The sequence below is a fragment of the Oncorhynchus gorbuscha genome, linkage group LG20 (assembly GCF_021184085.1).
Source record: "Oncorhynchus gorbuscha isolate QuinsamMale2020 ecotype Even-year linkage group LG20, OgorEven_v1.0, whole genome shotgun sequence".
In the NCBI taxonomy this organism is placed as follows: Eukaryota; Metazoa; Chordata; class Actinopteri; order Salmoniformes; family Salmonidae; genus Oncorhynchus; species Oncorhynchus gorbuscha.
Genome location: NC_060192.1, coordinates 26,397,219 through 26,685,576, shown reverse-complemented (window position 1 = coordinate 26,685,576; position 288,358 = coordinate 26,397,219). Strand labels below are relative to the sequence as shown.

General features: G+C 45.8%; 6 protein-coding genes across 13 annotated transcripts in view; 1 reads left to right on the top strand and 5 right to left on the bottom strand.

Annotated features, from left to right (window-relative positions):
* LOC124007201 (neuronal migration protein doublecortin-like) overlaps nt 1–55,850 on the bottom strand; it is a 109,465-nt gene extending 53,615 nt beyond the window's left edge. Inside the window, exons 1-3 of one of the 2 annotated variants that reach the window (XM_046317593.1) lie at nt 55,647–55,850; nt 47,694–48,117; nt 29,221–29,561 (exon numbers count right to left, since the gene is read on the bottom strand). In XM_046317593.1, coding sequence (XP_046173549.1) covers nt 29,221–29,561; nt 47,694–48,054 — 702 coding nt within the window. In that variant the 5' untranslated portion in view covers nt 48,055–48,117; nt 55,647–55,850. The remainder of the gene's footprint in view (nt 1–29,220; nt 29,562–47,693; nt 48,118–55,646) is intronic. The other variant, XM_046317592.1, reaches the window with a different exon arrangement.
* Nucleotides 55,851–86,049: 30,199 nt separating this feature from the next.
* LOC124007089 (transmembrane protein 47-like) lies at nt 86,050–113,835 on the top strand. Its single transcript, XM_046317379.1, has 3 exons — nt 86,050–86,394; nt 88,920–89,060; nt 113,501–113,835. Exons 1-3 carry the CDS (start codon nt 86,199–86,201, stop codon nt 113,680–113,682), a joined length of 519 nt encoding a protein of 172 aa, XP_046173335.1. The 5' UTR covers nt 86,050–86,198; the 3' UTR covers nt 113,683–113,835.
* A 27,369-nt stretch (nt 113,836–141,204) lies between these two features.
* si:dkey-111e8.4 (uncharacterized protein LOC793802 homolog) lies at nt 141,205–142,336 on the bottom strand. Its single transcript, XM_046316901.1, has 2 exons — nt 141,913–142,336; nt 141,205–141,794 (listed from the first exon to the last, which is right to left on the bottom strand). Exons 1-2 carry the CDS (start codon nt 142,191–142,193, stop codon nt 141,308–141,310), a joined length of 768 nt encoding a protein of 255 aa, XP_046172857.1. The 5' UTR covers nt 142,194–142,336; the 3' UTR covers nt 141,205–141,307.
* A 2,278-nt stretch (nt 142,337–144,614) lies between these two features.
* Nucleotides 144,615–150,276, bottom strand: LOC124006710 (monocarboxylate transporter 8-like). 5 transcript variants are annotated; one of them, XR_006833823.1, is made up of 7 exons: nt 149,804–150,276; nt 149,411–149,555; nt 148,783–149,248; nt 148,387–148,533; nt 147,319–147,547; nt 145,674–146,811; nt 144,615–144,808 (listed from the first exon to the last, which is right to left on the bottom strand). XR_006833823.1 is itself a non-coding variant. In XM_046316817.1 (6 exons), exons 1-6 carry the CDS (start codon nt 150,153–150,155, stop codon nt 146,549–146,551), a joined length of 1,602 nt encoding a protein of 533 aa, XP_046172773.1. In that variant the 5' UTR covers nt 150,156–150,276; the 3' UTR covers nt 145,597–146,548. The 5 variants fall into 5 exon arrangements, 3 of the variants coding, with proteins under 3 accessions (XP_046172773.1, XP_046172775.1, XP_046172774.1); XR_006833824.1 differs by having other exon boundaries at nt 145,725–146,811; XM_046316817.1 differs by lacking the exon at nt 144,615–144,808 and having other exon boundaries at nt 145,597–146,811.
* Nucleotides 150,277–161,438: 11,162 nt separating this feature from the next.
* Nucleotides 161,439–176,413, bottom strand: LOC124007175 (interleukin-13 receptor subunit alpha-2-like). Of its 3 annotated transcripts, none has more exons than XM_046317552.1 (10): nt 176,115–176,413; nt 175,289–175,394; nt 167,048–167,199; nt 164,725–164,878; nt 164,382–164,502; nt 164,039–164,223; nt 162,857–163,008; nt 162,488–162,632; nt 162,161–162,245; nt 161,439–162,069 (listed from the first exon to the last, which is right to left on the bottom strand). In XM_046317552.1, exons 2-10 carry the CDS (start codon nt 175,377–175,379, stop codon nt 161,955–161,957), a joined length of 1,200 nt encoding a protein of 399 aa, XP_046173508.1. In that variant the 5' UTR covers nt 175,380–175,394; nt 176,115–176,413; the 3' UTR covers nt 161,439–161,954. The 3 variants fall into 3 exon arrangements, with proteins under 3 accessions (XP_046173508.1, XP_046173507.1, XP_046173506.1); XM_046317551.1 differs by having other exon boundaries at nt 162,161–162,269; nt 162,488–162,629; nt 176,115–176,412; XM_046317550.1 differs by having other exon boundaries at nt 162,161–162,269; nt 176,115–176,411.
* Nucleotides 176,414–182,373: 5,960 nt separating this feature from the next.
* On the bottom strand, nt 182,374–278,671 carry LOC124006869 (leucine-rich repeat and calponin homology domain-containing protein 2-like). Its single transcript, XM_046317059.1, has 22 exons — nt 278,437–278,671; nt 228,500–228,644; nt 226,761–226,887; nt 226,561–226,666; nt 224,636–224,772; nt 223,986–224,116; nt 223,381–223,468; nt 223,090–223,186; nt 222,867–222,961; nt 222,168–222,235; nt 221,716–221,820; nt 215,921–215,989; nt 212,612–212,674; nt 212,092–212,140; nt 208,967–209,005; nt 208,429–208,566; nt 207,420–207,470; nt 207,225–207,288; nt 201,603–201,709; nt 186,975–187,112; nt 186,742–186,819; nt 182,374–184,707 (listed from the first exon to the last, which is right to left on the bottom strand). Exons 1-22 carry the CDS (start codon nt 278,669–278,671, stop codon nt 184,588–184,590), a joined length of 2,250 nt encoding a protein of 749 aa, XP_046173015.1. The 3' UTR covers nt 182,374–184,587.
* Nucleotides 278,672–288,358: the final 9,687 nt, after the last annotated feature.

The following is a 288,358-nucleotide window of genomic DNA, read 5'->3' as shown; positions in this document are numbered from 1 at the left end:
TCATATCTTCCAGAGTCACATGCAGGTAAAACATTTGGATTTCTATATAGTATCAGAAAGAGCATATTCTGCAGTTTCTATGACACATTTGTCAAATAGCTCTCAGAATTCAAGAGGTGCAGCTCTATTTCCAAATGTCAGAATAATGTCAGAATATGTCAGAATATCCATGCTGTCCATGCATTCGCCACATGACCACTCGTGCGGCAGCATTGCTCTGGCTACTACTCAAAAACTAGTAACATATTAAAATATGCTATTCTGTTGTCAATGTTAGAATTTGATAATGGTGCATCTTCCACTGGGAGAGCCAAATCAGACACTGAATTCAACATACAATGTGTGTAGTTCACAAAGGCAAGCCCAACCAAAAGACTGGATGCACTGAGTTGGAGTCAGATGGAGGATTGGATATTGAGCCTGCTGATGAAGAGTCTTCATCTGATTCTGATGTTGATTTCGAGCCTCCGCCTCTGATGCCTGAGCCTCACTGCAGAAAAACCAGAAGAGAGCCAACAGTGATCCCAACTGCCACAGTGAGACAGGACTCTGGGAGGGATGGCATGGTGCAACAGGAGTCTGGGATGGATGGCACGGTGCGACCGGAGTCTGGGATGGATGGCACGGTGCGACCGGAGTCTGGGATGGATGGCACGGTGCAACAGGAGTCTGGGATGGATGGCATGGTGCAACAGGAGTCTGGGATGGATGCCACGGTGCAACAGGAGTCTGGGATGGATGGCACGGTGCGACCGGAGTCTGGGATGGATGGCACGGTGCGACAGGAGTCTGGGATGGATGCCACGGTGCAACAGGAGTCTGGTATGGATGCCACGGTGCGACAGGAGTCTGGGATGGATGCCACGGTGCGACAGGAGTCTGGGATGGATGCCACGGTGCGACAGGAGTCTGGGATGGATGGCACGGTGCGACCGGAGTCCGGGATGGATGGCACGGTGTAACAGGAGTCTGGGAGGGATGGCACGGTGCGACCGGAGTCTGGGAGGGATGGCACGGTGCGACCGGAGTCCGGGATGGATGCCACGGTGCGACCGGAGTCCGGGATGGATGCCACGGTGCGACCGGAGTCCGGGATGGATGCCACGGTGCAACAGGAGTCTGGGATGGATGCCACGGTGCGACCGGAGTCTGGGAGGGATGGCACGGTGCGACCGGAGTCCGGGATGGATGCCACGGTGCGACCGGAGTCCGGGATGGATGCCACGGTGCAACAGGAGTCTGGGATGGATGCCACGGTGCAACAGGAGTCTGGGATGGATGCCACGGTGCGACCGGAGTCCGGGAGGGATGGCACGGTGCGACCGGAGTCCGGGATGGATGCCACGGTGTGACCGGAGTCCGGGATGGATGGCACGGTTTGGGTAGAAAAGAGAGATGAGTTTGTGACATGCAGATGTTGCAGCACATCAGAGATTGTACTGTTGACTTTGTAAACAGAAAAATAAACATTACATGGGACATGTCTAAGGATGAAGTCAAAACATTTATTTCACTCTTTTATGTCCGTGGGGCACACGGCAGAAAGAGCATGGATGTGGAGTCATTTTGGTCTCATAGGTATGAGATGGACTTTTTCCGTGAGGCCATGCCACACAACCGCTTCAGAGAGATTATACGACACCTGCAACAGCTGCACACGAAGCTGTGTGCTGACTGTGGACCCAAAGCTTAAAGAGATTGATTCATGCGTAAAGGCACGTGTATAAGGGCACGATACAAATCAAATTTGATTAGTTACATGCGCCGAATACAGCAGGTGTCACACCTTACAGTGAAAGCTTACTTACGAGCCAACAGGGCTGTTTAAAAAACATAAAATTAGAGATAAAAGTAACAAGTAATTAAAGAGCAGCAGTGAAATAACAATAGCGAGACTATATACAGGGGGGGTACCGATACAGAGTCAATGTGTGGGGGCACCGGTTGTTTGAGGTAGTATGTACATGTTGGTAGAGTTATTAAAGTGACTACGCATAGATGACAACAGAGAGTAGCAGTGGTGTAAAGAGGGGGTAGGGGGTGGCACTGCAAATAGTCTGGGTAGCCATTTGACTAGATGTTCAGGAGTATTATGGCTCGTGGGTAGAAGCTGTTTAGAAGCCTCTGGACCTAGACTTGGTGCTCCGGTACCGTTTGTCATGCGGTAGCAGAGAGAACAGTCTATGACTACGGTGGCTGGAGTCTTTGGCAATTTTTAGGGCCTTCCTCTGACACCGCCTGGTATAGAGGTCCTGGATGGCAGGAAGCTTGGCCCCAGTGATGTACTGGACCGTTCGCACTACCCTGTTTAGTGCCTTGAGGTCGGAGGCCGAGCAATTGCCATACCAGGCAGTGATGCAACCCGTCAGGATGCTCTCGATGGTGCAGCTGTAGAACCTTTTGAGGATCTGAGGACCCATGCCAAATCTTTTCAGTCTCCTGAGGGGGAATAGGTTTTGTCGTGCCCTCTTCACGACTGTCTTGGTGTGCTTGGACCATGTTAGCTTGTTGGTGATGTTGACACCAAGGAACTTGAAGCGCTCAACCTGCTCCACTGTAGCCCCATCAATGAGAATGGGGGGCGGGCTCAGTCCTCTTTTTCCTGTAATCCACAATAATCTCCTTTGTCTTGATCATGTTGAGGGAGAGGTTGTCCTGGCACCACACGGCCAGGTCTCTGACCTCCATATAGGCTGTCTCATCGTTCTCGGTGATCAGGTCTACCACTGTTGTGTCATCGGCAAATTGAATGGTATTGGAGTCGTGTTTGGCCATGCAGTCATGAGTGAACAGGGAGTATAGGAGGGGACTGAGCATGCACCCCTGAGGGGCCCCCGTGTTGAGGATCAGCGTGTTGTTACCTACCCTTACCACCTGGGGTTGGCCCGTCAGGAAGTCCAGGATCCAGTTGCAGAGTGAGGTGTTTAGTCCCAGGATTCCTAGCTTATTGATGAGCATTAGAGGGCTCTATGGTGTTAAACACCGAGCTGAAGTCAATGAATAGCATTCTCACATAGGTGTTCCTTTTGTCCAGGTGGAAAAGGCAGTATGGACTGCAATGGAGATTGCAACATCTGTGGATCTGTTGGGGCGGTACGCAAATTGGAGTGGGTGTAGGGTTTCTGGGATGATGGTGTTGATGTGAGCCATGACCAGCCTTTCAAATCATGTCATGGCTACATACGTGAGTGCTATGGGTTGGTAGTCATTTAGGCAGGTTTCCTTCGTGTTCTTGGGCACACAGACTATGGTGGTCTGCTTAAAACATGTTGGTATTACATACTCGGACAGGGAGAGGTTGAAAATGTCAGTGAAGACCCTTGCCAGCTGGTCAGTGCGTGCTCACAGTACACGTCCTGGTAATCCGTGTCTAATACAATCAACAAATTATGTTTTTTTATATCTTGTCATGAATATATTTCCATAAATATTTATTGTGGCAATTTATCCTTTACAATTGTTCATGCACTGATGTGTTTGTTTAGGAATATGGAAAAAATTTAACCTGTGACCTGGCTGGTTATATTATCATCATCTTGTTTGTTTCTACATTGTCAGGTTGATATGCATATGCGAAAGGTGATGCCCGGCAATGTTCCCTAGCGAGTACTGATGGGCTGAAAGGCCAGGCAGTTCCAGTGTTAATGGTTCATCCTTTAGCCTTGATACTATTGAACACAGCAGCTCAGCCTAGCTCTGTGTGTGTGTGTGTGTGTGTGTGTGTGTGTGTGTGTGTGTGTGTGTGTGTGTGTGTGTGTGTGTGTGTGTGTGTGTGTGTGTGTGTGTGTGTGTGTGTGTGTGTGTGTGTGTGTGTGTGTGTGTGTGTGTGTGTGTGTGTGTGTGTGTGTGTGTTCTGAGTGATTGGAGGGAGACAACTCCCATCTACAGGCTTTACATTACCATAATTACATGTACACTTCATCTAGAAAGCCATTGGAGCTGTAAGACCACTAGCGCTCATAAAACAAAAGCAGAATGAGTGAAATCAATGAGCAGGGTAACCACGGAAACACAGACTCCACACTGTGCAGGGAGCCTGAGAACAGTCTGCCTCTCCCAGTTCATCTCCGTCATCTATGTCCACTACAGCAGTCAAGGTTACACAACATGCGACAGTTACTACTGGAGAGCTTCCCAGAATTCAGCAGCTCATCTCCTGGACATCTCCTGGACTCCTTCACATTGCTGCAGTGCATCTCCTTCAGTCTGAGAGACAACTGGCCCACTGAAATAACACTTAGAAGGATTCACTGGGTCAAATGTTATTATTATTATTATACAGTGCCTTGCGAAAGTATTCAGCCCCCTTGAACTTTGCGACCTTTTGCCACATTTCAGGCTTCAAACATAAAGATATAAAACTGTATTTTTTTGTGAAGAATCAACAACAAGTGGGACACAATCATGTAGTGGAACGCCGTTTATTGGATATTTCAAACTTTTTTAACAAATCAAAAACTGAAAAATTGGGCGTGCAGAATTATTCAGCCCCCTTAAGTTAATACTTTGTAGCGCCACCTTTTGCTGCGATTACAGCTGTAAGTCGCTTGGGGTATGTCTCTATCAGTTTTGCACATCGAGAGACTGACATTTTTTCCCATTCCTTCTTGCAAAACAGCTCGAGCTCAGTGAGGTTGGATGGAGAGCATTTGTGAAAAGCAGTTTTCAGTTCTTTCCACAGATTCTCGATTGGATTCAGGTCTGGACTTTGACTTGGCCATTCTAACACCTGGATATATTTATTTTTGAACCATTCCATTGTAGATTTTGCTTTATATTTTGGATCATTGTCTTGTTGGAAGACAAATCTCCGTCCCAGTCTCAGGTCTTTTGCAGACTCCATCAGGTTTTCTTCCAGAATGGTCCAGTATTTGGCTCCATCCATCTTCCCATCAATTTTAACCATCTTCCCTGTCCCTGCTGAAGAAAAGCAGGCCCAAACCATGATACTGCCACCACCATGTGTGACAGTGGGGATGGTGTGTTCAGGGTGATGCGCTGTGTTGCTTTTACGCCAAACATAACGTTTTGCATTGTTGCCAAAAAGTTCAATTTTGGTTTCATCTGACTAGAGCACCTTCTTCCACATGTTTGGTGTGTCTCCCAGGTGGCTTGTGGTAAACTTTAAACAACACTTTTTATGGTTATCTTTAAGAAATGGCTTTCTTCTTGCCACTCTTCCATAAAGGCCAGATTTGTGCAATATACGACTGATTGTTGTCCTATGGACAGAGTCTCCCACCTCAGCTGTAGATCTCTGCAGTTCATCCAGAGTGATCATGGGCCTCTTGGCTGCATCTCTGATCAGTCTTCTCCTTGTATAAGCTGAAAGTTTAAAGGGACGGCCAGGTCTTGGTAGATTTGCAGTGGTCTGATACTCCTTCCATTTCAATATTATCGCTTGCACAGTGCTCCTTGGGATGTTTAAAGTTTGGAAAATCTTTTTGTATCTAAATCCGGCTTTAAACTTCTTCACAACAGTATCTCGGACCTGCCTGGTGTGTTCCTTGTTCTTCATGATGCTCTCTGCGCTTTTAACGGAATCTGAGACTATCACAGTGCAGGTGCATTTATACGGAGACTTGATTACACACAGGTGGATTGTATTTATCATCATTAGTCATTTAGGTCAACATTGGATCATTCAGAGATCCTCACTGAACTTCTGGAGAGAGTTTGCTGCACGGAAAGTAAAGGGGCTGAATAATTTTGCACGCCCAATTTTTCAGTTTTTCATTTGTTAAAAATGTTTGAAATATCCAATAAATGTCGTTCCACTTCATGATTGTGTCCCACTTGTTGTTGATTCTTCACAAAAAATACAGTTTTATATCTTTATGTTTGAAGCCTGAAATGTGGCAAAAGGTCGCAAAGTTCAAGGGGGCCGAATACTTTCGCAAGGCACTGTATATATATATACTTTTTTTTTACATATACTCAACTCTCTGCCCCCCAAAAAAAACAGATCGACAGAATGCAGCGTCAGCCAGCAGCAGCCAGAAGAGGATATGATGTCATCCCAATATACCTGCTCCCTTCCAGGCCTGGCTAAAATGGCCGTACTAGTGTAATCCCATTACAGCTAATCCCAGCACGGTGCCTCTCTCCTGGGTACAGCTCCCTGCTCTGAACCCCTCCACCCCCTCTCCTTCCCTTCTCCCTGGCCCTGCCTCTGTGAGGGGTAGGGTGGGGTGAAGGCACCGGGGCGGGGGGGGGGGGGCTAGGGTGCGCCACTAATTAAGATGTGCATTTACATCCGAACATGCAGATTGGCTGTGAGAATGACTTGTGGGCCCAGAAAATGTGTGTAATCCAAACATAGGCTCTCATTATCATGCTGGGGATAAAATTGTTTTTTTGGTTAATCCTATCCAAGTGCATCCTGGGACAGTGCCCATAGTGGCTGACACACACCAGCTCTATTAGGTCTATTGTTACACTGTATGGAACCTGTCTTTGGAAACATGGAGATACTGCAAGGGGTGTTAGAAATGAGTAGAACTAATCTAGTATCACATATCAGGTGATAGTGTGTTAGGCTCTGGAACACTGTTGTGTGTGGTATGCTTCTCTATATGGAACCCGGTAGCAGCTTCTACACACAGGTGAAAGGTGAAAGCACAACTGCAAATGGGCTCAAATTAAGATCCTACATCTGTAACAGTGATAATGGCACTAGAACTAGAGTTATTCCATCCTGGCCCCTGGCTGTTTCCCCTGCGAGTCTGATAGGTCAACATGGAGCTAATCCTCCACAGCTACTGCCACACTGACCTGTCAATCAGAACACAGATCTGTCAAACAGAGATAACCACCTGATTAAGCAATCATACATAAATATGGCACTGCTCTGTGGATCAATACCCCCTGCAATCACAATGACTGGAAGGATCTTGCAAGCTAATCATGTAACCAAGCAAGCAAAATGTTTTATCTTATTTAATATTAATGAAACAATTAGACTCTAGGCGAGGCACACTGCATTCTCCTCTCTGTTGTCTTCGGTTACTGAATCTACAGTATGAAGCCAGCCAAAGAGGAAAAGAACAATGCAATGGGATAAGACTAGGTGTCTCATTCTACATGATCTACATCCCTGTAGTTCCTAAACAGAAACCAATGACCTTTCAACAAAAAGCCCAATCCAGCCAAACGGAGACAGCAAGTCTTCCACTAGGCACCAACGCTTGTCTGAGCCAAAACTAAAGCCCTCTTCAAAAGGAAAAGACAATGTGTCTGTTGACTGTAGCCTTTATGCAGTATGACTGACTGGGCCCTTGAGAGGAGCATGAGGCTAGTTAAAGAGGCTGGGGCAGAGGCCGAGACCAAGGCAGAGGGATGGTGAGGGAGGGAGGGAGGGAGGGAGCCCAGGCAGACAGAGCCAGAGCAGTTCCCTTCTCTAATCCCCTCCCTGTTAAACGTTGACAGCAGGAGAATGATTAGTCCTGTACTCGGGCTCTCAGGGGTGCCAAGGAGAAGCTGACATATTCAAAAGGAAGCCTTATCAGCAACCGCTCACAGGGTGTTTGCGCTGCGATTTCCATAAATCAGGAGTAAGTTGAGGAAGTGAGAGAGCTCACACTCTCCACCCTCCTGCTCTCATCTGCACCGCACTCCCAACACTGGAAGGGGGTGGGGATGCTAGTTTGCTTTCCTCTTCAGTCTTCCTCACAGCCATGTGGTCCCAGGTGGCCTGCTGCATCTACAGGTTCTATATGGACTTGATCAAACAAATGGAAACTCAATGTGTCCTTGAGGATATTTGTCGTGAGTGTTTTTGAAAATACAAGGGGAGTCTGAGAATCTGGAAAACACACACTAGAGGCAACATTTCAAATCTGACAGAATCTGTCAGGGTATAACACAAAATCATGAATGCACTGTCATCTTTACACCTCTAGGGAAAGATGCTACAAGAGGCAGATGTCTGTACTTCCCTACAAAGACAAAGTGTTGTAACTCCGCAAAAAAAAAATTAACTGCAAAATCTGACTTCAAAGTCTTTTTCTGTCTAGACAGACAGCAATTACTGGTACTCATAATATATTCTGATCGACTGGCGTGTTCTTGTGTCAGTAAACTAAATACCACGAGTCAGATCAAATACGTGTCCATCACAAGAGATCCAGTTGTCTTTTGTAAACCTACCTTCTTTTCTGAGAACTGTCTTATATTTCCAGACATGCTGAAGCAGACATCTGTGTAGGCAGCGTACCGGAGGCTGAAATGTGAAATGTCACAGTCCCTCACAGCCATGACTGTCAAGATTGGGCAATATTAAATAAGATGAGCATCATGTCTCTGTGTGAAAAGGTCAAGCCACGTAGTCATCTAAGCCTCATTTATACCTGGCGCTAACATGCATCCTTTGCCCTGATTTGATCCATATTCTGAATGTGCCCACATTTTCAGATGTGCGTCTACACATGGTATTAAAATGTGTCTCATATCTGTACACTGTGTCCACATTGTGACCAGATTTCCTGGTCCCCCCCTGTATGCTAATTATTTGACAGTTATTCTCTCAAAATAATATTTATTTGTTATTTTAAGACACATATTGATGCCATAAGTCAATGGCGGTACCTGTCAATGATTTTAGAAGGAGGATAATCATGATTTAAATAGTTTCACTGTCCCGATCAGTGTACACTTGTAAGATATCCAGACACAATAAGTGCCTGACAACCTCTGGAGGTGGTCGGAAGATCAGATCACGATCGGTCTGAAAATGTGGGCATAATCGGAATGAGGACAAGATCAGGACAAAGGATGCATGTTAGAACCAGGTATATATGGGGCTCTAGTGTCGCCTAGCAACAGGATCCAGTGGTGGGATGACACAGGACACTTTCAAGATGTTTTATTATTCATCCCTGTTTTGTCTACATATACAGTACAAGTGAAAAATGTGGACACCTACTCAAGGGTTTTTCTTAATTTTCTACTATTTTCTACATTGTAGAATAATAGTGAAGACATCAAAACTACAAAATAACACATACGGAATTATGTAGTAACCAAAAAAGTGTTAAACAAATCAAAATATATTTTAGATTTGAGATTCTTCAAAGTAGCCACCCTTTGCCTTGATGACAGCTTTGCACACGGGTGGCATTCTCTCAACTAGCTTCACCTGGAATGCTTTTCCAACAGTCTTGAAGGCGTTCCCACATATGCTGAGCACTTGTTGACTGCTTTTCCTTCCCTCTGCAGTCCAACTCATCCCAAACTATCTCAATTGGGTTGAGGTCTCGTGATTATGGAGGCCAGGTCATCTGTTGCAGCACTCCATATAATATAAAATATATATTATTTGGTTACCACATGATTCCATATGTGTTATTTCATAGTTTTGATGTCTTGTAGAAAATAGTAAAAATAAAGAAAAACCCTGGAATGAGTAGGTGTGTAAACATTTGACTGGTACTGTATGTTCATTTAAATGTGTCTACACAGTCTACATGTATGATCCTGACCACAGTACAGTATGTACAGTATTTACAGAGCATAGTCTATGCCAATATGAAGTGTGTGTGTCTGGGTCTATAGCCACCTTCCCTGTTCTGCAGCAGCAATAGTGGGTGTTCTGTTGAGAGTCTGGCCCCTCCTTGACCTGCAGCAGCAGTAGTGGGTGTTCTGTTGAGAGTCTGGCCACTTCCTGATCTGCAGCAGCAGTAGTGGGTGTTCTGTTGAGAGTCTGGCCCCTCCCTGATCTGCAGCAGCAGTAGTGGGTGTTCTGTTGAGAGTCTGGCCCCTCCCTGATCTGCAGCAGCAGTAGTGGGTGTCCTGTTGAGAGTCTGGCCCCTCCCTGACTCCAGGTGTCCCCCACCCCTAATCCCGGTCTTACCAGCTGTCAGGGCCACATGCCCCCCCCCCCACCCCCCCAACTACCACCAGTACCAGCAGCCAAGCAGGGACCCCACAACTACACCAACTGAATTATTCAAAGCTCTTTTCTTGACACAATTCCAAACAATTGTTCATTCTCCCAGATGCTTTACAATCTGATAGCAGTGGATTAGTGAGTAATAAAGTCAAATCTATTCCTATAAACCACCATCTCAGCAAAACTATTGAGAGTGCCCTCAAGCCTAACGACAATTCTATAATTTCTCGAAAGGCAGTGAAAACATTTGTTTTCCTTCCAATATCCAGTCTAAAGACATAGTGGAGTAACACAACCCAATTACCTAGTCCTAGGCCCAGACACTTTGCCTTTGAAAGGAATTCATTTTCACAACCTTGGAGAAAGAGTTGCTAGAGGCACGGCTAAGAGAAGGCACTACAGATCACGTCCAGGAGGAGAGCTGAAAAAGCAGGAATGAAACATTCAAGCTAGTGTATCCTCGTTCTGAGGTTGAATGATGTGGATTACTGTAGCTATGATATGATTCATGTTATACAAGCCAATAAGAATAACAGAAAATATATGCCTCCCTCATTTTTCAGATAGCAGATTGGGTAATATTTCACAGATTGACAGCAGAAAATTGGCGCTGTATTTGAAGCAAACATGTACTGCAAACAAAAGGTCCATCATTGACTATTAATTAGAAGTCAGCACCAATGCCAGCTGGTTTTAAATTTGAAAAATGCACCTAGGCTTTTGATTTACAGTGTTGAAAGATAGAGTCGAATTCCAACAAAAATATATCTATATATAGCGAACAACCTTTCTTACGACTGGCTTACCATTTTGTCTGAGAAACAAAGACTTCAGTTGTGTCTGAACAGAGCAACACGATTTAATGCCAGATAATTATGGCTGAACACCAGTTCCTTGACTCTGACCTTGATTATTGTGCCAAATCTGACAAGCAGCAGGAAGCATTTCCCCCAATCCCCAACTCTGGAATCATCTCTCCTTGTAGAACAGCCACGGGAGGTATGGCTTGAAGGCATTTATTCCAATATCACTTTTGGATGGAAATAAATTAATGAACAAATGACTAGCCCTGAGATACCTCTTCTCTCTCTGCATCTCTGCCTGGACTGTCGCCATCCCTACTGTTGCCCCGGGAAACCATGTTAATTCATCTTCATGCACAACAAAAGCAGAGCAATTAGTGCATTTTGGGTGAGATGGTTGGCTAATTAATCAGGAAGGAGCACAGGTCTGGGACCTGGGAGGGATCTAATTTAGCTTACCAACACTTGAGACTAGAGGTCGACCGATTAATCGGAATGGCCGATTAATTAGGGCCGATTTCAGGTTTTCATAACAATCAGAAATCGGTCATTTTGGACGCCGATTTTGCAGATTTTTTTGTTTGTTACACCTTTATTTAATCTTTATTTAACAAGGCAAGTCAGTTAAGAACACATTCTTAGTTTCAATGACGGCCTTGGAACGGTGAGCTAACTGCCTTGTTCAGGGGCAGAACGACAGATTTTTACCTTGTCAGCTCAGGGATTCAATCTTGCAACCTTACAGTTAACTAGTCCAATGCTCTAACCACCTGCCTCACGAGGAGCCTGCCTGTTACGTGAATGCAGTAAGAAGCAAAGGTAAGTTGCTAGCTAGCATTAAACTTATCTTATAAAAAACAATCAATCACTCAATCATAATCACTAGTTTTAACTACACATGGTTGATGATATTAGTTTATCTAGTGTTTCCTGCATTTCATATAATCGATGCAGTGCGCATTCGCGAAAAAGGATTGTCGTTGCTCAACGTGTACCTAACCATAAACATCAATCCCTTTCTTAAAATCAATACACAGAAGTATATATTTTTAAACCTGCATATTTAGCTAAAAGTAATCTAGGTTAGCAGGCAATATTAACTAGGTGAAATTGTGTCACTTCTCTTGCATTCATTGCACGCAGAGTCAGGGTATATGCAACAGTTTGGGCCGCCTGGCTCATTGCGAACTAATTTGCCAGAATTTTACGTAATTTACGTAATCAATGACATAAAATTGAAGGTAGTGCAATGTAACAGGAATATTTAGACTGATGGATGCCACTCGTTAGATAAAATACGGAACGGTTCCGTATTTCACTGAAAGAATAAATGTTTTGTTTTCGAGATGATAGTTTCTGGATTCGACCATATTAATGACCTAAGGCTCATATTTCTATGTGTTATTATGTTATAATTAAGTCTATGATTTGATAGAGCACTCTGACTGAGCGATGGTAGGCACCAGCAGGCTCGTAAGCATTCATTCAAACAGCACTTTCGTGCGTTTTGCCAGCAGCTCTGGTGTTTATGAATTCAAGCCTATCAACTCCCGAGATTAGGCTGGTGTAACCAATGTGAAATGGCTAGCTAGTTAGCGGGATGCACGCTAATAGCGTTTCAAACGTCACTCGCTCTGAGACTTGGAGTAGTTGTTCCCCTTGCTCTGCATGGGTAACGCTGCTTCGAGGGTGGCTGTTGTCAATGTGTTCCTGGTTCAAGCCCAGGTAGGGGCGAGGAGAGGGACGGAAGCTATACTGTTACACTGGCAATACTAAAGTGCCTATAAGAACAACCAATAGTCAAAGGTATATGAAATACAAATGGTATAGACAGAAATAGTCCTATAATTCCTATAATAACTACAACCTAAAACTTCTTCCCTGGGAATATTGAAGACTCATGTTAAAAGGAACCACCAGCTTTCATATGTTCTCATGTTCTGAGCAAGGAACTTAAACGTTAACTTTCTTACATGGCACATATTGCACTTTTACTTTCTTCTCCAACACTTTGTTTTTGCATTATTTAAACCAAATTGAACATATTTCATTATTTATTTGAGGCTAAATGGATTTGATTGATATATTATATTAAGTTAAAATAAGTGTTCATTCAGTATTGTTGTAATTGTCACTATTACAAATACATTTTAAAAAATCAGCCGATTAAATCCGTATCTGCTTTTTTTGTCCTCCAATAATCGGTATCGGCGTTGAAAAATCATAATCGGTCGACCTCTACTTGAGACTCACAACTAATGTTAACGAAGAGTCAAAAGAGAATGGAGTAGAGTCAATGAGTAATCCATCAGAGCTCCTATTTCATCTGAGAAACAGATATCAGTTGGTGACAGTCAGATGCATGTCTGCTTTCTATTACAGGATGCAGCTGTTTCATATGCATCCAGTGGTCCCTGTTTACTCTTTGAGTACAGCGAGCACCATCCCCCGCTCTCTGCTTCTACAACCAGACTGCTGTGGGCAGAGTGAGGTCGTCAATTCCTAAGGAAGACCCTGCCTCATGGACACACAGTTATAGAGAGTCGTTTTCATGGAGACAAAGGAAATCCTTCCACCTCACAGAACGTGAGGTACGAACAAATTTCATGTTCCAGAGAAAGTGTAAAAGATCGGTTAAGAATCCAGCTACGAACTGGTCCGTTTGCAACAACTTGGGAAGCTCATGGGAGACGGTGTGGCCACATTACCATACCGCTGTTTATATAATATGAGGTTTACATCTAATTGTTATATAAGATGAATGAGGATGATACTGTTTGAATAATGGTGTAATATGATTGTGGACTGTTTAATGAAGAAAAATACAATTCCCCTTTGATTTGAACTAAATCAGAGGACTGCCCCCTGAGCCCAGTTAGGGCCAGACATCCTGAGACAGCCCTCTTCTGCCATTCTGAATAAAAACCCACTTTGAGAAATTATCAGTAGACCATGTTTTTCTCCATTAGGAGGGGGACTAAAAGTTGCAGACCATTGCTGAATATTTTAACCATACCACGTGGTTAAACTCTTAGACCATCGATACCGACAGAATAAGAACAAGTCTTTGATATTGATTACTAGTCTGCAGCTAGGAATTCGGCATCATTGAACGCGAAGAAAGACAACCACCGAAACATCCATTCTATAACGAATGTCACTCTGAACCATCCCCTCTAACCACAACCGAGAGAGACGGACAATCCTACAAAATAAATCAACTTTTCACCAGCGATCAAGACGACACACTGAGCGTAAATATATTACATTTACATTTAAGTCATTTAGCAGACGCTCTTATCCAGAGCGACTTACAAATTGGTGCATTCACCTTATGACATCCAGTGGAACAGCAACTTTACAATAGTGCATCTAAATCTTTTAAGGGGGGGGGGGGGTGAGAAGGATTACTTTATCCTATCCTAGGTATTCCTTAAAGAGGTGGGGTTTCATGTGTCTCCGGAAGGTGGTGATTGACTCCGCTGTCCTGGCGTCGTGAGGGAGTTTGTTCCACCATTGGGGGGCCAGAGCAGCGAACAGTTTTGACTGGGTTGAGCGGGAACTGTACTTCCTCAGTGGTAGGGAGGCGAGCAGGCCAGAGGTGGATGAACGCAGTGCCCTTGTTTGGGTGTAGGGCCTGATCAGAGCCTGGAGGTACTGAGGTGCCGTTCCCCTCACAGCTCCGTAGGCAAGCACCATGGTCTTGTAGCGGATGCGAGCTTTCAGCTGTATATTGATTGCGAATGAGGGAGCATTCATGTGTAAGGGATTAGCATTTTAATTGTTATAATTAACTCTGTAGGGACTTCTTAGTCAACCCCCCCATTGACCCTTTGTCTAACAAGCTGCCATGCCGGTTCAGCCCACTAGGGGCACATTCTATCATTTCATGTGACCATATTTACTGTTTGTTTATACATTTCTGTGAATTACTTAGTTCGTAATAAATACATGATTTAAGACAATTGATGTATGGAGGACTAATAGTGAAGACTGGATTCGTGCAGATAACCAACAATTTACGACATTTGGAATGAGACTAACTTCCCAAGTTGTGTAAAATAAATAAATCATTAATCAGAAGACTATTGATCAGATATGAAAATATCTGAAAGGTTATATTGGGAAATTATAACTTTGTAATCTGAATACTTAACTTTGTTCCCCGATTTCCTAGTTAATTACAGTTACATGATTATTCAGTTTAATCACGTAATACTAATTAATGGAATCTTTGATTTAAAAAACGAAGTCTTCAATTTAATGATAGTAAAGACATGACAACATTGATCTTACTATTAAACAATCATGCAAAGACGTATGTAACTCTACAGTATTGCTTAGCATAAGTCAAAAGGAACAACTGTAAACTTTGAAAATCAAAAATCAAAATCAAATCAAATTATATTTGTCACATACACATGGTTAGCAGATGTTAATAAAGAGTGTAGCGAAATGCTTGTGCTTCTAGTTCCGACAATGCAGTAATAACCAACAAGTAATCTAACTAACAATTCCTAAACTACTGTCTTATACACAGTGTAAGGGGATAAAGAATATGTACATAAGGATATATGAATGAGTGATGGTACAGAGCAGCATAGGCAAGATACAGTAGATGGTATCAAGTACAGTATATACATATAAGATGAGTATGTAAACAAAGTGGCATAGTGAAAGTGGCTAGTGATACATGTATTTCATAAGGATGCAGTCGATGATATAGAGTACAGTATATACGTATGCATATGAGATGAATAATGTAGGGTAAGTAACATTATATAAGGTAGCATTGTTTAAAGTGGCTAGTGATATATTTACATCATTCCCATCAATTCCCATTATTAAAGTGGCTGGAGTTGAGTCAGTGTCAGTGTGTTGGCAGCGGCCACTCAATGTTAGTGGTGGCTGTTTAACAGTCTGATGGCCTTGAGATAGAAGCTGTTTTTCAGTCTCTCGGTCCCAGCTTTGATGCACCTGTACTGACCTCGCCTTCTGGATGATAGCGGGGTGAACAGGCAGTGGCTCGGGTGGTTGATGTCCTTGATGATCTTTATGGCCTTCCTGTAACATCGGGTGGTGTACGTGTCCTGGAGGGCAGGTAGTTTGCCCCCGGTGATGCGTTGTGCAGACCTCACTACCCTCTGGAGAGCCTTACGGTTGAGGGCGGAGCAATTGCCGTACCAGGCGGTGATACAGCCCGCCAGGATGCTCTCGATTGTGCATCTGTAGAAGTTTGTGAGTGCTTTTGGTGACAAGCCAAATTTTTTCAGCCTCCTGAGGTTGAAGAGACGCTGCTGCGCCTTCTTCACGATGCTGTCTGTGTGAGTGGACCATTTCAGTTTGTCTGTGATGTGTATGCCGAGGAACTTAAAACTTGCTACCCTCTCCACTACTGTTCCATCGATGTGGATAGGGGGGTGTTCCCTCTGCTGTTTCCTGAAGTCCACAATCATCTCCTTAGTTTTGTTGACGTTGAGTGTGAGGTTATTTTCCTGACACCACACTCCTCCCTGTAGGGCCCTCACCTCCTCCCTGTAGGCCGTCTCGTCGTTGTTGGTAATCAAGCCTACCACTGTTGTGTCGTTGTGAGAGAACTGTGTTGGGGTTGTCTTGGGTATTTCAGTCAGCATGGACGGTCAGGTGAGGCCAATCGATAGCCTGTGATACGGGGGCTGTCTGTGGGACTGTGGGGCTGTGCTAGCTGTTGTTGTAGAGCCAGCACAGTAACAGCCAGCAGGCCTTACCACTGCTGTACTTTCTAGAAGACAGAGGCGAGGGGCGAGGCGAGACAAACGAGGGACCTTCTTTCTACAGAGTCAAGCAGCCATGCTAAATCATTTCGGCAGCTCTTCCCAGAGCAATTTAGCAACATCTCAGATTCACTATATCATCTCCTTCCATAGACACAGGCTATGATATCGAGAAACAAGACAAGCACCATGTGAAATATTAAAGACCTAGGAACATGGGAAATGAGGTGTAGCAGAGGAGTGCACGCTGCAGTAGTTTCTGCTGCACTAGGCTTTCTCAGAGACATGGAGAGAGCGGGGGGTAAGATGAGCAGAGTATTGTCCCCCATGAGATGAGAAGGGGGTAGTGGGCAGGACAAGCATGCAGGTGGAGAAGACATGGCTAGGTTTTCTTTAAGAGTATTGTCCCCCATGAGATGAGAAGGGGGTAGTGGGCAGGACAAGCATGCAGGTGGAGAAGACAAGGTTTTCATTGTCCCCCATGAGATGAGAAGGGGGTAGTGGGCAGGACAAGCATGCAGGTGGAGAAGACATGGCTAGGTTTTCTTTAAGAGTATTGTCCCCCATGAGATGAGAAGGGGGTAGTGGGCAGGACAAGCATGCAGGTGGAGAAGACATGGCTAGGTTTTCTTTAAGAGTATTGTCCCCCATGAGATGAGAAGGGGGTAGTGGGCAGGACAAGCATGCAGGTGGAGAAGACATGGCTAGGTTTTCTTTAGAAATCCATACATGTACATTCCCAATGTCTGAGTTAATGGCTGAATGGCATTAGAAATGTGAAACATATAAGATCCTTTGTGAATGTCATAAGGAACATGCAACAGAACAATAGGTATTTATATTTAAGCAGTCTCCACCACCATTACCCACACTATGCACCAGCACAGTGACAGAATAAAGTCCCGAGCCTGAATCCAGAAGGAACCGGTACCTGACCTGAGGGCAACTCCCCACTCCTCTGCAGACTCCTCCCCATGATTGATAGTGTGGGCTCTGAAGCCTGCCTAAAACAGGACCCTTGTATCATCACAGAACACTGCATTTCCCTCACCACTGCCTGAGTGCAGTTGATAAAGCACTGGGCTACTTTTTCCTATTGATTGTGTCAAAGGTAATAGTGTATGTGCTTTCATCCTTAATCACATCTGGTCTGTAATGCTGAGCAGAATGGATTACAACAAGCCTAAATCACACTAGGCTGATCATCAACATTTGTTTCAGTTATTTCAATTGAAAGGAAGGAATTTGATAGCAAATGTCTTTGCCAGGAATGATTCTGGTAATATATGAGCTGCAGAAATAAAGGAAAATAAGACATTATGTAAAATCCCTCAAAGAACCACATCAGTTATATGAAGATGGTGAAATAACATGTGAGTAGAGTCATAAGGGCAACGATCTCCCTCCCTACAAATGTTTCTGCTACACATATCAATAAAACTATACAGCCAATAAACCTGCATTGCACAGATTTGAGTAGTTGGACACTGACTCCAGGTCCCATTTCTATCCATACAGAACACAGATCAAGGAACAACTGCAGGGTGGCCAATAACACCGTATACTGTGGCTCCTCTGACGCAATGTGGCTTTGAGACATGTGTTTGAATGTCAGAGCCTAATCCGGACCGGGAATTAGAAAATAGATTATTTTATATTAGTGTACATCAGCATTCTTTGGGGGGGGGGGGCGGGGGGACATCTGAAATACCTCAAAGTCCACAGTCAGCTCTCTGATACCTGAACAAGCCTGTTGGTCCCGGAGAGATTGGGAAGGGATCGAGCGTGTCAGCAGAGCAGCATCTTGGATACACTTGACCAAAGAGTCTTTGAAAGCCAAACATCAATGTTCCCCAATAATGTCACTTTTTAACAATACCATTTGTTCCAATATATCTTCGTATTACAGTACAGGTAGTGCCACAATATTAAGAGATATTTGGGGAAATTCTATGAGAGGATGTTGTTTCTTTTCAAATTGGCATATATGTTTACCTCAACGGGGATTAGAATCCTAATCTTTGACTCCCGAGCCACGGTTCAGAACCTCCGCTCCATTACTCTCCAAACAGCCAACTGAAATGACCTATTTACAACAAAAAAACGAAATACCTTATCTAGCCCAGCAGTCATGTGTGTTTTCCTGAGGGAGGTAGGGAGTAGGACTGTGATATTTTGGTGCGACCGGCACTTTGAAGCCAGAGAAGAGGAAGCGAAGAGGCTGGTTTAAGGATAAGACAGGCCCATGGAAAGGAGGATTAGCAGGATTTAGAGTCAGTGTCGTGGGTGTGTAGCTCACAACACAAAATATGCTGTTTCTATCTTAGTCACTGTTCTGAAACTTTTGAGAACCCTTCAAAGCGGAGACCATGACTTTGTGAAAAGCTTCGAGGTGGGAGGTAGAGAACTCAAAAACACAATGAGTTATAGGTCACTGAGGTCAATACACCTACTGTATTCTCTGGCTGCAATGGTTGTCTCATACACTATGGGATCTTCTGAAGCTTTTGTCAAATGGATGACACACCTATGACGAAACGTGAAGTAGGTCTCCATATGAGACAATGGAAACAAACATGAAGACAACTCTGGTAAATCCAAGTGTTCAGCAGCTCTGCTGACGGGGCATTGTGACAACGTGTACTGTAAGGGAGGGGGCTCTGCAGCAAATAAGAAGACGATTTCTGAAATTCACATTAGCGGTGAGCTAAATTCAGTGAGGTTGAAACGATGGGAGAATCTGGAGAAAATAACGATGCTCCGACATGGGCGCAGTGTTTTGACTTAGGGATGAAAGGCGACCAGAATAAAGGGATGCGAGAAACAAGCCTGGGTACATTCAGAAAACATGGGCTGCATGCAGATCCTCAGCATATTCAGGCTTCACCTATTGTTTGGGGGATGGTGGGGATGGAAACTGGAGGTGGGCTCAGGCTCTGCGGTGGGTTTAGTGGCGTATTAACCAAGCTTTTCAGACGGCTCTCCGGGTGGTTTCTCCCCTGCTCTCAGTGTGCAGAGTTGGACTAACGACCCTAAGTAGAGCACGCTACTTAATAGGACTTAAAGTGAGTGCTTGTAACTCTCAACAGACATATGAGCCCTTCTTCAGTGTAACACACTAGATTATTAATTACTGCAACAACAGCTGACACAAATAGAGGGGCACGCACACACACACACACACACACACACACACACACACACACACACACACACACACACACACACACACACACACACACACACACACACACACACACACACACACACACACACACACACACACACACACACACACACACACACACTAATCAGTGTTCTGGGAGCCTAGAGGTGGATATTGGACTGCTCTCTCTGTTACTGCACTCCTCTGTTTGTAATCTGATAAGGGCTGACTGAAGAGCCTCTTGCTGGTGAGGTCAAATGAACTCCTATTCTTTTCTATATATAGAGGTACAGAGTGGCAGTAGGGTAGAATGTGTTAGGGAGGTTGGGAACAGGGTCAGTACTATGGACTGCACATCACCCCCCCCCCACATCCCATCCCTCTCCCCTTGTGCACTCTGGTAATTGAGTCAGTCCTGTGTATCAGGAAGCATCAGGCAGAGAGGACTGAGGCTGCCAGGGCTTATTTAGGTTAAGATTGTTATGACACTGAAACATTCCCAGCAAAGTGCTCAAAATAAATACACACTCAAGTCAAGGAAATCCCTGACGGAAAAATGTTTTTGTTCAAATAATGAAAGTTGTTTGCGGGGGACAAAACAAAGGGATACTGAGTCAAGAGTCTGGTTTTCTCATCTCTCCTACCTTGCAGAATCCCTCGCTTCTCATCCTTTATTTCTAACCTTCTTATCTATCCAATTAAAAAGTCTAGAGGAAATGTTCTGATTTATATGCAGCTTGTTTTCTTCCATATAAGGACAAATACTGAAGGTCGTAAGGAGTGGTCACAATCACAGACTCTGGGACAGGAGAGTAGTGCAGACCACCCAGAGGAACCAGGGGTGAAGGAAGGAGACTACGATGTGTAATCACAACATCCTATGGTCTAGTATTTCATAACCATGGCAGTCAAACCATGCTAAAATCACTACGTTAACATCTGCCCACTGGTCAGTACTATTAGAATTAAACACGGTCTTAGCAGTCAATCACCATTAACCTTTCTTCCTTAAGCACCAGCTAAGCCCAGCCACGAGCTGTTTACACCCTTACCGTCGATCAGAAAGTACCGAGGCATGAGGTCCAATATCAACAGGCTCAGGGACAGTTTCTATCTACAAGCCATCAGACTGCTAAACAGTTGACCTGGACTGACCACCTGGACTGATTCTCAGCACCTTAGTACACATGCACTCACTCAGGCACGCACTCAGGAACTCACTCAGGCACGCACTCACACACCCACACATTCATGCTACACACACACACAACTGCTGCTACCAGACTTATGTTTTCTAAATACTGCACAATTTAAAACACTTGCCCCCCTATTCCCTCTTCTCAAACACACGTAAATATTGAACAATAAATTGTACCTTCCTGTATTATACTGATGCTAAAATGCTTATATTATTTACTTTGTTCATATTCTTAACTTTTCATATTTATTATTGTTGTTGCATTGTCGAGACAAAACCTGCAAGTAAAGATTTGATTGGATGGTGTATACCACACCTGTATCCCGTAGATATGACTAATAGAACATAAAACTGTTAAATGAAGAGGTCCTTGCCTGTAAAAGACCGTGATCGGCCTATTACAGAGCTCTGATTGGCCCATGCTTGGTTCTTTAAACGGTGTTGAGGGCAGCAGTAGTGAAACAGAATTTAGCCAGCCAGGGCAGCCAGCCGGGGCAGCCAGCCGCGCAGCCAGCCGAGCAGCCAGCGGGGCAGCCAGCAGGGCAGCCAGCCGGGGCAGCCAACCGAGCAGACAGCCGAGCAGACAGCCGGGGCAGCCAGCCGGGGCAGCCAGCCGAGCAGCCAGCCGGGCAGCCAGCCGAGCAGCCAGCCGGGGCCAGCCAGCCGGGGCAGCCAGCCGGGCAGCCAGCAGGGCAGCCAGCCGGGCAGCCAGCGGGGCAGGCAGCCGAGCAGCCAGCCGGGGCAGCCAGCCGTGGCAGCCAGCTCCGTAGAGTTATGGGGGCCAGCTGGTGCCTGATGTTCCGGAGGCCCCCAGGGTCACACATCACAGCTGTGATGTCACTAATGGGCTCCAAATGCTGCTGAGGTTCCGCCATGCACACACTGCTGCCTCCATGCTATCTCCATTGAGATGGCCAGGCTGGCCATGTGGCTCTGACTGATGTGGCTCTGGTGTTATTAGATTTATTCTGCTCATCCCCACAGGTTGTGGTCACTTGTTGATGTGGGCTAGATATGGGGGTTGGGTTGAGGGTAGCACCGGATGCCTGCAGCTATGTCTGCTTTATGATGTGGCCATGCCCCTTGCTCAGCTCATCCATCTCTCTCTCAAATCCTGTACGAGCGAGGCAGGGTAGGAAGAAGGAAGGATTGTGAATACGAATGTGAGAGGTTAAGAGTTCTGTGGCTAGCTCCGTTACAGAATGTAAAGAACAGACTCAGCGTATTTTGCTGCATAGCCATTGTCAAAGACACCGAGTCAATCACTGTGGAGTAAATTGCCATGGCAACCGCCTCCACTGCATGCCTTGCAAACCCTCCCCTGATCAGAGGAGCAGACAGAAAGAACCCTGCAATCTCCAGAGGAAAGTCAGATTTTCAGGCATTCAACCTGGGAACATTTAAACATGAAGCATACGTACCTAAACCATATTCACTGGCCAAACTGGGGGGGGGGGGGGGGCTAAGACAATTGCAATTGCAGCATGACCTTGTGCAGGGAAAATGAGATTGAATTGAGTGCTAATTAGCATCTACAGTGCCTCTGTAGGAAATGACTTTACAAGCCATATGGCCAAGCTCAGCTCAGGACCTTGATGCAATAGTGAACATTCGAAAACGAGAGGCCACAACACAGTGTCTTCCTTCAATGACCAGATGATTTAAAGAAAGATTGGAGAGCTACTCCCAATACAGCAAATATTACAAAACGATTGTGGTGTCAGTCACAAAGAATCTGATCGACAATTTGCCTGAACTTGCTGTTATAAGCCAAGGACAAGCTAAAAAAAACACCTGTTCTGGGAGAGCCCTCAAGTTAAAAGGACAGTGCCATTTAGTGAGTCACTCTACCATGAACACAGCTATTAGGAAAAAATAGGGACAAAATGGCTGCCAGGAAAATAAGTCTCTCCTCCCTGATGTACCCTGGAAAGACAGGAGAGGGCGAATGAAGGAATTCACTCCAGCTTTTTAGATACAAGGAATAATTATCCCCTGCAGTGAATAGAAAACAGATCCCAAGTTTCTGTTTTTTAAACTGGAGAATGCCTCCTGTACCCCATCACCCTGCCCCTGTTCGCCTTGGGTCTGAATGCGCAGGCTGTTGAGGAGAAAATTGTGGCGTTTTACTCACTGACAGCGAAGGAGGGTGGCGGCGGCGGCTGGTGGGGGGGCTATATCTTCACATAGCAATTAACAGTGGTGACGTCCGCATTCAAGGACAAATTGCAGGATAAGGTGCAATAAGCTGGCCCCACGAATCTGCCTCTCTCGCTCCCTTTAACACACACACTATCAAATTCTTATGCAAAGCACACACACACACACACACAGTGTACATACCTTACATACATGCAGTACTTGACTGGGGCAGGAGTACCGGCATCTTAAATGTTCTAGCTACTGCTTGAGCTCCTGTTCCTCTTATGGAGTATTATCTCAACAGTATCTAGAAACAGTACCTGCACCCAAAATGAGTACAGACACCTATTTCAGTCCAAGTCAAGCACTGCATACATGGCAGCTGATATTGAAACACACACACACACACACACACACACACACACACACACACACACACACACACACACACACACACACACACACACACACACACACACACACACACACACACAACACACACACACACACACACACACACACACACACACACACACACACACACACATACTGGATGTGGTGACTGATAGACCAGTCACACCAGCTGGGCTCTCTTTGTGCTTCGGATGTGGTCACCTAGCAACCAGTCACACCAGCTGTCGGTGAGGAATGAGAAGAGGAGGAACGGTGCAGGATCAGGGAGGGGCTGGCACTGCATCAAGACTCCCCCTACCATATCACCAGCAGCACATCGCCCCTGCCTCGCCTACAGTCTGCAGCTAGCCTAGCCACCCCGCCTCGCCAGCTTCGGCACACAAAGAGAGCCCTAATACTACTCACATCGCAGTTTCATCACTCCAGAAGCTACGTGTCTGTGCATTACAATGAACCTCAGGACTGGAGACACATTCTGAGAAACAGACACAGGGTATTACAATACACTTTGATTAGGCTGGTGAACACATGGTTAGAGGGGGTTTGTTACTGCTACACACGAAGGCATCTGAGAGCCATGTGGGTTTAAGAGTGCACTGCGTCATACACGGACCAAAGGCAAACGTGTGGGTTTCACACAGAAAATGACAGATGATATGTACAATCATATCACATCAAAGTGTACATATGGCACACGCAGTCATACAACCAGCAATAAAATCAGTGTGTGAAGTGCATCTTATTAAACATTCATAGCATGCAACAGCCAACAGTTCCTAGAGTTAGAGAGAGACAACAGATCTGAGATTCAATCCAAAAGAAGGTCTAGTGCCTTTAAGCAGACAATTCACTTTTGACAGCGTCTCTCGTTTAGGAAAAACATCCCCATTTTGTATAAACGCTAGAGGTTTGGCATGTTATTAGTGTATTTCTCATGCAGGTATGGCTGTGATGGTACAGTATAACCATGTGACTGACGGTTCGGGGTGAAGACAGCCATGAAAATAAAACAACCGTCAAAACCGTTTTAACAGGCTTACATTCATTATTATTATTCTTTTTATGTAGATAAAGCAATTATTTAGCTAACTTAGTCCGTCTAGTCTTTTAAACGGTCTACATCTCCTCTTTCCAGCAGCTAATCCCACGTTGGAGTAGAATCTATGCCACTTTAGTTTACAAAAAAAGAGGACTTTCTTTTATATAATGCACATTCTCATTGCTTGCTAGTAAATACATAAATTGGTCTTCTCTTAAAAAAAGGTTGGATGTGTCTGACCATTCATGAATTATTCAACAGCAGTTGACAAGGTTGTTCTGGCTCCGAGTCTATCGCCTCCAGTATGTCCATTCTGATAGTTTCCCAAAGTAGCCTGTCAAACGCTCCCGTCATGTCATATTTTCAGTAAAGGCCCTTTCTATAAAAAGAAAAAAAGTCTTGTTATTTTTGTCAGAATAATTAGGAAGAAAAGAATAAATACGAGCACATTTGTTTATGACACCGTTCACGCCAACTGCGAAAATATCGTCCTGCCACAATCCCTCAATTATTTATTCGGAACAAGTTTGTTGTGTGAATTGAATTAATACATTTCTCTCTGCCTGTTTTTTACGTTCAAAATGCATCAGTGCAGCAAAGTATGAATTTAGCCAATGTGATCACACCACACCAGAGCAAGGCTACATGTCTCGATCACCATTCAAACTTTCCCATCAGTTCATTGTAGACTATTTTATAGCTATTCAGCAAGCAAGAGGTTTGATCGATGCCTATTAGTTATTTTTTCAATGCTCTAACTATATTGCTATTCATTGTGTACCCGGAAAGAATTCGGACCCCTTCATTTTATCCACATTTTGTTACGTTACAGCCTTATTCTAAAATTAACTAAACTGTTATTTTCCCCTCATCAATCTACACACAATGGGCTGACAAAGCAAAAACAGGTTGATATTTTAGCAAATGTATTAAAAAATTGAAAAATGAAATATTACATTTACGTAAGTATTCAGACCCTTTACTCAGTACTTTGTTGAAGCACCTTTGGCAGCGATTACAGCCTGGAGTCTTCTTGGGTATGATGCTGCAAGCTTAGCACACCTGTATTTGGGGAGTTTATCCCATTCTTCTCTGCAGATCCTCTCAAGCTCTGTCAGGTTGGATGGGGAGCGTCGCTGCACAGCTCTTTTCAGGTCTCTCCAGACATGTTAGATCGGGATGGTGCCGGGTTTCCTCCAGACATGACGCTTGGCATTCAGGCCTAAGATTTCAATCTTGGTTTCATCAGACCAGAGAATCTTGTTTCTTATGGTCTAAGAGTCCTTTAGGTGCCTTTTACTGAGGTGCCTGTCATGTGCCTTTTACTGAGGAGTGGCTTCTGTCTGGTCACTCTACCATAAAGGCCTGATTGGTGGAATGCTGCAAAGATGGTTGTGCTTCTGGAACATTCTCTCATCTCCACAGAGGAACTCTGGAGCTCTGTCAGAGTTACCATCAGGTTCTTGGTCACCTCCCTGACCAAGGCCCTCCTTCCTTGATTACTCAGTTTGGCCGGGCAGCCAGCTCTAGGAAGAGTCTTGGTGGTTCCAAACTTCTTCCATTTAAGAATGATGGAGGCCATTGTGAACTTGGGGACCTTCAATGCTGCAGACATTTTTTGTTACCCTTCCCTAGATCTGTACCTTGACACAATCCTGTCTCGGAGCACTACAGACAATTCCTTTGACCTCATGGCTTGGTTTTTGCTCTGACATGCACTGTCAACCGTGGGACCTTATATAGACAGGTGTTTTCCTTTTCAAATCATGTCCAACCAATTGAATTTACCACAGGTGGACTGCAATCAAGTTGTCGAAACGTATCAATGATGATCAATGGAAACAGGATCTACCCAAACTCAATTTAGAGTCTCATAGCAAAGGGTCTGAATACTTACGGTATTTCTGTTTTCTTATTGTTAATACATTTGCAGTGCCCGGTCTGAGGTTTCTTCTGCTCTCTCTTCCTACTTGCAGATCTGAACCGGGATGTGTCTGTTTGGGTCTGTTTTTCCACTGGCCTTTTCGGAACAGGTCCGACTGTCCTCGGGTACAGTCAGAATTTTTGGGACCCGTGAAGAACTCTACTTTGAACAACATATTGCCACAGAGAATGACGTTATGTGAATTGTTCGGAACAGTGGAGGGCAAAACGCATCGGACTTGGTGTGAATGGTTTAGTGCTTCAAAATCAGAAATCTATATTCTTTCAGTAATTCCTCTCCAATCTGATGTTTCTTCATTTGTAAACCTGACTAATACTTAGAGGTAATAATAACTTGAATAATAATGAAATGATTCTGATAATAACCAAGTGTAATGGTAATAGTGAAGTTGCAGAGAAAAGCAACGTGTTTGTTTTGAGTCTGATCTTTGCCAATCCCCTCCCAACGGTTATGACGGTGACCATGTACATTGTCCTGGCCAATAACCGTAACCTGAAATTCCAAGACCGTCACAGCCCTACATCCAGGTTTTGTCAGTTTCAGTTTCCTGGTGTGAGATCGCTCCAGACTGGGTCAGTGAAATATGCTGATCAGACTTCATGTGAGACTGAATGTGAATAGAAATCCTGGACATTATTGTGTACACACACAAACATACATGTGCGCACGCAGCATGTTTCCATCCATACTGCCTTATATCTAAAACAAATTAGACAACACTGCCTAGGCTCAAAGTGACAGAAATCGTAAGGGGCCTACTAAGAGACAGTGACTTGGGGCAGCCATGCAGTGAGCCCCTAGGGTGGGATATTAAAGTCGAACCTGCCTGCTATCTTCACACTGCAGCTCTGTCCTCCTCTAAAGCCTGCTGGACTTACATCTTGCCGTTATTAACAGGAATAATAATGAAGAAATAACAGAGGGAGCACAATCCCATTCTCCTCAATCAGCAGAACAAAAAGCAGAGGAGATCTGAGAGGGGGGGGGGGGTTCCTTAGTTAGTCTGCCGACCGTGGCCTCAGATGCCTGTTTGATGACTGATGCAATCAGAGTGGTCCAGACACAAGAGATTAGCATTCAGTTTAACCATATCTGTAAACACTCAGCCGGGCTAGGATTGGGTCTATAGTACTGGAGCCTAATTGAGCCTGGCCTCTTGCAGCACTGAGTGGTGTTGGACAGCCAGGAGAAGAGAACAGGGCATTCTAACGAACAGGGTCAGATGCATTATGACGGGGCAGAATTGTCTTTTGCTCCCAGCAAGGACATGAAATCAACGACGCCATCGTTTTTTTTTTAAACAAAAAATTGCAGATGTCGCTCTACCACTGCCGACACCCTTTAGAACGTGGATGTAATGTCCTCTCTCTATGTCAGGTCATCAGGGCTGTTTGTGCCTCCTGATGTGTCTCTCTGGGGCTGACCAGGCCAGGGCTGTGGCTGCCTGCTGAGGTAGAGGCACTTTGACCTCTCAGAGGAGCCCTCACGCACTGTCATTACCTCCATTTCTACTACTCTATTGTACCGAAAACCTTTAAACTGCCTTAAGAGCCTACGGACAGCTGGCCCTTTGTCTTTACAGCTGCTAATTGCTGCACTTTGAGTGGCCTCCTGGCAGTGTAAATAGATTCATATGGATATTAGTCATTTAAATGTTCATATGCCTTATGGTGCATTACAACCCCTCATAACAAGGCAATGTTCTTTTCATGGTTGGGCTGTAGAGGTCTATTCTACCTCATCTGAGTGATGAAGATCCTGATGAAACAGCCAATTCACGTATTGATTATCAGTAACTAGCCTATATGGGTGTCTCAACAGACAAATGAGTTGTACCTCGTCAGTGAGTCGCCCCTGACCCATGGACTCAACGTCCTGGTGCTGCTGTGGACCGGTTGGTTTCTCTACACAGCACCTACCAACCCAAAATGGGATGATGGACCTGCAGGAACACATAAAGCTTGGCCCAGGCATACACCAGGTAACACCTTATTGTGGTAAAAGGAAACGTCTTTGGGATGAAATAACATGATTCTTTATTCTCTTCTTTATTTATGCATTATTTTACCAGGTAAGTTGACTGAGAACACGTTCTCATTTGCAGCAACGACCTGGGGAATAGTTACAGGGGAGAGGAGGGGGATGAATGAGCCAATTGTAAACTGGGGATTATTAGGTGACAGTGATGGTTCGAGGGCCAGATTGGGAATTTAGCCAGGACACCGGGGTTAACACCCCTACTCTTACGATAAGTGCCATGGGATCTTTAATGACCTCAGAGAGTCAGGACACCCATTTAACATCCCATCCAAAAGACAGCACCCTACACAGGGCAGTGTCCCAAATCCCTGCCCTGGGGCATTGGGATATTTTAGACCAGAGGAAAGAGTGCCTCTTACTGGCCCTCCAACACCACTTCCAGCAGCATCTGGTCTCCCATCTAGGGACAGACCAGGACCAACCCTGCTTAGCTTCAGACGCAAACCAGCAGTGGTATGCAGGGTGGTATGCTGCTGGCAAATTTCAAATCATTAGAAATGACATCAGTATTTAAACATACTCTTTACTTATTCCAGCTCTTATTCCGGGTTGCATGTTCCCTAGAGCCTGAATAAAAACGTCCTTATAGGGACAGCAAAACAAACTATATGGCATTGTCGGGCTGCCTCTCAATATCAACAGAGACAGAACTAAACACAAGAGACTTCTTAGGTATATTTTTGATTCATGTTTGTTTCAGATGTTTGTATAATGACTCAGGGTTAGTAGTGCTGAATGTGACCTTAGTCTGACATCGATCTGAGTCCAACTAACATTCTGGAGGTGAACTGGGTGTTGACGTGTGCCAGCGTGAGTGAATGTGTGACCTACCTGCTTTCCGTCCAGTGTGTAGATCTTCTTGACCACGCCGCTCTCCAGTTTGATGGCCTCTGTGATGTCGGTGAGCACCTGTTCGAAGGAGTGCGCCGTCTTCTTGTTGAGCAGCACGCGGACGGCCTTCCTCGGCTTCACGCCACTCCGCATCACCGTCACCAGCTTGGGGCGAACAAACTCCTTACCCTCCCGGGCCTCGTTGGCCTGCTTGCTGGCCAGGCTCTGCAGGTTCTTCTGGCTGGCCGAGGCCTTCACGTTCACAGACCAGTTGGGGTTGACGTTCTTCGTGTAGTCGACCTTCTTGTAGACGTTCTCAGACGCACAGACGTAGCTCTCTCCTGGGGGGGGTGAGAGGAGAGACAAAGCGAGAACGCCGTAAGGAATATGAAATCATCTACTTTGTTTGACATGAACTGAGGAAACATTTGCTTCAAAAGGAACCCAACGTCAGTACTATCGTAAGTAGAGGTGTGGAGTTAAAGCTTGGAGGATAAACAGCTCAGATGTCACATAGACCTTCGTGAGGGAGACAATACCAACACATCTTCATGTAAACTATGCATCCCCACTACATCTGGTCTAAATGCATGGATTCAGGATAAACTGAGGACAGAAAAACAGCCTCCAACTCAAACGGGACAATCTAGCTCTACCGTATCTCATAGTGTGTTGACAAACTAGCAGTTATTCTCCCAGAAGTTTAAAAAACGAGCCAGTGACGTGTGCTTCCACCCTGTCAGTAATTGCTATAGCATCTCCATGAACCTAATCCAAAGCATGGTGACCTGTGCACTGAACTCTCCCCCAATCATCAAACAGCAGGAGACTGCTCTGACAGATACGCCATCCCCCATTCTCTCAAACACATACAGAACATACAATATTGTAATATCATACCAGTCCATGAGTCCTCCTCCACCATGCTTTATTACAACAACACACGGTGACAATGACATGGTCCTCTTAGTGGGTGTATCAAGTTGTTAACATCAGCTTTATTACAACAACACACGGTGACAATGACATGGTCCTCTTAGTGGGTGTATCAAGTTGTTAACATCAGCTTTATTACAACAACACACGGTGACAATGACATGGTCCTCTTAGTGGGTGTATCAAGTTGTTAACATCAGCAACACACGGTGACAATGACATGGTCCTCTTAGTGGGTGTATCAAGTTGTTAACATCAGCAACACACGGTGACAATGACATGGTCCTCTTAGTGGGTGTATCAAGTTGTTAACATCAGCAACACACGGTGACAATGACATGGTCCTCTTAGTGGGTGTATCAAGTTGTTAACATCAGCAACACACGGTGACAATGACATGGTCCTCTTAGTGGGTGTATCAAGTTGTTAACATCAGCAACACACGGTGACAATGACATGGTCCTCTTAGTGGGTGTATCAAGTTGTTAACATCAGCAACACACGGTGACAATGACATGGTCCTCTTAGTGGGTGTATCAAGTTGTTAACATCAGCAACACACGGTGACAATGACATGGTCCTCTTAGTGGGTGTATCAAGTTGTTAACATCAGCAACACACGGTGACAATGACATGGTCCTCTTAGTGGGTGTATCAAGTTGTTAACATCAGCAACACACGGTGACAATGACATGGTCCTCTTAGTGGGTGTATCAAGTTGTTAACATCAGCAACACACGGTGACAATGACATGGTCCTCTTAGTGGGTGTATCAAGTTGTTAACATCAGCAACACACGGTGACAATGACATGGTCCTCTTAGTGGGTGTATCAAGTTGTTAACATCAGCAACACACGGTGACAATGACATGGTCCTCTTAGTGGGTGTATCAAGTTGTTAACATCAGCAACACACGGTGACAATGACATGGTCCTCTTAGTGGGTGTATCAAGTTGTTAACATCAGCTGATGGAATGACCTTAGATCCTCGGTGTGGTAATGCTCTCCAATTTGTCCTACTTTCAAAAATACTGATCATGAAGACCTGTGGTTCTACTGTGACCTGCAGGAGGAGGGTGGTTCTACTGTGACCTGCAGGAGGAGGGTGGTTCTACTGTGACCTGTAGGAGGAGGGTGGTTCTACTGTGACCTGTAGGAGGAGGGTGGTTCTACTGTGACCTGTAGGAGGAGGGTGGTTCTACTGTGACCTTGTAGATAGTGTACTGTAGGAAGAGCAATAACGGGACAGGTCTCTGTGGATCAGGGGTTTCATCACACCAGGGCCAGCTATAGGTGTTCTCTATAGACCAGTGACAGGATGACATCTATACTGGCCTCCAGTTAAGAGAGTCAGGATAAACATTTGATATACAGAGAGACTAGCTACATGAAAGTGGCTAGAAATTAGGTATAACTATTCAACCCACATGACCCGAAAGTGGAGAGGAGAAGCGAGCGTAATGTTTTGAGGCTGAAGAGAGAGAAGAGGAGAAGAGACAGGACAGTCAGTGGATAGACTGATGATCCCTGTCACAGAGAGGAAGCAAATCAGAGAAAGATAGATGGAATCTGCAGGAGCGAGAGCTGGGAGACAAAACTCATCAGGCTGGTGATGAGAGCTAGCTAGGTGCCAGAGGAGCAATGACACACCAGAGGACAGGACGACCAGAGGAGCAATGACACACCAGAGGACAGGATGACCAGAGGAGCAATGACACACCAGAGGACAGGACGACCAGAGGAGCGATGACACACAAAAGGACATCAACCACCCGAACCACTGCCTGTTCACCCCGCTATCATCCAGAAGGCGAGGTCAGTACAGGTGCATCAAAGCTGGGACCGAGAGACTGAAAAACAGCTTCTATCTCAAGGCCATCAGACTGTTAAATAGCCACCACTAACATTGAGTGGCTGCTGCCAACACACTGTCATTGACACTGACCCAACTCCAGCCATTTTAATAATGGGAATTGATGGGAAATGATGTAAATATATCACTAGCCACTTTAAACAATGCTACCTTATATAATGTTACTTACCCTACATTATTCATCTCATATGCATATGTATATACTGTACTCTACAACATCGACTGCATCCTTATGTAACACATGTATCACTAGCCACTTTAACTATGCCACTTTGTTTACTTTGTCTACACACTCATCTCATATGTATATACTGTACTCGATACCATCTACTGTATGCTGCTCTGTACCATCACTCATTCATATATCCTTATGTACATGTTCCTTATCCCCTTACACTGTGTATAAGACAGTAGTTTTGGAATTGTTAGTTAGATTACTTGTTGGTTATCACTGCATTGTCGGAACTAGAAGCACAAGCATTTCGCTACACTCGCATTAACATCTGCTAACCATGTGTATGTGACAAATACAATTTGATTTGATTTGATTTGATTTGACAGGACGACCAGAGGAACAATGACACACCAGAGGACAGGACGACCAGAGGAGCAATGACACACCAGAGGACAGGATGACCAGAGGAGCAATGACACACCAGAGGACAGGAAGACCAGAGGAACAATGACACACCAGAGGACAGGAAGACCAGAGGAACAATGACACACCAGAGGACAGGAAGACCAGAACAGCAATGACACACCAGAGGACAGGAAGAACAGAACAGCAATGACACACCAGAGGACAGGAAGACCAGAACAGCAATGACACACCAGAGGACAGGAAGACCAGAACAGCAATGACACACCAGAGGACAGGAAGACCAGAGGAGCAATGACACACCAGAGGACAGGAAGACCAGAACAGCAATGACACACCAGAGGACAGGAAGACCAGAACAGCAATGACACATCAGAGGACAGGAAGAGGAGGAGCAATGACACACCAGAGGACAGGAAGACCAGAGGAGCAATGACACACCAGAGGACAGGAAGACCAGAGGAGCAATGACACACCAGAGGACAGGAAGACCAGAGGAGCAATGACACACCAGAGGACAGGAAGACCAGAACAGCGACACACCAGAGGACAGGAAGACCAGAGGATCAATGACACACCAGAGGACAGGACGACCAGAGGAGCAATGACACACCAGAGGACAGGAAGACCAGAGGAGCAATGACACACCAGAGGACAGGACGACCAGAGGAGCAATGACACACCAGAGGACAGGAAGACCAGAGGAGCAATGAAACACCAGAGGACAGGACGACCAGAGGAGCAATGACACACCAGAGGACAGGAAGACCAGAGGAACAATGACACACCAGAGGACAGGACGACCAGAGGAGCAATGACACACCAGAGGACAGGAAGACCAGAGGAGCAATGACACACCAGAGGACAGGAAGACCAGAGGAGCAATGACACACCAGAGGACAGGAAGACCAGAGGAGCAATGACACACCAGAGGACAGGAAGACCAGAACAGCGACACACCAGAGGACAGGAAGACCAGAGGAGCAATGACACACCAGAGGACAGGACGACCAGAGGAGCAATGACACACCAGAGGACAGGAAGACCAGAGGAGCAATGACACACCAGAGGACAGGACGACCAGAGGAGCAATGACACACCAGAGGACAGGAAGACCAGAGGAGCAATGAAACACCAGAGGACAGGACGACCAGAGGAGCAATGACACACCAGAGGACAGGAAGACCAGAGGAACAATGACACACCAGAGGACAGGACGACCAGAGGAGCAATGACACACCAGAGGACAGGAAGACCAGAGGAGCAATGACACACCAGAGGACAGGACGACCAGAGGAGCGATGACACACAAGAGGACAGGATGACCAGAGGAACAATGACACACCAGAGGACAGGAAGACCAGAGGAGCAATGACACACCAGAGGACAGGAAGACCAGAGGAACAATGACACACCAGAGGACAGGAAGACCAGAACAGCAATGACACACCAGAGGACAGGAAGACCAGAACAGCAATGACACACCAGAGGACAGGAAGACCAGAACAGCAATGACACACCAGAGGACAGGAAGACCAGAACAGCGACACACCAGAGGACAGGAAGACCAGAGGAGCAATGACACACCAGAGGACAGGAAGACCAGAGGAGCAATGACACACCAGAGGACAGGAAGACCAGAGGAGCAATGACACACCAGAGGACAGGAAGACCAGAGGAGCAATGACACACCAGAGGACAGGAAGACCAGAGGAGCAATGACACACCAGAGGACAGGAAGACCAGAGGAGCAATGACACACCAGAGGACAGGAAGACCAGAGGAGCAATGAAACGGACAAACCTTTACTTTTCTTTACTTTGAAAAGCAGTGGGCTTCTGCTTCCACATAGTCAGCCCTGAACTCTCCCAGATCTGCCTGTCAGTGGGTGTATGTGACAGGTCACATGGTTGATGGACAGAGCTCACTCTACATTTACATTTTACTAGATGCTCTTATCCAGAGCAACTTACAGGAGCCAATAGGGTTAAGTGTGTCGCACAAGGGCACCGACAGATCTGTCACGTAGTCGGCTAGGGGATTCAAACCAACAACCTTTCGGTTGCTGGTCCAATGCTCATAACCGCTAGGCTACTTGGCACCTCCTTCCTACTCATTATATTCTCTGCATTTGTTCCAGACGGCACACAGAGAAGGCACTGTCATTGAGACGTGATCAAAGCTACATAGCCTACGGTAGCATGTTCATCCCTGGAGAACGCACACAATTTATTTACATGCCTTTGCCTAAGCAAATGAATAAGTTAAGTCTAAAATGAGCTCTTTGTGCATCAAAACACTGTTATAATATAATATTCCATGTCTAGGTGAAATACTAATGTGAATTTCTACTAAAGTCTTCCTACCTGTGGTGCTCGTCATGATGTGGTGTGTCATGAGATCCAACACAGTATCATAGGTATATTTCTACAGATGTTTTAACAATGGAAAGTGAATAAATGACGCTAGCATATAACGCTACATCTGAAACTGTGGCTGTCCTGTGTAAAAGAGCAGAGATCGCAGAAACAGCTTTTCAAACAGTGTCATGACAGCATCTACCTAGAGTGCACTGCTTACTCACAGCACCTGGAAAGAATATATTTATCTCTCTCTTTCATCAGATCTAGCAGATTCTGTAGTAGGACGGTGGAGAACTGCCTGCTACCTCTCACGATTATAATTGAGCGAGTCTATACAGTAGGGCATTCTGCCCAGCAACAGTGTAAATGGCAGCCCTCAACACTTCCATCAAGGTAAGCAGGTCCTGATTTCTCCTAAGGTCAGATCGTAAGAGTCAGCCAGTCCCACTAAGCCTTATGCCTGGGTGGACTGTCAGCTTGGGCTGAGATCCAGTACTCTGATCCGTACAGTACCGTAAGGTCCAGAGGCCTGTAAAGGTGGTGCAGCAGTTAACTCGGGCTAATACTGTATCGTGTAAGCCTTCCTCTAAATGGTCTTCCGTAAAGGGTATTTCGGCTGTTCGTGCACACGAAAGTCTACGCCCCTTCGTCTGTGATCGGTCAATGGTAGGGATTCTTCAATTAAGTGTTCGTTGTCATTCAACAATAGACGACTCATTTTCATGAGAAATACTGCACCAAACATCTTAGATAGATTGTGCGACTAAGATTTCGTCAGCAAAAAAAGTCAAAACGAATGACAGATTTCTTGAGTTCTTAGATTAATTCTGACCATTTTGAGGAAGTGTTTACTGGCTACAGAGTCTCAAGATGGACAAACAGTACTATTGCCACTTTCCTCTCGTTTTTTCAAGCAAAGGTATTTTAAGGGAGTATGCAAGCATACTCGTTCGGTTCTCCTTACCGGTTCGGCTGGCATCCGGATGCCTCCTTCAGCAGTCTGGGTTAATTTCCCAACATGCATTGCACTGTTAGTGATATAAATGAGAAAGAGGAGCAGCCACCCCCCCACTATCTGTTTTTCATAATACCCTCCATCTCTCCTCCATTTCTCTACCCATCTCTCCTCCATTTCCATGTGTCCCTCCCTGATCTCTCCATCATGTAGAGAGCCAGAGAGATCCAGAGGACATCACTCCCTGTGCCACTGCAGCACCAGACAAAGGACCGGATAATACAGCGCAGAGTTCATTATCCTCTGTAAGAGGAGGACCTGTCCTCTTCCCACCAACACACACACAAACTCTCGCTCTTGCACAAAACACACACCTTCTTATGATGGGATAAAAGTTAGCCATGTTGGTCAGGGAGCTGGTAGACCATAGTTTACTAGTGCTGTGATAAGATCGTGTAAAATAACACATTTGAAGAATGTATCTGCACTGTATGTTTGTTAGCTCGCTATCTTTCCATTCAAACTATGCATTCAATTCCCACCCATACACACATACACACATACACTGGCTAAAATCAGTTGATAGGACTTGGACATGTTACAAATACTGATCTTGTATCATATAAAAGGAGTCTCAGCTTTCCAAGAAAACAAACGTTGAGATATTTATGGTCTGTTTGCATATTTTTTAGGCTATTCATATACTACTATTTTAGGTTGACAAGTATTCTATTATAGAATTTCTGATATATCACATCTTTGTTTAATTTTCCTGCATAAGTAAAAATCAGGAGTATGCCTCTACTGCCATTAATTCCTAGACTGGTTTGGATTTGTCCCTGACCAATATGGCTGCCATTTTCACCCCATTCTGGAAAGTTGAGGATTTATGACATAGCCCCTAATCATTTTATAGGATCTCTATGGTCGCCCGCCAAAGAAACAGCCCATGGCCATGTGTCATAAACCCTCAACGTTCCAAAATGGGGTGAAAATGGCAGCCATATTGGTAGAATTGCAAGTAATATGCTTAAAAAATCCAAAATTCTCTTAGCCCGATTGCAAAATGTGTAGGATAGCATGAGATTATCTATGAAACTGCACATTTTTCTGATCTTGCGCAGGGGGGCTCAGTTGGTAGAGCATGGCACATGCAGTGCCAGGGTTGTGGGTTCGATTCCCATGGGGGACCAGTATGAAAACATTTATGCATTTATTACTGTAAGATGCTCTGCATAAGAGCATCTGCTAAACGACAAAACAGTAAATGTAAAATGAAACTGCAGTATTCCACTAGTGCCACACATGGTCTCTTCTGGCCCGCCTCAGCAGCCCCACACATACAACATACAGTCACTCCCCCAAGGACCCTCTCTTTCCTAAACACAAAACAAGAGATGATCACCTCATTTTGATCAAATGAAGCCAGGGTTTATCTCTTTGTATCATTTGTATAATCCCAGCCCCTTTCCCCCACCCCCTTCCCTAGAAACACCCCCTGAAGGTCTTCCAAGCTTTTAGGAAAATGCATCTGCCGCACACTGGAATGAATTGGCATGTGGTTTAGAGTTCCTGTTCATTGGCGTCAGTAGAAACTTAAGACAATGGTTGATGTGTCAGTAGGAAAGAGGGACTGTATCCAGGGAAGTGAGCAACACAATTAGCCAGGGGTGTTGAGTGTAATTGAAAAACTCTGCCTCCAGGGCAGATGGCGTTGAGGGAGAGTCTTAATCAACACTGGCAGAGGACACTGAATTCCCGGGTCATACGAGTCGAGAGGAAGAGGTAAGTAATTGCATCAGAGTGAAGTGTATAAGGTTACAGGGTTTTCTTACTCTGAGGGGTGTGGTCAAGGTAATGAACCCAAAGGTAGAGTACATTACTGGCAAGCTGTACTTCAAATAGCATAGTGTAATGAACTAACTGCTGTATAGTGCAACTAGAAGAAATATTTTGCCTTCTACATCCCTTCTCTTTCACTACATGGCCCTTCATACCCTTTTTCATTTGTCCTTGCTTTTTTCCTCTTTGGTTGTAGTCCAAACATGCAGGCTCTCTGTTTCCTTAAGTCATCCCTTTTAACAACCATAGATCATTTCCCAGCTGGCAATGTAACATAATCTAAAACGTTTTATAACGCTAAGTAGCAGTAGGATCTATTTATATTCTATTAATAGGCCCCAATATGATCTATTTCTCTTGGCAGGCAGCAACAGTTCTTCTCCCCTATACAGCGATCCAGCTGGTGTCTGGAGAGAGAGAGAGAGGAAGCTCAGCTCCGCCGACCTGTCAGCCTCCTCAGACTGTGAAACCCTTCATTCCCAGGAGAGCCTGTTTAATATAGTTACAGACCCACTTCCACCTTATTTTGGGCTTTCTAAGAAGAAGGAATAGAGTTGCAAAGCTACTGGTAACTTACCAAATTGACCTGAGTATTCTGTAACTTAAGTAATTAACAGGTAATCTATGGCAACTTCGGTCATTTATACTTGAATAACTTTTTTTTTTTTTTTAATGTTTTTCTATATCTGTGTCCCTATTGTCAATGAGTTTCTAATGGATAGATCATATGATTCAAGAGAAAATAGTCTAATTAATGAAAAAAAGACAGAATCAACAAATGCATTATTTTTAATGAACTCTGCAACTCTTTCAACTATTGACTTTTTTTCACAACTGCCACCAGTTTGGCACCAACACATTTACAAAGACATACTGACAGTCAAATAAATGTGTGTAAAAAAATATATACTGTATATATATGCTGAAACCGTCACCCTTGAGCGAGGCATTGCTCCTGTGAATCACTCTGGATAAGAGCATCTGCTAAATTACTCAAATAAAAATAATATTAAACACCAATGAAAATCACAGAGTTTATGGTTTATATTTAGGATAATGTTTTACAGCTTTGTCATTCAAATGTTTATTTTCAAATCCTCTTATTTGATATATTTTGCATATGCAGTAAGGCAACACAGAGGGTCAGATATCATTACAGACACGTGTGACAATCTGTGCCCAAAAATGCCACTCGATGTCATTTGATAAAATTCCAAACAAACCCTGGAAGTTACCAACATTCTGTTAGTTTACTGGTAGACTTTGATAGTTTCCACTAATTTAACCTCCCTCTGCAACCTTAAGAAGGAATAACAGATACTACTACTGTTGAGGGGGGTATTAATATAACAGAGTAAGAGATGTACAGGAGGGGGCCGAGCACCCTTGGGAGCCCCCCCCCATGTTGAGGTGTTATTGACTACCCTCACCACCCGAGGTCTGCCTGTCAGGAAGTCCAGGATCCAGTTTGCAGAGGGAGGTGCTCATACTCAGGTCCTTGAGCAGTGTCAAGCTTGGAGGGGACTATTGTGTTGAATGCTGAGCTGTAGTCAATTAACAATATTCTCCCATAGGTGTTCCTCTTGTCCAGGTGGGATAGGGCAGTGTGTAGAGCATCCAGCAGGCTTCATGATATTCTGCTGAGAGAGATTGGCTGAGCTGGCTGTACGACTCCCGTATGGATAATTATGACGAGTCTGAGACTCAGCAATCACATCAAAGGTGGGGGAGTCCCCCTAATGAGGGGAGGAGACGTTACATTACATCATGCCAAGGAGAGGGGCCGAGACCCCGTCTGTCGGCTCATCAAACAGAATGCTGCCTGTGCTCCAGCCTCCAGGCAGATGGATGGATGGTTCCACTGGGACAACAGGCTCCATTTAGGAACCATTTCCTAATTCCTGGATGCAGACGCAGCGATTACGGCTTTGGATCCTGCCAAGCACTCATTGCAATGCTCTCTCTCCCTCCACTTCTGAGCAGAGAATTCCACATGTACATTCCAGTGAGAGTCACTGACCGGATAAAAACCTCAGTGAGAATCTCTAATAACAGTGTAGGGTTTCACACAACGACAGCAACAGACTACCACTACACCATGCATATCAATGAGAGGAGGAAGACAGAATTGTGAAAACTGTTTCACTATCCATGTCCACCCTACTGACTATGATGATCATCATGAAGACAGTAGGATGCATTATTATCACAATCCATCAACCCACAGAGCACTAAAGCAGTCAGTAAAGTGGTGGAAACCAACAGCGGAACAGAGCAGTGGTAAAGTGGTGGAACAGTGGTGGAACAGTGGTGGTAAAGTGGTGGTACAGTGGTGGTACAGTGGTGGTAAAGTGGTGGAACAGTGAAGGAACAGTGGCGGTAAAGTGGTGGAACAGTGAAGGAACAGTGGCGGTAAAGTGGCGGAACAGTGAAGGAACAGTGGCGGTAAAGTGGTGGAACAGTGAAGGAACAGTGGCGGTAAAGTGGTGGAATAGTGAAGGAACAGTGGCGGTAAAGTGGTGGAACAGTGAAGGAACAGTGGCGGAACAGTGGCGGTAAAGTGGTGGAACAGTGAAGGAACAGTGGCGGAACAGTGGCGGTAAAGTGGTGGAACAGTGAAGGAACAGTGGTGGAACAGTGAAGGAACAGTGGTGGTAAAGTGGTGGTAAAGTGGTGGAACAGTGAAGGAACAGTGGTGGAACAGTGGTGGTAAAGTGGTGGTAAAGTGGTGGTAAAGTGGTGGAACAGTGAAGGAACAGTGGTGGTAAAGTGGTGGAACAGTGGTGGTAAAGTGGTGGAACAGTGAAGGAACAGTGGTGGAACAGTGAAGGAACAGTGGTGGTAAAGTGGTGGAACAGTGGTGGGTGGTGGAACAGTGAAGGAACAGTGGTAAAGTGGTGGAACAGTGAAGGAACAGTGGTGGTAAAGTGGTGGAACAGTGGCGGTAAAGTGGTGGAACAGTGAAGGAACAGTGGCGGTAAAGTGGTGGAACAGTGAAGGAACAGTGGCGGTAAAGTGGTGGAACAGTGAAGGAACAGTGGCGGAACAGTGGCGGTAAAGTGGTGGAACAGTGAAGGAACAGTGGCGGTAAAGTGGTGGAACAGTGAAGGAACAGTGGTGGTAAAGTGGTGGAACAGTGGTGGTAAAGTGGTGGAACAGTGAAGGAACAGTGGTGGTAAAGTGGTGGAACAGTGGTGGAACAGTGGAGGAACAGTGAAGGAACAGTGGTGGTAAAGTGGTGGAACAGTGAAGGAACAGTGGTGGTAAAGTGGTGGAACAGTGAAGGAACAGTGGTGGTAAAGTGGTGGAACAGTGGTGGTAAAGTGGTGGAACAGTGGTGGTAAAGTGGTGGAACAGTGGTGGTAAAGTGGTGGAACGGTGAAGAAACAGTGGTGGTAAAGTGGTGGAACAGTGAAGGAACAGTGGTGGTAAAGTGGTGGAACAGTGAAGGAACAGTGGGGGTAAAGTGGTGGTACAGTAAAGGAAGAGTGGGGGTAAAGTGGTGGTACAGTAAAGGAACAGTGGGGGTAAAGTGGTGGTACAGTGGTGGTACAGTGGTGGTACAGTGGTGGTAAATTGAAGGAACAGTGGTGAAAACGTGTTAAACCAGCATAGTCTAGACCAGGGCTCGCGAGTTATGAGTAAACATGTATTATTTCAGACTATTTTCGGTCTGCTTCAGACATACTGAGACTACTGCTCGCTGGCTCCCGAGGCGCTGACCAAATCACTGCTAATGAATTACTGAGATTTAACAGCATGACTGAAGTGACTGTACTTCTGCTGCTCAACAAGTAGCAGCTTTTAGCAGAGTGGCAGAGTCACTGGAGAACACGGTGTAAACTAGCATAGCACACCGTCCCACTGCTCCATTGCCCTGTAAACCATCAGATGATCATATTTAATATGCAGAGATTACAGCCAGCTAGACCAGCCAGACTAGACTCCATCTCAGAGAACTAGACCAGCCAGACTAGACTCCATCTCAGAGAACTAGACCAGCCAGACTAGACTCCATCTCAGAGAACTAGACCAGCCAGACTAGACTCCATCTCAGAGAACTAGACCAGCCAGACTAGACTCCATCTCAGAGAACTAGACCAGCCAGACTAGACTCCATCTCAGAGAACTAGACCAGCCAGACTAGACTCCATCTCAGAGAACTAGACCAGCCAGACTAGACTCCATCTCAGAGAACTAGACCAGCCAGACTAGACTCCATCTCAGAGAACTAGACCAGCCAGACTAGACTCCATCTCAGAGAACTAGACCAGCCAGACTAGACTCCATCTCAGAGAACTAGACCAGCCAGACTAGACTCCATCTCAGAGAACTAGACCAGCCAGACTAGACTCCATCTCAGAGAACTAGACCAGCCAGACTAGACTCCATCTCAGAGAACTAGACCAGCCAGACTAGACTCCATCTCAGAGAACTAGACCAGCCAGACTAGACTCCATCTCAGAGAACTAGACCAGCCAGACTAGACTCCATCTCAGAGGAGATGTTCATGCCTCTCGTTATTCCCGTGTTACAGGTGATGACAGAATACCACTGTTTAACCTTTCCTAATCACATTAACAGAACTTACAATGATAGGTGTCACCCAAGGAGAAAACTACTCCCCCACGACCTACCACCCAACCCCCCTGTGTTCTCACCTTTATCCATAATGACCCCCACGACCTACCACCCAACCCCCCCTGTGTTCTCACCTTTATCCATAATGACCCCCACGACCTACCACCCAACCCCCTGTATTCTCACCTTTATCCATAATGACCCCCACGACCTACCACCCAACCCCCTGTATTCTCACCTTTATCCATAATGACCCCCACGACCTACCACCCAACCCCCCTGTGTTCTCACCTTTATCCATAATGACCCCCACTCCTTACCACCCAACCCCCTGTGTTCTCACCTTTATCCATAATGACCCCCACTCCTTACCACCCAACCCCCTGTGTTCTCACCTTTATCCATAATGACCCCCACTCCTTACCACCCAACCCCCTGTGTTCTCACCTTTATCCATAATGACCCCCACTCCTTACCACCCAACCCCCTGTGTTCTCACCTTTATCCATAATGACCCCCACTCCTTACCACCCAACCCCTGTGACCACACCTTTATCCATAATGACCCCCACTACCTACCACCCAACCCCCTGTGACCACACCTTTATCCATAATGACCCCCACTACTTACCACCCAACCCCCTGTGTTCTCACCTTTATCCATAATGACCCCCACTCCTTACCACCCAACCCCCTATGTTCTCACCTTTATCCATAATGTCCCCCACTCCTTACCACCCAACCCCCTGTGTTCTCACCTTTATCCATAATGACCCCCACTCCTTACCACCCAACCCCCTGTGTTCTCACCTTTATCCATAATGACCCCCACTCCTTACCACCCAACCCCCTGTGTTCTCACCTTTATCCATAATGACCCCCACTCCTTACCACCCAACCCCCCTGTGTTCTCACCTTTATCCATAATGACCCCCACTCCTTACCACCCAACCCCCTGTGTTCTCACCTTTATCCAGAATGACCCCCACTACCTCCCATCCAACCCCCGTGACCACACCTTTATCCATAATGACCCCCACTCCTTACCACCCAACCCCCTGTGACCACACCTTTATCCATAATGACCCCCACTACCTACCACCCAACCCCCTGTGTTCTCACCTTTATCCATAATGACCCCCACTCCTTACCACCCAACCCCTGTGACCACACCTTTATCCATAATGTCCCCCACTCCCTAAAATTCCAACCCCCCTGTGTTCTCACCTTTATCCATAATGTCTCCCACTACCTCCCATCCAACCCCCCTGTGTTCTCACCTTTATCCATAATGTCCCCCACTACCTCCCATCCAATCCCCCCCTGTGTTCTCACCTTTATCCATAATGTCCCCCACTACCTCCCATCCAACCCCCCTGTGTTCTCATCTTTATCCATAATGTCCCCCACTACCTCCCATCCAACCCCCGTGTGTTCTCATCTTTATCCATAATGTCCCCACTACCTCCCATCCAACCCCCTCTGTGTTCTCATCTTTATCCATAATGTCCCCCACTACCTCCCATCCAACCCCCCTGTGTTCTCACCTTTATCCATAATGTCCCCCACTACCTCCCATCCAACCCCCCTGTGTTCTCATCTTTATCCATAATGTCCCCCACTACCTCCCATCCAACCCCACTGTGTTCTCATCTTTATCCATAATGTCCCCCACTACCTCCCATCCAACCCCCCTGTGTTCTCATCTTTATCCATAATGTCCCCCACTACCTCCCATCCAACCCCACTGTGTTCTCATCTTTATCCATAATGTCCCCCACTACCTCCCATCCAACCCCACTGTGTTCTCATCTTTATCCATAATGTCCCCCACTACCTCCCATCCAACCCCCCTGTGTTCTCATCTTTATCCATAATGTCCCCCACTACCTCCCATCCAACCCCACTGTGTTCTCATCTTTATCCATAATGTCCCCCACTACCTCCCATCCAACCCCCTGTGTTCTCATCTTTATCCATAATGTCCCCCACTACCTCCCATCCAACCCCCTGTGTTCTCATCTTTATCCATAATGTCCCCCACTACCTCCCATCCAACCCCCCTGTGTTCTCATCTTTATCCATAATGTCCCCCACTACCTCCCATCCATCCCCCCTGTGTTCTCATCTTTATCCATAATGTCCCCCACTCCTTACAATCCAACCCCCTGTGACCACACCTTCCTCCATAATGACCCCCACTTCATACCACTCAACCCCCTGTGTTCTCAGCTTTATCCATAATGTCCCCCACTCCATACAATCCCAACCCCTGTGTTCTCAGCTTTATCCATAATGTCCCCCACTACCTCCCATCCAACCCCCTGTGTTCTCAGCTTTATCCATAATGTCCCCCACTCCATACAATCCCAACCCCTGTGTTCTCAGCTTTATCCATAATGTCCCCCACTCCATACAATCCCAATCCCCCCCCTGTGTTCTCAGCTTTATCCATAATGTCCCCCACTCCATACAATCCCAACCCCCCTGTGTTCTCAGCTTTATCCATAATGTCCCCCACTCCATACAATCCCAACCCCCCTGTGTTCTCAGCTTTATCCATAATGTCCCCCACTCCATACAATCCCAACCCCCCTGTGTTCTCAGCTTTATCCATAATGTCCCCCACTCCATACAATCCCAACCCCCTGTGTTCTCAGCTTTATCCATAATGTCCCCCACTACCTCCCATCCAACCCCCTGTGTTCTCATCTTTATCCATAATGTCCCCCACTACCTCCCATCCAACCCCCTGTGTTCTCATCTTTATCCATAATGTCCCCCACTCCTTACAATCCAACCCCTGTGACCACACCTTCCTCCATAATGACCCCCACTACCTCCCATCCAACCCCACTGTGTTCTCATCTTTATCCATAATGTCCCCCACTACCTCCCATCCAACCCCCGTGTTCTCATCTTTATCCATAATGTCCCCCACTACCTCCCATCCAACCCCCCTGTGTTCTCATCTTTATCCATAATGTCCCCCACTCCTTACAATCCAACCCCCTGTGACCACACCTTCCTCCATAATGACCCCCACTTCATACCACTCAACCCCCTGTGTTCTCAGCTTTATCCATAATGTCCCCCACTCCATACAATCCCAACCCCCTGTGAGCTCACCTTCCTCCATAATGACCCCCACTCCCTACTTGGGCTGTTGCAGTGACAGTATTACTGTCACACTGGCAGTCATGAGTCATGACAGCAGTAAAATTCTATATGACTGTTGAGTCATGATAATCTCATTATATGCACTCTGGACATGCATTGGGAGTACACAACCCCCTACAACCAGCAGGTACTACTGGCCAGGTGCTCTGGGCTCTATTGTCCCTCGAACCACTCTGACAATATAAATCTTATCATCAAAACAGTATGTGCTTTTAAAGCTCATCTCACTGTGATTGATCAATTTGAAGAAAGAAGTTCAACAGCAGGTTGAAACTGAGTGGAAAACATGGTCGTTGTGGATGTTGTTTCAAAGCCTAACACAACAAATTGGACAGCGCTTTCTAAGGTGATGATTCATTCAAAACACTCATATGCATATTTTAACTCATGCATAAGCATTGGCCGATACTGTATATGAGCCCAAGCCCGGGAAAAGAAAACACAGAATTACAATTATGTTTGTGCTATTACACAATAAATAGCCTACCACATATTACACACAGCAGAAAAAGACAAAACAAAACTGATTTAAGATTTGAATTTATTTAATTTAGGCTTGCCTACAATTATATTGCATTTGTATTTGATTTGGAATAACCTAGTAATAGGCCATTTTTATAATTAATAGGCTGACATTGCATTTAGCTAAACTCACCACCGTGAGTTTCCATCTCCTCTCTCTTCTTCGTTCCTTTCTCCAGCTGTCATAATTAAATATGTTTCATTGCGAAAACATGTTACTATTGATGTTGCCATACAAATTTCACTTGGTTTCCCAAATGAAGCACTGGGTAGCTGCAGGAGCAGGGTTGGAGAGCCCATGGACCTGTTTCAACTGATCACTTTTACGCTCCACATATCCACTTCATATTTGCACTCGCTCCGGAATGGGAAAAATATCACTTCTATTTCTTTCAGTTCAGTTCAATTCTATTTTTTTTTACTATAAAATCATATAATATAAAATAATAGCATGGGACATAAACATATCTTGTCGGGTAAATGAACAAGCCTATGTATGACACGGCGCACAGCCAGAAAACACAGTAGGGCAACTCCTATTCTGTTCTTCTGAAATACATTTTCTTCATATCATTAGGTTTCTTTAGACCTGTATAACATAAATTATGGATTTGTTGTGATGGTGTAAATTAAATTGATTTATTAAACTATTTAAATGTAGCTGTTCCAAAGGTGCATATCAGCATCTTAAATACAGCTTGTGTGGAGGCCTGGAGATGCTAAACATGTTTATGTTAATTAATGTCAATTACCATGAAACCTGCAGTCTGTTGCATGACAATTGTTGGTTGGCAAAACTTTGACATAACCTACAGCCCCTACTCCCTAGCATCCGACCCCCCTACTCCCTAGCATCCGACCCCCCTACTCCCTAGCATCCGACCCCCCTACTCCCTAGCATCCGACCCCCTACTCCCTAGCATCCGACCCCCCTACTCCCTAGCATCCGACCCCCCTACTCCCTAGCATCCAACCCCTCTACTCCCTAGCATCCAACCCCTCTACTCCCTAGCATCCAACCCCTCTACTCCCTAGCATCCAACCACTCTACTCCCTAGCATCCAACCCCCTACTCCCTAGCATCCAACCCCCCTACTCCCTAGCATCCAACCCCCTACTCCCTACCACCAAAACCCCATGTGAGATCACCTTCCTCCACAATGACCCCCACTCCCTAGCACCCAACCCCCATGTGAGAATCACCTTCCTCCATAATGACCCCCAGTCCCGATCACCCAAACCCCCCATGTGAGATCACCTTCCTCCATAATGACCCCACTCCCTACGACCCAACCCGTGAGCTCACCTTCCTGACTACCACAATGAGCTCCCCCCCCACTGACCCCCACCCTACCACCCAACCCCGTGAGCTCCCCTTCCTCCACAATGACCCCCACTTCCTACCACCCAACCCCATGAGCTCACCTTTATCCAATGACCCCCACTCCCTACCACCCAACCCCCATGAGCCCACCTTCCTCCATAATGACCCCCACTCCCGACCTCCCTGTGAGCTCACCTTCTCCATAATGACCCCTCTCTCTACCTACAGACTTCCCTGTGAGCTCACCTTCCTCTGCAAGGACCCCCACTCCCTACCACCCAACCCCCTGTGAGCTCACCTTCCTCCAGCTCATCCATGGTGGTGATCTTGCGCATTCCGTCGATGGAGAAGATGAAGCGGACCCCCTGGGGAAGGTTGATGTGGTCGGAGAGCGAGCGCGTCAGGTCGGCCAAGAGGGCATCGAAGGTGCGGAAGCGTTCCACGGCCACGGCATACACGATGCCCTTGAAGTAGCGGTCTCCGTTGCGGTAGAACCTCACCTTCTTGGCCTTCTTCTCGTTGGTGAGGGCCTGCAGGGTGCGCGTGCGGTAGAAGCTGCAGTGGGCGCTGTGGGTGGGGCTAGGCAGTCCGTTCATGCGCCCACCCCGTGGGGTACGGGGCTTGTCGCGCTCGTCAAAATGGCCGAAGTCCAGCTCCATGGTGATAGATGTCAGGGAGGGTCCGTGGTAGAGAGGTGCTGGTTGTGCTGAGCTCTGGGAAGTCTAGCATTGGAAAAACACAACACTATGAGTTATACTGATGCTCATACAGTATAAAACTAAGGAGACTTGGTAAAGATATTTTAGTTTAGGCATGAACATCTAAAAAGGGCTATTCAATAACAGAGTACCAAAGTGGTAAATTAATCCCTCAACATTCCACCATCTAGCTACTGTGAAATTCCCCTGCAGTGGGAATCCCTTTCCATTTCTATCCCTCTAATACAGTAGAGTACCATGCACCACAGGTGTGCTGGGGGTCACATGCAGTAAACTAAGCCAAGCCTCCCATGCCCAGTCTCCCCACGCCCAGTCTCCCATGCCCAGTCTCCCCACGCCCAGTCTCCCATGCCCAGTCTCCCCACGCCCAGTCTCCCATGCCCAGTCTCCCCACGCCCAGTCTCTCCACGTCTCCCCACGCCCAGTCTCTCCACGTCTCCCCACGCCCAGTCTCTCCACGTCTCCCCACGCCCAGTCTCTCCACGTCTCCCCACGCCCAGTCTCTCCACGTCTCCCCACGCCCAGTCTCTCCACATCTCCCCACACCCAGTCTCTCCACATCTCCCCACGCCCAGTCTCTCCACGTCTCCCCACGCCCAGTCTCTCCACGTCTCCCCACGCCCAGTCTCCCCACGCCCAGTCTCTCCACGCCCAGTCTCTCCACGCCCAGTCTCTCCACATCTCCACATGCCTCCCAATACCATGCCTCCCCATACCCATCTCCCCATGTCTCCCCATACCCATCTCCACATGCCTCCCCATGCCCTGCCTCCCCATGCCCTGCCTCCCCATGCCCTGCCTCCCCATGCCCTGCCTCCCCATGCCCTGCCTCCCCATGCCCTGCCTCCCCATGCCCTGCCTCCCCATGCCCTGCCTCCCCATGCCCTGCCTCCCCATGCCCTGCCTCCCCATGCCCTGTCTCCCCATGCCCTGTCTCCCCATGCCCTGTCTCCCCATGCCCTGTCTCTCCAGCGTGTGTATGGTTTCTGCAAGATGAAGAGAGGCTAGCCCAGCCCAATCAATTACAGCCCTCACTATCGATTAGCCCACCCACTCACAGACAGACACAGAGATGTGTTAACCCTCAGCCCTTCTGTGTGTGTAAAAGCAACCGGAGAACGTTCTGCCATGACGGCGCAGCAACAAAAACACAAGCCTCGTTGAGGATGTTCCCGAGTGAACAGGGGATCAGTATTTAATGTCAGGTGAACAGAATCACTCTGCTGTATACTCAGTAGTACATGTCCTATGTAGGCATTACAACCCTTCAGTGACCCCTAAAACTAAGGCCATTAGTTCTGAACATACACTACATACTAAACATGGTATGCACTAAATGGGATGTACAGGTCTCCTGTAGAGCGGAGGTTGCTCCGCCTGTACGTCTGTCTGTCATCTACCATACATTCAGCCTGTGTCCTTCAGAGAGGGGAAGGGAGTAGCCAGTAAGGAACTATTATTAAGAAGGCCAAGTGGATGTGTGATATTTTGGAGGAGAATGTCTCATCAGAGTGTGTTGCTGTTTGTGGTCTGACCAGGGTGGGAAACGAGACACTTTGCCTCTGGCTCCAGGAAATGTGCACAGACTGACATTGATTGTCATGGGTCTTGTCCTGGAGGCAGAACTGAGCGATTTCCGCTAATGGGCCAGCTGTAAAGTCATAATTGTCTATAATGTAAGAATTCATAAAAAGGTTAGGGTTAGCAGTGTGGTTAAGGTTAGGTTTATATTTCAAATCAGATTAGATGATTTTGCGGCTGTGACAGATAGTGACCACTCTGTGAACTGCCTCCAGGCAAAGATTCATGACAATAAATGCCAGCATGCAATATGTGCTTAATGTGATTCTGGTCTCTGTATCTGATCTCTGTACAGTTCCCCTTTGCCTCACCCTTAGTAATTGTTCTTCGTCGTTTCAACTCGTGGGTGGATCACCCCATGTACCTTTCCCAGTGGTAGAGGATGAGTAACCACTGAAACGTGTGAATACACCCTCACACATGGTGCTCAGCACCACACATAGGACATGACTATGATACCATGGACTTTACATCAGTGACAATGATACCATGGACTTTACATCAGTGACAATGATACCATGGACTTTACATCAGTGACTATGATACCATGGACTTTACATCAGTGACTATGATACCATGGACTTTACATCAGTGACAATGATACCATGGACTTTACATCAGTGACTATGATACCATGGACTTTACATCAGTGACTATGGTACCATGGACTTTACATCAGTGACTATGGTACCATGGACTTTACATCAGTGACTAATGCTCCAAATGTTCAGCTCAGCTCTCTGGTCCAAGAGCCCTTTATGGGATGCTGATTATACAGTAGATCCAGAACCTCCCCTGCTGCCTGCTCATAGCTCAGACCCTGAGGTGTGGGAGGATTCAGATGGTTCTAGCTTGTTTCTGCCATATGTTCTTTAAAACCATCCAGGCGGTGAAACATTTCTGTTAGCCTTTTCATGCAAGATATATGGTACTTGCAAATGCACATCCCAAAAATGAGTATATTGTCATGGTTGTAAGGATAAAAAACGATTCAATGTATTTTTAAAAGGGTTTTCTATTTGGTGTCTTTTGGCAAATAGCTTGTGTAAAGGCCTGAGCAGCCTAGCAGGAATGGTCTCTTTCTGGGTAGTCCAGACCTCTCTGTAAAGCCTGTAGATGAGGCGAGGGTTAGAGAGCACAGCGTGCTCCTGCCAAAACTCTCCACTAACATCTGCTCTTTTTAAATGCAAGCAGACCGTTTTATCCCCTCCGCAAAAAGACAGAAGAAAAGAAAGCATGGTGGGAGGGACTGACTGACTGACTGACTGGCTGGCTGGCTGGCCAGAGACGTGTTTGCTGCTACCAGGTTCGTTACTGGAACTTTGAAATAGACAGTTTGGAATAATGAGGAGATTAGCCACTGAATGGGCAGAGAGCACTCATTACTGTGCCACTGTGAATGGGATCCCAGCAGCCGTCACCCTCTCTGCCATGTCTCACATCTCACACCATCATAACAATGTCCCCGCCATAGGAGGACAGAGGGCACAGTGAAGGTCATCGTTGAAACGCCGTGCCCTGGAACATGCTTGGAGTCCTGCCCTGTCCAGGTCAGACAGTCAGTCTGTCTGTTCGTTTCAACAAACGTTTCGATTCCGAGCATTCAGGAGTGAAACTAGTGTTTCAGTGAAACTAGCCGACTGCAGAGCAGACAAAGAAACACGTTAAGAGTCGTGGGGCAGGTTGCTTCGCTACGACGACACCACAAAGCCCCATTTCTAATGAATGTCATTAGCCATCTCTGTGTGATCTAATCAAAGTGAATATAATTCCTCTGTATGAGATGGGGAACGTGAGGTTATGATGACCGCACAGTAGAGCTGAATGCTAGCTGCTCCGTGTCAGAACAAAGACTCACTGCACCACAGCAGTATCCACGTGCTAGAGCACAGGCACAGCAGCCATATTGTACTGTACAAGACTTGTGAATGAGGTTAGCTGCAGTGGGACAAACCCCATCTACACCTGCCTAGAATGTGCTGACTCAAGTCTGGGCTGTCTGGCTGCATTTGTAGCCATGTTTACAAGGCAAACAGCTTCTCTGTAAAAGACACATCCGATAACAGGAACTAGTGGCTTCTTATTTTACACTGCAAGTCACAAGGTATGCCATCTTTTATCAAAGTACAGTAACTATCAAGTAAAACAGCGTCAGTACTCTAGGGACAATATGGTGCTCTGTTTAGCTCCAGGCCTATCTTTCTCCTATATTGTTCAACCATCATCAATAGCCCCTCTCACTCAATTGCACCAAAATGTCCTTCTAAACAATTCTGATCAATAACCACACGTCAATAAGCTCACGCCCATTGTTCACAAACAAAGCATGTCACCGTCCCCCCCCCCCCCCCCCCCCCCAAGCTGACTCCCAGGATATGTGCCAGTAGGGTGATGTGTTGAAGTAGGCAGGAGGCGTGGCAGCTGAAGGAGGCAGGAGCAGATGATGTGTGATAAATGAGAGTCCTTTATGACAGTGTGACCTCCGCCCCACAGTCCACTGAGCCCTGGAGCCCCACAGTCCACTGAGCCCTGGAGCCCCACAGTCCACTGAGCCCTGGAGCCCCACAGTCCACTGAGCCCTGGAGCCCCACAGTCCACTGAGCCCCACAGTCCACTGAGCCCCACAGTCCACTGAGCCCCACAGTCCACTGAGCCCCACAGTCCACTGAGCCCCACAGTCCACTGAGCCCCACAGTCCACTGAGCCCTGGAGCCCCACAGTCCACTGAGCCCCACAGTCCACTGAGCCCTGGAGCCCCACAGTCCACTGAGCCCTGGAGCCCCACAGTCCACTGAGCCCTGGAGCCCCACAGTCCACTGAGCCCTGGAGCCCCACAGTCCACTGAGCCCTGGAGCCCCACAGTCCACTGAGCCCTGGAGCCCCACAGTCCACTGAGCCCTGGAGCCCCACAGTCCACTGAGCCCTGGAGCCCCACAGTCCACTGAGCCCTGGAGCCCCACAGTCCACTGAGCCCTGGAGCCCCACAGTCCACTGAGCCCTGGAGCCCCACAGTCCACTGAGCCCTGGAGCCCCACAGTCCACTGAGCCCTGGAGCCCCACAGTCCACTGAGCCCTGGAGCCCCACAGTCCACTGAGCCCTGGAGCCCCACAGTCCACTGAGCCCTGGAGCCCCACAGTCCACTGAGCCCTGGAGCCCCACAGAGACCACATCCCCTTCCTGGAGAGGACCAAAAAAAACATAACAGCACCCCCTCCATCTCACATCACAAGCCTCTGCCTGATGACAAGCCCTTTTCAAGTGGCATTAACTATCCACCCCAACCCATGCCGCAAAAATATAGTGTTCTTGTTGTGAGCCCCCTGGGCCACTTTCATATCCTGTCGAGAATTAGATTTGTCTGCTAAATTCCTAATGCATTGTTAGTATTAGAACGAGGCTGGAGGTGCTGCTGATTCACTGGTGACGGACTGACTCTCTTCCAGAACTGCTGCTGCTGCCTCACTCTGATACACAAGATTATCAATCAATCGTCATATGTAGATGATCAATGACTCAGTAATTCATTTCATACAGAGTGAGTCTTGAGTGAGAAACATATGTGAAGATGTCACATGGTAAGGTAACTTTATAACACACCTCAATGCACCATGTGGTTAAATCAATTAAAACAGCACATCAACCCAGTGCTCAGGACAATCATTGGATTTCTAGGTGTCAGATCTGGGCTTGTCACTTTGACTGAACACCCCTATCTGAAATAACCAGCCCCCTCCAGAGGGTAGCACTGTAACAGCCACTGTTCACCATGCCCCTACCCAAAAGGTTCCACTTCGTACAACACACAGACCCTCATGTGAGGAGGGAGATGAGGTTATATCTGACCGTTGATCAACACAGTGGGGGAGTTTTACTAATGGCCACACAAAGCTTAATCACACATTAATGAAGTGGAAAACAGCTTTAACTAGCTGTAAAAGGGCTTTGGCACACATTGTTATGTCAACACATTCAGGCCATCTTGGCCATTAATTAGTGGGCAAGATAACATTTTTCGGCATGAATCTAGTTCAAGAGGCAGTGCTGCAGAGTGGTCACTAGCTGGCACAGCCACAAAGTCATAAAATGTGATTTTAAAACTTAACCTTAACCACAATGCCTAACAGTGACCTTAAATTAAGACAAAAAGCAAATGTTTTGTTGTTTGTACATTTTTACAATTTGGCCAATTTTGTCTTTACAGTTGGCCCATCTAGTGCAAATTGGTCAGTTCTGCCTCCAGGACAAGACTCGTCCCAATAAACATCAACCTGCCGCTAGTGAGGGTGTGTAGACTAGAGGCTGCTATCTGTGACATTTAAAGCTCTGATCTGTGCCAGACAGACAGACAGACAGACAGACCAGTCCTGGGCCAAGGATTGAAGTAGCTTTACCAATTAAAGCCTGGCCACTTCCTGTCAAATCCCCACCTAGTGGCTGTGACCAGTGACCACACCTCGATGGCTTCAGATAAAGACATGCATCCTAACCCCTCAACCCTCCACACCCTTGCTATCACCCACCCTTGCTATCACCCACTCTCGCTCCACATACAATGCCCACACATGGCTCTACTGCTGGGCAATGGCAACCAAATGTAGACTCCATGACTTAACAGGGGCTTGTTAACTCATTTCTGCTTAAACAATGATTGTGTTAGACTGGCAACGCCCCAATGCCACAGGTCATGAAACTCACAGCTTTTAATGGCGAAATACTGATTATGATTGATATGTCCTCCTCCCCTTGTCTCTTCACAGCCCCATCACACGAGTCCTCCTCCATGAAGACAAACAGAGAGGACCACATTGTCCCCACCCTTAATGCGTCTGGGATCTCCCCTCCCCCGCACACCCTGGCCCTGAGTCTGGCTGACAGGTCCTGAGATGGGGGTAGGTCCCAGACCAGGGAGGGATGGGTTATGGGTAGTGGTACTCCTCCCGACAGACAGGGGCTGGGAGCCCATCTGCTCCCCTAATATAATAGACAGAGAGGTAAATCACTGACCCTCTCCCCATGACGTCACTTAGGACTATATATGGTCTCCGCTCAGGACAGCCCATTGTCTCACAGGGACAACCCCGTCACTACGACTACTGTAGTGCTACATCATACACGGATACAACTACAAATAATAGTATTATTACTAGACTAATGATTCACCCCAGTGCATTACAATCATCAGGGCTCAAATTACGGGAGGGGCCCCTAAGTATGTCAAATGTCTATCCCCATAAGGTCCAGACCACTACTCATAACACCCCCCCCCCCAACAGATATGTCATTCAATCCCTGAATATCACAAATAAATGGACATGTAAAATAATACAGATGTTCTCAGCATGCTTACCTAACCAGGGCAGGCTACATCCTACTCACAGTGCAGCAGAGACAGACTGCAAAGCTGTTCTATTGTGTGACTGTGACATGTCTAACTGCACAACAGAGATGTGAGGCTGGGTCTGTGCTACCAGCGCCACAGCAGCCCAGATAACAACTCTGACCTGCCCGTCAGCGTCCTGCATCAAATCACCCCGAACATCCTCATCACAGCAGATCTGTCTCTTATCTAGTAACACTAAGCCAGTCTGAGCAGGTTTTAAGTCATATTGGTTTTTAAATAACAACAAAAGTTTTTCAGTGCCCCTCTAGCTTTCAGCAACAGCAAAAAACGGATCAGTTGTCCACATGCCCTCAGAGAAAAGCGGTGGGCGCCGTACATACAGATGAGCCATGACAGTTTTGTACCAACGGGTACGAGCGCATCTATAATCACCTGCGAATATAGCCGACAGCCTAAATAGGCAAAAATTCTACCAATCCTTCACAGTGTCCAATACTCCTGAACACAACAACTTAACTCACCGTCAGAAACATAATTTAAATACTGACATAATATTTTTTCTCCATTTAATTATGTTTAACCAAAATATAAAAAGTATTGGGTACTCACGCGCGCTGGAGCGTTTGGAGTGAGGTGGGTGGGTGTGGATGCTGCAGGATAGCGGCACGAGCTCTCTCTGCCTTTGTCTGCCTCTCTCTAGTCTACGAGCTGAGCCTACCTGACCGGCTGCACTGCTGGGTCCTAGAGGCGACCCTGCTGAACCCGCCCTAGCATGGCAATGGCACTGACCGGCATTTTGGGGTATTTCTCACAAAAGGATGATGTAAACCTTTTCAGAGCTGATTTTTTTTTTACTTTCGGGAATCTACTGTGCCATGATGAATAGTTTTTATTCATTCAGACACCCATGCACTGTATATGCTGCCTATTGAAATTAGAAATACAAATCTGGAGAGACAAAAAAATCTGCCTGCTGAGTTGATTTGATCCCTGTGTTTTGAGAAAATGATGCCACAGGATCTTTCCACTATCTCTATTGTAAAGTAATGTGGTGTTGATAACCCCCTCCAAACAGATTGAACTGTGTGGGTGGTGCTCCTCTCTTCACACCATCCATGTTATATTTCCAGAGGCAGAAACAGCAGGATTGTAGAGTGATTTATTGACGAATGTGTGTGGGTGTGTGTGTTGGCTTCTGAAGGTAAAAGCCCATTATCTACACCACTGCCAGAGAGAAAGGAGAAAGGAAAGCTCTAAAGAGCTGATGTCCTTCCAGATAAGAGGCTCTTTATATGGGAGGCATCTGGTGTGTGGTGTGAGTTTCAGGTGCAGGTGGAAGTGTTTATGAGCACCTGTGTTTAGATTGTTTAGTGTGTGTGTTAAATTGTTATCATACAATCCCGTGTGTAATGAACTGAGACAAAGTCATCTCAGACTATCTGCATTGACCCCCTTTGCGCGAACTCTTTTGACTCATCACATACGCTGCTGCTACTTCTTATTATCTATCTTGTTACCTAGTCACTTTACCCCTACCTAAATGTACGTACTGTACCAACCTCAATGACCTCGTACCCCTGCACATCTACTCTGTACTGGTACCCCGTGTATACAGCCAAGTTTCGTTACTCATTGTGTATTTATTCCTTGTGCTACACGTGAATTATTTTTCTATTTTTCTCTCTGCTTTGTTGGAAAGGGCCTGTCAAAAGGCACTGTTAGTCTACACATGTTGTTTACGAAGCATGTGACAAATAAAATATGATTTGATTTCTTTCAGACTAATCATAAATGGTGTTCTGTTGCAGGGCCTCTTTGGGGAGTATTGATAAATGTAATGGGGTCCTGTGTGTAGCTGGTGTAGAGTCAGGTGCAGGACGCAGAAATTAGTAACCTGTAGCATACCTCGTTCAGTCTCCTCAGACAAACCGCGGGCCCAGCTTCCGGCAGGGCAGGCGGAGGGGGAGGGGCAGGTTTCAGGTCGAGAGCCAGACCCGGTCCCCCAGCGAACACCAGGGCCTCGCTGCGGTGGTGGTGTAGGTTGTAGGTGCACATGGGCGGCATCACAAGTCTCCTCCGAGTGCTTGAACCATTCGTCCACCGCAGGAGCATCGATCTGGCTCTGATGCCACGGTGCCAGAACCAGCTGATACCCCAGTATGCACTGGAAAGGAGAGAGGTTAGTGGAGGAGTGGCAGAGTGAGTTTTGTGCCATCTCTGCCCAGGGGATGAACGCCGCCCACTCCCCCGGCGGGTCCTGGCAATATGACCGCAGAAACCTACCCACATCCTGGTTTACTCTCTCCACCTGCCGTTACTTTCGGGGGGAAAGCCTGAGGTGAGGCTGACCGAGACCCCAGACGTTCATGAACGCTCTCCAGACCCTGGACGTGAACTGGGGACCCCTATCAGAAACTATGTCCCCAGGCACCCCGTAGTGCCGGAAGACGTGTGTAAACAGGGCCTCAGCAGTCTGTAAGGCCGTAAAGAGACCGGGCAAAGGGAGGAGACGGCAGGAGAAAATCGATCCACAACGACCAGGATCGTGGTGTTGTTGAGGGAGGAAGATCCGTCAGGAAGTCCACTGACAGGTGCGACCACGGCCGTTGTGGAACGGGTAGGGGTTGTAACTTCCCTATGGGCAGGTGCCTGGGAGCCTTGCACTGGGTGAACACCGAGCAGGAGGAAACATAAACCCTCACGTCCTTGGCCATGGTGGACCACCAGTACTTCCCACTAAGGCAACGCACCGTCCGACCGATGCCAGGGTGACCAGAGGAGGGTGACGTGTGCGCCTAATAGATCAACTGGTCACGGACAGCAGACGGAACGTACAGGCTCCCAGCTGGACACTGGGGGGAGTGGGCTCTGTGCGTAACGCCCGCTCGATGTCCACGTCCAGCTCCCACACCACCGGTGCCACCAGGCAAGAGGCTGGAAGTATGGGAGTGTGATCCATGGACCGCTCCTCTGTGTCATACATCCGGGACAGCCTTAGCGTTCTGGAAACCTGGTCTGTAGGATAGAATGAAAACAAAACGTGAAAAAAACTTGGCCCACCTTGACTGGCGAGGGTTCAGTCTCCTCGCCGCCCGGATATACTCCAGATTGCGGTGGTCAGTCCAGATGAGAAAAGGATGTTTAGCCCCCTCAGGCCAATGTGTCCATGCCTTCAGAGCCTTGACAACAGCCAACAGCTCCCGGTCCACCACATCATAGTTTCGCTCCGTCGGGCTGAGATTCTTCGAAAAGAAAGCACAGGGGCGGAGCTTTGATGGTGTGCCCGAGCGCTGAGAGAGCACGGCTCCTATCCCAGCCTCCCACCATCTCCTCCTGTGACAGAGGATATACCTGACTCCTGGGAAGTGCTGCGTCTACCAGGAGATTTATCGCACAATGCCCCATCGATGGGGTGGTATATTAGTCGCCCTCTTCTTACAGAAGGCGAGAGCCAAATCGGCATATTCTGAGGGGATGCACATGGTGGAGACTTGGTCTGGACTTTCCACCGTAGTCGCACCGATGGAAACCCCTACACACCTCACTCAGCACTCTCGTGACCCCCCTTGAGAGCCCTCTGTTGCCTCGAAATATTGGGGTTATGACAGGTCAACCAGGGTAGGCCCAGCACCATGGGAAATGTAGGAGAATCAATAAGGAAGAGACTGATTCTCTCCTTGTGACCCTCCTGCGTAACCATGTCTAGTGGAGCGGTGGCCACCCTAATCAGCCCTGACCCTAATGATCGACTATCTAGGGCGTGCACAAGGAAGGGCATATCCACAGGAACAAGGGGGATCCCAGGGAATGGCCCTTCCTCTGGTCGCCCTAAGTGCAGCACCTCCCAGCTCCATGGGCGTGCTAGGGGATGGAACTGACAGGCCCTGATCCGGGGGTCCGCGGGCAGTCAGCAGGTTGTCCAGCCGGATGGACAGGTCCACTAGCTGGTCCAATGTGAGCGTGGTGTCTTGGCAGACCACCTCCTGACGGATGTCCTCGCACAGACTGCACCAGTAGTGATCGATCAGGGCCCTGTCGTACCATCCCGCGCTGGCGGCCAGTGTCCGGAAGTCCAATGCAAAATCCTGTGCACTCCTTGTCCCCTGCCTCAGGTGGAACAGTCGTTCACCCGCCGCTCGACCCTCAGGCGGGTGGTCGAAAACTGCCCGAAAGTGGCGGGTGAACTCTGCCTAATGGTCCAATGCTGCGTCTCCCTCACTCCATACAGCGTTGGTCCACTCCAGGGCTTTGCCTGAGAGGCAGGAGATGAGGGCGGACACACTCTCACGTCCCGAAGGAGCCGGGTGGACGGTCGCCAGGTAGAGCTCCAGCTGCAGTATCTCATCATACTCCCTCGGGAGCATGAGCTGAATCCAGCTGGGACCGGGTGAAGGAGAGGTGGACAGTGGGGTCGGCGGTAGTGGGGCTGGTGGAGGCGCTGGATATCCTCCTCCTCTCTCCCTACGATCCATCATCTGCAGCACGCGATCCATGGCGGTGCCCAGATGTTGCAACATGGTCGTGTGCTGCTGGACGCGCTCCTCTACCGCCACAGGGAGGACATCTGCTCCTGCTGACTCCATTGGGTAGGTGAGTGATTCTGTAATGTGGTCCTGTGTGTAGCTGGTGTAGAGCGTCAGGCGCAGGACAGCAGAATTGAGTAATCAACGTACTTTACTCAAAAATACAAAAATACAAGGCAAAAATTACGAGCCCACAATAACGGACCGATTTACAAAAAACAATCACTCACAAACAAACATGGGGAACAGAGGGTTAAATAATACAGGTAATTGGGTGAGTGAAACCAGGTGTGTAAGACTAAGACAAAACAAATGGAAAATGAAAAGTGGATCAGCGGTGGCTAGAAGACCGGTGACGTCGACAGCCGAACGCCGCCCGAACAAGGAGAAGCATCGACTTCGGCGGAAGTCGTGACACTAAAAGCCTAAACACCTCAATGCATGTGTCCAATCTGCCTTGCTTCCGTGGAGTTGGGGTTTTAAGACGAGTCGACTCTTTCAATCAAATTTGTGTCTTGGTCAAGTCAACAACACACACACTACATCACCCTGTGGTGACAGAGGGGAGTAGTGTGGTGTCATATAACACCATCACCTCTTTGTAAGGCTCCTGTCACTGTCAATAACAATATCGCTCTCCATCAGATATAAGATCTATTGGACTCGGTTCAAGTGAGTCACCAGAACATTTGATCTAGCTAATGTCACACTGATTTGCAACACTGTGCTGTCTACATTTCTCACCTCACCTCGTGGCCAGGCACTATGTATCATAAAATGAGAGTGTGGTGTAGTATTGATGTTAGTCACTCACAACTCTGACAGAGAAGTGCAGGCATAATGCGTAGCCCAGGTGATATCTGACCTGAGGGGCCTGACCTAGAGCATTTCATTGGATACTCTCAGAGCTCTAGTCACGTTGATTCTTGCTTGTCCTAACCCATCGATAGGTCAAAGTGTATCAACGTGGAAAAATCATGACAGAGTACAATGACAAACAAAACACAAAATGTTCTACCAAGCCAGGTATGAACACTGGAACACTGGCTGGTGACTTCAGCGCCTATGGGGACTTGATTTTCTCAATTTGTGAAATTATTTCCGTCAGACATTTTCAGGAAATAGTTTCCAATTTATCTTGCAGTTTACAACAAGAAATGACTTGTGGCCATTTATACCATAGAAACCACCAATCTCTGCCTCTGTGACACTAGGAGACAGTACTGCTGTTTAATGTTTCATGCTCTCTGGTGCTGCTGGTGCCAAGAACACGGGAAGGGTGGCCTTTATTTTGGTTATGTATCCATTTGTTTCTCTATCCATTGTGTTTTTATTAGAGACAGACAATGGTTTGTACAATATCTAAATCCCAGGGAGTTTGAGTGTTCAAATGCCCGCCTCTGTCAAAAAGACTGCCTCTGTCAAAAAGACTGCCTCTGTCAAAAAGACTGCCTCTGTCAAATAGATCACCTAAATAGAGCAGCCTAATTCTTCACAAATGTTCTACCTATTTAACATGACATAACACAAGGCCACCATTTGTCGCCTAAGAGAGCTCACAGAAACATTAGTCGTTTAAATTAGTTGTTGTTGTTTATTTCACCTTTATTTAACCAGGAAGGCTAGTTGAGAACAAGTTCTCATTTACAACTGCGACCTGGCCATGATAAAACACATGGAATAAACAAAACATACAGTCAATAATACAGTAGAGAAAAAAAAGAAGTCTATACAGTGAGTGCAAATGAGGTAAGATAAGGGAGAAGGCAATAAATAGGCCATCTTGGCGAAGTAATTACAATATAGCAATTAAACACTGGAAAGGTAGATGTGCAGAAGATGAATGTGCAAGAAGAGATACTAGGGTGCAAAGGCGCAAGATACATAAATAAATACAGTATGGGGATGAGGTAGAGAGATGGGCTGTTTACAGATGGGCTATGTACAGGTGCAGTGATCTGTGAGTTGCTCTGACAGCTGGTGCTTAAAGCTAGTGAGGGAGATATGATTCTCCAGCTTCAGGGACTTGTACAATTCGTTCCAGTCAATGGCACCAGAGAACTGGAAGGAAAGGCGAACAAAGGAGGAATTGGCTTTAGGGGTGACCAGTGAAATATACCTGCTGGAGCGCATGCTACAGGTGGGTGCTGCTATCGTGACCAGTGAGCTGAGATAAGGCGGGGCTTTACCTAGTGAAGACTTATAGATGACCTGGAGCCAGTGGGTTTGGCGAGGAATATGAAGCGGAGGGTGCCGGGCAGTTGACCGGGGTAGGGGTAGCCAGGTGGAAAGCATGGCCAGCCGTAGAGAAATGCTTATTGAAATTCTCAATTATAGTGGATTTATCGGTGGTAACAGTGTTTCCTAGCCTCAGAGCAGTGGGCAGCTGGGAGCAGGTGCTCTTATTCTCCATGGACTTTACAATGTCCCAGAACTTTTTGGAGTTTGTACCACAAGAAGCAGATTTCTGTTTGAAAAAGCTAGCCTTGGCTTTCCTACCTGCCTGTGTATATTTGTTCCTAACTTCCCTGAAAAGTTGCATATCACAGGGGCTATCCGATGCTAATGCAGAACGCCAATGGATGTTTTTGTGCAGACAGGCCTGGACAATTTCTATTTCTAGTTCTACATTTTTTGAATGGGGCATGCTTATTTAAGATGGTGAGGAAGGAACTTTTATTAACGAATAACCAGGCATCCTCTACTGATGGAATAAGGTCAATGTCATTCCAGGATAACCCAGCCAGGTCGATTAGAAGGCCTGCTCGCAGAAGTGTTTTAGGGAGCGTTTGACAGTGATGAGGGGTGGTCGTTTGGTCACAGACCCATTACGGATGCTGGCAATGAGGCAGTGATTGCTGAGATCTTGATTGAAAACAGCAGAGGTGTATTTGGAGGTCGAGTTAGTTAGGATGATATCTATGAGGGTGCCCGTGTTTACGGATTTGGGATTGTACCTGGTAGGTTCATTGACAATTTGTGTGAGATTGGGGGCATCAAGTTTAGATTGTAGGATGGCCGGGGTGTTAAGCATGTCCCAGTTTAGGTCACCTGGTAGCAAGAGCTCAGAAGATCGATGGGGGGGGCAATCAATTCACATATGGTGTCGAGGGTACACCTGGGAGCAGAGGGTGGTCTATGGCAAGCAGCAACAGTGAGACACTTGTTTCTGGAAAGGTGATTTTTAGAAGTAGAAGCTCAAATTGTTTGGGCACAGACCTGGATAGTAAGATATAACTCTGCAGGCTATCTTTGCAGTAGATTGCAACACCGCCCCCCTTTGGCAGTTCTATCTTGGCGGAAAATGTTTTAGTTAGGAATGGAGATTTCAGAGTGTTTGGTGGTTTTCCTAAGCCAGGATTCAGACACGGCTAAGACATCCGGGTTTGTAGAGTGTGCTAAAGCAGTGAGTAAAACAAACTTAGGGAGTTGGCTTCTAATGTTAACATGCATGAAACCAAGGCTTTTACAGTTACAGAAGTCAACAAATGAGAACACCTGGGGAGTGGGAGTGGAGCTAGGCACTGCAGGACCTGGATTAACCTCTACATCACCAGAAGAACAGAGGAGAAGTAGGATAAGGGTACGGCTAAAGGCTATATGAACTGGCCGTCTAGCACTTTCGGAACAGAGAGTAAAAGGAGCAGGTTTCTGGGAATGATAGCATTGATTCAAGGCATAGTGTACAGACAAAGGTATGGTAGGAAGAGAGTACATTGGAGGAAAACCTAGGCATTGAGTAACGGTGACAAAGATATAGTCTCTAGAGACGTTTAACCCAGGTGATGTCATCGCATATGTAGGAGGTGGAACAACATGGTTGGTTAAGGCATATTGAGCAGGGCTAGAGGCACTACAGTGAAATAAGACAGTAATCACTAACCAGGACAGTAATGGACGAGGCATATTGATATTAGAGAGAGGCATGCGTAGCCAAGTGAACATATGGGTCCAGTGAGTGGTTGGGCTGGCTGGGGACATGGCGATTCGGACAGTTAGCAGGCCGGTGCTAACAAGCTAGCAGTTAGCAGACCGGGGCTAGCAAGCTAGCAGAAGGGCCTTTTGGGGACGTTGCGATGGAAGTAAGTCTGTTTTTGGTTCAGTGCCCCTCACCACCTCCCCCAGTTGTCTGAGAGGGGCTGCCTCCTCACCACCTCCCCCAGTTGTCTGAGAGGGGCTGCCTCCTCTCCACCTCCCCCAGCTGTCTGAGAAGGGCTGCCTCCTCACCACCTCCCCCAGTTGTCTGAGAGGGGCTGCCTCCTCACCACCTCCCCCAGCTGTCTGAGAGGGGCTGCCTCATCAACACTTCCCCCAGTTGTCTGAGAGGGGCTGCCTCATCAACACCTCCCCCAGTTGTCTGAGAGGGGCTGCCTCATCAACACTTCCCCCAGTTGTCTGAGAGGGGCTGCCTCCTCACCACCTCCCCCAGCTGTCTGAGAGGGACTGCCTCCTCACCACCTCCCCCAGCTGTCTGAGAGGGGCTGCCTCCTCACCACCTCCCCCAGTTGTCTGAGAGGGGCTGCCTCCTCACCACCTCCCCCAGCTGTCTGAGAGGGGCTGCAAACTCAACATGCTCTGTGCCTCATTAAAAAGCTCTTGTGGATTAATCGTATTTGGGCTTCACTTAAAAATGTTGACGACGTTTACCACCGCAGAGAACCTAAATCAGATTAAGTTTATGTGTTTTCCTTTGACTCCTAGTTTACTGTACACATACTATTTCAACATGAGTCAATTAGCAATTTGTTCAAATGATGAACAGATTATCTACAGTGAATTAGCTTTTACTGTGCCAACAACACACTTTGATGCACCATGTAGACCATGTAGGAGTGAGGTGAGAGCAGATCTTTAGATGGTATTTTGGGGAAACATGAGAAAAAAGGCCAAGCAATGGGGAGGGGGGCTGCTATGTTGACGGATCTTTATCCCTTTACACTTGTGTGTATGAGGTAGTAGTTTTGGAATTGTTAGCTAGATTACCCTGTTACGGATACAGTTATCCTGTGTGTGTGTGTATCCTGTGTGTGTGTTTCTTTTCTCTCCTTCTCCCCTCACAGGTGAAAACGGATCTTTATCCCTTTACACTTGTGTGTATGTGTATGAGGTAGTAGTTTTGGAATTGTTAGCTAGATTACTCGTTGGTTATTACTGCATTGTCGGAACTAGAAGCACAAGCATTTCGCTACACTCGCATTAACATCTGCAAACCATGTGTATGTGACAAATACATTTGATTTGGATTGACGAGGATGTAAAACAGACGATGGGTCATGGAGGCAGATGTCCAAGAGGCTAGCAGAGAGGGACATGGTCCAGGCCAGTAGAGAGGGACATGGTCCAGGCCAGTAGAGAGGGACATGGTCCAGGCCGGTGGAGAGGGACATGGACCAGGCCGGTAGAGAGGGACATGGTCCAGGCCGGTAGAGAGGGACATGGTCCAGGCCGGTAGAGAGGGACATGGTCCAGGCCGGTAGAGAGGGACATGGACCAGGCCGGTAGAGAGGGACATGGACCAGGCTGGTAGAGAGGGACATGGTCCAGGCTGGTAGAGAGGGATCCTGGCCCAGGTTGGTAGAATTATAGGAGGTAGGTGGAGGAGGGGGGTCCTGGCCCAGGCTGGTAGAACTATAGGAGACAGGTGGAGGAGGGGGGTCCTGGCCCAGGCTGGTAGAACAATAGGAGACAGGTGGAGGAGGGGGTTCCTGGCCCAGGCTGGTAGAACTATAGGAGACAGGTGGAGGAGGGGGGTCCTAGCCCAGGCTGGTAGAACTATAGGAGACAGGTGGAGGAGGGGGGTCCTGGCCCAGGCTGGTAGAACTATAGGAGACAGGTGGAGGAGGGGGGGTCCTGGCCCAGGCTGGTAGAACTATAGGAGACAGGTGGAAGAGGGGGGTCCTGGCCCAGGCTGGTAGAACTATACATGCCCATAGAAACTCACCCACTATCTGTAAGTAATTCAGTGGAAACAGAAGAAGTGATTGACACTAGACTATCAAATATTAAAGCTGTTGTGTCTCATCAGCTACCATGCTGTCAGATCTAGCCAAACAAATAAAAACATTGGTATTAATTTCAGCTGTGATCTAATAAGGATCATATAATCAAATCCTGACCTGAAAATGGATCCCATAATTCAGTTTGTGCTAAATTGCATTTTATCACCCTGGTGGTGTTTCTAGAAAACCAAAAGCTTCATCCCTCAATCATTTAACAAGGGATCCCATCATACAAACAATTCAAGATGTATATTAAACATGTAAATGCATGAATATTTCTCTTCATAAAAGTTAAGTGATGTAAATGTCCGCTGTGTTGTATTTAAATGATGGTAAGACGGCTGTGTTTTGAGAGAACATACAGATATATGGTCCCTGATCTTTCATCTTTTAAAGAGGGTTTGGAAGGAGCACCTGTTTGTGTATCAGACAGATGTAATCATAATCTCCAGACTAGAATGGTGTGAAGTCTGACACACAGTCAGCCAGTCAGTCAGCCAGTCAGTCAGCCAGTCAGCCAGTCAGTCAGCCAGTCAATCAGCCAGTCAGTCAGCCAGTCAGTCAGCCAGTCAGTCAGCCAATCAGCCAGTCAATCAGCCCAGTCAGCCAGTCAGTCAGCCAGTCAGTCAGTCAGCCAGTCAGCCAGTCAGTCAGCCAATCAGCCAGTCAGTCAGCCAATCAGCCAGTCAGTCAGCCAGTCAATCAGCCAGTCAGTCAGTCAACCAGTCAATCAGCCAGTCAGTCAGTCAGCCAGCCAGTCAATCCATCAACGATGCACATGTTAATAACATTAACCATCATGCACCACAGTTCAGTCTAAATACTCTGATAATGATTCTCATCATGATGATCAAAGTTAATCAGCAAGACCACTGTGACCACTTTTATTGATCATATTTCAGCAGCTCCTTTATACTTTCTGCGAGATTCATTGATGATTGAGCCGATGAGCTAATATGACTCTGAGAAACTAATTTGTGCTATTAGAAAGCTTTTTATCACAGCAGCAGTCTGAATGGATCCATCAGGCGGCCTCTTCCTGTTCCTTCCTGGCTCAGTCAGCACTCTGCTGGAGCACTCAGTGACATCATCAGTAAGTGGCTGACCAGCAGGAAGCATGACAGGGCGTCATCACATCGACCCAATATGCAGCCCTGACTCAAACAGACAGGCCATAAGGAAAGCCAAGGGTTGGAGGGTCCAGTGGGGTTGAAATTGGTTGCCACAGATTTCAGAAGACCGGGTGGAAAGGGAGGAATTAGTAGTGATGACAGTACCAGTAGGATGATGACCCCTCCATAAAACTGTGTGTCTAATGAGACCCCGTTCATGCTCTGAGGTGCCACATCCAGAGGCCCAGGGTTAGGGATGAGCTCAGTCACACACACTGCCAGGAAACCATGTGAACACTAGAGGACTAGAGGATGACATCATGTGTGTATGGAAGTACTGTGCTTTCTCTCCCTCGAAGATACTTATCATCACATCTGATGAATCACAGCTGCACCCCGCACCACATGTATGTGTGTGTGTATGTTTGTGTTTGTGTGTTATTGCACTTTGCAAGGTGATATCAGTCAGTGCCTGTGCAGTCAGTGTGGCAGAGGGCTTTGTTTCTCTCAATGCCAGTTGAGTATGAGGCAGACCTACAGCCAGACCAGAGCCTGGCACAGCCCTCTGACCGACTGCAGGAGATAAAGAGTTAAAATTGTTTCAGGGGCTTTTCATGCTGGTTACACTGTATGAAAACAAAGATGGCGTGAAAGCTGAGGGTGTTGTAGAGACTGTGTAGGCATGTGGGCTCTGAACATTGTCGCCATATTTATTGTATGGCGTGTATGAAATTGGAGGGGTGGGTGGGTATGGAGGAAGGGACGGTGAGAGGTTAGTGGGTGGGTATGGAGGAAGGGACGGTGTGAGGTTAGTGGGTGGGTATGGAGGAAGGGACGGTGTGAGGTTAGTGGGTGGGTATGGAGGAAGGGACAGTGTGAGGTTAGTGGGTGTGTATGGAGGAAGGGACGGTGTGAGGTTAGTGGGTGGGTATGGAGGAAGGGACGGTGTGAGGTTAGTGGGTGTGTATGGAGGAAGGGACGGTGTGAGGTTAGTGGGTGTGTATGGAGGAAGGGACGGTGTGAGGTTAGTGGGTGTGTATGGAGGAAGGGACGGTGTGAGGTTAGTGGGTGGGTATGGAGGAAGGGACGGTGTGAGGTTAGTGGGTGGGTATGGAGGAAGGGACGGTGTGAGGTTAGTGGGTGTGTATGGAGGAAGGGACGGTGGAAGGTCAGTGGGTGGGTATGGAGGAAGGGACGGTGTGAGGTTAGTGGGTGGGTATGGAGGAAGGGACGGTGTGAGGTTAGTGGGTGTGTATGGAGGAAGGGACGGTGTGAGGTTAGTGGGTGGGTATGGAGGAAGGGACGGTGTGAGGTTAGTGGGTGTGTATGGAGGAAGGGACGGTGTGAGGTTAGTGGGTGGGTATGGAGGAAGGGACAGTGTGAGGTTAGTGGGTGTGTATGGAGGAAGGGACGGTGGAAGGTCAGTGGGTGGGTATGGAGGAAGGGACGGTGTGAGGTTAGTGGGTGGGTATGGAGGAAGGGACGGTGTGAGGTTAGTGGGTGTGTATGGAGGAAGGGACGGTGTGAGGTTAGTGGGTGGGTATGGAGGAAGGGACGGTGTGAGGTTAGTGGGTGGGTATGGAGGAAGGGACGGTGTGAGGTTAGTGGGTGTGTATGGAGGAAGGGACGGTGTGAGGTTAGTGGGTGTGTATGGAGGAAGGGACGGTGTGAGGTTAGTGGGTGGGTATGGAGGAAGGGACGGTGTGAGGTTAGTGGGTGTGTATGGAGGAAGGGACGGTGTGAGGTTAGTGGGTGGGTATGGAGGAAGGGACGGTGTGAGGTTAGTGGGTGGGTATGGAGGAAGGGACGGTGTGAGGTTAGTGGGTGTGTATGGAGGAAGGGACGGTGGGAGGTCAGTGGGTGGGTATGGAGGAAGGGACGGTGGGAGGTCAGTGGGTGGGTATGGAGGAAGGGACGGTGGGAGGTCAGTGGTTGGGTATGGAGGAAGGGACGGTGGGAGGTCAGTGGGTGGGTATGGAGGACGGGACGGTGAGAGGTCAGTGGGTGGGTATGGAGGAAGGGACGGTGGGAGGTCAGTGGGTGGGTATGGAGGAAGGGACGGTGGAAGGTCAGTGGGTGGGTATGGAGGAAGGGACGGTGGGAGGTCAGTGGGTGGGTATGGACGAAGGGACGGTGAGAGGTCAGTGGGTGGGTATGGAGGAAGGGACGGTGGGAGGTCAGTGGGTGGGTATGGAGGAAGGGACGGTGGAAGGTTAGGGCGGTTCAAACAAAAATACATGACCTGGATTTCCTTTATCTGCTCTCCCATCACTATGGTTACCACAGCCAGTTACCTTTTGTGCAGAGTAACAAGTAGCCTGTTCTCTTTACCCCATTTTCTAATGAAGAGGTTTGGAGAGGGATGACAGCACACGCTGCCTGCTCACAGGGGGACCGGAGGGGCATCAAAAGAGAAAGTCCATTAGGATGTCGCCTCAGACTGAAACCCCCTCCGCTCCTCTGCCCTGCTGGCAGTTTGACAGTACTATGTAGACAGAGTGGCATTAGTCTGTTATTTCACTACTGAATGTCAGACTCACTGAAAGCCTCTAATTTAGACACTGTTTAGGAAAATGGTTCGGGCGGAGGGAGCACACAGCCTTTAGAGAAAAAATAGGAGTTCAGACAGAGGCTTGATAGGAGTTCAGACAGAGGCTTGCTAGGAGTTCAGACAGAGGCTTGCTAGGAGTTCAGACAGAGGCTTGCTAGGAGTTCAGACAGAGGCTTGCTAGGAGTTCAGACAGAGGCTTGCTAGGAGTTCAGACAGAGGCTTGCTAGGAGTTCAGACAGAGGCTTGCTAGGAGTTCAGAGCCTAGTGTTTTGTGTCCTGTAGTTTTTAGTGAATAATAGAAGAGGAGCAAAGCTCTTACATACTTACAATGCCTTCAGAAAGTATTCAGACCCCTTGACTTTTTCCACATTTGGTTACATTACAGCCTTATTCTAAAATTGATTAAATACAAAATATCATCATTAGTCTACACAAAATTCCCCATAATGACAAAGCGAAAACAGACTTTAAAATTTTTTTGCAAATGTATTAAAATAAAAAACAGAAACATCTTACTTACATAAGTATTCAGACCCTTTGCTATCAGACTACAAATTGAGCTCAGGTGCATCCTGTTTTCATTGGTTATCATTGAGACGTTTCGACAACTTGATTGGAGTCCACCTGTGGTAAATTCAATTGATTGGACATGATTTAGAAAGGCACACACCTGTCTATATAAGGCCCCACAGTTGACAGTGCATGTCAGAGTAAAAACCAAGCCAATAGGTCGAAAGAAATAACCGTAGAGCTCCGAGACAGGATTCTGTCGAGGCACAGATCTGGGAAAGGGTACCAAAACCTTTCTGCAGCATTGAAGGTCCTCAAGATCACAGTGGCCTCCATAATTCTTAAATGGAAGAAGTTTGGAACACCAAAGACTCTTCCTAGAGCTGGCCGCCCAGCCAAACTGATCAATCGGGGGAGAAGAGTCATGGTCAGGGAGGTGACCAAGACCCGATGGTCACTCTGACAGAGCTCCAGAGTTTCTCTGTAGAGATGGGAGAATCTTCCAGAAGGACAACGATTTTTGCAGCACTCCACCAATCAGGCCTTTATGGTACAGTGGCCAGACAGAAGCCGCTCCTCAGTAAAATTCACATGACAGCCCGCTTGGAGTTTGCCAAAAGGCACCAAAAGACTCTCAGACCATAAGAAACAAGATTCTCTGGTCTGATGAAATCAATATTGAACTCTTTGACCTGAATGCCAAGCATCACGTCTGAAGGAAACCTGGCATGGTGTTGGTAGCGTCATGCTGTGGGGATGTTTTTCAGCGGCACGGACTGAGAGTCTCGTCAGGATCAAGGGAAAGATGAACGGAGCAAAGTACAGAGAGATCCTTGATTGATGAAAACCTGCTCCAGAGCACTCAGGACCTCAGACTGGGGCCAAGGTTCACCTTCCAACAGGACAACGACCCTAAGCACACAGCAAATACAACGCAGGAGTGGCTTCGTGACAAGTCGCTGAATGTCCTTGAGTGGCCCAGCCAGAGCCCAGACTTGACCCCGATCAAACATCTCTGGAGAGACCTTAAAATAGCTGTGCAGCCATTGAACCTGACAGACCTTAAGAGGCTCATACACTGAACCCTGATTTGGGCCAGGTGCACCGCACAACTATGGCTGACCCTGTAAAACAACACATTACCCTGTACCTATTCAGTGACAATACAAATGTGTTTTATTATGCTGCCTTGATGTCAAATATGAACACTCTCCTAATATCCTAAAAACACAGAAAGGGAATATGAAAGCACATCTTATTCCGTGGGTCAGACAAAAGGGCAGTGGTAGTTGACCATGACACTACGAGAAATACTAATCAAAAGAAACCTGGATCTTGCCTGGGTACCCGTTTGTTTGTGACAACATTCCACTCTTTTCCACTACTTGTCACGCACTTTGTGACAACTGCTGATGTAAAAATGGATTTATAAAATATTCATTGATTGATGCCAAACATACTGTATGACACAGAGTACAAGGAGTGTATACTAAGACAAAACAGGTCTGGATTTCAGGCTAACCTGGATCATGTTAGATCCACAAATATTGGAGGAATGAAATAACATCTAAAGCTGTGGGATTTTGTGTGCAGAAGGCAGCTGGAGCCAACACAACACAGCCTCTCCTCCACTTGAGATGCCAGACAAAACAGTACCATGTTATTATGGTGGCACAGGGCTGGCACCCTATTGTCAGCATGCGCCCACGTGCCTCCCTAATCTCAATTTTCCATGGAAACATTTTGGGGAGATGTTGTTATGCTGCCGTTATCAGCTGTATTATGGTATATAATCTGTGTCATATTCACTCTAAACTTCAAATGGATTAAAATAACTATTTTTATGATGAAAATAGGATCTGTGATTTAAAACGTGTATAGCCATTAGATGACCCAGTTCAGGGATTACACAACAAATGCAACCCTCACTCATCCAGCAGGCGACAACTAGCTTAGTGGAAAGGAGAAAGGGTATTCCTACTGAGTGGAACAAAAATGAACTGGCGGAGCATGAAGGCTTTGCCGCAAAACAATCTATATTGTGTGGATAGTGGATACTCACTTTGTCATTCCTCTTTGATCAATACCTGTGCCCTCAAAGTATCAGTGAGGACTCTCTGTTTGACATGAAATGAAACACAAAAAGTGGACACTGGACAAAAAAACATCACAGGTGAGTTCAAACTGACCTCACAGATCAAACAGGCAAGGACTCAGGACTCCACCCAGCCACGCCTTGCCTCTGACCTCTACACAATAAAATGGTTTCACGTGAAGGAGAAGATCAAAGATTGACAAATAAACTCTCTAGAAGTTGACAAATAAACTCTCTAGAAGAAGCTCAAGGCTCTTTGTAACAGAGGGTCAAAAGAGAAGGGCACCCATTGTTTAGGGACATTATCTCTCTCAACCAGTGCTCTCAATCCCAGAAACACCAAAGGAGAGACATTTACCACTATCCGTTTTATCTTGACATATCTAAAGCAAAATTATCCATCATATGAGGATCAATAGCTGTAGCCCAATAGAAATGCTTGATTTTTACCACAGACAAGATTTCTAGTAGTTAGATACAGCATATGATCACAAGGGCAAAGCATCACTTGTGATGTGCTAACTGTGAGACTGAAGTTCCACCTTGTGGACAATCTAAACACTGCACTCGCCTTTTTCTTCCTTACATTTTACGGTCAGAAGGACAAAAGGACAAACATGATCCGTTGAATCCCGTAATAAACTGCTCCAAGATAATATTAGGTACAACACAAATAATAAGAAAAAGTATATATTGTCACAGACACCGGATAGGTGCAGTGAAATGTGTTGTTTTACAGAGTCAGCCATAGCAGCACGTCGCCTCTGGATCAAATTAGGGTTAAGTATTTTGGCCCTTTTATTCTGTGATCACTTGTCAGCAATTAGGTAGTGTGGGCTAATGAGTTGACCTTTTAAACCAGGATGTAATCTATGAGTGATTATAAGGCTATCTTTTGAGTCTTGGTGAATCTTCGAAGACGGTGGTTATTATTGCCAGAGCCTGTCAGATAAGCTGTTCTAGTGCCCCCTGGTGTGAAGGCTCATAATCACACTCCATATTAGCCTCTGGAAGCTCCACTGAAATATAATGAGTGGTGTAGCCTAAAGCGCAGGCGAAATCTGTGTGGACTAAAAAGCGTTGCTGCACTAACCTAAAACCTGGTGCTATGCACGGTGCATTCGGAAAGTATTCAAATCACTTCACTTTTTCCTATTTTGTTACATTACAGCCTTAGTCTAAAATTGATTAAATTGTTTTTCCCCCTCATCAATCTACACACAATAGCACATAATGACAAAGCAAAAAAACAGTTTTTTAGAAATACTTGCACATAAGTATATCACATAAGTATTCAGACCCTTCACTCAGTGCTTTGATGAAGCACATTTGGCAGCGATTACAGCCTTGAGTCTTCTTGGGTATGACGCTACAAGCTTTGCACACCTGTATTTGGGGAATTTCTCCCATTCTTTTCTGCAGATCCTCTCAAGCTCTGTCAGGTTGGATGGGGAGCGTTGCTGCACAGCTATTTTCAGGTCTCTTCAGACATGTTCGATCGGGTTCAAGTCTGGGCTCTGGCTGGGCCATTCAAGGACTTGTCCCGAAGCCACTCTGGCATTGTCATGACTGATTGCTTAGGGTCGTTGTCCTATTGGGAGGTGAACCTTTGCCCCGGTCTGAGGTCCTGAGCGCTCTGGAGCAGGTTTTCATCAAGGATCACCCTGTACTTTACTCCATTCATCTCGAACCTAACTAGTGTCCCAGTCCCTGCCACTGAAAAACATCCCCACAGCATGATGCTGACACCACCTTGCTTCACTGTGGGGATGGTTCAATCTTTGTTTCATCAGACCAGAGAATCCTGTTTCTCATGGTCTGAGAGTCCTTTAGGTGACTTTTGGCAAACTCTAAGTGAGCTGTCATGTGCCTTTTACTGAGGGGTGCCTTCCGTCTAGTCGCTCTACCTTAAAGGCCTGATTGGTTGAGCGCTGCAGAGATGGTTGTCCTTCTGGAAAGTTCTCCCATCTTCACAGAGGAACTCTGGAGCTCTGTCAGAGTGGCTATCAGGTTCTTGGTCACCTCCCTGACCAAGGCACTTCTCCCCCGATTGCTCAGTTTGACCGGGCGGCCAGCTCTAAAACAAGAATGGGTGGTTCCAAACTTCTTCCATTTAAGAATGATGGAGGCCACTGTGTTGAGGCCACACACTTCAATGCTGCATACATTTTTCGGTACCCTTCCCAAGATCTGAGCCTCAACACAATCCTGTCTTGGAGCTCTACGGACAATTCCTTTGACCTCATGGCTTGGCTTTTGCTCTGACATGCACTGTCAACTGTGGGACCTTACATAGACAGGTGTGTGCCTTTCCAAATCATGTACAACCAAATGTATTTACCACAGGTGGACTACAATCAAGTTGTAGAAACATCTCAAGGATGAAGAATGGAAATAGGATGCACCTGAGCTCAATTTCGAGTCTCATAGCAAAGGATGGATACCTGTTTTCACTTTGTCGTTATGGGTTATTGTGTGTAGATTGATGAAGAAAATGTTTTATTTCATACATTTTAGAATAAGGCTGTAATGTAACAAAATGTGGAAAAAGTCAGTCGGCCTGAATACTTCCCGAATGCCCTGTATATGCCCAAGCCTTTCACAGCAACAACTGTCAAGGCAGGTCCCCCTGAGAATACCTGACAGCAGCCATCACTTCTTTTTGACTGAATATGACCAAATGACTTGAATGAATTTAGGCTCCTGGAATGCTCAGGGGTTTCATTCCCCTCTATTAATCTGGGAACTTGGTGTCATGTCCTAACAGTCCTCAGATTTGCTCACTAGACCTTGCTACCTGCTCTGGCACAAGGTGATGACGTAAGCATCTCTCTAGGGCCAGAGAGCAAGCAATTATGGGGAGATGAAAGGTGAAATGGAGCAGCAATTAAAGCCATCTGAGTCAATAGAGGGGGAGAGGTGGACTGTTCCTCCATCCCTGCAGAACAGACACAGTGAGTCCGACTGGGAGGCTGTGGTACTACATGGGTCCTGAGCATCAGGTGTGTCAGGTAAAACACTGGATTTCAAAATGCCTAAAATCAAGGAAGACATGTACAGTCCTGCTGATCATTTAATCAAAGTAGTAGCATCAGTCACATGAGTGAATTGAGAGGTGTGCACCAAAAGCAGGAAAGTCCTTACAATGCAATGACACAACATGAGAGATAAAAGTGCCAATGGTGGTCATAGAAAAAGACATAGGACACACAAAGACATTGATACGGACGCAGAATAATGCATTATATTACACAGATACCAACAGTACAATCCAGAAAGCAGACACATTGCGTTAAAAAAAAGAAGTCTGAATTGTATAAATATGGTCCATGTTACATTCATCCTGTTATGCTAACATAGATGAGCCAACGCCTCAGACTGGTTGGGCAGATCTCCAGCGTTGTTCTAGCCTGCCTGGAGTCTGCCCCTTAGTGATCATGTTAGTCAAGCTGTCATGCCAGGTGACTGACCCTTCACTGCTGTGGCTCCTGTTATGCAAAAGATGCTACAGGTGAGGTTGGGGGGGGGCTCTCACCACAAGAGGGCAACTCACTCTCTGCCTCAATTAGCTTTCATGTACTGGAGAGTAGTGAGGCTTGGTCCATTATCTTCCCACCACCACAGCTCAGGCACCAGATCTTAGAATAATACAGGAATATTTTAATGTTAATTTCCTGCGGGAGCTTTAATTAAGCATTTCATTAAAACATGATAAAAGAAAGTGTACTTGAAAAAGATGTGTCTAATCCCTGTATGCAAAACATCGTAGCAAGTTAACCCTGTAGGGAAACCTACACAAGAAATAAGCAAATAAATGCGCTCTGATCTGATTCATTGGGTGAAATAATGGCTCTGTAATACCAATGTTACAGAAACAATCTGCAGGTGTTAAATGTGGAGATATTACATGTCAAAAGAGTCACAACTGACATCAACACGACAAGCATGGCACTATTTTCCGACATCAACATGTTCCACTCCTTCAATGATCCAGAATTGGTTGACAACTCTGTTTAGTTAGCACTTGCCTTGTTGCCTTCTACTACTGAGTAAGGTGAGAGAAACTGTACAATATCACTATCTGTGTATCAAAAAAGAAACCCAGTTTATAAGACAGGTCCACAGAAAATAAGATAACGTTTTCCTTATGTTTATATTTTCTAAACATTGTTAGAACGTTTTCAGTCAAGCATAATAAAAATGGTCTGCCACAAAAGAAAATGGGTAAAACAACAGGTGTAAATATTTATAGCATATAAATCACAAAACAATTTATTAGACTAGTAATTTATACTATAGTTTGATCAGCACAAAGGTGATGAGAGAGGCAAGACGATGCGTCCGAGTGGGCTCCGATCATCCGAAACAGCTACACCGCGGCCAGTTCAACATCTGGAAACATTTCCATATGACCTGCATTCTCCATATCTGTGGTCAAAGGAGCGATTTTGTGTTTCATTCGGTAAAGCATTACGATCAACATGACAAGCAAAAATAAGAACAAATGTACAAAAAGTCCAACGTATGTCGATAAACTTGGTAGCGTTGGGTCTTGACGTTCTATTTGCGCGACAGTTGTTGTCCAGATGTGCTCCTCGCTGGAGTTTAATACGATTTTGGAAAAACCATCACGTCTTGGAGTAAAAAAGTTCCTCCAGATTATTTGGTGATTCATCCTGGTGAATATTACAATGGTGTCATCAAGCTGTTGACTGCGGGTTTCACGTGAACGAATGGTTTATGTCCAGTCGCGCAATGCCCAATGTATATCCCAATTACATTTGAATGTGCAATCGTCGACATAATTCAAAAGGTTTGGTGAATGAAGACCGTTGGCCAGTCCGAGGACAGGTTTCTGGGATACACGGTGACGGTAGTAGACGTTAAGGTGTACATATAAGCACACGGGCGCGCGGATTTCTGTCACGCCTGTGAGTGCGCTCTTCGCGTTTTCTCGGTAGGATTACGTCGCCCATATAATGAGAGCAATTGCATGACACAAAGCTTACGAGGAGACCGCTGTTTATTTGAATGGATTTAAAATGGACTTCTAATATACTTTACATTTAAAATAGATACATTGTCTAGGCTTTTTGCGCACTGTCGTGACCGCGTTTATCTTTGCCTCCTCCCAGTGACATTTAAAAAATTAATGAACGGATGGGTTTTGTGTCATAAAAATAGAAGCAGTGACCTTGCATCCTCTTAGAAATACCCCGAACGTCGAACCATTGACTGAAGGCATTGGTTGGGAGGCTGGAGCACAACGGTTAAGACATTCATTTATGGTTTTATTCTCCAGAAATTACTATCATGTTTCATACTCAGTATTTTTATTTTATTTATCTATCTTATGGTTGTGGCGATGGGTGGGGGTCCTGTTATTTGGTTACTGTAAATAAACTATCCTTGAAAGCTAGAATCCGTAATTGAAACAATAACAAAGCGTATTCACTGCCTCAGTTTTTTTTTATTTGTTTAAGCTGATGGATGGGGCTGGAGAAATGTAACCAGTCTTAAATTCATCGGCAGAGGTATGGTTGCAAGGACTGACCATTAATGATATCACAATTATAGTTTTAACCATGGTATGAGGCTATATACAGTGTTGGTTTACATTATATTGTTTACAAACTTTGGAGTAAAACAAGCTAATATTTCGGGTTCTGATGGGGTAGGACAGCTGAACTAAGCTCATGAGGCATTTATAAGTTATATTCTTATGATTATTCACTTCAGTCTCTAGGTGGTCCTACACTCCAAGTTTCTTAAATATTGCCTCAAAGTACATAGAAGTACTGTAGCGACCCGCACAGACAGCTGTGTGTTATGTGTTAGGCTAGTAGGTGGTTGGTTGTGTTGTACTTACCAGTACCCAGTGTTTGCGGGGTCCGACATGCCAATCAACCTGCTATCTGCCAATCACGGGAATGCCTGGAATGTTTTGATGCCGGGCATCCTGGTGGTTGGTGGAGTGGCGTGGAGGGGGGTTGGGCAGGGGGAGCTAAGACCAGGTTTGGCCATTGTTCTTTCTCTTATGTCTGGGCTTCACAAGAGAACCTCACGGTTGGCTTGTGGGCTACTGCCAAACAGTAGCCTCTGTAAAGTTGGGTTAATAAACGTTAAATAATGTTATTCAAGTATGAAAAGCTAGCTAGTTATATTGCCAGGGTACTTGATATATTTGCACGTTGATAAGATAGCTAGTTAATGGCCGTGATGTCTGTATAGTTAGCTAGTGGTGGGCATGCTACTAACTAGTTAACTTCCATGATGTCTGTATAGTTAACTAGTGATGAGCATACTACTAGTTAGTAAGTTAGCAGTGCGTTTACTCGCCTCAGCGCTGTTTAACGTTTGTCTTTTTTGTGTAAGTTTTATATTAACCGAAATAGCTATGTAACATATTAGCTACCTAGCTTACAAAAAAATGCCTCGTCAGTAAACATTAGAGTAGAACTGAACACATGTGCCCCTGCAAACTTAATGTTTGCCTGCTAGGCAAGCTACCCAGGAAGAGACCGGTAGGAACAATACGTAGCTATCTAACTACACCTGACCTTGCAGGAACCTTGTTGTTCACATATTCACAACATGCTCAAGGCAGCACTGCAAACATTGACCTTGTGCAGTAGTTATCTAGTCAATATCTAACAGCCAAACTAGCTAAATTAAATAACTGTGCTGCTAGTAAGATAGACAACAATCAGCTCTTCCAAGTCAGCTTGGATTTTGATGTTTGCATTGTTTTGCTAGCTAGCTATCTAAAGCTGAAATCATTCGAGTTTTTTTTTCTCCTGACAATTGTCTTCAAATAAAGATGCCCAGCCCTGTTTGAACCTGCTCAGGTACAAAATACAGCTGAATGAAAATAGTCAATGTAGGTATTTTTAAATATTCATTGAAATATTTTGGGTTGTCTTGACAGGTGTCTATTCCATTTGCACAACAGCATGTGACATTTATTGTCAATCGGTGTTTATTCCTAAGTGGACAGTTTGATTTCACAGAAGTGTGATTGACTTGGAGTTACATTGTGTTGTTTAAGTGTTCTCTTTATTTTTTTGAGCAGTGTAGTTGAACACTTAGAGATTGTCAGCAGATGTAGTTTTCCTGCAGGAGTAGCTGGGTTGGAGAGGCCTATGCTGCCATCTACTGTAGTAACAGCAGGTGCTTTTCACCTCTACGGGATTGGTGCAGCTAACGTAGGCTATGTGAAGTGTACCTATGATGAAAATTACAGGCCTCTCATATTTAAGTGGGCGAACTGGCACAATTGGTGGCTGACTAAATACTTTTTTGCCCCACTGTACCCGACCAAAATCAATGCCCCCTTGCTAAAAGTATTTTCAGAATACTCAAATCTCAGGATATAATATTAACATGGGAAAAAAACAATGGCAATAGGTTTATTTGTATTTTTTATTTTAAATAACTCGTGATTTACATCAATCCTTTAAGTGGACTACAAAAAAATATAAACTACTTAGATAAAATTATCCCATTGCTCAACAATATGAAAACAGATGTAATTAAATGGAACAATCTTCCAATAACAGAATAAACCCCTTCAGAATGGCTTCTAAAGTTTTTATATTTATTCTTGGTAATACCAATTACCCCGCTAAAGACATTGTTAAAAAAAATATATACTTGGTCATAAGACTTTTTACGGGCAAATAAAACTCTTAAAATGAAAAGGAATACTTGACATATTCCTAACTCAGAGGTGGTTTTAACCTTCCAGACCTGGAATTGTATCAACTCGCCACTTAGGGCCTTTACTTGCTACTTATAGAGGGCATGCAGTTGTGTTACAAATCACCTAGCAACCGCACCAGGCTCCATGTTGGAAGACCAGTAAGTCTGGTGGAAGTCCTCCAATCATCCACATGGCTAGCTGCATTTTGCTATCACCAGAATCTTCAGGAACATTCCCCATTATTTAGTTTTTCTAAGGACCCAGAAAACAAAGGCGGTGGGAGAACCTACAGTACATTAGGAAAGTATTCAGACCCCTCGACTTTTTCCACATTTTGTTACGTTACAGCCTTATTCTAAAATTGATTCAATATTTTTTTCCCCCACCATAACCAATACCTTTTTGCACAACCTCCCCCCCCCAGAAATATCACATTTCCATAAGCATTCAGACCCTTTACTCAGTACTTTGTTGAAGCACCGTTGGCAGCAATTACAGCTTTGAGTCTTTTTGGGTATGACACAACAAGCTTGGCACACCTGTATTTGGGGAGTTTCTCCCATTCTTCTTGCAGATCCTCTCAAGCTCTGTCGGGTTGGATGGGGAGTGTCACTGCCACAGCTATTTTCAGGCCTCTCCAGAAATGTTTGATTGGGTTCAAGTCCAGGCTCCTGCTGGGCACCTCAAGGACATTCAGAGACTTGTCCCGAAGCCACTCCTGTATTGCCTTGGTTGTGTGCTTAGGGTCGTTGTCCTGTTGGAAGGTGAACCTTGGCCCCAGTCTGAGGTCCTGAGTGCTCTGGAGCAGGTTTTCATCAATCAAGGATCTCTCTGTACTTTGCTCCGTTCATCTTTCCCTTGATCCCGACGAGACTCTCAGTCTGTGCCGCTGAAAAACATCCCCACAGCATGACGCTACCAACACCATGCCAGGTTTCCTTCAGACGTGATGCTTGGCATTCAGGCCAAAGAGTTCAATATTGATTTCATCAGACCAGAGAATCTTGTTTATCATGGTCTGAGAGTCTTTTGGCAAACTCCAAGCGGGCTGTCATGTGAATTTTACTGAGGAGCGGCTTCTGTCTGGCCACTGTACCATAAAGGCCTGATTGGTGGAGTGCTGCAAAAATGGTTGTCCTTCTGGACGATTCTCCCATCTCCATTCAGAGACTTGTCCCGAAGCCACTTCTGTATTGTCTTGGTTGTGTGCTTAGGGTCGTTGTCCTGTTGGAAGGTGAACCTTGGCCCAGTCTGAGGTCCTGAGCGCTCTGGATCAAACTTTCATCATGGATCTCTCTGTACTTTGCTCTGTTTATCTTTCCCTCGATCTTGACTAATCTCCCAGTCCCTGCCGCTGAAAAACATCCCTACAGCTTGATGCTGCCACCACTACCAGAATCTTGAGCAGGTGGGTTTGGGCAGGGGTGATGTCGTTAATGTATGTGTGCATCTGTATTTTGTAATTTATGTGTTTGTTTTGTATTGTAAAAATTTCAATTCAGTAAATAACTCATTAAAAAATAAGTTATATTCTTCTAAAAATCATCAAAAGTAAAACATTGATGTAGAAACTAAGGACTAAGGACTCTAGCTTTAAATAGTCGATTTAAAATATATATATTTGGCACACATCCACCACATTCCCCCCCTTCCCCTCATGGGAGGACAACCTCATTATTTATTTGTTTTTTAAAACATGTTGCAAATTCATCACTTATGGAATATATAAAAACCAGAACACCAGGCACCAAATACTATCTAGTGTCCTCTCGATATATACTGTCCTCTTGAATCCCATTCCCATCCGCAACCCCTCCACCGCTTAACATTCCCCATCCCATGTACATACAACTGTATTAAAGTGAAGGTAGGTAGTCTATTAAAAATGTATTTACTAAAACAGACTTGGATAACTAGTTTTGATTGAAATCTAAATTGCATAAAATTATTTGTTGGACTCAGTCTGTAGTTAGCCTATGTTAGATCTATATTCAGACAAGGATAGGCTAACGTTACAGTGCTTGTGCTCTCTTCAAGCCTACGGTGTTTGTGAGAACAATATTGGATAGGATTCTGATGACCTTTTAACAGAGTTTGATGTCAATGTGTGGTCAATGTGTACAACAAAGTAGTATGCAGGAGGATGGGTGTGGAGGTTTGGAGACTTGACAACATTTAGTCTCAATTTGTCTCAACCTTATTACAGTCCATTCAATTGAAGAGGTAATGGACACATTGGAAAATATTTTATGGTAAAATAGCAAAAACGCTTGCACATCTGAGTCGGATTGTTGGAGGTGTGTGAGATAATTAAATTACATCTTTAGAGAAAAGCACTGACGAGGCCAACAAGCCCAAAACGTACAATACCACTGAAAATATAAAAAAGAAGTTCCAAGTGTCTTTGACAGAGGAGATCAAGCTGATTCTATACCAATTTACAGAGGCCAGGTAATGAAGACTTGCTCATTAAAGGTTTTTAGCAAGCGTCTATGACAAATCAGGACAGGTTGTTTCACTGAGCAGCCATTACGAACACAAGCTGTAAAACAGTGATCACTAAGGTCATTACAGAAAACACCAGACAGATACCCATCAGGATTATTTGTGAGGATGACGTCGAGGAAAGTAACCTTTTCTGGGTGTTTAGAGTAGAGGTCGACTGATTATGATTTTTCATCGCCGATACCGATACCCATTATTGGAGGACCAAAAAAAGCAGATATCGGTTAATCAGCCAATTTTATATATATTGACAATTACAACAATACTGAATGAACACTTATTTTAACTTAATATAATACATAAATCTATTTAGTCTCATATAAATAATGAAACATGTTCAATTTGGTTTCAATAATGCAAAAACAGTGTTGGAGAAGAAAGTAAAAGTGCAATATGTGCCATGTAAAAAAAGCTAAGTTCCTTGCTCAGAACATATGAAAGCTGTTGATTCCTTTTAACATGAGTCTTCAATATTCCTAGTTAAGACTTTAGGTTGAAGTTATTATAGGAATTATAGGACTATTTCTTTCTATTCCATATACCTTTGACTATTGGATGTTCTTATAGGCACTATAGTATTGCCAGCCTAATCTCGGGAGTTGATAGGCTTGAGGTCATAAACAGCGTTTGCAAAGCAGGAAAGTGCTGTTTGAATGAATGCTTACGAGCCTGCTGCTGCCTACCACCGCTCAGTCAGACTGCTCTATCAAATATCAAATCATAGACTTAATTATAATATAATAAACACACAAATACAAGCCTAGGGTCATTAATCTGGTCAAATCCGGAAACGATCCTTTCGAAAACAAAACATTTATTCTTTCAGTGAAATACAACTGTTCTGTATTTTATCGAGCAGGTGTCATCCGTAAGTCTAAACAACCTTCAATGTTATGCCATAATTATGTAAAATTCTGGCAAATTAATTACAGTCTTTGTTAGGAAGAAATGGTCTTCACACAGTTCATAACGAGCCAGGCGGCCCAAACTGCTGCATATATCCTGACTCTGCTTGGATAGAACACAAGAGAAGTGACACAATTTCCCTAATTAATATTGCCTGCTAACATGAATTTCTTTTAACTAAATAGGCAGGTTTAAAAAATTTGTGTATTGATTTTAAGAAAGGCATTGATGTTTATGGTTAGGTACATTGGTGCAACGACAGTGCTTTTTAGCGAATGTGCTTGTTAAATCATCACCCGTTTGGAGAAGTAGGCTGTGATTCGATGATAAATTAACAGGCTCCGCATTGATTATTTCCAACGCAGGACAAGCTAGTTAAACTAGTAATATCATAAACCCATGTGTAGTTAACTAGTGATTATTTACATTTACATTTAAGTCATTTAGCAGACGCTCTTATCCAGAGCGATTGATTGTTTTTATACGATAAGTTTAATGCTAGCAAGCAATTTACCTTGGCTCCTTGCTGCACTCGTAATAGGTGGTCAGCCTGCCACACAGTCTCCTCGTGGAGTGCAATGTAATCGGCCATAATCAGCATCCAAAAATGCAGATGACCGATTGTTATGAAACCTTGAAATCGGCCCCTAATTAAAATCGGCCATGCCGTTTAATCGGTCGACCTCTAGTTTAGAGTCATACCTTGTGGGATTGGTAATAATCTGAGGAATATTTAGGGTGTCCCATTGCTTTAGGACTTGGTCAGGTTGTTTAAGCATGTCCCAGTTTAGGTCACCTAGTAGGACGAATTCAGACTTAGTGTAAGGGGCTAGGAGAGCAGGGCAGGTAGGGTACAGGCCAGTGCAGACGGAAGACAATAACACCCAGAAACAGTCAACAAAGAGCGATTTGAAAGTTTCATGTTTATAACCAGCAAATCAAATAGTTTGGGGACAGACTTGGTGGAGACAACCGAGCACTGAAGGTGATCCTTGGTAAAGATTGCCACTCTCCCACCTTTAGAAGATCTGTCTTGCCGAAAAAGGTTATAAACAGAAAGGTTGACATCAGTATTCAAAACACTCTTCCTTAACCACGTCTCAGTAATGACCAACACATCTGGATCTGACTTGTGAACCCACACTTTCAATTGATTCATTTTAGGTAATAAGCTCCTAGTGTTAACGTGCAGAAACCCCAGGCTTTTACAACAGCAGAAATCAGTGAAGCACATACCGGAGCAGAATTGGTCAGAATTGGGGCTAGAAACAGTAGATGGGCACATTTCCAGATATCATCAACAGTAATACAGTCAAGGCACGGCAGAGGACAGGGAAAGCTCTGCAGGGTTGATTTATGACATCTGAATGTGCATCAGATGGCAACAAGATCATATGATACAGCAATTTCATCAGGTACCATGAGGTTGCCAAAATGTCACGTGTCCATTTATATCAGTACATTCGTAACAACCTAACCATGATGCAACTATTCTGTCAAATAAGCATCAGGTAGCAAATGATCAAATCAAGTTTTGTTGACCAAATTTGACACCCATTGCCCTCCATACAAAAATTCCTCACTTAGTGGGGTTATTGTCAAGGACAAATTTTGGGCAGAACCTCTCGCTTCGCCTCTTTATCTCTGAAATAACCAAACCACATATTATCCATTATATTGGCCAGATAGTCCATTGGCAGCTCTAACAATAAATACATTTAAGGCAGTCTGGTAGAGCCAAGGCCAGGTGGGAGCATTCTAGCCAATGAGAGGGCAGATATGAGTGTGATAACAGACAACTCTGATATAACGTTTTTTTTCTTCTCAAAGTTCCCAGGATGTCACATGTCCTACTTATACCAGTACAGTTGTAACAACCTAAGCATTCCCGAAACTTGTATTCGAGCAAATAACCAATTACATTTTTTGTTAACCATTTTTGAACATGCACTCATTGTTAAGCGAGAAGACAGATTTTAGGCCCAGTTATCCCTCTCGCTTCGCCTTTTCCTCTCTGACCAAACAGAACATGCTCAGGTGAGCTCATTTATAGTCTGCAGTCCAAACACTTAAAAGACACCCTCGTCCACTCATCCTCGCCTTGGGGGAATCCCCGTTTTTAGTTGGCTTTGCGAGTGTACAATTATGTTCACTCCGGAGCCTGAAACTCCCCATTAATTCAAATCGCGGCTTTTGTACATCCGCTAAGACATACAAGTATAAGTAAAGACGAATGCAAATAAGTTAGAAAGTGTACTACTAATGCACGACAGCACAAACACCTCTCTTAAAAGTGAATGTGTTTTTGTTTGGTTATCATTTGGAAATTGTAGAAATAAAACATTTTCCTTCTTCAGCTAGTTCCAGCTAGGCAGGCTAACGTTAGTTAGCTAATTCATTTTCTAGCTATCATACAGTAGGCGTATATTTATAATTATATATTCATATAAGTAGACATGCACTCATTATTGACTGAAGCGCATATAAAGCACCCACAAGTTACCTGTGGCGGAAAAAAACAATCATGGCGGGATGAACGAGTGACGAATTTCCAACCAAAGGTGGTCAATTTGAAAAACATTCCTTCCTCCCTCGCCCCTTGCCCTGCAAGTGTATACTCGTCAGACGTCATGTTACGTCTTCAGAAGTGTCCACTTAATTTGAGGGGATAGGTTGTGTCTTTAAGTGTTTGGACAGCAACCATAGACTTGAAGTCCAGCCTCTGACCAGGTGGTCGTTATGGGACGGTCATGTGACCTTGTTAGAGGTGTTAGGCGACCAACGACTGGCGGGATGGTCCAACGTGGGGAGGAATTTGTGATTTTGATTGGTTTCCAGTCCATGGTATCCAAAGCGCCTCCGTCTGTAATCTCGGTTAACCCAGGAGTCAAATCTTGAATAATTTGGTCAACTACACACATAATCTGCCCACGGGAGACTACTCCGTCTGTAATCATTCTTATATTAATGGCTCGTATATTTCCATCCTTATCTCAACTGTAGTAGTGAAATGAGTTCCGCAGTGACTGTGGGAGCTGCCATATCAGTTGTCCAGATGGGGGCGCACGGGATCTGAGTAAAGCGCATTGTGCGCACAGACAGACGCCGGGAGGAGAGGACTTTATGAGGGGTTGCACCACAACTTGCTGTTGTCGATTCTGAACTTTCGGATCTGACCGTGCTTGAGGACCCTGTCGCAGCTTTTATTTTCTCCTCCATTTCAACACGCGTGGATCCAAGTCAACTTAATATGAAAAAATGTCGATAAATGAGGTGTACGTTTTCCGACCGTTCAAGTTGATTGCTTTACTTTGTATATTTCTGGCATTGTGTCTGGACATCGTAGCGTTATTGAGCCCCGCCTGGGTAACGGCAGAGCGTTTTTCTTTGTCGCTATGGGAATCATGCACTGAAACAGAGGCTGGCTGGAGATGCCTTTCCACCCTCACATCTGGTAAGAAGCGATTCGTGTTTTTTTCCCTAAAACGATTCTGTATCTTGATGTAAATCACGCCTTTCAAGTGGTGTTCTGTCCAGATGAAAAGGGGTCCCCATAATTAGTTATAATCTTTTTACTCCCAAAATAATGGGGAAGTAGGCCTTTATTGGCATAGCATGACTTGGGACTATACGGAACCCAAACATTGTGATATTGGCATTTTAAAACATTAGATTATTTCCCATCATCTGTTGTAACACACGTGATAGAACCTGGCTATAACGCCTGCCTTCATGCTGTGGCATGGAAACTGGGGGTCGTCTGGTGCAGTTTATTTATTTAACCTTTTATTTGACCAGGAAAAGCCCAGTCTCTTTTTCAGTTGTTTCTCTTTATCAAAGTTCTAGCATAGGATAGTCTATACAATGTTTAGTCTACACACATTAACAGACTGGCCCAGATGGATAGAAGAACAATGCGTGACTCAATCTGATTATAGTGAGAGAAATGTCTGGAATTTACGGTGAATTTCTATGTACATCATGGGATGAAGAGATAAAACAATGGACCATTGTTAATGTACTGGAATCGCTCTCAGTCCGGCTCCACATATGCGTGTCTACTGTAGCATTTGCGTTCCAGGCCAGTGGTAATATTTTGCTCTCTGCCCTGTCAGTCAGAGCGCGCCAATATAGCGGAGATTCGCTACCTAAGTGAGTAATTCTCGAGATACACGTAGCTGTTTAGGCCTGTCGGTTCTCTTTTCGTGTCCTCGCGGTTTTTTGATCTTGCTATTTGAAGTGTTCTTTCTCAGCTGAGAGTTGTCCCTATGACGTGATGTGCCATCTGGGAGCTCCACTGGTCTTTGTAAGCTTTGTGAATGCAGGTGGGTGTGTTCCACCTATTGTTGCGTTCCACTGGTGTGGGCCACTCTATTTTTGTGAATGTCTCTCTCGCCCTCACTCTCTTTGAATGGGGGATGGGGATTGAGGGTCCTTGGTTATGGACGGAAAGCCTTATCATAGATAGATTTCACAGTTTGTTTTAAGGAGATGGAGTTCTCACACATTCCTACAGGGTTCAAGACACATATTTAAGGGAGAAAAAAATATTTCCTTTGGCCATAAAAATATGTTTGATGAGAATGTATTCTATCTATTTATGGCAACAACATGTTATCATATTGCACTACTGAAAACGATTGTTGGTCTCTTTCAATATCCCATGCTCCTTCCAAACAAGAGTATCTTCCTTCTCCCCTACTGCTTCTCAGTATCTCAGTAGCTGTTTTGGCTGAACCTCCAAGCAGAGTAGAATGTGCTGTTTATTTTACCTGCAGGGAGAGCATTAGTGATGACACTACCTGCCACTGCAGCCAGCTTTATGACTGGAGCACAGCACAGAGCAGAGAGGCTGGCAGGCAGTGTAGACTGAGACAGACACCAGATGGGTGCTGTGCTCAGGCGAGGCAGGTTAACCCTGGCTGTCTCCTCTGATAGGATCCTTTCTCTCAGATCTGTGCCCAGCCAGCGACACCCTCCCTCTCCCCTCCCAACCCAGCTTGATGGTCCGTCTCTGTCAGAAAAACACCTGTCATTCTCCTGCCAGAGCCTCCTCACCTTTCCTCACCTCAGAGGTTTGTCTGGACAGACCGTGTCACCAGTGGAATGGTCTCTGTATTGTTCCTCTGGTCCATCCTGGTGTTGTGGTTGGTCCAGCTCGTTTGAGTAGGGGTGAAATGAGGAACCATCATCATCCATCCCCAGTGGGTCTGTGGAGGCCTCTCATCTCACACAGCTTGATGAGGTGGAGCAGAGGGGGCATTGTGAGCTGCTGTGATGGATCTCCTCCCCTCTGTTGTTGTGGTGGAATGTGGAGAGTGGGGGGGGGGGGGGGGGTGAATGTGAGGTGGGCCCTGAGAGATAAGCTTGTCCCTGGGCAGTGAGAGAGAACACCTGCCTGCCTGGCGGAGCTCATTAGGATAAGGGCATCAGGGTTGTGGGGTTAACATTACAGGAGACAACAGAGTAAATGGCCTGGGGGGGGCAGGTAGGGACATGACAGAGGACAGATGGAGCCCATTAGCTGCCTCGAGTGGAGCTTCTCTCTGTTCTCTGAGATGAGCCAGCCAACCGAGATGCAACAGACCTGAGAGAGAACTGAACAGTCAGCTGGATTTTGGAGCACTGTACCTCAGCACTTTCTGCACAGCCAGAACCTGGACAGAAGAGAAGCAGTGGCAGATGGGATGGAGGATATGGGAGAACCTTTTTGGCACATAGTCAAGTGAGCATGTTTGAAGTAGCTGTATGAGTTAAGCTCCTTGTTCACTGTCTGCTAACACTGAAGAGGGAGAGCTGTGTGGGGAATCATAATATCTTTTCTTGACCACAAACACACGTGTTTTGCGTTGTAACGAGCAGTAGGTTATTTGTTTCCTTCTTGTCTGTCATCACTGATCTGAGTTAATGAGGGATCCATTCAACTCCACCATAGTGTGATTTCAGTGAGTGACTGTAACATGTCTCCTCCTCCTGCAGACTGGCAGATCGCCACTCTGGTGCTGCTGCTGGCCGGTGCTGCGGTGACTCTGGTGACCTTCCTGGTGGCCCTCATCTCCCTGTGCCGGGGGACACGCATACTGCACTACCGCATGGTGGCTGTGTTCCTGTTCACTGCAGGTACATCCGTCATGCTCCAACATAACACCATACATGGACATACTGTACAACACTCTACAATAATCCACAACACCATCACTCCTATATTCATTTAGGAGCAGTGGCCAACCGCTGTTCAATTCTTGCCACCACTGCAAAAAATATGATGTTCATTTTTAATATATATACAGTACCAGTCGAAAGTTTGGGCACACCTACTTATTCCAGGGTTTTTCTTTATTTTGACTATTTTCTACATTGTAGAATAATAGTGAAGTGATTAAAACTGTGACATAACACATATGGAATCATGTAGTAACCAAAAAAGTGTTAAGCGAATCAAAATATATTTCATATTTGAGATTCTTCAAAGTAGCCACGCTTTGCCTTAATGACAGCTTTACACACTCTTGGCATTATCTCAACCAGCTTCATGAGGTAGTCACCTGGAATGCATTTCAATTAACAGGTGTGCCTTGTTCAAAGTTAATTTGTGGAATTTCTTTCCTTCTTAATGTGTTTGAGCCAATCAGTTGTGTTGTGACAAGGTAGGTGTGGTATACGGAAGATAGTCCTAGTTGGTAAAAGACCAAGTCCATATTATGGCAAGAACATTTCAAATAAGCAAAGAGAAATGACAGTCCGTCATTACTTTAAGACATGAAGGTTAGTCAATGCGGAACATTTCTAAGAATTTTGAAAGTTTCTTCAAGTGCAAAGTCTCAAAAACCATCAAGCTCTATGATGAAACTGGCTCTCACTTCTCTGCTAAACAATTAATCAAATGGCCACCCAGACTATTTACATTGACTGCTGCTACTCAATGTTTATTATCTGTGACAAATAGGATTTGATTTGATTTATTCGAGTGCATAGAGATAACATGTATTTTCCCCTGTTCCCAAAAGGGTCATTCTAAATCGAAACAAATGTTACATATTTGTAAAGAGAGAGAATAGTCTGATGGGTGAAAATATGATCACTTGACGAGAGGACACACAGCATGTGCACCCTGAGGCAAGGAACAGAGAGCAAGCATTTTTTTCGTGACTTTCTCAAATCATCAATAGCCCATAGTCCCATCATGCAGCCCATATACATTTTGATTTGTAAGACATTCTAAGGTTGCCAAATAACTCAAAATCAAGCATATAGGACCTGTTTCAAATGATCACTTTACGCTCCACATATCCACTTCATATTTGCACTCGCTCCGAAATGGGAAAAATATCACTTCTATTTCTTTCAGTTCAGTTCAATTCTATTATTTTTACTATAAAATCATATAATATAAAATAATGGCATGGGACATAAACATATCTTGTCGGGTAAATGAACAAGCCTACAGCCTATGGCATGGAGCATAGCCAGGTCTATGGCAAGGCGTATTGAAGCTGTTCTGGCGGCTCACGGTGACCCAACGCCCTATTAAGACGCTCTATGTTGGTGTTTCCTTTATTTTGGCAGTTACCTTTATTTTCCCTTCAAACCACAGTTGGTCTACATAGACACATAATTACCATTTGAGAAAATGGTCAAGTTATTTGCACAAAGCTAAATAGACACTGACTGAGACTGAATGTGAGGGTGAGGTAGTGATGTGTTAAAAGTACCAGTCTGTCTGTTTAATTGATTAGCACACAGCTCAGACACTCATACGTACCCCACAAGACATGCCACCAGAGGTCTTTGAAACGTCTCCAAGTCCAGAACAGTGGCTAGGAAATGCACAGTACTATACAGAGCCAGGATGGAACTCTCTTCCACCTCAGGTAACTAGGAGTAAAATCTGATTTTAAAAAAGCGATAAAACAACACCTCTCCGCACAACGGGGACTCTCACACACTCTCTAAAACATGCACTCTACACACACACACACTCTCTAAAACATGCACTCTACACACACACACACTCTCTCTAAAACATGCACTCTACACACACACACACTCTCTAAAACATGCACTCTACACACACACACTCTCTAAAACATGCACTCTACACACACACACACACACTCTCTAAAACATGCACTCTACACACACACACACACACACACTCTCTAAAACATGCACTCTACACACACACACACACTCTCTAAAACATGCACTCTACACACACACACACTCTCTAAAACATGCACTCTACACACACACACACTCTCTAAAACATGCACTCTACACACACACACTCTCTAAAACATGCACTCTACACACACACACTAAAACACACACACACACACTCTCTAAAACATGCACTCTACACACACACACACACACTCTAAAACATGCACTCTACACACACACACACACACACACACACACACACACACACACACACACACACACACACACACACACACACACACACACACACACACACACACACACACACACACACACACACACACACACACACACACACACTCTCTGAAACATGCACTCTACACACACACACACACACTCTCTAAAACATGCACTCTACACACACACACACTCTCTAAAACATGCACTCTACACACACCCACACACTCTCTAAAACATGCACTCTACACACACACACACTCTAAAACATGCACCCTACACACACACACTCTCTAAAACATGCACCCTACACACACACACTCTCTAAAACATGCACTCTACACACACACACACTCTCTAAAACATGCACTCTACACACACCCACACGCTCTCTAAAACATGCACTCTACACACACACACACACTCTCTAAAACATGCACTCTACACACACCCACACACACTCTAAAACATGCACTCTACACACACCCACACACACTCTAAAACATGCACCCTACACACACACACTCTCTAAAACATGCACTCTACACACACACACTCTCTAAAACATGCACTCTACACACACCCACACGCTCTCTAAAACATGCACTCTACACACACACACTCTCTAAAACATGCACTCTACACACACACACACTCTAAAACATGCACCCTACACACACACACACTATTCTTAGTAATGTAGTATTGTAATACTGTAATGGAGAAATATACATTTATATAATGCACAGTGTTTTGTTTGATGTAATGTTTTATCTCTGTTTGGACCTCAGGACAGGAAGAGTAGCTGCTGCCTTGGCAACAGCGAACGTGGATCGTAATAAAATACTAACGTGTGGAGAAGGAGAGGGTGGGGGGATAAGAGGGGAGTTGGGTTTGAGCTAACTTTTTCTGTGGTGAGGGAGCTGTTGTGAGACCCAGAAAGCAGGCTGCTGTGTGCCAAGAAAAGCAGCCACAGAATTTGCACAGTTACCAATGAAGAGAGGAATGTATTCCCTCCCCATAGCTCTCTCTCTCTTTCTGCTTTGTCTGCGCTCTCTCTCTCTCTTTCTTTCTGCTTTGTCTGCTCTCTCTCTTTCTTTCTGCTTTGTCTGCCCTCTCTCTCTCTTTCTTTCGGCTTTGTCTGCTCTCTCTCTCTCTTTCTTTCTCTTTCTCTGCTCTCTCTCTCTCTCTCTCTCTCTCTCTCTCTCTCTCTCTCTCTCTCTCTCTCTCTCTCTTTCAGCTTTGTCTGCTCTCCCTCTCTTTCTGCTTTGTCTGCTCTCTCTCTCTCTTTCTGCTTTGTCTGCTCTCTCTCTCTCTTTCTGTTCTGTCTGCTCTCTCTCTCTTTCTGCTTTGTCTGCTCTCTCTCTCTCTCTCTCTATTTCTTTCTGCTTTGTCTGCTCTCTCTCTCTTTCTTTCTGCTTTGTCTGCTCTCTCTCTCTTTCTTTCTACTTTGTCTGCTCTCTCTCTCTCTCTTTCTTTCTACTTTGTCTGCTCTCTCTCTCTCTCTTTCTCTGTGTCTGCTCTCTCACTCTGTCTGCTCTCTCTCTCTCTCCTTCTGCTTTGTCTGCTCTCTCTCTCTTTCTTTCTGCTTTGTCTGCTCTCTCTTTCTGCTTTGTCTGCTCTCTCTCTCTCTCTCTCTGTCTCTCTCTCTCTCTCTCTCTCTCTCTCTCTCTCTCTCTCTCTCTCTCTCTCTCTCTCTCTCTCTCTCTGCTTTGTCTGTTCTCTCTCTGCTTTGTCTGTTCTCTCTCTGCTTTGTCTGCTCTCTTTCTGCTTTGTCTGCTCTCTCTCTCTTCTCTCTTCTGTCTGCTCTCTCTCTCTCTGCTCTTTCTCTCTCTTTGTCTCTCTCTCTCTTTCTCTGTCTCTCTCTCTCTCTTTGTCTTTGTCTGCTCTCTCTCTCTCTGCTTTGTCTGCTCTCTCTCTCTCTCTGCTTTGTCTGCTCTCTCTCTCTGTCTCTCTCTCTCTCTCTCTCTCTGTCTGCTCTCTCTCTCTCTGCTTTGTCTGCTCTCTCTCTCTCTCTCTCTCTCTGTCTGCTCTCTCTCTCTCTCTGCTTTGTCTTCTCTCTCTCTCTGCTTTGTCTGCTCTCTCTGCTTTGTCTGCTCTCTCTCTCTCTCTCTCTCTCTCTGTCTGCTTTGTCTGCTCTCTCTCTCTCTCTCTCTCTGCTTTGTCTGCTCTCTCTCTCTCTCTCTGCTTTGTCTGCTCTCTCTTTCTCTCTGCTTTGTCTGCTCTCTCTCTCTCTCTCTGCTTTGTCTGCTCTCTCTCTCTCTCTCTCTCTCTCTGTCTGCTCTCTCTTTCTCTCTGCTTTGTCTGCTCTCTCTCTCTCTCTCTGCTTTGTCTGCTCTCTCTCTCTCTCTCTCTGTCTGCTCTCTCTCTCTCTCTCTCTCTCTCTGTCTGCTCTCTCTCTCTCTCTGCTTTGTCTGATCTCTCTCTCTCTCTCTCTCTGTCTGCTCTCTCTCTCTCTCTGCTTTGTCTTCTCTCTCTCTCTCTCTCTGTCTGCTCTCTCTTTCTTCTGCTTTGTCTGCTCTCTCTCTCTCTCTGCTTTGTCTGCTCTCTCTCTCTCTCTGCTTTGTCTTCTCTCTCTCTCTGCTTTGTCTCTCTCTCTGCTTTGTCTGCTTTGTCTCTCTCTCTCTCTCTGCTTTGTCTGCTCTCTCTCTCTCTGCTTTGTCTGCTCTCTCTCTCTCTCTCTGCTTTGTCTGCTCTCTCTCTCTCTGCTTTGTCTGCTCTCTCTCTCTCTCTCTCTCTGCTTTGTCTGCTCTCTCTCTCTCTCTGCTTTGTCTGCTCTCTCTCTCTCTGCTTTGTCTGCTCTCTCTTTCTCTCTGCTTTGTCTGCTCTCTCTCTCTCACTGCTTTGTCTGCTCTCTCTGCTTTGTCTGCTCTCTCTCTCTCTCTGCTTTGTCTGCTCTCTCTCTCTCTGCTTTGTCTGCTCTCTCTCTCTCTCTGCTTTGTCTGCTCTCTCTCTCTCTCTCTGCTTTGTCTGCTCTCTCTTTCTCTCTGCTTTGTCTGCTCTCTCTGCTTTGTCTGCTCTCTCTCTCTCTCTGCTTTGTCTGCTCTCTCTCTCTCTGCTTTGTCTGCTCTCTCTCTCTCTCTCTGCTTTGTCTGTTCTCTCTCTCTCCGCTTTGTCTGCTCTCTCTCTCTCTCTGCTTTGTCTGCTCTCTCTCTTTCTCTCTGCTTTGTCTGCTCTCTTCTCTCCGCTTTGTCTGTTCTCTCTCTCTCTCCGCTTTGTCTGCTCTCTCTCTCTCTCTGCTTTGTCTGCTCTCTCTTTCTCTCTGCTTTGTCTGCTCTCTTCTCTCTGCTTTGTCTGCTCTCTCTCTCTTTCTCTCTGCTTTGTCTGCTCTCTCTCTCTCTCTCTCTGCTTTGTCTGCTCTCTCTCTCTCTCTCTGCTTTGTCTGCTCTCTCTTTCTCTCTGCTTTGTCTGCTCTCTCTTTCTCTCTGCTTTGTCTGCTCTCTCTTTCTCTCTGCTTTGTCTGCTCTCTCTCTCTCTCTGCTTTGTCTGCTCTCTCTCTCTCTTCTCTCTGCTTTGTCTGCTCTCTCTCTCTCTCTCTGCTTTGTCTGCTCTCTCTCTCTTTCTCTCTGCTTTGTCTGCTCTCTCTCTCTTTCTCTCTGCTTTGTCTGCTCTCTCTCTCTCTCTCTCTCTGCTTTGTCTGCTCTCTCTCTCTTTCTCTCTGCTTTGTCTGCTCTCTCTCTCTTTCTCTCTGCTTTGTCTGCTCTCTCTCTCTCTCTCTGCTTTGTCTGCTCTCTCTCTCTTTCTCTCTGCTTTGTCTGCTCTCTCTCTCTCTCTCTGCTTTGTCTGCTCTCTCTCTCTTTCTCTCTGCTTTGTCTGCTCTCTCTCTCTTTCTCTCTGCTTTGTCTGCTCTCTCTCTCTCTCTCTGCTTTGTCTGCTCTCTTCTCTCTGCTTTGTCTGCTCTCTCTCTCTTTCTCTCTGCTTTGTCTGCTCTCTCTCTCTCTCTCTGCTTTGTCTGCTCTCTCTCTCTCTCTCTCTGCTTTGTCTGCTCTCTCTCTCTCTCTGCTTTGTCTGCTCTCTCTCTTCTCTCTGCTTTGTCTGCTCTCTCTCTCTCTCTCTGCTTTGTCTGCTCTCTCTCTCTCTCTCTGCTTTGTCTGCTCTCTCTCTCTCTCTCTGCTTTGTCTGCTCTCTCTCTCTCTCTCTGCTTTGTCTGCTCTCTCTCTCTCTCTCTCTGCTTTGTCTGCTCTCTCTCTCTGTTTTGTCTGTACTCTCTCTCTCTCTCTCTCTCTCTCACTCACTCACTCACTCACTCACTCACTCACTCACTCACTCACTCACTCACTCACTCACTCACTCACTCACTCACTCACTCACTCACTCACTCACTCTTTCTGTCTGCTCTGGTCCTTTTACTTTTCTGGCTCAGTGAAACACAATAAATAGTCCTGGAATGACAGTGCAGAGCAGAACTCAACTCAAAAAACGAATTTCACAATACTTTGTGTTTGTCTTGTGTGAACTGTACTGTTGCAAATTAACAGCGGCATATTACAACCAATACATCACCATATAAAACATTCCCAGAGGGGACAAGCATAGTAGGCCAAGGCTCCCGAGTGGAGCAGTGGTTTAGGCATTGCATCTCTGTGCTAGAGGCGTCACTACAGACCCTGGTTAAATTCCAGGCTGTATCACAACCGGCTGTGATTGCGAGTCCCATAGGATGGCGCACAATTTGCCTAGCGTCGTCCGGGTTAGGGTTTGGCCGGGGGTAGGCCTTCATTTCAAAGTAAGAATTTGTTCTGAGCTGACTTGCCTAGTTAAATGAAGGTTAAAATATAAGAAAGCAATATTAAAACAGACTTGAAAGCAACGATGAAGGCAATATTAAAACAGGTTTGAAAGCAACGATGAAGCAGAGACCACAGCCTTACTTGGGTGGTGCTCAGTACAACTTTCCCCAATATAAAACCTGTTTCTAATAACAGACATGCACCCTGCTATGCCATTTATGTCGAATGCTAACAAATACCTTTCTCCCACTCCCTGCACTTTCTCTTCTTAGGCCTCAACACATATCTTTTCTACGTTTTCTGTTTGGGAAGTGTTCTGCAAGTCCATTTGGGAGACAGGTGTAAGGATGGATACAGCCAACCATTGGTTCCATCACCCGGTTACCTAAAGCTCGCTCTTGGAAAACCCTAAACAGCATGAAAGCCTGCAGTACTGTAGGAACAGTATGTAGTGGGGTAGATATGATGTCTGAGGCTTCCGCTGTTTGTCATTTGCTGAGAAATGTGTAAGAGGCAGTGCTTTCAGGCCTGGTGAGGATAAAGGTCTCCTTATGGCAGGAAAGCCCCCAGTCACAGGAGGGAGGGGGAAGAAGGAGGGGAAGAGAGCCCTTAGTCACAGGATGGGGGGCTCCGTCGCGGGGAGAGGGAGAGAGCCCTCCATCATGGGAGAGATCAGTGGGTGTGGGGGAAAGATACCTCTGTCATGGGAGAGAGGGGGGAGAGGGAGAGAGCACTCAGTCATGGGAGAGAGGGGTGGAGAGGGAGAGAGCCCTCAGTCATGGGGGAGAGGGGGGAGAGAGCCAGCAGTCACGGGAGAGAGGGGTGGAGAGGGAGAGAGCCAGCAATCATGGGAGAGAGGGAGGGAGAGAGCCAGCAATCATGGGAGAGAGGGAGGGAGAGAGCCAGCAGTCACGGGAGAGAGGGGTGGAGTGGGAGAGAGCACTCAGTCATGGGAGAGAGAGGAGGGGAGAGGGAGAGAGCCCTCCATCATGGGAGAGATGAGTGGGTGTGGGGGAAAGATACCTCTGTCATGGGAGAGAGGGGGGAGAGGGAGAGAGCGCTCAGTCATGGGAGAGAGGGGTGGAGAGGGAGAGAGCCCTCAGTCATGGGGGAGAGGGGGAGAGAGCCAGCAGTCACAGGAGAGAGGGGTGGAGAGGGAGAGAGCCAGCAATCATGGGAGAGAGGGAGGGAGAGAGCCAGCAGTCACGGGAGAGAGGGGTGGAGAGGGAGAGAGCCCTCAGTCATGGGAGAGAGGGGGAGAGGATGAGAGCCCTCAGTCATGGGAGAGAGGGGGGAGAGGGAGAGAGCCCTCAGTCATGGGAGAGAGGGGGCAGAGGGAGAGAGCCCTCAGTCATGGGAGAGAGGGGTGGAGAGGGAGAGAGCCCTCAGTCATGGGAGAGAGGGGGGGAGAGGGAGAGAGCCCTCAGTCATGGGAGAGATGAGTGGGTGTGGGGGAAAGATACCTCTGTCATGGGAGAGAGGGGTGGAGAGGGAGAGAGCCCTCGGTCATGGGAGAGAGGGGTGGAGAGGGAGAGAGCCCTCAGTCATGGGGCAGAGGGGTGGAGAGGGAGAGAGCCCTCAGTCATGGGGGAGAGGGGGAGAGAGCCAGCAGTCACGGGAGAGAGGGGTGGAGAGGGAGAGAGCCAGCAATCATGGGAGAGAGGGAGGGAGAGAGCCAGCAGTCACGGGAGAGAGGGGTGGAGAGGGAGAGAGCCCTCAGTCATGGGAGAGAGGGGGAGAGGGAGAGAGCCCTCAGTCAAGGGAAAGAGGGGGAGAGGATGAGAGCCCTCAGTCATGGGAAAGAGGGGGAGAGGGAGAGAGCCCTCAGTCATGGGAGAGAGGGGGAGAGGGAGAGAGCCAGCAGTCATGGGAGAGAGGGGGAGAGGATGAGAGCCCTCAGTCATGGGAGAGAGGGGTGGAGAGGGAGAGAGCCCTCAGTCATGGGAAAGAGGGGGAGAGGATGAGAGCCCTCAGTCATGGGAGAGAGGGGTGGAGAGGGAGAGAGCCCTCAGTCATGGGAAAAGGGGGAGAGGGAGAGAGCCCTCAGTCACGGGGAGAGGGGGAGAGGGAGAGAGCCAGCAGTCATGGGAGAGAGGGAAGGAGAGAGCCAGCAGTCATGGGAGAGAGGGAGGGAGAGAGCCAGCAGTCATGGGAGAAAGGGGGAGAGGGAGAGAGCCAGCAGTCATGGGAGAGAGGGAGGGAGAGGGAGAGAGCCAGCAGTCATGGGAGAGGGGGGGAGAGGGAGAGAGCCAGCAGTCATGGGAGAGAGGGAGGGAGAGAGCCAGCAGTCATGGGAGAGAGGGAGGGAGAGAGCCAGCAGTCATGGGAGAGAGGGGTGGAGAGGGAGAGAGCCAGCAGTCATGGGAGAGAGGGGTGGAGAGGGAGAGAGCCAGCAGTCATGGGAGAGAGGGAGGGAGAGAGCCAGCAGTCACTGGAGAGGGGAGAGAGGGAGAGAGCCAGCAGTCATGGGAGGGAGAGAGCCAGCAGTCATGGGAGAGAGGGATGGAGAGAGCCAGCAGTCACGGGAGAGGGGGGAGAGGGAGAGAGCCAGCAGTCATGGGAGAGAGGGGTGGAGAGGGAGAGAGCCAGCAGTCATGGGAGAGAGGGGTGGAGAGGGAGAGAGCACTCAGTCATGGGGGAGAGGGAGAGAGCCAGCAGTCATGGGAGAGAGGGGTGGAGAGGGAGAGAGCCAGCAGTCATGGGAGAGAGGGGTGGAGAGGGAGAGAGCCCTCAGTCATGGGGGAGAGGGAGAGAGCCAGCAGTCATGGGAGAGAGGGGTGGAGAGGGAGAGAGCCAGCAGTCATGGGAGAGAGGGGTGGAGAGGGAGAGAGCCCTCAGTCATGGGAGAGAGGGGGGGGAGGGAGAGAGAGAGGGAGGGAGAGAGCCAGCAGTCACGGGAGAGAGGGGTGGAGAGGGAGAGAGCCAGCAGTCATGGGAGAGAGGGAGGGAGAGAGCCAGCAGTCATGGGAGAGAGGGAGTGAGAGAGCCAGCAGTCACTGGAGAGGGGAGAGAGAGCCAGCAGTCATGGGAGGGAGAGAGCCAGCAGTCATGGGAGAGAGGGATGGAGAGAGCCAGCAATCATGGGAGAGAGGGGTGGAGAGGGAGAGAGCCCTCAGTCATGGGAGAGAGGGGTGGAGAGGGAGAGAGCCCTCAGTCATGGGAGAGAGGGGTGGAGAGGGAGGGAGAGAGACAGCAGTCACAGGAGAGAAGGAGGGAGAGAGCCAGCAGTCACAGGAGAGAGGGAGGGAGAGAGCCAGCAGTCACAGGAGAGAGGGAGGGAGAGAGCCAGCAGTCACAGGAGAGAGGGAGGGAGAGAGCCAGCAGTCACAGGAGAGAGGGAGGGAGAGAGCCAGCAGTCACAGGAGAGAGGGAGGGAGAGAGCCAGCAGTCACAGGAGAGAGGGGGAGAGAGCCAGTAGTCACAGGAGAGAGGGAGGGAGAGAGCCAGCAGTCACAGGAGAGAGGGAGGGAGAGAGCCAGCAGTCACAGGAGAGAGGGAGGGAGAGAGCCAGCAGTCACAGGAGAGAGGGAGGGAGAGAGCCAGCAGTCATGGGAGAGAGGGAGGGAGAGAGCCAGCAGTCATGGGAGAGAGGGGGTGAGAGGGAGAGAGCCCTCAGTCATGGGGGAGAGGGGGAGAGAGACAGCAGTCATGGGAGAGAGGGGTGGAGAGGGAGAAAGCCAGCAATCATGGGAGAGAGGGAGGGAGAGAGCCAGCAGTCACGGGAGAGAGGGGTGGAGAGGGTGAGAGCCCTCAGTCATGGGAGAGAGGGGGAGAGGGAGAGAGCCCTCAGTCATGGGAAAGAGGGGGAAGAGGATGAGAGCCCTCAGTCATGGGAAAGAGGGGGAGAGGGAGAGAGCCCTCAGTCATGGGAGAGAGGGGGAGAGGGAGAGAGCCAGCAGTCATGGGAGAGAGGGGGGAGAGGATGAGAGCCCTCAGTCATGGGGGAGAGGGGGGAGAGAGCCAGCAGTCACGGGAGAGAGGGGTGGAGAGGGAGAGAGCCAGCAATCATGGGAGAGAGGGAGGGAGAGAGCCAGCAGTCACGGGAGAGAGGGGTGGAGAGGGAGAGAGCCCTCAGTCATGGGAGAGAGGGGGGAGAGGGAGAGAGCCCTCAGTCAAGGGAAAGAGGGGGAGAGGATGAGAGCCCTCAGTCATGGGAAAGAGGGGGAGAGGGAGAGAGCCCTCAGTCATGGGAAAGAGGGGGGAGAGGATGAGAGCCCTCAGTCATGGGAGAGAGGGGTGGAGAGGGAGAGAGCCCTCAGTCATGGGAAAGAGGGGGAGAGGGAGAGAGCCCTCAGTCACGGGAGAGAGGGGGGAGAGGGAGAGAGCCAGCAGTCATGGGAGAGAGGGAAGGAGAGAGCCAGCAGTCATGGGAGAGAGGGAGGGAGAGAGCCAGCAGTCATGGGAGAAAGGGGGGAGAGGGAGAGAGCCAGCAGTCATGGGAGAGAGGGAGGGAGAGGGAGAGAGCCAGCAGTCATGGGAGAGGGGGGAGAGGGAGAGAGCCAGCAGTCATGGGAGAGAGATTGAGGGAGAGAGCCAGCAGTCATGGGAGAGAGGGAGGGAGAGAGCCAGCAGTCATGGGAGAGAGGGGTGGAGAGGGAGAGAGCCAGCAGTCATGGGAGAGGGGAGGGAGAGAGCCAGCAGTCACTGGAGAGGGGGAGAGGGAGAGAGCCAGCAGTCATGGGAGGAGAGAGCCAGCAGTCATGGGAGAGAGGGAGGGAGAGAGCCAGCAGTCACGGGAGAGAGGGGGGGAGAGGGAGAGAGCCAGCAGTCATGGGAGAGAGGGGTGGAGAGGGAGAGAGCCAGCAGTCATGGGAGAGAGGGGTGGAGAGGGAGAGAGCACTCAGTCATGGGGGAGAGGGAGAGAGCCAGCAGTCATGGGAGAGAGGGGTGGAGAGGGAGAGAGCCAGCAGTCATGGGAGAGAGGGGTGGAGAGGGAGAGAGCCCTCAGTCATGGGGGAGAGGGAGAGAGCCAGCAGTCATGGGAGAGAGGGGTGGAGAGGGAGAGAGCCAGCAGTCATGGGAGAGAGGGGTGGAGAGGGAGAGAGCCCTCAGTCATGGGAGAGAGGGGGGGGGAGGGAGGGAGAGAGCCAGCAGTCACGGGAGATAGGGGTGGAGAGGGAGAGAGCCAGCAGTCATGGGAGAGAGGGAGGGAGAGAGCCAGCAGTCATGGGAGAGGGGTGGAGAGGGAGAGAGCCAGCAGTCATGGGAGAGAGGGAGTGAGAGAGCCAGCAGTCACTGGAGAGGGGGGAGAGAGCCAGCAGTCATGGGAGGGAGAGAGCCAGCAGTCATGGGAGAGAGGGATGGAGAGAGCCAGCAGTGATGGGAGAGAGGGGTGGAGAGGGAGAGAGCCCTCAGTCATGGGAGAGAGGGGTGGAGAGGGAGAGAGCCCTCAGTCATGGGAGAGAGGGGTGGAGAGGGAGGGAGAGAGACAGCAGTCACAGGAGAGAAGGAGGGAGAGAGCCAGCAGTCACAGGAGAGAGGGAGGGAGAGAGCCAGCAGTCACAGGAGAGGGGGAGGGAGAGAGCCAGCAGTCACAGGAGAGGGGGAGGGAGAGAGCCAGCAGTCACAGGAGAGAGGGAGGGAGAGAGCCAGCAGTCACAGGAGAGAGGGAGGGAGAGAGCCAGCAGTCACAGGAGAGAGGGAGGGAGAGAGCCAGCAGTCACAGGAGAGAGGGAGGGAGAGAGCCAGCAGTCACAGGAGAGAGGGAGGGAGAGAGCCAGCAGTCACAGGAGAGAGGGAGGGAGAGAGCCAGTAGTCACAGGAGAGAGGGAGGGAGAGAGCCAGCAGTCACAGGAGAGAGGGAGGGAGAGAGCCAGCAGTCACAGGAGAGAGGGAGGGAGAGAGCCAGCAGTCACAGGAGAGAGGGAGGGAGAGAGCCAGCAGTCATGGGAGAGAGGGAGGGAGAGAGCCAGCAGTCATGGGGAGAGGGGGTGAGAGGGAGAGAGCCCTCAGTCATGGGGGAGAGGGGGAGAGAGACAGCAGTCACGGGAGAGAGGGGTGGAGAGGGAGAGAGCCAGCAATCATGGGAGAGAGGGAGGGAGAGAGCCAGCAGTCACGGGAGAGAGGGGTGGAGAGGGTGAGAGCCCTCAGTCATGGGAGACAGGGGGGGAGGGAGAGAGCCCTCAGTCATGGGGAAAGAGGGGGAAGAGGATGAGAGCCCTCAGTCATGGGTGAGAGGGGTGGAGAGGGAGAGAGCCCTCAGTCATGGGAAAGAGGGGGATAGGGAGAGAGCCCTCAGTCATGGGAGAGAGGGGGAGAGGGAGAGAGCCAGCAGTCATGGGAGAGAGGGGGAGAGGATGAGAGCCCTCAGTCATGGGAAAGAGGGGTGGAGAGGGAGAGAGCCCTCAGTCATGGGAAAGAGGGGGAGAGGATGAGAGCCCTCAGTCATGGGAGAGAGGGGGAGAGGGAGAGAGCCCTCAGTCATGGGAAAGAGGGGGAAGAGGATGAGAGCCCTCAGTCATGGGTGAGAGGGGTGGAGAGGGAGAGAGCCCTCAGTCATGGGAAAGAGGGGGGAGAGGGAGAGAGCCCTCAGTCATGGGAGAGAGGGGGGGAGAGGGAGAGAGCCAGCAGTCATGGGAGAGAGGGAGGGAGAGAGCCAGCAGTCATGGGAGAGAGGGAGGGAGAGAGCCAGCAGTCATGGGAAAGAGGGGTGGAGAGGGAGAGAGCCAGCAGTCATGGGAGAGAGGAGGGAGAGAGCCAGCAGTCACTGGAGAGGGGAGAGAGGGAGAGAGCCAGCAGTCATGGGAGGGAGAGAGCCAGCAGTGATGGGAGAGAGGGAGGGAGAGAGCCAGCAGTCACGGGAGAGGGGGGAGAGGGAGAGAGCCAGCAGTCATGGGAGAGAGGGGTGGAGAGGGAGAGAGCCAGCAGTCATGGGAGAGAGGGGTGGAGAGGGAGAGAGCACTCAGTCATGGGGGAGAGGGAGAGAGCCAGCAGTCATGGGAGAGAGGGGTGGAGAGGGAGAGAGCCAGCAGTCATGGGAGAGAGGGGTGGAGAGGGAGAGAGCCCTCAGTCATGGGGGAGAGGGAGAGAGCCAGCAGTCATGGGAGAGAGGGGTGGAGAGGGAGAGAGCCAGCAGTCATGGGAGAGAGGGGTGGAGAGGGAGAGAGCCCTCAGTCATGGGAGAGAGGGGGGGGAGGGAGAGAGGGAGGGAGAGAGCCAGCAGTCACGGGAGAGAGGGGTGGAGAGGGAGAGAGCCAGCAGTCATGGGAGAGAGGGAGGGAGAGAGCCAGCAGTCATGGGAGAGGGGTGGAGAGGGAGAGAGCCAGCAGTCATGGGAGAGAGGGAGTGAGAGAGCCAGCAGTCACTGGAGAGGGGGGAGAGAGCCAGCAGTCATGGGAGGGAGAGAGCCAGCAGTCATGGGAGAGAGGGATGGAGAGAGCCAGCAGTCATGGGAGAGAGGGGTGGAGAGGGAGAGAGCCCTCAGTCATGGGAGAGAGGGGTGGAGAGGGAGAGAGCCCTCAGTCATGGGAGAGAGGGGTGGAGAGGGAGGGAGAGAGACAGCAGTCACAGGAGAGAAGGAGGGAGAGAGCCAGCAGTCACAGGAGAGAGGGAGGGAGAGAGCCAGCAGTCACAGGAGAGGGGGAGGGAGAGAGCCAGCAGTCAAAGGAGAGGGGAGGGAGAGAGCCAGCAGTCACAGGAGAGAGGGAGGGAGAGAGCCAGCAGTCACAGGAGAGAGGGAGGGAGAGAGCCAGCAGTCACAGGAGAGAGGGAGAGAGAGAGCCAGCAGTCACAGGAGAGAGGGAGGGAGAGAGCCAGCAGTCACAGGAGAGAGGGAGGGAGAGAGCCAGTAGTCACAGGAGAGAGGGAGGGAGAGAGCCAGCAGTCACAGGAGAGAGGGAGGGAGAGAGCCAGCAGTCACAGGAGAGAGGGAGGGAGAGAGCCAGCAGTCACAGGAGAGAGGGAGGGAGAGAGCCAGCAGTCATGGGAGAGAGGGGGTGAGAGGGAGAGAGCCCTCAGTCATGGGGGAGAGGGGGGGAGAGAGACAGCAGTCACGGGAGAGAGGGGTGGAGAGGGAGAGAGCCAGCAATCATGGGAGAGAGGGAGGGAGAGAGCCAGCAGTCACGGGAGAGAGGGGTGGAGAGGGTGAGAGCCCTCAGTCATGGGAGACAGGGGGGGAGAGGGAGAGAGCCCTCAGTCATGGGAAAGAGGGGGAAGAGGATGAGAGCCCTCAGTCATGGGTGAGAGGGGTGGAGAGGGAGAGAGCCCTCAGTCATGGGGAAAGAGGGGGATAGGGAGAGAGCCCTCAGTCATGGGAGAGAGGGGGAGAGGGAGAGAGCCAGCAGTCATGGGAGAGAGGGGGAGAGGATGAGAGCCCTCAGTCATGGGAAAGAGGGGTGGAGAGGGAGAGAGCCCTCAGTCATGGGAAAGAGGGGGGGAGAGGATGAGAGCCCTCAGTCATGGGAGAGAGGGGGAGAGGGAGAGAGCCCTCAGTCATGGGAAAGAGGGGGAAGAGGATGAGAGCCCTCAGTCATGGGTGAGAGGGGTGGAGAGGGAGAGAGCCCTCAGTCATGGGAAAGAGGGGGGAGAGGGAGAGAGCCCTCAGTCATGGGAGAGAGGGGGGAGAGGGAGAGAGCCAGCAGTCATGGGAGAGAGGGAGGGAGAGAGCCAGCAGTCATGGGAGAGAGGGAGGGAGAGAGCCAGCAGTCATGGGAGAGAGGGGTGGAGAGGGAGAGAGCCAGCAGTCATGGGAGAGAGGGAGGGAGAGAGCCAGCAGTCACTGGAGAGGGGAGAGAGGGAGAGAGCCACCAGTCATGGGAGGGAGAGAGCCAGCAGTCATGGGAGAGAGGGAGGGAGAGAGCCAGCAGTCACGGGAGAGGGGAGAGAGGGAGAGAGCCAGCAGTCATGGGAGAGAGGGGTGGAGAGGGAGAGAGCCAGCAGTCATGGGAGAGAGGGGTGGAGAGGGAGAGAGCACTCAGTCATGGGGGAGAGGGAGAGAGCCAGCAGTCATGGGAGAGAGGGGTGGAGAGGGAGAGAGCCAGCAGTCATGGGAGAGAGGGGTGGAGAGGGAGAGAGCCAGCAGTCATGGGAGAGAGGGGTGGAGAGGGAGAGAGCCCTCAGTCATGGGAGAGAGGGGGGGAGAGGGAGAGAGCCAGCAGTCATGGGAGAGAGGGAGGGAGAGAGCCAGCAGTCACGGGAGAGAGGGGTGGAGAGGGAGAGAGCCAGCAGTCATGGGAGAGAGGGAGTGAGAGAGCCAGCAGTCACTGGAGAGGGGGGAGAGAGCCAGCAGTCATGGGAGGGAGAGAGCCAGCAGTCATGGGAGAGAGGGATGGAGAGAGCCAACAGTCATGGGAGAGAGGGGTGGAGAGGGAGAGAGCCCTCAGTCATGGGAGAGAGGGGTGGAGAGGGAGGGAGAGAGACAGCAGTCACAGGAGAGAGGGAGGGAGAGAGCCAGCATTCACAGGAGAGAGGGAGGGAGAGAGCCAGCAGTCACAGGAGAGGGGGAGGGAGAGAGCCAGCAGTCACAGGAGAGAGGGGGGAGAGAGCCAGCAGTCACAGGAGAGAGGGAGGGAGAGAGCCAGCAGTCACAGGAGAGAGGGAGGGAGAGAGCCAGCAGTCACAGGAGAGAGGGAGGGAGATAGCCAGCAGTCACAGGAGAGAGGGAGGGAGAGAGCCAGCAGTCACAGGAGAGAGGGAGGGAGAGAGCCATAATTCACAGGAGAGAGGGAGGGAGAGAGCCAGCAGTCACAGGAGAGAGGGAGGGAGAGAGCCAGCAGTCACAGGAGAGAGGGAGGGAGAGAGCCAGCAGTCACAGGAGAGAGGGAGGGAGAGAGCCAGCAGTCACAGGAGAGGGGGGAGAGGGAGAGAGCCCTCAGTCACGGGAGGAGAGGGTGAGAGAGCCCTCAGTCACGGGAGGAGAGGGAGGGGAAGCGAGGGAAAGGGAGAGTGTGGTACATTTCCCAGCCTTTCCCCTAGTCAGAGAAAGACTTGGAGTCAATAGTGTTGTGCCTAACTGCTGGCCAGAGGTACAGCCCCAGCCCAGCCGCTTCAGTCTGGCCTCCCTCAACAGAGTCATGTTCCTTGGCTCAGCCTACCCCCCTCTCCATCTCCTCCTCTCCTCCAGGCCCCGCCGCCTTGTACAGCAGGAAGGAAATAGGTGGTCTCAGAGCAAGGACATTGTGTAATTTACTGAGTCCAGTACTCACACATATACACACATACGTATATACACACACACACACACACACACGTATACACACACACACACGTATACACACACACACAAGGAACAGTAGTTAAAATGTGTAGAGGGCCCAATAAGGAACAGTAGTTAAAATGTGTAGAGGGCCCACAGTGTGGTATTTCTCTCTTTTAACTAGGCGCCCTACTGTTTGACTCTAAAAGTAGGAAGAACACACACATGTGTAAGCAGACATGTACACACACACACACACACTGACAGCTTCAAGCTCTTAAAAGGATTTATTAAGAATGCGTTGACTCAGAATGTGAGGAATGTGATGAGGGATGAGTTTACACAATGTGACCAAAGGGAGCCAAAGTGAATCATAACTTTGTTGTAGCGCTATTAGATCAAAGTTCAATCGGCCAACACTGGTGACTATTCCACAGGATGTACAGAACAGACACTCATACGCACATCCTTAAAAACATAGGCTAATAAAGATAACTATTAAAGAACAAGAAGGCCCGCACACTGTTAAAGCTCCCAATTCACCTCTTTTTTGACAACGTTTCCATCCCAAACGGACCTTCGTCAGGTCAAACGTTGTCAATGAAGCAGTGAATTGGGAGCTTTAACAGTGTTGTTTACTCTGCCACTACAAACTCAATACAGTCCAGTGGGACACAACTCTAAACACTGGTGGAACTTTTCTATGGATGTTTAGGATCATATGACAGTATTATGCCGACATAGAGCTGGTTATAGTACAGGTGTCAGATCGTACACTGAACAAAAATATATTTGTGTTGGTCCCATGTTTCATCAGCTGAAATAAAAGATCACAACATTTTCCCATAGGTACAAAAAGCTTATTTCACTAAAATGTTGTTCACAAATTTCTTTACATCCCTGTTATAGTGAGCATTTCTTCTTTGCCAAGATAATCCATCCACCTGACAGGTGTGGCATATCAAGAAGCTGATAAAACAGCATGGTCATAAAACACAATGCCACAAGATGTCTCAGGTTTTGAGGGAGTGTGTTATTGGCATGTTGACTGCAGGAATGTCCACCAGAGCTGTTGCCAGAGAATTGAATGTTAATTTCTCTACCATAAACTGCCTCCAACGTCTTTTTAGAGAATTTGGTCCAACTGGCCTCACAACCGCTGACAACATGTAACCATGCCAACCCAGGACCTCCACATCTGGCTTCTTCACCTGTGGGATCGTCTGAGACCAGCCTCCCGGACAGCTGATGAAATTGTGGGTTTGCACAACCAAATAGTTTCTGCACAAACTGTCAGAAACCGTCTCAGGGAAGCTCATCTGAGTGCTCGTCGTCCTCATCTGGGTCTTGACCTGACTGCAGTTCTGCGGCGTAACCGACTTCAGTGGGAAAATGCTCACCTTCAATGGCCACTGGCACGCTTTAGAAGCGTGATCTTCACAGATTAATCCTGATTTCAGCTATACCGGTCCGATGGCAGACAGTGTGTGTGGTGTTGTGTGGGCGAGCAGTGTGCTATTGTCAGTGTTGTGAACAGAGTGCCCCATGGTTGGGGTGGGGTTACGGTATGGGCAGGCATAAGCTACTGACAATGATCACAATTGCATTTTATCGAGGGCCCTTTGAATGCACAGAGATAACGTGACGAGATCCTGAGGCCCATTGTTGTGCCATTCATATGCCGCTATCACCTCATGTTCCAGCATGATAATGCACGGCCCCATGTCACAAGGATCTGTACACAATTCCTGGAAACAAAAAAATGTCCCAGTTCTTCCCTGGCCTGCATACTCACCAGACATGTCACCCATTGAGCATGTTTGGGATGCTCTGGGTTGACGTGTACGACAGCGTGTTCCAGTTCCTGCCAATATCCAGCAACTTCGCACTGCCGTTGAAGAGGAGTGGGACAACATTCAACAGGCCACAATCAACAGCCTGATCAACTCTATGTGAAGGAGATGTGTCACGCTGCATGAGGCAAATGGTGGTCACACCAGATACTGACTGGTTTTCTGATCCACACCCCTACCTTTTTTATAAAGATATCTGTGACCAACAGATATCTTTATATCTATATTCCCAGTCATGTGGAATCCAAAGATTAGGGCCTAATGAATTTATTTCAATTTACTGATTTCGTTATATGAGCTGTAACATAATTGTTGCATTTATATTTTGGTTCGTTGTAATTAGAATTTTTTTTTTTGCTGATAGTTTTAAAGGTGAGCGTATTGCACTTTTCATGTAGCCTAATTTTCCCATGTAATAGCATAACCAGCAACATTATGGACTATAGGATTATTTTGCTACGACAATACTGGTCAAATTAAGATCCAGTATCTGTAGGCCTTTACCTAAACACTTCAGTACAGCGTGTAAAATACTGGACCAGAATTGTTTAATACAATGGCCTGTATTCATAAAGCGTCTGAGAGTAGGAGTTTTGATCTAGGATCAGGTGCCTGCTGTCCATGTAAACCTATAAAGTTTGACCTCAAAGGCAAAACTGATCCTAGATCTGCACTCGTCTGAGTTGCTTTGTGAATACGGGCCAATGAGCCTATATTTATGCTGTGGTCAATAAAGCCCAAGAATGTTATGCCACAACCATAGAGTATAACATATGGTAGAGTACTGCTCAGAGTCAACTGAAGGAGGATGCATTAGAACGCTACAAGAGAACTAGAGATTGGATACAGGATGTTGTTTGTTTACTGTGTGGTGAAGTATGGGCCAGTGTGTTGTCCTGCGATAATGAGTCTGGTGGGTGTGTTGTGCCTGGTAGGGCGGTGGTGTATGTTTCATGATTATCCACTCATGGTGTGATTGTGATAACGTACAGAAACCTCACAATCTAGTGCTGACCGTATTACCTCCCCAGAGAATTATCTTCGGTTATAGTTACAGCTGTGTATATTCCCCCTCAAACCGATACCATGACGACCCTCATGAAACTACACTGGACTTTGTGCAAACTGGAAATCACATATTCTGAGGCCGCATTTTATTGTAGCTGGTGATTTTAACTAGGCGAACTTGAAGAAAACGCTACCAAAGTTCTATCAACACATTGACTTTAGTACTCACGCTGGGAAAACACTCAACCACTGCTATTCTCTCTTCACATATGCCTACAAGCCCCTCCCCTGCCCTCCCTTCGGGCAAATCAGATCACAACTCCATTTTGCTCCTCCCTTCCTATAGGCAGAAACTCAAACAGGAAGTACCCGTGCTAAAGTCTATTCAATGCTCATCTGACCAATCGGAATCCATGCTTCAAGATTGTTTTGATCAGGTGGACTGAGATATGTTCTGGGTAGCTTCTGAGAATAACGTATACATTGACGTATACACTGACCCGGTGACTGAGTTCATCAGGAAGTGTATAGAGGATGTTGTTCCCACTGTGACTATTAAAACCTACCCAAACCACACACCGTGGATAGATGCCAGCATTTGCGCTAAACTGAAAGCGCAAACCATCGTATTTAACCATGGCAAGGTGACTGGGAATATGGTTGAATACTTACAGTGCAGTTATTCCCTCAGCAAGGCAATCACACAGTGCCATCGACGCGGCCCACTCCCAAGGACTGTTGGCTCTTGTTCTCCGTGGCCGACGTGAGTAAGACATTTTATGCTTGTTGACCTTCACAAGGCTGCCGGCCCAGACGGCATCCCTAGCTGCGTCCTCAGGGCATGCGCTGACCAGTTGGCTGGAGTGTTTACGGACATACTCAATTTCTTCCAATCCCAGTCTGCTGTCCCCACTTGCTTCAAGATGTCCACAATTGTTCCTGTACCCACGAAAGCAAAGGTAACTGAACTAAATGACAATCACCCCGTAGCACTCACTTCTGTCATCATGAAGTGCTTTGACAGGCTAGTTAAAAATTATATCACCTCTACCTTAACTGTCGCCCGAGACCCACTTCAATTTGCTTATAGATCCACATACAATGCAATCACCATTGCGCTGGACACTGCCCTGTCCCATCTGGACAAGAGGAATACTTATGTAAGAATGCTGAGCCTTCAACACCATAGTACCCTCCAAGCTCATCATCAAGCTCAGGGCCCTGGATCTGAACTCCGCCCTGTGCAACCTCAGGAGGTTTTACAGATGCACAATTGAGAGCATCCTGTCGGGCTGTATCACCACATGGTACGGCAACTGCACCCCTCCAACTCATCAAGTCATCAAGTTTCAGACTACACAACCATAGTAGGCCTGATTACCAACAATGGCAAGACAGCCTACAGGGAGGAGGTGAGGGCTCTGGTGGAGTGGTGCCAGGAAAATAACCTCTCACTCAACGTCAACAAAATGAAGGGGCTGATCGTGGACTTTAGGAAACAGCAGAGGGAGCTCGCCCTTCTTCACATCAACGGGACCGCAGTGTAGAAAGTAGAAAGCTTCAAGTTCCTCGGCGTACACATTGCTGACAAACTGAAATGGTCCACCCACACAGACAGTGTGGAGGCTGAAGAAATTTGGCTTGGCCCCTAAGAACCTCATAAACTTTTACAGATGCACAATTGAGAGCATCCTGTCGTGCTATATCACCACCTGGTACTGCAACTGCACCGCCCACAACCACAGGGCTCTCCAGAGGGTGGTGCACTTTGCCCAACGCATCACCGGGGGCACACTGCTTGCCCTCCAGGACACCTACAGCACCTGATGTCACAGGAAGACCAAAGAGATAATCAATGACATCGACCACCTGAGCCACTGTCTGGTCACCATCTGCTATCATCCAGAAGGCGAGGTCAAGTACAGGTGCATCAAAGCTGGGACCGAGATACTGGAAAAACAGCTTCTATCTCAAGGACATCAGACTGTTAAATAACCATCACTAGCCGGCTACCACCCAGTTACTCAACCCTGTACCTTAAAGGCTGCTGTCCCATATACATAGACATGGAATCACTGGGCACTTTGTTTACATCCTGCTTTACTAATTTCATATGTAAATACTGTTTTCTATTGTACTGCATTTTAGTCAATGCCACTCCGACATATATTTCTTAATTCCATTATTTTACATTTAGATTTGTGTGTATTGTTGTGAGTTGTTAGACATTACTGCACTGTTGGAGCTAGAAACACAAGCATTTCGCTACACCCTCAATAACATCTGCTAATTATGTGTATGTGACCAATAAAATTTGATTTGATTTGATTAGTTGACTACAGACTACAGTAATGAGCCCGGTGGGTGTGTTGTGCCTGGTAGTTGACTACAGGCTACAGTAATGAGCCCCGGTGGGTGTGTTGTGCCTGGTAGTTGACTACAGGCTACAGTAATGAGCCCGGTGGGTGTGTTGTGTCTGGTAGTTGACTACAGACTACAGTAATGAGCCCCGGTGGGTGTGTTGTGCCTGGTAGTTGACTACAGGCTACAGTAATGAGCCCGGTGGGTGTGTTGTGCCTGGTAGTTGACTACAGGCTCCAGTAATGAGCCCGGTGGGTGTGTTGTGCCTGGTAGTTGACTACAGGCAACAGTAATGAGTCCGGTGGGTGTGTTGTGTCTGGTAGTTGACTACAGGCTACAGTAATGAGCCCCGGTGGGTGTGTTGTGCCTGGTAGTTGACTGCAGGCTACAGTAATGAGCCCGGTGGGTGTGTTGTGCCTGGTAGTTGACTGCAGGCTACAGTAATGAGCCCGGTGGGTGTGTTGTACCTGGTAGTTGACTGCAGGCTACAGTAATGAGCCCGGTGGGTGTGTTGTGCCTGGTAGTTGACTACAGACTACAGTAATGAGCCCGGTGGGTGTGTTGTGCCTGGTAGTTGACTACAGACTACAGTAATGAGTCCGGTGGGTGTGTTGTGCCTGGTAGTTGACTACAGACTACAGTAATGAGCCCGGTGGGTGTGTTGTGCCTGGTAGTTGACTACAGACTACAGTAATGAGCCCGGTGGGTGTGTTGTGCCTGGTAGTTGACTACAGGCTCCAGTAATGAGCCCGGTGGGTGTGTTGTGCCTGGTAGTTGACTACAGGCAACAGTAATGAGTCCGGTGGGTGTGTTGTGCCTGGTAGTTGACTGCAGGCTACAGTAATGAGCCCGGTGGGTGTGTTGTACCTGGTAGTTGACTGCAGGCTACAGTAATGAGTCCGGTGAGTGTGTTGTGTCTGGTAGTTGACTACAGGCTACAGTAATGAGCCCGGTGGGTGTGTTGTGTCTGGTAGTTGACTACAGGCTACAGTAATGAGCCCGGTGGGTGTGTTGTGCCTGGTAGTTGACTACAGGCTCCAGTAATGAGCCCGGTGGGTGTGTTGTGCCTGGTAGTTGACTACAGGCAACAGTAATGAGTCCGGTGGGTGTGTTGTGCCTGGTAGTTGACTACAGGCAACAGTAATGAGTCCGGTGGGTGTGTTGTGCCTGGTAGTTGACTACAGGCAACAGTAATGAGTCCGGTGGGTGTGTTGTGCCTGGTAGTTGACTGCAGGCTACAGTAATGAGTCCGGTGAGTGTGTTGTGTCTGGTAGTTGACTACAGGCTACAGTAATGAGCCCGGTGGGTGTGTTGTACCTGGTAGTTGACTGCAGGCTACAGTAATGAGTCCGGTGAGTGTGTTGTGTCTGGTAGTTGACTACAGGCTACAGTAATGAGCCCGGTGGGTGTGTTGTGTCTTACAGGCTACAGTCGGTGTGTGTTGTGCCTGGTAGTTGACTACAGGCTACAGTAATGAGCCCGGTGGGTGTGTTGTGCCTGGTAGTTGACTGCAGGCTACAGTAATGAGTCCGGTGAGTGTGTTGTGTCTGGTAGTTGACTACAGGCTACAGTAATGAGCCCGGTGGGTGTGTTGTGCCTGGTAGTTGACTGCAGGCTACAGTAATAAGCAGCTGTTGGACCTCTGAGGGTAGGAGCAGACAGAGTGTGATAGGACCCGTGGAGGAGGAACCGTGTTTATAGAGTGTAGTGGACGCTGAGGGGAGGGTTAATGGACCCCCTGGGTAACGGCTGGGTTGGGTTGGGATATGGATCTAGCACCTTTTTCCTGGCCCTGGATGTTGTCCCCTCTCTGACTCGGACACAGCTCCAATTTCCCATCAGCAGCCTTGGCATCAGTGGTTCTCTACCTGCACACAGGTAGCCATTCATTCATACAACAAAGAGCCTTGTCAGGCAAGCAGAAGTGATGATGGCTGTCTGGTGATGTTCCCTTTCACCATCTCACACAGCATACAGCGATAGTAGACAAACGTACATTGTCTAATTGCTCAACTGTAAAATGTTAACTCACAGAAAGATGTAAATATGTTATCTGTTTTCTCCCCTTTCTTTCAGTGGTCCTTCAGGCCTGTGCACTGGTCCTGTACCCAATCAAGTTCATTGATGGAACTGTCCTCCAGACCTACCATGAGTTCAACTGGGGCTACGGACTGGGCTGGGGAGGCACCATCTTCATGCTAGGGGGAGGCATCCTCTTCTGCCTCCGGACGGACATGTACGAGGACGCTATGTACTGAGTCCTCTCTCTCCTACTCTCTATATCTCTCTCTTGTTTTTTCTGTCACACACAAACAAATATTGACATTCACTCTCTTGCGCGACAACACACCCACACAAACACATCCTTCCTCTGCCCACGTAGACAAGCTTCGACACCTACATACAGTACATCTCTGTTATTTATAGACAGTGTGTGAGGCCTCCTGGCTCTGGCTGATCAGCAGGAGAGAGGAAGTCGGAGGAGCAGTTGTGTGGAGAGAATGTCCGCCTGTCCCCAGTGGGGTGCCAGAGACCCTCACCACGGTCAGACAGACAGACAGACAGACATGATGTTAAATCACAGAAATGGTTTTGGACAGACGGCACATCCCATGAATCTCCATTCGTAGAGCAACAAGGAAGTAGATTCTCTGAGCTCTACCTTCTGGGCTGAGGTGTTTTTAGAAGGGATTGTTACAGTATATGGGCCATCCCACCAATTCGGTGCCTTTTGAAAAAAATTACTTTTGATTTCACATTTTCACATTCTGTCATAAAGAGCAAATGTTCAACTTAATAAAAGTTTTCCCATCTCAAAATAAATAAAAAAGACAATAGAAAGTGCCTATTACATGCCGAATAAAGTAACAGAGTTGACCATTTAATCTTAAATCAGCCATGAATCCTGTTTTGACTTGGGGAATGGAAGCTTGTTGTTTGCAACGGGGAGTGGCAATTGAATGCAAGCTTCACCAAAAATGTTTCATTGTTTTAACATTTCTAGTATGTCTATCTATGGGTAACAGGGTGGACGTGTTGTGCTCGACCCCCTCACTTTCCACGACAGACACCAGAAAATGTCCAATAGGAGTAGAGCCAGCTCACCTGCTTTTACACTATGATTTGACTATGAAATGTTTCTTTTAAAAAACGGCATAGTTTCACCATATTAAAACGAGAGTTAAGATAATATAACAGGGATGACCTTAAAATGAGGGGCAGAGGTAAATGATTCACTAATCACATTAAATCAATTATTTTGTCAAAGCAACTTCATAACTAGGGCTTTACAATGATGGTGAAAGCGTACAGAATTGTAGGGTTAAGTGGGGTAAAATATTACAAGTCACAGAGGTGCATGGAGGGACATGTCAAAATACACAATTTGGGCTCTGTAGCAAGGCTTTATTCATATCGAAAAATGTGATTTATAGAATTCTCCATGTGGTCTATATTCATTTAATATAAAAGTATTTTAAAATGTAATATCGGTGCACAATGTTTACTTAAAATAGCAAATGGATGCAAAAGGCACTCTTTTAGTGGAACGACCCATATATTCATTTTTTTCTTTTGTGTATTATTTTGTGATGACGACAAATAATATTGTTAATGTATTTATGGTATCATTTATCTTGCTATCTATTCTCCCACAGGAAGATATATATTTTACGTATTGCTGTTTAATAATGACAGATTCTGAACACTGAGAACATAAAATGGGTGAATCCCAAAACATGCCTGGTTTTCTAACTCCTCCTGACATTTGTAATGTAAAATAAACAGTACTGATATATATGCAATAATGACCAAACGCTTCTCATTTGTTTTAAATTATTACAGCAGTCTTGAGCGTTTGCTCTAGATTATGTCAAATGCTTTGCAAATCGAATTGGTGGTCTGAACATTTGCACAACTATGAAGAGTGAAAGTCATGTGAACATGCATAACATAGTCTTTGAACAGTGTAGTTCCAGTCATAACTCTGGCCCAGAAATACCCGGTGAAAACTATGGCAGGAGTGTACCACTGAGGAGCAAGGTGAAAGGAAGCGGCATGGCAGGAGTGTACCACTGAGGAGAAAGGTGAAAGGAAGCGGCATGGCAGGAGTGTAATAATAATAATATAATATATGCCATTTAGCAGACGCTTTTATCCAAAGCGACTTACCACTGAGGAGAAAGGTGAAAGGAAGCGGCATGGCAGGAGTGTACCACTGAGGAGAAAGGTGAAAGGAAGCGGCATGGCAGGAGTGTAATAATAATAATATAATATATGCCATTTAGCAGACGCTTTTATCCAAAGCGACTTACCACTGAGGAGAAAGGTGAAAGGAAGCGGCATGGCAGGAGTGTACCACTGAGGAGAAAGGTGAAAGGAAGCGGCGTGGCAGGAGTGTACCACTGAGGAGAAAGGTGAAAGGAAGCGGCGTGGCAGGAGTGTACCACTGAGGAGAAAGGTGAAAGGAAGCGGCGTGGCAGGAGTGTACCACTGAGGAGAAAGGTGAAAGGAAGCGGCATGGCAGGAGTGTAATAATAATAATATAATATATGCCATTTAGCAGACGCTTTTATCCAAAGCGACTTACCACTGAGGAGAAAGGTGAAAGGAAGCGGCATGGCAGGAGTGTACCACTGAGGAGAAAGGTGAAAGGAAGCGGCGTGGCAGGAGTGTACCACTGAGGAGAAAGGTGAAAGGAAGCGGCGTGGCAGGAGTGTACCACTGAGGAGAAAGGTGAAAGGAAGCGGCGTGGCAGGAGTGTACCACTGAGGAGAAAGGTGAAAGGAAGCGGCGTGGCAGGAGTGTACCACTGAGGAGAAAGGTGAAAGGAAGCGGCGTGGCAGGAGTGTACCACTGAGGAGAAAGGTGAGAGGAAGCGGCATGGCAGGAGTGTACCACTGAGGAGAAAGGTGAAAGGAAGCGGCATGGCAGGAGTGTACCACTGAGGAGAAAGGTGAAAGGAAGCGGCGTGGCAGGAGTGTACCACTGAGGAGGAAGGTGAAAGGAAGCCGCTTGGCAGGAGTGTACCACTGAGGAGAAAGGTGAAAGGAAGCGGCGTGGCAGGAGTGTACCACTGAGGAGAAAGGTGAAAGGAAGCAGCTTGGCAGGAGTGTACCACTGAGGAGAAAGGTGAAAGGAAGCGGCATGGCAGGAGTGTACCACTGAGGAGAAAGGTGAAAGGAAGCGGCATGGCAGGAGTGTACCACTGAGGAGAAAGGTGAAAGGAAGCGGCGTGGCAGGAGTGTAACACTGAGGAGCAAGGTGAAAGGGAGCGGCATGTCAGGAGTGTACCACTGAGGAGAAAGGTGAAAGGAAGCGGCATGGCAGGAGTGTACCACTGAGGAGAAAGGTGAAAGGAAGCGGCATGGCAGGAGTGTACTACTGAGGAGAAAGGTGAAAGGAAGCGGTGTGGCAGGAGTGTACCACTGAGGAGCAAGGTGAAAGGGAGCGGCATGTCAGGAGTGTACCACTGAGGAGAAAGGTGAAAGGAAGCGGCATGGCAGGAGTGTACCACTGAGGAGCAAGGTGAAAGGAAGCGGCATGGCAGGAGTGTACCACTGAGGAGAAAGGTGAAAGGAAGCGGCATGGCAGGAGTGTAATAATAATAATATAATATATGCCATTTAGCAGACGCTTTTATCCAAAGCGACTTACCACTGAGGAGAAAGGTGAAAGGAAGCGGCATGGCAGGAGTGTACCACTGAGGAGAAAGGTGAAAGGAAGCGGCGTGGCAGGAGTGTAATAATAATAATATAATATATGCCATTTAGCAGACGCTTTTATCCAAAGCGACTTACCACTGAGGAGAAAGGTGAAAGGAAGCGGCATGGCAGGAGTGTACCACTGAGGAGAAAGGTGAAAGGAAGCGGCATGGCAGGAGTGTACCACTGAGGAGAAAGGTGAAAGGAAGCGGCATGGCAGGAGTGTAATAATAATAATATAATATATGCCATTTAGCAGACGCTTTTATCCAAAGCGACTTACCACTGAGGAGAAAGGTGAAAGGAAGCGGCATGGCAGGAGTGTACCACTGAGGAGAAAGGTGAAAGGAAGCGGCATGGCAGGAGTGTAATAATAATAATATATGCCATTTAGCAGACGCTTTTATCCAAAGCGACTTACCACTGAGGAGAAAGGTGAAAGGAAGCGGCATGGCAGGAGTGTACCACTGAGGAGAAAGGTGAAAGGAAGCGGAATGGCAGGAGTGTACCACTGAGGAGAAAGGTGAAAGGAAGCGGCGTGGCAGGAGTGTACAACTGAGGAGAAAGGTGAAAGGAAGCGGCGTGGCAGGAGTGTACCACTGAGGAGAAAGGTGAAAGGAAGCGGCATGGCAGGAGTGTACCACTGAGGAGAAAGGTGAAAGGAAGCGGCGTGGCAGGAGTGTACCACTGAGGAGAAAGGTGAAAGGAAGCGGCGTGGCAGGAGTGTACCACTGAGGAGAAAGGTGAAAGGAAGCGGCGTGGCAGGAGTGTACCACTGAGGAGAAAGGTGAAAGGAAGCGGCGTGGCAGGAGTGTACCACTGAGGAGAAAGGTGAAAGGAAGCGGCGTGGCAGGAGTGTACCACTGAGGAGAAAGGTGAGAGGAAGCGGCGTGGCAGGAGTGTACCACTGAGGAGAAAGGTGAAAGGAAGCGGCATGGCAGGAGTGTACCACTGAGGAGAAAGGTGAAAGGAAGCGGCGTGGCAGGAGTGTACCACTGAGGAGAAAGGTGAAAGGAAGCAGCTTGGCAGGAGTGTACCACTGAGGAGAAAGGTGAAAGGAAGCGGCATGGCAGGAGTGTACCACTGAGGAGAAAGGTGAAAGGAAGCGGCATGGCAGGAGTGTACCACTGAGGAGAAAGGTGAAAGGAAGCGGCATGGCAGGAGTGTACCACTGAGGAGAAAGGTGAAAGGAAGCGGCATGGCAGGAGTGTACCACTGAGGAGAAAGGTGAAAGGAAGCGGCATGGCAGGAGTGTACCACTGAGGAGAAAGGTGAAAGGAAGCGGCATGGCAGGAGTGTACCGCTGAGGAGAAAGGTGAAAGGAAGCGGCGTGGCAGGAGTGTACCACTGAGGAGAAAGGTGAAAGGAAGCGGCGTGGCAGGAGTGTACCACTGAGGAGAAAGGTGAAAGGAAGCGGCGTGGCAGGAGTGTACCACTGAGGAGAAAGGTGAAAGGAAGCGGCGTGGCAGGAGTGTACCGCTGAGGAGAAAGGTGAAAGGAAGCGGCGTGGCAGGAGTGTACCACTGAGGAGAAAGGTGAAAGGAAGCGGCGTGGCAGGAGTGTACCACTGAGGAGAAAGGTGAAAGGAAGCGGCGTGGCAGGAGTGTAATAATAATAATATAATATATTCCATTTAGCAGACGCTTTTATCCAAAGCGACTTACCACTGAGGAGAAAGGTGAAAGGAAGCGACATGGCAGGAGTGTACCACTGAGGAGAAAGGTGAAAGGAAGCGGCGTGGCAGGAGTGTAATAATAATAATATAATATATTCCATTTAGCAGACGCTTTTATCCAAAGCGACTTACCACTGAGGAGAAAGGTGAAAGGAAGCGACATGGCAGGAGTGTACCACTGAGGAGAAAGGTGAAAGGAAGCGGCATGGCAGGAGTGTACCACTGAGGAGAAAGGTGAAAGGAAGCGGCATGGCAGGAGTGTAATAATAATAATATAATATATGCCATTTAGCAGACGCTTTTATCCAAAGCGACTTACCACTGAGGAGAAAGGTGAAAGGAAGCGGCATGGCAGGAGTGTACCACTGAGGAGAAAGGTGAAAGGAAGCGGCATGGCAGGAGTGTACCACTGAGGAGAAAGGTGAAAGGAAGCGGCATGGCAGGAGTGTACCACTGAGGAGAAAGGTGAAAGGAAGCGGCATGGCAGGAGTGTACCACTGAGGAGAAAGGTGAAAGGAAGCGGCGTGGCAGGAGTGTACCACTGAGGAGAAAGGTGAAAGGAAGCGGCGTGGCAGGAGTGTACCACTGAGGAGAAAGGTGAAAGGAAGCGGCGTGGCAGGAGTGTACCACTGAGGAGAAAGGTGAAAGGAAGCGGCGTGGCAGGAGTGTACCACTGAGGAGAAAGGTGAAAGGAAGCGGCGTGGCAGGAGTGTACCACTGAGGAGAAAGGTGAAAGGAAGCGGCGTGGCAGGAGTGTACCGCTGAGGAGAAAGGTGAAAGGAAGCGGCGTGGCAGGAGTGTACCGCTGAGGAGAAAGGTGAAAGGAAGCGGCGTGGCAGGAGTGTACCGCTGAGGAGAAAGGTGAAAGGAAGCGGCGTGGCAGGAGTGTACCGCTGAGGAGAAAGGTGAAAGGAAGCGGCGTGGCAGGAGTGTACCACTGAGGAGAAAGGTGAAAGGAAGCGGCGTGGCAGGAGTGTACCGCTGAGGAGAAAGGTGAAAGGAAGCGGCGTGGCAGGAGTGTACCACTGAGGAGAAAGGTGAAAGGAAGCGGCGTGGCAGGAGTGTACCACTGAGGAGAAAGGTGAAAGGAAGCGGCGTGGCAGGAGTGTAATAATAATAATATAATATATTCCATTTAGCAGACGCTTTTATCCAAAGCGACTTACCACTGAGGAGAAAGGTGAAAGGAAGCGGCATGGCAGGAGTGTACCACTGAGGAGAAAGGTGAAAGGAAGCGGCATGGCAGGAGTGTACCACTGAGGAGAAAGGTGAAAGGAAGCGGCATGGCAGGAGTGTAATAATAATAATATAATATATGCCATTTAGCAGACGCTTTTATCCAAAGCGACTTACCACTGAGGAGAAAGGTGAAAGGAAGCGGCATGGCAGGAGTGTACCACTGAGGAGAAAGGTGAAAGGAAGCGGCATGGCAGGAGTGTACCACTGAGGAGAAAGGTGAAAGGAAGCGGCATGGCAGGAGTGTACCACTGAGGAGAAAGGTGAAAGGAAGCGGCATGGCAGGAGTGTACCACTGAGGAGAAAGGTGAAAGGAAGCGGCATGTCAGGAGTGTACCACTGAGGAGAAAGGTGAAAGGAAGCGGCGTGGCAGGATTGTACCACTGAGGAGAAAGGTGAAAGGAAGCGGCGTGGCAGGAGTGTACCACTGAGGAGAAAGGTGAAAGGAAGCGGCGTGGCAGGAGTGTACCACTGAGGAGAAAGGTGAAAGGAAGCGGCGTGGCAGGAGTGTACCACTGAGGAGAAAGGTGAAAGGAAGCGGCGTGGCAGGAGTGTACCACTGAGGAGAAAGGTGAAAGGAAGCGGCGTGGCAGGAGTGTACCACTGAGGTGAAAGGAAGCGGCGTGGCAGGAGTGTACCACTGAGGAGAAAGGTGAAAGGAAGCGGCGTGGCAGGAGTGTACCGCTGAGGAGAAAGGTGAAAGGAAGCGGCGTGGCAGGAGTGTACCACTGAGGAGAAAGGTGAAAGGAAGCGGCGTGGCAGGAGTGTACCACTGAGGAGAAAGGTGAAAGGAAGCGGCGTGGCAGGAGTGTAATAATAATAATATAATATATTCCATTTAGCAGACGCTTTTATCCAAAGCGACTTACCACTGAGGAGAAAGGTGAAAGGAAGCGACATGGCAGGAGTGTACCACTGAGGAGAAAGGTGAAAGGAAGCGGCATGGCAGGAGTGTAATAATAATAATATAATATATGCCATTTAGCAGACGCTTTTATCCAAAGCGACTTACCACTGAGGAGAAAGGTGAAAGGAAGCGGCATGGCAGGAGTGTACCACTGAGGAGAAAGGTGAAAGGAAGCGGCATGGCAGGAGTGTACCACTGAGGAGAAAGGTGAAAGGAAGCGGCATGGCAGGAGTGTAATAATAATAATATAATATATGCCATTTAGCAGACGCTTTTATCCAAAGTGACTTACCACTGAGGAGAAAGGTGAAAGGAAGCGGCTTGGCAGGAGTGTACCACTGAGGAGAAAGGTGAAAGGAAGCGGCATGGCAGGAGTGTACCACTGAGGAGAAAGGTGAAAGGAAGCGGCATGGCAGGAGTGTACCACTGAGGAGAAAGGTGAAAGGAAGCGGCATGGCAGGAGTGTACCACTGAGGAGAAAGGTGAAAGGAAGCGGCGTGGCAGGAGTGTACCACTGAGGAGAAAGGTGAAAGGAAGCGGCGTGGCAGGAGTGTACCACTGAGGAGAAAGGTGAAAGGAAGCGGCGTGGCAGGAGTGTACCACTGAGGAGAAAGGTGAAAGGAAGCGGCGTGGCAGGAGTGTACCACTGAGGAGAAAGGTGAAAGGAAGCGGCGTGGCAGGAGTGTACCACTGAGGAGAAAGGTGAAAGGAAGCGGCGTGGCAGGAGTGTACCACTGAGGAGAAATGTGAAAGGAAGCGGCGTGGCAGGAGTGTACCACTGAGGAGAAAGGTGAAAGGAAGCGGCGTGGCAGGAGTGTACCACTGAGGAGAAAGGTGAAAGGAAGCGGCGTGGCAGGAGTGTACCGCTGAGGAGAAAGGTGAAAGGAAGCGGCGTGGCAGGAGTGTACCACTGAGGAGAAAGGTGAAAGGAAGCGTCGTGGCAGGAGTGTACCACTGAGGAGAAAGGTGAAAGGAAGCGGCGTGGCAGGAGTGTAATAATAATAATATAATATATTCCATTTAGCAGACGCTTTTATCCAAAGCGACTTACCACTGAGGAGAAAGGTGAAAGGAAGCGACATGGCAGGAGTGTACCACTGAGGAGAAAGGTGAAAGGAAGCGGCATGGCAGGAGTGTACCACTGAGGAGAAAGGTGAAAGGAAGCGGCATGGCAGGAGTGTAATAATAATAATATAATATATGCCATTTAGCAGACGCTTTTATCCAAAGTGACTTACCACTGAGGAGAAAGGTGAAAGGAAGCGGCATGGCAGGAGTGTACCACTGAGGAGAAAGGTGAAAGGAAGCGGCATGGCAGGAGTGTACCACTGAGGAGAAAGGTGAAAGGAAGCGGCATGGCAGGAGTGTACCACTGAGGAGAAAGGTGAAAGGAAGCGGCATGGCAGGAGTGTACCACTGAGGAGAAAGGTGAAAGGAAGCGGCGTGGCAGGAGTGTACCACTGAGGAGAAAGGTGAAAGGAAGCGGCGTGGCAGGAGTGTACCACTGAGGAGAAAGGTGAAAGGAAGCGGCGTGGCAGGAGTGTACCACTGAGGAGAAAGGTGAAAGGAAGCGGCGTGGCAGGAGTGTACCACTGAGGAGAAAGGTGAAAGGAAGCGGCGTGGCAGGAGTGTACCACTGAGGAGAAAGGTGAAAGGAAGCGGCGTGGCAGGAGTGTACCACTGAGGAGAAAGGTGAAAGGAAGCGGCGTGGCAGGAGTGTACCGCTGAGGAGAAAGGTGAAAGGAAGCGGCGTGGCAGGAGTGTACCACTGAGGAGAAAGGTGAAAGGAAGCGGCGTGGCAGGAGTGTACCACTGAGGAGAAAGGTGAAAGGAAGCGGCGTGGCAGGAGTGTAATAATAATAATATAATATATTCCATTTAGCAGACGCTTTTATCCAAAGCGACTTACCACTGAGGAGAAAGGTGAAAGGAAGCGACATGGCAGGAGTGTACCACTGAGGAGAAAGGTGAAAGGAAGCGGCATGGCAGGAGTGTACCACTGAGGAGAAAGGTGAAAGGAAGCGGCATGGCAGGAGTGTAATAATAATAATATAATATATGCCATTTAGCAGACGCTTTTATCCAAAGCGACTTACCACTGAGGAGAAAGGTGAAAGGAAGCGGCATGGCAGGAGTGTACCACTGAGGAGAAAGGTGAAAGGAAGCGGCATGGCAGGAGTGTACCACTGAGGAGAAAGGTGAAAGGAAGCGGCATGGCAGGAGTGTACCACTGAGGAGAAAGGTGAAAGGAAGCGGCATGGCAGGAGTGTACCACTGAGGAGAAAGGTGAAAGGAAGCGGCGTGGCAGGAGTGTACCACTGAGGAGAAAGGTGAAAGGAAGCGGCGTGGCAGGAGTGTACCACTGAGGAGAAAGGTGAAAGGAAGCGGCGTGGCAGGAGTGTACCACTGAGGAGAAAGGTGAAAGGAAGCGGCGTGGCAGGAGTGTACCACTGAGGAGAAAGGTGAAAGGAAGCGGCGTGGCAGGAGTGTACCACTGAGGAGAAAGGTGAAAGGAAGCGGCGTGGCAGGAGTGTACCACTGAGGAGAAAGGTGAGAGGAAGCGGCATGGCAGGAGTGTACCACTGAGGAGAAAGGTGAAAGGAAGCGGCATGGCAGGGAGCCACTTGCAAACTCTTACATGGCTGCACCATTCTATCATAACCCAGGACACAGGGGCCTCGCAGGCCAGAACGAAACATCCGCAGCAGGGCAATTATAGTTGTCATTACCAGTGTGACTGCTTGCGGCAAAATGGGAAATGGGCATGAGGCTCCTGGGCTGGAGCGTAATGAGGTCCGGAGCTATTGGCTGGCAGGATATTGATGATCTCTCAGGGCTTCACACAGACACTAATAGTGGCTCCTGTCCTCTAGATAAAAGTGGGGCCAAACAACAGTGGCAAAACAGTTCAGGACCCCACCATTTATTACATGTAGCTCAGTTGGTAGAGCATGGCGCTTGTAATGCCAGGGTAGTGGGTTCGATCCCCGGGACCACCCATACATAGAATGTATGCACACATGACTGTAAGTCGCTTTGGATAAAAGCGTCTGCTAAATGGCATATATTATTATTATTATTATTATTACATGCCTATTGTGCTATTAGAGTACTATTAGAGAGTACTATTAGAGTGGTACAGTATCATTATTGCCTATTTTGACATTTTGAATGTTCGGGACCGAATGAATATATAAATATCAAACACGTTTCATTTGTGAAATTGTCCTTTGACAGAATGTGGGTAGATTTGGGTATAACAAAACATTCAAGTCAAAGTCATTCTACTAGATTCAGTCCAACCCTCTTCCCTTTTCCTCCCTGCATTCCTTTCACTTGTAACTACTGTTCCATATAATGCCATTTCCTCCTGTATATTCCACAGAAGCTCAGGGTTAAATAAACAAGTCACTTAAAACAGCCCCCTGAACGGATAGCTTGATTACGTGAAATAAAAGCTATACGTTCAGGGGCTGTTTTAAATGACCTGTTTATTAGTTCCTCAAAACAAACCATCACGGTTGCTGTTCCCCCTCTGTGACTCCAGACTATTTTCCCTGCAGGATGTGTTTTTAAGGCAGAGAGGGAAATGGAATGCAGTGCCTGAGATGCTGTTTCAGTTCAGCCCATCTCATCTGGTTTCAATTCCCCGGGATACTGAGGACTGTGATCAAATTTGCCTTGATATTTGTATATATTTTTGAAAGAGAAATGATGGCTTTCTCAGCGAGGGAGGTCTTGAGCCACTCTCCCTCTCAGTAATGAGACTCATGTTGTGTCTGGGGTCCTAACAGAGTTGCTGTGTGACTGACTGTGTGTTCAGTAGAGTAGGAAACAGAGGAGGTGCCCCCCAGTACTCAGCTGTTCCTCCTCAACCACTAACTCTCAGGTGTCAGGTGGAGAGTCAGCCCACCTGGTGCCTCCTTCCTGTGCCATGTGCTCCCTCCTCTCCTCTCCCTGGCCAGCAGAGCACATTGCAGCAGCTGGGACTCCCTGCCTTGAATGGGGTTTCCATCCTCAACACCAACTAACTATTTTTTACTGCGCCTGTGATAAAAGGGCCCATTTTCCTGTGTGAGGATGCTCTTGTAGAATACGTCTACAAAATCAGTTGTCATTCTTGAATTGCAGTGGCATTTTGGAAAAAATATACTGAATTTTTCTAGATTTGTATTTTTATTTAAATGGGTTTGAGTACATCTTCCCATTCTAAATCAACTAATATGGTCGTTGAATTACTTTAAATCATTTGTAACATTATGATAACATTGTACCACCAGTAGGAGTACTAACAATAATGTTGGTAACACCAATTATACATTTTAGGTAAATGAGGATTTTTTAAAATGGAATGCACAAATGCTCAAATCTAACGTCATCAATCCTTTAAAAATAATTTACTAAAGAGATATGATTCATCATTTTGCTCACAATGTTATTTCCCTTCATTTAAAAAACAGGTTACACTTTTGATTTAACCACCAAATTATCAATGGAATGCTGAAATCTATGACGAATGAGATTTGATTAGCTAATCATTTTCTTTAACATAAACCCCTCCCTAGTTTTCCACTGGAGGAAAAGGTCCTTGTATAACTTTGTAATACTGAAAGTGATTTTCAAGGCGGAAACTCCAAAGACATACAACTGAGGGACACACATTATATAAAATAGGTCAAATAGGTATTCTAATAGCCTTCTTTGTTTTTATTGCTCTACCAGGTATTCCCAAACTGTACGCCAAGTAAAAATGTGATTCACCTTTTTTTAAATGGAACATTTTCAAACAGAACAAAACAATAAACACTACAAAACAAACAGTGACACTAAAGGCTATGTGCCATAAACAAAGTCAACCTCCCACAAAGACAGGTGAGAAAAAGGGCTACATAAGTATGGTTCTCAATCAGAGACAACGATAGACAGCTGCCCCTGATTGAGAACCCTATCCGGCCAAACATAGAAATACAAATAATAGAACATAGAATACCCACCCCAAATCACACCCTGACCAAACCAAATAGAGACATGAAAAGGATCTCTAAGGTCAGGGTGTGACATGCATTTGGGTGAGGTTTTTTTCTCGCCTGAGTAGCCTTGTTTCACTGGCAGAAATTAAATTAAAACCATCTAGTGTTCAGCGAAATAACAACACAATGTCAAATACAGGTAGCCTAGTCAAATAATTAGCATCCAACCACATTAACCGTTACTCTCTCGCGGGAAACCTTCACTCTTGCGCAGACATTTAGAAACAAAACGTGACAATTTAAAAAATAAGCCACAGGTGTTTTTTGAGTAAGAATAAAGACGACTTTTAAATTTTTTAAATATTTTTTTTTCACCTTTATTTAACCAGGTAGGCAAGTTGAGAACAAGTTCTCATTTACAATTGCGACCTGGCCAAGATAAAGCAAAGCAGTTCGACAGATACAACGACACAGAGTTACACATGTAGTAAAACAAACATACAGTCAATAATACAGTATAAACAAGTCTATATACAATGTGAGCAAATTAGGTGAGAAGGGAGGTAAAGGCAAAAAAAGGCCATGGTGGCAAAGTAAATACAATATAGCAAGTAAAACACTGGAATGGTAGTTTTGCAATGGAAGAATGTGCAAAGTAGAAATACAAATAATGGGGTGCAAAGGAGCAAAATAAATAAATTAATTAAATACAGTTGGGAAAGAGGTAGTTGTTTGGGCTAAATTATAGGTGGGCTATGTACAGGTGCAGTAATCTGTAAGATGCTCTGACAGTTGGTGCTTAAAGCTAATGAGGGAGATAAGTGTTTCCAGTTTCAGAGATTTTTGTAGTTCGTTCCAGTCATTGGCAGTAGAGAACTGGAACGAGAGGCGGCCAAAGAAAGAATTGGTTTTGGGGGTGACTAGAGAGATATACCTGCTGGAGCGTGTGCTACAGGTGGGAGATGCTATGGTGACCAGCGAGCTGAGATAAGGGGGGACTTTACCTAGCAGGGTCTTGTAGATGACATGGAGCCAGTGGGTTTGGCGACGAGTATGAAGCGAGGGCCAGCCAACGAGAGCGTACAGGTCGCAATGGTGGGTAGTATATGGGGCTTTGGTGACAAAACGGATTACACTGTGATAGACTGCATCCAATTTGTTGAGTAGGGTATTGGAGGCTATTTTGTAAATGACATCGCCAAAGTCGAGGATTGGTAGGATGGTCAGTTTTACAAAGGTATGTTTGGCAGCATGAGTGAAGGATGCTTTGTTGCGAAATAGGAAGCCAATTCTAGATTTAACTTTGGATTGGAGATGTTTGATATGGGTCTGGAAGGAGACTTTCCAGTAGTAATACATGTATGAAAGCAACAGATACCATTAATAAGAAGGGGCTAGAAGAGTCTTATATGGTGAGCCACCGAGTGGCTAGGACAGGCAAGCCCCATACTATTGTGGAGGACTTAAGTCTTCCTGCTGCCGCGAATATGATTAGGACAATGCTTGAGGGAAAAGGCCCCAAAAACTATACAGTCTTCATCAAACAACACTGTTTCACGACGCATCAGTGACATGGCAGGAGATGTTTAGAAACAATTACTGCTTCGCATACAAACCAGTGAATTATATGCATTACAGCTGGAGGAGTCAACAGATGTGGCGTCCTTGCCACAGCTCCTGGTATATGTCCGTTACGTTTATGGGGGGTCAATTAAGGAAGACATCCTCTTCTGGAAACCAGGACAACATGAGAGGATATTTTAAAGTACTGGACAGCTTTGTGAATTTAAATTGACTTTGGTGGTAAAGATGTGTTGGTATCTGTTCTGATGGTGCAAAAGCCATGACAGGGAGACATAGTGGAGTGGTAACGGGCATGCAAGCAGTTGCTCCTGACGCTACTTGGGTACACTGCAGCCTCCACTGAGAGGCTCTTGCTGCCAGAGGAATGCCTGACAGCTTGAAAGAAGTTTTGGACACTACAGTGAAAATGGTTAACTTTGTTAAAGCAAGGTCCCTGAACTCTTGTATATTTTCTGCACTATAAAATGACATTGACATGTAACACTTTTACAACATACAGAAAGAAGTGCGCTGGTTATGAAGGGGCAAGGTATTGACATGTTTTTTTAAATTGAGAGACGAGCTTAAAGTTTTCTTTACTGACAATTATTTTCACTTGTCTGACCGCTTGCATGATGATGAGTTTCTCACACGATCTGTCTGGGTGATATTTTTTCTCACCTGAATGATCTGAATCTAGTATTACATGGACTCTCTGCAACTATATTAAATGTGTGGGACAACATTGAGGCTTTGATTAAGAAGTTGGAGCTCTTTTCTGTCTGCATTAACAAGGAAAACACAGGTCTTTCCATCATTATATTATTTTTTGTGTGCAAATGAACTCAAGCTTACGCACACTGTCAAATGTGATATAGCGAAGCACCTGAGTAAGTTGGGTGCGCAATTACGCAGGTACTTTCCAGAAACGGACGACACACACAACTGGATTTGTTATCCCTTTCATGCCCTGCCTCCAGTCCACTTACCGATATCTTAACAAGATAACCTTTTCGAAAATGCAACAAGCGGTTCTTTGAAAATTGACTTTAATCAGAAGCCACTGACAGATAGGGTTGCGCTCAGAGTATCCTGCCTTGGCAAATCGCGCCGTTAAGACACTGATGCCCTTTGCAACCACATACCTATGTGAGAGTGGATTCGCGGCCCTCACTAGCATGACAACGAAATACAGGCACAGACTGTGTGTGGAAGATGATTTAAGACAGAGACTCTCTCCAATACAACCCAACATGGCAGAGTTCTGTGCATCCTTTCAAGCACATGCACCCTTCTCATTAATCTGTGGTGAGTTATTCACAATGTTGTTATATGTAAGATGGCTAAATAATGAGCAAAATTATTGATTATTATTATATTATTATTTGTGCCCTGGTCCTATAAGAGCTCTTTTTCACTTCCCACGAGCCGGTTTATGACAAAAACTCACATTCAATCTTATGTTTAATAAATGTATTGTATAGTGTGTGTGTGGCAGGCTTACAATGATGGCAAAAACAACATTTGAGAGTGTGCTGAACCTGGTGCTAGAGGGGGTACAGCTGACTCTGGTGCTAGAGGGGGTACAGCTGACCCTGGTGCGAGAGGGGGTACAGCTGAGCGTCTGGTCAGCGGGGTGGTGGCACCGGGATCCTCATCTCTCCCAAGTGGTCATTCTCTCTTTCTCCCCTTACCCATCTGTCTATCGCCTCCTTTGAATTCCATGCTGTCACAGTTACTAGCCCTTTCAAGCTTAACATCCTTATCATTTATCGCCCTCCAGGTTCCCTCGGAGAGTTCATCAATGAGCTTGATGCCTTGATAAGCTCCTTTCCTGAGGACGGCTCACCTCTCACAGTTCTGGGCGACTTTAACCTCCCCACGTCTACCTTTGACTCTTTCCTCTCTGCCTCCTTCTTTCCACTCCTCTCCTCTTTTGACCTCACCCTCTCACCTTCCCCCTACTCACAAGGCAGGCAATACGCTCGACCTCATCTTTACTAGATGCTGTTCCTCCACTAACCTCATTGCAACTCCCCTCCAAGTCTCCGACCACTGCCTTGTATCCTTTTCCCTCTCGCTCTCATCCAACACCTCCCACACTGCCCCTACTCGGATGGTATCGCGCCGTCCCAACCTTCGCTCTCTCTCCCCGCTACTCTCTCCTCTTCCATCCTATCATCTCTTCCCTCCGCTCAAACCTTCTCCCACCTATCTCCTGATTCTGCCTCCTCAACCCTCCTCTCCTCCCTCTCTGCATCCCTTGACTCTCTATGTCCCCTATCCTCCAGGCCGGCTCGGTCCTCCCCTCCCGCTCCGTGGCTCGATGACTCATTGCGAGCTCACAGAACAGGGCTCCGGGCAGCCGAGCGGAAATGGAGGAAAACTCGCCTCCCTGCGGACCTGGCATCCTTTCACTCCCTCCTCTCTACATTTTCCTCCTCTGTCTCTGCTGCTAAAGCCACTTTCTACCACGCTAAATTCCAAGCATCTGCCTCTAACCCTAGGAAGCTCTTTGCCACCTTCTCCTCCCTCCTGAATCCTCCGCCCCCCCTCCTCCCCCTCTGCAGATGACTTCGTCAACCATTTTGAAAAGAAGGTCGACGACATCCGATCCTCGTTTGCTAAGTCAAACGACACCGCTGGTTCTGCTCACACTGCCCTACCCTGTGCTCTGACCTCTTTCTCCCCTCTCTCTCCAGATGAAATCTCGCGTCTTGTGACGGCCGGCCGCCCAACAACCTGCCCGCTTGACCCTATCCCCTCCTCTCTTCTCCAGACCATTTCCGGAGACCTTCTCCCTTACCTCACCTCGCTCATCAACTCATCCCTGACCGCTGGCTACGTCCCTTCCGTCTTCAAGAGAGCGAGAGTTGCACCCCTTCTGAAAAAACCTACACTCGATCCCTCCGATGTCAACAATTACAGACCAGTATCCCTTCTTTCTTTTCTCTCCAAAACTCTTGAACGTGCCGTCCTTGGCCAGCTCTCCCGCTATCTCTCTCTGAATGACCTTCTTGATCCAAATCAGTCAGGTTTCAAGACTAGTCATTCAACTGAGACTGCTCTCCTCTGTATCACGGAGGCGCTCCGCACTGCTAAAGCTAACTCTCTCTCCTCTGCTCTCATCCTTCTAGATCTGTCGGCTGCCTTCGATACTGTGAACCATCAGATCCTCCTCTCCACCCTCTCCGAGTTGGGCATCTCCGGCGCGGCCCACGCTTGGATTGCGTCCTACCTGACAGGTCGCTCCTACCAGGTGGCGTGGCGAGAATCTGTCTCCTCACCACGCGCTCTCACCACTGGTGTCCCCAGGGCTCTGTTCTTGGCCCTCTCCTATTCTCGCTATACACCAAGTCACTTGGCTCTGTCATAACCTCACATGGTCTCTCTTATCATTGCTATGCAGACGACACACAATTAATCTTCTCCTTTCCCCCTTCTGATGACCAGGTGGCGAATCGCATCTCTGCATGTCTGGCAGACATATCAGTGTGGATGACGGATCACCACCTCAAGCTGAACCTCGGCAAGACGGAGCTGCTCTTCCTCCCGGGGAAGGACTGCCCGTTCCATGATCTCGCCATCACGGTTGACAACTCCATTGTGTCCTCCTCCCAGAGCGCCAAGAACCATGGCGTGATCCTGGACAACACCCTGTCGTTCTCAACCAACATCAAGGCGGTGGCCCGTTCCTGTAGGTTCATGCTCTACAACATCCGCAGAGTACGACCCTGCCTCACACAGGAAGCGGCGCAGGTCCTAATCCAGGCACTTGTCATCTCCCGTCTGGATTACTGCAACTCGCTGTTGGCTGGGCTCCCTGCCTGTGCCATTAAACCCCTTCAACTCATCCAGAACGCCGCAGCCCGTCTGGTGTTCAACCTTCCCAAGTTCTCTCACGTCACCCCGCTCCTCCGTTCTCTCCACTGGCTTCCAGTTGAAGCTCGCATCCGCTACAAGACCATGGTGCTTGCCTACGGAGCTGTGAGGGGAACGGCACCTCAGTACCTCCAGGCTCTGATCAGGCCCTACACCCAAACAAGGGCACTGCGTTCATCCACCTCTGGCCTGCTCGCCTCCCTACCACTGAGGAAGTACAGCTCCCGCTCAGCCCAGTCAAAACTGTTCGCTGCCCTGGCCCCCCAATGGTGGAACAAACTCCCTCACGACGCCAGGACAGCGGAGTCAATCACCACCTTCCGGAGACACCTGAAACCCCACCTCTTTAAGGAATACCTAGGATAGGATAAGTAATCCCTCTCACCCCCCCCTAAGTTTTTAGATGCACTATTGTTAAGTGACTGTCCCACTGGATGTCATAAGGTGAATGCACCAATTTGTAAGTCGCTCTGGATAAGAGCGTCTGCTAAATGACTTAAATGTAATGTAAATGTAATGTAAAGCTGAGCCTGGTGCGAGAGGGGGTACAGCTGACCCTGGTGCTAGAGGGGGTACAGCTGACCCTGGTGCTAGAGGGGGTACACAGCTGGAGGTTGAATGTTTTAAGGGGTACGGGACTATGAAAAGTTTGGGAACCACTGCTCTATGCAATATATTAGACACTAATATTCAAAATAATAGATATCTCTTAATCCCCAAAACATGTCACTACAACTCTACACATCACTACTGGAACAAGCCAATTTGCTTACCCTAAACAATGCACAAACATAAGCTTTTGCAGTATAAATGACTAGTATGATGGTTTATCGTTAATAAACAGTTCAATAAAAACAAAAACATGCATAATGTGTAACTAAGTCATCAGCTCTAAGTCAACATTCTCACTCTGCTGAACTGAGGGACACACACAGTGTAATGTTTTATTTAATTCAAATCTAGAGACAGATGTGAGTCTCAGTTAATATATAACGTGAGCGATACATACAACCAACCAACTCCCCCCATGCAAACTTTACATATAATTCCCCAATGAGACCTCTAAAAGTGTGAGCAGCCATGGAGTTGAGACACCTCAGTAAGATGAGGATGCTGCCTAGACCCACCAGTGACCTGAGTGGACCAGAGAGCTCCCTAGCTGTCCCAGCCCAAAGCCTCTGTCAGGCAATCAAACAAGCTAAGCGTCAGTATAGAGACAAAGTAGAATCTCAATTCAACGGCTCAGACACAAGAGGTATGTGGCAGGGTCTACAGTCAATCACGGATTACAAAAAGAAAACCAGCCCCGTCACGGACCAGGATGTCTTTCTCCCAGGCAGACTAAATACATTTTTTGCCCGCTTTGAGGACAATACAGTGCCACTGACACGCCCCGCAACCAAAACATGCGGACTCTTCTTCACTGCAGCCGACCTGAGGAAAACATTTAAACGTGTTAACCCTCGCAAGGCTGCAGGCCCAGACGGCATCCCCAGCCGCGCCCTCAGAGCATGCGCAGACCAGCTGGCTGGTGTGTTTACGGACATATTCAATAAATCCCTATCCCAGTCTGTTGTTCCCACATGCTTCAAGAGGGCCACCATTGTTCCTGTTCCCAAGAAATCTAAGGTAACTGAGCTAAACGACTACCGCCCCGTAGCACTCACTTCCGTCATCATGAAGTGCTTTGAGAGACTAGTCAAGGACCCAATCACCTCCATCCTACCTGACACCCTAGACCCACTCCAATTTGCTTACCGCCCAAATAGGTCCACAGACGATGCAATCTCAACCACACTGCACACTGCCCTAACCCATCTGGACAAGAGGAATACCTATGTGAGAATACTGTTTATCGACTACAGCTCGGCATTTCACACCATAGTACCCTCCAAGCTCGTCATCAAGCTCGAGACCCCGCCCTGTGCAACTGGGTACTGGACTTCCTGACGGGCCGCCCCCCAGGTGGTGAGGGTAGGCAACAACATCTCCACCCCGTTGATCCTCAACACTGGGGCCCCACAAGGGTGCGTTCTGAGCCCTCTCCTGTACTCCCTGTTCACCCACGACTGCATGGCCACTCACGCCTCCAACTCAATCATCAAGTTTGCGGACGACACAACAGTGGTAGGCTTGATTACCAACCACGACGAGACGGCCTACAGGGAGGATGGTGAGGGCCCTCGGAGTGTGGTATCAGGAAAATAACCTCACACTCAGTCAACAAAACTAAGGAGATGATTGTGGACTTCAGGAAACAGCAGAGGGAACACCCCCCTATCCACATCGATGGAACAGTAGTGGAGAGGGTAGTAAGTTTTAAGTTCCTCTGCGTACACATCACAGACAAACTGAATTGGTCCACCCACACAGACAGCATGGTGAAGAAGGTGCAGCAGTCACCTAAAGCACTCACAAACTTCTACAGATGCACAATCCAGAGCATCCTGGCGGGCTGTATCACCGCCTGGTATGGCAACTGCTCCGCCCACAACCGTAAGGCTCTCCAGAGGGTAGTGAGGTCTGCACAACGCATCAAACTACCTGCCCTCCAGGACACCTACACCACCCGATGTCACAGGAAGGCCATAAAGATCATCAAAGACAACAACCACCCGAGCCACTGCCTGTTCACCCCGCTATCATCCAGAAGGCGAGGTCAGTACAGGTGCATCAAAGCTGGGACCGAGAGACTGAAAAACAGCTTCTATCTCAAGGCCATCAGACTGTTAAACAGCCACCACTAACATTGAGTGGCTGCTGCCAACACACTGACTCAACTCCAGCCAATTTAATAATGGGAATTGATGGGAAATGATGTAAAATATATCACTAGCCACTTTAAACAATGCTACCTAATATAATGTTTACATACCCTACATTATTCATCGCATATGTATACGTATATACTGTACTCTATATCATCTACTGCATCTTTATGTAATACATGTATCACTAGCCACTTTAACTATGCCACTTTGTTTACATACTCATCTCATATGTATATACTGTACTCGATACCATCTACTGCATCTTGCCTATGCTGCTCTGTACCATCACTCATTCATATATCTTTATGTACATATTCTTTATCCCCTTACACTTGTGTCTATAAGGTCAGTAGTTTTGGAATTGTTAGCTAGATTTCTTGTTGGTTATTACTGCATTGTCGGAACTAGAAGCACAAGCATTTTGCTACACTCGCATTAACATCTGCTAACCATGTGTATGTGACAAATACAATTTGATTTGATTTGATTTGATGTACTGGTGCTTTCACCCCCTGGAGACCGGGCATTTTACCCATGCACCGCTACTGGTGCTCGCACCCACTGGAGACCGGGCATTTTCCAGTCTATTGTCTTCTGACTGAACAAAATGTTTCAGTCATTAAGTCTGAGAATTAGTCACAAGTTATTCATCAATGCTGAATGCCTTGTGAACTAAGCTGTGCGAGTCAGGACTTTAGCTCCCAAACTGATTGTTTGTCTCAATCATTTGTTTTCTCTGAGGTAATAGAGGAAACAGCAGCTACCAGTTTACAATAGCTACATAATACTATCATACCATCTGCATATCTATTGGTACTCGTTATGCACCAATGAAACACATCAGACATTGGTGTGTGTGTCCACGTGTATGTCTGAGTGTGTGAGCCAGTCTGACACATTCTGACACATCCTTGAGGCGCAAGCTCTATTTTCCTCTGCAGACTTGTCACATCAATGCCTTGTTCCCTGAGTTCTCAAACTGAGTGTGTGTGTGTGCGTGTGTGTGTGTGTGTGTGCGAGCGTGCCTGTGCACACGCCCATATGCTTCATCAACAGTAGCTGTCCTCTGTCTCTGGCGGTTTGTGATTAATTAGTAGAGAAGTGTTTCATGAGTGACAAACAGAACGGCAGTATTGTCTGCCTGTACAACTCCTCTGTCTCCTCACTGGGTCCTCACTGGGTCCTCACTGGGTCCTCACTGGGTCCTCACTGTCTCCTCACTGGGTCCTCACTGGGTCCTCACTGGGTCCTCACTGGGTCCTCACTGGGTCCTCACTGTCTCCTCACTGGGTCCTCACTGGGTCCTCACTGGGTCCTCACTGGGTCCTCACTGGGTCCTCACTGTGCTGAGAGGTTATAGAACAGGGGGATATTAGAGTTTCACTTTTACTCATGTAACCTGGTGAGAGTAGATCAGCGTGTGTTCCTATCCTCCAGTCTTTATCATGTAACCTGGTGAGAGTAGACCAGCGTGTGTTCCTGTCCTCCAGTCTTTATCATGTAACCTGGTGAGAGTAGACCAGCGTGTGTTCCTGTCCTCCAGTCTTTATCATGTAACCTGGTGAGAGTAGACCAGCGTGTGTTCCTATCCTCCAGTCTTTATCATGTAACCTGGTGAGAGTAGACCAGCGTGTGTTCCTATCCTCCAGTCTTTATCATGTAACCTGGTGAGAGTAGACCAGCGTGTGTTCCTGTCCTCCAGTCTTTATCATGTAACCTGGTGAGAGTAGACCAGCGTGTGTTCCTGTCCTCCAGTCTTTATCATGTAACCTGGTGAGAGTAGACCAGCGTGTGTTCCTGTCCTCCAGTCTTTATCATGTAACCTGGTGAGAGTAGACCAGCGTGTGTTCCTGTCCTCCAGTCTTTATCATGTAACCTGGTGAGAGTAGACCAGCGTGTGTTCCTATCCTCCAGTCTTTATCATGTAACCTGGTGAGAGTAGACCAGCGTGTGCTCCTGTCCTCCAGTCTTTATCATGTAACCTGGTGAGAGTAGACCAGCGTGTGTTCCTGTCCTCCAGTCTTTATCATGTAACCTGGTGAGAGTAGACCAGCGTGTGTTCCTGTCCTCCAGTCTTTATCATGTAACCTGGTGAGAGTAGACCAGCGTGTGTTCCTGTCCTCCAGTCTTTATCATGTAACCTGGTGAGAATAGACCAGCGTGTGCTCCTGTCCTCCAGTCTTTATCATGTAACCTGGTGAGAGTAGATCAGCGTGTGTTCCTGTCCTCCAGTCTTTATCATGTAACCTGGTGAGAGTAGACCAGCGTGTGTTCCTGTCCTCCAGTCTTTATCATGTAACCTGGTGAGAGTAGACCAGCGTGTGTTCCTGTCCTCCAGTCTTTATCATGTAACCTGGTGAGAGTAGACCAGCGTGTGTTCCTGTCCTCCAGTCTTTATCATGTAACCTGGTGAGAGTAGACCAGCGTGTGTTCCTATCCTCCAGTCTTTATCATGTAACCTGGTGAGAGTAGACCAGCGTGTGCTCCTGTCCTCCAGTCTTTATCATGTAACCTGGTGAGAGTAGACCAGCGTGTGTTCCTGTCCTCCAGTCTTTATCATGTAACGTGGTGAGAGTAGACCAGCGTGTGTTCCTGTCCTCCAGTCTTTATCATGTAACCTGGTGAGAGTAGACCAGCGTGTGTTCCTGTCCTCCAGTCTTTATCATGTAACCTGATGAGAGTAGACCAGCGTGTGTTCCTGTCCTCCAGTCCTGGACAGATTCACAATTAGAAAAGAGGGTTCTTTGGGAAGGGTAATTGTTCTATGCGGAACCATCATGTCTCAAAGAACCCTTTGAGCCTTTCTTTGCTTTTTAAGTGATAAACAAAATGCAGGGGCGGCAGCTCATTCAAATATTTTGGGGCGAGGTTTGCACAACGCTCTTATTGCGCAAACATGAGTGAGAGTTTATGTCCAGTTTATGTCCATTCCAGTTTATGTCATCAGTTGTGTTATGCCTTTACATGTTAAATATGACTATATCCAATAACTGTGTCTTGTGAAAGACTCATTTATGGCCTTGTGTCAATTGAGAACAGTGGACTAAATCAGTAGTTCTCCATTTTCTCCTCAAGCTCCAGAACTCGCACAACTGATTCAACATGTCTATTAAGACAATAGTAACACCTATGGGATTGTCATAATGTCATATGGCTAATCAGAATAAGAAACTATGGTTCTTCAAGGGATCTAAAAATAACCTTTCAGATTGAGATACCATAAAAAAGGGTGCTATATAGCCCCAAAATGGGTTGTAACCATTTTAAGCTGTTATCAGTATGAAAAATAATTGCCAAAGGTTTTGAGCAGGTGCTGTAATCAAATGGTGCTGTGCACAAATTTCCCTCAGCAAAAAAGACACCTCTGCACACTAGAATAAATGCTCCCAGGTGTGTCTAGGTTTTGACCCTTCATCAGGTCCCAATGGGTTAAACGTCGCTATAATGGATACTTGGAAGTGTATATTGTAGTGTGCAGTATTTTTTGCTGATTTTAGATGTTCAGTTCCAACATCAAGTAATTCACTTCTAGTAGTGGACAGGATATTGTTGAAAACATTTTTGTGTGCATATCAAAGTGATAACACTATACCGCCATCTAGAGGTGTTGTATGTCACATGCTCACCCCTTTGTAGGGGTGACCCCAAACACATTTAAGGCAATGCACAGTATATCATAGAGCCATGGTTACGGAACTCCCTTCCATCTCAAATTATCCAAGCAAACAGCAACATTAGCTTTAAAAAACAAATAAATGAACAGCTCCCCTATCTGACCTAAATAACTTGTATGCATATGTCAACTGATTATGTATGCAAGCATGGAATTGCTAAATGTAACAGAATGTAGGACTAGAGTCTTCAGTGTCTTCAGTGTTTTGTCAGTACAGAACCTTTATATTTGTTTTAAATGTATGTAGTTCTGCTGTTCTTGTCTATTATTGCTCTGTATAATGTAATGTCTCATGTTTTGTGTGGACCCCAGGAAGAGTAGCTGCTGCGTTTGCAACATCTAATGGGGATCCTAATCAAATAAAACATTACATCATAAAACTATCACAATTGAATCAGGGATTAGATATAATCTTTATTACAGATGTTGATTGAATCTGGACTGAATGTTAACTTGAGTCTATAAAATCACCTGGAGTCTGTTCGGACAGAAACTGTGCCATGGTAGGTCTATTAGTGCCTCTGTGCAGCAGGTATTGGCTGGCCACCTGCCCCAGAGAGAAGTATTTTTACAGAGTACATTTTAATAGGTCCATTTTTACTCTGAAGAAACCCCATTAGGAACATAAAGCCATGGAGAGCTGCAACACTGAGCTATTTATTCCACCTAGCCAGGTGTGTGTGTGTGTGTGTGTGTGTGTGTGTGTGTGTGTGTGTGTGTGTGTGTGTGTGTGTGTGTGTGTGTGTGTGTGTGTGTGTGTGTGTGTGTGTGTGTGTGTGTGTGTGTGTGTGCGTGCGTGCGTGCGTGCGTGCGTGCGTGCGTGCGTGCGTGCGTGCGTGCGTGCGTGCGTGCGTGCGTGCGTGCGTGCGTGTGTGTGGGTGTGTGTAGACTCTCAAATCCCCACTGTCTCTGTGGGTTTCTCTCTACAGGATTCAAGAACAGTACAGACCAATAGGTGTTCAACTAGAGGTTAAAGCTGCAGTTTAAATGACTCATCTGTGCAGAGTCATCAGTAAAATATTTAATATATACATACAGACATCTGCTCTGGGAATTATACTGTATACGCATATTAATAAGTCCTGATAAATACGTAACACCTTGACCACATGTCCAGTTTCAATACTCAAGAAAGAGGACTGTGTCGTTTGGATGTTTGTACAGTAAGGCAATATAACACTATACGGTGCTTCAAGTAATGAGCCATCATCATTCATAGTTTATGTAAACTCAAGCTATGTAAAGGAGGTATAGGATCCATAGTATCATATATGACTAATAACCTAACAGTTATTAGACACCTACAATAACATTAAACTCAACATTTTATAATTTCCTAATCACAATATCACCGTCGCAAAGTAAGTATCACACATGTAGTAAACAGCAGAGTATTTATAACAGTATATTCAGGTTATGATTTAAAGCCTCCTGCTGGTGGACAGATTATGACATCATCCTCTTCCCTGGTTGTTTACACTTGGCAGTGAATCAGCTGTCTGCCATCTTCCTCTTCCTCTTATATGTGACCTCCAAGCATATTTTACCACACTGTCCGAGCACGTCGCAGTTTGACCGGGAAAGTCTGTCCAATCCTCGGCACAGAGCCCAAAAATGGAACTGGTAATGGTTGAACAAGGCTCTTTTATGCCATGGGTCTGTCTGTAGGCCTGGGGTCCTCCTCACCTGTTGCTGGATCTGCATCTGCAGGGGGACAGAACATGATGACTACACTCTTAGAATTAGTGGTGACGCGGGGAACCCTGGAGATCCTCAAGGAACCCTGGACCCTGGAGATCCTCAAGGAAACATTGCTAGTCAATGGTTCATATTTACACCTTCGGTTTGTTGAGGGGTTCTTGGAGGAGCCTTTAATGGTTCGATGTAACGGGTTTCTGAAGAAACCCTGGAGTGGAGGCGTGGCTTAGTAGCGGCGTGACTTTGAGATATGTCTTTTTTGGGCGACTCGTTAGAGTAAATGTCATTCCTGTTGTGTTGTCATCACATGTTAAGGTTGAAGATTGAGAGTTTTTAGCTGCAATGAGGCTAACAGAGGTGTATGAGTTCCTCAAGAGCCTATGAAAATCCCGAATAACCTCTGTACGTAATCAGCAATGTTATAATTATTTATATTATATTAGAATATGTAATATGCATAGGTATTCAAGGGAAATGTTCATTTCAGTGTACAAACTTGAATGACAAGCGGCTGTCTGCGCTCTTTAAAGGTCCTTATTATTAGATAGTGTCTGTACAAACTTAACATGATGAACAGGACATTTACGCCAATGGATAACCAAAAAGAACCATTTGAATGCCAGGACTCCAATAAGCCACACCTCCAATCTGATAGGCTGCCAGCGCTACAATATATTATTAAAAAAGTTCAAATGGAACCCTCCCATCACAAAAAGGTTCCGGTTTAAGCCTTTACACAGGGGTTCATTGAAGACCCTTTTCGAAGGGGTTCCTCAAGTAACCAATTTTATATATGTTTCTTATCTACATTTTACAGAGTGGGATGAAATACAACAAAGAGGCAATATTTTGATACAGGAATGTACATCTTTCTGGATAAACTCATGCAGCCTTTTATTGCTGTCCTCTTTTGACCTTCTGAATGGTTCAGCTTCAAAATGACAGAACAAAAGAGAGACGATTTATTAAAAAATATTGAACTTAATACGGAAATGTCAAACGATTAACTTACCAAATTGATCTGATAGGTAGTAGGCTACAGTACGATGGCGTTTGGTAGATGCAACATAGCCTAAGCTGCCTAAGCTAAGCACACAATGGAAAAGGTCTGGTAGCATCATTTGGATCATTTTTGGGATGAAAATCAAAGACATAAAAAAGGAATTTGACGAAATGGCACTGTCCAACAGATGCCATTTCTGTGATGCGTAAGAAACAAGCACCGCTTGAATGATAGCAGTTCGGTCAATGCCCTTTCTCTTAACTTGTAAATTCAGTCATTTCGATAAGCGACCTTCATTTTTTTTTTTAGATGTAGTCATTGGTGACGGCATATATACCAGAGCATGACGTATAGGAGGAGCAGGATGGCAAAGAGAAACAGAGTTATGAATGTGGTTTTGGTGACAGGGGACACTGACTGCATGACAGGGAGGACGGTTGAACGGAGCTGTGGAGCTTTCAGACTTCTCTGGTTATCAGGAAGCACGTGTCCCACAGCCTACCTAATAGGAAACCATTGTGCCATCTACAGTATACTGTATATATATTTTATTTTTTCTTCAAGGTGCTTGAGGTATGGTAGGCTATGGCTTGCATTCTATTAAAACTTCAACTTCAATTAGCTAAGCTACAAGGAGCCTAAATCCAACTTCCTAATAATATTACAATATCCAAAAGAGTCAACGTTCAACCCCATTCCTCAGATTCATTTGAAGTTTAGTTCTTTATTTCACTTTCATTTATAATGGATTATGGTTTTTAGTTTTATTTGGGTCTGTGAATGCCCTCTCAAGATGAATCAGGTTAATCGGTGATGCTGGAGTACTCAGAAGCATCATCCTCATCCTCATATTCAGATTCAGATTCATCTTCATTTTCATCCTTCCCCCCCTTATCTGCGACACAAAACTCAGAGGGCAGTGGTCTGTTGGGAGCATCAAGGTAGTATGGAAGGGGACTTGTTGTCTTAGGCATGGGCACAGTTGTCCGGAGTGTGGGCTGGGACACACTTTGGTTGTCGGGCATATTCTCAGTGGGTACAGGAAGTGGTGCAGGTGCAGGGGATGCCATACTATCAGTGGGTGACACCACAGTGGGTAATGTGACTGAAGTAAGGGGTGGCAGTAGGGTATTTGGGCCAGCACCCTCCAAGCGACGGACACGCCCCACAAGCATCTCCACCAGCTGGGTGGCATGACTCTGATCAGTCCTGATCTTCAGGGTGAATTTGGCCTGGGTTTCTCTCTCTAGTCCATCACCTGCTGAGATGATCTCTATTTCAGTCAATTTCCTGCAAAACGTCAGACAGACTATGTTAACCTATATGCATGCTCACATATGGTCGATTTTGAAAAAAATGCCTCCACGTCATTGTGACCCTATGTAATCAGACTTTGACCCTCTCTTACATTGCTGTAGCCCTCTGGGTTCTATTGCGCCTGACGAACCAGCAGCACACTGCTCCCAGCACCAGGAGGACGAGTAACAGAACCACCACAAAGATGATGAAGATGTCTGAAGCAAACCATCTGGATGCTGTTGCATACCTGTGCCCACTGGTACTCATGCCTGAGGTGTCTTGAGGACAGGGTGCCTCCTGGAATAGCGCCAGTATGCGTGGCGTATGTGAGTCTAACAGATGTCCCGATGTTCGTTGGTCCACTACTGTCTGTTCTTCAGTCACATCCATGTGTTAGTGAAGGGATAATGACCACTTAAACAGATCCACGTCGCTACATTTGATCTGATCACACATGCCCTCGTATAGCCTGTGTCTTTCTCCCTCTATTGTTTACTAATTGGCCATTAGCATTTCAAAACCAAAGAAACACACTGATAGCAAATGAGAACAGGATGAGAGACTACCGCCCTCATGGAATGGAATGTGTTTACTGTTATGATGTCACAATTATGTTTATCTTCCAGTGCAGACACCATAACAATAGAATCGTTGAAACATACAGTATCTACCCATGTTCATCTTTAAAAAAAAAAATTTATTTCACCTTTATTTAACCAGGTAGGCAAGTTGAGAACAAGTTCTCATTTACAATTGTGACCTGGCCAAGATAAAGCAAAGCAGTTCAACACATACAACGACACAGAGTTACACATGGAGTAAAACAAACATATGGTCATACAGTAGAAAAATAAGTCTATATACAAAGTGAGCAAGTGAGGTGAGATACGGGAGGTAAAGGCAATAAATAGGCCATGGTGGCAAAGTAAATACAATATAGCAATTAAAACACTGGAATGGTGGATTTGACAGTAGATGAGTGTGTAAAGTAGAAATACTGGGGTGCAAAGGAGCAAAATAAATACATAAATACAGTAGGGGAAGAGGTAGTTGTTTGGGCTATTTATAGATGGGCTATGTACAGGTGCAGTGATCTGTGAGCTGCTCTGACAGCTGGTGCTTAAAACTAGTGAGGCAGATAAGTGTTTCCAGTTTCAGAGGTTTTTGTAGTTCGTTCCAGTCATTGGCAGCAGAGAACTGGAAGGAGAGGCAACCAAAGGAGGAATTGGCTTTAGGGGTTACAAGTGAGATATACCTGCTGGAACGTGTGTAACCTGTGCTATTCTGGACAGATATATCCACAGGGAAAAGCACATGCAGGATATCTAAGTACACAGTGCACAACACATCCTTGAAAAATACCTATCGAAACGTTGGGTGTTGATGTGCTGGATCTAAATAAATGAAAATACTAAGCCTATACACTACCGTTCAAAAGTTTAGGGTCACTTAGAAATGTCCTTGTTTTTGAAAGAAAAGCACCTTTTTTTGTCCATTAAAATAACGTCAAATTGATCAGACATACAGTGTAGACATAATGTTGCAAATGAGTATTGTAGCTGGAAACTGCAGATTTTTTATGGAATATCTACAAGGCCAGCGGGTGCTATTTAATGAAGCTGCCAGTTGAGGACTTGTAAGGTGTCTGTTTCGCAAACTAGACACTAATGTACTTTTTCTCTTGCTCAGTTGTGCACTGGGGCCTCCCACTCCTCTTTCTATTCTAGTTAGAGACAGTTTGCACTGTCCTGTGTTATATAAGATCTTCAGTTTCTTGGCAATTTCTCACATGGAATAGCCTTCATTTCTCAGAACAAGAATAGACTGACGAGTTTCAGAATAAAGTTAATTGTTTCTGGCCATTTTGAGCCTGTAATCAAACCCACAAATGCTGATGTTCCAGATACTCAACTATAGCCTAAAGAAGAACAGTTTTATTGCTTCTTTAATCAGAACAACAGTTTTCAGCTGTGCTAACAGAATTGCAAAAGGTTTTCTAATGATCAATTAGCCTTTTAAAATGATAAACTTGAATTAGCTAACACAACGTGCCATTGGAACACAGGAGTGATGGTTGCTGATAATTGGCCTCTGTAGATCTCTGTACACTTGCAGGCACACCCTTGGAACTGCTGATTAGATATTTTTTAATATATATTCCATTAAAAAGTCAGCTGTTTCCAGCTACAAAAGTCCTTTACAACATTAACAATGTCTACACTGTATTTTTGATCAATTTGATGTTATTTTAATGGACCAAAGAAAATGAGCTTTTCTTTCAAAAAGGACATTCTTTCAAAAAGGACATTTCTAAGTGACCCCAAACGTTTGAACGGTAGTGTATATATAGCGCATCTAGAAAAAAATATTCATTTGAATTTGGCTCTAGCTTTTGAACGGTTGGAGAACCAGGGGAAGGGACACAGGGGAACTCAAAAGCAGACTCGGATGAGGAAACAGGGATGAATGAATCAAAATATTTATTGTTACACAGAGAGATATGGAGTGCAGATCCGGGGAAGCTCGGATGAGTTGCAGAAAAACAGATGTGGAGACTGAGTTTGGAGTTGACTGAGTAGAACAGGGTAAACAGGTCCTGAGGGGAATCCAAGGTAGTGGTGGTGAGATGTGGAGACTGAGGTTGGAGTTGGCTGAGTAGAACAGGGTAAACAGGTCCTGAGGGGAATCCAAGGTAGTGGTGGTGAGATGTGGAGACTGAGGTTGGAGTTGGCTGAGTAGAACAGGGTAAACAGGTCCTGAGGGGAATCCAAGGTAGTGGTGGTGAGATGTGGAGACTGAGGTTGGAGTTGGCTGAGTAGAACAGGGTGAACAGGTCCTGAGGGGAATCCAAGGTAGTGGTGGTGAGATGTGGAGACTGAGGTTGGAGTTGGCTGAGTAGAACAGGGTAAACAGGTCCTGAGGGGAATCCAAGGTAGTGGCCGGTGAGTAAAATCCAGAGTAAGGTAGTTGGGTGGTGAGATGTGGAACAGGAGACAGAGTGGTAACTGCAATGAGAGGATAAACAGTGTCAGGCAGGGAAACTGGCTGGCTAGAATCATGAGCTGACTGAGCAGAGATTACAATCTGGCAGAGTGGAACTGGCAGGACTGAGTATTTGTAAAGGTCTTGATTATGGAACGAGTTGAAGCTGGTTCGGATCTGCTCCGACTCCAGCACACCTGTCTCCAACCACACAATCACACAGAGAGGGAGAGAAAGAGAGTGTAACTGCAGGTCAAGTAGACACCGGATAAACACCAGAGGGCGTAGCAGGAGCAGTTGTGACACCAATTACTGAAAGCTAACACTCATGAACCTGGGAATTTAACCCACTATCCTGGTATTGCAAACATGTATGCTCTATCAAGTGAACTACAGAGGACCACACTGATGCATTTCAATCACTCCAAAGAATATACTTCCTTCAGACTGAAATTTGGCATTACCTGATTTGACATATAGTATCTTTGTGCTATAAACTTTGGCAAAATGGCGAAAGGCCATATTTAATAGATTCCTAAAATGATTTGTACATATTTGTTTCTGATATATACGATATATAATAAAATAGCTTGATGGTCCATGTTAATAGTATCTAAAATATCATGTGTGAATCCATTTGACTTTGTGAACCCCCCAACTCCCTATGGGTATGACGGCTTTCTCATTGAGGTTGTTTCACAGAAGTGGCTACCTCAGAAATAGTAGTGACTGCCCCCGTCCTAAAGCCAACAATGTTAGAAAATCATATATGCAAATAGGTCATGGAGTACAAAGCTTATTCAGGATTCAATAACTTTAAACTGGTGGTTTAATGATGTTTATAACAAATGTCCCTTGGAATATCATGGAACAAGACTTCACTCATACATCTTATGGGATCTCTGACTTGTCAGTGTCTTCACCGCAGTGGCCTCTCACTTGGTTACTGTTGGCAACATTCTTGAGTTGTGGCAGCGATGGTGATGACCAGGGATGGGAGGGGACTATTAGTCAGGGCTGGTTGGGGGGAGCTGGTGACCAGGGATGGGAGGGGACTATTAGTCAGGGCTGGTTGGGGGAGCTGATGACCAGGGATGGGAGGGGACTATTAGTCAGGGCTGGTTGGGGGAGCTGGTGACCAGGGATGGGAGGGGACTATTAGTCAGGGCTGGTTGGGGGAGCTGATGACCAGGGATGGGAGGGGACTATTAGTCAGGGCTGGTTGGGGGAGCTGATGACCAGGGATGGGAGGGGACTATTAGTCAGGGCTGGTTGGGGGAGCTGGTGACCAGGGATGGGAGGGGACTATTAGTCAGGGCTGGTTGGGGGAGCTGGTGACCAGGGATGGGAGGGGACTATTAGTCAGGGCTGGTTGGGGGAGCTGGTGACCAGGGATAGGAGGGGACTATTAGTCAGGGCTGGTTGGGGGAGCTGGTGACCAGGGATGGGAGGGGACTATTAGTCAGGGCTGGTTGGGGGAGCTGGTGACCAGGGATGGGAGGGGACTATTAGTCAGGGCTGGTTGGGGGAGCTGGTGACCAGGGATGGGAGGGGACTATTAGTCAGGGCTGGTTGGGGGAGCTGGTGACCAGGGATGGGAGGGGACTATTAGTCAGGGCTGGTTGGGGGAGCTGGTGACCAGGGATGGGAGGGGACTATTAGTCAGGGCTGGTTGGGGGGGAGCTGGTGACCAGGGATGGGAGGGGACTATTAGTCAGGGCTGGTTGGGGGGGGAGCTGGTGACCAGGGATGGGAGGGGACTGTTAGTCCGAGCCAGGGGGGGATAGCTGGAGGTCGGGGCTGGTTGGGGGGGAGCTGGTGACCAGGGATGGGAGGGGAATGTTAGTCCGAGCCAGGGGTGATAGATGGAGGTCGGGGCTGGGTCTGGGGAGGGTTTCTTGCTGGCCCTCCAGCAGGCATTGATGAATATTCGGGACAAAGAAGAGTAGGACACCGCCGACCAAGGGAGGAACCCCAGCCAGGTAGAAGGCCATGTGGTAATCTCCAAAGTGGTCATGGAGTAGCCCTGCGAAGACACAAAACTCATTATCACACAGAGAGGCACCATTGAGGAGAACTTCAAGGTGATTCACACGGGCAGAAACATTAAACAATTTACAATAAGGCTCATGTGGATACAGTACTGATGATACTAATATATACTGAACAAAAATATAAACGCAACATGTGACAATTTCAAAGATTTTACTGAGTTACAGTCGATTTGAAATAAATCAATTAGGCCCTAATCTATGGAGTTCACATGACTGGGCAGGTATGCGGCCATGGGTGAGCCGGGAGTGCAGTTTTTCCCCACAAAAGGGCTTTATTACAGACAGAAATACTCATCAGCTCATGAAACATGGGACCACCACTTTACATGTTGTGTTCATATTTCTGGTCAGTGTATATCCAATTGATATGTAAGGGTTACACAAGGGATACAGGATAATAAAACAGTAATAATTTGTATCTGAGACAATGACACAGTGGTTAGTGGCCATTTGAATTACTATCCGAAAGGAGGTGAGACCTGCGAGGGGGGGTCCGGCGGTCATGGGGAGGGCCATTAGGCCCAACAGGTAGCCGATGGCCTGGGAGGCTCTCTGGGGGCCCACCAGTTCAAATGTCACAGGGGCCATGAGGGTGATGACGCAGCCGTCACACAGCCCTAGCAGTAGACACACTGCAACCAGCCCCTCAAACCTGACACACAGAGGGACCAGCATAGACGCCATGCCAAGCACCATGAAGGAGCCTGCCTGGAGGATGATGACAAGGACGGGGTTAAAGAGGTTTGTTCACCACTATTTCATTCTAATCCTGTTCAACATTTAGTTCTAAGCACAACCTCAGACTATTAGAGTGTACAGTCGCCACGCCATCCAGGGGAGGACTGTGTTCCTCTCTTATCTAGTCACGGTACTTCCTATGTCATGGAGTGTCAAACTCAATCAGCGTACATGCCATATTAAAAAAACACAAGGAATTCACGGGCCAGACATAACCTATTATGTTTGTTTTTACAAAAGAAAGTGCATAGAACTGGACATTGTTTTACTTGAAGAAATATGGCCCTTTATAATGTCTACATGATGCTGTATACAGCATTTTAATGAAAGACCCACACACTGTCTAAAAATAAGAATATTAATCTATGTATTTCAACACACAAGCCTAAGATCATCATGCGCAATGCCAATCGTCGGCTGGAGTGGTGTAAAGCTCGACGCCATTGGACTCTGGAGAAGTAGAAACGCGTTGTCTGGAGTGATGAATCACGCTTCACCATTTGGCAGTGCGATCGACGAATCTGGGTTTTGGGGTGAATTGGGGTGAATTGGAACGCCGACTGCGAGCCAGGCTTAATTACCCAACATCAGTGCACTAATGCTCTTGTTGCTGAATGGAATTAAGTCCCAGCAGCAATGTTCCAACATCTAGAGGAAAGCCTTCCCAGAAGAGTGGAAGCTGTTATAGCAGCAAATGTGGGACCAACTCCATATTAATGCCCATGACCTTGAAATGAGATGTTTGACAAGCAGGTGCCGACATACTTATTTTTGGTCATGTAGTGTATGTTCTGTTGGATGTGGTTTACCTGAAGGTAGATCTTGCATGCCCCATGGAGCAGGTCTCCCACCCTGCCAAACAGCAGGCGTCCTACGCAGGAGGTCACCCCGATACACACCAGGAGGACCCACTCCTTCACTGGCGTCTCCACAAACTGCTCCTCCACAAAACTCATCTGACAAGAGGCATCAATAGGATACACTGAATCACTGGCCAGGTATTGTCGAACAATCAATATTAACAAAAGGTAAGGCCAGAGTTGAAAAAGGGAATGTTTCCAAGTTCGTAGTGTAGCATTCAAGTTAAACGTGCATATGTCAGATCAATCGGAAATTACCTTCAAATGTCACGTGTTCTACAAAACGCCTCAGATTAAATCCCGTCCTAAATGATCAAAATGAAAACAATTACACAGCTAACTCACCAGGTAAATGTAGGGCACAAAGTTGCCCAGCATAGCCGTAGCCACCCCAAAAGCCCACACCCTGTAATTAGGGAGGTGAAACACTCCCAGGTTGCAGTACCTCCTGGTCTGTGTCAGGCCCTGCTGCCAGCCACTGCTCAGGTTGGCAGATGAAAGCTGGGCCGTGTTAGTGGACAAATTCCTGTGGTAAAGGCGTGAGCAGAAGGAGAATGCCAGGGCTGCCTGGATTAGCATGAGGGCACTGAGGATCTGAAAGGTGGTGCTGAGGCCCAGCGGTGTCCCCACCTCCTCCAGCACGGCAGGCAGGCTTATGGAGAAAACACTGCTGCCTGCCATCACCACCCCGTTGACCAGGCCGAGGCGCTGAGGGAAATAGTGTCCCAGGGTCACCAGAGAAGGCAAGAAGACAAAGGAGGAGCCACAGCCAAACAGAACCCCATAGGTGAAGTACCACAAACCTAACGACCTTGGAGACAAAATACACAGTGACAGCAGCACTATAATGAAAAGACTTCAAATTCTTGAAAATTCATTTAAAATATGTCACTAGGATATTCAGATTAACCCGTTTCCATTTGTACAGTAATTCATTGGAGAAAAGGTGCTAGAAAGAAGCATCCTAAGTTACATGGTGAATGAACTTGTCAGAAGTCCCAGGAAAGCCACAAGGGCCCCACAAATGGCCGTCACCCTGCAGCCAACGTGATCAGTGACAATACTGACCAGGGGGGAGCAGAGAAAGACCATACCCATGGCCAGAGCACCAACCCAGGCTGAGGAGAGTAATACAGCAATAACACAGTAATTAGATATTTTGCAGCAGAATCATAAACTGGATTGTGTGCGTGCATGTATGTGTGTGAATGGCCATTAATCTGTGCATAGCGGAGCGGCCCCACTGACGTCATGCTCTATCAATGTTTGGAGACGCACAAATGAAACAAATCAAAGTTCTAATCGATCAACTATTCAGAGTTGTCTGAACAATACTGTAGGTACACAAGCAAAACTGTCCCCTCACCTATTGCAAACTGAGAAACTTCATTATTTGAGTCCTCGTGAGCTTTAACAAGCATCATATGTATGATTCCAAAAGACTTCTGAATCCCAAAGATTGATCCATTGCACCAGGTGGCTGCCAGGACAACAAGCCAGACGAACCGTCCCTCTGGGAACCACTGCAGGTCGGGAGCTGAATCTGCATGGGCACATGTGACAATCTGAGATGATGAGTCCTTGTTCTCCTCTGTCTCACTGTCAGGACGACTGCCATCTCTTTTCATTTCTTCATGCTCGTAACATGATAAATATGTTCCTAAGGACTGTGAAAGGTCTGGATCAGGTTTCTCAGACTGTGATTTTTGGCTCTCCATCCTCTGAGATGCTGTCTCCAATTATCAGATTCCCCAACAACATTGTGTTAATATCCCTGCAGGATGTCTGAGCTTCCCAGCACGAACCAATGAACCAAATCAATGCTGTTGCATGTGGATCACAGAGGATGTGAGCAAAGAGTAAAGATAACAAGTGTTACGCTCAATCATTAACCACAATGAAGAAGCATCATGGTCATGGTCATATTTGACCTTTATTTAAGCAGGGAGTCACCATTGAGACCAGGGTCTCTTTCACAAGGGAGCACTGCATATACAATTTCATAGACAAAATACAAAAATCAAGTAAAATACAGCACAATACAAATATTAGTGCTGAGCCATTAGCGCTTTATGAGGTATGTTCGGTATCAGTTGGATTATTTAAAAAATAATCACAGTTTTCGACTTTTTTCGGACATTAGACGTGCTATGCATCATCTGGGTTGAATGCTGTAACAACACAGAATAAAACAATTAGGCCTAATACAAGTCCCATGTGGACGTGACTGCCCATGACGGCTTATTATTTATTAACCATCATTTATTCACATTACTTTACTTTAATAACATATTTCAGATGTGTATATTACTGAATTTATTATTCAATTCCAAGTTATCATCTCATCTCTATAGAGCTGCTGTCTATGCTGTCTGACAAAATCACTGTTTTAGTAGTTCTTCAAAGTAAATAAGGCTTTTATGACGGCTGAATACCAACTATCAATCACTTAGAACATGTATTGTCAAGTAGCGATATACCCCGAAGCAACTTTTCTCTATCCCTCTCGATTGCGAGTTCTCTCTGTCTCTGGACAAGTAGGCGCGCAATGGATTATGGTCAATCTAGTTAATGACCATGTTTTCTTCGCTAAACAACGTACAATATTGACCTGTTGGAAACTACAACTCCCTACTACATCACACAGTTTGGGCTTTATCCATTGAGAAACTGCAATGAATAAATGAAATAAATAAATAGCTCACAGAAGAAAGAAATGAACTAAATGGTATTCAAATAATAAACCGATGTCGGTTAATTAGTTGTTTAAAAAACCAGAATAACTACATTTCGGTTAATCGCTCAGCACTAACAAATACTCAAAAAAAGGTTTAGTCCAGGGTGGATTCATGTAATTTATAATCGAATTTGCTAATTGAATTTGACTGTGTAACTTTGATGCCTGACCCTGGTCTCTCTTTCTCATTCCCCTCGCTGAGCCCGGCCTCATGGGCATTTCACTTTCCCCTTTCCATGGACTGTTCCATTAGTCCCTCTTTGTGCTTGGCTTATCCAGAACACGGGTGTTTAGAGTATGTGATGAACCAAATAGGCTTGTAGTGTTGCGGTAGGGAGCTAACGCACTACAGTGGTAGAAAAAAGGTTTTGTTTATTGCTGCATTCAAAACAACTGGGAACTCAGAACTCTGACTTCAGTGCGTTCAAGACAACTGAGAACTCAGGAAAAAAATGACCACCGACTGGCAAAAATAGTTTTGAATTGTCGTATAACTTGGAATTCCAAGTCAGAAACTCAGGCATCTTTTTAGAGCGCCAATTTTCCAACCTGAAGATCACCTATGTCATGATTTGATCTTGTCCCCCCCCCAGAGTTCCCAGTTGTCTTGACAGCACCATTAAACAACAAGTATGGCATTGCACAATTACACAAGGACCACAGGTTGTGAAAAAAGTTATCTTCACAACAATTTAAGGATATATTTGCTGTCTCTGTACACTGAAGAGAGTTTAGAAAAGTTCAATTGAATTTTGGAGTGGAAAGGAGATGGTTCCTTAAAACAGAAAAGTGACTGGATGAAATCGGGTCGTTGGAGGAGATGCTGCTACCTAATGGGGAGGACAACAGTCCATGCGGATGACTGGACTATCTGTATGACAGATCCTTTCATAATCGGATTCAAGAATATTTCACTGTGTTAATTCATTGGGTAGGCAATATATATATATATATATATATACACGCTATTCAACGCAGTATTATTCCTAATAATTACTCTTCAGCTCTTGGAGTCTAGACTAGGCCTACAATAGCTTGTTGTACACTTATCTTATTTCAAGCATTTCATTTTCTACTACTAGCCTACCGCCTATCTAGGAGAGATTCCAGCTTTCTCTTGCTGAATGTAAAATACGGAAACCAAAAGAACTGGCTGTGAGTTTGAAAGGAGCAAAGGCAGTGATTTCAGCATGAAGCATTCCAAGCAGGACGTTTTAGCTCACATCACTGCAGTTTACAGCCCTGGCCAATAATAGTGTAGGCCTACTCACTAGATAACAATGACACATTCCTCATTGCACTGTGTTGTGGAAGCCTATAATTAGAATAATGTTGTCTAAAAACATAGGACTAATCAATAGTGGAGCTTTGCATGGCCGAGCCCCCAGGGACTGCAGAGTGCAGCCTGGAGGAACGCACAGATCTGCCATTTCATAAGATGTTCACTTTGTTTCCTTGCACTTTGACAGGTAAATATTTATAGACCTACTATTTAGCTAATGAGTGGCCTAAGAACTAGATAATATTTAACTTCTTCGGCTACACAACTCTGGCGCCTCTCTTCCAGTTGTTCCCGTGCGCAATAGGTTATAGCCTAGGTTAGGACAAGGACAATAGGCTATAGCCTAGGTTACGGACAATAGGCTATAGCCTAGGTTACGGACAATAGGCTATAGCCTAGGTTACGGACAATAGGCTATAGCCTAGGTTAGGCTACGGACAATAGGCTATAGCCTAGGTTAGGCTACGGACAACAGGCTATAGCCTAGGTTGGGCTACGGACAATAGGCTATAGCCTAAGTTACGGAGAATAGGCTATAGCCTAGGTTACGGACAATAGGCTATAGCCTAGGTTACAGACAATAGGCTATAGCCTAGGTTACGGACAATAGGCTATAGCCTAGGTTAGGCTATGGACAATAGGCTATAGCCTAGGTTAGGCTACGGACAACAGGCTATAGCCTAGGTTAGGCTACGGACAATAGGCTATAGCCTAGGTTACGGACAATAGGCTATAGCCTAGGTTACGGACAATAGGCTATAGCCTAAGTTACGGACAATAGGCTATTAACTTTCAGTTACTGGCCCAACACTCTAACCACTAGGGTACCTGCCGCCCCTTAAACTTAACCCCTAGCCTAGCCAATGTTAGCCAGCTAGCTAATGTTTGCCACCTAGCTAGAATTCATATGTTATGCAAATTCGTAACATATATCACATTTAGCAAATGTTCAACATATAATAAACAATTGTTATTCGTGACATGGACATCAACAAATTAATACATACTGTTAGAGTGGCGTAAATTCAAATCTGGTATCAGGATAAATATAACAATGAGTCTCTGATTGTATACTATGTATTTTTTATCAGCTAAGCAATAAATGGCAAATGCAACTTTCGTATATACGGGCTCACTATAATACCACGCAGGGCAGAACAGGGAACTGACAGGATGTATGTAAACAGCTGTTCATATACTGTGATAGGCCAACAGACGGGTTGGAACTATGTCTATCACAGTAGAGACTGAGCATGGTTTAGACTTGCTCAGGCTGGTCCCCGCCTCTTGGCGCTTCTTGGAGTCCTCCCTCCGTCGATGTATAGATTCTTACTGTTCTGGTATCGCAGACTAGTTATAACAGTTGCTCAGTTCCTGCTATTGTGTTGTTCAGTATTTTTCCATCTCAGTTAAACCTCGTGATGACCACCCCTCCCTATACCTGATTAACTACAACTTTGTAAGATACAGCAAGTCACACCATGTGCTCAATATTGTCACATACAAACACAAGTACAAAGCATCTGCTGGGCTGTTATCTACAGTTTTGCAACATGCAGGGCACACCATGTTACTCAGTTCTTGTCACACACACAAACAGGCAAGTAGATGTAGCAAGCAGTTGTTTCATCTCATGATGATGCTCAAATGCACAAATGCAGATACCTCACACAGCCAACATCAGATAATATTTAATCATATATATGGTAATGGCGATAATGTAAAACACAGAATCCCACAATCCCCCTTTTCACACCTAGGGTGTGAATAAAAATTAATCAATGAATCATATTACAGTTATAAAGTTTAAAATACCTTCATGTCCTCCATTCGATCCCACTATGTACTAGATTGGCTACCAGCCACTTAGGAACTTAAAACCCTCATGTCAAAAGAGAACAACAGCTCATTTAAAAACCGAATAAAAGAAAATGGTGTTAAATTTAAGTCCTCCTTTTGACACCCCCTAGGGTGTCACTCATTATCCTTTATTTCAGCGGTCCCAACATTGTAATATGTTAATAGCATTTAATTTAATGTATTATTAATTAAACATTATTATTATTATTTATTTTTTACAGAAAAACAGAAAATAAAAATCAAACAAGAAAAAAAGAAAAAAAAATCAACAAGTGATATATGCTTTCGTCTCCCCCATAACAGATACAACTTTGTTTATTGACATGTAAGATATAGGATAAAACTTTGCTCATGGAAAGCAGAGTAAAGCAGAGCAAAGCATTATTATCAACCATCTGGTCCTCTCAGCAACTCCTATCCTACACCAGGTGGGCTCCATGCCACCCAGGGACTCCAAACCTTCACAACAGGGAGAACAATCATACTGGAAAGAACTTATCATAAAACAAAGATGTAAAAGAAGGAACTGTGGTGGTGTAATATTTATTATACTACCTCACCCACAGCATACCAAAGATTTAAGAGTAGTCTTACATTCTGGTAAATGGTTTCTCCATAGTCAAGAAAAGGCATGGAATGTATTGTACAATCTGGTTCCTGCTATTTAGGGACAGGCCAGATCTATTTCTAAAACAGAAGCCCACACAGAAGCTCACTTTAAAGCTTAGCTTTTTAACTAGCTTAGTCAATCCAAAAGGCCAGATATTTATAGGAGGGAACCCGATCAATGGGAGAACCATCCAATAACTAAATATATATGTGGTCCATCTGAAACATTTGTGTGAGAATTAGAGAACCACATACACTGAGTATACAAACTTAAGAACACCTGCTCTTTCTATGACATAGACTGAATAGATGAACCCAGGTGAAAGCTATGATCCCTTGTTATCACTTATTAAATCCACTTCAATCAGTGTAGATGAAGAGGAGACAGGTTAAAGAAGGATTTAAGCCTTGAGACATTTTTTAATTTTATTTCACCAGGTAGGCCAGTTGAGAACAAGTTCTCATTGACAACTGGGACCTGGCCAAGATAAAGAAAAGCAGAGTGACAAAAAAAAAACAGTTACACATGGGATAAACAAATGTACAGTCAATAACACAACAGAAAAATCTATACACAGTGTGTGCAAATGCAGTAAGATCTTGGAGGTAAGGCAATAAATAGGCCATAGTGGTGAAATAATTACAATTGTGCAATTAAACACTGGAGTGATAGATGTGCAGAAGATGAATGTGCAAGTAGAGATACTGGTTGCAAAGGAGCAAAAACAAAACAATATGGGGATGAGGTAGTTGGGTGGGCTATTTACAGATGGGCTGTGTACAAGTGCAATGATCAGTAAGCTGCTCTGACAGCTAATGCTTAAAGCTAGAGGGAGATATAACACTGAAGCTTCAGTGATTTTTGCAATTCGTTCCAGTCATTGGCAGCAGAGAACTGGAAGAAAAGGCTGACCAAGGTAGGCTTCGGGGATGACCAGTAAAATAAACCTGCTGGAGCGCGTGCTACGGGTGCGTGCTGCTATGGTGACCAGTGAGCTGAGATAAGGTGGATACCTAACAAAGACTTATAGATGACCTAGAGACAGTGGATTTGGCGACGAATATGTAGCGAGGGCCAGCCAACGAGAGCATACAGGTCGCAGTGATGGGTAGTATATGGGGCGTTGGTGACAAAACAGATGGCACTATGATAGCAAATTGGATGCAGTCTGAGTAGAGTGTTGGAGGATATTTTGTAAATTACATGGCCGAAGTCAAGTATCGGTAGGATAGTCAATTTTACAAGGGTATGTTTGGCAGCATGAGTGAAGGAGGCTTTGTTGCGAAATAGGAAGCCGATTATAGATTTAATTTTGGATTGGAGATACTTAATGTGAGTTTAAGCTTTCCAATCTTTAGGGATCTCAGACGATATGAAAGAAAGAGGGGTTGCAACAATTGCAGCGGATCATTTTAGAAAGAGATGGTCCAGATTGTCTAGCCCAGCTGATTTGACAGGGGTCCAGATTTTGCAGCTCTTTCAGAACATCAGCTATCTGGATTTGGGTGAAGGAGAAATGGGGAAGGCTTGGGCAAGTTGCTGTGGGGGGTGCAGAGCTGTTGACCGGGGTAGGGGTAGCCAGGTGGAAAGCAATGCCAGCCGTAGAAAAATGCCTTTTGAAATTCTCGATTATCATAGATTTATTGGTGGTGACATTGTTTCCTAGCCTCAGTGCGGTGGGCAGCTGGGAGGAGGTGCTTTTATTCTCCATGGACTTTACAGTGTCTTAGAACTTTTTGGAGTTTGTGCTACAGAATGCAAATTTATGTTTGAAAAAGCTAGCCTTTGCTTTCCTAACTGTCTGTGTATATTGGTTCCTAACATCCCTGAAAAGCTGCATATCGCGGGGGCTATTTGATGCTAATGCAGTACGGCACAGGATGTTTTTGTGCTGGTCAAGGGCAGTCAGGTCTGGAGTGAACCAAGTGCAGTATCTGTTCTTAGTTCTACATTTTTTGAACAGGGCATGCTTATTTAAGATGGTGAGGAAAGCACTTAAAGAATAACCAGGCAACCTTTACTGACGGAATGAGGTCAATATCCTTCCAGGAGAGCCGGGCCAGGTCGATTAGAAAGGCCTGCTCGCTGAAGTGTTTTAGGGAGAGTTTGACAGTGATGAGGGGTGGTCGTTTGACCGTGGATCCATTACGGACGCAGGCAATGAGGCAGTGATCGCTGAGATCCTGGTTGAAGACAGCAGAGGTGTATTTAGAGGGCAGGTTGGTCAGGATGATATCTATGAGCGTGTCCGTGTTTACGGATTTAGGGTTGTGCCCGGTAGGTTCCTTGATAATATGTGTGAGAATGAGGGCATCTAGCTTAGATTGTAGGACGGCCGGGGCATATCCCAGTTTAGGTCACCTAACAGTACAAGCTCTGAAGATAAATCAGTGGCAATTAATTCACATATGGTGTCCAGGGCACAGCTGGAGGCTGAGGGGGGTCTATAACAGACGGCAACAGTGAGAGACTTATTTCTGGAGGGATGGGTTTTTAAAAGTAGAAGCTCAAACTGTTTGGGCACATACCTGGATAGCAAGACAGAACTCTGCAGGCTGTCTCTGCAGTAGATTTGCAACTCCACCCCCTTTGGCAGTTCTATCTTGGCGGAAAATGTTGTAGTTGGGGATGGAAATTTCTGAAATTCTGGTGGCCTCCCTAAGCCAGGATTCAGACATGGCTAGGACATCCGGGTTGGCGGAGTTTGCTAAAGCAGTGAATTAAAAACACGTAGGGAGGAGGCTTCGGATGTTAACATGCATGAAACCAAGGCTTTTACAGTTACAGAAGTCAACAAAAGATAGCCCCCAGTTCCACTCCAATTACCCAGGCGCTACAGGGCCTGGGTTCACCTCTACAACACCAGAGGAGAGGAACAGAGGATAAGCGTACGGCTAAAGGCTATAAGAACTGGTCGTCTAGTGCATTGGGGACAGAGAATAAAAGATTTCTGGGCATGGTAGAATATATTCAGGGCATAATATACAGATAATAGTATGGTAGGATGCAAGTACAGTGGACGTAAACCTAGGCGTTGAGTGATGATGAGAGAGGTTTCGTCTCTGGAGGCACCAGTTAAGCCAGGTGAGGTCTGCGCATGTGTGTGGGGTGGGACAAAAAGGGCGAAGGCATTTTGAGCAGGACTGAGGGCTCTACAGTGAAATAAAACACTAAGAACTAGCCAAGAAAGCAGTAGACAAGGCATAGACATTAGGCATAAAGCAAACACAGGTGTTGATCAGAAGATCTAAGACAACAACGGGTAAATGGCGATTAATAGGCAGAGCGGGTTAGTAAGGTACATACAGAACCTGAGTATGAGGCCAACAGGTAAATAAAATGAGGTACCGTGTTATTGAAACAGTCCAGGGGGCATTAGCTGCGTAGCTGAGTGATCATAGGGTCAAAAAGAGTAGTAATAGATGAGTCAGGTTGATGTTCGGTAGTCACTACTACGCTAGGCGAGCAGGGGACACAGCGTTCAGAAAAGCTAGCTGGCCTGGGCTAGTAGATGGTTCTTCGGCGACATCGCAACAGAATAGCCTGTTGAGATCCCCTCGGACGGTTACGTCGGTAGACCAGTCGTGATGGATCGGCGGGGCTCCGTGTCGGCAGTAAAAGGGTCCAGGCCAATTGGCAAATAGGTATTGTAGTTCAAGAATTGGCTGAAGGACCTCTTCGGCTAGCTGGGAGATGGGCCTAGCTCCAGGCAAACTGGTGCTTGCTTCGGGACAGAGACGTTAGCCAGGAGTAGCCACTCAGATAGCAGCTAGCTAACTAAGATGATCCGGTGTAATGGTCCAGAGCTTGCTGTAAGAATCCGGAGACGTGGTAGAGAAAGCAGTCAGATATGCTCTGGGGTGATATTGCGCTGTGCCGACTGGCAGGAATTGTCTGAGTTAACGGTGATGACCTCTAGCAGTGACTAATTGACTACTAGCTAATTAGCTGGCTAGATTCTGAGAAAGTGTAAAAAAATAGCAGATTCAAACCACATTGGGTGAGGAGGGTTGCAGAAGAGTATGTTCAGTTCGTAGATGGAGATTAAAAATATATAAAGAAAAATGATATATACACAGGATGGTACAAGACAAATAGATGTCTGACTGCTACGCCATCTTGGAAAACAAAACATGGATTGTGTATGTGTGCCATTCAGAGGGTGATTGGGCAAGAGAGCAGATTGAAGTGTCTTTGAATGAGTTATAGTAGTATGTGCCAGGTGCAGCAGTTTGTGTCAAGAACTGCAATGCTGCTGGGTTTTTCACACTCAGCAGTTTCCCGCCAGGAACAGTGCACGCTGACATGGTCACCAGGTGTACGGTGTTGCCTCCGACACATTGGTGGAGCTGACTTCCGGGTTAAATGGGCATTGTGTGTCAAAGAAAATCAGTGCGGCTTGGTTGGGTTGCGTTTCGGAGGATGCACGGCTCTCGACCTTCGCCTCCCCCATGTCCATACAGGAGTTGCAGAGATAAGACAAGACTAACTACCAATTGGATACAACAACAAAAAATAACTATGGTCCACCACCCAAAGGACATCCAGCCAACTTCACACAACTGTTGGAAGCATTGGAGTAAACATGGGCCAGGATTCCTGTGGAATGCTTTTGACACTAGACTTGACACCATCAGAAATCACAGTGTCCGATCTGACAGATAATCAAACCACATGCAAGAAAGCCTGATCCAGGCCTACTTCCGTGAGCCTTTGAATGAGAATGTAATGATCAACTGTGTCGAAGGGCTTGGAAAGGTCTACAAATAAGGCAGCACAATGGTTTTGATTATTTAAGCAATTTAACACATCTAGAACAAGCGTAGCAGCTGAAATAGTGCTATGTCCAGGTCTAAAACCAAACTGGTGTACATTTAACCTCAGCAAATAAAGAAACATCCCCTTTCAGGACCCTGTCTTTCAAAGATATTTCGTAAAAATCCAAATAACTTCACAGATCTTCATTGTAAAAGGATTTAAACACTTTCCCATGCTTGTTCAATGAACCATAAACAATTAATGAACATGCACCTGTGGAACGGTCATTAAGACACTAACAGCTTACAGACGGTATAAAGGTCACAGTTATGAAAACTTAGGACACCAAAGAGGCCTTTTCTACAGACTCTGAAACACACCAAAAGATGCCCAGGGTCCCTGCTCATCTGCATGAACGTGCCTTAGGCATGCTGCAAGGAGGCATGAGGACTGAAATGTGGCTAGGGCAATAAATTGCAATGTGCGTACTGTGAGATGCCTAAGACAGCGCTACAGGGAGACAGGACGGACAGCTGGTCATCCTCGCAGTGGCAGACCACATGTAACAACACCTGCATAGGATCAGCACATCTGAACATCACACCTGCAGGACAGGTACAGGATGGCAACAACAACTGCCCAAGTTATTCCAGAAACGAACAGTCAGTGCTCAGACTGTCTGCAATAGGCTAAGAGAGGCTGGACTGAGGGATTGTAGGCCTGTTGTAAGGCAGGTCCTCAGACATCACGGCAACTTTGTCGCCTATGGGCACAAACCTACCGTCGCTGGACCAGACAGGACTGGTAAAAAGTGCTCTTCACTGACAAGTTGCGGTTTTGTGTCACCAGGAGTGATTGTCAGATTTGCGTTTATCGTCAAAGGAATGAGCGTTACAACGAGGCCTGTACTCTGGAGTGGGATTAATTGAGGTGGACGGTCCGTCATGGTCTGGGGTGGTGTGTCACAGCATCATCGGACTGAGCTTGTCGTCACTGCAATCAATCTCAAAGTTGTACGTTACAGGGAAGATATCCTCCTCCCTCATGTGGTACCCCTGCTGCAGGCTCATCCTGACATGACCCTCCAGCATTACAATGCCACCAGCCGTACTGATCATTCTGCGTGCAGTACATGAGATGCACTGCAGCACTTAATGCAGCTGGTGGCCACACCAGATACTTTTGCCCCTCCCCCTTTGTTCAGGGACACATTATTCCATTTGTTAGTCACATGTTTTGTGGAACTTGTTCAGTTTGTGGCTCAGTTGTTGAATCTAATGTTTATACAAATATTTAAACAGGTTAAGTTTGCTGAAAATAAACAGTTGACAGTGAGAGGAAGTTGAGTTGCTGAATTTAGAATAGAATGAGAAGTTTAAGAAAGTTCTTAGCTGAGAGTTGGCCAGCTGCTTCCCAGATCTTAGGGAGAACACCAGAAACAAATGTGAAGTTTAGAATATAGGTCAATGATTCTGCAATAAGTGGGACAGAGATGCACTTAGATATAAAATGGTTGAAATTAAAATGAGAAAGTGTATCTGGGAGCACATCATTCGCTAGTCTGTTTCGAGGTGGATAAAGGACTCCTACTGGAATTAGAGGAATTTCCAGAAACTTATTTCAAATATATGGCCAGTTGAGGCAATGAAATAAAGACATTTCAGCAACATGTCATTGTAAGAGCAACAATGTCCACTTAGTCGCCATGACACCATACCTCTCAAGCGCTCTGAAACAGCAATCACTACAAATACAATACACATCTTTATAGGTATAGACAAGAAGCATAGTTTTATAAAACATGACTTCACAACACCACCCAACACATTTAATGTTAACAGGCTTGGGAATTCTATGCAAAGGACTTAAGATACATTCAACTTCATACAATGGCATTCAACTTTATACAATGGCAAACTACTACAAACAATTACTTCAGTATAATTTGTGATTTAAAATACATGTAGTAAGTAAACAAAATGGGTATAAAGAGTTGCAGCATTTTTTTAAATGATATACTGTGTAACTTAATGCCTGGAGTCTTTGCATAAATAGTTAGGCAAGACTATTTAATATTGTATTGAGCAACATTAAGTTGAACACATCAGTGCGTAAGAGATTAATATCAGTATGCATATCAATATTACTGTCTCTTCCACATTTTTTGTGCATAAGGGTGTGTGGGTGCGTAGGAGCGTGTGTGTTAATCACCTGTGTAACTTCTATGTCTTCGTGGTTTGTGTGCCCCCAGATAATGCTTGCAAAGGCTACTACTTGTTCCTTGTTTTATTGGGAAAAGGATCACAAGCAGTGAGTCCTTTGGAGTATTCCATCAGTTTGTGCAGGGGACAGAAATGCATCATTTTCCCCTCTCTGCCTTTACACCTAAGAGAGAGAGTAGATTAAGATTTGCAATGATTCTTCACCAGTCTTTCAGTGTTAGCTATGTGGATTGTGTGTGTGTGCGTGTACTCACTTTGTCCAGAGTGCCAGGCCACACAGAGACAGGACCACCACGGAGATGATGACCACGATGACCAGCGCACAGACAACCACAGCATCTGACACAAAACCAGGAGGTTGCTCTTTATCAAGGGAAAAAGAGATGGGTTCAAATATCCATTCTTACGGGGGGGGGGGACGTGGAAGAAAGTGCATTCCAGTGATTCCAGTGATCCAGTAATTAGTACGAGTTTTGTTATGTAAAAGTGAGGCATTTGCATGGAAGAGGAACAGGCAACTCTATAAATTGCATTTAAGGATATAATTTCTGTGTGTAGAAATGTTTAACAAACAATGTTACCTGGGTGACAGAACCAACGACTCCAATCACTCCAGAAGCCTCTGTCAGCACAGTAGTGGTGCACCCTGGACCTGACCCGGAAGCAGTGGGCTCCATCCATTGAAAGGAAAGTGAGGGTCATCTCCCTGGTTACATTCCTCTGCTTCTGGTGACAGGAACAGTATCAAATTTTAGGAAAACTTCAGAAAGTTTGTTCTCTAACCAATAAACAATAGAATTTGCTTCTTCAAAGCGTCATCTAAGTACCTATCAATTATTCCACTATGTTATGCGTCAAAACATTAAATGGTGTGAAAATATATATTGCTATATGAACTATATGAAGTTAATCCATGCATGTCATAAATAGAGGGCTTGGTAAGGGCATACCAACAACTGCTGCCCGCCTACGCCCTCGCTGGTTTCCACCTCATACTCCAGGCAGTGGCTGGGGATACTTCCATGGGGTAAGTCCCAGTGCACCTGGAGCCTCCTGTCTAGACCAGCCTCCAGATGCACTGCCTCTATGGCTGCAGGCTTCACTGCAGAGTACACACAAAGGACATATTTTCAATTTTCTTTGTGAAAACATGACTCATCACCAGTATCGTGCACTGAGAAAAAAACAGTTACACAAGCTTCTTGGAGGGAACGCAACACCCTGCTAAACTCAACTCCCCGTGGAGTTAGAGGTATGTGATTGTAGGTGCGGGTAAGGATGGCAGAGAATATGACCTGTTCCTGGGAATTTATTTCCTTAACATGGTAATTGTGGGGAAAAGGGGCTGGATGGAACCAAAGAAATGAAAAGTTAAGATTCCCCTCTCCTACCTATTTTATCACCACCTGGCGCACTATCCAAAATACACGGGGTGATCCACCCAGGTCTTACCTAGTGTGCATAGACCGAGTACATACTATGAGTACATGTATGCCCGCACGCCTCTTGCCTAAGCACTCCCAAGGTGCCTTCCCCCCTGGGAACAAATTCAACAGAATAATACAAACTTAAAGTGAACACTTTCAATAATTAAAAACACTGAGTCCTATTGGCACACACACCTCAGAAGTAGCAGCTACAAAATACTTTCAATAAAACTGAGCAACAACCAACACAGGACATCCAAGAAACACTCTTCCTCAAAGGAACACTGTCTTTTCAAGCTATGAAGGTGTCAGTAATTGCCAACAGCTGTATCCCCTAACAAGAGTGCGGGATCAGAGCTCCAATCTGCAATGGGGCCAACCAATCAGCTGTTTGGAAATATCCAGAAAGCCATTTCCTGAAATATACATATACACAAACAAACCCAAAAACACAGAAACTGGGGAACGTAACACGCTCACTGCAAAATCTGCAAACTCCCAGTTTGCAACAATAAAACGCAACACGCATCCCCAGTTAATAAAGTAGATGACATGTGTTTGGATATGTTAACACTGATTAAAAGACGTGATGGAAAGTAACTGTATGGGCAGTTGAACAATGTTTATGGAAAATAGCAAATATCAAAACATTAGCAGTATTGCATTGAAAAGGTGAGGCATATCATGGCCTGATGTGAGTGTTACCGTGGTTCTGAACTTGCAGGGAGAAGAACGCCGACCTCAAAGCCACCTTGGGGGAGGAGCTGTTCACACATATGTTGAAAGCACTGAATTCTGGGAGACATTCCCTGGTGAATGTGCAGCCAGTCCTGACCCCATTGGAGTGGATGTACTGAGGGCACTCCTCAGCCTGCTCCATCTCCCGATGCCTGGAGAAGCACACAGACACCCACAGAATGCAATTTAGGGCAGCATTCACAGAGATTATATTAATCCAGTGAAACCAGTCTACACAGGTACAGACATGTAGGTAGTTTATATGGCAGGAGATATGTTATGATGTACATTATGTGATAGGGTGACATACCAAAAGTACAGACTGTGCTTGGAGTGGGCTGGCTCCTCTAATCCCACCTCCCAGGTGCACTCCATGACCTCCTTCTGGTAGAACACGCAGCCAAATCCCTGGACCCTGGAGTCAACTGGACCTGGTAGGAATTCAAAAGAGATGAAGGGATTCATAGATTATCATGATGGTGCCTGTAGAGAATTCCGTCCATACAGCACTCCCCTATCATTGATCATTTCCTATATATATAGGATAATGAGAGGAAAGAAGTCTCTCCCTCTTTCTGTCAGGTTATCGGTGTCATTTAATCCGAACCAAACAACTCCATATCTACAAAAGAATATTGTCCTCCTGACCTCACCTGTGTTATTGGGTGGCAGGACCATCTTTGTGAAGGGGCTCTTTAGCTCAGTGCCGTTAGTGCAGGCTCCCCTCAGTACGGTTGAGATCCGTACCCTGACCTCCTTCTCCAGGTCAAACTGAGCTCGGTACCATGTCCGTACAGTCCTGATCACCTATTCATACACAGACAATATTACATTCATGTTATTCATACCTCAGGAACGTGGTCACCACTCTGGTGTAATAGCTATAGACACAGATCATATTGAAAATGTATTCATGATTCTGTCATGAACACAACAGTATAATTTAATGGAAGCTAAATGCGGTTGTCTAAGCAACCACAAATCTAAACAGAGCCAAAGGATAATATTGTAGGGAAATATTCCACCATGCGCATCATCACAGGCACACTTTGATCCACCCCTCTTCCCTGGCTCCATGTCCTGGCAAACATTACTCCCCCCACATATCCGGAGACGCCAAACTACCCACAGAATGATTGGAAAGGTCCAAAACGCCCCACAACTGCTGCTCCATAAGACCTCTTCAACCCACCAAAGATATGCCTCCCATTAAGTATATTAAGATATAGATATGCCTCCCCAGGAAGGAGTAGTCCACCTTCAATATTTTCAGGACTGGCCCATGCGTCGCCAACCTCCACCGACTGAACATTAAAGAAAGCCCCCAATGTGCCTGTGGGGTGGACAAAACCATGCGCCACATTCTTGAAGTCTGTCTAATCTACAAACTCAGCGGAGGCCTACTCACCCTCAACACAGCAGGACCGGAAGCAATTGCTTGGCTAAGGGACTCTGCCTTCTCTAAATAAAATACAGTGCCTTGCAAAGGTATTCATCCCCCTTGGCGTTTTTCCTATTTTGTTACAACCTGTAACCTGTAATTTGAATGGATTTTTATTTGGATTTCATGTAATGGACTTACACAAAACAGTCCAAATTGGTGAAGTGAAATAAAAAATTAATTTAAAAAATGAAAGAAAAAATATATATTTTTAAGAAAAGTGGTCCATGCAATATCTATTCACCCCATTTGCTATGAAGCCCCTAAATAAGATCTGGTGCAACCAATTACATTCAGAAGTCACATCATTAGTTGAATAAAGTCCACCTGTGTGCAATCTAAGTTTCACATGATCTGTCAGATCTCAGTATATATACACCTGTTCTGAAAAGCCCCAGAGTATGCAACACCACCAGGCAAGTGGCACCATGAAGACCAAGGAGCTCTCCAAACAGGTCAGGGACAAAGTTGTGGAGAAGTACAGATCAGGGTTGGGCTATAAAAAATATCAGAAACTTTGAACATCCCATGGAGCCACATTAAAACCATTATTATAAATTTGAAAGATTATGGCACCACAACAAACCTGCCAAGAGAGGGCCACCCACCTAAACAATAATCCTGAAGGAGCTGTAAAGGTCCACAGCGGAGATTGGAGTATCTGTCCATATGAGCGCTTTAAGCCATACACTCCACAGAGCTGGTGTTCGCCAAAAGGCATGTGGGAGTCTCCCCAAACATATGGAAGAAGGTACTCTGGTCAGGTAAGACTAAAATTGAGCTTTTTTGCCATCAAGGAAAAAGCTATGTTTAGCGCAAAACCCAACACCTCTCATCACTCCGAGAACACCATCCCCACAGTGAAGCATGGTGGTGGCAGCATCATGCTGTGGGGATGTTTTTCCATTGGCAGGGACTGGGAAACTTGTCAGAATTGAAGGAATGATGGATGGCGCTAAATACAGAAAAATTATTGTGGGAAACCCGTTCCAGTCTTCCAGAGATTTGAGACTGGGCTTGAGGTTCACCTTCCAGCAGGACTATGACCCTAAGCATACTGCTAAAGCAACACTCGAGTGGTTTAAGGGGAAACCACTCTGGGAAACCACCATTTTTGTCTTATTTCTTGTTTGTTTCACAATAAAACATATATTGCATCTTCAAGGTGGTAGGCATGTTGGATTATTACAATATTACAACCCCCCCCCCACCACCCCCAATTTTTTTACATTTTAAATTCCAGGTTGTAAGGCAACAAAATAGGAAAAATGCCAAGGTGGGTGAATACTTTCGCACGCCACTGTAAATGGGGAAATATTAACATTACTGGTCTTGGCAGGCTGTTTATGGATGGTGTACCACATTTCTTTCTATTATTCTGTGTATAAGAACATAGTGTCCTTGGCCATGGCCTCAGTGGCCTTAGGACACACAGTCCTGACAGACAGGCAACACTGTACAAGTGTTTCTAGAATAACCCTCCAGTGTGTCAGGTACACATTTGGCAATGTCTAGTTATGTGTCCAGTGACTTACAGTCCATCTGTTCTGGTATGTGTTGAAGTATTCCAGGTGGTATCTCATTGAGCAGTCAGTCACGTTGGTCAGGCTGACAGGAGACGTCCAGTGGATGTCGAGCTGCCCAAGGTGGCCAAGGTCATCAACCCCAACGTTCTCAGGGGGATCCACTGAAAGTCAGTGAGATACACAGTATTTCCAGGTCAAAGGTTGATAGAGCAAAGGCACCAAGCTTGCGGTAAGCATTAAAGGGGCAATTGGTACATACATTTCTTGACATTTAAATGATTTTTTCTTTATTGTTTACTATTTTCTACATTGCAGAATAATAATGAAGACATCAAAATTATGAAATAACAATTATGTAATCATGTATAATATTTAAAGTGTTAAACAAATCCAAATAGATTTTAGAATCTGTAAAGTAGCCACCCTTTACCTTGATGACAGCTTTGCACATTCTTGGCATTCTCTCAACCATATTCACTTGGAATGCTTTTACAATGGTCTGGAAGGGAGTACCCACATATGCTGTTCACCCCGCTACCATCCAGAAGGCGAGGTCAGTATAGGTGCATCAAAGCTGGGACTGAGGGACTGAAAAACAGCTTATATCGCAAGGCTATCAGACTGTTAAACAGCCATCACTAACACAGAGAGGCTGCTGCCTACATACAGACTCAAATCATTGGCCACTTAGGTGTCCCGCTAGCGAGATAATTCCCCACAACATCCGGTGAAATTGGAGAGCGCCAAATTCAAATGACAAAATTGTAATATTAAACATTCATGAACATACAAGTGTCTTATATAATTTAAAAGCGTCACTTCTTGTTAATCCAACTACGTTGTCAGACTTCAAAAAGGCTGAAAGCATGCGATTATCTGAGGACAGCGCCCCACCAAAATATTTTTTTTCAACCAGCACAGGCTTCACAAAATCACAAATAGCAATTAAAGAAATCACTTACCGTTGAAGATCTTCCTCTGTTTGCAATCCCAAGGGTCCCAGCTACAACATGAATAGTTGTTTTGTTCAATAAAATTCTTCTTTATATCCAAAAAAGTCAGTTTAGTTGGCACCATTGATTTCAGTAATCCACTCCTTCAACATACATACAAAGGAATCTTCTGTAAGCTTCTTCCAAACAAGTCAAACAATGTTTCTACACAATCCTCAGGTACCCTAATATGTAAATAAATAATAATATTTCATAAGGAAAGAACGGTGTTCAATAGGAAAGGAAAATAACGAAGAGCGTGCCCTCATTCACATGTGCCAAAAGACTACTTTTCCCTTTGGAAAGACTACTATTTTTTCAAGAAACAAACCTGAAACCCGGTATAAAGACTTGACATCTAGTGGAAGCTATAAGTACTGCAATCTGGGAGGGATTTTCATATATAGACCCATAGACTTGCATTGGAAAGGCTTGTGACCACCCCAAAACAATTTCCAGATGGCTTTTCCTTGGGTTTTCGCCTGCCATATCAATTATGTTATACTCACAGACATTATTTTAACAGTTTTAGAAACTTCAACGTGTTTTCTATCGAATTCTACCAATTATATGCATATCCTAGCTTCTAGGCCTGAATAACAGGCAGTTTACTTTGGGCAAGTTAGTCAGGCGGAAATTCAGGATACATGTTAATAAATGGATCACTACTCACTTTAAATAATGCCACTTTAATAATGTTTACATCTTATACCATCTATTGCATCTTGCCTATGCCTCTTGGTCATCGCTCATCCATATATTTCTATGTACATATTATTATTCCATCTCTTTAGATTTGTGTGTATTAGGTAGTTGCTGTGGAACTGTTAGATTACTTGAAAGATATTGATGCACTGAACTAGAAGCACAAGCATTTCACTACACTCGCATTAACATCTGCTAACCATGTGTAAAATTTGATTTGATTTGCTGAGCACTTGTTGGCTGGTTTTCTTCACTCTGCGGTCCAACTCATTCCAAATCATCTCAATTGGGTTGAGGTTGGGTGATTGTGGAGGCCAGGTCATCTGATACAGCACTCAATTAATCTCCTTCTTGGTAAAATAGCCCTTACACATCCTGGAGGTGTGTTGGGTCATTGTCCTGTTGAAAAACAAATTATAGTCCCACTAAAGGCAAACCAGATGGGATGGCAAAGTGCTGCAGAATGCTGTGGTAGCCATGCTGGTTAAGTGTGCCATGAATTCTAAATAATTCACTGACAGAGTCACCAGCAAAGCACCCCCACACCATCACACCTCCTCCTCCATGCTTCACAGTGGGAACCACACATGTGGAGATCATCCGTTCACCTACTCTTCATCTCACAAAGACATTGCGGCTGGAACCAAAAATCTCACATTTGGACTCATCAGACCAAAGGACAGATTTCCACCGATCTAATGTTCATTGCTCGTGTTTCTTGGCCAAAAATTTGAATTTCGACCATGAAGGCCTGATTCACACAGTCTCCTCTGAAAAGTTGATGTTGAGATGTGTCTGTTAATTGAACTCTGTGAATAATTTATTTGGGTTGCAATCTGAGGTGCAGTTAACTCTAAAGAACGTATCCTCTGCAGCAGAGGTAACTCTGGGTCTTCCTTACCTGCTGCGGTCCTCATGAGAGCCAGTTTCATCATAGCGCTTGATGATTTTTGCGACTGCACCTTCATGTCTTAAAGTAATGATGTACTGTCACGAGCCTGCTATTCTGTGTAGTGGCTGTGTGGTCCCAAATTTGGGATTACGGGGCTTTTTTCCACGTTTAAAATGATAAACAATCAACATTGGCCATGGTGTCAATGAAGCATGATTTGTGCCGCGGTCATAACAACTCGGAACTGCGACAACTTGATTTCAGTGAGTTCAAGAAAACACCTCTCCGCGGCATCGCCGGACAGAGCTGGGGCTCTGCGCCTATTGTGGCCAAGAGGGACACCAGCTTCATTGGTGCCCGGTGTGTCCTAACCTGGGGTGCACTAGAGCAGAGGAGCAGCCCGTGACCTTCTGTCTCCCAGTGTAGGCATGAGTTTTCCATCATCACTTTCCGCCAAATCCTTTCTGGTGTCAATTTCACTGGCTGGCTATCCCCCATGGATATCCCCTTTCTGATGGATTTACCACTATTCTGGTTGTTGTTGACAGATTCTCAAAATGATTCCTCTCTCTGGTCTACCTACCACTCTCTAGTTCGCTGAGGCACTATTCCAGCAAGTCTTCTGGCACTATGACCTTCCGGAGGACGTTGGTTCCGACCGTGGTCCTCAATTCACATTTCGGGTCTGGAAAGTCTTCATGAAGAAGCTGGGGGCCATGGTTAGCCTCACATCTGGATAATGGCCTCAGTCTAACACGCAGGTGGAGAGGACCAACCAAGAGCTGGGGAGGTTCCTAAGGAGTCACTGCCAGGACCGGCAGGGGAAGTGGGCCCGGTTCTGTCCCTGGGCAGAATACGCCCAGAACTTACTTCGTCACTCCTCCACTAGGCTGACTCCCTTCCAGTGCATCCTGGGATATCAACTGGCCTTGGTTACGTGGACTCCGAGCCAGACCGAGGCCTCTGCAGTTGACGAGTGGTTCTTGCTTGCAGAGGATTTGTGAAACGCCACCCACGTAAGGCTCCAGCACACTGTCCACCATCAGAAGGATCAGGCGGATGGCCACCACAGTAAGTTTCCCGTGTTTCATCCTGGTGATCGCGTCTGGCTCTCCACCAGGAACCTCCTACTCCACCTGCCCTGCCGGTTGCTGCGTACTCCGCACAGGGAAGGAATCGGGCCCATTCCCCCTGCCGGTCCTGGCAATGGCTCCTCAGGAACCTCCCCAGCTCCTGGTTCATCCTCTCCACCTGCCCGTTAGACTGAGGACTATACCCGGAAGTGAGGCTGACCGTGACCCCAAGCTTCTCCATACCCGTGATCTGAATTGGGGTCCACGGTCGGAGACGATGTCCTCTGGAAGACCATAATGTGGAAGACTTGCTGGAACAGTGCCTCGGCGACCTGTAGAGCAGTAGGGAGACCAGAGAGAGGGCTGAAACGACAGGATTTGGAGAATATATCCACAACCATGAAAATTGTGGTGAAACCATCAGTGGAGGGGAGATCAGTGACAAAGTCAATGGATGGATGAGACCAGGGACGCTGGAAGGAGTTTCCCTGCTGGAGCGTGCCGAGGGGACTTAGTTTGGGCACACACAGAACAGGAGTTGACATAGCGAATAACGTCCTGAGCCAAGGTGTGCCACCAATACCTTTTGGAGAGTGATTGTATAGTACGGTTGATCCCAGGATGTCCAGCGACGAGAGATGTGTTTGCCCAGGTCAACAGCCACTCCCTTATCCCCATGGGAACGTAGGTGCGCTCAGGAGGACAGATAGAGGGTGCGGGTTCCCTCTCCAGAGCCTGGCAAATATCCACATCTACGTTGGAGACCACAGGGGCTATGACTCGAGAAGAAACAGGAAAACAGGTCCTCCGGCATTTGGGTGACCAGTCCGTGATTCTCATCCTCGACCATGAGATGGTGGGGTTATGGCGTTGCAGCCATGGGAGGCCGAGAATGATCTGGTGAGCTGGTGCCCTAATGATGAAGAAGGGAATGTTTTCCTGATGAATGGGCTCCACGGTGAGGATTTTTTACCATTATTTAACTTGGCAAGTGAGTTAAGAACAAATTCTTATTTTCAATGACGGCCTAGGAACAGTGGTTTAACTGCCTGTTCAGGGGCAGAATGACAGATTTGTACCTTGTCAGCTCGGGGATTTAAACTTGCAACCTTCTGGTTACTAGTCCAACACTCTAACCACATAGCTACCCTGCCGCCCCTATGGTTAGTGGTGTGGTGATGTATGTGTGATGGTTCTGGATCCTAGTGGCTTATTATCAACGGCTTGAACCAGAAACAAAGAGGAGAGCGGGTATGAGGTGATGTTCAGAGACGAGGCAAGGGTCTGGTCAATAAAGTTCCCCGCAGCACCGGAGTCCACTAGCGCTGTAGAAACAGAGGGACAGCCAGCTAGTGTGATCAACACTAAAAAGTGTTTGGCAGAAAATGATGAAGATGGGATACTCACACCTGCCCCAGGAGATGGAAGATCACATGACCGTCCCTCCGGACATTGCTGAAGCTGGTGCCCCCTTGACCACAATAGAGACAGAGCCCCAGCTGTCTCTGTCTACATCGGATGCTGCTACTGTCCAGAAGGTGAGCGCGTACTGGGCAGTGGTCTGGTCATCCTGCTGTAGTTGGAGTAGGCGCTCACCCCTCTCTCTGCCCTCCGGTGGATGATCAAAGATACCTCTGAACAAAGCCATGAACCCCTCATACGAAGCCAGCTCCTCCTCTCCTCTCTCCCAGATGGCTTCCGTCAGCAGATAAATAATCGTGGCAACTTTGGACCTCTTGGTGGTGGGGAATCCCATATGGTGCGCAAAATAGAGGGAGCACTGGAATAGGAAGCCAATGCATTTAGATAAAATTCAGTCATATTTATCCCGGAGAGACAAATGGGCATTGCTGACCTGGGCAGACAGCTGAATGGACTAGTGTGTTTGCTCGCTGGGTCGACTGGTGGCAGAGTATCCTACGCTAGAAGAAGGCAACGCTACTCAGGTATGTTTGAGACTCGGTCTCAACCTTTAAGTCTTTACTGAAGAATCATCTCTTCAGTAGGTCATATGATTGAGTGTAGTCTAGCCCAGGAGTGTGAAGGTGAACGGAAAGGCTCTGGAGCAACGAACCGCCCTTGCAGTCTCTGCCTGGCCAGTTCTCCTCGCTCCACTGGGATTCTCTGCCTCTAAGCCTATTACAATGGCTGAGTCTCTGGCTTACTGGTGCTCTTCCATGCTGTCCCTAGGAGGGGTGCGTCACTTGAATGGGTTGAGTCGCTGACGTGGTCTTCCTGTCTGGGTTGGCGCCACCCCCCCTCTGGGTTGTGCTGTGGCGGAGATCTTTGTGGGCTATACTTTGCCTTGTCTCAGGATGGTAAGTTGGTGGTTGAAGGTATCCCTCTAGTGGTGTGGGGGCTGTGCTTTGGCAAAGTGGGTGGGGTTATATCCTGCCTGTTTGGCCCTGTCCTGGGGTATCATCGGATGGGGCCACAGTGTCTCCTGACCCCTCCTGACCCCTCCTGTCTCAGCCTCCAGTATTTATGCTGCAGTAGTTTATGTGTCGGGGGCTAGGGTCAGTCATTATCTGGAGTATTTCTCCTGTCTTATCCGGTGTCCTGAGTGAATTTAAGTAGGCTCTCTCTAATCCTCTCTTTCTTTCTTTCTCTCTCTCGGAGGACCTGAGCCCTAGGACCATGCCTCAGGACTACCTGGCTACAATGCCACTTAATATAATGTTTAGATACCCTACATTACTCATCTCATATGTGTATATATATATATATATATATATATATATATACACTGTACTCATTTAAACTGCTGCATCTTGCTGCATCTACTGCATCTTGCCATCTTTATGTAATACATGTATCACTAGCCACTTTAAACTATGCCACTTTATATTTATATACCCTACATTACTCATCTCATATGTATATACTGTACTTGATACATTTTACATTTACATTTAAGTTATTTAGCAGACGCTCTTATCCCATCTACTGCATCTTGCCTATGCCGCTCTGTACCATCACTCCTTCATATATCTTTATGTACATATTCTTTATCCCTTTACACTTGTGTCTATAAGGTAGCAGTTGTGGAATTGTTAGGTTAGATTACTCGTTGGTTATTACTGCATTACTGGAACTAGAAGCACAAGCATTTCGCTACGCTCACACTAACATCTGCTAACCATGTGTATGTGACAAATACAATTTGATTTGATTTGCTGTCTGTCACCTTGATTACTCAAAATTCTCTCAAAATGTGCGCCTACATTGTACACTTTCATTCACAGGCTAATTTGTAGCAACCTCATGATGGGTATAGGAAAATGTGAGTATCATGTAGTAGGCTAAATCTATCGATGTTACATTGAGCTGGGTGAATGGAATATGAATGACAGTCATCCAATATGCTGTAATATAAATAAGGTAATGTTCATTTTAAAAAAGTATCATCTTCCCTCATCTTAAACAACACTGACCGCCACTGATTTATTGCCACAGGGGTCCACCTCTTGCCTTCAGAAAGCATTTATACCCCTTGACTTATTGCACATTTTGTTGTGTTACAGCCTGAACTCAATATTGATAAAAAATAATAATAATAATAATTCACCCATCTACGCACAAGTGAAAACATATTTTTAGAAATGTTTGCAAATGTATTGAAAATAAAATGCATAAATATCTCATTTACATAGGTTTTCACACTCCTGAGTCAATACTTTGTAGAAGCACCTTTGGCAGCAATTACAGTGGTGAGTCTTACCCAGAAAGTCTCCAAGAGCTTTCCACACCTGGACATTTGCCCATGATTCTTTTCAAGATTCTTCAAGCTCTGTCAAATTGATGTATTGATACACCATCCAAAGTGTAATGAATAACTTCACCATGCTCAAAGGAATATTCAATGTCTGCTTTTTCACCCATCTACCAATCGGTGCCCTTCTTTGAGAGCGGTTGGAAAACTTCCCTCGTCTTTGTGGTTGAAACTGTGTTTTAAATTCACTGCTCGACTGAGGGACCTTATAGATAATTGTATGTTTGGGGTAAAGAGATGAGGTAGTCATTCAAAAATCATGTTAAACACTATTATTGCACACAGAGTGAGTCCATGTAACTCATTAAGCAAATGTTTACTCCTGAACTTATTTAGGCTTGCCATAACAAAGGGGTTGAATACTTTTTGACTCAAGTTGTTTCAGCTTTTCATTTTTAATTCATTTGTAAACATTTTTAATAACATAATTCCAATTTGGCACTGTGGGGTATTGTGTGTAGGCCAGTGGAAAAAACATCTACATTTAATTCATTTTAAATTCAGGCTGTAACACAACAAAATGTGGAAAAAGTCAAGGGGGTGTGAAAACTTTCTGAAGATATTGCAGATAACAGGAGGAGTTGATACTCAAAGTAAAGTACATGGGAGGGATCTGAAATAATCTAGTAAATGTCTGTTAAAAAATAGTCTGCATGGAGGGATTCGGCCTCACATCCATGACCTTCACAACAATTTATTTGGGACCAGCTTTTGTTTTAGATCAATCTGATGTAGAATGGAAATCCGCCTGTCATTACAAGTTAGTACAGTAAGACAGTGATGAATTAATAGAAAAATACACTTGTAGAGACTAACCTGTCATTTCTTGTAGCTTGATGCACTGACTCCAGTCAGATATAAGCATTAATATGGCTGTCAGCCACCACCCTTTTCTACTCTTCAGCATTCTCTTAACTGGCCCCTGGAACATCATGAGAATTCAATTGTACAATTTAGTATTGATAAATCAATCACATATATCTTATCATGAATTATACTCTCAGTAAACACCAGTATAGTACAGTACAGTACAGTACAGTATGGAATCTGAAGGGTATGGAATGATCCTGATAAACACAATATTATGTAGATGAAAACAAAAACATGCATTATTTAAAATAAATGTGTAATTGTCTTATAAACCTCAGGTACAATGCCTTCAGAAAGTATTCATAACCCTTGAGTTATTCCACATTTTGTTGTGGGATTCAAATGGATTTCATTGTAATTTGTCAACCATCTACACAAAATACTCTAATGTCAAAGTGGAAGAAATCTCCTTTACTTTCTGAAGGCACTGTACCTTTTAAGTCTTAATAATGTGGAGAAAATACATTGTTGACATGCACAAGTTGTAATCTATTGTACTGAATGCCATTGCATTCTCTATAGAATATCAATATAAATATACTGTTATTATTGTACAAAGTAAATGTTTTCAAGCACGTACAGTAGAGAATTCATACACTATACAGTGCACGTATGCTTTTAAATTAAACCATGTGTTTACAAAGGCAACCCACAACTTGTATGTTTGCTTTATATCAACAGTTTAGCAGAATATAAAAATGCTATAATTTGGATCCAATACAGAGAGAACAGAGAAGATAAAAGTGCATAGCCACAGACAAGGAGTACTTACTGTGAATTGAGTGAGAGAGCTCCTGTGTAGATGTTTGACAGCCTGCACCAGCTAATCAGGGCTGTGCGAAGTGCCTGCTTTTGTATTCTCTGGTGAACTACAGCGCAGCAGAAGCAGCAGGGAAAGACTACAGTATGTCTCAGGGGTCATGTACTGTACTCTGTAGGTCTGGATTCTCTACCAAACAAGGAAGCTCATATTTAGTGTGAATCTGCAGTTTTATCAGATTCCTGATGAACAGATGTATAAATAGAATGTGAAAGCCCTGTCAGCCTGTCCACCCAGCCTGTGAGTGTGGTCATGGATGTGGTTCTGTGGAAGGGGAGTCAAATATGCTGTTGCTCTGACCTGGATGGGTGGGGGTTGCAGGCTGAAGGTCTCTCATACTAACGGATGTTTTGTTTCCTTTTTCCCTTTTCCCAGGAATCATATATATATATATATATATATATATATATATATATATATATATATATATATATATATATATATATACACTCTGAGTGGCGATATCAAAAATATACAGTATACAGTCAAAGTTTGGACACATTTACTCATTCAAGGGTTTTTCTTTATTTGTACTATTTTCTACATTGTAAAATAATAGTGAAGACATCAAAACTACGAAATAACACATATGGAATTATGTAGTATCCCAAAAAAAGTGTTAAATTAAAAAATATATAGATGTATATTTGAGATTCTTCAAAGTAGCCACCATTTTCCTTGATGCCAGCTTTGCATGCACTTGGCATTCTCTCAACCAGCTTCATGAGGTATGAGGTCACCTGGAATGCATTTCAATTAACAGGTATGTCTTGTTAAAAGTTCATATGTGGAATTTATTTGATTCTTAATGCATTTGATCAATCAGTTGTGTTGTGACAAGGTAGGGGTGGTTTACAGAAGATTGCCCTAGTCCATATTATGGCAAGAACAGCTCAAATAAGCAAAGAGAAATGACAGTCCATCATTACTTTAAGTCATGAAGGTCAGTCAATGCGGAACATTTCAAGAAAGTTTCTTCAAGTGCAGTCGCAAAAACCATCAAGTGCTATGATGAAACTGACTCTCATGAGGACCGCCACAAGAAGGAAGACCCAGAGCTATCTCTGCTGCAGAGGATAAGTTCATTAGAGTTACCACCCTCAGAAATTGCAGCCCAAATAAATGCTTCACAGAGTTCAAGTAACAGACACATATCAACATCAACTGTTCATAGGAGACTGCATAAATCAGGCCTTCATGGTCAAATTGCTGCAGAGAAACCACTACTAAAGCACACCAATAATAATAAGAGACTTGCTTGGGCCAAGAAACACGAGCAATGGACATTAGACCGGTGGAAATCTGTCCTTTGGTCTGTTGAGTCTCAAATTTAAGATTTTTGGTTCCAATCCCTGTGTCTTTGTGAGACACAGAGTAGGTGAATGGATGATCTCTGCATTTGTGGTTCCCACCGTGAAGTATGGAGGAGGTGTGATGGTGTGGGGTTGCTTTGCTGGTGACACTGTCAGTGATTTATTTAGAATTCAAGGCACACTTAACCAGCATGCTACCACAGCATTCTGCATCGATACACCATCACATCTGGTTTGCGCTTAGTGGAACTATCATATGTTTTTCAACAGGACAATGACCCAACACACCTCCAGGCTGTGTAAGGGCTATTTTACCAAGAAGGAGATTGATTGAGTGCTGTATCAGATGACCTGGCCTCCACAATCACCCGACCTCAACCCAATTGAGATGGTTTTGGATGTGTTGGTCCACAGAGTGAGTGAAAAGCAGCCAACAAATGCTCAGTATATGTGGGAACTCCTTCAAGACTTTTGGAAAAGCATTCCAGGTGAAGCTCGTTCAGAGAATGCAAAGTGTGCAAAGCTGTCATCAAGGAAAAGGCTGGCTACTTTGAATAATCTAAAATAAAAAATATATTTTGATGTTTAACACTTTTTTTGGTGACTATAATGATTCCATTGTGTTATTTCATAGTTTTGATGTCTTCACTATTATTATACAATGTAGCAAATGGTAAAAATAAAGAAAAACTCTTCAATGAGTAGCTGTGTCCAAACTTTTGACTGGTGCTGTATGTATGCATGACTGTAATAAAGTTAGACAATTATTTCAAAGAAAAAACTCTAAAGTTCGAAAGAATTTCACTTTATTTTCCTTTGCCCTTGAAACAATGTTTCTATTTCCTTTATATAAAAAGAGAAACACTCCACAATTTATAGAGGATATATATTTACATATGAGGTTCAGTCATCTGGGATCATTGCATGCATTTCGTTTCTTTAAAATACAAAACTTGTATGTACAGAATACATCAGAATGTTTCCTCGGCAGTATAACGTGTAGATGATTCTTCATGTTCTTTTAATCAAAGATTGAAAGTTTAAAACAGCATGAGCGATGTAGATGTGAGAGACTTGGGAAAGCAGACTGACCTTGTAATGTGGATGGATGGATGGGGGGGGGGGGGGGGGTGGCAGGAAAGAGCTGCAGGGTTTATCTCACATACAGTACACCATGACACAAAGCTTGTACCAATGTTCGGACATGGAAACCACTAGGAAATTACCAACTCATTTGCTATTAGGCTAACAGAAGTATAAGGCCTGTTTGAAAGTTGTTTTATGTAAAAGATAAGGAACAATAGCTGATATGTTCTGTCAATAAACAATTGTATATGTTTGTGTCTTGTGTCAGGATATGTTATCAAAAAAGCTCAGAGAATGGATTGTTGTCTCCCAAAAACCACTTGTAGAGTCTTGTCACATTGACACTTTGTCACATTTACATTGACTGTGAGTTATAATTACAAGTATGCTTTGTTGAAGTGTTGCCAGATTTTCTTGACACTTGTCAGTAGACGAGGGGATTGGCTGTTGTTACATGTTTCTGGAATGAGAATAGAGATAGCAAAATGGCAACACAGTCACCTTTTTTTGAGTCAGAGACATCAACAGCACTGGTTATGATGATGTCAATGCAGTAGGGTGTGGTGGGCGGTCACAGACAGGTGAATGGCCTTCTAAACAGGGGCGGCAGCACAACTTAATACATGACAGAAACCGCCAATCACCACATCATAGAAAATAAACTATACAAAGGAAATTGAAAAACATCAGAGATGAATTCCCATAAACCTGTCAGAGCAGGGTTCTGTGGCCAGCTCAAATTTCAGCGTGTATTTCTGTATAAGCACTTTGTGCTGATGTAAAAAGGGCTTTATAAATAAATGTGATTGATTGATCCAAGCATGTTCCAATTGACAGACACAAAGCTAACTAAAACAATGCAATGTTCATTATTTGACATGTAATGTACTATATATAGTTCCAGCTTCATGTCATTAGTAAAATACTTGGTACATTAAAAACCAGTGATAACATTCATGAGTTGTACAGGCACTACTAATAAGAGATATGTTTCACTGACAAAGTTACATAAAAAACAGACATGAACACAACAGAAACACCAGCAACATAAACTGTAGCAGGTGTGTTTGTGTATGAGGAACACAAATATAAAGGCGGTGAAGCTCAAATCTATAATTTGTCTCTATACTCAAGCATTTTGGATTGGAGATAAAAATGGATCATATGAGGCAACATTAAATCATTTCACCTTTTAATTTGAAAGTATTTTCATACATATCGGTTTTACCGTTTAGAAATGAAAAGTACTTTATGCATCTAGTCCCCTCATTTGAAGGTGTCATAAGTACACTGAACAAAAATATAAACTCAACATGCAAAGTGTTGGTCCCATGTTTCATCAGCTGAAATAAAAGATCACAGAAAATGTTCCATACGCACAAAAAGCTTATTTCTCTCCAATAGTGGGCACACATTTGTTTACATTTACATTTACATTTAAGTCATTTAGCAGACGCTCTTATCTGTTAGTGAGTATTTCTCCTTTGTCAAGATAATCCATCCACCTGACAGGTGTGGCATATCAAGAAGCTGATTAAACAGCAGGATCATTAATTACATAGATGCACCTTGTGTTGGGGACAATAAAAGGAAACTCTAAAATGTGCAGTTTTGTCACACAACACAATGCCACAGATGTCTCAATTTTAGAGAGAGCGTGCACCAGAGCTCTTGCCATAGAATTTAATGTTCATTTCTCTACCATCAGTCACCTCCAACGTTGTTTTAGAGAATTTGGCAGTACGTCCAACCGGCCTCACAACCGCAGACCATGTGTATGGCGTCGTGTGGGCAAGCGGTTTGCTGATGTCAACATTGTGAACAGAGTGCCCCATGGTGGCGGATGGGTTAGGCTATGGGCAGGCATAAGATACGGACAATTGCATTTTATTGATCGCAATTTGTGGCCCGTTTCAAGAAACTATGTCTTGTCACACATCACTACTTCAAATGTGAGGGATAAAAAAAATATTTAAAAAATATGTTTGTTTTTTTGTCAAAAATGCCGTCTGGAACATTCATTTGCCTTAATAACCCACTTGTAAGCAGTCTGTAAATACATATATTTTTTTTATAACGAGCCTAGTTGGTTTAGCCACAGAAAAATACAGGAACTTTCCCTTTAGCCGTGATTGGCTGAGATAATGGATGGGCTGGACATGCCGAGAGATGAGTTTGGATTGGTCTGCCATGTAGCATGCTTCTGTCTATAAGTATGTGTGGATAATCCTGTCTCCCGCTGCTTTTTTTGAAAGATATCATGAACCAGAATAGGTTTTGCTACTGTTCTTAGCATTGCTGCCCTGAAGTTAATAGCGCTATCAACAAAGCTCAGTGGGAAAATGTTGTGATAAGACTACTTTCTGGAGGATGATCATGCCATGCTGACTCTCTGACTCTGAAAATGAATCAGATACTGAGGAAATCCCTGATTTCGGTAAAAACATTTTCATTGAACCAAACAGTGTAGTCTTCTGATGACAAAGGTGGGGAAGAAAGGGTGTAATTGTCACGGAAGAAGTTGTCCGAGTTTTGAAATCAGTGGAATGCCCGGTGGAATCAAAGAGATGATTGCCAAATGCGTAGGGAGTCCAAAAAGAGAACACAGAAAGACAGCTGTTGTATAAAACACCTCCCTTCAGATTACATCTTCAAACTAAGCGCAACCATAGCATCTATGACAAAGGGAGAAGCGGTCATCAACGTATATACGGGTATATGTCTAGCTACATTTTCAGATATTATACATTTCTAATTTTGTCAGAAAGTCATTTTCAATGCAAGTTAAAGCATACTGTTAGCTAGCTCGCTAGCTAATGTTAGCTGGCTCGCTAGCTAACATTACGTGTATGATCTGTGCAGGAGCTCTAGAAAGAGGCCCGAGTTCAAGTTGGAATTCCGAGTTGGATGACCATTCAAATGAATTTTTTCCCGTCTGCGTTTTTTAAAAGTTCCCAGTTGTTTTGAACGCAGCAACATCATTTGGATGATGGTTTATTGGTTAGCTAGCTAGCTACATGTCTAAACAAAAGACCCCACGATGGATGTAACCATTTCACTGTACCGTTTACACCTTCTGTATCCTGTGACTGTGACCAATAAACAGATTTGATTTGATATTGCGTGGGTTTACCAGAGACGGTAATGTGAAGAACAACATGACCTGCACCAAAGTCAGATTAGGATATAGGCCAAGGACTAGATAACGTTTATTTTTACTATTACTTTTTGCTACTACTTTCACCGCTTTTAGTCTTGAAATCTTTGGTTGTTTGCTACACAGTGAATCCTTTTAGAGATGGGTGGGGCTAAGGCTTAGGAGGGTGTGAATGATGCTGAGTGGTTGTAGTCAAAGAAGACCCCTCCAGTAGGTGTACCAAAAATATTCACAGACCATTTCCTCAAAAATGGGGTTACAAGTTTATCAATCTTCAGAGCAGAATCATTTTCTCACTGTTCCTCAACTGCAGTGTATGATCTACCATTTCCTAGCTCGGAGTCTCTACTTCTATGTAAAAAAAACATCATTTCAAATTTTGCTACATAGGACTGAATCCAGGTGGTGCGTCACATTTGAATGCATAGAGATACCGCGACAAGAGCCCATAGTCGTGCCATTCATATGCCACCATCACCTCATGTTTCAGCATGTTAATAAATGGCCCCATGTCGCAAGGATCTGTACACAAATCCTGGAAGCTAAAAATGTCCCAGTTCTTCCATGGCCTTCATACTCACCAGCCATGTCACCCATTGAGCATGTTTGGGATGCACTGGATCGACATTTACAACAGTGTGTTCCAGTTCCCGCCAATGTCCAGCAAATGGGACAACATTCCACAGGCCACAATAGACAGTCTAGTCACCTTTATGTGAAGGAGATGTGTCACGCTGCATTAGGCAAATGGTGGTCACACCAGACACAAACAGTTTTTTTGATCCACACTGCTACTTTTTTCTTTTTAAGGTGACCAACAGATGCATCTGTATTCCACGTCACGTGGAATCCATAGATTAGGGCCTAATGAATTTATTTAAATTGACTGATTTCCTTATATGAACTGTAAATAATTGTTGCATGTTGTGTTTCTTATTTTTGTTCAGTATAAATATTTATCAGTGAGCAACACTGATTCAATCAAACAGACCTTGCAGACAAAAATACCATTGTTCCTGTACCACACAAAAGCATATTTGAAGTATGTGCAATACTAAGTCTACATTTACTGACAGAAACTAAATGAAACTCCTTTAAGTGAAACTGCATCTGGAACAATTGTTCAGATTTCCTGCAATGTGAGGTTAATTGAAATCAGACTTTTTGAGACAATGAACATGTAAACTGTGGCCAAGAACAAACACCAAAGCTTAAAGCAGGGAAATATCACCAGTTTGGAGCTGCAAACTCCTGTCACATAACTTAAGGGGTCGTCAGGGCTGAAAAACAAACAAACAAAGCATATAAATAGAAAACATAAATAGATAAATCATTTTCCTGATTAAAATAGTTCAGTGGTCCGGATTCATCTATGGCAGTGCTTCCCAACTCCAGTCCTCCAGTTCCTCAACAGTCCATCTTTTTGTTGTAGTCCCAGACTAATCACCTGATTCAACTCATTGAGGGCTTGCTGATTAGTTGACAAATTGAATCAAGTGTGTTGGTCCAGGGTTACAACAAAAATATGTACTGTTGGGGAACTGGAGGACTGGGGTGATGAACGATGATCTATGGGATTTCCTCATTATTTCTGTTGTGTTCTTTACTTTACGTTTTGCAGTTGTGAATCCAACTAGAGGAGCGAGTTATAAATGTAAAGAATAAATATGTCAACATTAAAAGAGAACTGTTTCACTACATCAAATTACCAAAAGATACAATCTCAGCATTATAAGTGTATATGGTACAATATCCAAACTAAATAACCATGTGCTTTCAACAAGTCCTATTCAAATAAGCACACGTGGTATGATCAAAGCAGTGGGATGGCAGTGGCAGTGGGATGGCTCTCTCGTATACCGTACAGGGGTGAGCTACTAATACCACATCTGAAGTACCTCAGAGCAGCCTCCCTTCACCACAGATGTGCTGCAGTAGAAAATCGGAATCATGGATACCATGCTTTTAAAAGTAAGCTTAGCATTCTTCCCTCAAATGGCACTGTTATTGGCAGTACAATAATTATTCTCAAATGCAGACTGTAAGAAGTGTGTATACCTGTGCTTGGCTACTGCTGGCTCCTCTGAGGTAAAGCACCACTTAGGATGTCCCAAGCTTTACCTCTGGGATATCATAGGTATATTGTGATATAACACAATGATCTTTACAAATATATCCCCTTTGAAAACTAATTTGTTCTAAAAAGAAAAGTCAGGGTGTCAGGACCACTTGAGTGATGTGGTGTGGCTGGTTCGGCCAGCATGCAGTTCAGTTCTCTGAGTGAAAGAGTGAGTACATGCCTTTAAATCTGCTATCACTTCACTACCAATGTCTTCAATACTGAGTGTTGAAAACCCAGTGAATTCAGTGTTCGCACCACTAGGTTCAAAAGTGTCTGAGCATGGGCCAATCAATATCACCATGGGGACAGACAGGTCTTCATCTTCACTGTGATTCATTCCTTAGTCTGACCTCTGATCTGGCTTTGGGTTCACCAGCTCTCATAAAGTCCACACTGTGCAGGTCACACAGGTCACACAGACAGCCACACTGGTACGCTACACACACAGTACAGTAGGGTCCCCTGGGGGAGGACATGACAGTAGCTAACAATCCAATGGATGGGAGGCGGGTCCCAGCTGACATCATATAGGAAGGGTGGGAGGATCTTAGTTAACCCCTCCCTCTCTTGGCTCAGTCAGCTGGCAATGGACTCCCTGCAGCCCCCAGTCCTCGCCCACTAAGGGGTCCCTGGTCCCCGGTGATGAGCGGAGCAGGCTGGAAGCCCCCTCCTCTGTGGGGTGAAGGGCTGGGTTGTGGAAGGCTGGTCTGGGCTGGGTGGGTGGTTGAGGCAGTGTCCAGGCTGCCGTTAGACAGCAGACAGCTGGGTGGGCTTGGAGGCCGGCAGCTCCAGTAGAGCCTGCACAGTCATACCCACCTTCACCAGCCCACGCTCCTCTAGGATATGGTGGGGTAAACACAGCTTGTCCTGCCAGGGCAGAAACACAACACACAGTCATCACCGATCCTTTCAAAACGCTTTCAGGTCAGTACAAGTGAATTGACGATTGTATGCCAGTTTGTTTCTTTGTTAAAATACATTGTCAGCAAGACAACAATAAGACAGTTGTATGAACCAAAAACAGTGGCACCCAAGCTCAACCTATCCTCTTGAGATTTCCACATTAGGTTCAGGACTCAGACAGAAGTTTATCTACAAATGGTTATCTGTAGATCTTCTCCTGATACAGTGCCTTGCGAAAGTATTTGGCCCCTTTGAACTTTGCGACCTTTTGCCACATTTCAGGCTTCAAACATAAAGATATAAAACTGTATTTTTTTTGTGAAGAATCAACAACAAGTGGGACACAATCATGAAGTGGAACGACATTCATTTGGATATTTCAAACTTTTTTAATAAATCAAAAACTGAAAAATTGGGCGTGCAAAATTATTCAGCCCCTTTACTTTCAGTGCAGCAAACTCTCTCCAGAAGTTCAGCGAGGATCTCTGAATGATCCAATGTTGACCTAAATGACTAATGATGATAAATACAATCCACCTGTGTGTAATCAAGTCTCCGTATAAATGCACCTGCACTGTGATAGTCTCAGAGGTCCGTTAAAAGCGCAGAGAGCATCATGAAGAACAAGGAACACACCAGGCAGGTCCGAGATACTGTTGTGAAGAAGTTTAATGCCGGATTTGGATACAAAAAGATTTCCCAAGCTTTAAACATCCCAAGGAGCACTGTGCAAGCGATAATATTGAAATGGAAGGAGTATCAGACCACTGCAAATCTACCAAGACCAGGCCGTCCCTCTAAACTTTCAGCTGATACAAGGAGAAGACTGATCAGAGATGCAGCCAAGAGGCCCATGATCACTCTGGATGAACTGCAGAGATCTACAGCTGAGGTGGGAGACCCTGTCCATAGGACAACAATCAGTCGTATATTGCACAAATCTGGCCTTTATGGAAGAGTGGCAAGAAGAAAGCCATTTCTTAAAGATATCCATAAAAAGTGTCGTTTAAAGTTTGCCACAAGCCACCTGGGAGACACACCAAACATGTGGAAGAAGGTGCTCTGGTCAGATGAAACCAAAATTGAACTTTTTGGCAACAATGCAAAACGTTATGTTTGGCGTAAAAGCAACACAGCTCATCATCCTGAACACACAATCCCCACTGTCAAACATGGTGGTGGCAGCATCATGGTTTGGGCCTGCTTTTCTTCAGCAGGGACAGGGAAGATGGTTAAAATTGATGGGAAGATGGATGGAGCCAAATACAGGACCATTCTGGAAGAACCTGATGGAGTCTGCAAAAGACCTGAGACTGGGACGGAGATTTGTCTTCCAACAATAATATATAATATATGCCATTTAGCAGACGCTTTTATCCAAAGCGACTTACAGTCATGTGTGCAAGACAATGATCCAAAACATAAAGCAAAATCTACAATGGAATGGTTCAAAAATAAACATATCCAGGTGTTAGAATGGCCAAGTCAAAGTCCAGACCTGAATCCAATCGAGAATCTGTGGAAAGAACTGAAAACTGCTGTTCACAAATGCTCTCCATCCAACCTCACTGAGCTCGAGCTGTTTTGCAAGGAGGAGTGGGAAAAAATGTCAGTCTCTCGATGTGCAAAACTGATAGAGACATACCCCAAGCGACTTACAGCTGTAATCGCAGCAAAAGGTGGCGCTACAAAGTATTAACTTAAGGGGGCAGAATAATTTTGCACGCCCAATTTTTCAGTTTTTGATTTGTTAAAAAAGTTTGAAATATCCAATAAATGTCGTTCCACTTCATGATTGTGTCCCACTTGTTGTTGATTCTTCACAAAAAAAATACAGTTTTATATCTTTATGTTTGAAGCCTGAAATGTGGCAAAAGGTCGCAAAGTTCAAGGGGGCCGAATACTTTCGCAAGGCACTGTAAGGGACTGCGTCATAACTGGGAAAAGGGAGTACCAGATTTCTTGCTGGTAACTGAGAGGATTTGGTGATGTGTTTACCTGTGACACGCCCAGCTTCTTACAGGCATCCAGGAAGTTCTCCACATTCCTGCGGCACTTGGCCATGCTAAGCTTTGGCTGTGGAACAGAATTCGTCAACAGTTACATGGAAAAAATTTACATTTTTAAAAATCCTTATTTGTTCAAAATATTCTTGCCTTTTTTTTCTTCTTGGCAGGTGGTTTGCTTCGGCCTTAGGGATTTAAAACAACAAGTTTTCAACAGGTACTTACCACTGCTGGGGAGGGTACATGGATGCTGGCCACTGATCGAGGACGAATGTGATTGGCCAGATGGCACAGGACAACGCCATCCATCAGAGCAGCTCCGACATCGTCCGGCAGCAAGACCTTTAGTCTGGACTCCAGGTTCTGAGAGGAGTCACAGAAATAACACATTCAACATGGATCCTGTAGAATAGATCACTGTGGAATATTGTACAACAACTATTGCAACCACTAAGGTAAGACATCTATGAACAGTCCACTATAGGAGGTGTTTGGAAATAATATATATTAACAATATAGCAGACACTTCTTTCCAAAGTGACTTACAGACTTAGGCATGACAACAAATTCTGAACCTACACATCCATGTATAACTGACCAAATTATGAAAGACAGGCATTGTAATTTTGTATTCCGTAAAGTGAATGTGGAAGTGGTGAAAAAAGTGTTGTTGTCTACCAACAATTACAAGCCACCTTGGCCTGACAACTTGGATGGAAAATGACTGAGGATTTTCCTAATGGAAAGTATGTGCCCTCAGGCCTGGAGGGAAGCAAATGTAATTCGGCTCCCCAAGAATAGCAAAGCAACCTTAACAGGCTCAAACAGCCGACCAATCAGCCAGTTACCAACCCGTAGTAAACTTTTGAGAAGAATTGTGTTTGAACAGATACAATGTTATTTCAGAGTAAACAAATTGACACCCGATTTTCAGCATGCTTTAATGGAAGGGCATTCAACATGTACGGCACTGACACAAATGTCGACTGAGAGAAATTGATAAAAAGATTGTGGAATGTGGTTTCTTTTGTTTTGTGCAGCTTTTGACATTATCGATCATAATCTGCTGCTGGAAAAACATACATGTTATGGCTTTACATCCCCTGCTATATTGTGGATTGAGAGTTACCTTGTGGCAAAATCCTGCACGGAGCCTTCAAATCAAATTCATTTTTATTTGTCACATGCGCCAAATACAACAGGTGTAGACCTTACAGTGAAATGCTTACTTACAAGGCCTTAACCAACAATGCCGTTTTAAGAAAAATAAGAGTTCAGTAAAAAATAGATAAGAAAAAGTAGAAAAGTAACAAATTATTAAATGGCAGTAAAATAACAATAGCGAGGCTTTATACAGGAGGTACCGGTACAGAGTCAATGTGGAGGCTTTATACAGGAGGTACCGTTACAGAGTCAATGTGGAGGCTTTATACAGGAGGTACCGGTACAGAGTCAATGTGGAGGCTATATACAGGAGGTACAGGTACAGAGTCAATGTGGAGGCTATATACAGGAGGCACCGGTACAGAGTCAATGTGGAGGCTATATACAGGAGGTACCGGTACAGAGTCAATGTGGAGGCTATATACAGGAGGTACAGGTACAGAGTCAATGTGGAGGCTATATACAGGAGGTACCGGTACAGAGTCAATGTGCAGGCTATATACAGGAGGTACCGGTACAGAGTCAATGTGGAGGCTATATACAGGAGGTACCGTTACAGAGTCAATGTGGAGGCTATATACAGGAGGTACCGGTACAGAGTCAATGTGGAGGCTATATACAGGAGGTACAGGTACAGAGTCAATGTGGAGGCTATATACAGGGGGTACAGTTACAAAGTCAATGTGGAGGCTATATACAGGAGGTACAGGTACAGAGTCAATGTGGAGGCTATATACAGGAGGTACAGGTACAGAGTCAATGTGGAGGCTATATACAGGGAGTACAGGTACAGAGTCAATGTGGAGGCTATATACAGGATGTACAGGTACAGAGTCAATGTGGAGGCTATATACGGGGGTACAGGTACAGAGTCAATGTGGAGACTATATACAGGGGGTACAGGTACAGAGTCAATGTGGAGGCTATATACAGGGGGTACAGGTACAGAGTCAATTTGGAGGCTATATTACAGGGGGTACAGGTACAGTGTCAATATGCAGGGGCACCGGTTAGTCGAGGTAATTGAGGTAATATGTACATGTAGGTAGAGTTAAAGTGACTATGCATAGATAATAAACAGAGAGTAGCAGCAGTGTAAAAGAGGGGTCTGGGTAGCCCTTCAGGAGTCTTATGGCTTGGGGGTAGAAGCTGTTAAGAAGCCTTTTGGACCTAGACTTGGTGCTCTGGTACCGCTTGCCGTGCGGTAGCAAAGAGAACAGTCTATGACAAGGGTGGCTGGAGTCTTTGACACTTGTCAGGGCCTTCCTCTGACACCACTTGGTACAGAGGTCCTGGATGCCAGGAATCTTGGCCCCAGTGATGTACTGGGCCGTACGCACTATAGTGCCTTGCGGTCAGAGGCCGAGCAGTTGCTATACCAGTCAGTGCAGCTGTAGAATATTTTGTGGATAGGTGGACCCATGCTAAATCTTTTCAGTCTCCTGAGGGGAAATAGGCTTTGTTGTGCCCTCTTCACATCTGTCTTAGTGTGTTTGGTTCATGATAGTTTGTTGGTGATGTGGACACCAAGGAACTTGAAGCTCTCAACCTGCTTCACTACAGCCCTGTCGATGAGAATGGGGGCATGCTTGGCCCTCCTTTCCTGTAGTCCACGATCATCTCCTTCGTTTTGATCACGTTGAGGGAGATGTTGTTGTCCTGACACCAGACGGCCAGGTCTATGACCTCCACCCTATAGGCTGTCTCATCGTTGTCGGTGATCAGGCCTACCACTGTTGTATCATCGCCAAACTTGGTGTTGGAGTCGTGCCTGGCCATGCAGTCATGAGTGAACAGGAAGTACAGGAGGGGACTGAGCACGCACCCCTGAGGGGCCCCCGTGTTGAGGATCAGCGTGGTGGATGTGTTGTTACCTGCCCTTACCACCTGGGGTCGGCCCGTGAGGAAGTCCAGGATCCAGTTGCAGAGTGAGGTGTTTAGTCCCTAGCTTAGTGATGTGCAATTAACAGCATTCTCACATAGGCTTTCATATTGTCCAGGTGGGAAAGGGCAGTGTGGAGTGCAATAGAGATTGCATCATCTGTGGATCTGTTGGGGCGGTATGCAAATTGTAGTGGGTATAGGGTTTCTGGGATAATGGTGTTGATGTGAGCCATGACCAGCCTTTTAAAGCACTTCATGGCTACAGACGTAAGTGCTAAGGGTCGGTAGCAATTTATGCAGGTTACCTTAGTGTTCTTGGGCACAGGGACTATGGTGGTGTGCTTGAAACATGTTGGTATTACAGACTCAGTCAGGGACAGGTTGAAAATGTTTTTTTTATTAAATCACACAATCATCCGGAACAGCTGATGCTCTCATGCATGTTTCAGTGTTACTTGCCTCGAAGCAAGCATAAAAGTGATTTAGCTCCTCCGGTAGATTTGTGTCACTGAGCAGTTCATGGCAGTGCTTCCCTTTGTAGTCTGTAATAGTTTGCAAGCCCTGCTACATCTGACGAGTGCCGGAGCCAGTGTAGTACGATTCAATCGTAATCCTGTATTGACGATTTGCCTGTTTGATAGTTCGTCAGAGGACATAGCGAGATGTCTTATAAGCGTCCGGGTTAAAGTCCCGCTCCTTGAAAACTTCAGCTCTACCCTTTAGCTCAGTGCTAATGTTGCCTGTAATCCATGGCTTCTGGTTGGGGTACGTACAGTCACTGTGGGGACGACGTCATCGATGCACTTATTGATGAAGCCACTGACTGATGTGGTGTCCTCCTCTGTCCCATCGGAAGAATCCCGGAATATATTCCAGTCTGTGCTTGCAAAACAGTCCTGTAGCTTAGCATCTGCTTCATCTGACCATGTTTTATTGACCGAGTCACTGGTGCTTTCTGCTTTAGTTTTTGCTTGTAAGCAGGAATCAGGAGGATAGAATTATGGTGAGATTTTTCAAATGGAGGGCGAGGGAGAACTTTGTACGTGTCTCTGTGTGTGGCGTAAAGGTGGTCTAGAGTTTTTTCCCTCTGGTTGCACATTTAACATGCTGGTAGAAATTAGGTTAAATTTAACTTTCCCTGCATTAAAGTCCCCGGCTACTAGGAGCGTCGACTCTGGATGAGCATTTTCCCGTTTGCTTATGGCCGTATACAGCTCATTGAGTGTGGTCTTAGTGCCAAAATCGGTTTGTGGTGATAGATAGAAAGGTATGAAGAGTATAGATGAAAACTCTCTTGGTAAATAGTGTGGTCTACAATTTGTCATGCGATACTCTACCTCAGGCGAGCAAAACCTTGAGACATCCATAGATTTTGTGCACCAGCTGTTGTTTACAAATATACATAAACCGCCACCCCTTGTCTTACCAGAGGCCGCTGTTCTATCCTCCAGTAAGGGGTGATTAATTGCCATCCTCATATCGAGAAGCTCTTTTCGGTCAAAAGACACAGTGGCAGAAACATTATTCACCGTGCGCTGCCACTTTAAGAGTGCATCAACAGTCAGGAATGAGGAAATAAGATAGCTCTTCCGGGAGTAATAGCAACATTGTTGCGAAAATTTGAAAAACAAACCATCAGCTGTATCAGAGGGACAGACAGTGTAACTGCAAGCCTGAAATCAACAGCTAAGCAGACTTCATTTTCCCCTATGTGCTCCTTTTGATGTTCGGTGTCGTCGGACTATTAGTCCCCTGACAGTTGTATTTGGTGTGACATTTTAGTTAAAGGGAGTTTGCATGAGTTATTATTTATTGTTGTTTGAACTGTATGGATTTTCTGTCGAACTATTTACATTTGGCCGAGAAGATTCTAGGACATTTTAAGGCCTTTGTTTTGTCTATAAACAACCCCCCCCACACACACACACACACACACACACACACACACACACACACACACACACACACACACACACACACACACACACACACACACACACACACACACACACACACACACACACACACACACACACACACACACACACACACACACACACAAACCCATTCATACCCCCTGCACTCCTAATACAGATGTCATGACTGTCCACGAGAATCCAAACAGGTCAGATCAAGTTTGCAATGAATAACTTCAACTTCACCCTAGAGGGGGAAGGAAATAACTAGTAGGGGTTAACACCTCATGCCCTGTTGTAAATCAAGGAAGAAGATTCAGGCCTGCGCTCTCAAGATTCACCAAAGGAATGTTCTTTGTTTCAACAAACTGGCAGCTTCATTAAATAGTACCCGCAAAACACCAGTTTCAACGCCAACAGTGAAGAGGCGACTCCGGGATGCTGGCCTTCTAGCGAGAGTTGCAAAGAAAAAGACATATCTCAGACTGGCCAATAAAAAGAAAATATTAAGATGGGCAAAAGAACACATTTACTGGACGGAGGAACTCTGCCTAGAAGGCCAGCATCCCAGAGCCGCCTCTTCATTGTTGACGTTGAGACTGGTGTTTTGCTGGTACTATTTAACGAAGCTGCCAGTTGAGGACTTGTGAGGCTTCTGTTTCTCAAACCAGACACTCTAATGTACTTGTCCTCTTGCTCAGTTGTGCACCGGGGCCTCCCACTCCTCTTTCTATTCTGGTTAGAGACAGTTTTAGCTGTTCTGTGAAGTGAGTAGTACACAACGTTGTGCGAGATCTTCAGTTTCTTGGCAATTTCTCGCATGGAATAGTCTTCATTTCTCAGAACAAGAAGACTGATGAGTTTCAGTATAAAGTTATTTGTTTCTGGCCATTTTGAGCCTGTTGTAATCAAACCCACAAATGCTGACGCTCCAGATACTCAACTAGTCTAAAGAAGGCCAATATCATGTGTTCCCATTTATTTAGCTAGTAAATAAATAATTAAACCAATTTGTGTCGTACTGAATCATAAGTAAGACTCTGGTTTTTGCAGATGCAAGGAGGTTACGTCTGTTCAGAATTATGATATGATACATTACATTACATTTAAGTCATTTAGCAGACGCTCTTATCCAGAGCAAATTGACAGACAAATTGGATACGAGGTTATGATTAATAAATTGACTGTTTATAGATGTGATAGGTAAAGATATTTTAGAGTTTCATTTTGGAGATGGTAACTCTTTAAAGAACCGCTCTCATGGTGCCCCTTAACCTAATTAGTTAATTGTTACACGATTAAGTTAAATCGGGTAACAATTAAACATACTTAGTTAATTAGATAAATAACAGTCTTAAGATTAATGTTAAAGTGTCACGCCCTGGCCATAGAGAGGCGTTTATTTATTCTCTATTTTGGTTAGGCCAGGGTGTGACTAGGGTGGGCATTCTATGTTCAATTTCTATGTTTTGTATTTCTTTGTTGTTTGGCCGGGTGTGGTTCTTAATCAGAGGCAGCTGTCTATCGTTGTCTCTGATTGAGAACCATACTTCAGTAGCTTTTTCCCACTGGGTTTTTGTGGGTAGTTGTATTTCTGTTAAGTGATTGTTTCACCTTGCAGGACTGTTTCAGGTTTTCCTTTAGTTATTTTTGTATTCAGTGTTCAGTACCTTATAATAAAGATGAACACGTATCCCGTTGCATTTTGGTCTGACAACTCCTCTTCTTCCGATGAAAGCCGTTACATAAAGTCAAATCACAACACAGACTATTGCAAATACTCTCATGTTGATGACTGGGATCTTTCTTGTCAATTGTTTCTATGAAGTTGGCGTTAAATTGCTATTGTATGAGGTATTATTGGTTGGGTTACCCTTGTGCTGTAACGTGTGTTTTATATGTTGTGTCTTGTCTTTTCTTTCCACTTGCAATCTGGCTGCTGATGTGTGTGTGTGTGTCTGGTAGCCCTACTGTCACATCTTCTCCTGCTCCTCCCTTCTGGCGTACGACATCGCCAGAATACTAGCCACCGGTCCTGGGATTCATCATTACTCACACCTGGCACCTATCATTACACTCACCTGTTAATTATTATGATTCACACTTGGACTTCATTATCTTCATCATTTCCTCCCATTTATAAGTCACTCCCTTATGTTTTGTCACGACTTCCACCAAAGTCAGTCCCTTTCCTTGTTCGGCAGCATTCGGCAGTCGACGTCACCGGCTTTCTTGCCACCGCCGATCCACTTTTCATTTTCCATTTGTTCTGTCTTTGTCTTATCACACCTGGCTTCACTTATCCAATTACTTGTTTATTATTTAACCCCCTGTTCTACATGTTGTATTTGTGAGTGATTGTTTGTTGTACTGTGGTCCGTATTGTGTGGCCGTGTATTTGTATTACTCATATCTGATGTCCTACGCCTGACTCATCTCACCAGCCACACACAGACGCCTTTACAGAATCACTCACCAGATGAATGGAGTCAGCAGGAGCAGACGCCCTCCCAGTTGCAGTGGAGGAGCGCATTCAGCAGCACGTGACCATGTTGCAACGTCTGGGCACAGCCATGGATCGCGTGCTGGAAATGCTGAATCGTTGGGAGAGAGGAGGAGGTTATCCAGCGCCTCCACCAGCTCCACTACAACAGGTCCCACTGTCCACCCCTCTTCCACCTGGTCCCAGCGGGATTCGACTCACGCTCCTGAGGGCGTATGATGGGACGGCTGCCGGATGCCAGGGGTTTCTACTACAGCTTGTGCTCTACCTGGCGACCGTCCACCCGGCTCCTTCGGGGCGTGAGAGTGTGTCCGCCCTCGTCTCCTGCCTCTCAGGCAAAGCCCTGGAGTGGGCCAACGCTGTATGGAGTGAGGAAGACGTGGCGTTGGACCACACCCGCCGCTTTCGGGCAGTGATCGACCACCCACCTGAGGGTCGAGCGGAGGGTGATCGTCTGTTCCACCTGAGGCAGGGGATGAGGAGCGCACAGGATTTCGCCTTGGACTTCCAGACCCTGGCCGCCAGCGCAGAATGGAACGACAGGGCCCTGATCGATTACTACAGGTGCAGTCTGCAGGACGTCCGGGAGTTGGCTTGCCGAGACACCACCCTCACATTGGACCAGCTGGTGGACCTGTCCATCCGGCTGGACAACCTGCTGACTGCCCGCGGACGTCCGGATCAGGATCTGTCAGTTCCATCCCCCAGAACATCCACTCCGACGCCCATGGAGCTGGGAGGTACTGCACTTAGGGCGACCGGAGGAGGGGCCATTCCCTGCACCATCTGTGGCTGCTGAGGGCACACTGCTCGTCGGTGCTGGGGGGTTCTTCAGGGAGTCGAAGCAGCAGGCAGGGCACTATCGTGTCACCCCAGGTGAGTCGACACCAGGCTCACCCAGAGCCCCCTGTTGCTCACATGTATGTGTTTATTTCAACAAAAGTTTCTCAATACTTTTTTATATACCCTTTGTTGGCAATGACAGAGGTCAAATGTTTTCTGTAAGTCTTCACAAGGTTTTCACACACTGTTGCTGGTATTTTGGACATTTCCTCCATGCAGATCTCCTCTAGAGCAGTTATGTTTTGGGGCTGTTGCTGGGCAACACGGACATTCAACTCCCTCCAAAGATTTTCTATGGGGTTGACTGGCTAGGCCACTCCAGGACCTTGAAATGCTTCTTACGAAGCCACTCCTTCGTTGCCCGGGCGGTGTGTTTGGGATCATTGTCATGCTGAATGACCCAGCCACGTTTCATCTTCAATGCCCTTGCTGATGGAAGGAGGTTTTCACTCAAAATCTCACAATACATGGCCCCATTCATTCTTTCCTTTACACGGATCAGTCGTCCTGGTCCCTTTGCAGAAAAACAGCCCCAAAGCATGATGTTTCCAGGCTTTGTTACTTTGGTCCCAGCTCTCTGCAGGTCATTCACTAGGTCCCCCCGTGTGGTTCTGGGATTTTTGCTCACCGTTCTTGTGATCATTTTGACCCCACGGGGTGAGATCTTGCGTGGAGCCCCAGATCGAGGGAGATTATCAGTGGTCTTGTATGTCTTCCAATTCCTAATAACTGCTCCCACAGTTGATTTCTTCAAACCAAGCTGCTTACCTATTGCAGATTCAGTCTTGCCAGCCTGGTGCAGGTCTACAATTTTGCTTCTGGTGTCCTTTGACAGCTCTTTGGTCTTGGCCGTAGTGGAGTTTGGAGTGTGACTGTTTGAGGTTGTGGACATAGGTCTTTTATACTGATAACAAGTTCAAACAGGTGCCATTAATACAGGTAACGAGTGGAGGACAGAGGAGCCTCTTAAAGAAGACGTTACAGGTCTGTGAAAGCCAGAAATCTTGCTTGTTTGTAGGTGACCAAATACTTATTTTCCACCATAATTTGCAAATAAATGTGATTTTCTGGATTTTTTTCCCTCATTTTGTCTCTCATAGTACCTATGATGAAAATTACCGGCCTCTCTCATCTTTTTAAGTGGGAGAACATGCACAATTGGTGGCTGACTATATACTTTTTTGCCCCACTGTATATGCAACAGTTTGTGCCGCCTAATTTTCCAGAATTTTACGTAATTATGACATAACATTGAAGGTTATGGCGAGGTGCTCCACTATGCTGGAAAAGGCATTGTTCATCACCAAACTGTTCCTGGATGGTTGGGAGAAGTTGCTCTTGGAGGATGTGTTGGTACCATTCTTTATTCATGGCTGTGTTCTGAGGCAAAATTGTGAGTGAGCCCACTCCCTTGGCTGAGAAGCAACCCCACACATGAATGGTCTCAGGATGCTTTACTGTTGGCATGAAACAAGACTGATGGTAGCGCTCACCTTGTCTTCTCCGGACAAGCTTTTTTCTGGATGCCCCAAACAATCGGAAAGGGGATTCATCAGAGAAAATTACTTTACCCCAGTCCCCAGCAGTCCAATCCCTGTACCTTTTGCAAAATATCAGTCTGTCCCTGATGTTTTTCCTGGAGAGGTGGCTTCTTTGCTGCCCTTCTTGATACCAGGCCATCCTCCAAAAGTCTTTGCCTCACTGTGTGTGCAGATGCACTCACACCTGCCTGCTGCCATTCCTGAGCAAGCTCTGTACTGGTGGTGCTCTGATCCCGCAGCTGAATCAACTTTAGGAGACAGTCCTGGCGCTTGCTGGGGTGCCCTGAAGCCTTCTTCACAACAATTGAACCGCTCTCCTTTAAGTTCTTGATGATCCGATAAATGGTTGATTTAGGTGCAATCTTACTGGCAGCAATATCCTTTCCCGTGAAACCCTTTTTGTGCAAATCAATGATGATGGTACGTGTTTCCTTGCAGGTAACCATGGTTGACAGAGGAAGAACAATGATTCCAAGCACCACCCTCCTTTTGAAGCTTCCATTCTGTTATTCAAACTCAATCAGCATGACAGTGATCTCCACCCTTGTCCTCGTCAACACTCACACCGGTGTTAAATCAAATCAAATTTTATTTGTCACATACACATGGTTAGCAGATGTTAATGCGAGTGTAGCGAAATGCTTGTGCTTCTAGTTCCGACAATGCAGTGATAACCAACAAGTAATCTAACTAACAATTCCAAAACTACTGTCTTATACACAGTGTAAGGGGATAAGGAATATGTACATAAGGATATATGAATGAGTGATGGTACAGAGCAGCATACAGTAGATGGTATCGAGTACAGTATATACATATGAGATGAGTGTGTAGACAAGTAAACAAAGTGGCATAGTTAAAGTGGCTAGTGATACATGTATTACATAAGGATGCACTCGATGATGTAGAGTACAGTATATACATATGCATATGAGATGAATAATGTAGGGTAAGTAACATTATATAAGGTAGCATTGTTTAAAGTGGCTAGTGATATATTTACATCATTTCCCATCAATTCCCATTATTAAAATGGCTGGAGTTGGGTCAGTGTCAATGACAGTGTGTTGGCAGCAGCCACTCAATGTTAGTGGTGGCTGTTTAACAGTCTGATGGCCTTGAGATAGAAGCTGTTTTTCAGTCTCTCGGTCCCAGCTTTGATGCACCTGTACTGACCTCGCCTTCTGGATGATAGCGGGGTGAACAGGCAGTGGTTCGGGTGGATGATGTCCTTGATGATCTTTATGGCCTTCCTGTAACAACGGGTGGTGTAGGTGTCCTGGAGGGCAGGTAGTTTGCCCCCGGTGATGCGTTGTGCAGTCCTCACTACCCTCTGGAGAACCTTACGGTTGAGGGCGGAGCAGTTGCCGTACCAGGCGGTGATACAGCCCGCCAGGATGCTCTCGATTGTGCATCTGTAGAAGTTTGTGAGTGCTTTTGGTGACAAGCCGAATTTCTTCAGCCTCCTGAGGTTGAATAGGCGCTGCTGCGCCTTCTTCACGACGCTGTCAGTGTGAGTGGCCCAATTCAGTTTGTCTGTGATGTGTATGCCGAGGAACTTAAAACTAGCTACCCTCTCCACTACTGTTCCATCGATGTGGATAGGGGGGGAGTTCCCTCTGCTGTTTCCTGAAGTCCACAATCATCTCCTTAGTTTTGTTGACGTTGAGTGTGAGGTTATTTTCCTGACACCACACTCCGAGGGCCCTCACCTCCTCCCTGTAGGCCGTCTCGTCGTTGTTGGTAATCAAGCCTACCACTGTTGTGTCGTCCGCAAACTTGATGATTGAGTTGGAGGCGTGCGTGGCCACGCAATCGTGGGTGAACAGGGAGTACAGGAGAGGGCTCAGAACGCACCCTTGTGGGGCCCCCGTGTTGAGGATCAGCGGGGAGGAGATGTTGTTGCCTACCCTCACCACCTGGGGGCGGCCCGTCAGGAAGTCCAGTACCCAGTTGCACAGGGCGGGGTCGAGGCCCAGGGTCTCGAGCTTGATGACGAGCTTGGAGGGTACTATGGTGTTGAATGCCGAGCTGTAGTCGATGAACAGCATTCTCACATAGGTATTCCTTTTGTCCAGGTGGGTTAGGGCAGTGTGCAGTGTGGTTGAGATTGCATCGTCTGTGGACCTATTTGGGCGGTAAGCAAATTGGAGTGGGTCTAGGGTGTCAGGTAGGGTGGAGGTGATATGGTCCTTGACTAGTCTCTCAAAGCACTTCATGATGACGGAAGTGAGTGCTACGGGGCGGTAGTCATTTAGCTCAGTTACCTTAGCTTTCTTGGGAACAGGAACAATGGTGGCCCTCTTGAAGCATGTGGGAACAGCAGACTGGTATAGGGATTGATTGAATATGTCCGTAAACACACCGGCCAGCTGGTCTGCGCATGCTCTGAGGGCGCGGCTGGGGATGCCGTCTGGGCCTGCAGCCTTGCGAGGGTTAACACGTTTAAATGTCTTACTCACCTCGGCTGCAGTGAAGGAGAGACCGCATGTTTTCGTTGCAGGCCGTGTCAGGGGCACTGTATTGTCCTCAAAGCGGGCAAAAAAGTTATTTAGTCTGCCTGGGAGCAAGACATCCTGGTCCGTGACTGGGCTGGGTGCCTTCTTGTAGTCCGTGATTGACTGTAGACCCTGCCACATGCCTCTTGTGTCTGAGCCATTGAATTGAGATTCCACTTTGTCTCTGTACTGACGCTTAGCTTGTTTAATAGCCTTGCGGAGGGAATAGCTGCATTGTTTATATTCGGACATGTTACCAGACACCTTGCCCTGATTAAAAGCAGTGGTTCGCGCTTTCAGTTTCATGCGAATGCTGCCATCAATCCACGGTTTCTGGTTTGGGAATGTTTTTATCGTTGCTATGGGAACGACATCTTCGCACACCGAATCAGCGTATTCGTCAATATTTCCATCTGACGCAATACGAAACATGTCCCAGTCCACGTGATGGAAGCAGTCTTGGAGTGTAGAGTCAGCTTGTTCTGACCAGCGTTGGACAGACCTCAGCGTGGGAGCCTCTTGTTTTAATTTCTGCCTGTAGGCAGGGATCAGCAAAATGGAGTCGTGGTCAGCTTTTCCGAAAGGGGGGCGGGGCAGGGCCTTATATGCGTCGCGGAAGTTAGAGTAACAATGATCCAAGGTTTTACCACCCCTGGTTGCGCAATCGATATGCTGATAAAATTTAGGGAGTCTTGTTTTCAGATTAGCTTTGTTAAAATCCCCAGCTACAATGAATGCAGCCTCCGGATAAATGGTTTCCAGTTTGCAAAGAGTTAAATAAAGTTTGTTCAGAGCCATCGATGTGTCTGCTTGGGGGGGATATATACGGCTGTGATTATAATCGAAGAGAATTCTCTTGGAAGATAATGCGGTCTACATTTGATTGTGAGGAATTCTAAATCAGGTGAACAGAAGGATTTGAGTTCCTGTATGTTTCCTTCATCACACCATGTCCCGTTAGTCATGAGGCATACGCCCCCGCCACTCTTCTTACCAGAGAGATGTATGTTTCTGTCGGCGCGATGCGTGGAGAAACCCGTTGGCTGCACCGCCCTGGATGGCGTCTTCCCAGTAAGCCATGTTTCTGTAAAGCAGAGAACGTTGCAGTCTCTGATGTCCCTCTGGAATGCCACCCTTGCTCGGATTTCATCAACCTTGTTGTCGAGAGACTGGACATTGGCAAGAAGAATGCTGGGAAGTGGTGCGCGATGTGCCCTTGTTCTGAGTCTGACCAGAAGACCGCTACGTTTCCCTCTTTTTCGGAGTCGTTTTCTTGGGTCGCTGCATGCGATCCATTCCGTTGTCCTGTTTGTAAGGCAGAACACAGGATCCGCGTCGCGGAAAACATATTCTTGGTCGTACTGATGGTGAGTTGACGCTGATCTTATATTCAGTAGTTCTTCTCGACTGTATGTAATGAAACCTAAGATGACCTGGGGTACTAATGTAAGAAATAACACGTAAAAAAACAAAAAACTGCATAGTTTCCTAGGAACGCAAAGCGAGGCGGCCATCTCAATCGGCGCCGGATGAGAATCACTGACATGATGTCAGCTGGTCCTTTTGTGGCAAGGCTGAAATGCAGTGGAAATGTTTTTTGGGGATTCAGTTCATTTGCATGGCAAAGAGGGACTTTGCAATTAATTGCAATTCATCTGATCACTCCTCATAACATTCTGGAGTATATGCAAATTGCCATCATACAAATTGAGGCAGCAGACTTTGTGAAAATTAACATTTGTGTCATCCTCAAAACTTTTGGCCATGACTGTATGTAAACTTCTGACTTCAACTGTAAAACAGATATATTTAATTTAAACTATTTCACTCCACAGCTACATATAAAGGTGGGCATGCAATGTGCATGCTTCTGGGGAGCCATGAGGGACCCACTGGGATGCTGTCGAAAATTAACTGTAGCTGTCTGGAAGAACAAGTAGTGACACGTCTAAAATTCTGAGGAAAACATGAAATCGCCCATTCAAGTCTCATCAAATGAGGAAAACATCTTAGAATTAGAGTAATACATTCTCCTGTCAACTCTGCCAATACAAGCGGCATTTGTTCACACCTGATGAATAACTGCTGATTGTCCTTAAAACGCTTGACATATTTTATAAAGGATTCAGTAAATTTAGTGGAGAATGAAAAGGACTGTTGCAAGTCTAATCGGATTACTCAAGGTTAGAGCATTGGGCCAGTAAACAAAAGGTTGCTGGTTCGAATACCGGTGCCGACAAGGTGAACAGTCTGCCGGTGTGCCCTTGAGCACGGCACTTAACCCTAATTGCTCCAGGGGCGCTCTACAATGGCGAGCCTGGCCGTGACCCCATTCCCTGCGGGTACCTCAGGGGGAGTTGAGATATGCAAAAATAAAAAAATAAAAATCCATTACACACATGTGTATAACAGGACAAATATAAGCACCCCCCCTCCACAAATGATTATTATTTGTGTTGATCTTAGTCATTGTTTGTCATCTGGTGTTTTCGGGGTGTCCTGACCTGCCGTAGGACGCCAATCTGCTCCATCTCCTCTCTCAGGTGTTCCATCTTCCTCCTCATGGTGAAACTGGGGTCTGACAACTCTTGACGGCTGCTTCGACAGAATGCTACACCAACATATAAGAAACATATAGGTTGTGACCTACAGAAATCACTGAAATTACACATTTAGGGAACTTTCAAACAATGGACCTCTGGGAATACCATTGAGCCCTGCAGAGATGAGATCAGAGTCTAGACCTTTTACTGACCATACTCACAGTCTTCCTTCCAACAATAATTGTAACATTGGAATGTTCAGACTAGGGCTGTGATGGTCATGGAATTTTGACAAGAATATGGGAAACCCTGTTTAAAAACAGTTGTGACAGTTATTTTCATGACTGTCTTCATCCATAACCATCAGTTACACGGGATATGGTAGTAGGTGCCAGGCGTACAGGTTTGTGTAAAGAACTGCAACGCTGCTGGGATTTTCACACAACAGTTTGTGTGAAGAATGTTCCACCATCCAAAGGACATCCAACCAACTTGACACAACTGTGGGAAGCATTGGAGTCAACATGGGCCAGCATCCCTGTGCAGTGCTTTCGACACCTTGTAGATAGATTCCATGCCCCAACGAATTGAGCTGTTCTGAGGAAAAAAGTTGGTGTAACTCAATATTAGGAAGGTTTTCTTAATGTTTTGCAGTGGTGTAAAGTACTTAAGTAAAAATACTTTAAAGTACTACTTAACCCGTTTTTCAGGGTATCTGTACTTAACTTTTTATATTTTTGACAACTTTTACTTTAACTTCACTACATTCCGAAAGAAAATAATGTACTTTTGGCTCCATACATTTTCCCTGACACCTAAAAGTACTCGTTACATTTTGAACGCTAAGCAGTACTGGAAAATGGTCCAATTCATGCCCTTATCAAGAGAACATCCCTGGTCATTCCTACTGCCTCTGACCTGGTGGACTCACTAAACACACATGCTTCATTTGTATATCCACACATTAAAATAACAAGAAAATGGTGCTGTCTGGTTTGCTTAATAAGGAATTTGAAATTATTTTACTTTTGATACTTAACTAATTTTTAGCAATAACATTTCCTTTTGATACTTAGGTATATTTAAAACAAAATACTTTTAGACTTAATCAAGTAGTATTTTTACTTGATGACTTTTACTTTTACTTGAGTCATTTTCTATTGAGGTATCTTTACTTTTAGTGAAGTATGACAATTGGGTACTTTTTCCACCACTAATGTTTTGTATACTCAGTGTGTAGCAGTATGTACTAATTATACTATAACTACTTCTAAGGTAATCTCCTTACATGCTGACAACACTGCTCAAGAGTGTGCGCCATTAAGCACATGTTAATTTTGTCCACCCACACCAGATGCGATCAGGACACACAGGTTGAAATATCAAAATGAACTCTGAACAAACTATATTAATTTAGCTAGCTAGCTTGCTGTTGCTAGCTAATTTGTCCTGGGATATAAACGTTGAGTTGTTATTTTACCTGAAATGCACAAGGTCCTCTCCCCCCGACAATTAATCCACAAATAAAAGGGTAAACCGAGTTAGTTTCTAGTCATCTCTCCTCCTTCAGGCATCTTCTTCTTCTCTGGAATATATGTTGGCAACCAACTTTAAGGTGTATTTCCACCATCAACTGGACTGGAGTGTGAACCTCAGTTCATCTTTCAATCACACACATGAGTATGTGCTCCTAAAAACCAATGAGGAGATGGGAGAGGCGGGACTTGCAGCGCGTCAAGCATCACAAATAGAACCAAGTTCTATGCAAAACGCTCATTGACGCGCGCGCGAGCAGTGTGGGTGCAATGATTGAATAACATGCTGTATACATTTATTTTGCAACACTCGCGCACACGACACGGGCGATGTGGTCAGCATGTTAGTGTCCTTTCTGTGGGTTCAACACCACATTGCTTGGATTTTGTAAACCATTTATTAATAGTGAAATACCATGAAAATTCCGCTGAACTCCACCATTTTTCTTGGAAGGAAAGTTGAGAAGGTCGTCTCACACATCATTGTTATCATGGCAACAGAGACAAAGTAATCAGGAACTAAGGTCAAAGGTCCAGCGATTGACCGGGAGTGCAGGACAGATTGCAACTCTGACAGGGACACCATTTTCCTGTTTGTTGGATATCTATGACACCCATTAATAGTTTGTCTTCTCTATTTTATATTTTGTTAAAAGGGAAATCTGCGATTCAAACAAAGCAGTCACCCTGCCACTGAATTGGTAAACAGCTGAAGGATGGGGCTGGAGAAATGTAACTACTCTCAAATTCATAGACAGAGCTATGGATGCAAGGACTGACCATGAGATCAAAATGATAGTTTTAACCATGTTTTGAGGCTATACAGTGTTTGTTTACGATGACATTGTTTACAAACAATGGAGTAAAAAAGCAAATACGACAGTAGAACTAAGCTCATGAAGCATTTATACATTATTCTTCAAGAATGAATGGGTATACACTGAGTAAAACAAACAGGAACACCTTCCTAATATTTGCACCCCCGCCCTCAGAACAGCCTCAATTTGTCGGGGCACGAGTTAAGTAGTACTTTAAAGTACTTTACACCACTGCAAAACATTAAGAAAACCTTCCTAATATTGAGTTACACCAACTTTTTTCCTCAGAACAGCTCAATTCGTTGGGGCATGGAATCTATCTACAAGGTGTCGAGAGCACTGCACAGGGATGCTGGCCCATGTTGACTCCAATGCTTCCCACAGTTGGGTCAAGTTGGTTGGATGTCCTTTGGGTGGTGGACCATTCCTGATACACACAGGAAACCGATGAGCGTGAAAATCCCAGCAGCGTTGCAGTTCTTGACACAAACCAGTGCGCCTGGCACCTGCTACCAAACCTTGTTCAAAGGCCCTTACATTGTTTCTCTTGCCCATTCACCCTCTGAATGACACACATACACAATACATGTCTCAATTGTCTCAAAGCTTAAAAATCCTTCTCTAACCTGTCCTCGCCTTCATCTACACTGATTGAAGAGGATTTAACAAGTGACATCAATAAGGGATCATAGCATTCCCCTGGAAAAGTCCAAAAATGTACGTAACAATCACAGATTGCACTTTTAAACAGAGCCTCCCACAAGAAAATGAAGCCTCTAGCACTGAGGCACATGCTTGACACACAGTTGACATTGTAGAGGGCCTTCAGAAAGTATTCAGACCCCTTGACTCATTCCACATTTTGTTGTGTTACTGAATAAAAAATTGATAAAATATATTTTTTCTCATCCAACTACACAAATACCCCAAAATGACAAAGTGAAAACATGTCTTTAGACATTTTTGAAAATGTATTAAATGAAATACAGAACGGTATAATTTACATAAGTATTTTACACCCCTGAGTCAATACATGTCTTTCTGGGTAAGTCTCTAAGAGCTTTGCACACCTGGATTGTACAATATTTGCACATCATTATTTTTTTAATTCTTCAAGCTCTGTCAAGTTGGTTCCTGATCCTTGCGAAACAGCCATTTTGAAGTATTGTCCTGCTGAAAGATGAATTTGTCTCCCAGTGTCTGTTGGAAAGCAGAATGAGCCAGGTTTTCCTCTAGGATTTTGCATGTGCTTAGCTCTATTCTGTTTATTTTTATCCCCTAAAAACTCCCTAGTCCTTGCTGATTGCAAGCATACGCATAACATGATGCAGCCTCCATTGTGTTTGAAAATATAAAGGATGCTACTCAGTGATGTGTTGTGTTTGCCCCAAACATAACACTTTGTATTCAGGACGTGAGGTTAATTTCTTTGCCACATTTTTAGCAGTTCTACTTTAGTGCCTTAATGCAAACATGATGCATATTTTGGAATATTTTTTATTCTGTACAGGCTTCCTTCTTTTCCCTATGTCATTTAAGTTAATATTGTGGAGTAACTACAATGTTGTCAATCCATCCTCAGTTTTCTCCTAACACAGCCATTAAAAACTCTAACTGTTTTAAATCCCTGAGTGGTTTCCATCTTCTCCAGAGTTAGGAAGGATGCCTGTATCTTTGTCATGATTGGGTGTATTGATAAACCATCCAAAGAGTAAATAACCTTGTAAGGATACCATTTCAAAGGAAACACTTTGAAGTTTGTGGAAATGTGAAAGGAATGTAGTAGAATATAACACAATAGATCTGGTAAAAGATAATACACTGAAAAAAACAACTGTTTGTTGTACCATCATCTTTGAAATCAAATCAAATGTATTTATATAGCCCTTCTTACATCAGCTGATATCTCAAAGTGCTGTACAGAAACCCAGCCTAAAAAGGCCAAAACCTAGGAAGAAACCTAGAGAGGAACCAGGCTGTGTGGGGTGGCCAGTCCTCTCCTGGCTGTGCCGGGTGGAGATTATAACAGAACATGGCCAAGATGTTCAAATGTTCATAAATTACCAGCGTGGTCAAATAATAATGCAAAAGAAAAGCAATAATGTATTATTCAAGCCCAGTTGTAATTTATATTTTGGGCACTAGATGGCATGTGGTATGGTATGTGCAAAGTTTTAGACTGATCTGATGAACCATTGCATTTCTGTTCAAATATTTGTATCAAGACTGCCCAAATGGGCATAATTTTGTTTATTAATAACTTTTCATGTTCAAAATTGTGCACTCTCTCCAATAGCATGGCATTATTTCACTGTAATAGCTACTGTAAATTGGACAGTGTAATTAGATTAACAAGAATTTAAGCTTTCTGCCAATATCAGATATGTCTATGTCCTGGGAAATGTTCTTGTTACTTACAACCTCATGCTAATCACATTAGCCTACGTTAGCTCAACCGTCCCGTGGAAGGGACACCGATCTCAAAGAAGTTTTAATAACTTCACCATGCTCAAAGGGATATTCAATGTCTGCTTTTTATATTCTTACCCATCTACCAATAGGTGCCCTTCTTTGCGAGGCATTGGAAAACCTCCCTTGTTTTTGTGGTTGAATCTGTGCTTGGAATTCACTGCTCAACTGAGGGACCTTACAGATAATTGTATTTTTGGGATACAGAGATTAGATATTTGTTTATGACCATGTTAAACACTATTATTGCACACTGACTGAGTCCATGCAACTTATTAAGAACATGTATACTCCTGAACTTATTTAGGCTTGCCATGACATTGTGGTTGAATATTTATTGACTGAAGACATCACAGCTTTTCATTAATTTGTAGAACACTTTAAAAACATAATTCCACTTTGATATTATGGGGTATATAGGACAGTGACACAAAATCTCAATTTAATCAATTCAGGATATAACATAACATTTGTTTTAAAAAGTCAAGGGGTGTGCCTGGGACAAGCTGTAACAGGTCCATACTTACACAGAATCCCTCTATTGCTTTCTAGAATGCCATTAATAATCTACCCCGCCTCATACTTGCACAACATGTTCAAGCTCATTGCTCCACACTATCTGTTTTAAAGTTATTTTAACGGGTTAAATACCTTAACTTGAAGACCTTCAAATGTGTTAATTGTATGTGCGCCACCTAATAAATAAAAGCGAGATAAGGAATGACTGTAACCGCTGAAAGATGTTATTAATTCAGGCTTACCTGATCTTGGCTTCAGACCAAACACTGTGAGGGTGCTGCTGAAATCAGCATTCCGCATCCCCTCCTGCAGACAAAACGCGTGACAAGTTTATCAGAAAGATAGATCAGACAATTTAGATATTTGCTTAAGTATGTGCTAGTATAATTTGGATGAATGCGATTTTACTGTGCATTTGATTGAATAGGAATTCACACCTCACACTCGTCATTCCCACTGGAGTTTCTTCGGGCACTCTGGCACTTGTACTGTAAGAGAAGACACATCAAGACAGATTATGTACTCCATGATCTAGCCTAGAACCTAGTGTAGGCTACTAGCGGAGTCCTCTCATATATACTGAACAAAAGTATAAACACAACATGGAAACATTTCAAAGATTTTACTGAGTTACAGTTCATAGAAGGAAATCAGTCGATTGAAATAAATAAATGAGGCCCTAATTTATGGATTTCATGGGTGGGCCTGTGATGGCATAGGCCCACCAGCTGGGGAGCCAGGCTCAGCCAATCAGAATGAATTTTCCCCTTCTTTCATTTCAGCTCATGAAACATGGGACCAACACTGTACATGCTGCGTTTATATTTTTGTTCAGTGTAGTAGAACACAGCCCTTTGTCGTCTACCTCCCTGGACAGTCTGGGATGTATTTGTTTCAGCCTGTGAAAGAAAAGTTGTTCATTTCATACAGTGGGGAAAATGAAACCCTGAGTAATATGTCCAGCCATGTAGCAGCCATATTGAGGTATGCATGGGGTAAACACTTGAGCTTGCTCTTGGCATAAGTGCTGCGTCTAAAACAGGGATCATTAAGATTCGGCCATGGGACAATTTGTTCTTGAGCAGACGGTCAGGTGGCCAGAACACAATTACAGATCATTTGTAGACTACAAATTAACCACAAGAAGCCCAAACTGATATCATTTTTGACTAAAACATAATAATTTCAAACCTTGCTTACATTTTTATACAATCACATATCTCTCTAAATGCGTGGAACAGATTTCCAAAACTAAAATTACTTGGAATTGATTTGCTGGTATTTTTACAGTCTTGTATGTCCAACAATAAAACAAATTAAACTTCTTTAGGCAGTCTCACTAAAAGCTTTTTTTCATCACCCAGTACCTAGTATGCTGGAAAGCTGCTATTGATGGCCAAGGCCTCAAGTAAGTAAGACTGCATTGTGAAAGTCATGGTTTCATACCTTAAGATAATCTTTCCTCAGATACTTGTTCCTCCTGCGTTCCTCGTTCTGGTTGAGTACGGGTGGAACCTCTGGCCATTTTGGCTCTGTGTCAGACTCTGACTTTAAACTGCCATCGAAAGAGCAGGAAGAGGACGGCTGAAGAAAGACAAAGTTGAAAGGCCAAAGTACTGGACACTGTACTGATCAAATGGCAATGCAATAATGGACAAAAAAAACACTTGGCTTAAGCAGCACAAGCCTTCAATATAAATAGATGAAGACTAAAGCCTCCCCTTACATCACTAAAGGTAACAAGGTCACATGCACACCAGTGGAGGCTGCTGAGGGGAGAACAGCTCATAAGAATGGAACAAATGGAATGGCATCAAACACCTGGAAACCAATTGATACCATTCCACTGATTCCGCTCCAGTCATTACCAAAAGTCCGTTCTCCCTAATTAAGGTGCCACCAACCTCCTGTGGTATATACAGACACATCATCACATGCATGATGATGAAGGTGAGAAAACAAAGGCATGAATGAAATGGGTGACCTCAGAGAAAGCTGTGTCATCGTCTGTGAAGTCAGGGTCCTTTTCGGAGAAAGACAGAGAGAAAGAAAATAGGAGTGAAACCGACACCTAAACCAAACACCAAACACACACACACACACAGATGAGATTAATGAGTGAAAAGAAGGAAATGATTGCTAGTATTACATACCTTAAGGGAACATTTTGACACTTGCCATATGGTTAGTGAGAAAGTCCACATTGCAAATGTACGGTCCCTTACTAGAAGTCCGACAACGTTTCTAAAATTTGCGGATGGCGTCGGGCCGTGCAGCAGGGCCGGATCTTCCAGGAAGTTGTCAAACGAACTCTCTCGGACATTTGGTTTCTGTTTTATAACATTTTCAAATTTTGGTAAATCCCACAAGAGGGTGAATGGAATCATATTGCAAATGTACGAGGATATGTGTTCACTTTCAGCTTCCTGTGCCAACCGGAAGTACTTTTAATTGGGGTCATAGGTGCTGTTTTGAAGGGTTAAAAAGGTCTGATCTTTTCAAAACTTATATGTGTTATTAGGCAACCCTCATGAACTGTAAATCAGTACTTTTTCCCAACAGATGTCAAAGAAAAGCTCTCTCACACACACACACACACACACACACACACACACACACACACACACACACACACACACACACACACACACACACACACACACACACACACACACACACACACACACACACACACACACACACACACACACACACACACACACAGCACACACACAGGATGGAGTGGCAGAGTGCGGTGCTTAAAGACACTCAGAGCCTGCAATGGCATTACCAGAATCTCTAGGCTGTGCCGAGTTCAACGAGATGCCACGCTTGACCGTAGCTCGCTCGGTCTATACACAGCGACCATGAGAAAAAGTAGGCCCAAAATGAAGCCTGGCCCTAAATGTAATTTGCTTTTGGGTGACAGTGAGAGAACCGTTAAGGTGAGAAGCACAATTCGACCTCAGGTATGTTCCTGACGTCCTCCCGATCTGTGCAAGCCTAACCTTGACCGCGTGGCATTAATCCTTAACAGTAAATCAGGGTTTTTTGATCTCACAGATTACAATGACATCTCTCCTTATAGGAATACATTGCCTGCTCCCCTAAATTCAACCTAGAGCCTATGTGGGTTAATATTGCCTTATGAACCTGTCGTCGATGACAATCCATCAGGCCACTATGAGGTCTACCTGTGTTGATTCTAAGCTTCTTGAAGCAACCGGAAGTGGTTAAAATCACAGTAAAAGGGGTTTTCCATACCCAAACTGAAGCTTGATAGAAATAGTGAATTCAACCCTGTGTAAATCAGTCAGTTCTTAACATATAGATTTAAAACTCAGGATTCTGTAAAAGCATACTTTTACTTTTAGCTTCCTGTGCCAACCGGAAGTGCCATAAATGTTGTCATAGGGGCTGTTTCAAAGGGTTAAAAAAGTCAGATCTTTCCAAAACTTCATATGTGCGATTAGGCAACCCTCATGAACTGTAAAGCAGTCATTTCTCCCATAAAATTTCCAAGTAAAACTCACACACACACAAACACACAAAAACACACACACACACACACACACACACACACACACACACACACACACACACACACACACACACACACACACACACACACACACACACACACACACACACACACACACACACACACACACACACACACACACACACACACACACACACCGTGTGGTGTGTAGAGACAGACAGTGCCTGCAATAGTTACCTTTGTTCGAACTATTAAAGAACCGTCAGACCTAGAGTTCTCAAACTTTAGGAACCTGTTCTAGAGCTCAGAAGGTTCCCGGACCGAGAAACAGCCTCATACATTTGCAATGACTTCAATTCATTTTGACCATTACGAAAATGACAACATTTAGAAAAGTCCCAGAGTCGCAGGACTAGGTGCATTGAAACCGGCTCGGCCCATAGAGAAGGACCCCAACGTTTCTGTCCGATAGCTCATTCAAGGACCCCATAGCAAGGCATGGAAAAAAGTGGATTTTCAGCACCAATTAAGGTCTTGCTCGGGTACCGAATGACCTATCGAGCCGAAACTTGGGATTCGGGGTCGCCTCAGCTAGGCCTACGCATAATGTCAGAACTGGACCTGCAGCTAGAACGTAACTATGTGTTTTACGTTTTTGTTATGGTTTGAACAGAAGGCAATGTGAATTTTGGGCCTGCTCTGAAATATGTGATAGTTGGCTTCTAAACGAGTTGGAAAAAGTGTGTGTGGTGTCAGTTTGTATCAGTTTGGCATCAGAATGACATCTAATTGACTAATGGACGGTGACTTGCTGGCTGACATTTGTCCATTTGCAATATGTTTAAACAGTGAGGTACCATCACCAAAATGACATTCTGAAATCAACTCCAACGATCGATGGAGAGGAACCAGAAACACTGCCCAGCCATCCTGAGTTCATCGGGCCAGTCAATTTCGCATTCCTGCAGGATTTTTGAGCATGACAAATTTGTGATGGTAAATGCCCATTGAAACATATTGCAAATGCACATTGAAACATACTGCAGAAAGTGTTTTCTAATTTTTTGCTATTTTTGACTTCCTATGAAATCATATTGCAAATGTACAAAACATATGCCTCATGCACAGGTAGAAAAAATATTTAAAAATAAAATAAAAACTTGACAAAAGTATATTCATACAGTTCTTACACATGTGTAATTGACAACAAACAAATCCAAAGAATTTTGAAAAACGGCCCAGAAAGCACTTTTTTTAGGGGGTGATATGTTTTTGAAAAAATGTTAAGTTTTTCAAAATTTTACTTTTGTGTCTTGACTTGTGTTACATTTGCAATTTGAAAAATCACGGTGGAGCGCACTCGCCATCTGTTGGATTTTTGGAGTGTTACACTTGGCATTTGCCATATTGCATTTGCAATCAACTTTGAATGAAACGACGCCAAATTGAGTGGTATTGGACACCGTGTATATGTTTCGTACAGTGCCAATGACTTCCCATTCATTTTTGTACATTTCAGGGGGGTGTTCCCTTACTTGCACAAATGGAAATAATGAATTGCTTGTTTCCTGTAGAAAACAGAAGGTACAGAAAGTCCAGTTCCTTACCTGCCCACTCAGCACTGACGGTCCACTGCTCCCTTCATCCAGAGAGGCACTGCGAGGGAGACAGGAAAACACACCGACTCACTCTGTGTCACACATACAAACTTATATTCATGTAAGCCTTATTTACAGTTTACTGGAGAAATTGGCTCATCATTAGAAGGCAGCCAACAATAAATAACACCAGACAGACACAATGGAGTTTTTTAAAACTTTAAACACCTTACTCATCATCATCATACAGTATGATTTGTGCCTACTCATACTCTTTTCATAGTAATTACTCATCGTAATAACTACACTATGACAACATCCTATAACATCAGTCATGGGGCCAGTTTCAACCGAGCATGAATGGACCTTTAGTGAATGAATGGCTTTTTAGTCCATGACTAAACTTGGTTAGTTTTATGCAACCGAACCATGGTCTCGTTGATACGGTATACAGTAGTCACCTCTCAGAGCAGAGTGAGGGGCAGAAGTCATGTGTTTAGGCAGAGCTGTGCTGTACGTACGTACGTACCTGCGGGTGGCCTGGCAGGGGGACCTCTGTTTGCTGCTGGAGCTGCCAGTGTGACTGAGGAACCTGGACAGGTAAACAGAGGATGCAATAAGGCCAGAGGAGGTGTGGTATATGGTCAATATACCACAGCTAAGGGCTGTTCTTAAGCACGATGCAAAGTGGTGCCTGGACACAGCCCTTAGCTATGGTATATTACCACAACCCCCGAGGTGCCTTATTGCTATTATAAACTGCTTACCAAAGTAATTAGAGCCATAAGACTCCTGAACACCTAATCAAATGGCTACCCAGACTATATGCATCCCCCCTCTTTTACACCGCTGCTACTCTCTGTTGTTATCATCTATGCATAGGTAACTCTACCTACATGTAGATATTACCTCAACTAACAGGTGCCCCCGCACATTGACACTGTACCGGTAACCCCCTGTATATAGTCTCACTATTGTTATTTTACTGCTGCTCTTTAATTACTTGTTACTTTTATTTATTATTCTTATCCGTATTTTTTTTTAAACTGCATTGTTGGTTAGGGGCTCGTAAGTAAGCATTTCACTGTAAGGTCTACCTACATCTGTTGTATTCGGCGCATGTGACTAATAACATTTGATTTGAATAAATGTTGTCATACCTGTGGTATACGCAGTGGTGGAAAAATAACACAATTGTCATACTTACTAAATTGTCATAATTTAGTAAGTATGACATAATGGAAAATTACTCAAGTAAAAGTGAGTCACCCAGTAAAATACTACTTGAGTAAAAGTCCAAGTATTTGGTTTAAAATATATTTTAGTCTCAAAAGTAAATCAAATTGCTAAAATGTACTTGAGTATCAAAAGTATAAACCATTTCAAATTCCTTATATTAGCAAACCAGATGGCACAATTTTCTTTCTTTTGTTTATTGACGGATAGCCAGGGGCACATTCCAACAGTCAGACATAATTTACAAACATAGTATTTGTGTTTAGTGCCTCTGCCAGATCAGAGGCAGTATGGATCCCCAGGGATGTTCTCTTGATGAGTGTGTGAATTTGACAATTTTCCTGTCAAAATGTAACAGGTACTTTTGGGTGTCAGGGAGTAAAAAGTACATCATTTTCATGAGAAATGTAGTGAAATAAAAGTGAAATTTGGCAAAAATATAAATAGTTAAGTAAAGTACAGATACCCCCAAAAACAACTTAAGAGGTCATTTAAAGTATTTTACTTAAGTACTTTACACCACTGGGTATACAGTCTGATATACCAACTGTGGTATATCAGACTGTATATCCAGTGGTGTAAAGTACTTAAGGACTCGAACCACCCAGTTCATAAGTAAGGATTAGTATAATTTCTCTGTTTTTTTGCAGGCACAATGTGTTCAGAAGGTCATGGTATGGGATGGGTTCAGGTGGATTTAAGACCTGGAGACCAACAAATAATATCTCTAATGCAGTGTTTCTTCATTTTGGTCCTGTTTTTGCCTTATTACTACACACCTGGTTCAAGTAAATCAAAACTTCATGACTGAGGTGATCCTTTGATTCAGCTGTGTAGTGCAAGGGCAAACACTAAAATGTGTGTCTGCAGGACCATAATTAATCAACACTGCTCTAATGGTGTGCATACATGTCATCTCACAATAAGACAAAAAATGTGTTGTTTCAGGCACAGAAACATTTCAAAACATTTCAAAACAATTAAAACACGCACCACCTGAGTCTTGCATACTGTACATATATCCCCCTCCTTTAGCTTTCAGAATCTCACACATACAGTACCAGTCAAACGTCTGGACACACCTACTCATTCAAGGGTTTTTCTTTACTTGTACAATTTTCTACATTGTTGAATAGTAGTGAAGACATCAAAACTATGAAATAACACATGTGGAATCATGTAGTAACCAAAAAAGTGTAAAACAAATCAAAATATATTTTAGATTTTAGATTCTTTCAAGTAGCCACCCTTTGCTTTGATGACAGCTTTGCACACTCTTGGCATTCTCTCAACCATCTTCATGAGGTAGTCACCTGAATTTCAAATAATAGATTGTTAAAAGTAATTTTGTGGAATTTCCTTCTTCCTGTGTTGTGACAAGGTAGGGGTGGTACATAGAAGATATTTGGTAAAAGACCAAGTCCATATTATGGCAAAAACAGCTCAAATAAGCAGAGAAAAGACAGTCTATCATTACTTTACGACATGAAAGTCAGTCAATGCGGAATATTTCAAGAACTTTGAAAGTTTCTTCATGAGCAGTCACAAAAACCATTAAGCGCTCTGATGAAACTGGTTCTCGTGAGGACCGCCACAGGAAAGGAAGACCCAGAGTTACCTCTGCTGCAGAATATACGTTCATTAGAGTTACCAGCCTCGGAAAATGCAGCCCAAATAAATGCTTCACAGAGTTCAAGTAACAGACACATCAACATCAACTGTTCAGAGGAGACTGCGTGAATCAGGCCTTCATGGTTGAATTGCCGCAAAGAACCCACTACTGAAGGAGACCAATAAGAAGAGACTTGCTTGGGTCAAGAAACACAACCAATGGAGATTAGACCAGTGGAAATCTGTCCTTTGGTCTGATGAGTCCAAATCCAACCGCTGTGTCTTTGAGAGATGCGAGTAGGTCAACTGATGATCTCTGCATGTGTGGTTCCCACCATTAAGAATGGAGGACGAGGTGTGATGGTTTGGGGGTGCTTTGCTGGAGACACTGTCAGTGATTTATCTAGACTTCAAGGCACACTTAACCAGCATTGCTACCACAGCATCCTGCAGCGATACGCCATCCCATCTGGTTTGCGCTTAGTGGGACTATTATTTGTTTTTCAACAGAACAATGACCCAACATCCTCCAGGCTGTGTAAGGGCTATTTGACCAAGAAGGAGAGTGATGGAGTGCTGCATCAGATGACCTGTCCTCCACAATCACCTGAACTCAACCCAATTGAGATGGTTTGGTATGAGTTGGAATGCAAAGTGAAGGAAAAGCAGCCAACAAGTGCTCCGGATATGTAGGAACTCCTTCAGGGAAAAAGCATTCCAGATGAAGCTGGTTAAGAGAATGCCAAAAGTGTGCAAAGCTGTCATCAAGGCAAAGGGTAGCTGGGAATACTTTGAAGAATCTAAAATATAAAATATAGTTTGATTTGTTTAACACCTTTTTGGTTACTACATGATTCCATGTGTTATTTCATAGTTTTGATGTCTTCACTATTATTCTACAATGTAGAAAATAGTTGTAAAAAATAAAGAAAAACCCTTGAATGAGTAGGTGTGTCCAAACTTTTGACTGGTACTGTATCTCTCTCTCTACCTGTGTGCTCGGCCGGCAACCCTCCTTCGATGAATTAGACTCTCTGCTCTACAAATTAAGGACCGTCGTCTAGTAGCCACACATCATGTGTGCATCAATCAGGTCCAAGGAAGTGGCGAGGTTGGGGAGCAGGAGATGGATGAAGCAGGGAGGGAAGAAGAGGAGAAAATGGGGGAACAAATGACGGGGAGGGTTGTTAAATGCAGAGTGAGAAGAGAGATAGTTAGAGCGTGGTGATGGAGTAACTTCAGGAGAGAAAGGAGCAGTAACATGTCTGGAAATCACCTAAGGTCTGCCTATACAATGGACAAAATGCAGAGAATATAGAATAACCCAATACAAAATAAATGATAACATGTACTTTTCACATATCACCTGCTGTCTACAACAGCCATGGCTGGCTCTCACTGACTACTGGTTGTAAGTAAGCTACACTGAACAAAAATATCAAATGCAACACTAAACAATTTCAAAGATTTTACCAAGTTACAGTTCATTTAAGGAAATCAGTCCACTGAAATAAATTCATTAGGCCATAATCTATGGACTTCACATGACTGGGAATACAGATATGCATTCGATGGTCACAGATATCTTTAAAAAAGTAGGGCCGTGGATCAGAAAAAAACAGTCAGTATCTGGTGTGACCACCATTTGCCTCATGCGGCACATCTCCTTCGCATAGAGTTGATCAGGCTGTTGATTGTCCCACTCCTCTTCAATGGCTGTGCAAAGTTGTTGTATATTGACGGGAACTGGAACACAATGTCGTGAACAATCAAGAGCACTCCGAACATGCTCAATGGGTGACATGTCTAGTGAGTATGCGAGCCATGGAAGAACTGGGACATTTTCAACTTCCAGGAATTGTGTACAGATCCTTACGATATGGGGCTGTGCATTATCATGCTGAAGCATGAGTTGATGGCGGCAGATGAATGGCACGACTATGGGCTTCAGGATCTCGTCACGGTATCTCTGTGTATTCAAATTTCCATCGATAAAATGCAATTGCGTTCGTTGTCCGTAGCTTATGCCTGACCATACCATAACCCCACCATGGGGCACTCTGTTCACAACACTGACATCAGTAAACCGCTCGCCCACACGATGCCATCTGACCAGTACAGTTGAAACCAGGATTCAGCAGTCAAGAGCACACATCTCCAGCATGCCAGTGACCATTGAAGGTGAGCATTTGTCCAATGAAGCCGCACTGCAGTCTGGTCAAGACCATACATGTATACATGTGGTCTGCGGTTGTGACGCCGGTTGGATGTACTGCCAAATTCCTTAAAATTACGTTGGAGGCGGCTTATGGTAGAAAAATGTACATTCATTTCTCTGGCAACAGCTCCAGTGGACATTCCTGCAGTCAGCATGCCAATTGCATGCTCCCTCATGGGACCAACACTTTTCATGTTGCATTTATATTTTTGTTCAGTATACAATGCATTTGGACAGTATTCAGACCCCTTGACTTTTTACACATTTTGTTACGTTACAGCCTTATTCTAAAATTAATGAAATAATTTTCCCCCTCATCAATCTACACACAATACCCAATAATGACAAAGCAAAAACATTTTTAAAAAAAAAAAAACATTTTTGAAGATTTATTACAAAATAAAAACTGAAATATGACATTTACATAAGTATTCAGACCCTTTACTCAGTACTTTGTTGAAGCATCTTTAGCAGCGATTACAGCCTCGAGTCTTCTTGGGTTTGACACTACAAGCTTGGCACACCTGTATTGCAAACTGGTGAGGGTCCAAAAAGGTGACACTTTTTTTTCACGTAAACATGCAAAAAATCCCTGCTAGGGGGAAATGCAGGTTAACTAATTAAACAAAGAATATGATCTGCACGATCACATAATCAGTCTCTGTGTGTAAAATAAAGTGTTTAAGCTAACTTGCAGCTAAAAAATCAAAAGAAAGCAATCCAATGTTATTTGTTGCCTTGACTTTATTGCAAATGACACTCAAGTCTTGAGAAAAAAAACAATACACTAATATTGCAGTTAGCCATGACAGCATTTATAATAGACCGCTTGTGACCACACACATCTAAATATTGCACTTGGGGAAAAAAACATTTTAAAGTAGAAATAGAATGAAACAAACAGGCATTCTATTTTTGCTCTATTATAGTGGCCACTATAGTAGACATAGATCAAGCGCACAAGTCTACATGTGTGCAAAAATAACGTTCACCGGATAAAAATAATAATATTCTCCCTCACTCACACACAAGTGTTACTGTCAAATTCAACACAACAAAAGCAGTATCTTTGGGCTACACATTATTATATTGTACACTTTCTGCCTGTGGATATCGGTTCTACAACGTGCCAGTAGAGCATGATACCCTTTGTTGGCATAATTGATCACTTTCAGGCAGAGAGTACCTGGCATACCCCTTTTTATATCCACTTTGGGGAGTTCATCCCATTCTTCTCTGCAGATCCTCTCAAGCTCTATCAGGTTGGATGGGGAGCGTCGCTGCACAGATATTTTCAGGTCTCTCCATAGATGTTAAATCGGGTTTGAGTCCAGGCTCTGGCTGGGCCACTCAAGGACATTCAGAGACATGTCCCGAAGCAACTCCTACGTTGTCTTGGCTGTGAGCTTAGGGTTGTTGTCCCGTTGGAAGGTAAAGCTTCGCCTCAGTTTGAGGTCCTGAGCGCTCTGGAGCAGGTATTCATCAAGGAGTTCTCTATACTTTGCTCCGTTCATCTTTCCCTCGATCCTGACTAGTCTCCCAGTCCCTGCCACTGAAAAACATCTGCACTGCAGGGATGGTGTCACGTTTCCTCCAGATGTGATGCTTGGCATTCAGGCCAAAGAGTTCAATCTTGGTTTCTTCAGACCAGAGAATCTTGTTTCTCATGGTCTGAGAGTCCTTTAGGTACCTTCTGGAAAACTCTAAGCGGACTGTCATGTGCCTTTTACTGAGGAGTGGCTTCTGTCTGGCAACTCTACCATAAATGCCTGATCGGTAGAGTGATGCAGAGATGGTTGTCCTTCTGGAAGGTTCTCCCATCTCCACAGAGAAACTCTGGAGTTCTGTCAGAGTGATCATCGGGTTCTTGGTGACCTCGGTGACCATGGCCCTTCTCCCCCAATTGCTAAGTTTGGCCGGATGGCCAGCTCTAGGAATAGTCTTGGTGGTTTCAAACTTCTTCCATTTAAGAATGATGGAGGCTACTGTGTTCTTGGGGACCTTCAATGCTGCAGAAATGTTTTGGTACCCTTCACCAGATCTGTGCCCTGACACAATCCTGTCTCGGAACTCTATGAATAATTCCTTCGACCTCATGGCTTGGTTTTTGCTCTGACAACTGTGGGACCTTATATAGACAGGTGTGTGCCTTTCCAAATCATGTCAAATCAATTGAATTTACCACAGGTGGACTCCAATCAAGTTGTAGAAACATCTCAAGGATGACCAATGGAAACAGGATACACCGGAGTTTAATTTCGAGTCTAATAGCAAAGGGTTTGAATACTTATGTAAATAAGGTATTTCTGTTTTTGCTTTGTCATTATGGGGTATTGTGTGTAGATTGATGCAAAAAAAACATAATAATTTAATCAATTTTAGAATATGGCTGTAACGTAACAAAAGGGGGAAAAAGTCAAGGGGCCTGGAAACTTTACGAATGCACTGTAATAACTGTGGTTAGAACCAAATAATTAGTCAGAAACCCATAACTGTCGGGGGTTGTAAATCAAGTCCTTATTGTCACTGCCCAACATTCTGGGAAACTGAAAAGAAGAATCCCTCCCCTTCCCAACCCTCTCCTCCAAGAACATCCCAGGACCTTCCTGCCCTTGCAGTGAAGATAGGTCAAGGGTAGAGAGAGGGAGCAGAGGTGGGATGGGGAAGCTGTGCTCAGCAGTTGTGTGGAGGACATAGAGATATGGGGCTAGGGGCAGAGCAGAGCTAAGCAGTGGTGTGGAGGACATAGAGATATGGGGCTAGGGGCAGAGCAGAGCTAATCAGTGGTGTGGAGGACATAGAGATATGGGGCTAGGGGCAGGGCAGAGCTAAGCAGTGGTGTGGAGGACATAGAGATATGGGGCTAGGGGCAGGGCAGAGCTAAGCAGTGGTGTGGAGGACATAGAGATATGGGGCTAGGGACAGAGCAGAGCTAAGCAGTGGTGTGGAGGACATAGAGATATGGGGCTAGGGGCAGAGCAGAGCTAAGCAGTGGTGTGGAGGACATAGAGATATGGGGCTAGGGGCAGAGCAGAGCTAAGCAGTGGTGTGGAGGACATAGAGATATGGGGCTAGGGGCAGAGCAGAGCTAAGCAGTGGTGTGGAGGACATAGAGATATGGGGCTAGGGGCAGGGCAGAGCTAAGCAGTGGTGTGGAGGACATAGAGATATGGGGCTAGGGGCAGAGCAGAGCTAAGCAGTGGTGTGGAGGACATAGAGATATGGGGCTAGGGGCAGGGCAGAGCTAAGCAGTGGTGTGGAGGGCATAGAGATATGGGGCTAGGGGCAGGGCAGAGCTAAGCAGTGGTGTGGAGGGCATAGAGATATGGGGCTAGGGACAGAGCAGAGCTAAGCAGTGGTGTGGAGGACATAGAGATATGGGGCTAGGGGCAGGGCAGAGCTAAGCAGTGGTGTGGAGGACATAGAGATATGGGGCTAGGGACAGAGCAGAGCTAAGCAGTGGTGTGGAGGACATAGAGATATGGGGCTAGGGACAGAGCAGAGCTAAGCAGTGGTGTGGAGGACATAGAGATATGGGGCTAGGGGCAGAGCAGAGCTAAGCAGTGGTGTGGAGGACATAGAGATATGGGGCTAGGGACAGAGCAGAGCTAAGCAGTGGTGTGGAGGACATAGAGATATGGGGCTAGGGACAGAGCAGAGCTAAGCAGTAGTGTGGAGGACATAGAGATATGGGGCTAGGGGCAGGGCAGAGCTAAGCAGTGGTGTGGAGGACATAGAGATATGGGGCTAGGGGCAGGGCAGAGCAGAGCAGTGGTGTGGAGGGCATAGAGATATGGGGCTAGGGACAGGGCAGAGCTAAACAGTGGTGTGGAGGGCATAGAGATATGGGGCTAGGGACAGGGCAGAGCTAAGCAGTGGTGTGGAGGGCATAGAGATATGGGGCTAGGGACAGGGCAGAGCTAAGCAGTGGTGTGGAGGGCATAGAGATATGGGGCTAGGGACAGGGCAGAGCTAAGCAGTGGTGTGGAGGACATAGAGATATGGGGCTAGGGACAGGGCAGAGCTAAGCAGTGGTGTGGAGGGCATAGAGATATGGGGCTAGGGGCAGGGCAGAGCAGTGGTGTGGAGGGCATAGAGATATGGGGCTAGGGACAGAGCAGAGCTAAGCAGTGGTGTGGAGGGCATAGAGATATGGGGCTAGGGGCAGGGCAGAGCTAAGCAGTGGTGTGGAGGACATAGAGATATGGGGCTAGGGGCAGGGCAGAGCTAAGCAGTGGTGTGGAGGACATAGAGATATGGGGCTAGGGGCAGAGCAAAGGAATGGTGTGGAGGACAGAAGTTGTCTACACTTGACACTTACATGAGACTTCTGTCAGAATACGAAGCTTGGATTGAAAACACGAGTCTAGACGCACAAAAGTCACTTTGTGGTCTGATTGTGTTCAGATCTGTCTGAACAGTTGGTCAGGGATGCATTGTGTGCTGATTTCTCCTCAGCCTGGATGCAAGAGAGATACAGTATGGGGCTAGGGTAGGGTAGAGCTCAAGGTGAGGTGATGTCAGAGAGGAGGAGTGGCCATGGCAGGGGTCAGAGCTCAGCCTCTTACCTGTTCTGTTGCTCCTGCTGCAGGAGCTGGACAGCGATCTTCCTCAGGTCCAGCACTTCCTTCAGCTCATCCTCATCCTCCTCAACTAGCTGATCTTTTTCAGAGCTGCAGGAAACAGGGACATGGCAATTCAGTTTGAAGCCAAAACCTATGCCAACTATACTCCCTATAATAGCATTAACTAAGTGTGTGACCCTACTATAGTGGCAGCTATCCAACAACATAACCTTCTCAGCATGTCTACTGTCTGGGCCTGTTATTATATTATGACACTTCTGCTATCAACTACAGCTGCTAATTATCAACTACAGTACATTAACTAGTGTTGTAAATGAGTTATTTAAGGAGACAGATAGATCAATATGATTTCAGTTCAAACTTATAGAAGTTAAAAGGCGAATTTTCTTCCGTTCCTCCTTTCTTCTGTCTATTCAAGTGTAGTGAAGACTTACCCAGACTCCTCTTTCCAGTTCTCCTTATCTTTGCTTTGGTGTGACTTGTTAAGGACCTTCTCCAATTCCTGACACACAGAACAAAAAGTAAACTCAATAAAATCATGTTCTTTTTATTGAACCTTTATTTAACTAGGCAAGTCAGTTAAGAACAAATTCTTATTTACAATTACGGCCTAACCCAACCAAACCCTAACCCGGACGATGCTGGGCTGCCGCCCTATGTGACTCCCAATCACGGCCGGTTGTGATAAAGCCTGGAATCGAAGCAGGGTCTGTAGTGACGCCTCTGGTTGCAGTGCCTTAGACCGCTGCGACACTCAAGAGCCCATAAACAGATATGTAAAAGTAAAATCCCCACACTCTTATCCAAGTTCAATCACAACACATTTCATTTGAACTTCAAGCTGTGTGCTTTGGCTGATTCCACAGGTTTCCAGCCCCCAAAAAACTAACGAGACAATCTGTTGGCTTTATTCAATCAAATTTATGGCATTTGAAGCTTCTGACTCAATGAAAGATAAGATTAGTTTAAAGCTTGTACCAAAACCTCCCATTCTTCAGAGCTAACAGTGGAAAAGAACAGACACTAATTGGACACACTAGCTCACCCAGGGATAGCTCAACAGTGGAAGACTAGTGTAGTTAATGGTGTACTGTAGTGGTGATACAGCTCTCTATGGATCCCTGTTGATGTACCTTTATACATGAGATGTAGGGTCCACTCTGCTGCCCGTCTGACAGGGCAGCATCTTCCTCTGCGTTGGGCTCGATGAAGTCAAAGGGTACCTGATCTACGGGAGCAACACACCAGGTTGAACCTCAGACTAATGTGCTTGTTGCCAGTTGAGCCCATCAATGCTCAAACCGTTTTTTTTCTTCTTCCAAACAGTCAAATCCACTGCATCCAAGCAGGTCTTACCTTTGCCTGAGTCCATCTTGGAGAGGAGAGAGAGGGCGTCGGTGCGGGCCGTCTCTGAGACCTGGGAGTGCAGGCTGATGGTATCATCGTCAGAGGGCTAGAGGAAGAGAGGGAGGAGGAAGAGGAGGAAGCTCAGTGTTAAAGTGTCTATAAAGCATAGAGTTCAGGTCTACTGAACATGGCTGCAGAAGGACTGCAGTGTCAGGATCAACGGGCCATGGTTGAACGCACAGCAGTCCTCAGTACAATCTAGGCCTCGGTTCAGCCTGACTACAGTGGGTGAACTCTGACCTCTGTCGCAGACAGTCTTTTATCCCCGTTGTCACTGCCGATACCAGAGTCAGGAGCATGGTTCTTGCTGGGGTAAAAATCCTCCATGCTGCAGAGACATATAAAGGGATAGTCAGTAATAAACAGTCAGACAGTTTTGATTCAGACACATTCATGACAATTTCGTAAGCACTTCAAAATATGTAGAGACCTGTGTCATTAATCTTCTAATATTTCATACCAGTTGTCATTACAGTTTTATGGCACATACTGCATATTCATGTCATTCATGATGCATATGGTCAATGGTCTTGTCTGTAGTATACTTAAGCAATGAGGCCAGAGGGGGTATGGTATATGACCAATATACCACAGGTAAGGGATGTTGTTAGGCACGAAGCAATGCGGAGTGCCTGGATATAGCCCTTAGTCGTAGAATATTGGCCATATACCACAAACCCCAGAGGTGCCTTATTGCTATTATAAACTGGTTACCAACATAATTATTAGAGTAGTAAAAATAAATGTTTTGTCATACCTGTGTTATTGGTGTCAGCCGATTGGCATTCAGGGCTCAAACCACCCAGTTTATAAATATAATTATGATATGATATAAGAGTGTGTACCTGTCTGTGAGAGGCTGGGGAAGGCAGCGTTTGCCCAGAGAGGGGAGGTCCAGAGAGTCAGGCTTCTTATCCATCCTACAAGCCTGGATGTTCAGGTACTTAAAGATGTGCACCTTGCCCTTCAGGCAGATCTGAAACACACAAATACAAAGTGCAATAAGTATATATCCAAGTGCTGAAATGAAGTGCCCAAGTGTTCATTCAAGCAGAAATTAAATCATGCTGCCCACTAGATGGTGCAACTGTTCCTCAGAGACCATTATGTGTATATCTTGGTATATCATGAAAACTGTCACAGCTAGGGGGAGTTGTTTCTAGGCATGATGCCAAGCTGAGGTTAACCTAATATAATAATAATAATAATATATGCCATTTAGCAGACGCTTTTATCCAAAGCGACTTACAGTCATGTATGCATACATTCTACGTATGGGTGGTCCCGGGGATCGAACCCACTACCCTGGCGTTACAAGCGCCATGCTCTACCAACTGAGCTACACAGGACCCCAACCTGTGTTAAATCGTCGGAACCCCATACCTGATACACATCGAGATGGCTGTGGATAATCCCCTGCAGTGCCAAAATGACATTTACAGCATAAACTACCACAGATGTTGCCACACACTCTCACCCACACACTCTCACATACCTGTGCAGGTGGGGACTGCATAGGGTTGTTGTCGAGGATGATGTGCTGCAGCTGCCTGAGTCTCCTGTAGACAGGAGGGATCTCTGTGATTTTATTGCAGGAGAAGTCCAGTCTGATGAGTGGCAGGTCAGCCAGCTCTGGGGAGAGACAAAGAAAGGAAGCACATGGGTTTGGATATAGAATAAGGAGAGAGATTACCCTCAGACCAGGGGAGAGGACATAGACATAGACAGGACATGGACAGCTACCTACCCTCAGACCAGGGGAGAGGACATAGACATAGACAGGACATAGACAGCTACCTACCCTCAGACCAGGGGAGAGGACGTAGACAGCTACCTACCCTCAGACCAGGGGAGAGGACGTAGACAGCTACCTACCCTCAGACCAGGGGAGAGGACATAGACATAGACAGGACATAGACAGCTACCTACCCTCAGACCAGGGGAGAGGACGTAGACAGCTACCTACCCTCAGACCAGGGGAGAGGACGTAGACAGCTACCTACCCTCAGACCAGGGGAGAGGACGTAGACAGCTACCTACCCTCAGACCAGGGGAGAGGACGTAGACAGCTACCTACCCTCAGACCAGGGGAGAGGACGTAGACAGCTACCTACCCTCAGACCAGGGGAGAGGACGTAGACAGCTACCTACCCTCAGACCAGGGGAGAGGACGTAGACAGCTAACTACCCTCAGACCAGGGGAGAGGACATAGACATAGACAGGACATAGACAGCTACCTACCCTCAGACCAGGGGAGAGGACATAGACAGCTACCTACCCTCAGACCAGGGGAGAGGACGTAGACAGCTACCTACCCTCAGACAGACCAGGGGAGAGGAGGACAGGCTACCTACCCTCAGACCAGGGGAGAGGATATAGACAGCTACCTACCCTCAGACCAGGGAGAGGACGTAGACAGCTACCTACCCTCAGACCAGGGGAGAGGATATAGACAGCTACCTACCCTCAGACCAGGGGAGGGATATAGACAGCTACCTACCCTCAGACCAGGGAGAGGATATAGACAGCTACCTACCCTAGACAGCTACCTACCCTCAGACCAGGGGAGAGGACATAGACAGCTACCTACCCTCAGACCTACCTACCCTCAGACCAGGGGAGAGGACATAGACAGCTACCTACCCTCAGACCCTCAGACCAGGGGAGAGGATATAGACAGCCCTACCCTCAGACCAGGGGAGAGGACATAGACAGCTACCTACCCTCAGACCATAGACAGCTACCTACCCTCAGATAGACAGCTACCTACCCTCAGACCAGGGGAGAGGACGTAGACAGCTACCTACCCTCAGACCAGGGGAGAGGACGTAGACAGCTACCTACCCTCAGACCAGGGGAGAGGATATAGACAGCTACCTACCCTCAGACCAGCTACCTACCCTCAGACCAGGGGAGAGGATATAGACAGCTACCTACCCTCAGACCAGGGGAGAGGACGTAGACAGCTACCTACCCTCAGACCAGGGGAGAGGACATAGACAGCTACCTACCCTCAGACCAGGGGAGAGGATATGGACAGCTACCTACCCTCAGACCAGGGGAGAGGACATAGACAGCTACCTATCCTCAGACCAGGGGAGAGGATATAGACAGCTACCTACCCTCAGACCAGGGGAGAGGACGTAGACAGCTACCTACCCTCAGACCAGGGGAGAGGATATAGACAGCTACCTACCCTCAGACCAGGGGAGAGGACGTAGACAGCTACCTACCCTCAGACCAGGGGAGAGGATATAGACAGCTACCTACCCTCAGATCAGGGGAGAGGATATAGACAGCTACCTACCCTCAGACCAGGGGAGAGGATGTAGACAGCTACATACCCTCAGACCAGGGGAGAGGATGTAGACAGCTACATACCCTCAGACCAGGGGAGAGGACCGTAGACAGCTACATACCCTCAGGCAGCATGTGAAGACAGTTCCTCCTGATGTTGAGTTCCCGTAATGAACGGAGCCTCCCCACCTGAGGGGGCAGCACCTGGATCTCATTACAGCTGATGTCCTACATGGGAAGACAGAAAGCAGGCTGTCACACACAGACACACCAGTAACAATATAGCTGCAGTGTTTTTTATGAGCTCTGGGCTTGTGCTCACCAGTTCCATCAGTTCTTTGGCCTTCCCAATCTCCTCTGGGACAGACAGTAGCTTGTTGTTGCTCACCACCAGCACTTTGAGAGGGAGGTTGAACAGGTATTTTGGCAATGTTGAGAGAAGGTTTCGGCTATAGAAACACAAAATACAATATAGGCAGTATGAAAGTTTTATCCTGTGCGCAAGGATAACATTGGGGACATCAGGAAAAGATCAAGCAATGAATGTCTCCTCAATGGGTTAACAAAATGTTAGTGAAACAGAGGACCAGAGCAGACTGATATCCATGGCTGTGTTTACACAGGCAGTCCAATTCAGATTATTTTACCATTAAATTGTTCTTTTTTTTACCCCCTTTTTCTCCCCAATTGTCGTGGTATACAATTATTAGTAGTTACTGTCTTGTCTCATCGCTACAACTCCTGCACGGACTCGGGAGAGGCGAAGGTCAAGAGTCATGCGTCCTCCGATACACAACCCAACCAAGCTGCACTGCTTCTTAACACAGCACGCATCCAAGCCGGAAGCCAGCCGCACCAATGTGTCAGAGGAAACACCGTGCACCTGGCGACCTGGTCAGTGTGCACACCCGGCCCGCCACAGGAGTCGCTCGTGCACGATGAGACAAGGATATCCGGCCAAGCCCCCCTAACCCGGACAATGCTAGGCCAATTGTGCGCCGCCCCATGGGCCTCCCGGTCGCGGCCGGCTGCCTGGGCTCGAACCCAGAGTCTTTGTTGGCACAGCTAGCACTGCGATGCAGTGCCTTAGACCACTGAGCCACCCGGGAGGCCACTAATTGGTCTTTTGACCAATCAGATCAGCTCGTTTGCCAATAATTAGAAACAAGCTCAAATTGGGGTTGCCTGTGTAAACGCAGCTTAACTGTGTCACATAGTGTAGACCTCTTTCTCCCACTGTGTCTGGGAAATGAACCATTCAAAACAACATCACATAGTGTAGACCTCTTTCTCCCACTGTGTCTAGGAAATGAACCATTCAAAACAACATCACATAGTGTAGACCTCTTTCTTCCACTGTGTCTAGGAAATGAACCATTCAAAACAACATCACATAGTGTAGACCTCTTTCTCCCACTGTGTCTGGGAAATGAACCATTCAAAACAACATCACATAGTGTAGACCTCTTTCTCCCACTGTGTCTAGGAAATGAACCATTCAAAACAACATCACATAGTGTAGACCTCTTTCTCCCACTGTGTCTAGGAAATGAACTGTTCAAAACAACATCACATAGTGTAGACCTCTTTCTCCCACTGTGTCTAGGAAATGAACTGTTCAAAACAACATCACATAGTGTAGACCTCTTTCTCCCACTGTGAAAGAGGAAATGCTCTGGCTACCTGATCCTGTGAATCCCCTGAAAGGAAAACTCCATACTGAGATAGAGCAGAACAAAAGTGAACATGGGCCCTTGTATTTCCTCTAGCCTGGTGATACCATGGTTGAACTATCTTATGATGCTTCTTAGATCGAGGACTCCAGACACTTACAATAACATTGCAGGAATGCACCTGGTGTAAGCTACCTGAGGCTTTTTTGAGCACGGTTATATTACAGACATTTAAAGGGCTACGGATAGCAGAAAGAACATTTGATATTGAGTCAATACTGCCATAATACTTAACTATACCAGGTCACTACAATGCTGATATCATGATACAGTATGAGGTCATTGGGTCAACAGATCACGCCACATACTTCCATGAGTCATCACTGACCTTATGTTTAGATAGGTCAGCATCTGCAAGTTGATGATGGCTTCAGGGATGCATTTGATGCAGTTGTGGTAGAGGTTGAGAGACTCAAGGGGGGCGAACAGACACACCTCTGGAGGGATCTCTGTGAGCCTGTTCTTCGACAGATCTGGGGGAGGCAAGAGACAGACAGCAGGTGAGGGTCATGGGTACACAGGGACTACATACTGTCATACATGTATGGTCAAATTCTTCATCAAGTAGCACAGATCAGGTGTTGGCTACTGTATGTATCAGGATGTAATGTAAGAAGGGATCCAGTCTCTCCAGAAGCTGCTGGACACTCTTAGAAAAAGGGGTTCTTAGGCTGACCCAATAGGAGAACCCTTTTTGGTTCCATGTAGAACCCTTTTGGGTTTTAAATGGAACCCAAAAGGGTTCTACCTGGAACCAAAAATATTCTTCAAAGGGTTCTCCTAAGGGGACAGCCGAAAAAACCCTTTTAGATTCTAGACAGCACCTTTTTTTCCCCAAGAGTGTCGGTTGGGTCGTAAGAAAACCTCTGGGAGAGTAAATTGATTCCACGCTGTCTTGATTGGTCAATATGTCTGAATGAGTGATCAATGGGAACATGGCATGTTTCTCAAAGACAGCTGAAATGACACTCGGCCTGAGCACGGTTCTATTACACACAGACTCTAGCACACAGTCATATCCATTTCCAGATCCAGTCACAGTCTTTCCCATATCGATATATCGATTCAATGAGAGTAGTCTGGCCAACTCCTCTGTGTCTGCGTAATAGCTGTTGACCCATACTCTTTCTAATTCTGCATCAAACCAAAATGAACCTATAGGTCCTTTGATGGATACTTTTATCAAGTAGATGCCAGGAATTTACTAGCCACAGGTTAGTGAACCGGAGACAGTTAATCAGTCAGAGTCCAGTCCTCATCAAGAATGGCACATTATAATACCTTATAGGCTTCAATGACAGGCAATACTCTGCTAAGATGAGAGGTTAAGGCAGGGGTTCTCAAACTTTTTGGGGCCGGGGACCACTTTTGTGTTAGCAAATTCATCAGGGACCTCCTTCATAATCACAACGCAACAGGAGTGAGATAAGAATAGCCTACTAGGAGTTGTATTATGACGTCTGCAGTACATGGCTAGACAAACCAAGCCTCAGACCCGGGGGAAGTACATACATTGTAGGTTAATAATATTACATTGTATTGTAATACACAATTTAAACGCATTCTATGGATCCCTTGGCAAAAAGTAGTTACATCTGTTGGTAGTAAAATGTAATATATATATACAGTACCAGTCAAAAGTTTGGACACACCTACTCATTCAAGGGTTTTTCTTTATTTGTGCTATTTTCTACATTGTAGAATAATAGTGAAGACATCAAAACTGTGAAATAACACATGGTGTTTGTACTTTTTCTGAGCTCTTGGATGATCCTTTTTGTTTTTCCCATGATGGCAAGCAAAGAGGCACTTCAAGAGTTTGAAGGTACACCTCCAATTGACTCAAATGAGCTTCTAAAGCCATGACATCATTTTCTGGAATGTTCCAAGCTGTTTAAAGACACAGTCAACTTACTGTATGTAAACTTCTGACCCACTGGAATTATGATACAGTGAATTATAAGTGAAATCGTTTGTCTGTAAACAATTGTTGGGAAAAATGACTTGTGTCATGCACAAAGTACATGTCCTAACCGACAAACTATAGTTTGTTAACAAGACATTTGTGGAGTGGTTGAAAAACGAGCTTTAATGACTGCAACCTAAGTGTATGTAAACTTCTGACTTCAACTGTATATATATATTTTTATTTTTATTTTTTATAGATCTGGCCGTGGACCCCCTGCAGTACCGCTGACCCCACTTTGAGAACCCCTGGTGTAAAGAGACTATAATTGTGTTGCCCTCGTTCACAGTAATATTTTGCTGAATGAATTAGACTCACAGGGCTTACTCGTTTCATGGGTCGTGAAACGGTGCGTCATGAGAAGAATGATTGATAAAGAGAGGTGGAGAGAAGAGAAGCGAGAGAGACAGCCGTGAAGAACACGTCACTGCCCCTTTCAGATAAGATTGTATGGTTGTGATGCAGTAGGCCCATCCCTCTGTCCAATTATTGATGTGATGGCGAGTGGAGTGCCAAGGCACATTGTACTGTGCCCCTCCTCAGCCTCCGCTCTAGCCTCAGCTCCATCCCCATCTGTGCTATCTGGCAGCCACCACTGCCTCTCTGAGAACCAATGATGTCTGGAGGAAGAGCCTCCTCCTCCACCCCCTGGAACAGACTCACTGCAGCTCCTCCATTCACAAATGACCCGGTCTGCAATACAGCTACTGTACCTACCTACTGCACCACTCTCCATTCACAACAAGCTGCCTACTCTAGCTTACCACACCTCCTCAATTCCTCACGCACTATTCTACCACAACCACACTGCGCGTTACAAACAACTGATATTCCATCACATGGTTCATGCACAATGTGGAATGATCACTATAGCTATGTTCACTGTACATTCTGTCTATTCTAACAACGTCTACATACAGTATCTGCCTGTGAACGTAACTGTAATGTAAGAGGCCTATCAGGGTCTGATCCCATACATGAGTAGTCTAGGCTCTGCATGTGTCCCTCACTCTATGAAGGGGAGTTCTGCAGTGCTCCGTGAAGGAACTGTGAAGGCCCTGGCTACCGATACCATGGCAACCACACGCAGAGAGGAGGGGAGCGGCAAGCAACTGAATCTGCAAGACGCTCACATGAGGGGACGTGTCTACCGGCCTTGATATGCATGTCTCTGTTTGCTTCAGTAGTGCATGCTTGCATGCAAAGGAGGGAAGGAGGTTGTGCTGATACAACTCTAAAATGAAACTAAAACAAAGGTCAAGCTCCTCAAACACAGAGGGAGTTGGTTCCTGAGCAATCTAACAAACTGGTCTCAGCCCTATGTCTGTATGTAGGAGTGAGTGTTCAGCATGGTGAGTAGGAGGGTATTGTCTGCCAAAACAATGCTGGCTATTTAATTAGAGGGCAGAGACGGCAGGACTAAAGCTTTATCTCTCGGGCAATCACAGGTCTTGGCAGACTACTTGATATTATGGCCTTGTTTTTTTCTCATCACTAATCTCAAAGCCAAGACTGCATAAAGATGCGCAACGGATCCTTGCATTTAAACAAGCTCAAATCCAGATATTTGATTGTCTTTCTGTACATTCTTAACCTGTAAAAGCCCAACCAGGATGAATTCCAATTGCATCTCCTCCACTCATGAGAGACGTATTCCTTTCTTTCAGTTTTTCTGGGAATTACTAGTCAGGGAAATTATAAGAGGAACCTGCGGCTACCATCCAGTCAGATGTCACAGAGACAAGACATCAAAGGAAAAGTGGGATCACAACAAGCATCAATGCTAGTCAGACCCCACTGCTTATCACACACATTGTAGCACAGTATTGTAGCTCTGTTCAGAGAGAAAGGGCTGTTTTGGACGAACATAAGGGGGCCATCTCTGAGTAAAGCCTGTTACAAATGGCAGCATTTACTGTGTGGGAGACATTTCCATAATGAAGTGTTTGTGTTTAACTCCGTTCCTGAGGCAGAGTTCTGAGGCGGGAAGATGGATACATCATTGCTCCATCACACAGCTAATGAAATGTGACAAAAACTCTAAGAACCTCCTCAGAGTTAGGGCTGGCACAATTACCGTATAACCGCCAGTTATGGATGTAGACGGTCATGAAATAAAATAACAGTCTTAACCGTTTAAAAATACAGTTTAAAAATACAAAAATCCTTTGACCTCATGGCTTGGTTTTTGCTCTGACATGCACTGTCAACTGGGTGTGTGCATTTCCAAATCATGTCCAATCAATTGAATTTACAACAGGTGGACTCCAATAAACATCAAGAATGATCAATGGAAACAGGATGCACCTGAGCTCAATTTATGTAAAGTTATGTGGGTTATTCCTGTTTTTTATTTATTGCCAAAAAAATCTAAAAACATGTTTTCTCTTTGTCATTATGGGGTATTGTGTGTAGATTAATGAGGGGAAAAAATTATTTTATACATTTTAGAATAACGCTGTAACAAAATGTGGAAAAAATGAAGGGGTCTGAAAACTTTCCGAATGCACTGTATGTGTGACGGTGGGAGTGGTGGGTTGTGCAATTAGCTTGGCTGTCCTCACAAATGGTGTAGAATAATGCTAATTACCTTGACAGGTGAACAGATTACTGACCATTTCGAATCCCACCATACCTTCTCCGCTATGCAATCTGGTTCCAGAGCTGGTCGTGGGTGCACCTCAGCCACGCTCAAGGTCCTTAATGACATCATAACCGCCATCGATAAGAGACTGTGCAGCCGTATTCATCGACCGCCAAGGCTTTCGACTCTGTCTGTCACTCACAACATTCTTATTGGCAGACTCGACAGCCTTGGTTTCTCAAATGATTGCCTCGCCTGGTTTACCAACTACTTCTCTGATAGACTTCAGTGTGTCAAATCGGAGGGCCTGTTGTCCGGACCTCTGACAGTCTCTATGGGTGTGCTACAGGGTTCAATTCTCGGGCCGACTCTCTTTTCTGTATACATCAATGATGTTGCTCTTGCTGCTGGTGATTCTCTGATCCACCTCTACGCAGACAACACCATTCTGTATACTTCTGTCCCCTCCTTGAACACTGTGTTAACTAGCCTATCCAATCACAGTGCCATCCGTTTTGTCACCAAAGCCCCATACACTACCCACCATTGCGACCTGTACGCTCTCGTTGGTTGGCCCTCGCTTCATACTCGTCGCCAAACCCATTGGCTACAGGTTATCTACAAGTCTCTGCTAGGTAAAGCCCCGCCTTATCTCAGCTCACTGGTCACCATAGCAGCACCCACTCGTAGCATGCGCTCCAGCAGGTATATCTCACTTTGGTCGTCTTTCCTTCCAGTTCTCTGCTGCCCATGACTGGAACGAATTGCAAAAATGATGCCTTAGAGGACTGCTGTATAAACCTGGTCTGCCTGACTACATCACAGAGAGCTAGCCAGGCAAATACACCAATATCTTATACCAAGCCTAATGGTGGTGGGCTAAGGCACAAACACATCAACCCCTGTTACTGCCAGTAATTTAGCTTGTAGAGAAGTCACAGTGCCCTATTTCACAGTGCCTTTCAGGTGGAGGGCTGTGTGGAGGGGCTGATGATGATGGAGGGGGCAGGGGGGAAACCTATGGTCTCAGCTGTGTACCAGAGGGGGTATAATCCCCCCGCCACACGTCACTCCTCCAGGGACCTCTCTATCCACAGCAGGGTCACCCTCTCAGTGGAACATGGGGAGAGGAGAGGGAGAGGGGGTTGGCATATATCACTCTATATCACTCCCACTCACAACCTGAGGATGTATCATTACAACTCCCCAGAGACCAAGCTGCAAATGGATGCTTGTAGGTCTCCTCCATTACTCCATCAGCCAGAGGGGACAAAAAGGCCCACGGTATTGCTTTGGGGCAGTAGACCCCAACAGAGATACAACCCCCTCCCCTTGTTATTCACCCCAAACTTGGGCTATGTCCTTTATTTTGAGGTGATTTAGTCTGTATGAAAAATACTCCTGACCAAGGTCAGAAGATAATGTAAAGATAATGTAAAGATAATGTTTGACCTTGCACCCAAATCGCATTAACATTTTGAAGATTGCGAGTCGATTCACTCTGACAACTGTGATGAATTAGGCCCGGTCACACACAGTTAAGAAAGATTAACATTTTCTAAAGAAACGGTGTGTTGATTCACACAAACATTCCCATATACTCATGCTTTAAACACACACATGCACTATGATGTGTGTGTGTGTCATGTTCTGACCTTTATTCCTTTGTTTTCTCTTTATTTAGTATGGTCAGGGTGTGAGTTGGGGTGGGCAGTCTATGTTCGTTTTTCTATATTTTCTATTTCTGTGTTTGACCTGATATGGTTCTCAATCAGAGGCAGCTGTCTATCGTTGTCCCTGATTGAGAACCATATTTAGGTAGCCTGTTTTCCTTTGTGTTTTGTGGGTGGTTATTTTCAGTCTTTGTGTGTCATCACCAGATAGAACTGTTTCGGTTGTCACTTTGTTGTTTTGTATTTTTGAAGTGTTCAGTTTCTTATTAAAAAGATGAACACAAACCACGCTGCGCTTTGGTCCGATCCTTCTTCCACCTATGAATGCCTTTACAGTGTGTGTGTGATGGGGATGTGTCTCTGCTGATGCAGGTTTAATTGGCCCATTTGAGCCTGTATGTGATGGAGCCTGAGCTCTGGATAATCATGGGCTAACACAGTAATTACAGACCTGTGTGAGGAGCTGTACAGACCATGGTAAAGACACACACACACAGACATACACAGCCCAGCTCAATTATGACATATTACGTACGATTACAGCAGCTCCATCAGCACCAGTTAAACTATGTAGCAACACATTCATTGGCTTAATTGAATACAAGTCCATAGCTATTGGGAAGTACTGTATGTAGAGTCACACATGGATTCAGGAATATACACATATTAATCTCTGTTCTCTCCCACACGAACACATAGTCTCCTGTCTTTATCTCTGTCTTCAGCAGCCAATAAAGGCTTTGCTGCCAATTCTGTGCTGATAGCTAGTCTTCCAACATGCATCATTCATGTTGTACAGCGTAGGTGAGCCTTGATTTCAAATACGTGTGTCTACCCATGTAACCGGCTCATCCCTATCCTGTGATGTCAGAGCGCAGGAGCACTGTATGGGAGCGGTGAGAGAGCAGCCCCCCAGCACACAGGACCAAGCTCCCCTGACTCTGACTTTCAGCAGAACAACAAATCCCAGACAGACACATGAATCTGAGGGCCCACAGACACAGACTTGGAGACAGACAGACTATAGAGTGGAGGAGACAGACTGGCCAGACAGACATGAGGGAGAGGTGAGGAGAGAGACAGACTCAGGCATCTCTCGTTTGATGATTTGTGCAGGAAGACAACGGTTGGTGGATGTGCTGTGAATCTAAAGTCTCATCTCTCCCATTAAATCAACCAAACTGACAGACACGTTCAAAGTCTAAACATTGTCAGCCCTTCTCATATGTTGCCTGAAGCAGTAGTTGACTATTCCCCTTTCCCCCTGAGGGGAAGACCAGGGTTGGCCCAGGCCCACTTCTAGACTTAGACCTGGAGGTTATGAAGGGGACCCCTTGCTGGACTCAACAAAGGCCACTCGTGTTTGGGGAACATTTGAAGCACACGGGTTGATAGGGTGGGGAGAAGGGTGATGCTTTGCTTTTGTGATGCTGTCCATTTGTCTGTCTCCATCCTTGCCTCTGACCAAACGCCATCTGTGGCATAAGTAGGCAGCCAGGCAGACATACAGGCAGACATCTGTTAATGCCAAAAAGCTCAAGCAGAACAGGGCCGGCAAGGCTGACTACCCTCCAGCCAAACCACTAGGCTGACTACCCACAGCCAAACCACCAGTATGACTACCCCCCAGGCAAACCACTAGGCTGACTACCCACAGCCAAACCACCAGTATGACTACCCCCCCAGCCAAACCACTACGCTGACTACCCACAGCCAAACCACCAGTATGACTACCCCCCAAGCAAACCACCAAGCTGACTGACTACCCTCCAGCCAAACCACCAAGCTGACTACCTACCCCCAGCCAAACCATCACGCTGGCTACCTACCCCCCCAGCCAAACCACTAGGCTGACTACCCACAGCCAAACCACCAGTATGACTACCCCCAGCCAAACCACCAAGCTGACTGACTACCCTCCAGCCAAACCACCAAGCTGACTACCTACCCCCCAGCCAAACCACTAGGCTGACTACCCACAGCCAAACCATCAAGCTGACTACCTACCCCCCCCAGCCAAACCACCAAGCTGACTACCTACCCCCAGCCAAACCATCAAGCTGACTACCTACCCCCCAGCCAAACCACCAAGCTGACTACCCCCCCCCCCCCAGCCAAACCACCAAGCTGACTGACTACCCTCCAGCCAAGCCACCAAGCTGACTACCTACCCCCAGCCAAACCATCACGCTGGCTACCTACCCCCCCAGCCAAACCACTAGGCTGACCACCCACAGCCAAACCACCAGTATGACTATCCCCCAGCCAAACCATCAAGCTGACTACCCACAGCCAAACCACCAGTATGACTACCCCCAGGCAAACCACCAAGCTGACTGACTACCCTCAGCCAAACCATCAAGCTGACTACCTACCCCCAGCCAAACCATCAAGCTGACTACCTACCCCCCTCCCCCAGCCAAACCACCAGGCTTGACTACAACCCAGTCAAACCACCAGGCTTGACTACACCCCAGCCAAACCACCAGGCTGACTATCCCCCAGCCAAACCACCAGGCTGACTACACCCCAGCCAAACCACCAGGCTGACTACCCCCCAGCCAAACCACCAGGCTGACTACCCCCCAGCCAAACCACCAGGCTTGACTACACTCCAGCCAAACCACCAGGCTGACTACCCCCCAGTCAAACCACCAGGCTGAAGCCTCTTCATCAAGTCAGGAAAGGACATTCAAAGTCTAACCACTAGGCAGGTAGCCAGCTGGTGGTTCGAGCGTTGGACTAGTAACCGAAAGGTTGATAGATCGAATCACCGAGCTGACAAGGTAAAAATCTATTGTCCTGCCACTGAACAATGCAGTTAACCCACTGTTCCTAGGCCGTCATTGTAAATAAGAATTTGATGTTAACTGACTTGCCTAGTTAAATAAAGGTTAAGAATAAATACAAATCTAGTGGAAATTACTCAGTCCTGCCTCCAGGACAAAACTCATCACAATAAACATCAACCTGCAGACTAACATGGAGTAGTATCACTTAATACAAAGCAGCATAGAATGTATACAATCATTTGTTTTGAACTGACAATATTCTGTCACTGCCAAAGTACAATCTTAATTTAGAGAGTAGTAGTGATGGGGGTGGATAAATCGATACTGTAACATATTGGGACATTATTTCCTATAATATATCGTATTGTTTTGAAAATATCGGAATATGGTTTTTGCGCTAGTTAGCAGTACCTGCACTAAAACTCCATTTTAAATAGAGAGACAATTAGTTTTCAGCATGTCTATTTCCATGACTGATCAAAACTCTCATGGCTCACTCTGCAGCAGACATATGGGGAACAATATGTTTGGAACATTGAAACACAAAATCACAGTATCGAATCACAATACATATAGAATCGTGCTAATCACAATACATTTAGAATGGTGATGATCACAATACATATAGAATGGTGATGATCACAACACATATAGAATGGTGAGAATCACAATACATATAGAATCGTGAGAATCACAATACATATAGAATCGTGAGAATCACAATACATATAGAATCGTGATAATCACAACACATATAGAATCGTGAGAATCACAATACGTATAGAATCGTGAGAATCACAATACATATAGAATCGTGAGAATCACAATACATATAGAATCGTGAGAATCACAATACATATAGAATCGTGAGAATCACAATACGTATAGAATCGTGAGAATCCCAATACATATAGAATCGTGAGAATCACAATACATATAGAATCGTGAGAATCACAATACATATAGAATTGTGAGAATCACAATACATATAGAATCGTGATAATCACAATACATATAGAATCGTGATAATCACAATACATATAGAATCGTGAGAATCACAATACATATAGAATCGTGAGAATCACAATACATATAGAATCGTGAGAATCACAATACATATAGAATCGTGATAATCACAATACATATAGAATCGTGATAATCACAATACGTACACAGAGGCTTGATGAACAAAATATCCAACAATAGAACTCCAAGTGCAGACAAACATCCTGATCTGGCTGGGATGTGTTCAGACTTTTTTTCTCTTTTTTTTCAGGCAAGCATACAGTGGGGAGAACAAGTATTTGATACACTGCCGATTTTGCAGGTTTTCCTACTTACAAAGCATGTAGAGGTCTGTCATTTTTATCATAGGTACACTTCAACTGTGAGAGACGGAATCTAAAACAAAAATCCAAAAAATCACATTGTATGATTTTTAAGTAATTAATTAGCATTTTATTGAATGACATAAGTATTTGATCACCTACCAACCAGTAAGAATTCTGACTCTCACAGACCTGTTAGTTTTTCTCTAAGAAGCCTCCTGTTTTCCATTCATTGCCTGTATTAACTGCACCTGTTTGAACTCGTTACCTGTATAAAAGACACCTGTCCACACACTTAATCAAACAGACTCCAACCTCTCCACAATGGCCAAGACCAGAGAGCTGTGTAAGGACATCAGGGTTAAAATTGTAGACCTGCACAAGGCTGGGATGGGCTACAGGACAATAGGCAAGCAGCTTGGTGAGACGGCAACAACTGTTGGCGCAATTATTAGAAAATGGAAGAAGTTCAAGATGATGGTCAATCATCCTCGGTCTGGGGTTCCATGCAAGATCTCACCTCGTGGGGCATCAATGATCATGAGGAAGGTGAGGGATCAGCCCAGACCTACACGGCAGGACCTGGTCAATGACCTGAAGAGAGCTGGGACCACAGTCTCAAAGAAAACCATTAGTAACACACTACGCCGTCATGGATTAAAATCCTGCAGCGCACGCAAGGTCCCCCTGCTCAAGCCAGCGCATGTCCAGGCCCGTCTGAAGTTTGCCAATGACCATCTGGATGATCTAAAGGAGGAATGGGAGAAAGTCATGTGGTCTGATGAGACAAAAATAGAGCTTTTTGGTTTAAACTCCACTCACCGTGTTTGGAGGAAGAAGAAGGATGATTACAACCCCAAGAACACCATCCCAACCATGCAGCATGGAGTTGGAAACATTATTCTTTGGGGATGCTTTTCTGCAAAGGGGACAGGACGACTGCACCGTATTGACGGGAGGATGGATGGGGCCATGTATCGCAAGATCTTGAAGATGTATCGTGGCTGGGTCTTCCAGCATGACAACAACCCGAAACGCACAGCCAGGGCAACTAAGGAGTGGCTTCGTAAGAAGCATCTCAAGGTCCTGGAGTGGCCTAGCCAGTCTCCAGACCTGAACCCAATAGAACATCTTTGGAGGGAGCTGAAAGTCCGTATTGCCCAGCGACAGCCGAAACCTGAAGGATCTGGAGAAGGTCTGTATGGAGGAGTGGGCCAAAATCCCTGCTGCAGTGTGTGCAACCCTGGTCAAGAACTACAGGAAACATATGATCTCTGTAATTGCAAACAAAGGTTTCTGTACCACATATTAAGTTCTGGTTTTCTGATGTATCAAATACTTATGTCATGCAATAAAATGCTAATTAATTACTTAAAAATGATATCAATGTGATTTTGTGGATTTTTGTTTCGTATTCCATCTTTCATAGTTGAAGTGTAACAATGGTAAAAATTACAGACCTTACAGAAATTACAATTCCAGTGGGTCAGAAGTTTACATACACTAAGTTGACTGTGCCTTTAAACAGTTTGGAAAATTCCAGAAAATGATGTCATGGCTTCAGATAGGCTAATTGACATCATTTGAGTCAATTGGAGGTGTGCCTGCGGATGTATTTCAAGGCCTACCTTCAAACTCAGTGCCTCTTTGCTTGACATCATGGGAAAATCCAAAGAAGTCACGTACCACGTTCATCTGTATACACAATAGTACACAAGTATAAACACCATGGGACCACGCAACCATCATACCGCTCAGGAAGGAGATGTGTTCTGTCTCTTAGAGATTAACGTACTTTGGCGTGAAAAGTGCAAATCAATCCCAGAACAACAGCAAAGGACCTTGTGAAGATGCTGGAGGAATTAGGTACAAAAATATCTATATCCACAGTAAAACGAGTCCTATATCGACATAACCTGATAGGCCGCTCAGCAAGGAAGAAGCCACTGCTCCAAAACCGCCATAAAAAGTCAGACTACGGTGTGCAACTGCACATGGGGACAAAGATCATACTTTTTGGAGAAATGTCCTCTGGTTTGACGGAACAAAAATATAACTGTTTGGCCATAATGACTATTATGTTTGGAGGAAAAAGGTGGAGGCTTGCAAGCTGAAGAACAAAATCGGCAGTGTATCAAATACTTGTTCTCCCACTGACATAACAATAATGAAGGTAAGGTGAGGGTAGGGTGTCTGAGTTGGTAGAGACCTGTGGATGAGCATAAAGTCCAGGCTAGTCACGAGAAAGAGCCATCGATTTGAGACATTTGAAAAAGCCCTGAGGACTTCGATATCTGCCTCAGCAGGTGCTCACCAAAAAGTAACTATGGCAAAACACTGGGCTCGAACTCACAAGGCTCAAAGCCAGAGCTTGCTGCTTAGACCTAAGCACCATGGAAGTTCACAATTCTCTTGCAAGCAGGGAGAGTACTTGATGATGCTTCAAAGGAAACAGTGCATTGCTTTTAATTATTTTATTTCAAACCTTTCCCAAACCATAGCTCGAAACTTACCCACTCAAAATGAATACCTAAACTTAACCCTTTGAGTTATTTCTGTTTTAACCCTGTAACCACCCAGAATTAACCTCGTAACCACGCAGAATTAATGGGTAAAACTATGAAATCGGGTTGTAGGGCCTCCCGAGTGTCGCAGCAGTCTGAGGCACTACATCACAGTCTAAGGCACTGCATCGCTGTGCTTGAGGCGTCACTACAGACCCATGAGGCGACGCACGATTGGCCCAGCGTCGTCAGGGTTAGGGGAGGGTTTGGGGTCGGCCGGGATGTCCTTGTCCCATCGCACTCTAGCGACTCCAGTGGCGGGCCGGGCATATGCACGCTGACACAGTCGCCAGTTGGACTGTGTTTCCTCCAAAACATTGGCGCGGCTGGCTTCTAGGTTAAACGAGCAGTGTGGCTTTGCAGGGTCGTGTTTCGGGGGATGCACAGCTCTCTACCTCTGTATGGGAGTTGCAGGAAAAGACTATAACTACCAATTGGATATCACGAAATTGGCGAGAAAAGGGGGTAAAAGTACCAAAAATAAAAAAAAACAAGATCAGGTTGTAGAGTCAGAGTGGATAGTCTGTGGGAGAGGGAGAGCAGTAGTTGTTAGCCATTTACCAGTCTTATGGCCAGGGAATAGAAGCTGTTTAGTAGTCTGTTGGTCTGAACCTTGATGCATCAGTACCACCTGCCGGATCGGAGCATGGAGAACAGTCTATGTCTTAGGTGACTGGAATCTTTGGTAATTCTTTGGACCTTTCTCAGACACCGGCTGGCACAACCTGTCAGGATTTGGCCAGGGTTGTTCCGGTTTTTGGTCACTAGATGCCCCCATTGTGCCTTTTGACCTTTTGTTTTCCCTTGATCCCCATTATTATTTGCACCTGTGCCTCGTTTCCCCTGATTGTATTTAAACCCTTTGTTTTACTCAGTTCTTTGCTCTGTGTTTGTATGTTAGCACCCAGCCCTAGTACTCTGTGAGCTCTTGTTGATCCCGGTGGACTCTCTTGTGGAGTTCTGTTTTTTTTGTTCTTGTTTGTTTATTTTTGAGTATCTTTTGAGGCTTTTTGTGCTGTGCCTTCCACCTTGTGGATTTGCCTTTTTTGTCTTGGAGGATTGCCTTTGTTCTTGTGGAATTCCTTTTGAGGTTGTGGAGTTACATGTTTCCTGAAGAACTTCACTTTTTACTTCATTAAATACACCGTCTCAAGTACTGCTGTGTCTGCCTCATCTTCTGGGTTCTGCTGACTATTCGTGGCTCAGTTGGTTTAGTGACTGTTTCTCACTCCGGAGACCCGGGTTCCTAACCGGGTCCTGACAGAAACACAGAGCCAAAAATGAACACAGAGGCAGCCAGTTCCCAGGACCTTGTTGCCATGCTGTCCCACCACCAGGAGACTGTCCAACGCCACGAAGCCGCCCTGGTTCAGCAAGAGGCCTTAATGGCTAGACATTCTCATCTTCTGTCGGAGATGCTGACTTCCATAAAGCAGATATCTGATCGACTTACCCCGGCAACAGTTCCAGTACCTCAGATTCACGTACCCATGGCAGTTAACCCTCTGGCTGAAACTCGTCTTCCACCTCCCCAACGGTTCTCAGGTGATCCAAGTGTTTGTAAAGGGTTTCTCACCCAATGTTCTCTCTCCTTCGAGCTGCAACCCTCGTCGTTCCCCACCGACCGGTCTAAGATTGCATATATCATCACCCTGGTGTCGGAAAAAGCCCTGGCCTGGGCTACTGCTGTGTGGGATGCCCATAGTTCCTGCTGTGCCAGCTACTCTGCCTTTGCTGAGGAATTCAAACGAGTGTCTCAAGGCCCAAGCAGTGGTCCTGACTCAGCCAAACAGCTCCTGACTCTCCACCAAGGTCGGCGCAGCGTGACGGACTATGCCATCCAGTTCCGCACGGTGGCAGCAGCGAGTGGCTGGAACAACGAGGCGCTCACGGTGTGCTTTCTGAAAGGCCTTTCCGACACTATCCAAGATGAACTGGCCACTCGGGAACTACCGGACAATCTCGAGTCCCTGATCAAGTTGGCCTCACGCATTGACCAGCGTCTGAGAGAGAGAGAACTCAACCGTAGATCTCTAGCCCCTATCAGTCCCAGCTCCGAGTCCCCACCTTTATCCTCGCTGGCTCCACCGGAACCCATGCAGATTGGACGCATCTCCCAGGCTGAGAGAGACCGTTGGATGAGGGAGCGACGCTGTCTATATTGCGGCAAAATGGGCCATTTCCGTTCCACGTGTCCCGGGCTCCAGGGAAACGCTCTGTCCCGTACAGATCGGGGGAAACTGTAACGGGAAACATAACCTCCTCCCATCCGTCCAACTCCCGTCTGCTCATTCCAGTCATCCTTTCCTGGGACAACCACAAGCTTCACCTTCAAGCCTTGGTAGACTCTGAAGCCGCAGGTAACTTCATGGATGGTGTCTGGGCGAAGGAGAATGGCGTTCCCTCTGAACCTCTAAGTGACCCCATGAGGGTTACTACATTGGATGGAAGCCCTTTGGGATCTGGACTTGTCACACATGTCACTACCTCCTTGCGACTTTCAGTTTCACAACACCAGGAATTGATGAACTTTCATTTGATCTCCTGTTCTGAGTTCCCTCTCGTCCTTGGATACCCCTGGCTTCACAGCCATAACCCTCACATCGACTGGTCTGTGGGCACTATCAAGCAGTGGGGTCTTACGTGCCAAGCTACTTGTATTTTCCCGAATTCCCAGAGTTATACTCCCGAGTCTTTAGAATCCATCGACCTGACCCGAGTTCCCGAGTGTTACCATGACCTCAAACTGGTATTTAGCAAACAGAGGGCCACCATGCTACCACCCCATAGACCTTGTGATTGCCCCATCGAACTGTTTCCGGGCACTTGCCCCCCCACGGGTCGGATCTTTTCCCCATCTCCACCCGAACGAGCTGCTATGGATACCTACATCAAGGACGCTCTGGAAGCAGGCCTCATGCGTCCATCCACCTCCCCGGCGGGAGCAGGGTTTTTCTTTGTGGCCAAGAAAGACGGTGGATTACGTCCTTGCATCGACTACCGGGGTCTCAATGCCATAACCGTCCGTAACCGTTACCCGCTATCCCTCATGGCCACAGCCTTCGAGCTGCTCCAGGAAGCAGTTGTTTTCACTAAGCTTGACCTGCGGAACGCATACCATCTTGTGTGGATCAGACCTGGTGACGAGTGGAAGACTGCTTTCAACACGCCTACTGGTCACTATGAATACTTGGTGATGCCCTTCGGCCTGACCAACGTCCCAGCGGTGTTCCAAGCGCTCATAAACAATGTGCTTAGGGATATGCTTAACATATTTGTGTTCGTTTACTTGGATGACATCCTCATCTTTTCGAGCTCTCTTCAAGAACACACTAAGTATGTCAGACAAGTACTCAAACGCCTCCTAGACGGGCATCTGTACGTTAAGCCGGAAAAATGTGAATTCCATTCATCCCGAGTACAATTCCTGGGATTTGTAGTGGAACCCGGTCGAGTCCAAATGGACCCCAGGAAGGTAGGGGCGGTAGCGGATTGGCCCACCCCCAAATCCGTTAAGGAAGTTCAGCATTTCCTGGGCTTCACTAACTTTTACTGAAAGTTCATCAAGAACTTCAGCTTGGTGGCAGCCCCTCTCTCAGCTTTAACCAAGGGTGGCAATGCAAGGTTTTTGTGGGGAAGAGAAGCTGAGACGGCCTTCCAAGGACTCAAGCAGCGCGTCCTCTCTGCTCCCATCCTGATACTACCGACTACGGATGAACCGTTTGTGGTGGAGGTAGACGCCTCAGAGGTTGGTGTTGGAGCTGTCCTGTCTCAGAGGGGTGAAGACAAGAAGCTTCATCCGTGCGCTTTCTTCTCACACCGGCTTACCCCGGCTGAGAGGAACTACGATGTGGGGGATCGTGAACTCCTAGCGGTTAAGATGACATTGAAGGAATGGAGACACTGGCTCGAGGGGGCTTCTCACCCGTTTCAAGTGCTTACGGACCACAAAAATCTGGAGTATATCCAGCAAGCGAAGCGGTTGAACTCTAGACAAGCTAGATGGTCTCTTTTCTTCAATCGATTCCAGTTTATCCTCACCTATCGGCCCGGGTCGAAGAATCTCAAACCGGATGCCCTGTCCCGAGTCTACGCTCCTGCCATTCGAGATGACACGGACATGCCTGTCCTTCCTGCTGCTAAGATCGTGGCTCCGATCTCGTGGCAAGTTGAGCTCAAGCTATTGAACCGGACCCGAAAGGAGGTCCTGCCAATCGGTTGTTTGTCCCCAAGGCAGTGAGGACTCAGGTCCTTCTGTGGGGGCACTCCTCTCGCCTCACCTGTCACCCGGGCGTAGGTCGCACCTTGGAGTTCATCCAGCGTAAGTTCTGGTGGCCTACCATAAGAGAAGACGTTGCCACTTTCGTCAATGCTTGCCCCGTGTGCTGCCAGGGCAAATCTTCTCACCTCCGCCCGCAAGGACTCCTTCACCCTTTACCTGTTCCCCACAGACCCTGGTCCCATATCTCGTTGGACTTTATTACTGGCCTTCCTCCATCCGATGGCAATACTACTATCCTAGTCATAATCGACAGGTTTTCAAAGGCGGCCAGGTTCGTCCCTCTGACTAAGTTACCTTCTGCCAAGGAAACGGCTGAGTTGGTAATTAATCATGTGTTCCGAGTCTTCGGCATTTCTCAAGATATGGTTTCTGACAGAGGTCCCCAGTTCGCCTCAAGGTTTTGGAAGGCCTTCTGCCAACTCATGGGGGCTTCTGCCAGTCTATCTTCAGGGTACCATCCGGAGTCCAACGGCCAAACAGAGAAGATGAATCAAGAGCTGGAAACCACCCTCCGATGTATGACTCGTAACAACCCGTCCACATGGTCGTCCTTCATTGTTTGGGCCGAATACGCGCACAACACCTTGCGCTCCTCCTCCACTGGTATGTCCCCGCACGAGTGTCAGTTTGGCTATGCCCCTCCATTGTTCCCGGACCAGGAGGCAGAAGTCAGAGTGCCTTCAGCCTTGAAGTTCGTCAGACGCTGTCGGCTTATGTGGAGGAAGACCCGTCTTAATCTTATGCGTTCATGACAGAGGTACCAACAACAAGCCAACAGACGTCGCCGTCCCGGGCCTACCCTGCGCCCCGGCCAGAGAGTCTGGCTCTCCACAAGAGACTTACCACTATGGGTGGAGTCTCGCAAGCTGTCCCAAAAATACATCGGTCCCTTTAAGGTTGCCAGGAGAGTTAACCCTGTTTCTTATCGCCTACACTTACCCAGATCCCTTAAGATTAATCCCACGTTTCACATTTCTTTATTAAAACCTGTTGTTTTTTTCTCCCCTTGTCCCGGCAGACATACCTCCCCCTCCGCCTCGTGTCATTGGAGGCCAGCCTGCTTATACCGTCCATCGGATACTGGATTCCCGCCGGGTGCAGCGGTCCTGGCAGTATCTGGTGGACTGGGAAGGCTACGGTCCCGAGGAGCGCTCCTGGGTTCCTGCCAAAGACATACTGGACCCTGACCTCATTCGTCAGTTCAGGGCCCTCCACCCTGAGAGAGCTGGTAGGAACGTCAGGAGCCGTTCCTAGGGCGGGGGGGGGGGATTCTGTCAGGATTTGGCCAGGGCTGTTCCGGTTTTTGGTCACTAGATGCCCCCATTGTGCCTTTTGACCTTTTGTTTTCCCTTGTTTTCCCTTGATCCCCATTATTATTTGCACCTGTGCCTCGTTTCCCCTGATTGTATTTAAACCCTTTGTTTTACTCAGTTCTTTGCTCTGTGTTTGTATGTTACTCTGTGAGCTCTTGTTGATCCCGGTGGACTCTCTTGTGGAGTTCTGTTTTTTTGTTCTTGTTTGTTTATTTTTGAGTATCTTTTAAGGCTTTTTGTGCTGTGCCTTCCACCTTGTGGATTTGCCTTTTTTATCTTGGAGGATTGCCTTTGTTCTTGTGGAATTCCTTTTGAGGTTGTGGAGTTACATGTTTCCTGAAGAACTTCACTTTTTACTTCATTAAATACACCGTCTCAAGTACTGCTGTGTCTGCCTCATCTTCTGGGTTCTGCTGACTATTCGTGGCTCAGTTGGTTTAGTGACTGTTTCTCACTCCGGAGACCCGGGTTCGTAACCGGGTCCTGACACAACCGAGATCTTTGTGGGCTATACTCAGCCTTGTCTCAGGATGGTAAGTTGGTGGTTGAAGATATCCCTCTAGTGGTGTGGGAGCTGTGCTTTGGCAAAGTGGGTGGGGTTATATCCTTCCTGTTTGGCCCTGTCCGGGGGTGTCCTCAGATGGAGCCACAGTGTCTCCTGACCCCTCCTGTCTCAGCGTCCAGTATTTATGCTGCAGTAGTTTATGTGTCGGGGGGCTAGGGTTAGTTTGTTATATCTGGAGTACTTCTCCTATCCTATTCGGTGTCCTGTGTGAATCTAGGTGTGCGTTCTCTAATTCTCTCCTTCTCTCTTTCTTTCTCTCTCTCGGAGGACCTGAGCACTAGGACCATGCCCCAGGACTACCTGACATGATGACTCCTTGCTGTCCCCAGTCCACCTGACCGTGCTGCTGCTCCAGTTTCAACTGTTCTGCCTTATTATTATTCGACCATGCTTGGCATTTATGAACATTTGAACATCTTGGCCATGTTCTGTTATAATCTCCACCCGGCACAGCCAGAAGAGGACTGGCCACCCCACATAGCCTGGTTCCTCTCTAGGTTTCTTCCTAGGTTTTGGGCTTTCTAAGGAGTTTTTCCTAGCCACCGTGCTTCTACACCTGCATTGCTTGCTGTTTTGGGTTTTAGGCTGGGTTTCTGTACAGCAATTTGAGATATCAGCTGATGTACGAAGGGCTATATAAATAAATTTGATTTGATTTATGTAAGTCCTGGATGGCTGGGAGCTCGCTTTCAGTGATGAGCTGGGCCATCCGCATCATCCTCTGTAGGGCCTTGCGGTCGAGGTAGGTGCAGTTGCCATTCCAGACGGTGATACAACAAGTCAGGATGCTCTCGATGGTGCAAAAGTAAAAGTTGTAAAAGTTCCTGAGGATCTGATGGGCCATGCTAAACCATTTCAGCATCCTGAGGGAAATAGGTGCTGCAGAGCCTTCTTCACAACTGTGCTTGTGTGAGAGGACCATGTCCTCAGTGATGTGGACACTGAAGCTCTTGACCATCTCTACTGTGGCTCCGTCAATGTGGATGGTGGTGTGCAACCCTCCCCTGGTTTCTGTTGTCCACAATCAGCTCATTGGTCTTGCTGACGTTGAAGGGAGAGGTTGTTGTCCTGGAACCACACTTCCAGGTCTCGGACCTCCTCCCTGTAGGTTGTCTCATCGTCATCGGTGAACAGGCCAACCACCATTGTGGCATCAACAAAACTTGATGATGGAGTTAGAATCGTGCGTGGCCACATAGACGTCGGTAAACAGAGAGTACAGGAGAGTTGAGAACCAGCGTGGCAGAGGTGTTGCTGCCTATCCTCACCATCTAGGGTTGACCGGTCAGGAAGTCCAGCATCCAATTGCAAAAGGAGGGGTTTAGTCCCAGGGACCCGAGCTTGGTGACAGGCTTGGAGGGCACTACGGTGTTGAGCTGTAGTGGATGAACAGAATTGTCACAAGTATCCCGCTTGTCTACTGGTTAGAGCCTGTAAGCCTGTAAGTAAGCATTTCACTGTAATGTCTACACCTGTTGTATTCGGCGCACGTGACAAATGAACTTTGATTTGATTTGAGTGGGCATCGTCTTTAGATCTGTTGGGGTGGTATGCAAATTGAAGTGGTTCTACGGTGTCTGGGTTGATGGACTTGATGTGTGCCATGAGTGGTGCAGTCGCATTCGGGGAAAATCACAAATCAGAATGCAAAGAGTGTGGCAGCTTCATGCGTGTATGAGCGTTTACGCAAAATGGGAATGAGAAAGTGTTAGTATTCTGGAACCAGCGGAGTGTGTCTTCATACAGTGCATTCAGAAAGCATTCAAGCCCACTTGACTTTTTCCACATTTTGTTACGTTATAGCATTATTATAAAATGTATCAAATTGTTTGTTTTCCTCATCAATTTACACACAATACCCTAAAATGACAAAGAAAAAACAGTATTTTAGAATTTTTTGAAAAATGAAATATCACATTTACATAAGTATTCAGACCCTTTACTCAGTACTTTGTTGAAGCACCTTTAGCAGCGATTACAGCCTCGAGTCTTCTTGGGAATGAAGCTACAAGCTTGGCACGCCTGTATTTGAGGAGTTTTTCCCATTCTTCCCTGCTGATCGTCTCAAGCTCTGTCAGGTTGGATGGGGAGTGTCGCTGCACAGCTATTTTCAGGTCTCTCCAGAGATGTTAGATCGGGTTCAAGTCTGGGCTCTGGCTGGGCCACTCAAGGCCACTCCTGTGCTGTCTTGGCTGTGTGCTTGTTGGAAGGTGAACCTTCACCCCAGTCTGGAGGTCCTGAGTGCTCTGGAGCAGGTTGTCATCAATGATCTCTTTGTACTTTGCTCCGTTCATCTTTCCCTTGATCCTGACTACTCCCAGTCCCTGCCGCTGAAAAACATACCCACAGCATGATGCTACCACCACCATGCTTCACAGTGGGGATGGTGTCAATATTATAAGTTTCCTCCAGACGTGGCGCTTGTGTCATGTATTGTCATGTTATGTCTTGTTCCTGTTCTTTCTCTTCTCTTCGTTTCCCCCTGCTGGTCGTGTTAGGTTACCTTCTCTCCCTTTCCTTCCCCCAGCTGTCCCTCGTCTCCTCTAACTACCTCGTTTACTCTCTCCCACCTGTTCCCTCTTTTCCCTCTGATTAGGTCTCTATTTCTCTCTCTGTTTCTGCTTCTGTCTTTGTCGGATTCTTGTTTGCTTCGTCCTTGTCCAGTCCTGTCGTATCTGCTTCTTCATTAGATGCTGCGTGTGATCAGGTGCCTCTGTCCTCTACGGTCCGCGCCTACCCGGAGGGACCTGCAGTCTGTTGCCGATAGCCCTGCTATTCTCCTCTGCTGCTAGAAGGGGACTCTCCTGTAAGGATCAGAGGACTTAATGATTTGTTTGTCGCCCTCTCTGCGGGTTGTCTATTTTCTCAACCGAGACTTCTGAAAAGGATTTATGTTTTCCCTGTGTTTGGACATTAAAAGACTCTGTTTCTGTTAAACCGCTTTTGGGTCCTCACTCACCTGCATAACAGCTTGGCCTTCAATCTTGGTTTCATCAGACCAGAGAATCTTGTTTCTCATTGTGTCCTTTAGGTGCCTTTTGGTTAACTCCAAGTGGGCTGTCATGTGCCTTTCACTGAGGAGTGGCTTCCATCTGGCCACTGTACCATAAATGCCTGATTGGTGGAGTGCTGCAGAGATGGTTGTCCTTCTGGAAGGTTCTCCCATCTTCACAGAGGAACTCTGGAGCTTTGTCAGAGTGACCATCAGGGATCTTGGTCACCTCCCTGACCAAGGCCCTTCTCCCTTGATTGCTCAGTTTGGCCGTGCGGCCAGCTCTAGGAAGAGTCTTGGTGGTTCCAAACTTCTTCCATTTAAGAATGATGGAGGCCACTGTGTTCTTGGGGACTTTTAATGCTGCAGACATTTTTTTGGTAGCCTTCCCCAGATCTGTGCCTGGACACAATCCTGTCTCAGAGCTCTTCGGACAATTCCTTTGACCTCATGGCTTGGTTTTTGCTCTGACATGCACTGTCAACTGTGGGACCTTATATTGACAGGTATGTGCCTTTCAAAATCATGTCCAATCAATTAAATTTACCACAGGTGGACTCCAATCAAGTTTTAGAAACATCTCAAGGATGATCAATGGAAACAAAATGCACCTGAGCTCAATTTCGAGTCTCATAGCAAAGGTTCTGAATACTTATGTAAATAAGGTATTTAAAAAGGGAGAAAAAAATGGACATTTGCAAAAATGTCTAAAAACCTATTTTCACTGTCATTAAGGGGTATTGTGTGTAGATTTATGAGGGAAAAATATCTATTTAATCCATTTTAGAATAGGGATGTAATGTGACAAAATCTGAAAAAAGTGAAGGGGTCTGAATACTTTCCGAATGCACTGTATGTGTGACGGTAGGAGTGGTGGGTTGTGCAATTAGCTTGGCTGGGAAAATTCAAGAGTGTTTACATGTGTATGTGGAGGAGCTGTTGGTGTGTGTGGGAGAGAGGTGGAAGTGGAGAGGACTGCTTAATTACCCATTTATAAAGATACCATGTTTTTGGGGGGGTTTGTCAGTAGGGCTGTGACGGTCACAAAATGTCGTCATACGGTGATTGTCAAGCAAATAACTGTCGGTCTCACGACAATTGACCGCTAATTAACATAAACACATTAAGCATCTCTCGGCTACCACACCACCTCTAATAAATCGAATATATTAATAAATGTAATATATCCTACACCTTCACAATAAATCCATTATTTATTTTAGACGGGTCTAAAGAAATATTATATGAGGAAAATGTAGTCTATTTCAGAAGAAAAGAATAGCATACACTGAGTAGTCCTTATGTTAGGTCCTGATGTGGCTATGCCAAATGGCTGTGGGCTACACTGGTTCATTTAGTAGACAAGATTGCTTATAATTCCATGGTATTATTTCATATTATTTTATGGTATGAAGAATACAATTGAACAAACCTGAATAAAATATAAATATTTTCTACAAACGATTTGAGGGAGTTCGCACACACCTCCTCCAATTCTGTGTTGAGTATTTAAAAAATAAATAGGTATTCCTATATGCTTAATTTAGAGTTATTAATGTGACTTTAGTTGTTCTGCAAATGTTGGGCTATCCATATGTTTTGATTTTTAATACATTGTAAAGCTGCATGATGAGACTAATGACGATTTGAAAAAAGTCACTTGAAAAGGTATGAGCTCTGCTTTGTGTTTTGAGCAGGCTGTACATACTCCAATAGTCTTTCATTCACACTTTTGACAAGAACTTGATAAGGACTTGAATTTCAAGGCGGAATCCCCTTTTGTGGCCATAATGCATCCTTAAAAAAACATGAATTTTGCAGCCCAGAGTGTTGCTTTGTGCCCTTCTCCCGGAGTGTGCTGCGCAATCCGATGCGCCTCCCACTCACACAGCTCTCCGTCAAGTGATCGGGTCTTTCTCAAAGGCTACAAGTGAAGACAGACAAATCGGGGATGCAGCTGTGCGTGTTGTTATCCAATTCCGAGGAGCATATTGAAGATATTGGAAGAACTGTCCACTTGTACTTTTTGTCAGCCAACAAGATGAGTAGGCCTAACGAACAGCAAAAGCACTAGCCTATGTCAATCTACTATCCCCCATAGTACAAAACTGGACCTATTCTATTCTGTGCGAGAAATAAATATTCCAAACATAGTCTGGGACAGTTGTGGGATGCAATACATCCAAAATTAATAATTTTACAACCACTAGCATCAAAAAACTTTTTTATGCAATGTCGCTGACACAACAGATTTAGCGTAAAATATTGATTAATGTTATGTGGCCACTTTAGTTGTGATTACAAACCTTATTAAAACATATAGGCCTCTGGGCTAGGCTACATGAGATGTTTTTTAAATTAAAAATAATTGACCATTATCATTCACCTGTTGTAATGAAGTTCGTCTGTTGTTTGTAGAGAGTCAGACCGAAATGCAGCGTGTAGGTTACTCATGACTTTTAATGAAGAAAATGCTGTACATGAAATAACTGAAAATACAAAAACAACAAACGAGTGAAACTAATTACAGCCTATCTGGTGACTAACACAGAGACAGGTACAATCACCCACGAAATACAACGCGCACTCAGGCTGCCTAAATACGGTTCCCAATCCGAGACAACGAGAATCAGCTGACTCCAATTAGGAATCGCCTCAGGCAGCCAAGCCTAACTAGACACACCCCTACTAATACACACTCCCAATTAATACAAACCCCAATACGAAATACAACATATAAACCCATGTCACACCCTGGCCTACCCTAACATATAACAAAAACACAAGATACAATGACCAAGGCGTGACAGAACCCCCCCCCCCTAAGGTGCGGACTCCGGGACGTGCCTTTCAAGAGGAAGCTCAGTACTGAGAGGAAGCTCAGTACTGTGAGGAAGCTCAGTACTGAGAGGAAGCTCGGTACTGAGAGGGAGCCCAGTACAGAGAGGAAGCCTAGTACTGAGAGGAAGCTCAGTACTGAGAGGAAGCTCAGGCAGGTAGTAGGCTCCGGTAAATCCTGGCTGGCTGGTGGACCTGGATGATTAAGGTTGTCTGGCCGATCTAGAAGATCTTGGCAGACTGGCACTTCTGGCGGATCCTGGCAGACTGGCACTTCTGGTGGATCCTGGCAGACTGGTGACGCTGGGCCGACTGGCGGCGCTGGGCAGACAGGAGACTCCGGCAGCGCAGGAGAGGAGAAAGGCTCTGGCTGCGCTGAACAGGCGGGAGACTCCAACAGTGCAGGAGAGGAGAAAAGCTCTGGCTGCGCTGAACAGGCGAGGCGCACTGGACGCGCTGGGCCGACTGGGAGCACTGGCGGCGCTGGGCAGACAGGAGACTCCGGCAGCGCAGGAGAGGAGAAAGGCTCTGGCTGCGCTGAACAGGCGGGAGACTCCAACAGTGCAGGAGAGGAGAAAAGCACTGGCTGTGCTGAACAGGCGAGGCGCACTGGAGGCCTGGTGCGTGGTGCTGGAACTGGTGGTACTGGCGCGAGGACACGCACAGGAAGCCTGGTGCGGGGAGCTGCTACCGGAGGACTGGTGTGTAGAGGTGGCTCTGGATAGACCGGACCGTGCAGGCGCACTGGAGCTCTTGAGCACCGAGCCTGCCCAAGCTTACCTGGCTCGATGCCCACTCTAGCCCGGCCAATAGGAATGGCTGGTATGTGTCGCAGCTGGCTCTGCACCCGCACTGGAAACACCGTGCGCTCCATAGCATAACACAGTGCCTGCCCGGTCTCTCTAGCCCAACGGTGAGCACAGGGAGTATGCGCAGGTTTCCTACCTGGCATAACTATTCTCCATTTTAGCCCCCCCCCCAATATTTTTTGGGGGGTGACTTTCCGGTTTCCAACCGCGTCGCCGTGCTGCCTCCTCATACATGCGCCTCTCCGCTTTAGCTGCCTATATTTCCTCCTTGGGACGGCGATATTCTCCCGGCTGCTCCCAGGGTCCTTGACCGTCTAATTCCTCCTCCCATGTCCAAATCTCCAAATGATGCAGTCTCTCCCATTGCAACTGCTCTTCACGATTAACAGGGAGAGTAGGCTCAGGTCTATTCTCTGACTCAGCCACTCTCTCTCTGCGCTTTCCCCCTTTACCTTCGGTTTTCGCTCTGTATAGCAATGCTTTCCTTCTCGATTCCATACGTGTATAGCCCTCTTCGCATTGCTGTAGGGAATCCCAGGCGGGCTCCTGTACTCGCTCTGGGTCGGCCGCCCACCTGTCGATTTCTTCCCACGTCGTATAATCCCTGCTTCTGCCGTCCATATCGTCCTCCTTTAGATCCTGCCAGTTCACACGCTGCTCAGTCTGTGAATGGTGGGTGATTCTGTAATGAAGTTCGTCTGTTGTTTGTAGAGAGTCAGACCGAAATGCAGCGTGTAGGTTACTCATGACTTTTAATGAAGAAAATGCTGTACATGAAATAACTGAAAATACAAAAACAACAAACGAGTGAAACTAATTACAGCCTATCTGGTGACTAACACAGAGACAGGTACAATCACCCACGAAATACAACGCGCACTCAGGCTGCCTAAATACGGTTCTCAATCCGAGACAACGAGAATCAGCTGACTCCAATTAGGAATCGCCTCAGGCAGCCAAGCCTAACTAGACACACCCCTACTAATACACACTCCCAATTAATACAAACCCCAATACGAAATACAACATATAAACCCATGTCACACCCTGGCCTACCCTAACATATAACAAAAACACAAGATACAATGACCAAGGCGTGACACCTGTATCGAAACAGGGGCAGCGGGAAAAAATACATGTCACCTATATTCACTTAAATAGCGAATGGAGGACACTTTTCCCCGTGGTTTATTTTCATGTCAGTCAGGTAGGCTATACACCTGTTGTAAATATAAGCAATGTGCTTAATATTAGGAAAGTTGAGCAATAAATATAGTAGTCCTAGCCTATAGAAAGCTGATGGGATCCTCGTCTTTTTATTAGAGGCCATCACTCTGTTTTCTCATGCAATTGCATAGCCTAAAGAAATGTTGTGCTGAGTACCAGGCAGTTCGCAAGTTTGGTAGGCTACTAATGAAAGAAATATGCATATTTTTAACCTTTATTTAACTCATGACCAGCAGTAGCATCAGAGCTTGGAGAAGCTTAATTACTGTTACTAAACGGTCATGTGGAATTTGACTGCCTTCATGACTCGTGACCGCAGGTGTGGTGGTAATAAGGTCACCGCAACAGCCCTAGTTGTCATTCAGGGATCACTTGGCAGAACGTCAAGCCACACCACTGCAGCCAAACATCAACTGCCAGTGAAATATTATAGTGCTCAGGAGTTACGACACAACCAAACACGCAATCACAGGACTAAATGTTCATGTTAAAATATAGTGTACGGTATGGTACGGTAGAATAGTGTACGGTATGGTACGGTAGAATAGTGTACGGTAGAGTACCATATGGTATGGTAGAGTAGCGTACGGTATGTACGGTATGGTACGGTAGAGTAGTGTACGGTAGAGTAGGTTATGGTATGGTAGAGTAGTGTACGGTAGAGTACCATATGGTATGGTAGAGTAGCGTACGGTATGTACGGTAGGGAACGGTAGTGTAGTGTACGGTAGGGTACGATAGAGTAGGGTATGGTACGGTAGAGTAGTGTACGGTATTTACGGAAGAGTAGTGTACGGTAGAGTAGGGTATGGTACGGTAGAGTAGTACGGTAGAGTAGTGTACGGTATGGTAGTAGAGTATGGTATGTAGAGTAGTGTACGGTAGAGTAGGGTATGGTACGGTAGAGTAGTAGGGTATGGTATGGTACGGTAGAGTAGTGTACGGTAGAGTAGGGTATGGTACGGTAGAGTAGTGTACGGTAGAGTAGTGTACGGTATGGTACGGTAGAGTAGTGTACGGTAGAGTAGTGTACGGTATGGTACGGTAGAGTAGTGTACGGTAGAGTAGTGTACGGTATTTACGGTAGAGTAGTGTACGGTATGTACGGTAGAGTAGTGTACGGTAGAGTAGTGTATGGTATGGTACGGTAGAGTAGTGTACGGTATGTACGGTAGAGTAGTGTACGGTAGAGTAGGGTATGGTATGGTACGGTAGAGTAGTGTACGGTAGAGTAGTGTACGCTAGGGTACGGTACAGTAGGGTACGGTTCAGTAGGGTACGGTACAGTAGGGTACGGTACGGTAGAGTAAAGTACAGTACAGTAGCGTGCAGTGCAGTAGGGTACGGTACAGTAGGGTCGGTACGGTAGAGTAAAGTACAGTACAGTAGCGTGCAGTACAGTAGGGTACGGTACAGTAGGGTACAGTACGGTAGAGTAAAGTACAGTACAGTAGCGTGCAGTGCAGTAGGGTACGGTACAGTAGGGTACTGTACAGTAGGGTACGGTACAGTAGCGTAGGGGAATGCAGCAGCAATGCTGGCCTGTTGGCTCCAACATCTGGCCAGCTTGGGTCTCTGCTCTCCAGCCTCTTTCCAAGGTCAGGGCATCGGCGTACAGCTCTCACACATTCCCATTGGAAAAATAACTGACTGGCGACAAACTGTCAACAGCATACTGCAAACATGCACCTTTGTGTCAGTTTACCTTCCTCTGTCTTTGTATCAGTCTTACGTAAACAATACACACAGAAAGACACATGCGCTCTCTCTGGTTCACTTATCAGGATGATGCAACTTTCATTGCTTGAACACATGGGAAGAGTGTTGCTTGAACACATGGCATAGGACTATGTTGACAGCTCCTGCAATGAACCAACATACTAGAGAACAATATAATAGGGATTTTATCTCACGCTTTTAGAAACTCTATCTTGCTGTGTTAAAAGTTTTTAAGCATTCCGAAAGTATTCTTCAAAGGGAATTCATTGAACTCTGATTGTATTCTGTCTTGTGGTTCGATGTTCCAGAATTCTATCTTCATTGATTCTATTTGAGAGTTCCGATCTGTTCAGAGGATTCCGTCTGGGAGAATTCTGTCTGGAACTAGAGTGAGAGGGTTCGGTCTGAGAAGGCTCTATCCACTGAGTATACTCTATACACGGTTCTGTCATCACCGATTCTGTCAGAGAAAAATTCTGTCTGGAAAAGTTTGGTTTTGAAGGGTTCTGTTTTAGAAGGTTTTAAAAAAAAGTTTATAAAAAAAACTCAGCATATTCCCTTCCTGCAAAATAGTTTTCTTCGCATTCTACAATATAATGTGTGAATGGTAATACACCTGCTATAAAATAAAACAGCCTTCTTTATCCATCTGAAAGGGACTGCTTGTCCTCCCTTTATTTATCTGCACTAGTCTGCAGCATATATTTCCTTTTATAGAGACAAAGAAGAGAAAAAAGTAAATGCAGTAGCACTGATCAAACACACCAGGCCTATAGATAGGCCCATAGATAGGCCCATAGATAGGCCCATAGATAGGCCCATAGATAGGCCCATAGATAGGCCCATAGATAGGCCCATAGATAGGCCCATAGATAGGCCCATAGATAGGCCCATAGATAGGCCCATAGATAGGCCCATAGCAGTGCATTTAGCCAACTGTCTTCTGGCCTTATATCACTTCTGCAACATCACTCTAAATAAAAATCAACACATGCATGCATGCATTCAATCTCAACATGGAAGGCAACTATCTGGTCTTTCGCCGGTCCGCCCTATCCCCACATTGAAATAACTTGTCAAGTATCTTCTCGCCGGCAGGTCTTGCCTTTGACAGTGCCAATGACGAGATCCTCACATCCCACCTGATTCATCACACAACAAGCCTGCTCTCTCACCAATACACACACTCAAACTTCCTGTCGTCTTCACAACTTCTCAAGACTAGTTCGGTATCATGCATGTTTTTTTTTTACACACTGCTCTGTTATACAGTATACACTTCACACAACACTGTTATCATTATGTGCTGAACACAACGCACACTGCAGTCATGTCACAAAAGTCAAGTCAGTCCGATCACTTGAGGAACTGATAAACTGTGAAATAAGTATGTTTGTATGCAGTAGCAAACAAATGCATCTCGTTCCAAAAATAGACATCAAGTAGCTCGTTAGTTAGGCTGAGGGAGCATTCCATGTATAATTCAGCCACAGCACTTCAAAGTAAGCTTGAATAAATCAACATCTCTGATGCAGTCCGGTAAGCCTACTGTATGTCCCTCCTATCTAAGTAGAGGTACACAATAAATCCTTATGAACTTTATTACTCAGTATGCATTTTTAACTAAGACCTTAGGGCATTGAATAAATCTGGTTGCACAAACATCACAGGCTAGTATCTATCTGCAATCTGAGCCAGAGGCTGCTGTCTAGGCTGGTGTTTTTCATTTCTCCAAACATCAGGCACACTGGCCTATGTGAACTTCTCAGTGTTTGAATTAGCCAAATAGTTGCCTATTGCAGTAGCCTACATTGCCTTGCCTGGCTACCAAAACTCCTTGCTCCCCCCAAGCTATGCCACGCTCACGGACGTTAGTTTCTTCTCCGCAATGAGCCTGGATCGGAGTACCTCCCCGACAATTTCCAGAATGGAAATACATTCTAGACTGTCTGATTGGTCCCAGAAACCGATGTGTTGGGCCAGAGCCAGAACATACGTGGGTAAAGAGGCGTTTATAAAAATTAGTCTTTGGTTTGATACTCTGATTGGTTAGAGATTATCCAAATTGCTGATGACTGTTTTGTACGACACCTCTCATTTTGACATCACCCCAAATTACTTAAGTGATCCATCTCAAACTGAAGTATGTAGCGAACGAAAGAGCAGCGTTAGAATTCAGTTTGAATCGCGAGGCAAAACATTGCCCACCAAGACCATGCAATGACATAAGTACAGACACCCACAAAGTGAATATAAATACACAGAAACACAAACCAACTCATATACCCTGTGACAGAAACTTCCTCATGAGTTAGACTCTGGGTCTGCAAAAGGAAGACTCTCAGTTCCTCATTTGGAAACTCAGTGTGTGTGTGTGTGTGTGTGTGTGTGTGTGTGTGTGTGTGTGTGTGTGTGTGTGTGTGTGTGTGTGTGTGTGTGTGTGTGTGTGTGTGTGTGTGTGTGTGTGTGTGTGTGTGTGTGTGTGTGTGTGTGTGAGTGAATTCAGGATCTGACAGGGTTGACCCAGACACAACAGACAGTTTTGTTTTGGCACGTTGAGCACTAAATTCACATAAACACTAACTCCATCAATGAGGTGCTAAATCCATCAATGAGGCGCTAACTCCATCAAACAAATGTTCACCTTTATTTAACTAGGCAAGTCAGTTAAGAACAAATTCTTACTTTAAATGACGGCCTAGGAACAGTGGGTTAACTGCCTTGTTCAGGGGCAGAACAACATATTTTTACCTTGTCAGCTCAGGGATTCGATCTTGCAACCTTTCGGTTTCTAGTCCAACGCTCTAACCACTAGGCTACCTGCCAATGAGGCACTAACTCCATCAATGAGGCATGAACTCCATCAATGAGGCACTAACACCACATGAGGCACTAACTCCATCAATGAGGCACTAACACCTCATGAGGCACTAACTCCATCAATGAGGCACTAACTCCATCAATGAGGCACTAACTCCATCAATGAGGCACTAACACCACATGAGGCACTAACACCACATGAGGCACTAACACCACATGAGGCACTAACTCCATCAATGAGGCACTAACACCACATGAGGCACTAACTCCATCAATGAGGCACTAACACCTCATGAGGCACTAACACCACATGAGGCACTAACACCTCATGAGGCACTAACACCTCATGAGGCACTAACACCACATGAGGCACTAACACCTCATGAGGCACTAACACCTCATGAGGCACTAACACCTCATGAGGCACTAACTCCATCAATGAGGCACTAACTCCATCAATGAGGCACTAACACCGCATGAGGCACTAACACCACATGAGGCACTAACTCCATCAATGAGGCACTAGCACCGCATGAGGCACTAACACCGCATGAGGCACTAACTCCATCAATGAGGCAATAACACCGCATGAGGCACTAACACCACATGAGGCACTAACTCCATCAATGAGGCACTAGCACCGCATGAGGCACTAACACCGCATGAGGCACTAACACCACATGAGGCACTAACTCCATCAATGAGGCACTAACACCACATGAGGCACTAACTCCATCAATGAGGCACTAACACCACATGAGGCATTAACACCATCAGTGAGGCACTAACTCCATCAATGAGGCACTAACTCCATCAATGAGGCACTAACACCGCATGAGGCACTAACACCACATGAGGCACTAACTCCATCAATGAGGCACGAACACCACATGAGGCACTAACACCATCAACGAGGCACTAACTCCATCAATGAGGCACTCACTCCATCAATGAGGCACTAACACCACATGAGGAACTAACTCCATCAATGAGGCACTAACACCACATGAGGCACTAACTCCATCAATGAGGCACTAACACCTCATGAGGCACTAACTCCATCAATGAGCCACTAACTCCATCAATGAGGCACTAACTCCATCAATGAGGCACTAACTCCACATGAGGCACTAACACCTCATGAGGCACTAACACCACATGAGGCACTAACTCCATCAATGAGGCACTAACACCACATGAGGCACTAACACCACATGAGGCACTAACACCACATGAGGCACTAGCACCTCATGAGGCACTAACACCACATGAGGCACTAACACCACATGAGGCACTAACTCCATCAATGAGGCACTAACACCACATGAGGCACTAACTCCATCAATGAGGCACTAACACCTCATGAGGCACTAACTCCATCAATGAGGCACTAACTCCATCAATGAGGCACTAACTCCACATGAGGCACTAACACCTCATGAGGCACTAACACCACATGAGGCACTAACTCCATCAATGAGGCACTAACACCACATGAGGCACTAACTCCATCAATGAGGCACTAACACCACATGAGGCACTAACACCACATGAGGCACTAACACCACATGAGGCACTAACACCTCATGAGGCACTAACACCACATGAGGCACTAACACCTCATGAGGCACTAACACCTCATGAGGCACTAACACCTCATGAGGCACTAACTCCATCAATGAGGCACTAACTCCATCAATGAGGGACTAACACCACATGAGGCCCTAACTCCACATGAGGCCCTAACTCCATCAATGAGGCACTAACTCCATCAATGAGGCACTAACACCACATGAGGCACTAACTCCATCAATGAGGCACTAACTCCATCAATGAGGCACTAACTCCATCAATGAGGCACTAACACCGCATGAGGCACTAACACCTCATGAGGCACTAACTCCATCAATGAGGCACTAACTCCATCAATGAGGGACTAACACCACATGAGGCCCTAACTCCACATGAGGCCCTAACTCCATCAATGAGGCACTAACTCCATCAATGAGGCACTAACTCCATCAATGAGGCACTAACTCCATCAATGAGGCACTAACACCGCATGAGGCACTAACACCACATGAGGCACTAACTCCATCAATGAGGCACTGAACACCATCATGAGGCACTAACACCATAACACCAATGAGGCACTAACTCCATCAATGAGGCACTAACTCCATCAATGAGGCACTAACACCACATGAGGCACTAACTCCATCAATGAGGCACTAACACCACATGAGGCACTAACACCATCAATGAGGCACTAACTCCATCAATGAGGCACTAACACCACGAGGCACTAACTCCATCAATGAGGCACTAACACCGCATGAGGCACTAACACCTCATGAGGCACTAACTCCATCAATGAGGCACTAACACCACATGAGGCACTAACTCCATCAATGAGGCACTAACACCACATGAGGCACTAACTCCATCAATGAGGCCCTAACAGCATATGAGGCACTAACACCTCATGAGGCACTAACTCCATCAATGAGGCACTAACACCGCATGAGGCACTAACACCACATGAGGCACTAACTCCATCAATGAGGCACTAACACCTCATGAGGCACTAACACCCATGAGGCATGAGGCACTAACACCACATGAGGCACTAACTCCATCAATGAGGCACTAACACAACAGGAGGCACTAACACCACATGAGGCACTGAGGCACTAACACCACATGAGGCACTAACACCACATGAGGCACTAACACCACATGAGGCACTAACACCACATGAGGCACTAACACCACATGAGGCACTAACTCCATCAATGAGGCCACTAACTCCATCAGGCATATGAGGCACTAACTCCATCAATGAGGCACTAACACCTCATGAGGCACTAACACCGCATGAGGCACTAACACCTCATGAGGCACTAACACCGCATGAGGCACTAACACCACATGAGGCACTAACACCTCATTAGGCACTAACTCCATCAATGAGGCACTAACACCTCATGAGGCACTAACTCCATCAATGAGGCACTAACACCATCAATGAGGCACTAACACCATCAATGAGGCACTAACACCTCATGAGGCACTAACACCTCATGAGGCACTAACTCCATCAATGAGGCACTAACTCCATCAATGAGGCACTAACACCGCATGAGGCACTAACACCACATGAGGCACTAACTCCATCAATGAGGCACTAGCACCGCATGAGGCACTAACACCGCATGAGGCACTAACTCCATCAATGAGGCAATAACACCGCATGAGGCACTAACACCACATGAGGCACTAACTCCATCAATGAGGCACTAGCACCGCATGAGGCACTAACACCGCATGAGGCACTAACACCACATGAGGCACTAACTCCATCAATGAGGCACTAACACCACATGAGGCACTAACTCCATCAATGAGGCACTAACACCACATGAGGCATTAACACCATCAGTGAGGCACTAACTCCATCAATGAGGCACTAACTCCATCAATGAGGCACTAACACCGCATGAGGCACTAACACCACATGAGGCACTAACTCCATCAATGAGGCACTAACACCATCATGAGGCACTAACACCATGAGGCACTAACTCCATCAATGAGGCACTCACTCCATCAATGAGGCACTAACACCACATGAGGAACTAACTCCATCAATGAGGCACTAACACCACATGAGGCACTAACTCCACAATGAGGCACTAACACCTCATGAGGCACTAACTCCATCAATGAGGCACTAACATCCATCAATGAGGCACTAACTCCATCAATGAGGCACTAACTCCATCATGAGGCACTAACACCATCATGAGGCACTAACACCATCATGAGGCACTAACACCATCATGAGGCACTAACACCACATGAGGCACTAACACCACATGAGGCACTAACACCACATGAGGCACTAACACCACAATGAGGCACCTCATGAGGCACTAACACCACATGAGGCACTAACACCACATGAGGCACTAACTCCATCAATGAGGCACTAACACCACATGAGGCACTAACTCCATCAATGAGGCACTAACACCTCATGAGGCACTAACTCCATCAATGAGGCACTAACTCCATCAATGAGGCACTAACTCCACATGAGGCACTAACACCTCATGAGGCACTAACACCACATGAGGCACTAACTCCATCAATGAGGCACTAACACCACATGAGGCACTAACTCCATCAATGAGGCACTAACACCACATGAGGCACTAACACCACATGAGGCACTAGCACCTCATGAGGCACTAACACCACATGAGGCACTAACACCTCATGAGGCACTAACACCTCATGAGGCACTAACACCTCATGAGGCACTAACTCCATCAATGAGGCACTAACTCCATCAATGAGGGACTAACACCACATGAGGCCCTAACTCCACATGAGGCCCTAACTCCATCAATGAGGCACTAACTCCATCAATGAGGCACTAACACCACATGAGGCACTAACTCCATCAATGAGGCACTAACTCCATCAATGAGGCACTAACTCCATCAATGAGGCACTAACACCGCATGAGGCACTAACACCTCATGAGGCACTAACTCCATCAATGAGGCACTAACTCCATCAATGAGGGACTAACACCACATGAGGCCCTAACTCCACATGAGGCCCTAACTCCATCAATGAGGCACTAACTCCATCAATGAGGCACTAACTCCATCAATGAGGCACTAACTCCATCAATGAGGCACTAACACCGCATGAGGCACTAACACCACATGAGGCACTAACTCCATCAATGAGGCACTAACACCACATGAGGCACTAACACCATCAATGAGGCACTAACTCCATCAATGAGGCACTAACTCCATCAATGAGGCACTAACACCACATGAGGCACTAACTCCATCAATGAGGCACTAACACCACATGAGGCACTAACACCATCAATGAGGCACTAACTCCATCAATGAGGCACTAACACCACGAGGCACTAACTCCATCAATGAGGCACTAACACCGCATGAGGCACTAACACCTCATGAGGCACTAACTCCATCAATGAGGCACTAACACCACATGAGGCACTAACTCCATCAATGAGGCACTAACACCACATGAGGCACTAACTCCATCAATGAGGCCCTAACAGCATATGAGGCACTAACACCTCATGAGGCACTAACTCCATCAATGAGGCACTAACACCGCATGAGGCACTAACACCACATGAGGCACTAACTCCATCAATGAGGCACTAACACCTCATGAGGCACTAACACCGCATGAGGCACTAACACCACATGAGGCACTAACTCCATCAATGAGGCACTAACACAACAGGAGGCACTAACACCACATGAGGCACTAACACCACATGAGGCACTAACACCACATGAGGCACTAACACCACATGAGGCACTAACACCACATGAGGCACTAACACCACATGAGGCACTAACTCCATCAATGAGGCCCTAACAGCATATGAGGCACTAACTCCATCAATGAGGCACTAACACCTCATGAGGCACTAACACCGCATGAGGCACTAACACCTCATGAGGCACTAACACCGCATGAGGCACTAACACCACATGAGGCACTAACACCTCATTAGGCACTAACTCCATCAATGAGGCACTAACACCTCATGAGGCACTAACTCCATCAATGAGGCACTAACACCATCAATGAGGCACTAACACCATCAATGAGGCACTAACACCACATGAGGCACTAACACCTCATGAGGCACTAACTCCATCAATGAGGCACTAACACCATCAATGAGGCACTAACACCATCAATGAGGCACTAACACCACATGAGGCACTAACACCACATGAGGCACTAACACCACATGAGGCACTAACACCACATGAGGCACTAACACCGCATGAGGCACTAACACCACATGAGGCACTAACACCACATGAGGCACTAACACCGCATGATGCACTAACACCACATGAGGCACTAACTCCATCAATGAGGCACTAACTCCATCAATGAGGCACTAACAGCATGAGGCACTAACACCTCATGAGGCACTAACACCGCATGAGGCACTAACACCGCATGAGGCACTAACACCACATGAGGCACTAACACCACATGAGGCACTAACACCACATGAGGCACTAACACCGCATGATGCACTAACACCACATGAGGCCCTAACTCCATCAATGAGGCACTAACTCCATCAATAAGGCACTAACACCTCATGAGGCACTAACACCACATGAGGCACTAACTCCATCAATGAGGCACTAACACCACATGAGGCACTAACACCACATGAGGCACTAACACCACATGAGGCACTAACACCACATGAGGCACTAACACCACATGAGGCACTAACACCACATGAGGCACTAACACCACATGGGGCACTAACTCCATCAATGAGGCACTAACTCCATCAATGAGGCACTAACAGCACATGAGGCACTAACACCATCAACGAGGCACTAACTCCATCAATGAGGCACTAACTCCATCAACGAGGCACTAACTCCATCAACGAGGCACTAACTCCATCAACGAGGCACTAACTCCATCAATGAGGCACTAACACCACATGAGGCACTAACTCCATCAATGAGGCACTAACACCACATGAGGCACTAACTCCATCAATGAGGCACTAACACCTCATGAGGCACTAACTCCATCAATGAGGCACTAACTCCATCAATGAGGCACTAACTCCATCAATGAGGCACTAACTCCACATGAGGCACTAACACCTCATGAGGCACTAACACCACATGAGGCACTAACTCCATCAATGAGGCACTAACACCACATGAGGCACTAACACCACATGAGGCACTAACACCACATGAGGCACTAACACCTCATGAGGCACTAACACCTCTTGAGGCACTAACACCACATGAGGCACTAACACCACATGAGGCACTAACACCACATGAGGCACTAACACCACATGAGGCACTAACACCACATGAGGCACTAACTCCATCAATGAGGCACTAACTCCATCAATGAGGCACTAACAGCACATGAGGCACTAACACCATCAACGAGGCACTAACTCCATCAATGAGGCACTAACTCCATCAACGAGGCACTAACTCCATCAATGAGGCAATAACACCGCATGAGGCACTAACACCACATGAGGCACTAACTCCATCAATGAGGCACTAGCACCGCATGAGGCACTAACACCGCATGAGGCACTAACACCACATGAGGCACTAACTCCATCAATGAGGCACTAACACCACATGAGGCACTAACTCCATCAATGAGGCACTAACACCACATGAGGCATTAACACCATCAGTGAGGCACTAACTCCATCAATGAGGCACTAACTCCATCAATGAGGCACTAACACCGCATGAGGCACTAACACCACATGAGGCACTAACTCCATCAATGAGGCACTAACACCACATGAGGCACTAACACCATCAACATGAGGCACTAACTCCATCAATGAGGCACTCACTCCATCAATGAGGCACTAACACCACATGAGGAACTAACTCCATCAATGAGGCACTAACACCACATGAGGCACTAACTCCATCAATGAGGCACTAACACCTCATGAGGCACTAACTCCATCAATGAGCCACTAACTCCATCAATGAGGCACTAACTCCATCAATGAGGCACTAACTCCATCATGAGGCACTAACACCTCATGAGGCACTAACACCACATGAGGCACTAACTCCATCAATGAGGCACTAACTCCATCAATGAGGCACTAACACCACATGAGGCACTAACACCACATGAGGCACTAACACCACATGAGGCACTAACACCTCATGAGGCACTAACACCACATGAGGCACTAACACCATCATGAGGCACTAACTCCATCAATGAGGCACTAACACCACATGAGGCACTAACTCCATCAATGAGGCACTAACACCTCAATGAGGCACTAACTCCATCAATGAGGCACTAACTCCATCAATGAGGCACTAACTCCCATCTAACACCTCATGAGGCACTAACACCACATGAGGCACTAACTCCATCAATGAGGCACTAACACCACATGAGGCACTAACTCCATCAATGAGGCACTAACACCACATGAGGCACTAACTCCATCAATGAGGCACTAACACCACATGAGGCACTAACACCTCATGAGGCACTAACACCACATGAGGCACTAACACCACATGAGGCACTAACACCTCATGAGGCACTAACACCTCATGAGGCACTAACACCATCAATGAGGCACTAACTGAGGCACCATCAATGAGGCACTAACACCCATGAGGCCCTAACTCCACATGAGGCCCTAACTCCATCAATGAGGCACTAACTCCATCAATGAGGCACTAACACCATCATGAGGCACTAACACCATCAATGAGGCACTAACTCCATCAATGAGGCACTAACACCATCATGAGGCACTAAACCACACTAACTCCATCAATGAGGCACTAACTCCATCAATGAGGCACTAACTCCATCAATGAGGCACCTAACTCCATCAATGAGGCACTAACACCATCAATGAGGCACTAACACCACATGAGGCACTAACTCCATCAATGAGGCACTAACTCCATCAATGAGGCACTAACACCATCATGAGGCACTAACACATCAATGAGGCACTAACTCCATCAATGAGGCACTAACACCACATGAGGCACTAACACCATCATGAGGCACTAACACCACATGAGGCACTAACTCCATCAATGAGGCACTAACACCATCATGAGGCACTAACTCCATCAATGAGGCACATGAGGCACTAACTCCATCAGGCATGAGGCACTAACTCCATCAATGAGGCACTAACACCACATGAGGCACTAACTCCATCAATGAGGCCCTAACAGCATGAGGCACTAACACCTCATGAGGCACTAACTCCATCAATGAGGCACTAACACCACCATCATGAGGCACTAACTCCATCATGAGGCACTAACACCACATGAGGCACTAACTCCATCAATGAGGCACTAACACCTCATGAGGCACTAACACCGCATGAGGCACTAACACCACATGAGGCACTAACTCCATCAATGAGGCACTAACACAACATGAGGCACTAACACCACATGAGGCACTAACACCATCAATGAGGCACTAACACCACATGAGGCACTAACACCATCATGAGGCACTAACACCACATGAGGCACTAACACCACATGAGGCACTAACTCCATCAATGAGGCACTAACACCATATGAGGCACTAACTCCATCAATGAGGCACTAACACCTCATGAGGCACTAACACCGCATGAGGCACTAACACCTCATGAGGCACTAACACCGCATGAGGCACTAACACCACATGAGGCACTAACACCTCATGAGGCACTAACTCCATCAATGAGGCACTAACACCATCATGAGGCACTAACATCCATCAATGAGGCACTAACACCATCAATGAGGCACTAACACCATCAATGAGGCACTAACACCACATGAGGCACTAACACCTCATGAGGCACTAACTCCATCAATGAGGCACTAACACCATCAATGAGGCACTAACACCATCAATGAGGCACTAACACCACATGAGGCACTAACACCACATGAGGCACTAACACCACATGAGGCACTAACACCACATGAGGCACTAACACCGCATGAGGCACTAACACCACATGAGGCACTAACACCACATGAGGCACTAACACCGCATGATGCACTAACACCACATGAGGCACTAACTCCATCAATGAGGCACTAACTCCATCAATGAGGCACTAACAGCATGAGGCACTAACACCTCATGAGGCACTAACACCGCATGAGGCACTAACACCGCATGAGGCACTAACACCACATGAGGCACTAACACCACATGAGGCACTAACACCACATGAGGCACTAACACCGCATGATGCACTAACACCACATGAGGCCCTAACTCCATCAATGAGGCACTAACTCCATCAATAAGGCACTAACACCTCATGAGGCACTAACACCACATGAGGCACTAACTCCATCAATGAGGCACTAACACCACATGAGGCACTAACACCACATGAGGCACTAACACCACATGAGGCACTAACACCACATGAGGCACTAACACCACATGAGGCACTAACACCACATGAGGCACTAACACCACATGGGCACTAACTCCATCAATGAGGCACTAACTCCATCAATGAGGCACTAACAGCACATGAGGCACTAACACCATCAATGAGGCACTAACTCCATCAATGAGGCACTAACTCCATCAACGAGGCACTAACTCCATCAACGAGGCACTAACTCCATCAACGAGGCACTAACTCCATCAATGAGGCACTAACACCACATGAGGCACTAACTCCATCAATGAGGCACTAACACCACATGAGGCACTAACTCCATCAATGAGGCACTAACACCTCATGAGGCACTAACTCCATCAATGAGGCACTAACTCCATCAATGAGGCACTAACTCCATCAATGAGGCACTAACTCCATGAGGCACTAATGAGGCACTAACACCTCATGAGGCACTAACACCACATGAGGCACTAACTCCATCAATGAGGCACTAACACCACATGAGGCACTAACACCACATGAGGCACTAACACCACATGAGGCACTAACACCTCATGAGGCACTAACACCTCTTGAGGCACTAACACCACATGAGGCACTAACACCACATGAGGCACTAACACCACATGAGGCACTAACACCACATGAGGCACTAACACCACATGAGGCACTAACTCCATCAATGAGGCACTAACTCCATCAATGAGGCACTAACAGCACATGAGGCACTAACACCATCAACGAGGCACTAACTCCATCAATGAGGCACTAACTCCATCAACGAGGCACTAACTCCATCAACGAGGCACTAACTCCATCAATGAGGCACTAACACTACATGAGGCACTAACTCCATCAATGAGGCACTAACACCACATGAGGCACTAACTCCATCAATGAGGCACTAACACCTCATGAGGCACTAACTCCATCAATGAGGCACTAACTCCATCAATGAGGCACTAACTCCATCAATGAGGCACTAACTCCATCAATGAGGCACTAACACCTCATGAGGCACTAACACCACATGAGGCACTAACTCCATCAATGAGGCACTAACACCACATGAGGCACTAACACCACATGAGGCACTAACACCACATGAGGCACTAACACCTCATGAGGCACTAACACCACATGAGGCACTAACACCTCATGAGGCACTAACACCTCTTGAGGCACTAACACCACATGAGGCACTAACACCTCATGAGGCACTAACACCTCATGAGGCACTAACACCTCATGAGGCACTAACACCTCATGAGGCACTAACTCCATCAATGAGGCACTAACTCCATCAATGAGGGACTAACACCACATGAGGCACTAACTCCACATGAGGCACTAACACCACATGAGGCCCTAACTCCACATGAGGCCCTAACTCCATCAATGAGGCACTAACTCCATCAATGAGGCACTAACACCACATGAGACACTAACTCCATCAATGAGGCACTAACTCCATCAATGAGGCACTAACTCCATCAATGAGGCACTAACACCATCATGAGGCACTAACACCACATGAGGCACTAACTCCATCAATGAGGCACTAACTCCATCAATGAGGCACTAGCACCGCATGAGGCACTAACACCGCATGAGGCACTAACACCACATGAGGCACTAACACCACATGAGGCACTAACTCCATCAATGAGGCACTAACACCACATGAGGCACTAACTCCATCAATGAGGCACTAACACCACATGAGGCACTAACACCATCAATGAGGCACTAACTCCATCAATGAGGCACTAACTCCATCAATGAGGCACTAACACCACATGAGGCACTAACTCCATCAATGAGGCACTAACACCGCATGAGGCACTAACACCTCATGAGGCACTAACTCCATGAATGAGGCACTAACACCACATGAGGCACTAACTCCATCAATGAGGCACTAACACCACATGAGGCACTAACTCCATCAATGAGGCCCTAACAGCATATGAGGCACTAACACCTCATGAGGCACTAACTCCATCAATGAGGCTCTAACACCACATGAGGCACTAACACCACATGAGGTACTAACACCACATGAGGCACTAACACCACATGAGGCACTAACACCACATGAGGCACTAACACCACATGAGGCACTAACAGCATATGAGGCACTAACACCACATGAGGCACTAACACCACATGAGGCACTAACACCACATGAGGCACTAACACCACATGAGGCACTAACTCCATCAATGAGGCCCTAACAGCATATGAGGCACTAACTCCATCAATGAGGCACTAACACCTCATGAGGCACTAACACCGCATGAGGCACTAACTCCATCAATGAGGCACTAACTCCATCAATGAGGCACTAACACCTCATGAGGCACTAACACCACATGAGGCACTAACACCACATGAGGCACTAACACCACATGAGGCACTAACACCACATGAGGCATTAACTCCATTAATGAGGCACTAACACCACATGAGGCACTAACACCGCATGAGGCACTAACACCACATGAGGCACTAACACCACATGAGGCACTAACACCACATGAGGCACTAACACCACATGAGGCACTAACTCCATCAATGAGGCACTAACTCCATCAATGAGGCACTAACAGCATATGAGGCACTAACACCGCATGAGGCACTAACTCCGCATGAGGCACTAACACCGCATGAGGCACTAACACCTCATGAGGCACTAACACCACATGAGGCACTAATACCTCATGAGGCACTAACACCGCATGATGCACTAACACCACATGAGGCATTAACTCCATCAATGAGGCACTAACACCACATGAGGCACTAACACCGCATGAGGCACTAACACCACATGAGGCACTAACACCACATGAGGCACTAACACCGCATGATGCACTAACACCACATGAGGCCCTAACTCCATCAATGAGGCACTAATTCCATCAATGAGGCACTAACACCACATGAGGCACTAACTCCATTAATGAGGCACTAACACCGCATGAGGCACTAACACCGCATGAGGCACTAACACCTCATGAGGCACTAAAACCACATGAGGCCCTAACTCCATCAATGAGGCACTAACTCCATCAATGAGGCACTAACTCCATCAATGAGGCACTAACTCCATTAATGAGGCACTAACACCGCATGAGGCACTAACACCGCATGAGGCACTAACACCTCATGAGGCACTAACACCACATGATGCACTAACACCACATGAGGCCCTAACTAAATCAATGAGGCACTAACACCTCATGAGGCACTAACTCCATCAATGAGGCACTAACTCCATCAATGAGGCACTAACTCCATCAATGAGGCACTAACTCCACATGAGGCACTAACACCTCATGAGGCACTAACACCACATGAGGCACTAACTCCATCAATGAGGCACTAACACCACATGAGGCACTAACACCACATGAGGCACTAACACCACATGAGGCACTAACACCTCATGAGGCACTAACACCTCTTGAGGCACTAACACCACATGAGGCACTAACACCACATGAGGCACTAACACCACATGAGGCACTAACACCACATGAGGCACTAACACCACATGAGGCACTAACTCCATCAATGAGGCACTAACTCCATCAATGAGGCACTAACAGCACATGAGGCACTAACACCATCAACGAGGCACTAACTCCATCAATGAGGCACTAACTCCATCAACGAGGCACTAACTCCATCAACGAGGCACTAACTCCATCAATGAGGCACTAACACTACATGAGGCACTAACTCCATCAATGAGGCACTAACACCACATGAGGCACTAACTCCATCAATGAGGCACTAACACCTCATGAGGCACTAACTCCATCAATGAGGCACTAACTCCATCAATGAGGCACTAACTCCATCAATGAGGCACTAACTCCATCAATGAGGCACTAACACCTCATGAGGCACTAACACCACATGAGGCACTAACTCCATCAATGAGGCACTAACACCACATGAGGCACTAACACCACATGAGGCACTAACACCACATGAGGCACTAACACCACATGAGGCACTAACACCTCATGAGGCACTAACACCACATGAGGCACTAACACCTCATGAGGCACTAACACCACATGAGGCACTAACACCTCATGAGGCACTAACACCTCTTGAGGCACTAACACCACATGAGGCACTAACACCTCATGAGGCACTAACACCTCATGAGGCACTAACACCTCATGAGGCACTAACACCTCATGAGGCACTAACTCCATCAATGAGGCACTAACTCCATCAATGAGGGACTAACACCACATGAGGCACTAACTCCACATGAGGCACTAACACCACATGAGGCCCTAACTCCACATGAGGCCCTAACTCCATCAATGAGGCACTAACTCCATCAATGAGGCACTAACACCACATGAGACACTAACTCCATCAATGAGGCACTAACTCCATCAATGAGGCACTAACTCCATCAATGAGGCACTAACACCGCATGAGGCACTAACACCACATGAGGCACTAACTCCATCAATGAGGCACTAACTCCATCAATGAGGCACTAGCACCGCATGAGGCACTAACACCGCATGAGGCACTAACACCACATGAGGCACTAACACCACATGAGGCACTAACTCCATCAATGAGGCACTAACACCACATGAGGCACTAACTCCATCAATGAGGCACTAACACCACATGAGGCACTAACACCATCAATGAGGCACTAACTCCATCAATGAGGCACTAACTCCATCAATGAGGCACTAACACCACATGAGGCACTAACTCCATCAATGAGGCACTAACACCGCATGAGGCACTAACACCTCATGAGGCACTAACTCCATGAATGAGGCACTAACACCACATGAGGCACTAACTCCATCAATGAGGCACTAACACCACATGAGGCACTAACTCCATCAATGAGGCCCTAACAGCATATGAGGCACTAACACCTCATGAGGCACTAACTCCATCAATGAGGCTCTAACACCACATGAGGCACTAACACCACATGAGGTACTAACACCACATGAGGCACTAACACCACATGAGGCACTAACACCACATGAGGCACTAACACCACATGAGGCACTAACAGCATATGAGGCACTAACACCACATGAGGCACTAACACCACATGAGGCACTAACACCACATGAGGCACTAACACCACATGAGGCACTAACTCCATCAATGAGGCACTAACTCCATCAATGAGGCACTAACAGCATATGAGGCACTAACTCCATCAATGAGGCACTAACACCTCATGAGGCACTAACACCGCATGAGGCACACTAACTCCATCAATGAGGCACTAACTCCATCAATGAGGCACTAACACCTCATGAGGCACTAACACCACATGAGGCACTAACACCACATGAGGCACTAACACCACATGAGGCACTAACACCACATGAGGCATTAACTCCATTAATGAGGCACTAACACCACATGAGGTACTAACACCGCATGAGGCACTAACACCACATGAGGCACTAACACCACATGAGGCACTAACACCACATGAGGCACTAACACCACATGAGGCACTAACTCCATCAATGAGGCACTAACTCCATCAATGAGGCACTAACAGCATATGAGGCACTAACACCGCATGAGGCACTAACACCGCATGAGGCACTAACACCGCATGAGGCACTAACACCTCATGAGGCACTAACACCACATGAGGCACTAATACCTCATGAGGCACTAACACCGCATGATGCACTAACACCACATGAGGCATTAACTCCATCAATGAGGCACTAACACCACATGAGGCACTAACACCGCATGAGGCACTAACACCACATGAGGCACTAACACCACATGAGGCACTAACACCGCATGATGCACTAACACCACATGAGGCCCTAACTCCATCAATGAGGCACTAATTCCATCAATGAGGCACTAACACCACATGAGGCACTAACTCCATTAATGAGGCACTAACACCGCATGAGGCACTAACACCGCATGAGGCACTAACACCTCATGAGGCACTAAAACCACATGAGGCCCTAACTCCATCAATGAGGCACTAACTCCATCAATGAGGCACTAACTCCATCAATGAGGCACTAACTCCATTAATGAGGCACTAACACCGCATGAGGCACTAACACCGCATGAGGCACTAACACCTCATGAGGCACTAACACCACATGATGCACTAACACCACATGAGGCCCTAACTAAATCAATGAGGCACTAACACCACATGAGGCACTAACTCCATTAATGAGGCACTAACACCGCATGAGGCACTAACACCGCATGAGGCACTAACACCTCATGAGGCACTAAAACCACATGAGGCCCTAACTCCATCAATGAGGCACTAAGTCCATCAATGAGGCACTAACTCCATCAATGAGGCACTAACTCCATTAATGAGGCACTAACACCGCATGAGGCACTAACACCGCATGAGGCACTAACTCCATAAATGAGGCACTAATTCCATCAATGAGGCACTAGCACCATCAATGAGGCACTAACACCATTAATGAGGCACTAACACCGCATGAGGCACTAACACCTCATGGGGCACTAACACCTCATGAGGCACTAACTCCATCAATGAGGCACTAACTCCATCAATGAGGCACTAGCACCATCAATGAGGCACTAGCACCACATGAGGCACTAACTCCATCAATGAGGCACTAGCTCCATCAATGAGGCCCTAACAGCATATGAGGTACTAACACCACATGAGGCACTAACTCCATCAATGAGGCACTAACACCATCAATGAGGCACTAACCTCACATGAGGCACTAACTCCATCAATGAGGCACTAACCCCACATGAGGCACTAACTCCATCAATGAGGCACTAACACCATCAATGAGGCACTAACTCCACATGAGGCACTAACTCCGTCAATGAGGCACTAACACCATCGATGAGGCACTAACTCCATCAATGAGGCACTAACACCATAAATGAGGCACTAACACCATAAATGAGGCACTAACTCCATCAATGAGGCACTAACATCATAAATGAGGCACTAACTCCATCAATGAGGCACTAACTCCATTAATGAGGCACCCCATATGATTACTGGACCTTTAGAATCGCTGTCATGACCCCACATTACTGACACAGACATTCACAGTAGCCTTGACATATTAAGCTCACTTCAGTCTCCAGGAAAAAAAGAAAAGTACAGCCTAGACCAAGCCAGGGCTCTACCGTGCAATCATTTTAATCGCATATGCGCCTAAATATATTTTACTGTGCAACCTGGAATTGTAATTTAGAATATAAAATTGAAAAATTAGCCAGATAATAATTGTTGTAATGGTTACTTCACTGTACCGAATCCCCTGAGTGCAATAGAGAATACACTGAGCTCGTGTTCATGACCATCATGCTAGCACCATTACTACAAAGAAAACAGCTTGTTACCTCAAATATTTGTAATTTTGCGCCTACATTTCGTTGTGTGCTCCTACATTTTTCAATTTAGGCTCCCTGTTCCCTGTAAAAAAAAAGGTCAGTATGTGGATCTGTTATCTGCCTCTACGCCACCATCAATAATTCCACCACCTGGCTGCAGAGGCCCCACAATCAGGCACCAAATGCATGATGTACAGCCGGCTATTATATACACTACAGTGTGGGAAATCAGCAGCATCATCATTTCATATGACAAATGAATGCTTAATTCAGCCAACCCAAAATATGCAGGCTATCTACATGGATTAAAAAAGACATGTGGGCTATGGATCATGTATGCCTGTAGCCTTGGCCTGCTATGTGTTCAACGGCAGGGTAGCCTAGTGGTTAGAGCATAGTAACCGAAAGGTTGCAAGTTCAAATCCCCGAGCTGACAAGGTACAAAAATCTGTCGTTCTGCCCCTGAACAGGCAGTTAACCCACTGTTCCTAGGCCGTCATTGAAAATAAGAATTTGTTCTGAACTGACTTGCCTAGTAAAATAAAGGTAAAATAAAAAATAAATACAAAAATAGCCAATAATCTCAAACCGTCATGTGATATTTGGCCCCTTGAGAGAAAAAAATATACTTACTAATTTTATATTATATTTATTTACATAAATTGGGATATTACAATTATATCCAACATAAATTAAACGAATGGGTATGTCCAAACAAAATCTCGTATAAGAGTGAAATGCGTCCATACACCCGTTCTAGAGGCTATGGAGACGGTGAATCTTTTGTCTTGGGTTGCCGTAGACAAAATAGCCTTTCAGTGAACATGCTCCAAAAATGACATTTCATATTCATTGGGTAAGGTTGTACTATTCATCTCCCCATTCGCTGATCATTTTCTTCACCTAGTCAGGCTACTCACCATCTAAATGTAGGTTAATGTAAAGTCGCTCTATCGCCCTGACTGAGATGCGCTTATCATTTCATTCATGCATGCATATGGTCTCATCCAGAGAGCGATAGAGAAGCAGGCGACCAAGACGAGCCGTTGCCACCGCACTGCCAGCGCAATTCTAGAGGACGTGAATACTATGGCACATTTTAACACATTGAGCTCAGCCATTCTACGAAGACAATATGGTAAGAAAGAAAATGCAACACTGTGTATCTATTGCACTGTTAATAAAACAGAGCAGTTGGTGAAAACATGCAAATTGACCATAGTAATAAGGAAATGTAGTGCGCACCACGCTCAATTGTATCAATGTTGGCTACTTTGTAGTATCATGCGCCTATTTGTTGAACCAGCTGAGGCCAGCAAGGTCTCAAGAGCAGAGAGCGTTTCGGAAACCAACCTGCCTGTGTTGTATCAGTAAGATCATAGCTCAATCCAGGGTAGTCTCTCAGCTTCCTCCCGCTAAGATTCAACGTTCCTGAGCACACGGAATCCTCCAGAGCGCGGTCTAAACTCCGGGTCGTGTGGAGATGATGCTGATGCTGGTTGATCCCTGGATTCCAGTGAGGTCCGTTGGATAAGTGATGGTTTGAAAGAGCCGGTACAGCTCCCACACCTCCCTGACTCGACGCCATTTTCACAAGAGGAATTACAATAATAACAGTGGCCGTTTCTACACCCATGCGCAAAAGGCACACACTCCAACAGGGACGTTAGGGGAAGGGCTTCTGAGAGGGCGTGGGCGCGGAGGGGACATTTGGTATAGAGAGGTGCACGCATTTTCTTATCAGAGAGAAGTATTCACATCTGTGCAATTAAAGTGAGTTACAGACCTGTATGAAATTGTAGGACCTGGAACCCCCCCAGGTAATTTTCTAAAATTTCATACAGGTCTGTTATAACTCCGCTTATAAACAGGTAATGGCACAGATGTGATTACAGATGGGAAAATGGCTAACTTCCTGCAATTTCTATAGATTTTGCAATGGGCCAAAGAGAACAACGTGCGTTAACGTGCGTTAAAGATAATCACATGCCATTCTACAAATTTTGTCAGGAGGCTGAGAAAAAACGTTGAATTTCTAAAGCTAATTTCCTGCTACACATTTTTCCATGAGGCTGAGAGAAAATATAGCCATTTTAAAGATAATTTCCTGTAATACACCCCCCCCAATTTGACACATAAGTATCATAAGTAGGCATCTTGGTCTGATATGGACCTACATGACATGCTACATACATCAACAGACCTCAGTAAACTTATTTCTTATTCTCCTTTAGTCTTTATGTAATATATCACTTTCATCTGTGGTGGTTATGTAGGCCTGCTATTAAAACTCCATCCTGCTGAGATCTCAGGAGATCTCATCCATTATTGTCATATTGTATTGAATAGTGCAGACATAAATACCACTTTAATGTTGGATCCCATTAGCTCCCCTTAATAAGGTATTTTTGTTTTTAATTTTTAATAAATGTGCAAACATTTCTAAAAAACTGTTTTTGCTTTGTCATTATTGGGTATTGTGCGTAGATTGATGAGGAAAACAATTAATTTAATACATTTTTGAATAAGGCTGTAACGTAGCAAAATGTGGAAAAGGTCAAGCGGTCTGAATGCACTGTACATGGAGTATCAGTACCAGATCAATGTGCAGGGGTAAGAGATATTTGAGGTGTATATGTACATGAAGGCAGATTAAAGTGACTAGGCATCAGGATAGAAAATAAAAGGAGTAAAATGAAGAACAGTGCCTACCCACTACACCTCTGCTGTGCCTCATCCATGTCCCTCTCCCTCCATCCCCAGGGCGAACCCCCAGTGAGTGGAGGACGGCAGACTTCCGGATGTTCCGTGGGGGCTCCATCTGGAGGCCGCCCCTCCTAAACCGCTACCTCCATGGAGATGAGGAGGCGGGGAGGAACATTTCTACTTCTAAACCTGTTTTTGCTTTGTCATTATGGGGTATTGTGTGTAGATTGATTAGGAAAACATTTTATTTAATCCTTTTTAGAAGAAGTTTGTAGAGTAAAATAATGTGGAAAAAGGAAAGAGGTCTGAATACTTTTCAAATGCACAGAAAATGACTGATTACAATGACAAAATGTGACAAAGGGTCATTGTTTTTTTACCCTAAAGAAGTCGGGCAGTTTGGAAAACGCAAACAGTTGTTCAGAGGTGCACTTGATCAACCTTACAGAGGTCCCCCAGGAGCTTTAAGGACGTCAGACACAGCATGCTTTGCTTAATGCATTATCACAGCACTTTCGTAATGCATAAGATTCTCATAGATGACATGAATGGCTTTCATACCCTCTGAGGGCATGGGGTTTACAGTATGTGTATAGTAAACATAGGATTTGCACAGCAGTTATGATGTTAAAGATGCACTTCAGGAACTTATGCACAACAAATTCATAACCCTTTATCATTCTTTTTTTTAAAATAAAATAATTCCTCAGCAATCTACAAAAAATACCATACAATGACAAAGTGAATACAGTTTTTTTTTTTTTTTTGCAAATGTATTAAAAACAAAAAACAGAAATACATGATTTACATAAGTGTTCAGACCCTTCGCTATGAGACTCGAAATTGAGCTCAGGTGCACCCTGTTTCCATTGATCATCCTTGAGATGTTACTACAACTTGATTGGAGTACTCCTGTGGTAAATTCAATTGATTGGACATGATTTGGAAAGTCACACCTGTCGAAATAAGGTCCCACAGTTGACAGTGCATGTCAGAGCAAAAAACCAAGCCATGAAGTCGAAGGAATTGTCCGTAGAGCTCCGAGACATGATTATGTTGAGGCACAGATCTGGGGAAAGGTACCAAAACTTCTACAGCATTGAAAGTCCCCAAGAACATAGTGGCCTGCATCATTCTTAAATGGAACCACTTGGAACCACCATTTGGAACCACCAAGACTCTTCCTAGAGCTGGCCACCATTCCAAACTGAGCAATCAGGGGAGAAGGGCCTTGGTTAGGGAGGTGACCAAGAACCCAATGGTCACTCTGATAGAGCTCCAGAGTTCCTTTGTGGAGATGGGAGAACCTTCCAGAAGGACAACCATCTCTGCAGCACTCCACCAATTAGGCCTTAATGGTAGAGTTGCCAGACGGAAGCCACTCCTCAGTAAAAGGCACATGACAGCCCGATTGGAGTTTTGCAAAAGCCACCTAAGTACAGAGAGATCCTTGATGAAAACCTGCTCCAGAGCGCTCAAGACCTCAGACTGGGGAGAATGTTTACCTTCCAACAGGACAACGACCCTAACCACACAGCCAAGACAATGCAGGAGTGGCTTCGAGACAAGTCTCTGAATGTCCTTGAGTGGCCCAGCCAGAGCCTGGACTTTAACCCGATAGAACATCTCTGGAGGGACCTTCAAAATAGCTGTGCAGAAATGCTCCCCATCCAACCTAACAGAGCTTGAGAGGATCTGCAGAGAAGAATGGGAGAAACTCCCCAAATACAGGTGTGCCAAGCTTGTAGCATCATACCCAAGAAGACTCAAGGCTGTAATCACAACCCAAGGTGCTTCAACAAAGTACTGAGTAAAGGGTCTGAATACTTACAGTACCAGTCAAAAGTTTAGACACACCTACTCATTCAAGGTTTTGTCTTTATTTTTACTACTTTCTACATTGTAAAATAATAGTGATGACATCAAAACTATGAAATAACACATATGGGATCATGTAGTAACCAAAAAAGTGTTAATCAAATCAGAATATATTTTAGATTCTTCAAAGTAGCTACCCTTTGACTTAATGACAGCTTTGCACACTCTTGGCATTCTCTCAACCAGACCAACAGTCTTGAAGGAGTTCCCACATATGCAGAGCACTTGTTGGCTGCTTTTCCTTCACTCTGCGGTCCAACTCATCCTAAACCATCTCAATTGGGTTGAGGTCGGGTGATTGTGGAGGCCAGGTCATCTGATGCAGCACTCCATCACTCTCCTTGGTCAAATAGCTCTTACACAGCCTGGAGGTGTGTTTTTGGTCAGTGTCTTGTTGAAAAACAAATTATAGTCCTACTAAAGCACAAACCAGATGGGATGGCGAATCGCTGCAGAATGCTGTGGTAGCCATTCTGGTTAAGTGTGCCGTCAATCCTAAATAAATCACTGTCACCAGCAAAGCTCCCCCACACCATCACACCTCCTCCTCCATGCTTGATGGTAGAAACCACACATGCGGAGATCATCCGTTCACCTACTCTACGTCTCACAAAGACATTGCGGCTGGAACAAAAAATCTCTCATTTGGACTCATTAGTCCGAAGGACAGATTTCCACCGGTCTAATGTCCATTGCTCGTGTTTCTTGGCCCAAGCAAGTTTATTCTTCTTATTGGTGTCCTTTAGTAGTTGTTTCTTTGCAGCAATTCAAACACGAAGGCCTGATTCACATAGTCTCCTCTGAACAGTTGATGTTGAGATGTGTATGTTACTTGAACTCTGTGAAGCATTTATTTGCGCCGCAATCTGAGGTGCAGTTAACTCTAATGAACTTATCCTCATGAGAGCCAGTTTCATTGTAGGGCTTGTTGGTTTTTTCGACTTCACTTGAAGAAACTTTCAAAGTTCTTGACATTTTCCGGATTGACTGACTTTCATGTCCTAAAGTAATGATGGACTATCATTTCTCTTTGCTTATTTGAGCTGTTCTTGCCATAATATGGACTTGGTCTTTTACCAAATAGGGCTATCTTCTGTATACCACTCTTACCTTGTCACAACACAACTGATTGACTTAAATACATTAAGAAGAATAGAAATTCCACAAATTAACTGTTAACAAGGCACACCTGTTAATTGAAATGTATTCCACGTGACTACATCATGAAGCTGGTTGAGAGAATGCCAAGAGTGTGCAATGCTGTAATCAAGGCAAAGGATGGCTACTTTAAAGAATGTCAAATATAAAATATATTTTGATTTGTTTAACACTTTTTTGGTTACTATATGATTCCATATGTGTTATTTCATAGTTTTAATGACTACAGGATTATTCTACAGTGTAGAAAATAGTCCAAATAAACAAACGTTTGACTGGTACTGTAACAAAACGTGGAGAAAGTCAATACTTTCCATAGGCACTGTATCACTGCACTTACAGTAATAGAGACATGCAAACAGAGGTCATTTACAGCACGAGGAAAATAAGGCATATTACTGGGTACTGTTCAGTTAATACTCTATTCTTATGGTTTACAATAAATGCTCTTAGTACGATGTCTAATACCTACTAATTAATCTTAATGAATACACAGAATTATAGAAAAATAAACAATTACATGTTCATTTTTCCGGTTCCTTCTCCATTTCCTGGAGCAAATGGAAAATTGTATAAGTACCAAAAGGTTAGAAGGTGAGATGACGTAACTGTGGTTGCTTGTGACAAATAAACTATTTTATATTGGCAGTATTGCTCATCGTCATCCGCTCTCATGTAGCTGGAGAAAGGCGTCCTCTAGTGGTTCTACCTTGACAGTGTCACTTCCCGACTGCAAAACCAACCCAGAGCCCACAAACAGTAGTACAAACTGCAACCCTGCTTTACTGAAATGCTTTTGTGGGTTCTGTACAAAACAAAGGTTTACTTGTAATTAATATGGATTCAGATAGTCTACAAAAGCTAATCCTTATCTGTCCTGTGTCTTGGTCTCTCAGGACCAAGGTTAAGGAGGCCACAGTAATGGACTGATTCAGTCCATCAGGGGCAGGGGGTGGGACGTCCATCCAGGCTAAAGGCATCCCTCTCAGATTTAACTTCAAAGCCACTGTAAATCAGGTGATATGCCATTACCTGTATTTAGAACATTTAGTACTACGACACCTGCTCGTCAAACATTTTATTCCAAAAATCATGGCCGTTAATATGGAGTTGGGCCCCCCTTTGTTGCTATAACAGCCTCCACTCTTCTGGGAAGGCATTCCACTAGATGTTGGAACATTGCTGCAGGGAATTGATTACATTCAGCCACAAGAGCATTAATGAAGTCGGGCACTGATGTTGGGTGATTAGGTCTAGTTCGCAGTCGGCGTTCCAATTCATCCCAAAGGTGTTCTATGGGGTTGAGGTCAGGGCTCTGTGCAGGCCAGTCAAGTTCTTCCACACCGATCTGGATAGACCATTTCTTTATGGACCACACTTTGTGCTCGGGGGCATTGTCATGCTGAAACGGGAAAGGGCCTTCCCAAACTGTTGCCACAAAGTTGGAAGTACAGAATCGTCTAGAATATCATTGTATGTTCTAGCATTAAGATTTCCTTTCCCTGGAACTAAGGGGCCTAACCTGAACCATGAAAAACAACCCCAGACCATTATTCCTCCTCCACCATTTTTTTAAAGTTGGCACTATGCATTCCGACAGGTAGCGTTCTCCTGACATCTGCCAACCCCAGATTCATCCATCGGACTGCCAGATGGTGAATCGTGATTCATCACTCCAGATAACATGTTTCCACTGCTTGAGAGTCCAATGGCGGCAAGCTTTACACCACTTCAGCCGGCGCTTGCCATTGCGCATGGTGATCTTAGGCTTGTGTGTGGCTGTTCGGCCATGGAAACTAATTTCATGAAGCTCCTGACGAACAATTATTGTGCTGATGTTGCTTCCAGGGGCGGTTTGGAACTCGGTAATGAGTGTTGCAACCGAGGACAGACAATTTTACGTGCTACGCACTTCAGCACTCGGCGGCCCCGTTCTGTGAGCTTGTGTGGCCTACCACTTTGTGGCTGAGCTGTTGTTGCTCCTAGATGTTTCCACTTTACAATAACAGCACTTACGGTTGACCAGGGCAGCTCTAGCACAGCAGAATTTTGAGGAACTGACTTTTTGGAACGGTGGCATCCTATGACGGTGCCATGTTGAAAGTCACTGAGCTCTTCAGTACAGGCTATTCTACTGCCAATGTTTATCTATGGAGATTTTATGGCTGTGTGCTCGATTTTATACACCTGTCAGCTACGAGTGTGGCTGAAATAGCCGAAAACACTAATTTGAAGGGGTGTCCACATACTTTTGTTTCCTGGTTTTCAGACAGGAGTGACCCTCAATGATCGCTTCGCTGGTATGAGGACCAGGGCAGGCCCAGGACAGGGTCCACAAAGGTGCAGTGGCGGGGAAGAGGCAGAGGCCGAGAAGGCCGGATTGTCATCCTGCAGTGATCACTGTTGAGGACCCATGTGCTTTCTGTAGCCTGTATCAAAAGCTTCTCATTAATCACACTCTTAGCCCTTCCGATAGGCTTACATTTAACACTTAAAAAACTCAACATCATTCAAAATAATTTTCTGTGTTCCACCACTAGACAGTTTAAAAAATGTTTGCTTTCTCTTTACAGATTTACTGAATATCAACTTGTTTGACTGTAATCTAAAAGCACTGAAGCAGTTACTGTACATGCTTTCTCATAAAGGTACATATAAGTACATGAGTCTGAAAGTGTCAAAAAGGCAAGTCCTCAAATAGTCCAGTGGTCAAAGTTCAATGAAGTACCCAAAGATGTAGGATGTTGCCACTTTATCTTGATGTTGGTTTTAGTATGTATGGCACAGATATTCATGACATTTCTTGGCTGTTGTAATAATCAGTTACATGGAAACCCGCAAGAGCGTTTTGCAGAGCAGTTAGGCCCATCACCTGAATTAGATTTGGCATGTCAGAGAATTTATGTGGCCGTGTTTACAAACGTTTTTGACCTCTGAAGAACTCAATTAATATTAGAACTCAAAAGGACAAGTGATAAAGAAGATCTGAAGTGACAGGCTACACATATGTTCACACTCTTCATAAGGACCCTAGACACACATGTTATTTTGGGAAATATCATGTGAGGTTTGGACAGTGACCTGAGCCTGTTACCCAAAGTATTTATAGCACTGGTCTATGCAGCTGCATGTATACAGTGGGGCAAAAAAGTATTTAGTCAGCCACCAATTGTGCAAGTTCTCCCACTTAATAAGATGAGAGAGGCCTGTAATTTGTATCATAGGTACACTTCAACTATAACAGACAAAATGAGAAGAAAAATCCAGAAAATCACATTGTAGGATTTTTAATGAATTTATTTGCAAATTATGGTTGAAATAAGTATTTGGTCACCTACAAACAAGCAAGATGTCTGGCTCTCACAGACCTGTAACTTCTTCTTTAAGAGGCTCCTCTGTCCTCCACTCGTTACCTGTATTAATGGCACCTGTTTGAACTTGTTATCAGTATAAAAGACACCTGTCCACAACCTCAAACAGTCACACTCCAAACTCCACTACGGCCAAGACCAAAGAGCTGTCAAAGGACACCAGAAACAAAATTGTAGACCTGCACCAGGCTGGGAAGACTGAATCTGCAATTGGTAAGCAGCTTGGTTTGAAGAAATCAACGGTGGGAGCAATTATTAGGAAATGGGAGAAATACAAGACCACTGATAATCTCCCTCGATCTGGGGCTCCACGCAAGATCTCACCCAGTAGGGTCAATATGATCACAAGAACGGTGAGCAAAATCCCAGAACCACACGGGGGGACCTAGTGAATGACCTGCAGAGAGCTGGGACCAAAGTTACAAAGCCTACCATCAGCAAGGGCATTGAATATGAAACATGGCTGGGTCTTTCAGCATGACAATGATCCCAAACATACCGCCTGGGCAAGGAGTGGCTTCGTAAGAAGCATTTCAAGGTCCTGGAGTAGCCTAGCCAGTCTCCAGATCTCAACCCCAAAGAAAATCTTTGGAGGGAGTTGAAAGTCCGTGTTGCCCAGCAACAGCCCCAAAACATCACTGTTCTAGAGGAGATCTGCATGGAGGAATGGGCCAAAATACCAGCAACAGTGTGTGAAAACCTTGTGAAGACTTACAGAAAACGTTTGACCTCTGTCATTGCCAACAAAGGGTATATAAGAAAGTATTGAGATAAACATTTGTTATTGACCAAATACTTATTTTTCACCATAATTTGCAAATAAATTCATAAAAAATCCTACAATGTGATTTTTCTGGATTTTTTTCTTCTCATATTGTCTATCATAGTTGAAGTGAAAATTACAGGCCTCTCTCCTCTTTTTAAGTGGGAGAACTTGCACAATTGGTGGCTGACTAAATACTTTTTTTGCTCCACTGTATGTAGGCCATATTACATGATGTTTATAGCAACTGCTCTGGAAATCTACTGATGCATTTTTATTTTTTATGTATTTTTTATTTCACCTTTATTTAACCAGGTAGGCAAGTTGAGAACAAGTTCTCATTTACAATTGCGACCTGGCCAAGATAAAGCAAAGCAGTTCGACAGATACAACGACACAGAGTTACACATGGAGTAAAACAAACATACAGTCAATAATACAGTATAAACAAGTCTATATACAATGTGAGCAAATGAGGTGAGAAGGGAGGTAAAGGCAAAAAAGGCCATGGTGGCAAAGTAAATACAATATAGCAAGTAAAACACTGGAATGGTAGTTTTGCAATGGAAGAATGTGCAAAGTAGAAATAAAAATAATGGGGTGCAAAGGAGCAAAATTAATTAATTAATTAAATACAGTTGGGAAAGAGGTAGTTGATTGGGTTAAATTATAGGTGGGCTATGTACAGGTGCAGTAATCTGTGAGCTGCTCTGACAGTTGGTGCTTAAAGCTAGTGAGGGAGATAAGTGTTTCCAGTTTCAGAGATTTTTGTAGTTCGTTCCAGTCATTGGCAGCAGAGAACTGGAAGGAGAGGCGGCCAAAGAAAGAATTGGTTTTGGGGGTGACTAGAGAGATATACCTGTTGGAGCGTGTGCTACAGGTGGGAGATGCTATGGTGACCAGCGAGCTGAGATAAGGGGGGACTTTACCTAGCAGGGTCTTGTAGATGACATGGAGCCAGTGGGTTTGGCGACGAGTATGAAGCGAGGGCCAGCCAACGAGAGCGTACAGGTCGCAATGGTGGGTAGTATATGGGGCTTTGGTGACAAAACGGATTGCACTGTGATAGACTGCATCCAATTTGTTGAGTAGGGTATTGGAGGCTATTTTGTAAATGACATCGCCAAAGTGGAGGATTGGTAGGATGGTCAGTTTTACAAGGGTATGTTTGGCAGCATGAGTGAAGGATGCTTTGTTGCGAAATAGGAAGCCAATTCTAGATTTAACTTTGGATTGGATATGTTTGATATGGGTCTGGAAGGAGAGTTTACAGTCTAACCAGACACCTAAGTATTTGTAGTTGTCCACGTATTCTAAGTCAGTGCCTTCCAGAGTAGTGATGTTGGACAGGCGGGTAGGTGCAGGTAGCGATCGGTTGAAGAGCATGCATTTAGTTTTA

Excerpts from the sequence above, each read along its gene's own strand:
- LOC124007089 (XM_046317379.1), top strand. The coding sequence starts at position 86,199 with ATGTCGATAAATGAGGTGTACGTTTTCCGACCGTTCAAGTTGATTGCT. Across the intron at positions 86,395-88,919 it reads CCTTTCCACCCTCACATCTG|ACTGGCAGATCGCCACTCTG; the intron begins GTAAGAAGCGAT and ends CTCCTCCTGCAG. Across the intron at positions 89,061-113,500 it reads TGTGTTCCTGTTCACTGCAG|TGGTCCTTCAGGCCTGTGCA; the intron begins GTACATCCGTCA and ends CCTTTCTTTCAG.
- si:dkey-111e8.4 (XM_046316901.1), bottom strand. The coding sequence starts at position 142,193 with ATGGATGTGACTGAAGAACAGACAGTAGTGGACCAACGAACATCGGGA. Across the intron at positions 141,795-141,912 it reads ACCCAGAGGGCTACAGCAAT|GAAATTGACTGAAATAGAGA; the intron begins GTAAGAGAGGGT and ends GACGTTTTGCAG.
- LOC124006710 (XM_046316817.1), bottom strand. The coding sequence starts at position 150,155 with ATGGAGAGCCAAAAATCACAGTCTGAGAAACCTGATCCAGACCTTTCA. Across the intron at positions 149,556-149,803 it reads AGTTTCTCAGTTTGCAATAG|CCTGGGTTGGTGCTCTGGCC; the intron begins GTGAGGGGACAG and ends TACTCTCCTCAG. Across the intron at positions 147,548-148,386 it reads CATGCAAGATCTACCTTCAG|GCAGGCTCCTTCATGGTGCT; the intron begins GTAAACCACATC and ends ATCATCCTCCAG.
- LOC124007175 (XM_046317550.1), bottom strand. The coding sequence starts at position 175,379 with ATGCTGAAGAGTAGAAAAGGGTGGTGGCTGACAGCCATATTAATGCTT. Across the intron at positions 167,200-175,288 it reads CAAGCTACAAGAAATGACAG|TGGATCCCCCTGAGAACGTT; the intron begins GTTAGTCTCTAC and ends ACTGACTTTCAG. Across the intron at positions 162,270-162,487 it reads TCGTTGGTTCTGTCACCCAG|AGCAACCTCCTGGTTTTGTG; the intron begins GTAACATTGTTT and ends CCCTTGATAAAG.
- LOC124006869 (XM_046317059.1), bottom strand. The coding sequence starts at position 278,671 with ATGGCGTCGAGTCAGGGAGGTGTGGGAGCTGTACCGGCTCTTTCAAAC. Across the intron at positions 224,773-226,560 it reads TCTTCACATGCTGCCTGAGG|AGCTGGCTGACCTGCCACTC; the intron begins GTATGTAGCTGT and ends GTCTCTCCCCAG. Across the intron at positions 209,006-212,091 it reads CGTCAGTGCTGAGTGGGCAG|GACCCTGACTTCACAGACGA; the intron begins GTAAGGAACTGG and ends TTCTCCGAAAAG.